This window comes from Trichosurus vulpecula, chromosome 8, assembly GCF_011100635.1.
Source record: "Trichosurus vulpecula isolate mTriVul1 chromosome 8, mTriVul1.pri, whole genome shotgun sequence".
NCBI lineage: Eukaryota > Metazoa > Chordata > Mammalia > Diprotodontia > Phalangeridae > Trichosurus > Trichosurus vulpecula.
In genome coordinates, this window is record NC_050580.1 from 77,163,806 (window position 1) to 77,428,229 (window position 264,424).

The 264,424-nt window shown below is 43.2% G+C and overlaps 1 protein-coding gene across 2 annotated transcripts; it reads left to right on the forward strand.

The window, feature by feature from the left end:
* Positions 1-60,249: 60,249 nt before the first annotated feature.
* On the forward strand, positions 60,250-241,937 carry CRTAC1 (cartilage acidic protein 1). 2 transcript variants are annotated; one of them, XM_036737084.1, is made up of 15 exons: positions 60,250-60,414; positions 94,533-94,744; positions 170,269-170,465; positions 190,335-190,471; positions 196,619-196,775; positions 209,081-209,215; positions 212,495-212,640; positions 218,916-219,052; positions 222,729-222,811; positions 226,857-226,957; positions 227,288-227,456; positions 238,227-238,372; positions 239,030-239,072; positions 240,473-240,616; positions 241,220-241,937. In XM_036737084.1, the coding sequence occupies exons 1-15, from the start codon at positions 60,391-60,393 to the stop codon at positions 241,336-241,338; spliced, it is 1,950 nt and encodes a 649-aa protein (XP_036592979.1). In that variant the 5' UTR covers positions 60,250-60,390; the 3' UTR covers positions 241,339-241,937. The 2 variants fall into 2 exon arrangements, with proteins under 2 accessions (XP_036592979.1, XP_036592980.1); XM_036737085.1 differs by having other exon boundaries at positions 241,669-241,937.
* The last annotated feature ends 22,487 nt before the right edge of the window (positions 241,938-264,424 follow it).

A 264,424-nucleotide genomic window follows, 5' to 3' on the forward strand; every position in this document is an offset into this window, starting at 1 on the left:
GTACTTAGCCCTGTGACCCACACATACATGGTACTTAGTGTTTATGGAATTAGAACAAATTAAATTATCTAATAAGGAAAAACTCCCTTTCTTCTGAGAGAAGAGAAGGAGGTTGCAGAAACTTCTTCATCCTAGGAAACAGAAACTGTCAGTCAAAAATAGACTGTACTAGAGACTGGAACACAACCTCCTGCCCCAGATGAAAGTGTACTTCCTTGATGAACTGGCTTTGGCAACGCTTGGTTACCTTGTCCTGCCAATAAAGTCACCAGGATTGAAAAATGGAAACAATTTCCTCACTCGCCCTTGTCCTCTCAGTTGGTCTATGTGTCTGGAATTTGTCCTTTCTGCTGCCAGATTTCTTTGTTTCTCTTACCCTAAAAAATCTACCAGTGGGTGGATTAATCCCCATCAAATACTCTGGGGAGCTAAGTTTGATATGTTAATGATTTGAGAAAGTACGGTGTCTGAAGGTGGCAAGAGAAACAGGCAAGGTCAGATCCAAGGGAAAAAGCCTAAAGAGAGGCATTAACCTAACGGTTCTCTTTGTTTAAAGGGCTGGAGGAAAAGGACAAAGAAGCCAACAGGACAGTCCAAAAGGAAGAAAGGAGTTTCCACTTGGAAAATTAGAAGGAGGATCATAGATTTAAAGTAGGAAGGGACTTTGGAGCTCGTGGAGTCCAACCATTTCATTTTTATAGATGAAGAAACTGAGGCCCAGTGAGGTTATGTGGCTGGTCAAGGTCACGTAGCTAAAAAAATGTCTAAGGCAATATCTGAACCTGAGTCTTCATAACTGAGTACACCACCCCATCCACCAAACTTTGCTCCCTCATCAGAGATTTAGAGCAGGATTAGGTGTCAGAGGCCATCTTGTCCAACCCCCTCATTATACAGGTGATGACGCTCAGGCCCAGGGAGAGGAAGTGATTTGCCCCATGTCACACAAATTGTAAGCAACAGAGGTCAGATTGGAACCCACATCCTCTGACTCGAGAGCCAGTTCCCTTTGCATTGTACCAAAAGGAGGGCTTAAAGTAGGCTTTGACCAAGAAAAGGAGGAAGGAGTATTTGAGTCCTTGTGACCTCTAGTCTGGACTACTTCAAGAGTTTCTAACTAATCTCCCAGTTTCCATCTCTCCCCAAGCCAATATATGTTACACTTCACTGCCAAAGTAATGTTTCTAAGGCACAGTTCGACTTCTGTCACCCCTCTCCCCATGCTCAAAAGCCTTCAATGGATCCTTCTTTCCTAGGAGGAACTGTGGACCAACGGAAAGAGTACTGACTGGAATGAGAAAACCTGCTTTTGAATCCTCACTCTATTACTTAATTAGACCTCAGGTAAGTCACTTGCCCTCATCTGCAAAGCAAAGTTTTGGTTCTTTCATTTTTTAGTTGTGTCCAACTCTTTGTGACCCCATTTGGGGTTTTCTTGGCAGCTCATTTTACAGATAAGGAAATTGAAGCAAACAGGGTTAAGTAACTTCCCCAGGGTCACAAAGCTATGAAATATCTGAGGTCAGATTTGAACTCAGGAAGATACTTCCTGACTCCAGGTTCTGAACTCTGTGCACTATGGTGCCACCCAGTGTCCTCTGGGGGTCCTTCAAGCTCAAAGTTTATGACCTGATACTTGGAATAAAGGAAATACATTCCTTCCACTGACACTCAAAGATCTGGCTCCAACCTACCTTTCCAGGAGTATCTCAATGAATGAATTTATTCAGATCAAGTGAGTAAACAGTAAGTAATCCATTTTTTTAAAATGGCTTCAGCCAGGTGTGGTGCATATGCCTACAGTCCCGGCTGCTGGGGAAGCTGAGACTGGAGGATCTTGCAGCAAGCTAAGCCAATCCGGTGTCTGCCCTACATTGGGCATTGGCATTCCTGTAGAATCAGAGAATATAAGGCGCCTTCCAGCCCAGGTCAAAACTCCTATGATGATCAGAGTGGGATTAGGAGTAGCTCCTGCATGTCCATCCTGGATAAAATAGGTTGACCAGGGAAGAGAAAGGAAGGAAGGAAGGGAGGGAGGAAGGAAGGAAAGAAGGGAGGGAGGAAGGAAGGAAGGAAGAGAAGAGAAGAAAGGAAGAAAAGGAAGGAAAGAAACAGGAATTTCTGTTCCCTGCACATGCCTTTTGTTTCTCTCTGCCAGGCTTCTCTTTACATTGTTCTTTCTGCCCTCCTCAACCCTTTCAACTTCTTGTCCAATTCCTGCCCAATCCAAATCAATCCAACAATCCCTTGACTAAGTGCTAATTATGTGCAAGAAACATCAGCAATCAGCATGGCATAGTGGATAGAAAAACAGCCAAGCCAAGACCTGGGTTCAATTCCCACCTCTGACACAATTTAGCTGTGTGATCCTAGGCAAGCCTAACCTCTCAATGCTCTAGGCAACTTTCTCAGACTATAAGTTTCAGAGAGGGTGCCAACCTACATTGGCAGGATGAGTGTCCTCTCCTAGGAGTTCCCAAAACTGAACGAAATCACCCATCAATCCTTACTCCAATCCTCTAGTGTAAGGCATGATGCTAGAGACTGGGGACATAAAGACAAAATAAAAAGAATTCAAAGTTCTGCTCAAATGCCACCTCCTCCATGATGCCTTCTTTAATTCCTAAACATGAAAGTGATTGCTCCCACAGATCTCAAGCTATACTACAAAGCTGTAATCATTAAAACATTTTGGTACTAGACAAGAAATAGAGTGATTGATCAATAGAACAGATTAGGTACACAATATGCAGAAGTAAGTGAGTACAGTAACCTAGCATTTGATAAAGCCAAAGATCCCATATATTGGGGCAAGAATTCACCATTTGACAAAAACTTCTGGGAAAACTGGAAAGCAGTCTGTATAATGCAACATATGTCAACATACCAACATCTCATGCCATATACCAAGATAAGCTCAAAATGGGTACATGATTTAGATATGAAGAGTGTTTTTCTGTCATAAGCAAATTAGTATAGTATGAAAGGTATCACTTGTCAGATCTATGGATGGACGAAAGAGTTAATGACTAAACAAGAGACAGAAAAGTTCATTGGAGTTAAAATGGGTACTTTTCATTACATAAAATTAAACAGGTTTTACACAAACAAAACCAATGCAGCTTAAATGAAAAGAAAAGCAGGAAAATGGGGAGAAAATCTTTGCAGCAAGTTTCTATAATGAAGGTCTTATTTATAAAATGTATAGGCAACTGAGCCAAATTTATAAGAATAAGTCGTTCTCCAATTGGTAAATGGTCACAAAATATGAATAGGCAATTTTCAGAGTATTCTTCCTCAAACTAATCAATAGCCATATGAAAAATGCTCTAAATCACTAATAATTAGAGGAATGAAAATTAAAACAGTTCTCATACCCATCAGATTGGCTGAGAGGACAAAAAAAGAAAATGACAAATACTGGAGGCGATGTGGGAAAACAAGTACACTGATGCACTGTTGGTGGAGCTGTGAACTAGTCTAGCCATTTCTGGAAAACAGTTTGGAACTATGACCAAAAACATTAGACTATGCATACCCTTTGATCTAGAAATATTGCTGCCAGGGCTGTACCTTAAGAAGATCAGAGAAAGAAAAAATATCTCATACGTACAAACACATTTATAACAGCTCTTTCTGTGGTGGCAAAGAATTGGAAACTGAGAGGATGCTCATCGACTGGGAAATCACTGAGCAAGTTATGGTGTATGAGTGATGGAACATATTGTGCCATAAGAAATGATGATGGGGAATACCTTGGAAGACTTATATGAACTGATGCAAAGTAAGTAGGACCAGGAGAACAATCTACACAATAACAGCAATAGCGTAAAGGTAGTAGACTGTGAAAGACTTACTAGATCAGCACAATAACCTACCACAGTTTCAAAGGACTCATGATGAAAAATATTAACCATTTCCAGGTAGAGTACTGATGGACTGAGAGTACATATTGAAGCACATTTTTTTCCTTCCTTCCTCCCTCCCTCCCTTCCTTCCCTCATTCTTTTTTTGGTGGAACATGACCAGTGCGGAAATTTGTTTTGTGTGACTTCATATTTTTAATAGGTTTTGTATTTCTTGCCTTCTCAATGGGTAGGGGAGGGAGAAAATTTGGAATTGAAAATAAAATAAAACTGAATTTTTAAAAAGTGATTTCTCCTTCCTTTAAACTTTTTGTTGCACTTCCATAGTCAAGAACACTTAGATTCCAATCCTGCTTCAGACTAGCCATGTGACAAACTCTTAGCAAGTGATTTGAATCTCTCTCTGCCTTAGCTTCCTGCTCCTCTGAGATGGGGACAATGATAGCACCCTCCTCCTAGAGCTATTGGGAAGATGAAATGAAATAACATATAAGAAGCACTTTGAAAACTTTAAGACTCAATATAAATGGTAGCAATGTCTCATCTCTCTCCTATGAGGCTGTAAGCTCCGTGAAGGCAGGGAGAATTCTGTCTTGTTCTCTGTATTTTCCCCTTGCACCCACACTATCTCATTGTGCCTTGTATATGGTAGGTGCTCAATACATGTGTATCAAACAAATGAATTGATGGATGAATGTATCCAGATGAAGAGAGGAAACTGATAAGAGTCATCTTCCAAGCTGGATTCAGTATATATTCTTGGTACCTGCTGGTCTTACTTGTAAGGAATCTGTACCAGTGTTATCTCACTGCCTGCAGAGAGCTAGCCAGCATATGGCTGGTGTGCTCACTCCTGAAGAGGAGGAGTGCAGGCATTTCGAGGGGAGTTACATTCACAAGGCCATAACTACAAGGGCGAGCTCTCCCTGCTAGCCTCCGGAGGTGGCAGCAGGGGCAAGAGCTAATAACCAGCCGGCTGCTTGCTGCCACACCTCCTCTTCTGACCCCACACATCTTTTCAGCTGACACCTTGGTTCTTTTCTCTGCTTCACTGCTCAAGCAACAGATCTGTGATCTGTCCTACTATCTCAGATTCTTTCTGTGTCCCAGCTTTTACTGCTTCACCTTTCTGAAAGAGCATTCTCTGAAATCTTCAATACCCTCCAAGATGGCTAATTCCCTTTTCCTTTTGCTTTCCTTTTCTGCTGCGTTCAGCACACCAGAACAGACTCTCTCTCTCTCTCTCTCTCTCTCTCTCTCGCTCTCTCTCTCTCTCTCTCTCTTTCTCTCTCTCTCTCTCTCTCTCTCCTCCTGGAGGATGAGCACTGTTCTAGGTCCCCTGGGATTTCTGATCAACTTCTGAGGGACTCCGGATGTCCTCATTACCCTAAGGGCAGCAGACAAGAAATAGCATGGCCCAGTAAAGATCCCTTGAAACAGCTCTGTTTTGGACTTAATGAGGTCATCTTGCTCTACTCTAGTACTGGGCTTAAGCTACCAGGGGCCCGAGCCTTCAAAGTCAGCCCCAGTATAAGCCTCAACATTTGTGGCTTCCAGTTAATCAACAGGAACCCAGGTCTTGGCATATGGCCAAATGGATTACTGAGAAGGATGCTGCTTCATGTAGGTGGCCACCATTGATATAAGCTCTTCTGTTAGAATATAAACACCTTGAAGGCAGAGACCATTTTTTTTTGCTTTATCTTTGTATCCCCAGGGCTTAGTATGAAGTAAGTGCTTAATACATGTTTGTTGAGGGATGTAAAAATGGGCTGGCAGTTTTAAAGTCTGTAGGTCACTTGTTATTGCAGGTGGCCTGTTGTCCATATAGTGACCTATTCCAACACACTCTAGTCTCAGTGATGTGTCCCTATGTTGCGCCTAGCCTTTTCATGGCAACGCTAGTTCCTGGATCAAAATTAGCTTTGATACTACTAGGATCTCTAGGCTTTTTTCAGCTCAACTCACTGATAGCCAGGCATCCCCCTTCTTTTTTTTTTAGCTCTTATTTATATAACTTATTTTTCTTCTTTGTGGTATTAAATTTACTTCTGTTACTTTCAGTTCACTTTTCTATATTACCAAAACCATTTTGAATTAATCTGGTCAGGGTCATTTTGTAAGGGGTTGGCTGGGTGGTACAGTGGATAGAGCTGTAAACTCTGAGTCCAGAAGACTTGCATTTGAATCTTGGACCCTGGGTAAATCGTTTAACCTCTGATAGCCTCAGTTTCCTTATCATAAAATGGGGATGATAATAGCACCTAACTCACAGGGTTGTTGTGAAGGTCAGGTGAGATAATATATGTAAGGCTGTTTCTTCCTCCTCCTCCTCCTCTTTCTCCTCCTCCTCCTTCTTCTTCTTCCTTTTTCTTCTTCCCCATGCCCTGGTGGGTAATTGACCCATAAAATTCAAAGTTCCTGGCCAATCAGAGACCAGCTCACCCCAGATTCAGATTTAACAACGTTTTTCCTTATTTCACGATATTCTATATCTAGCCCTTTCCATCCTCGCTCTCCCACCTCAACCAATGATAAGGCCTCTCTGGCATCTGGCCCTGGACTATTGGCTCCCTTCCACAATCACTCTATTTCTGTTGTGTCCAGTCTTCCAGGTTGGCATCGTCTTTGTCTCTTCTCTCTCATTATCCCCTATATCAAATCTGTGCTATCTATTCTTCCTTTTGAAGAAAAGTTCTTTGTCTTCTAACTTTCTAATGTACTTTTTCTTTTTGGAGAGAACTTTTATTTCATTAATATAGGGAATTTCCAGGTAAGAAAACTACCTCCATCAATGCAAACCATGGCTGCGGCTTAAAATCTTAGAGAGTCGCCTAATGCACTTATCATATAATATATTGTATGTTTTCACCCTTGTATCCCCAGGCAGTATCTAGCACAGTGCCTTACATGTAGTAAGGAACTTAATGATGGAATTTGAGAATTGGAAGGGATCTCAGTAGCCATTTAATCCAACCCATGTCAAAAAAGGAATCAGGAAGTACTGTGGATAGAGCACCAGGCCTTGAGTCAGGAAGATCTGAGTTAAAATTTGACCTTACTAGCTGTGTGACCCTGGGCAAGTCACAACCTCTGTTTACCTCAGTTTCATCAACTATAAAAGGCTACTAATAGCACCTACCTTACAGAATTGTTGTGAAAATCAAATAAAATATTTGTAAAAAAAAGTACCTAGCTCATAATAGGTATTATGAAAATGCTAATTCCCTTCCCTCCACCCCCTTTACTAGCACATACTTGACAAATGGTTATACAGTCTTGTAATCCACCACCCAGTCCGGGCAGCCCATTTTTCTTGTGCATGGCCCTCATTTTTAGGAAGTTTTTGCTGAAATCAAGTTTAAATTGGCTTCTTTGCAACATCTACCCCCCGCCCCCCGCCCTGGTCTTGACTTGGCTCTCTGGGTGTCGAACCCCTCCTTCACATGAGATCCCTTCAAATAGCAGAAGATAACTGTCATGTCCCCCTCCCCTTCCCAGACTTCTCTTAAAATAAATGGTCTAATAAATGTTGAAATTAACTGATAACTCACTACTGAGTCATCCTATCTATTTTTATCCGCCTATTTAAATTGTAAACTTCTTGAGGGAAGGGAGCATGTTTTTATCTAAATGTTGTATCTTCCCCAGTGCCTTGCTCATTGTACATGCTTAATAAATGTTTGTTTACATAGATGAAATCTCTTTTCATTTTACCTTCGTCCTCTTCATTCCTACAGCTACCACCATAGCCCAGGCCCTCATCCCCTCACTCCTGAATTACAATGGCCTCTGAGCCTATCTTCCTGCATCCAGCCTCTGCCTTATCCATCCATCCTGTATATCACTGCCAGATTAATATTCTTGAAACCCTATTTTCATCCCATCCTTTCTCTGCTTCAGAGCCTACAATGCTTTCTTATTGCCCAGTGATAAACTATCTCCCGTCTCAACAACATATACATGGATTGCCAGTTACTGTGGAAACCTTTTTCTTCTAATGTTCTTCACTAGGTTGAATGTAAAGGTGAGCTTTAAACATGGGAGGCCAGAGATCAAAGGCCAGGTGAGCAAACAAAAACAAGGGACCTATTAATGACAGATCATAGATTTAGAGCTGGAAGGAACCTTAGAGGCCATGCAGTCCACCTCCACACCCCCACACACCCGTATTTTACAGATGAGGAATCTGAGGCAAAGAGAGGCTAAGTGACTTTTTCAAGGTCACACAGCAATCAAGAGTCTGAGGCTGGATTTGAACTGAAGTCTTCCTGACTCCAAGCCCAGCACTCTCTGCATTCAATCAAAGGCAGATGTCAGGAATAGGATATTACAGGGTCTCTCTCCTAAAAGGTAGGGAAGGGCATGAGAATCCATAAAAACTGTTAGCAGCCAGGTGAGCTTCAGGGCCTGAATCATCAGATAAACTGGGAAGCCAGAACTATCAGACCTATAGGAACTGAGGGAGCCAGCCAGGCAGGTGGGAAAGTTCACAACAATATGGAAAGAACACAGACGTGAGGGTAGCTTATTAAGCTGACATTAGTAGCCTTTATTCTCCTCTCAGCCTGTTAAGAGCTAATCCCAAGTGAGTCTGGCTAGGAGGCCTACAGGTGAAGCTAAGCAAAAACAGCTGGCTGGTAAACAGTGTGGGGGCTGGAAGGAGACATGCATCTCTTGCATAGGAATTTCCCCAATAATGAGGTACAAATTACTTTCTGAAACAGACTGCCTTCTAGTTCCCAATCCAAGCTTATACCTCAGAAATTTTTTTAAAAGGGCCAGGATCTCTTTCATATTTAAACCAGAACTGTAACAAAGTCTTTAAGTAGGAGTTTGAAGTGGTTTCGTGACACCTCTTCTCCGTAGTGGGTCACCGATTCAATATTTCCTAAGTATTACTCTGTCCAAGGAGCTATGTTAGATCCTGGGGAATAGAAAAAATGAAAACCGACATGATTCTTGTCCTCAAGGTACTTACAATCTGCTAAGGAGGATCTGATCTAAACACAAATGATTATAATACAAGTGAGGGTGTGGTAGGAGCAAAGGAGAGATCCGAGCAAAACTCCCTAGGAAAATTTGAGGAGGAAGACAACATTACCCAGCAGAGGTAACCAGGAAAGGATACCTTAGGGAGATAGCACCTGAGCTGAACCTTGAAGAAAGAGAAAGATTTCAATAGACAGAGATAAAGAGGGAAATACATTCCAGGAGCAGTGTGAATATATCTAAGTGATGGAAGGTTGAAATTGGGGAATAACTAGCTGGTGGTTCAGTTTTGCTAGAGGGCAAAGCACATGAAGGGGGAGTACTATGAAATAAGACTAGAAAGACAGTTTGAAGCTAGACTATGAAGGGCCTTAAATGCCAGTTTGTATTTTATACTATAGACAATAAGGAGCTACCAAGGGGTTTTAATTAGGGGGGTGACATGGGAAGATTTGTGTATAAGAAGATTCTTTTGATCACTGTCAGCCTATTTGGGCTAAGAGATCACATGTGGAAAACTCTTTTGGTAGCTGTGTGAAAGCTGGATTGGTGAGGGGCAGGACTGGAGTCAGGGAGATCAGTTAAGATTCTATTACCATAGTCCTAGGAAGAAGACCTGAGGGTCTGATCTGTGAGTATGAATGGAGAGAAGGGGGCAGGGGTGATGGGTCTTGTGGAGTCAGGATCAATAAGATCTGGCAATTGATTGGATGTAAAGGGTGAGGTAGAGAGAAGAGAGAGAAGAGTTCAAATTGCTTTAAGGTGGTTGAACCTGAATAGCTGGAAAGATGGTGGTACCCTCCAAAGAAATAGGGCAGTTGGGAAGATGAACAGTTTAGGTTTGGATATGTTGCTTTTGAGATACTGGCTGGACATCTGGATCGAGGTGCATGCCAGGCAGTTGTAGATATAGAGCTAGTGCATACTGTGAACAGAGAAGAGTATATATACAGTATGAATTGAGTGAAGGGGAAAATTACAGCTCAAATGCACGACTGTTAAGCCAGTCATTGGTTATAATCATTCATATAAATATGTATATTTACATACATATATGTATATATGATTATAACTTATTACTAGCAGTACTCATTTGAGGTATAATTTGTTCCCCAAGGCATACACACAAACATATATGTTTAGATTTGAGATTTCATTAGGATAGGGTTCAGAGTAAGTCAAGTCCAAAGTGGCTGCTAAACCATAAAGTTCCCTGTGGCCTGCATATTGACTTAGGAAACCACATATTAACATTATCTGTGTTCCATTGTATTTTTATTTAGTTTGTTAAATATTTCCCAATTTCATTTTAGTCTAGTTCAGAAAGCCTATGGGCTACATTTTTGACATCTCTGATATAGGAAGCTCCCACTGACGAAACTCCCTCCATCACTGTAGATCAGCAACTATTCTGCAATTTACAATTTTTGAGAGTTGGTCTAGACATTGAGACGTTAAATGACTTGTTCTGGGACACACAGTGAGTATACATCAGAGATATTTACCCATTGATCCTGCATTCACAACTCCATTCACAATGCCATGCTGCCTGATCTCTATCTTTATATAGCCATGTGTCTCCACGATGTTGGGTGAACACTTTATGGCAGACTTATGGACATGTACAAGAGTTCTACAGGACAAGAGTAATATAGGCTTGAATGGTTTGTAATATGTATTTCTCGAGGGAATACCCATATCAGTAAGATTATGGATCACAGATCCATTTGAGTATTTGAACATAAAATAATATATTTTGTTTTGCTTGTCTATTGAATTCAAAAACTGTTAAGTCACCCCCTGCCTTTATGTTAGACGTCCCACTCCAAGGGGTTACATGAGTATAGATAAATGACTAGGTACAAAGCCATATAAGCAGATGGGGACTGATTATTGTCATATTATTGTCATATATATGTATGTGAAGTATATGATAAGCCTGCAAGGCTGGCCATGGGTCTCCCTCCCTCCTTAGCTTTCTCAGGTAATTGTAATCCCTTCTGAATTGCAAGACATAGACCTCAAAATGAGGTGAGCCTTCCAAAATCTTCATTAAAACAATGGGAAGCCTAAATCAGAGTTGCAGAAGTGAGGTTCACTTAGAGCACCCAGAAAGGAGCAAAAACTAACAGAAATGAACAATTGAACCAGCTCCTGTCATCCTATGAACACACAGACCTTAGAGCATATGTGGGCATGTCAGCAGCTGGCATGAGATACACTTTGGCCTGGGCAGAACATGTCCCTTACCTGGAATCACTTTAGAAGACCTTCAGCAGATACATTCCCTGAACTCTCCATTCACTTAAGATTAGGTCCACTATAGCATATCCTTCAGTAAATATAAGTTGTACATTGGGTTATACTTATACCTTAAGAGGAATGGAACCACAGAACGATCTCAATACTAGAGAACAGTCCTGAGAGACTGATTACTTCTCTGATGCTAGTTTTCTAGTGCCTAAACTACTCCACAATGTCTTAAAACAGAGTAGGTTTTTGATAAATGTCTGTTAAATTGAACTGAAACGTTGGGGCTGGCTATAGGGTTATGGTAGTTATCTGCATAGAGGTGATAATTCAGACCATAAGAACACAGCCACATTATTGTCCTCGACAAATATTTATTGACTATCTACTATGTGTACATCACTGTGCTGGGTTCTAATGTCACAGAGAAGTATAAGGGACAAAAAAAGACCCAGTGCCTATAGGGGCTAACTTTCAGAATGCTGGATAGGGACACTCAGAACTTATGAGTTGTGTCAGCACTCTTGGAAGGAACAGCACCAAGTCACTCACAGCCAAAGCTGCATTGCACCATCATTATAGGGATACGGGGGTGGCAAATTGTGGAGGATTCAAGTAGAAGAAAGAAAGGACCTCACTGCTGGTAGTTAGAGACCAGCCACAATTGTAGAAATTTGTAGGCAGTTTTAACTGCCTTTGGAAGAAAACTCAGAGTTAGATGAGCCTTTGTGGTTCAGGAAGGGTGAGGTTACAGTGTCAGGATCCCTAGGAGACTTCCCTGATTCAGGTTTATCTCTCCATCTCTAGGATATCAACCCCCGGGAAGGTGACCAGGAGAGTTGTGTGTGTGTGTGTGTGTGTGTGTGTGTGTGTGTGTTCATTTCCTCTCCCCCAGGGTGTATTGTGTTCCATGACTTTACTTGATATCTCCCTATAGAATATGGCTCTGGAAGGGTATACCTATCTAAAAGAAACTGGATAGGTAAAAGGAGTTGGTGGAGAAAACATGAAATAGCAATGTATGTTTCTTTGGTGAGGAAATTCAGGAATCAGAGTATAAAAGATGGAGAGCATTTGGGTACAAATCAACAGGGATAGAAACAGAAGTTATATTATCATTAGTGTATATTACAGACCCAGGGGAAGAGGGAATATGTGAGGGGTTTAGGAAACAGCATGAAAGAGTGATAGAATAGATATGGAAAACTTCAATTATCCAGGCATCTGCTGTAACTCCCTCTTTCTCTCTCTCTCTCTCTCTGCATAAAGCTAATAGTTTCTTGACTTGCCTAATGATAATTTCATTCTTCAAAGGCGGAGACACCGATGAGAGGACTTGCTATTCTGCATCAATAAGAAAGAATTGGTTGGAAATGATGGGAATCTTGGGGGGAAAGTGACCACCCAATCTTAGAATATGTGACTGATAAGGAAAGGAAAGTAGTCTGATGTGAACCCTAGATTTTAAAACAGGTTCTAAATGGTTCAGATAAAGCATAAGTGGGATATCTTGGACTAAAATTTTATAGAAGTCAGTCCAGGAGTGATGAGAAACTCTGAAGAATGAAATTTTTAAGACACAAAGAGAAACAATTCTGAACAGGAAGGAAAGAGAGAGTTGTCTAAGAAGATGAATGCAGCTCTGTAGGAAACTTGTTAGGAAACAAACACTGGGAAATCCAGGCTGGTCGATAATCCTCCAAGTAATTAATAAATTAATAAATCTGTGTTTCTAATAGACTTGCTTTCTAAAAATAATGCAGAATTCAGTAGCGGGGAAGCTGTGGCCTCGAGGTCACATGTGGCCCTCTAGACTCTCAAGTGTGGCTCTTTGAATCCTGATTTCTTGGGATTTTGTCAAAGAGCCACACTTGAGGACCTAGAGGGCCACATGTGGCCTCAAGGCTGCAGGTTCCCCATCCCTGGTTCAGTTTATTTGATTCAACGCTACATGTCCAAGACAAATTGTCTTCCTAACCATCTATGTTCCAGTCAAGATGTGAACTTGATGTAACAAGTGCAACGGGTGGCTCCTCATCCTGCTGATAGTTCCTTACCCCTCTCACATGGGCATGTGGACCTTGAATTGGGTCATTTGCTCCAATATGCTCTCACACTGGTACTTCTAGGTTCTTAGAGAAGGACCACTACAAACATGGCTATACTCAAATTCTCTAAGGGTCACAGGTGGCAGAGTACACAACTAGTAGGTGCTTTAGATAGAATGTTGGACCTAGAGTCAGGAAGACCTTGATTCAACTGTAGCCTCAGATACTTACTAGCTGAGTGACCCTGGACAAATCATTTCTCTCAGCCTCAGTTTCCCCAACTGTAAAATGGGGATCATTGTACCGCCTAGCTCCCATGGTTTATTGTGAGTATAAAATTAGATAATACTTGTAAAACACTTTGTAAACTTCAAAATGCCATATAAATGCCAGCTGTATAATCCTGTTGTGAGGGAATATATTCCCTCTATCCACCACTCTACTGCTAATACATTTCTATACACAAAACTATCTACTTACAGTGATCCTTTCAGTTCTTAAACGCAGTCATTTACTTAATAAACCAAAAGTAACATCACAGGTTGTCAGTCATGTATTAAAGCAAATGCATAAATCACAAATACAACACAATCTACACATGAACCTAGGCCACGCTCTCCTACCAAGGAGCCCAGTATCTAAGGAAAAGTGAACATACACTGGAACCTGCCAGGCAGGCCTATGAATGAGGAAAACATGTGCTCAGAGTAACTCAAAACCCTGGAACTATAAACCTCAATGTCTTCTCTCTGTCTCCGGAGCTATCAAAGTTCCTCGAAGAGCTGATCTTCTGTATCGATTTGCTGTATCCATAGCTAAGCCAGGCTGATATGCCTGTTCTTGGTAAACACATCAACTACTTGAAACCCTGAGTGACTTCTACAATTCTTTGCCTCTGATCTGTTCCTCAGCTCATCTAGACCTCCTTCTCAGAAGCAACTGTAGAATCTATTTCCATCTTTGAAGTTAGTGAAAACCATACTGAAATCTATCCCTTCACGTCTCTCTCTTTTTTCTAGTTCAGACTGTAATCAGGTAAATTATGTTTGTCCCATAGTCACACTGTCATTTTGTTGCCCAAATCTCCCTTGTTTATAATAGCACCCCATGTGTTTGCCTCAGAACTCTCAGGCACCCTGAACCCACAGCAACTGTCTTTCAGACTTGGAATTTCTCTTAGAATTTTGAGCAGAGACTTTCAGCAACAAACCTTAAAGAGACAGTAGATTACATTGACAGACTAGCTCCATGTTTTCTTGTAGGCGATTTCCCATGCTTGAAACACACTCTGCCACTTCCTCTCAGAATCCTTAATTTCCTTCAAGGATCAAATTAAGTGCTGCTTCTTATGAGAAGTCTTTCTCCAATCTCTCTCTCCTCAAATTGTCTCATATTAATTTATCAGTTTACATGTGTAACAGTGATGTGAATGGTGTGGTGCTATATGAGTGAACAGAATTCACTCTTACTAGATCCCCACTCTTATGTGGCTGGGCTACATCTCCTAGTCATTCCCTCAGCAACTCCCCTCAGGTGAGTAGTTGTTCTTTCAAACCAGGACGAGAGAAACAATGGGAAGGAAAGTGGTGAAGGGTCCATCTCTACTATCAACCCACCTAGTCTTAATGACAATCCTCCAGTCATTCATTCATTGTCTCTGTTCATATCCATTCACACTACCAGGTACAAACCCCAAGGATTTAATAAATCCATGGATGGCAGATTCATAATGGGTTATTTAAGGGATGTTGGGAATATCTGGGAGAGGGACACATATCTCTAGCTTTGGGAATGACAGGCCTTTTCCTCATTTATAAAATGAGGGGATTAGACTAGATCTGGGGCTCCTAACCTTTGTGCGTCATAGACCCCTTAGTCTGTTGAAGCCTATGGACTTCTCAGAAGGATATTTTTAAACATATAAAATAAAACACAGAGAATTATAAAAGAAGCTAATTATATTGTTATGGTTATATATAGTTATCAAAATATTTTTAAAAAATCAAATTCACAGATCCCAGATTAAGAACCCCTGGTCTAGAGAGAGTTCCTAACTTCTGTTTTCTTTCTCTCTTCTCTGTGATGTTGTAAAAAAAAAGAAAGAAAAGATCAATAACTTTCTTACAACTCCGAGCACCCAGCCAGGAAACCATTCTAGCAAAATACCACATTTGTGAATCTCTCTCTCTCTCTCTCTCTCTCCCTGTTGTCTTACATTCCCTCTTTGATGAATTTGAACAAGGATAAAAAATTATCAACAATTCAATGGTTAGCCATGTTTATAACATGAAAAATATAAATTAAACAGAAAGATAAATAAATTGTTTGGAGATAGAGATATGTTTTAGCAAAGAAGCACAAACACTTTTGGGAGAGAGAGAGGTAAAGGAAAAAAAACATTTGAAGAAATCACCTCTTGTGGGCTTGTGGGTCTATAGTCAGAGCAAAACAGAAATTGAGTTTTGGAAACATTTTATCCATTCCAATATACCTCAACTACAATTTGCACATACACAGCCCCAATCCTAGACGTCAGTGCTTTGCATTTTCAGCTGGCCTGCTTCCTTTTCTAGCTTCTATTCCCCCTTGTCTGCATTTCAGGGTAGCTCTTGACCCTGTCCTGCTTTCATGGTTGGAAGTCATATTCAGACCACAATCCTTTAGCTAGGTGGGCAGGTTTATCAGTTCTATCTTTCCCCTTTGTCCAAGAGTTAGAGCAAATTCCCTGGTATGAGGTAGGAAGATCAAGAAAGGGCAAAACTCTTAAAGACCTCTGCCTGAAAACCCATAGGCATTTTTCTGCACTGTCCTGATCTGATATCCTTAGCAATGGCAAGATAACATTACATATTACATTTCCCCCAATAAAATCCCACCACTCTTGAGGGAAGGGACTATTTACTTCTTTTGGTTTTGTATCCCTAGAATCTAGTATAGCGCCCAACACACAGTAGATACTTCAGTTCAGTTCAATATTTATTAAATGCCTACTCTATGTCAGACACTTTTCCAGGTGCTGGGGTACAAAGACAAAAATGAAGTTCTCTGCGTTCAAGAAGCTCACATTCTTAAGGTGAATTTTATTTAAGAAAGGTGTGGCTTAGAGGAAGATGATCTGTTATGTTATAGACAAGTATAGGCATAGAATGCAGTCTATTCAGTTTAGAAATGTTTTAGAGATTTTCTCAGCTCTGGCTCTCTCTTCCCAAGGTCTTCTGGCTAACTGAGATGTCCCTTTTATTTTGAGTTGTACCTTGTTTCTACTCAGTAAGTTTCACTGGTGCCTGAGGAAACAAAGTCCTTAATTTGATTCATCAGGCCCTTTCCTTGGGTTCAGACTGAACTGGACTCTAGGTAGCTCTCCACCATGTCCAATGTTATCTTTTCCCCTAGTATCTCTGCCAGAATTTCTCCCTTCACTTTCTACATCTCTTCGTTAACCTGACCCCTGTCTGACTGATCCTTCTTCTCTCTTGTTTGTTCTCTACTCTACTACTGCTTTGGTTCAATTTCATCTTTTAAAAATTGTACAAGTTCTTCCCAATGAGCCCCTTTGTCTTCAATCTTCCATAACAAATTCCACAACAAACATACCTTTATTTATATTGAATATTTAAAAGGTAACTCTTGGAAAGTACTATACACAAAAGGGGAAGACAATACATTCAGAACGAGGATGGAGTTGTCCTCTACACTCTGAGCAAAGTCTTCCCTCCTTCCCTCCTGTCCTTTATTCTTTCCTTCTCTTCCTTATCCACTTCCCACCTTCCTTCCCCTCTTTTTCATCCTTTCCATTTTCCTCCTTCCTTTTTTATCTCTCCCCTTTTCCTCCTTCCTTTCCCTTTTCCCCTTCTTCCTGTCTTCCTTCCATCTCTACCTTGCCTCTATCCTTCTCTCCTTTCCATTTGGTCTTCCTCTCTTGGGACAGCTGTGAGCTCCTTGAGAGTGGGTGCCATCTTTTACCTTTCTTTGAATTTCCATCACTTAGCACAAGTGCTTGGCACATAGTAGGCATTTGATAAATGTTTATTGACTGGCTGGCAGTGGATAGAATTCTGGACTTGGAATCTAGAATCTTCATATCTTGCCTCTGACAATTTTTAGCTGTGTGACCCTGGGCCAGTCACTTATGCTTTTTTTGTTCCCTTTGTAAACCTCGGTAGTAATAGCATCTACCCCACAGGATTGTTGTGAGCTTTAAAAAAGATCACATATGTAAAGTAACCTTGAAATGCTGTACAAATACAAAGTATCACTCTTCTCTCCTCTCCCTTCCTGTCTCCTGTCTTCTTTCCTCCTCCTCCTCCTTCTTCTTCCTTTCCTTTCTTTACTGAGTACCTGAAATGTATATGTAACACTGTACTGCACCACTAGGGAATACAAAGATGAATAAACTTGGAAGTTCCTCAAAGAAGAGACCACATCTAAATCTTTCGTATCTTCCAGGCCTGCCCCATACCAGGTAACAAATATGTGCTCTGGGGTGTTTTATTACAGTTTGGAAGAGGCTGGGGAAATTGTATTATCTATTTTTACAAAATGTTTCTTGTTCTGTCTCTCTACTGGGGGTGGGTAGGAGTGGTTATTTTTTTCAAGGAGGTAGAGATTAGTAAGAACCAAATTCCGAAAGATTTCTTCTTTCTGACCTGAATGGAACCCTAGGCACAAGAGTCAGGTGGCATGTCTGGGAATGCCCTTTGACCTCAGGTATCCAAGATGAAGTAGAGAATAGTCTGTTTAGCACTTTATTGATCTATTGTGCTTCTGAGTAACTGATAAAGGGGGCTGGACCTTTGCTTTCCTGGAAGGAGGGAGAGCCAGCCTACCTGGGAGGTTTGAAAAATAATGGGCCTTTCTCATTTTGGACCATTGTATAATAGTGGGGCAGGATCTAGGGTCTAGAGAATCTTGATGTACCAAGGACTGAGGCCTAAAGGGTAAAGGTTAGACACAATTATCTTAATCTATCCAATCCAGTTCCAGAAACATTTGTGAAGTTTCTACCACATGTGAGGCACTCTACTAGGTCCTAGGAGTACAAAGACGATGAAGAGTAATCTCTACCCTCAGGAAGGTTACACTCTACTGGAGGTAATCAGACATTTAAATAGATAAATATATATGTGATGATATGAGAAGAGGAAATGCTAAGAACTCTGTGGGCATTAGAAAATGCTCACCATAGGAGAGGGCACATGAGCTCAGAGCTGAAGGAAAATAGGGATTCTCAAAGGCTGCGATAATGAAGGATTACATTCTAAGCATGGGGGATAGTTGGTGCAAATAAATATGTGATCTTTATAGGTTAGGGTGCAGAGATTCTGCTATTGGCCTCTGTGCTCTTTATTCCCTCAAGACTGGCATCTATCTATCCTACTTATATAAACTATGGACCCCGGGTCCTTGCCACCCACCCTTCAGCCTTTCCAGCCTTTCCATCTACCCTGCAGCTGAATTTTCTTTTATGCATTAACTCCTCCAACGAGAGTGTAAGCTCCTTGAGAACAGAGATAGTCTGTTTGGCTTTTTTTCCTGTTTTTATATTCAAAACTTAGCATAGGGCTTGACCCACAATAAATACTTAATAAATGCTTTTTTAAAATCAATCACATATTCATTTCTGATTACCTTAACTCTACTAATTCTGAATTTATATACTCTTTCCCCTTGTAAATAGGGAAAGCCCCTGAGGTCTGTCAAATAGTAGAAAGAACTCTAGATTAGAAGTCAAAGGAATTGGGTTTGAATGTTGGTCCTGCCATATGCTATGTGAGCTTGGGTAGGTCACTTCCATCTCTGGGCCTCTGTAAAGTGTGGAGGTTGAACCAAGAGTTTTTTAAGATCCTTTCCAACTTTAATAAATAGATAAATTATTGAAAAATTTGAAAATTCTACAATTCTCCACTATTTGTAAGACACGTCTTTGGTTTTCAGCAGGTGCTTCCCTCCCAGTCTCCAGGCTGTGTTCCTTTCCTTCCATTCTGTGTGTAGCTACTTCTACTTTCCAGTGAATAAAACATTAAAAGCATCTGTGTTTCTGGTGTCCTCTTTTATCAGCTTTCCCTCATCATCTATTAGGAAGAAACATTTCCTCTTATCTTTTTCGTGTTCCTAGTGTATTTTAAAGAATGTTTTTCTATTTCCTTTTATGTGTTTTGCTGGTTGCATCTCATTTCTTTCTTTGATTTTTCTCTTCCTACTCCTATATACATTTTGGTTCTTCCTCTGTGGGTATTTTTTAATAGGAAATCCAGCCTAACTTCCCATCTCTGGCTTTCTGGTAGGTGGATCGGCTCCTTATGCAGTTCTGTGTTTAGCCAATGAGATTTCCTGGACACTTATTACCCTTCTTCATTTTACGGGCTTTTTTATGCTCTTAATAATGATGTTGATTCACTGGCCCTCTGGGATCAGGATATCTAAAACCAGGGCCAGTACTAGAATTTTGCTACCAGGTATAAAATGAATCATTACACAGCTTGTCTTCTTGCCTCCCAGTTGGTCACAGCTTCTCTGCTTTCTGGGCAGTGGGAAGAGCGGAGAGCTCTCTATCAGGATGGGGGATGCCTAGTGACATAGTAAAAAAAAAGCACTAGACTGTATCAAAAGACCTGAGTTCAAATCCTGCCTTTGTGACTTATTAATTATACAATATTGGGCAAGTCACTTTATCACCCCTGCACTCAATTTCTTTGTCTGTAAAATGAAAGAGATGGTTTCTAAATTTCCTTTTAGTTCTAAATCCCATGATTCCTCAGAGCTATATCTCCTATGTATAAATAAATGAAACACAGTGTCCAAAATGGTTGAATTCTAAGCTCAGAGACCATTTCCAGGTTTGGTCAGCAACAAGCATTTATTAAGCACTTACTATGTGCCAGACACTGCCATGTGCTGGGGATACAAAGATGTGTCGAGTTGCTCCAAAGGCAAAAGAAGGCAAAGAAAAGCAAAAAACCCAACCAAACAAACAAAACACAATTAATGTACCCAGACAGCTCACATTTTGATAGGGAAGACAACATGCAAACCATGCACATGGGGGAGGCAATCTCAGAGCAAAGGGATAAGCTGTGGAAGATCACATTCCAGCTGCCCGGCTTTTATGAGCCCAACGTCACATATGACATCGCAGCCACTTAAGGGAGTATCTTTTGCCCAGTGCTGCCTGTGCCTGGTCTTCTGTTTAAATCTTATTTCCACTCCCTGCAGAAAGCAATTGGAGGCCGTCCTCCGTGGACTAGCAGCTGGCATGTTAATATCATTAGTATCATGAGATCCAGGAACCTTAGAGATGATCTAGCTTGACTTTTTTTTAAACAAAGGAGGAAGCTGAGACCTAGAGAAGTGTGGTGACCTACCCAAGGTCATATAGGTAGTGAGTAGAAGAATCAGGATTTTATCTGATTCCAAATCCAGGCATAAGGCGGGAAACAGGAATTTCTCTCTCCAGATCCTACAGAATAGCTCTGGAGTATAAGGAGAGGATTACAGCCATTGCTTCCTAAAGTAATTTCTAATTCTACTAGATTCTTCTGTTATCTGAATATACTGCTTCCCCATCAGTTTTTTCCTATTAAATTGAATTGAACTGAACAAAATTCAACTCAGCACACATTTATCAAGCACAAACTATGCGTAAAACTCTTATGCTGGATGCTGACAATATAGCTAGCATTTATATAGCATTTTACAAATATTATTTCATTTAATTCTTACAATGACTCTGAGAGGTGGGTGCTGTTATTATCCCTATTCTACAGATAAGGAAACTGAGGCTGAGAGGATCACCGACTTGCCTGTTATCACACAGATAGGAAATGTTTGAGGCTGGATTTGAACTCAGGTCTTCTGGACTCTAGGCCTAGCACCTGCCTGTAGTAGTTCCTTTCTTCAATTCTTCAGTAGATCTACTATGAGTTGATCAAAGTGGATATTCTCTCCACTCATCACTCTGCAAGACGAAATCAATTCTGATCCTCTCACCTCCTCAGCTTGCCCTGCTCCTGCTCCTGGAGTCTTTCCCTTCTTCTGGTTGGAGGGAGAAAGAGAGAGAGAGAGAAAGAGAGAGAGAGAGAGAGAGAGAGAGAGAGAGAGAGAGAGAGAGAGAGAGAGGGAGAGAGAGAGATGGAGGGAGGGAGAGAGAGAGAGAGAGAGAGGAGTATGTGTGTGTGTGTTTGTGTGTGTGTGTGTGTGTGTGTGTGTGTGTGTGTGTATGCAGTGGACACTTGGAGCTCCTCCCTAATCCTGCAGCATTTAATGAGAGCACCCAGGGAATTCTCTGGATCGTTTCCTGAACCTCATCATCTCCAGAAACTGATCACTCTGCAAAATGAAATCAACTTTCAAACCCACATCTCCTCAGAGCATTTTCCATCATGCACCTTCCCTGGTAACTTCCATCAGCACCTCCCTCCTTTCAACATCTTCTTATATGTTGTCTCCCCCATTAGATTGTAAACTCCTTGAGGGCAGGGACTGTCTTATGCCTTTCTTTTAATCCCCAGCACTTAGCACAGTGCCTGGCACATAGTAGGTGCTTAATAAATGTTTATTGACTCTGACTCACAGCCCATCCAAACCTTCTCATCCTTTGATTCTTGTCTCTATCCTCCCATAAATCCTACAGGGTGTTCCTAAAGTCTGGACACATAGGCAAAAATGCATATTTTCAAGAAATGAAGTGAATGAAATTTTCAACAACATTTTATTTAATTGGAATATTAACAAATAACATCTTCAATATGATTTCCAACATTTGTGATGCAAAGGTTGATGCGCTTTGCAAGATTCACAAGAACTCGATGCTGTAACTCCCTGTTGCGGTCAGTTTTAGCACATTCACTCTTCATGCGTTCGATCAAGTGTGTTGCATCTGTGATTTTCATTGAGTACACCTTCTCCTTTAGCATACCCAAGAAAAAGAAGTCAAGGGGACTAAGGCCTGTTAATATTCCAAATATTTCAAAATATGCATTTTTTGCCTATGTGTCCAGACTTTAGGGACACCCTGTACATACAAGTAAGGGAATATAGACTGGCAGCTCAGTACCATGGACAGAGTCAGAGTCTGACTCTGGAGTCAGAGATCCTGATTTCAAATTCTACTCTGATATTTAACTGCCTATTTGAACTTGAGTGAATAACATAATCACCTTAGACGTTGGCTTTTTCATCTGTTAAGTGAGGGGGGACTAGATGGCCTCCCAGGTTCTTTCTGATCCTCTGAACCTGACATGCTGGGGGCCTTATTCTAGGTATTTTCAAAGCAAATAGTCTGTCTTATTAGCCTTCATTCTCACCCCATCTCCTTTATCCATGATACGTTATTAAGTGATTTTTTAAATACAACTCAATATAAGTCATTGTTGGTCATTTTTGAGAGACCTAAATCTGTGATCTCATTTATAGAGGAAACTACCTCTACCCACACAGGTCACCACTTCCATTGCAACTGAGAGGATAAGTGCCTCACCCACGGTCTTAACAACCAGTATGTGTCAGAAGTGGGACTTGAACTTCTTCCGGACTCTGAGGTCTGTTGAGATCCATGAGATCACACTTGCCTCTGTTGATAATATGCTGCTGCTTACTTGTAAGTCTCTCATATACTTATAAGCCTCTGGGGGGATCTGCAATTTTGATTCTTCAGAGATTCTGGCATTTTATAATTTGTAGGCACATGATATCATGGGAAGAATTTTTTTGGTGGGGAGCCTGAGTCTGTAACTTCGTGAATATGTTGATGATATGCAAACTCCTACTATGGATTCATGCAGGCAGCTCATCTCAAACTTGTAGTTGGAGAGAGTTGCCTGTGGGCACTCAGAGGTTATGACTAGCCTGTGGTCACTCAGCTAATTAGTATGTATCAGAGGCAGGGCTTATATACCCAAGTCTTCCTGACTCCAGGGCTAGCTGAGGCCCTCTATCCACTGCATCATTCTGTCTCTCCACAGGGGAAAAACACACCAAAAGCCTAATATTAAAAAGATGGGATCTAATGACGGTCCTGGAGAACAGATAATGAAATATCTCTCTTCTTATGGCAGAAAATTAGAGAGTTAGCAGAGCAGAATGTTGTATACATTTTCAGATATGAGCACTGCATCAAGCCCTTTTGCCTGTTTTTCTTTGTTACAAAGGAGTGTCCACTTGGGAACGGAGGGAGATGAAATGACTGTGATTTAATAACAAAATGCATTAATAACATTTTTTAAATGACAAAAAATGGGGTTTAGATTCAAGGAGCTTGGGGTTATTGAAAGCACTGCACAATTTTCTCAAAATGGAAATGAGCTTTCCAAGTAAACTGAAGTCAACATTCTAAAAATTAATTTTTCTTTTGTTTTTCTCTTCCTTCATTCTTCCTTCATCTCCAAAATATTAAGCCCACTTCACAAGGTCACAATTTCCAAGGTTGCCTTCTACCTCAAAAGCTGTAAGTAGCTTCTCCCTCTTAGATCTGTGACCATCACCTCAGAGCACACTCACTTGGTTGGTTGAACTTCTACCTTCTGAACCAAGAAATTGCCACTGATGTAGTCTGAGCTTGCTGAGTTGTATGTGACCATAGGCTTTGGCCCTTTAGCTTTATGTATGTATATCTTGTCTCTCCAGCTAGGCTGTGAACTTTTGTAGGCGAGAACCACCCGTACCTGAACCTGTACCAGGAACATTTGTACCTGATAGAGCCTTGAGCTGAGAACAAATAATGAATGCTGGCAAGTGCTCACAACTTAGGCTCCCAGAATATTAGAACACAAAGGACTTTGACAACGATGTAGTCCAATTTCTCGTATCTTATAGATGAGAAAGTGACAGCTTCTAGGGGTTAAATGACTGGACCAATGTCATAGAGCTAGTTATACAGCTAGTATTGCTTGATTGAGATTCCTTGCTTTGTTGGTTTTCCAAATGATTCTGTGATTCTATGTTCATATGTTATAAGCCCAGAGCTCAATGAAGATAACTGAGTCAAGCAGGAAGAGGCTCAGTAGACTCCACTAATGACCTTAACAGCACATCTGAACCAAGTGGCCATAGAGAATTCAAGCAGCCACAATAAAAAGATGAAAGCCTTGGGGAATTAGGTAGAGTCCAACATATGGTTGAATCCCTGTCACTCCCTTCATGTTGCTTTCTTAATCTAATGATGACCTCCTGGTCCTGAATCTCTGTTATAACAACTAGTCTTCCCACTCAAATTAGCTTTTTTTAAAAAAATATTTATTTATTTTTATTTTTCAACATTCACTTCCATAAGATTTTGAGTTTTGAATTTTGCCCCTACCCATGCCTCCCTCCTCCCCAAAATGATGTGCAATCTGATATAGGTTCTACTTATACATTCATATCAAGTATATTTTCACATTGGTCATGATGTAAAGAAGAATTAGAACTAATAGAAGGAACCACAAGAAAGAAGAAACAAAACAAAATAAAAAAAGAAAAGGAGAGCAAATAGCATGCTTCCATCTGCATTCTGACTCCCAAATTCTTTCTCTGGATGTGGATAGCATTTTCTATCGTGAGTGTTTTGGAGATGTCTTAGAGTTGAATCAGCTTCTTATTTGTTGATCCTCTGCCACAGTAAGTCTGGCACCAAGTGATCTGTCTTTTTGGTATATACTTGCTTTCCTCCCAACTGACCCTCCACCTCCCTAGGGCCCCATATAGGGATTACCTTCTCCCCCATCCAGTTTGTTTATCATTGGCATATGTTGCACCTGCCTTGCGTGGGACGTGGCAAAGCCCACCGTCACCTTTCAGTCCTGTGCCTTGGGAATTTTAGAGAGCTTCACTAAAAAGTCCATCCTGACCTCCTTCTCTTCTTAATGATCATGAAATTGGCTTCCCTCTTTTTCTGCCTTTCAACTTAACCCAATGACTTATTATATAGTACTCCCTTCTTCTTCGTGTTCAAGGCCAGGTCCCCTCCCTTGCCCATTCAGTTTCTCCTTCCCAAACAGAATTATTTCCTTCTGCTCCTATAGGCTAGCCTAGCTAGAGAGAGCTATTTCACTATGTCTCAGTTGTGCAAATCAAATCACACGCCCAGCCATAGTCTTCCAATGGAAAAAAATGCTTTGGCAGAATGCAGCAGGGAGACCAGGAACCTTGCTGTCAGCAGAAAGACACCCATCTCCTCCCTCCCTGATCCTTTGCCTTGAATAGAAGATACACATCCCCTTTCTGAGGTATTAAATCTTCTCCATACTCCTATTTATGGCCACTGCAGAATCAGTCCTGATTCTTCCCCATTTGTGCGTATGAGCTGCCCTGTCATTTTGACCCTGGAAAGGACATTTTGTTGGCCCAGGTGCAAGCCTGGGAGTCTTAAACCAATGGAAAGCCAAATAACTCTTACATTGTCTGACTCCCCTGCCATCTCCACTGTTCTTTACTTTCCAGTGTTACATGGGGATCTTCTAGTTGGGAACAAACATGTCCATATCCCTGTGAGAAGCAGAAGGCCCTCTTCCCCTGGGCCTGTTATCCATAGATGCACTGCCTGACCTGCCACTCCTTTGTGTCAGAGGCTATCTGTGAGTATTAGAGAGCCATATTGCAGAGGAGAAGAGAGGCATTTCCCTGCTCACATGTCTATGTCTTATAGTTAATGGGAGGGGATAGATGGGAGGGCAGTCTTTCCTCTGAGACCTGTTGGAGGGGGCCACGTGCTCTTTCCACTCACCCAAGGGCCAGTACTGCTTCACGTGACTTTTGATCCAGGGTTGACATTAGTCCTCAGGGGAAAACACAATGGGCGGCTGACTCTCTCGCCTTATCCTTGTCTGATCATCTGTAACTGCGCCAGATGGAGTGCAAGGGAGGGCTGTGTGTGAAAGGTGGCAGAGGGAATGAAAAGACAAGCTGAGAGAAAGGAGCTGTCTCAGGGCTTTGGGTACTGACTGCTTCTGAACTGTGAATAGGGGAGACAAGGTTTTCTTTGGTGTCTTTTACATTGCAGGCCTGGCTCTCTGTTCATTTCTTCGTGAAGGGCTCAAGGGACATGGGTTTTTTTGACCATCCTCTAACAGTTTCTGTGGAAAGCATTGGAGATTAGATTTTAAAAAGGAAGGGCCAGGATACTAAAAAGTTAACCCTGATTCTTAGGGACAGCTCCAAGAACTCTGTGTATGTGTGAGTTTGTGAGGGGTGTGTGTGTGGGGGGGGGGGTGACAAAGAGACAGAGAGATTAGAAATAGGGAAGAGAGACAGACAGACACAGAGACAGAGAGACAGAGACACAAAGATAGAGGCATAAAGACAGAAAGAGAGAGACAGAAAGAGACAGAGAGACAGAGACAGAGAAGAGCTCTGGGTCACCTCACCCTGGGCTGACAAGATAGGTTTAGTCTACCAGTGAAGGCTTAGGGTTTAGAGTGGACCCCAAAGATCCTGACTCAGGGCAGAGTGATCCATTAGTCACAAGAAAAGATTAAGTTTTCCCTAGAGTTAAAGGGGACCAGAACACTGCCTCCCGAGAACAGGCCATCTGTGAATAAATTTCTCCTTGGCTAAACATGGCCTCATCTGGATAAGGGGTGGGAAAACATCTATTTCATGCCCTTCCATTTTGAAGACAGAGACAAGAGTGATTCTTCTTTCTTTGGATAACTCTCCATATGGTGACTATCTGGGAGTTTCAGAGGGAAGAGATCATCCTCACCACCAGGCATTAGCCAAGGGAGGCAGAAGAGACCTTAGAACATATAACATTCATCTCCAAACAGCCTTGAGGTTTCCTAATAATCTGTGTTGTTGAAATCATCTATACCTGCAGTTTGTCCCCTAGCCCACTGGTCCATGGAGATAGCTTCCTGATAATCAGTCACTTCCCCCCCCCCATTTTGGTTTTAGAGAAGTGTTCCCTTCAGAAAAAGGTCCAAACCAAGGACACAGTGCAGTCTGACCACTCACTTAACACATAGCATATGCTGCCTGCCTTATATGATTATTTATCTTTATACATGTGCATTATTCCAGTGACATTACAGGGCTGTGAATCATGGAACACCGCAATCTCCAAAGAATTGAAGTTGAGGATCATTCAAAGGGCAAAGGAGAGGCACATGGCAGATATGAGCAACACATTACAAACCAGAAATATTGGAAGAGGGCAACTGGGACCTTGAGTTTGTGTCCTGTGCAGATCATTTGAAGGAAGTGGGCATACGTAGCCTGCAGAAGAAGGGATTCAAGGGGAATGTGAGAGCTGTATTCAAACATTTGAAGGATTATTATGTGGAAGAGGGATTGTACTTGTTTGGGTTGACTGGAGAGGGCAGAAGCAATTGGTGAAATTGTCAACAGGCAAATTTACATTTAATGTCAATAAAAATTCCGAATAGTTCTGCTGTTCAAAAATAGATTCCCCCTTCTTAGAGGCCTTCAGGATGACCACTGGTCAAGCATATTAGAGTAGAGAGTCCTTTCAGGTATGGGCTGGATTCCATGGCTACTAACATCACTCCCAAATTCTATAATTCTGTGACTCATGCAGGAGAAGTGGCATGAAAGATATCATCAGGGAATGTAGAACTGAGGAAAAGGAAAAGAAGAAGAGCTGTTCATGTAGCAAAAGGGAGGGATAGTCAAGGATGGTCCATATGCCCCTCAAGTAACTATGCAACGTCAAGAGAATATAAAGAAGGCTACTGACATGTTGGATGGACCTACTGTGGTGAATCTATGGGAGGTTATAGATAAGAGTCACATAATGTAGGCGGACATGAATGGGCTATGACCTTCATTGAGGGGGGTAATATCCACACTGATGACATCACACCAGAATATTGAAGTTTGCATAGATCCTGTCTCTCCAGTGAGCCTTTCAAGGACTGGGGCCTTACCTAATTCGTGTATCTTCAGTGCCTAGAATGGTGTCCCAAACACTATAAGAACTCAAGAATTGTTTGTTAAGGAGGAGGAGGAGGAATTTAGAGCAGAAAAGCAAGAGGCAGGGTGGTGTAATGGAAAGACCTGAACTTGGAATTGAGAGCCCTCATTTCAAATCCTAGACACCAATGGATACTAGTTATGTGAACCTTATTTTTGGTGGTTTGTTGCATATTCAGTTTCAATACTTTAATTTCCTTAAGGTGCTAAGTTCTACATTAACTCTCTGTCCATTCAACATTGACAGGTTTTTATTATATTTGAGATTACTTGAGAATGCCTTGTAGCAGAACAGATTTGAAAATGCCCATATGCTTGCATAAATTTTGCATAAAGCATGTATTTTAAATGGATCCTTAAGTGATTTAGTATCTTTGAGCCTCAGTTTCTTCATTTGTAAAACAGGCATAATACTTGTGCTACCTCCCACTCAAGGTTATGAGGTGAGCACTTTGTTGTCTTTAAAGCACTATCTAGACATAAATTAATGTCATTATTAAAAGTCAGTCACTCACAGTTATCCATAAGAATCACCATCACCTGGCTCCTTCAATGAACCTAGGAGTCTAGATTTTAAGGTGTGTCATTGACTAATAACTTCCCTGTGTGGACCCCTGTTCTCAGAACGATTGCTTGTTTCCAAAGGATTATAATGTAGATCACCAGCCACCTGTACTCAAAAGGCACATGTCATTGTTCACATCATAATTCTGTTTTCCCAACTCTGAAATTATGATTGACTTATACCAAATCAGGTATTTCAAAGTCTGCTTTAAGGTTTTGCTTATCTTTTCCTCAGGAAATCCAGAAACACATGACTAGCTAGTAGAAAATTTATTTTCAAAGACCCTTTCTTGGCCTCATGGTTTTGGCTGGGAATCCCAATGCTGCCTTTGTTTGAGCTAGAGATTTTGGAATTATATCTTCACCCTTCTTTGATTCTGTAATTGCTTACAGATGGGTAACTAAATGCCCATGATCCTTATGTGACATCAGGGCCTGGCAGTAAGCTGTTAAAGAAATGTTGGCTCTGCTCCCTCCTGCCCTCATAACTGGCATTGTAGAGAACAGAGAGGAACTCACTACCTGGAGCAGTTGCAGGTGAGTAGAGACCTATGGAAAGGTTAAAGGGTCACTCCTAATAGAGCATAAGGGATTTAGGATAGTGAAATGCACCATTAAGATTGATTTCCTCACAAAGTACCTTTTTCATAAGTGCTATCTTTGGGTGGTTAAGTGAATAATCTTTATTTTCAGGAACTTTTCTAAGAAGATTGGACTTTTACCATTAAATACTGCAGTTTCACTTATTGAAACTTGTGTTGGTCTCTGGTGGCCCAACATTTAGGTCTCCACCAAGATAATTGCCAACCTCAGGATAACCAGACCAAGGATTCAGGCAGCCACTCTAAGATATAGAGCAAGGGCTTCTCCCAAAGAAAGGACTGGAATCTCATAAGATTAAACCCACCCTATGAGAGTCAAATGCTGATGCTTTCTACCCCTAGCCATTCTTCCTTCTATTTGAATCCACTGATTCCTCATACCTCTAACTCCATGTTTCTTTGATGAGGAAGTGAGAAATGGCAGTTGTATTCTCTGGGATCTGACTAGCACCCATTTTGGTGAAGACTAGGTGACCAAAGAATGTGTATGTGTCTTAACCTGGATTAGAATAGCTTCTCTGCCCACTCTCTGCCATCATTCTCCTCATTATTCGAGTTAGGATTTATTAGAGCCAGTGGATCAAGAAAAGGCAGGAGCTGTCCTGGCCGATGAAGACTAGGTGACAAAGGAAAGAATGTACATCTTTACCTGGCTTAGAGAATCTTCTCTGCCTACCATCTGCAGTCTTCCTCCTTGTTACTAAAGTTAGGACTTGTTAGACCCATAGGATCAAGGAATGAGGACAGGCAATTAGGAAGTCTAAGCAGGGCAACTTTGATCATGTTGGTCCTGTGTTGTTTTTATCCCCAGAAGCACCTGAGGCTCAAGGAAATTTGGTTTCTCCATGTTTTTTAGTTCTTTACCTTCTTAAGCTAGGATATCTGTAATAATGTGACTCTCCCCACCCTTCTGAACAGGAATATGGGTTCTTGATAGAGAGATGTGAGGAGCAGATTTCACTCTGGTAAATAAAAGGGAAGTGACTCTAGTTCTTGGGGTGTCAGGTGTCACAAGACAGTTTGGAGAGTCACCGAATGTCTCCTGATTGGAAGATTTGAATGGATTAATCAGCTGGATTCACTCAGAGTTAATAAATCTTTAAACATGTTTGAAGGAAAAAACCCAGGCAGGGGCCGTATCCTGGGACCAGCCACAGCCAGCAAGAGAGGAGCCAGCCACAATTACCGAGTGGCCCAACTGAGATGCTGTTGAGCTATTGCCAGTGCTATACTCCTCCCTCTTCCCTCCTAACAACCCCCACTGTGTGACTCCATCATTGACAGAGAGTGGGCAGATGGACATAAGCAACTTTACTTGCTCCCAAATTTTAAAGTAGAAATATATTAAAGAAGACTCAGCCAGGTAGAATTGTAGAGTGAGCAAAGTTTGTCTGTAGCACTCTGTTTAACTCTCCTTATGGGCTCTCCCTTACATCTCAGGACCTCCAAGTCCTCTTCACCTTGTCACACAGGTCTCTCCAACAAAGCGCTCCTCCAGCCTTGTCCCATTAAACATCAGCTTCTATCTACGGATTTCCTCTTTATCTGCTCTTTTGAAATGTTATCTCCCTTGACTCAGGGTCATGGTTTTGTATGAGATGAGCCGGCTAATATTTATCAATAAATCTGGTAAAGGTGCTAATTGTTTGGGTTTTAACAGGGACCTCCAAGAGACACAATTGATGTTTTAGAAGAAAATAATGATAAGAATTGTATAGTAGGCCAGTGGTAGATTTTCAGAAAGGCAAGTTAATGGCATTTTAAAAATCCTAGCACATAAGTAATTACTGCTTTGTCTAGATATCAATGCAGCCCTGAAAATGATAACAATTGTCATTCTTATCTCATTCTTTTTATGGCTTCCAATGGAGTTCAGATAGAAACAGTCTAAGGACTGTCACTATCCTGCTATTATTCTTTTATACTTAATAATTTGTGGAATGTTGTACAGGTGAATAAAATGATTTTTTTAAAATAATGAAATAAAAACATTCACATCTTTTGGACAACTCCAGTTGGCAGGATGATGCTATAATTATCCTACTCCCATATGGTTTTGGTTTCTTCTGCAACAATGTTTTATAATACCTTAGTGCTTTATAATTTACAAAATGCTTCTACATCTCTCATTTGATTACAGCAGGTCCCATTTCATAGATGGAGAAACTGAATTCAGAGCGGTTATTGTCAAATTATTGTCTGATACAGTTAATAAGTATTGGACTTGAACTTGGATCTCTTGACTGTGCTTAAAACTTACTACTTTAACTAGGCATTTAAAATTGCAGTTGACTATTCAATGAAGATTAGCTCTTCCTCCATTATATGGGATATAGGATCATAGATTTAAAATGAAGGGAACTTAGAGGTGGTGCAGTTGATAGAGCTCCAGGCCTAAAGTCAGGAAGACCCAAGTTTAAATCCAACCTCAGACACTTACTAGCTGTGTGACCCTGGACAAGGCACTTGACCCTGTTTGCCTCAGTTCCTCCTCTATAAAATGGGATGGAGAAGGAAATGGCAAACCACTCCAGTGTCTCTGCCAAGAAACCCCCAAATGGGGCCATGAAAAGGCAGATATAGCTGAAATGACTCAACACCAACAAATGCAAGCTTTTCTCTTTCTAGGTAAGGAAATTTGGCCTAGAGACTTTGACTTGCCCAAGATCACAAAGGTAGCAGATGGTAAAGACAGAATTCAAATGCAGATCCTTTGATTTCAAATCCTTAATTTAATTGTAGTCTTCCCAGGAAGGGAAAGTTATAGGATCAACAGGAGCAGATTTAGGCTAATGGTTTCAAGCAAAGTCATTTCCTCGTCTGTAAAATAAGGATCTAGATTACATTTACAAGTTGATGAGCTCTGGGCATAATGTTTATTCAAACACAAAAAACCCTACCTTACCTCAAAAAATAAGTTCTTTTAAAATTTTAATGTAGTTCTTTGTGATTTAGAAACACAAACTCCCTCTTCTCTCCATTCACCCCCACTATCTCTTTAAGATATCAAAAACATTTCATAGTACATAAGGGATAATCACTACTTTTGAATATGGCCCCAAATGGTGTTAGACGCAGCACCGCACTTCAGCAAATTTCATAGGTTAACTGCTTCGACTGCTGCTTAGCCTATTATGTCCTTTGCCATAACTGCCACCCCTTTGGCAGGGTCCCACCAAGAAATGACTCAGTAATTTTAAGAATTCTGGAGCAGCTGACAAAGTTAAGGGATGTCTACCCATGAGCTAAAAATGGTTCCCTCAGCCTAGAAGATAATGAGAACACAATAGAACTCAATGACCTAGGTACACTACTGGAGAGGCAGTTTGGTATAGTGGATAGATAGCTTGCTGCATTTGGAATTAAGAAGACCTGGGTTCAAGTCCTTCCTCTGAAGCTAGCTGTGTGATCATGGGCATGCCCTGAGTTCCTTCATCTGTGCAATGGTGATGATAGTACCTGAAGTCCTTACTTCACAGGATTGTTTCTCAAAAGAGAAAATACATGCAGAACACTTTGTTAACTTGTGTACTCTATAAATGTCAGTTATTATTATCCTTCCTCCCTGCCTACCCCTTTCTCCTGGTGAATCCATTCCTTCCTCCCACAATTACAGCGCTGTCTTTAGATAATAACGAGCTTGAGTGCACCACAAGGTGACCATGAATGACATTTCTAATCCTGGACTCATCATTGTGAGTGACCCTCAGCAAAGTGGCGAGGGCTTCAGGGACTAATGTTGTGGGGGATGTTTGTCTGGGTGGTGGAGGGGAGGGCCATGATGTTAAAAATCAGCCACAGAGGTTACATAAGGTTCAACTTTGGCTCATTGATTTTGATTTTCTTACAGTTTTTGATGCCGAGTGAGTCATTTTAGGCTGTTCTGTCAGCATTGGCTCTAATCGATGGGATCAGGATCACTTTTCGGCCCATTTGTTTTCAATAGCCTGCTATTGGCGGCCCCCCACGTTGGCTTTCTCCAACAGCAGCTGGTTCCCCGGCACCCTGTGGGTCTATGGCGAAGAACACTAGCTAAGCCACTGTCACAACTTCAGTCTTTTAATCTCTCCTTCTAAAGGATAAGGTCCCAGGCTTTCCCTTCTGAGCAGATTACTGTCATTCTTGCGGAAGCCACAAACAGCTTTGCTTGTCACTTGAAGCTCTCCCCTTCCTCTCTGCATATTCCTTCATTGTGGAGAATAGGGTTTTGGGGTTGAAAATGACCTTCCCTCGATCTTGGGTCATTCTAAGGACTTGGGCAACTTTTGTAGCTGCAGAGGAAAGCAAACTCCATGGAGTCTTAGACAGAAGACAAACCAGAAAGGCCATAAATTGCCTGCTGCTGTTCCTGCCCCCTTGGGAGAAGTCTCAGTTTGAAGTCCATCCTGGGGTTAACGTTAGAATTAATGGTGATGGATCTTGGACCAAACCAGATCCCTGGAACATCTGGCCCTGATTGAATCCAGACTTGCTTCATAGAGCCTGACTGTGGACAGAATTTTTTTTTCAAGGATAGAAAAAGGCTCAGAAATGTTGGTATGTGTGTATGTGGGAAGTGATACCCTTTACACAGTCATTTGCTTCCTCTTTTTTTGGCGTTGATACACCCAAACCAGGGTGAAGCCTCCTTGCTCCTGCTTCTGCTCCATTCAGGCCTTTGCTTTGCCCAGATCCCCTCTCCCATCCCAAGACTGGCCTCAAATCACTTCTCTCCAGGAACTTAGTTCCTCAAAAGTCCCATCTCTGGTCCAGGAGCTGGTGAAATAACCCAAGGAACTTATCTCTGAGCCCTGCTTCCCTACTGGGCTTATCACCAAAGTGAAGTCTAGTATTTATTTCCACCCCACAGATAGCTAAAAACTCCCACCTACACAAGGAACAGGCTGAGGATTGTAAGCAATGTAGTATCTGGAAAGAACAGTGGGCCTGGAGTCAGCAGACTGCCATGGCTATTTACTTGAAGTATGACTACAAACAACTTGTCTGAACCTTGGCTTCTTCATCTTTTATGAAATCATCATCATCACCACCACCATCTTTGTACTATCTGCCTCACAGAGGAGTGTGAGGAAGTGTTTGAAACTATAAAGGGCTTTATAAACATGAGCTATAGTGGGGTGGTAGGAAAATTGCTAGGTTTGGATGGAGTCAGAGAACGTGAGTTCTAATCTTTGTTCTGTTCTTTTACTCTATGTGTGATTTTGTACAAGTTATCTGTCTTCTCTGGGCCCCAAGTTCCTCATCCATAAAAATGGAAAGGTTGGACTAGCTGGCTCCTAATGTTCCTTCCAGTTTTAAATCTAGGATTCTGTGACCTCACAATCCTAGCCCTTCCTCAGCTTCTCTGACCTTTGAGAGCCTAGGCCTCATAGCCACTGTCAGCATTTTCCCTTCCCCCAACTCTACCACTAAAACCTATTTCCACTAATCTGCCCAGTGCCTGCTTCTTCCTCTCTGAGAATGCTCGATCCCAGTGATTGCTATGGTAAAAACATCCCTTCAAAGGCCATTGATATCTCAGTTTTGACACTGGAGCTCAGTGTTAGATATGTACTTAATTCACAGGATTTTGAGCTAGAAGGGGGTTTAGTCCGAGTTCACCTTAATCCAACTTCTTCATTTTTACAGATGAGGAAATCGAGTCCCAAATAGTTGAAGTGACTTAAATAAGGTCAGACAAGTGATAAGTAGCGAAGGAGGAATTTGAACTCAGCTCCTCTAACTCCAAACTCAGGGTTTTTGCTTATTACAGTATCATAACTCAACCATAGCCCACACTACATTTGAATTTGCTTATTTGAATGGTAGTCCCAAGAGATTCTTTTAGAATAGACTCAAGACCATAGTTCCTGCCATAGACTCAAGACCTAGTTCCTGCTTCCACCAAGGATTCAAAGTAGACAAAAGCCCATTTGGGCTCAGACTTTCGATTCCACCATTCCATCTAGCACCGTTACATGGCTGCTCAGGATAGGGAACGAATGGCTGCAAGAGGATGTTAAAACCACAAGAGGCAGCTGAAGGAAGCACAAAATGATTGTCAGAACTGGTAGCAGGCCAGGACACCTGGGCTAACGCTTTGGCAAACTAGGTCCTCCTCTTGGCACATCTCACACTACTGGGTTTTGGGGTTATCTCCTGAGCTAGAGGACAGAATGCCTTCTCTGAACTTGTCACCTTGCAGGACAAAGCTTTAGAAGTCACTTGGGGGGCTCAGGTCCCCCTAGCAGCTCCCAGCTGCATTAGAATTCTCAGGCAATGCAGCATCCGATGCAGTATGGGAGCATCATTTAGTGGTGATAGGCAGCAGTCTGGGAATACTCTTCCCTATCCTATTGTTTTCTTAGGATTCCACAGCCTTTTTTTTTTTAACAAAAAGGAACCATAGATTAATCAATCAATATGCATTTATCAAGGATCTATGCTAGGTGTAGGTAAAGACTATCTAACCATGATGCAGTGGAAAGAATGTTGGATTTGGAGTCAGAGGACCTGTCACTAATGACCTGTGTGACCTTGGGCAAATCATTTCATCTCTCCTGGTCTCAGTTTCCTCATCTGTAAAATTGGACTAGATAGCTATCAAGATCCTTTCTGGCTTGAAATTAATGATCTTATGATTCTAATTTGATTCCTCTATTTTACAGAAGGAAATAATGAAACCTGGAGAGGAACCTAAAGATGACTTGCCAAAGGTTGGCAATGGAGTAGGAACTAAGACCCAGGTGTCCTGTGTCCCAACCCAGTGCTCTTTTAGGCATGTGCCTAATTCAGAGAATCACCGATAGCACTTGGCCAGATTCTGTTCCCAGTTTCTTTAAAGCTCCACTTCACCACTGAGAACATAGGGATAATCATTCTAATGTGCTCATTGTCCAGTAAGGAATGTCTCATGAAACAATGGGAATGGCCCATGCACATTTTCTGGGCTATTTATGCTTAATAAGTAGCTTGTCTTCCACCTCTGCATAGAGGTTCTCAGAAACAAGGAGGAGCCAGGAGCTGAATGCCTCAGATCACCAGGAGCCTTGATGAGAGCCAAGAGAAAATTAACCCTACATCTGGTACTGCTGCTGACATCCTGGGGTGGTGCTACTGCTGCTTCTCTCCAGCCTCACTTACTAAGCTGGCAAGATTCTCTGAGGAACTCAGCACACCTTATGCAATTCAAGCAGAGGAACACTTCCCCCTAAGCACATCACTGTAGATTTTCCAGCTCCCTTTGTACTTAGTATCTGCATCAAAAAGTGACTTTTTTCCCCCAAATCTCCTCAGTGGTCCATATATTTGGGTAGAGTCAGCCCAGGCTAAAGGGATGAAGATTTAGGAGACACAAAGCATTCAAGCCCATAAAGGATAAATCCCTTTGACTAGGATATCTAAATGCCCAAATGAATGTATCATCTTATTGGTGTGCGTGCCTTCTTCAGAAATGTAGGTCAGGACCCATCAATGACTCGCTCATCCTCTGGGCATATCCTGCCTTAACAGCCCTACAGAGGTTCCTCTTTTTCACCCACACATTGCTTTTACAGAATCTTTTACCCAAATTCTCTTTCATAATTTCTTATTTGAAACATACTGCAGTCTGCTCACACTGACCATGTGTCTCACCATTGACCTCAGGGTGACACTCATTTTTAATCTTCAGAGACTGTAGCATTCTATGACTTGTGGCCATATAACAATACTAACATAATACCAATATTAAAAAGACAGGCCTTCTTTTCTAGGAGAGTTTAGAGTCATTAAAAGAGCTTTGCAATTGCCCAGAGCTAATCTAGTTGGCTCTCCTCCTCCTGTTTCATTCTAGACCCAATTCTTTGTTCATTCATGTTATCTAGGCAGCTAGGCAGTTGTGGAGACTTGGTGCAGATTGTGATATAGATAGAACGGTGTGCCTGAAGGTAGGAAGATCTGAATTTAAATTCCGCCTCAACTACTTACTAGCTGGGAGACCCTGGCCAAGTCATTTGAAGAGAAAGGAAAGGGAACAAATGTTTGCATAGCACCTACTATGTACCACTGTGCTAAATGTTTTTAAACAAATATTATTTCACTTGACTCCTTAGCTTCATCATCTGTGAGATGGGGATAAAAATAACACCTACATCACAGGGTTGTTGTGAGGGCCAAATGAGATAATATGTGTAAAGCACTTTGCAAACCTTAAAACACTTTCTAAATGTGAGCTATTATTTTTAACTATCCAAGAGACATACAGAAATGGATAAGCTCTATAGGTTGTCCACTCAACTGCATGTCATAACCTGGTGCTTTCCTGCATGAATGGCCAGGACAAACTCTTTTGAGTGGTCATGGCTCTTTTCCAAAAGGTACTGCAATGCTCCAGGGATTGAAACACCCAGCATAATGTCATTCATAAACAGAATTATCTGGACGACCTCACCATGCATGGTGAATCTCTTTTCAACCTAGGTTCTGTCCTGGATGTCTTCCATGACAGTGGCAAACCATTTTGGCAAGCATACATTTCCCTCTTTTATGCCTTGCCTAATATTTATGATGAGAGGGTCACTGGACTAAGTTTTCATTGTCTATATATCTTTCAAGGAATCTTGAGGAATTTTTATATCTGGATGAGAGACACATTGTTGGAAGGGATCCTTAAAGGTGATATTTGATTATAATAACACCTGAGAATTCTCAACAAGTGGATAGGGTGGGTAATATATAGAAATAGGATAGATAGTATACAGAAACAACCTCACCAAACTCCTAACGATAATTGTCTTAGATGAGCCTTTGATGGAATGGACTCTTAAGAAGATATTTATTATGAACCCATGTTTCACTGATCCTAAGGCACAACGTCAAGATGGCTGGATAGCACAGTTATACACATTTTAAATGTCCTTATGGCCATTCTCAGGGTATATCCTCCTTATTGTTTTCCAGGAATTCAACACACCTGCCTGGCAGAGCATGTGGATGCCTACACAGAAGGAAAATACTCAAGGATCATAGAGCACTCTATGCAGCTATACCACCTCATTACAGCAATGACCCCCTCTCCCATCTCCTATCTGATTCCTCCCTCTCTTTCCTTTATCTGCAGACTTGATCTGTCTGCACCCACAGAATTATGAGGGCTTTCCTAAATAAATAACTGGCAATGCCTGCATCAGTTCTCTCTGCTTAAATACTCTGACTAGTCATAGCTCTAATACACAGGACAGAAACATTGGTGCACTCCTCTAGCACAATAGCTGCACCTGCTCCCTTCTTCCTCCCCCACTTCCAAGTGCCCCATTGCCTTTCTTGCTGTGCTAACAAACTCATATTAAAAGATGATTTGTAAACATGTTGCGAATGAGATTAAGTGGCTCTCAATCTCACCAGGGAGCCTCTAATCTTAAATGTAAACTAATGCAAAAGAAGCTATAATTTTAGAAACTGTAACATATTACAAGGTATGAATCAAGTGTTGCTGTAATGACAGGATGTTTTGATGGCCAGTAACCTTGGGCAAGACACTTAACCTCTTTGGGGCACAATTGTCTCATCTGGAAAATGAGGCAGTTTAGATGACCTCTAGGGTTCCCTATGGCTCTAAATCTATGAGCCTATGACACTAAGAACTTGACAATATTTTTCTAGGAAAAGGGTGCCCTGACTAGCCACCATGATTATTATAGTCCCCTATCTTAGTGTAAATTAATAAATTGGCATTCTGGTTTGCTGATCAGTCCCCACACCAGTCTATTTAGTGTGAATCAATCCCTCAGAGCCTGATTACCCCTGGGAGAACTGACCAAATCTGTTGACCTACAAAGCTTAGGACCACACTTTTTATAATGATTTTTCTACCAAGGAACAACCACACCTTGGAAAAACTGGCTGAAACAGCCAGCTAGCCTTACCTTTTTCCTTACAATAATCTGAATACCAAAACCCAAATCTAGCTTCTACAGCTATTCATTCAACAAAATAACATCTTCAACTTTTAAAATTTGCTTTTCAATTGAGATTTCTGAAAGTTCAAGTCACTCTACATTTATATTTTCTTCTTCATCCTTTGAAAGCATCCAAGGTGCTTTCCTGCTCTAAGATTTTACAATTCTGTGGTTGTTCTGAAATAAGTCAAAGAGAGACCCATTATTTTCAGAATAAGTAGTAGATAGCCATATTTTCTTCTCTGAGAAAAGGGCTAGTCTGAGTAAAGTTAGACAACATCTATTGAGCTATATACTCAGTACTGGGCACCATGAAGATTTTTTTAAAAGAATGAAAAAAGTTGGTTCCTATCCTCAAGGACCTTACAGTCTACTTGGGAACAGAGACACAAAGGACACAAATAAGTGTGATTCAATTCAACACAACAAACAATTATTAAGCACCTACTATGTACATGGCATTTTGCTAGCAGTAGAGAATGTAAAGACAATTCTCTGGAAAAAAGCCAAACACCTTACAATTCAATGAGGGGAATAATGTGCAAATGGGAGTGGTATGGGCTAAAAAAGGATAGGTACATTAGAGCCAAATTGTAGGGGGTCTTGAATTCTAGAGTTAAGAGTTTATGCTGCCCAGATATATATTGGCAACACTTTGAATAAGAACCTCCTTCATTCAGATCAGGAGAATGACATAAGTAGAAAGCATTTAAATTTCAAAAGACACTTGACAATGTCTTATGATGTCCCAGCAGTGGAGATAGAAAAATGATACTATGGTTTAGTGGCTCCAGGGCTGGATAAATAATTGGACCCAAAGTCTTGCTTAATGACCCCATGTCAGTCTGAAAGGGCATATCTGGTGGCTTGCCACAGAACTTTGTCCTTGGTCCTGCTCAACATTCAGAAAATTCAACAGCAATTTGTTAAGTAGCTTCTATATGCCACACATTGCTATAAGCACAGGGGATACAAAGACAGAAGCCAAATAGTCTCTATCTTCAAGGAGTTTACCTTTTACTGAGGGAAAACAACAAACATTTATGAATTTATTAGTATAGAGATGCCATCCACTAATGTAAATAGCAATCCCTAGATAGCTTGATAGATGAGATGCTATGATTGAAAAAAATTCATCACCCAATGGCTACCCTTTCAGTTATTATCAATAAATTGGATGAAGGCATAAGGTATATTTATCAAATTGGAAGGCACAAAGTTGGGAAGAATAGCTAATGTTATGAGACAGAATCAAGGTTCAAAAATATGTTGCCAGTTTGGAATACTGTGTTGAAATCAACAAGATCAAATTTGTGACAATAAATGTGAAGTCATGCATTGTGGTTCAAATAATCATTTGCACAAGAACCACATAAGGGGACCCTGGCTCCAAAGGAGTTCATGCGAAAAAGACCTGAGAATTCTTAAAAGAATATGCTCAGTATGTCAACAGTGTAATGTGACTGACAATAATGGTACTATAATCTTTGTCTGAATTAGTAGAATTGTAGTGTCCCAGCCTTGGAAGATAATAGTCTTATATACTCAACTGTATTTATTGTGTTTATTTCTGAGTGCCACATTGTAAGAGGCACATTGATTATTGGAACGTGTTCAGGAAATGGTGCCTAGGGCAGTAAGGAGTTTAGAAACTATATCTTATGAAAATTGGTTGAATGAACTGGTAATATTTAATCTGGAAAAGACTTAAAGAGAGATGTAATATTTGTCTTGAATTATTTGGAGAGCTGTCTTATGGAAGAGGAAATAGAATTACCCAAAGTTTTGCAAAGGGAGGCACTAGAATGAATAGACAGCAGTTAAAAGAGGCAGAGTTTTGTTTCAACACAAGAAATGACTTTCTAAACAATTAGAGCAGTCCATCCATGGAACAAGTTTCCTCATGAAAGTGAGTGACCCATTACTAGAAATTCTTAAATAGAGGCTAGATAACCACCTGTTAAAGATGCTGGGGAAGGGATTCCCACATTGGGTGAGAACTGGGAAAGTCTAACTTTGGGGATAATGGGGACCATCCTCCTCAGTGGGAATCACCTTCTTCCTTCCCCTGGCACCTTAGGGTCTTAAGCAACAGAGAGAGGGAGGAGCAGTTTCATCTTTTCCTTTGGCACAGGTTAGGGCTCTTCTATAAGCTAGCTATTCATGACGTGCCTTCCAAGGTGCTTTCTACCTCTAAGATATTACAACTCTATGGTTCTTCTGAAATAAGTCAAAGAGAGTTCTTTTCAGAATAAGTAGTAGATAACCATGTTTTCTTCTCTGAGAAAAATGTTAGCCTGAGTAAAGTTAGACAACATCTACTGAGCTATATATTCAGTACTGGGTACCATCAAGATTTTTTTTTAAAAGAATGAAAAAAGTTGGTTCCTGTCCTCAAGGACTTTACATTCTATTTGGGAACAGAGACACAAAAACAACCACTGAACTTGTTGACAGTGTAATTTATCAAAAAGAGTATTTTGATATAGGGCAGGTAAAATTTTACCATGAAGAAGACGACATTACAAAGTAGGGTTCTACATAATGAAGCTATTCTATCGACATATTCTGGAATATATGGATATATACATACTATCTATCCATATTTATAACTATATATGGATGTATAGATGTATAGATATATACGCACATATATGCACATGTATGTATGTGGGTATGTATATATATACACATCCACATATGCATACATACACACACACACATATATATATATATATTTATATTTATACACACACAATGAACAGAACCACTCCTAGGATGGGGTATGACAAATTAGGTAGTTCTTCTGGGCCCCGAGTTTTTCCTGGTTCACTCCTCCTTCTCGACTTCTCCACAATCTCTCCTACCCCAGCCCAGGAAATCTCTTCCTTGTTTTAAATGTGTTTTTAATGACCATTTCTAGATTCAGTCTATAATGCACATCAACAGGCCCTGCCAATCATTCATTCAACCAATCAGCATTTACGACTGTCTATTAGGTGCAAGGCTCTATGATCTATGAGAAATACAAAGATGAATGATTCATAATCCCTGCCCTTAAGGAGCTTACAATTTAGAAGTCCTAGGAAAAATAATAAAAGAGAAGTTTTTCTTTGGCATCTTCCCATTTCTATTTTCTTCTCTCCTGTTTATCCCACACGCCATTCCCAGGGCTAGTATCTCTGTTATATGATTAATTGATAACAGTTGAGAGATAAGGTTTATGAGGTCACTTTTCCCAGGGATATTTTAATTATTTTAGGAGACTCTTGGAAACTGGAAAGCCTTCACTATACAGAGAACTGAATCTCTAATAGAAAAGTCCAGGCATTGGGTCAGAATAGAGGAAATAGTTTTGCATGGGGAGAGGAATATGTCTTCTGGGTGCCCCTCAAACTTAATCTCAAAGACAGCTGCCTCACCTGCCTATTTATAAGGCTGACCATGATCACCAAAGGTAGAGATTCGAGACGAAATATACTAAGTTAAAGAGATGTTGCGGTGAAGTGAAGAAAAGGTCATTTAAGGCTCATCAAAAATACTGTGAATTGATAAAACCCAGCCACTGCCCTGCTTCTGTGCCCTTGAGTTCTCAAAGTTCAAAACTAGGATTTTACCTGAAAGAAAGAAGTGGTGGCTCAGCACAGGATGCTGCAGCCAAGAGAACTGGCCAGATGTTTCTCCCTCCCCCTGCCCCATCCACATACCTTTTACCCAGGGCACCTCCAACTCTCCTGGCAGCAGGTAGAGAGGTGAGCAGAGCAAAGGCAGGAGATTTGAGAGTGAGGATCCAGTTACAGAAGGAAAGGGGAAAAAAAGAGAGATAGTGAGAGAGATCAAGAACAGCAATGCAGCAAAAAGGGCTTTTAGTGATAATTAATAATTAACATTTCTAATGATGTCCCGGCGACAGGAAGAGGCCAGAATAGGGCTCTGGGGCATGACAAGGGGTGACAGCAACCTCCAGGAGGCCCAGACAGTCTTAGCCCTCATTAACCTTCACAAGACCACCCAAAGCAGTTCAGATGTTTGACTAGGTTAATAGTAGCCAGCAGGCCTGCTAGAAAGGTGATTAATTTCAGCAGATTTGGGAGGAGGGAAGAAAAGGCTCACCGTAAGGATGGTGGGATGTGCATGGGGGGCATGCAGAGAGTTACACTGTGGGTTTTGAGTAATTCTTTCTTAGATCTCCACAGGAGGCCTGAGGGCACAGCAGGAGCTGTATGTGAGGGGTGGGAAAACTTTCCCCTTTTCTGCCCCCATTCCCAGTTCCTACCAGATCTGACATGTCCATCCTTGTTCCCATGAGAAGTAATCTAGAGCCTTTACCCTTATGCACACTACTTCCTTTCCAGCACCTATAACCAAAGACATGGTCACTCACACCACTTGGATAAACCAACTACAATTCTTCTAGTAAAATGGTGGGCTGTTTTGTAGTTGATTGGTCACATCTGACTCTTTGTAACCTCATTTGGAGTTTTCTCAGTAAACATACTAGAGTGGTTTACCATTTCCTTTTCCAGCTCATTTTATAAATGAGGAAACCAAGGCAAATACGGTTAAGCAACTTGCCAAGGTCACATAGTGAAGAAGTGTCTGAGGCAAGGAAGATGAGTCTTCCTGACCCCAGGCCCAGTACTTTATTCACTAGGACACCTAGCTGCCCCAGAGGGTGGGCTACCAGGCTTTAATATCTGCCATTGCTCCTTAAGTGGATTTGGAACTCACCATCTTTCTTGCTATTATGCTTTCCAGACCCCCAGGCATATCCCCTCCAGCCTGCCACTGTACTCTAAGGACACCTGGCCCTTGCCATCTGCACTGTAGCAGCACCCATTTACATATGTTATAATTAGAAGGTGAACTCTTGGAGAGCAGGGAATGTCCCCTTTCTCTGTCTGTGTCTCCAGAACACAGAACAACAGTCAGTACATGGCACGTGCTTAATGAATGTTTTCTTATTCATTCCTTTGGGATCATAGAACCAGATCCTCTTAAACCCTCTTGCTTGGCTCTTCCCCATTTACGTCAGTGTACTGTGGAGCAGGAGCAATTAAAGGTATGGGAAATCCCAGTGGAATGGGCACCCCATAAGGAACAGAAGGAGTCTTTGAAAACAGTTGGAATAGAGAGAAGTTCATCTCTGAAGGTGGAAGGGAACTGTTTCGAGGAGGCAGATACAGCCACAGCTGAGGGAAGCTTGACTGAAGCCATGGAGGCAGGTATCCATGGAACCATACTGGCGATGTACATTTGCCTCCTCACTGGATCCAAAGCCCAGCTGTGTGGTCAGTCACTGCTAAGTTTATAGAGATAGCAAGAGCCTTTCCTCCTTTCCATTAAGTTCAGTTCAACAGTCCCTTTGCTGAATATCTACTACATATGAAACCCTGCTAGAAAAAGCAGTAGAGTCAAGTTATGTGATAGGGACCGGACGCTTTAATTTTCACATTCCTAGTATCATGAACTTGGCATAATAGAACGAACCCTGAATATGGAGTCAAGAAGCCTGAGTTCTTCTACTCCTGGTTCCAATGAGAATCATTAAAAGAAATAGCTGGGGCAACTAGGTGGTGCAGTAGATAGAGCACCAGCCCTGGAGTTAGGAGGACCTAAGTTCAAATCTAGTCTCAGACATTTGCTAGCTGTGTGACCCTAGGTAAGTCACTTAACCCCAATTGCTTCCAAAGAAAGAAAGAAAAATAGCTTACATTTACATACCACTCTGAGGTTTTACAAAGCACTTCACTTACATCATTTCATTTGACCCTCACAACAACCCTAGAAGCTGTTAGGTACATTTTACAGATGAAGAAATTAAAGTTCAGAGTATGCAAGTGAATTTCCTAAGGTCACATGAGCTGGGATTCAAACACAGGTCTCCTGATTCCCTGTGACCAGACCAAGTCATTTTCCCTTTTTGGGTCCCAGTTTCCACAACTGTAAAATCAGGGCATTAGATTAGATGTTAGCTAAGATTCTTTCTGGTTCTGGCATCCTATCCTGGTAGAGTTTTGCTTACCTTTGCTACTATACCCACTAAATAACTTTTGTCCAACAATGTTATAGGTTTGAGGTTCTCATCTCTGTGACCTTTAACCTAGAGTCATAGGACCACAGACTTTTTAGGGAGAATCCTTAAAGATGATCTAGTGCAACCCTTTCACTGTTTACTGAATGCCCAATTTTACGGTCCATCCATCTGTATCTTTCAGACAAATGCTGGAGACAGTCTGTTCTCCCAGCCATGTTGTCTGTCCCTGGAAGACTGGAAATTAATACCTATTTGTGATTTTGTATATCTCCTAAAAAGCAGCTCCAGGCTTACAATTTTCTCTGAAATGAACTTTTTGGGGGTCTGTTACTATAATTTCTTTGGTTTTGTTTCTTTGGTTTTGCTTCTCATCACTCAGAAGGGTTAGCTGATGGGGTGGCGTATATCCAGAAATAACTTAGGTAAAATAAATTCCTCTAAAGATTCCTCCAGTCCATCAGTGCCCAGATTTAGACCCTGGTTGGTTCCCTAGTTTATTTGCTACCCTAATTTATAGGTCAGGGTGACAGCTAGGTCCTGCAGCAAGCAAACATTTGTTAAGTGCCTACTAGATACAAGGCACTGGGGTGAGCTCTTGCTGTTTTCATGCTGACCTTTGTTTATTGGTTCTCCGAAGGCCAGGCCATTATCACAGTGGAGCATTTGGTGGCATTGCCCATTTGTGGTCACCAAGGTTTCGCCATTGATGAAATGGGGCATTGTTATGTGTTTCACAACTATTTCTGGTGCCTAACTACTACAAGATTCATGCATATGGCTCTACATGGAGGAGGGGCTCTTAGGGAGTGTAATTCAGGGAACAAGCTACAGATGTAAACTTGATGAAAGGAACACTTTCCTCACAATTAGGGGAGGTAGTGGGTTTCTCTTCATTGGAAGGTTTCAGGCTATATGAGGTATATTGTAAAAAGGATTCTCATTCAGCTGAGTTGGATTACATGGCTCTTGGTATACCTCCCAACCCTGTGATTCTGTGATATTATGACCACTTTTAGATATAGGAAAATGAGGAAGTATGGCATGTTAAGAAGGACACTGGATTTGGAGTCAGAGGACCTGTGTTTGAATCCCAACTCAGTAGCTTTGTTACCTTGAACAAATCATTTAACCTCTCTGGGCCTCAGTTTCTTCATCTGTAAAAAGGAGGGGATTGGACTAGTCTCTTCCCAGTCTAAATTTGTGTTTCTATGATACTGCCAAAACAAGCCCAGAAACTCAGGATTCTCTACTGAACCACACCCGGTCTGCTTTGGGCTCATGGACCAAAGAAAAACAGAATAGGTCAACTGAACCTTTTTACTCAGTCAGACAGATCATTAAAAGCAGCACAGCAAAATTGCAATTAACTAACACTAACCCTATCCATTAAACAGAATTTTTCTAGACTGAAGTGATGGGAAAACAACCTGAAATAAAACACTTGTTTTTTAAAGAAAAGAAAAGAAATTTCAAGGGCATGTACTGGGACCAGTAAACATGCAACCCAATCAATCGTTCTTACACAGCCTCTTATCTACTATACTCTATAGACCTATTGACAGCTCCAAGATTCTCCAAGATACTAGATCATAGAATTATAGAATTTCAAAGTTACAAAGGACCTCAAAAATCATTTAGTCCAACCCTGCCTAAGCAATAATCTCTTTTAAAACATCTAGACAAGTTATCTTCCAGTCTGTACCTGAATGCATACATGATTAAATGAGGTTCACTTTGCTATATTTACTAAGGCAGGAAATTATACTCAAGTATTTTAGGAACATTTTCAACAAGTTCAATATGACAGTATTTATGTTTAAACCACGGTCAACTATTATATTAAATTAACCAAAAAACTCTGCCCTCCTTTGATGATGACCTTTTCCCTATCATATCATACATAGCCCTTCTATAACATGGTTTTGTTTTTGTTTTTTTTTGGAGAGGGGAAGGCAAGGCAATCGGGGTTAAGTGACTTGCCCAAGGTCACACAGCTAGTAAGTGTCAAGTGTCTAAGGTCGGATTTGAACTCCAGATCCCCCTGAATCCAGGGCTAGTGCTTTACTCACTGTGCCATCTAGCTGCCCCCTTCTATAGCATTGTAATGCACATATCATGTTATTGTGCATTATAGTCATTTGAATATGTCTTATCTACTACACTGTAAGGTTCATAATGCCAGGTACATATCCTAAGTCTTTGTATCTTCCCCAGGGCTTAAAGTTTTTGTTGAATTGAATCGACTTGAAATGAGTCCCCTGCAAAGGCCAGTTTGAGATTTTATTTTAAATAGGAGTAGTAGCTGCCTTCTGCCAGCAGGGGGAGAGTGGTTGCTCTTTAAGTGACCCTGAGTCAGCTTTTCTCAAATGTGATGCCAGCTGATCAGAAAAGTTGAAAAGGACCTCAGACAACGTCTAATATAGTCTAAACCTAAAGAAGAATCCTCTTGAATTTAGCTTTGATCTTTTCTAGTTTAGTGCTATGGAAAGCAGGGTATATAGTGCATAGGGAGCTAGATGGAAGAATGACTGTAATTTGGATAAAAGAAGACATTTCTCTTTATTTTGCATTTTGTTGGATGGAACAGCAATAGTTACAAAGACTCATAGCAAAATTTCCCTTAAAGGGTGGCATAACTTTGAATCTAGAGTGATGGGGGAAAGACTCTTGAAAAACCTGAAACTTGAGATAATCTATGGAAAAAGGTGGTAGGGACGGGTAATCAAAATTTGAAAATCACAGGTAGATATATATATACACACACACACACATATATATCTACCTGTGATTTTATATATATATATATATATATATATATATATATATATATATATACGTGTATGTGTGTATATATACGTATATATATATATTATATATATATGCATGTGTGTGTGTGTGTGTGTGTGTGTGTATACACATATGTCTGTGGGTGAGTAATATGTTGTTGTTTAGTTGGTTAGTCATGTCCGACACTTAGTGACCCCATTTGGGGTTTTCTTGGCAAAGATACTGGATTGGTTTACCGTTTCCTTCTCCAGCTCATTTTCAGATGAGGAAACTGAGGCAAACCAGGTTAAGCCATTTGCCCAGGGTCACATAGCCAGTAAGTGTTTGAGGCAGAATTTTAACTCAAGTCCTCCTGACTCCAAGGTGGGTACTTTATCCACTGAACTACCTAGCTGCTCATGCATGTGTGTGTGTGTGCGTGAGTGTGTGTGTGTGTTTCTATTTGTGTTTATTTATATGTATATAGGAGAGAGAATAAGGGGTGGGGGGCAGCATAGCATTAATTTATCGACAGATTTTCAGTAAGACTTTGGTTCAGCTCCTGACTCTGACATACTGTCTGGCTGACTATGGACTAGTCACTTAAACTATCGGCGCCCCCAGGTGACTCTGTAAGACTGTAAGTTACAGATAGGTTGATGCTCTGATCCAGTGGAAGGAATTTCCAGAGATTTAGTCAACAAGAATTTCTTAAGAACCTAGTTAAGCTCCAGGCATACTGAAAAGCTAAAAGACAATTCTTGCTTTCAAGGAGCTCAGGATCCACAGGGGGAGCTATGCAAACAATGACAAATAAACTAGATAAATTAGAGATAATCAACAGAGGAAGGCACTAGCATTAAGAGGGATTGGGAAAGGCTTCTTGCAGCAGGTAGGACTTTAGTTGGCACCTAAAGGAGGCCAGGAGAGACAGGAGGCAGATGTGAGGAGGGAGGGCATTTCATGTGGGGGACAGAGGTGGCCAATGAAAGTGTGTGGAGTCTAGAGACGCGTTGTTGTTTGTCCTTCATTCTCAAAGAGGACCAATGATATCAGGAGGGTGATGTCTTGATTTGCAAGTGAATTAGATTTAAGTGAGGCAGAGCTGTGCAAAGTTGTTCTGAGTCCAGTGGCAGAGCAAAAGTCAAGATGACTTGCAATGACCCACGGGAGTCTAGAGATGGCATCTTGTGCAAGGAACAGCAAGGAAGACTGGATCCTAGAGTATGCAGTAGAGAGTAAGGTGTAAGAAGACCAGAAAGGTAGGAAGTGGCCATGTTTTAAAGGGCTTTGAATGGCAAACAAAATTTTATATTTGATCCTGGAGGTAATGAGGAGGAGGGATGGTCAGACCTATACCTTAGGAATATCAGTTTCCCCAAGTACAGTAGATGATAGGCCGGAGTGCGGAGAGATTCAAGTTGGAGAGACCAACTAGCAGACTATTGCAGCAGTTCAAGTGTGAGGTTTTGAGGGCCTGAACCAGGGTAACAGTGTCAGACGAGAGAAGGGACTGTACCCAGGAGATGCTACAAAGGTAAAATTTGACAGGACTTGGCAGTGTATTGGATATGGTGGGTGAGAGAGTGAGGAGTAGAGGATGAACTCTAGGTTGTGAGCCTGGGTGACCAAGAGGATCTACACAAATAAGGAAGTTCAGAAGAAAGGAGAGTTTTGAGGAGAGGGGGGAAGGTAATGAATTCAGTTTGGGCATATTAAATTTAATATGTCTATGGCATATCTAGTTTGAGATGTCCAATAGGCAGATAGAGATGGGAATCAGAAGATTAAGAGAGAGGTTAGGGCTGGATAAGTTGATTAGAGAATCATGAGCATAGAGATGATAATTGAATCCATGGAAGCATTGCCTGAACTGATGAAATCACAGGTCCAGAAATGTGGCTCCCCTTCCCCATGCCATGCCCACCATACGGTTTCCTGAGATAATGTATGTAAAGCCCTCTGTGCGCTTTAAATGGCTATATTAATACTATCTATTATTATTAGGTAGGGATTGATATTATCCCCATCACATGAATAAAACAGAACAATGGCGGATTAGTGACAGAGCTGAGACTAGAACCCAGATCTCCTGACTAATAGTCTAGTGCTTACATTTTCAACCAGGCCTCAGGGATAAAATAGAGGAAGTAGAGAAATTAAGAGAAGTTTTCACGGGAGGAGAGTGGTCTAACCTAAGATCTGGAGTCAGAATCCATGAAGGATTCGAGAACACATGCATCTAGAGGACTCCAACCAGATATGCTCGGCTCTAGGAGAGGGGCCATGTTGAGAAATAAGGAGAGATGCAGCTGAAACAGTATTCGGGGGCACTTGGTCATGTAAGTAAATAGCCTTGAAGAATAGACTGAGGAAAATGATTCGATGCTGTAGGCAATGGGGAACCATTTGGAGGCTCTTTGAGTATGGGAGAAAAGATGAAAATAACATTTGAGGAAGCTTCCTCTGCCAGCTTGATGTAGAATGGGTTGGAGGGAAGACAATCTGGAAAGAAGGAGGCCAGCTGTTGCGGTAGCTCACATATGAGGCATGTGCTGAGATTCCTGTTGGAGGAGGTCTTAGGACCTATCCACTTCTGTCTTCTGGTTTCCCAGTCCAATATGTCGGCGCCTGGGTCCATTTGCCAGCTGCCACCTCCAGAGAAGACCACCAGATGGAGCTCTTTCACACCTTTCTGGCATCACATGTCCTAGTAATGGTAGTTACCTATTGGTTGTTTGTTCCCCATGGGAAAAAACAGAATCCCTACCAGTACTAGAAATCTGTTATCAGGTAAGGGGTAGAGTTGCATGAAAAAAATTACACACACACACACGTATATGTGTGTATATAATATATACACAACACATATACATATATATATATACAATAAATGTATATTGTGTGTATCTATAATATATGATATATAAATTATATAATGTATATGCATACATATATATATATATACATACACAAATATACAATATACTGATGACTAGGAATATCCAGTCTAAGCAGTAGAAGCAGCACCATACTGAAAGTCAGGTTTGTCTGCTCATAATTGCTCTGCCATTTAATAATGACCTTGGATAAGTCACAGCCTTCATTCAGTTCCTCTCCTACAAAACAGGCATAATCATACCTGTTCTGTCTACTTTGCAGGATTGCTTGAGGTTTGGATGGGATAAAGTATATGAAAATGCTCTATAAACTGTAAAGCGCTCTACAGATAGAAGGGATTTGTATACTACTATTATTGAAAAGTCTCCATTTACACCTTGAGGCTCCATCTTAGCCCTGTAAGCTTTCCTCAGCTCTGCTCAATCCTTGGGGCTTCCTAAATAGCCTCTTTCCCCCCTGACTCTGACCCTCTGAAATCAGTACTCCCTCCCCTTGATCCTTCCAGCTCTATCCCTTTCACTGTGATGAGATAGACCCCTGGCCTGCACAGGCTGTGGAAAGTGCTATCCCCTTCCTAGATAACTGGACTGCAGGCAGGAAGCCCAGTCCTGGTGCCAGCTACACCCAGGCATGAAGCATACTGTTGCCTTCAGGCAGAACTGTGCCTAGATCAAACCTGATCAGCAAATATCTGTCCAGTTCTCCAAGCTCTCCAGGGAAATAGATTCCATAACCTCTGGTGTTAATTAGTTCTAGTCTTTCACAGTTCTTACAGAGAGAAAGTTGTGCCTTACATATATGTAACCTAAATTCCTTCCCTGTTGAAATAAGCCCACAGTCCCTTTTATTGTCTATTCAGCTGAGCTAAATTTGCAGAACCAAAATAATAGGGAAATTCTTCTTCCCACCCCATAGACTAAATACAAATGGTCGGTCAACATTTATCGATCACCCCTGCTGGCACGCAGAGCCCTGTGCTATGAGCTCAGCAAGAGAGATAAAAATACAAACTGACATTTACATAGCGCTTTAAGGTTTGCTAAATGTTTTATATACATTATCTCATTTGATTCTTACAGCACTCCTTGTGAGGTGGGAAGTGTAAGTATTATTACCCACATTTTCCAGATGAGGTAACAGGTTCAGAAGGTTGAAGCGATCTGCCCAGGAAGGGGTAAGACTTGATGCCAACCTTGAAGGATAGGTGGAATATGGAAGGAAGAATAGAAGGCATCCCAAGTGGGGGAGGGGAAGTAGTAGGTGGGAGGGAGAGGGCTGATATGAGCAAAAGCACTGAGCCTGGTGTGCTTAGGAACAGTGAGACTGGACTGGAGGGTGCATTTGGAGGAGTAGCAAGAAATAACTTTAGACAGGTGTTTGTGAGAATGTCCCAGGGGAAGGAAAGATGCAAGTTTGGAGTAGAGGCAATCCTTTAAAGAAAGGCCTTTAAAGCCAGACAGAGGAATTTGGAATTGATATACTAGGCAATGGGGAGCCAGTGTAGGACTCTTGAGCGGAGGAATAACAGGAGGGAAGCAGGGTTTAAGGAAGATCAATCTGGCAGTGGTGTGCAAGATGGATTGGAAGAACAGGCAGGCGAGGAGACAAGCTGGCTGGCTATTGCAGAAATTCAGGTGCGAGGGGATTAGAATCTGAAAATGACAACAGTTGGAACAGAGAGGAAGAAAGGCATCTGAGAGACCTCAGAGGAAGACCTAGCAAGACAGAGTGGATATGGAGAATTATGGAAAAGAAGGTGGAGATGCAAGGAATTCCCCGCGATCTGCATTTACATCTCTGCCATGGAATTAGAGATCCAGAGCCCCGAGTTCTCATCTGAGCAGCTCTAACTGGCTAGCTGTGTGATTCTGGGCAAGTCATCTCATCTCTCAGAGCCCCGTACCTAAACTGAGGGGATTGGACCAGAAGGCCCTCCCAGCTCGATAATTCTATGGATTTATGACCCGATTTTCCTTTCAATGTCTACCACTGGTCCAAGGACCCAGATTTCAGGCTTTCCCCTGAAGATGCAGTGTTTCACCTTCTGACTCACTGCATTGGGGGATCCCTCTGACGGAAGCTTGAATTCAGGATGATGTAGCCCTAATCCCTTTCGTTGTCCCTCTGCCTTTTGTCCAAGAAGAATGCAGGGGAGACAGAAACAGAAGAATGTGGAAGATTTCGAAACAGAGTTTCAGGAATATAGACTGAAGGGAAGCGAGAGAATAATGATGTGATACAGGGTTGGGTTCATAACATTGCAGTAGAAGGATGGACTTGGGATAAAATTATTAGATACAATCTGCTTTATGTTTTGAGGATTCCAAGGACTGATTTAATTACTGGGAGTCCAACAGTCTTTTCCTACTCAGTACCCCACCACCACCACCAGGGGATACACATTATACCTATCGTAGTTCCATCCAAATGGGTACTCAGCCCACCCTCTTTTTTCCCTATCCCTCCCTCCCTTCCACATGTACAATCTCTGACCCAATTCTGTATGTTCACCTTTTTGGACACTGCTTGGCCCTTTCTTGATGATGGGGTACTCTGAAATCTGTTCAGTATGGACAGGTGGATGGTATAATAGATATAAAGTCAGGAAGACATCTTTATGAGTTCGTATTTGGCCTCAGATACTTACTAGCTGGGCCTGGAATCAGGAAGACATTTTTCTAAGTTCAAATCTGGCCTCAGACACTTACTAGCTGTGTGATCCTGGTAATTCCCTTAACTCTGCTTGCCTCAGTTTCCTCATTTGTAAAATGAGCTGGAGAAGGAAATGACAAACCACTCCAGCATCTTTGCCAAGAAAACCCCGAATGGGGTCACGAAGCGTTGGGTGCTACTGAAACAACCGAACCACAAATGGACACTAGCAATAATATATCCATATTTTGAAGTCCCACTCTCTTTACTGATGGAGATAATGACCCATCCATGCCTACTCATCCTGTGAGATTCTTGGCCTGGCCTTTCCATAATTCCTTCATTAAGGATCTATTCAATACACTGGAGACAGTCTACACTAGATCATTAGATAGCTCATAGATATTTCTGTAGCTCCTGGAATATCCTCTTATCCTTCTCTTTGCCAACCTGAGCAGCTCAACTTATTTTTTTTTTGTCAAAAATGTCTTTGATATTGTATGTCCCTTTTTTTCATTCAAGTGATCATTGCTGATATGTTACAGCCTATTTACACTCCCCATGTATCTTTTCATTGCCCTTTGGCTCACAAAATAATAAGCTAAAGTAATGACACAATTGTTCCTCATTTGATCTCTCTGTTTCCATTTTCCTTCTTTTTAATAATAATGATGATGATCGCTAACATTTATATAGCACTTATTATGTGTCAGGCAGTATGATACATACTTTACAATAATTATCTCATTTGATCCTAACAAGAACTCTGGGAGGTAGCTGCTGTTACCATTTTATAGATGAGAAACTGAGGTGAAGTGCCTTGCCCAGCATCCTACAGTTAGTAAGTGTCTGAGGCTAGATTTGAATTCAGGTCTTCCTGACTCCGGGCCCAGACTCTATCCATATTCATTTTTTTTAACCTTGTCCCTTATCTCCACTACTTCTTCCTCTTTCATTTTTCCCTTCTTGTTGTCCCTTCTATCTCATTTTTCCCTTTCCTTTTTCTTTCTTCCCCAGTGAAGAAACTGGCCAGAGCATGCTCAAACGAAAACTCTTTGCTATTATTTACCACTGATGACTTTTAAATCACTGAACAATCCTGAAGTTTACAGGCTCTTTTTCCCTGGCCTATGAAATGGTGGCATTTCTTCCTTTTCTTCCTTCTAACATTGTCCCTCTCCATAATGTGTCTTAAGCACATCAGACACTCAGCCAGCCATTTTAGACTGCAAATCCACTTGACTACATACAGTTCTATGGAATTCAGGAGTACACCCTGTGCCCAGGGATGGAGTACAGGTACGTAGTCTAGTGTTTAAGTCAGTTTGACCCTGCCAAACACACAATGAATTGGGCTTTTAGGGTTGCCTCTTAGTTTTTCCTAGAAGGTATGACTAACTGGTCCTTGAGCTGTGTTGCCCTTTCTTGGTGGGCTGCAGGTGCGCCACTCTGCTGGTTCCCCTGGATTTCATTCATCCTCTATCAAATCCCTCTGCATCATCTCTTTCTGTCTAGGGAAGTTCCCTTCAGTATTTTCTTCCTGCTTTCAGGAATCTGCTCTGGACCGACCTCCTTCTGATGACTTAATGGACTCCTTTACTGCTATTCAGTACATCCTTGTATACTTGACCAAATCTTCAATTCATTGGGACAAACAGTTATTAAGCACGTACTATGCAAAGGGCACAGTGCTGTTTGCCTCAGTTTCCTCAACTATAAAATAAAGACACCTACCTCCCAGGGTAATTGTGAGGACCAAATGTGATAATATCTGCAAGGTGCTTGGCACATAGTAGGTACTATATAAATGCTAGCTATCGTAACTTAGATTCTCAGTGCCTCCAGGTAACTCTCTAAGGCTCTTATGTGCAGAATAGGTACCCATCTGCATGGGCAGAAGGACTTTCTTTAACATGAATTCTGAATGTCGGCAAAATCACAGACCTGGAACAAATACCTGCTTTGTCCCCTCAGACCCTAAGGTGTTCCCATCCGGCCTTTTCAACACTATAACATGAGAAGATATGGGGTCCAATGGTCAATATCTTAAATTTCAGGAGTGTGGCGAGAAAAAGTAAGGTAAATAGTGAGGATTGTGAGGATTTTATCATCCCGAGAACTTGACCAGCAACTATTAAAACTCCAGATTTGAGGAAATAGATTTCTCGTTCTTCAAAGCAGAAGTTTGTACAAAGGAGTCACTTTCTGTGCCTGTGTCTAAGTTGGAAGGGTTCTCATCTCTAACCTGCCACCAACCGTTGTTGAGTCATTCACTTGTGTCCTACTTTTTATGATTCCATGGACTGCCCTATTCATGGGGTTTTCTTGGCAAAGATACTGGAGTGGTTTGCCATTTCCTTCTCCAGTGGATTAAAGCAAACAGACATTAAATGACTCACCCAGGGTCACACAGCTAGTGAGCGTCTGAGGCCGGATTTGAACTCAGGTCTTCCTGACTCCAGGTCCAGCACCTTTTCCATTGAGCCATCTAGATGCCTGGTCATGGGCTTAGTCTAGTCCAACTTTTTCATTTTACAGATGATGGAACTGAGGCTCAGAGAGTTGAAGCGGCTTACCCATGGCCACACAGCTAGTAAGCATCAGTGGTAGGAAACGTTCTTTCTACTGTGTGTCATTGCTTCTGTTCTCCTTGCTTACTCGTTGTGAGTGTCACAAACCTTCTCTGAGGTGTTTCTGGACAGTAGCTGAAGTTGTCTGACTTAGTACCCTATGAGGGTAAATTTGCAACAATCAGAGCTATAAAGGACCTTTGAATTTTTAGAAGGTAGGGCACAATATAAACCAAAGTGTTCACTGTTATTAGAATTTAAGGCAACTATTTGCGACAAGAATGAGGGAATGGCTCTATCCATGTATTTTTGCACCTCTCTATGAGCTATGAGGGATAAGAGCAGTTGGGATTAAAAGAATGATGACCATGGATTGGGGCAGATAAGAGTCTGAATCCTGCTTCTGATGCTGACTAGCTGTGTGACCCTGGGCAAGTTACTTTACCTGTCCAGACTTTGTTTCCCTCATCTATATCTACCTCATATGAGATTGTTGTTGAGGTTTCTTGAAGTGAAATGATTTACTCCAAGTGCTTAGCAAATCTTAAAACAAGATATAAATGGCGGATATTGTAAAGCCAGTTCTTACGCTCAAGGAGTTCTTCATCTGGTTGGAAAAAGAAGATTACGAATGAGAGATAATTGGAGAAAGACAAGACAATACATGGAATCAAGTGCTAACCTGTACCAGTGATGGGAAAGATCAGAGAAAGGAGAGAGCCGGTTGGGTCTAGGGGAATCTGGAGAGGCTTCCCGGAGGAGGTGTAATCTAAATGACATCTTAAGCACTGGGTGGGATTTGAAATAGTGGAGAGAAGGGAGAAGGGCATTGCAGGTAGCACAAGTTAAGGCTCTAAGCTAGAAAGAGTAAAGTACCAATGGGAAACATTGTGGAGACTAATGGAAAGGACAATTCCTGTTAGGGAATAGAGGGTAATGAAATCAGATAAAACAGAATCATCAATTTGGGGGAGGGGCCTTAGAGACTGTCTAATACTCATTTGATAGATAAGAAACTGAGGCCCACACAGAAGTGACTTACTAAAGGTAATAACCCTAGTAGTGTCCTAGCCAGGGTTATTGGTACATATCTTTTGACTTCCAGCCCAGAGCTCTTTCCACTATACTCCATAAAAAAGGGAACTTGTGGGGCAGCTAGGTGGCACAGTGAGTAGAGCACCGGCCCTGGAGTCAGGAGGACCTGAGTTCAAATCCAGCCTCAGACACTTGACACGTGTACTAGCTGTGTGACCTTGGGCAAGTCACTTAACCCCAATTGCCCTTCCAACCTCCCCCCCCCCAAAAAAAGGGAACTTGTGATTACATAGATAGGTACCCGGCAAGCAGAGGTGATGAGACAGATCCTGGGTGCTGAAGGCTACTGGCAAGGTGTTTGCTAGAGGGCCAGGCAGGGTCTGGCACTGAGTGTCTAAAATGTGCTTTAGAAATGGTGTGTTCTCAGGTGGCTGGGGCCAGTTCTGTTTGGCTTCACTGTGTTCCCTGGAGAGCATGCTGGACTGAAGTTTTAGCCTGTTCCTCTATCTTCACTTCCACCTCTGACCCCTCCTCTTCCCCAGCACCCTAGGTTTGTTGTTTTTGTACCTGGCTGGTTACAGGAAGGTGCAATATCATTATGGAGTGTTTTGTGCAGAGACTGTAGTCACATCTGGATGGGTAATGCTGATAATTACTGAGCTGGTTACTAAATCAGACAAGCCAAGAAGAGGGGGAAGATCTGCTGCTGTGGTTGCTGCTCACAGCTTGGCACACCAGGAGGAGAAGTGAGAAGAAAACCAACAAAGGTGTGTGTGTGTGTGTGTGTGTGTGTGTGTGTGTGTGTGTGTGTCTGTGTGTGTATGCACTTAAGTGCTCCAGGACTGAATGAAATGAGCTAATTATCGGTTACTTTCAGGCTCTCTGAGTTGAGAATGCTGAGGCTGTTTCTGTCCAAAGAACTCTGCCCAAGATCAAACATCACAGGAAGTATGTAAGTAGCCACACAGAGATGGAGACAAGGACCAAGACGCATTTGAATTTGGCTATCAGAATGGAAGAGAGCCAGCACAAAATAATGGATAGAGGATTAACTTTGGATTAAAAAAAAAAAACATCAAGTCCCATCCCTATTGCATGCTAGCTGTATCTCCTTGGGCAAGTCACTTAACCTCAGGGCCCCAAGCAACCTAAGACTAGAAGCTGATGCAGATCTAAGGAGACAAGATATATTCAAGCTTAAAACTGCACTAAGACTTTGGAACACCCTATATGTAAAGCACTTTGTAAACCTTTTAGTAACCACATGTATGTTAGCTATCATTATCAATTGCCAATCTGCAATGGTGGAGGGAATTTTCAGACTGGAAGTTCCCTGAACCAATGAAATCACGGGTCTGGCCAAAGACACTATCCCCCAGTACAGGCCAGTACTATCCAGGCTTTTGTGTTCTCTCACTCATCTGCCTTCAGAACTGAAAAATGGGCTGATGGTCATGAAATGACAGTGGAACAGACTGACTCCTCAGGTTGTTTGGACTGGATCTTCTATTCCCTAAAGGGATTCATTCAACACACATTTACCACAACTAAAAGCACTGTGCAAGGTACACCATGCAAGACAAAACCAAAAGCTGTCCTTGTATTCAAAGAGCTCACGTCCCAGTGAGGAAGAGCGAATGGCCCCCAGGCTAGAAGTCCTATTACATCCCCTCCAGAGCAGTGAGAGCTCACAGTTTTGTTCCTTGCATGCTCCTAGGCACACGAGGGCTTGATCTACAGGTCTAGTCCCTCCCCATTAGCTGCACACCAGATTCTAGAATGAAACAACCCCCTCCTCAGCAAGCTGTAAGAGCTAAGTTTTAGGGTGACCAGGGAAATCTAAGCTAATGGAGGTATGAATATCAGCAGTGGGAAAAACAAAAGCTATTAGGTCTGCCCCGTGTTATCTCAGAGTGCATTTACTTCCTTGGTCTTCTCAGCGTCCAAATTCCCGGCCCTTATATGTCAGAAACCCTAGGCCTTGCCCAGTTTGGTTTGCTCATGTCAGAACCAGTGATTAGGCCCATTGGTTCTGGACATTTACCTGGGCCAGTTCCCAGCCCTGGGAATGGTGCTGCTTGGCAGGAATGCCCAAGAACGTCCTTCTCTGGTCATGCCTACCACGCGTCCCCCCATGCTTCAGAAATAAACGGGAATCCTCCCATGCCCTCTGCAGTAGATACTTTAGGGAAAGAACTCCCAGTACGCATCAGCACCAGGGGGCCTGGTGGGGTCTTGGTGCCCGGGACCAGAGCAGGGCCAGCCCAAGGCGAGGGTGCTGGGGTTCAGTGGCGCGCTCTTGGGACTGGCCGGGCTCTGTGCTCTTGTCGGAAGAGTCCAGCCGGCAGCAGCCGCCGCCGCCGCCGCCGCCTTCTTCACTCCTCCTCCCGCACTGCTCGCTCCCCGCCCCCCGGAGCCGTCGGTGGAGGCCTTCCCTCCATACTAAACAGTTCCCGGGAGGGACTCGGGCACGTCCCCCAGACCGGATAAAGATCTGACTCGGCTCTCGGGCTCCGCAGCGTCGTTCCAGCGCCCGCTCCAGACGGGCCCGGCCCCGGGGTCCTGCCGGAGGCGAGCGACTATCTTTACCGGAGGCGGGGAAACAAGGAAGGCAGGTAGGGGCGCTCCACTCGCCCCTACTGCCCCTCCGGGCGCAGTCCGCCGGAGGGACCCAGCCCCCGGAGTCCCCCTCCCCCGGCTTCCCGGCCGATTCCTCTCCCCGTGGACTCCAGCTCCCTGCTGGAGACAGCTTCAGGGACCACAGCCCCGGGAGGAGCCCTCTTCCCCCCTCCCCTCTTCTCGCCAGGCCCTGCTGCCTCCTGAAGGTTACGAGACGTGGCTGCGGGGAGCGCTCGCTGTACCGGGGAGGAGCGCTCGCTTGCCCCCCGCCCCCGAGGCCGCCGCTCCCGCTCCGGCTCCCGGGCCAGCCTGGCCGCCGACTGCCACCGCAATCCCGGCTACTAAATCAGCGCGGGGAGGCGGCCCCTTCGCCCCCCTCCCAAGTGTCCCCCCCCTCCCAATTCTCTTTCCTGCCATTGGCCGATCCCTCCCTCCCGCCCCCCGCTCCCCACCCCCCGGCTCTCCAGCCATTGGCTGCCTGTCTCCGCCAGCCTTTACATAAGCCTGGGCGCGCTCGAGTGGAGTTGTATAAAGCAGAGCGGCGTCGGGGCGAGAGGGTTGAGACGAGCCCAGGGCCGGGACAGGGAGCTGGAAGGAGGCGAGCGCCCGCCCTGTCTCCGCGACCCGTCGCCCCCAGACGGTGCGGGGGGCGGAGGGGGCAGTGAGGATGGCACCCGGAACGGATGGCCCTGTAAGTAGCCCTTTGTCCCTTGTACCTCTCTTCCCCCCACCCCCCGCACACCTTCAGATGGAGAAAGTTTCTCCCATCCCTCCACCTTTCCCGCCCCCCCCCCCCACCCAATTCCCCCAAGCTGGGCAGCAGGGATAGCAGCTGGAGTGAGCGAAGGGGGAAGAAGGAGGAGGAGGCAGCGGCTTCTCTTTCAACTTGAGAAGGGGCGCGGGGTTCTCGAACCCTTATCTCTTGGCTAGAGACAAGCCATGCAGGGGGGATGTGGGAGCGGAAACCATTGGAGAACGGGGGAGCTATGGAATGGGGGAGAGGAAAAAGAGAGGAGATGTGATGCGACTGGGAAGGATTAGGAGGGAAAGTGAGGGGGGATTGTTGGAGGTCAGATATTTGGGGAGGGGGTGCTGGCCCTGGGAGAGAGTGGAGGTGATGGGAGGGGAGCAGGTGAAGAGGACTGAGCTGGTGGAGTCGGGAAGTGACTGATTAGGGCGGTCTCAATCCCCCTGCTTTGGAAGCTCTTGTGCCTGACCAGGATGTCTGTGCCTCCAGTCATTGGCATACCCCGGAGGGGCTGGAGCTCTCCCTTGGGAAGAAAAGCTCCCTTAGGCATGGAGCTGTGTGATGTACAGCTGCTGAGCCCCAGCTCCACATAGTATTACTGCTTGAGCTCCCACAGCCAGCCTCTTCTGCTTGGACTGAGGTGTGGTCTAGCATTGAGCCTGCCTCTGACAAGCTAGATTGCTGGCTTACTAGAGGAAACTAAGTTGCCTTTCCTGGGGAGGGGAGGGGGTGGGGAACAAGGAAGCCTGGATTTTGGGGGCATGCCCAGCAATGCAGAGGACTCCCTGGGTTATGTATGAGTTGAAGAGTCCTGTAAGAGTCCTATTTCTGCAGAGCAGAACTCAGGAATCCTAAGTCATCTCCCCCTGGATGGGATCCTACCAGCACTGGTCAGGAGCTCCTGTCAGACTTTGCAGGGGGGTGTGGGGATGCAGAAGAGATTCAGGTATGGCAGGTGTAAACGGCCATGCAACTTGAACTAATAGAGGTCCTGATATTTTGGTGCCCCTGGTATCTGGCCCCCTGGGCGGCACTGCGAGGCAACCCAACTCTTAAGCAAGGAAGGAACTAGAAGCTTGAGGGTAGACATGGGGATAGGCGTGTTCTTGAGTCCTAACTGAGGTTTCTTTTGGGCCAAGCTGCAGGACTTCCAGAACTGGAGCCAGGCCCAAAGGAAAAAGGAAAGACAAGGGACTAGGAACTTGGCAGAACATTGTCTGGAAAAAAGAAGAGACATCATTGCGAGACCTGGTGCTGGATGCCATGATGGGTTGGGACCAGGGATGGTAAATCCTTAATTAAACCTGATATAAAGAACAACATTACCATATAAACCAATCTTTGGAGAAGATTGAGGGCTGGGACCATCCAGTCATTTCCAACATGGCTCTCCAGGGAGAGTTAATCTCTTTTCTTAGTAAAGGAAATCTTTTTTTTTAAACAACAGGTTCTAAAATGAGTTTACCAAGGCAGTAGAGAGGAAATAGGGACATCACCCCTAATATGTTCCCAATTTCATTACCACCAGTTGAAAAACAGGAACTTTGGGGGAAGGTTCACACTTGTATAGAAGAAGGGTTGCCTGTTCTGAAATTTTACCTGAAACTCAACCACAACCTGCTTTTGAATGTATCATGTTGTCTTTGCCCTTATCTGTGGACGTTGGTGGTTATCATCTGTTCCTAGTAAGGCTCTTTCAGTCTGGAGACTGAGTGAGTACGCCCTCTATACTCCCAGAAAACTAACTCCATCATCCTCATACCTGCAATTGACGCCTTCCTGGTCTGTTTCCCAGGACCATCACACACCTGGGAATTTGTGCAGCTAAATACCTGCTTGATTCAGCCTCTCTTAGTGTCTACATCTAGGTTGTACCTGATGTTTATTTTTTTTTTTGGTACTGTGATGTTCAGTTATGAAGTTCAGGGAGACTACTCCTGGGGAATACCTTTAAAGAGATAATGTGGTATAATAAAAAGAACAATGGACTTAGAGTCAGAAATCCTGGAAATAAATCCTGGCCATGTTCCTTCTACCCTATCTAAAGCTTATAAGCTGGTGACCTTGGGCAGATCCCTTGACCTCATTGACCCCATTAAGGAAATGATAAAATAGGGGAAACAGTATCTTTACTACCTTGTTCAAATGATATGCTATATGTTAAGTTCTTTGTAAAATAACAATATCTACAATTTATATAACCCTTTATTGTTATTAACTATACGGTCTGACTGCCTTTGTATTTTTGGGGTAAGAGTCCCAATATTATTTTTCTTTCCACTAACTTTTCAGGAGACAAGCCATCAAGTCTAAAAAAAATATACCTATGTTGAGGCAGCATGTCATAAAGGAGAGAGCCTTGGATCTAGAGTCCAATGGGATTTTGAATCCTGGCTTCAAAACTCACTAGTATCGTGGCCATGGCCAGCCTCTCTGGCATGTAGCAGGTGTTTAAATACTTTTTGATTGATTGAAGATCCATTTCCTTATCTGGAAAATGGGGGTGAGCCCATTTATACTACCTACCCTTAAAGAATTGTTGTGAGGAAAGTGCTTTGTAAATCATCTAAACATGAAATAAATGCAGGTTATTGTTGGTGATGGCAGAGCAGCTCGCCGAGATTCTGTGTGGGCCAGGCAACTTGAGGTAGCTCAGAGGCCTCAAGGACAACCGGCTTCTTGGATTTCTTTCCTTACCCAGCAAAGGTAAGGTTGACTTAGGATTTCTCCATTCTTCCTCTTATTCATTGTACTCACAAGGGGCCACATGTACCCTGAATCTTGCTAAATTATGCTCTAGTGTATGATTAGACCAATGTGGGGAGTGCCCCCCACAATGCTGCAAAAGATGCTGAGCTGTATTGACTCAGCTCTGCCCCCTTGCTGTGATCATTCCTTTGTGCTCAATGGGGCTCTAGCCTTTTTTTCCTTTTTTAACTAGTCAAGAGCAGGAGACACATCTTCCTACAGCATTCCAAACATAACCAGTACTCAGTAAAGATGAACAGACAAGAAGTTTGGTGATGTTTTTGTTTAGTTGCAGAAGGGAGCACTTCCCACCCACCCCACCCCACACACAATGCTTTGATTATGTAAATTGGATGAGGAGGAGGTACTATTCCCATAACTCATACAGAAAATCCTATTCGTGCCTGCTATATGTTTTTCATAGGGTCATAGATTTCAAACTGGAAGGGGCCATAGGGTTTTTCTAACTCAGTCCCCTCTTTTTAGAGATGGGGATACTGTGGCCCCAAAAGGGCAAGTGACTGGTCCAAGGTCATACAGGTAAGTAGTAAATGGCAGAACCAGTAGTCAGACTCATGTCTTCTGATCCCTGGTCTTGCACCTCTCTCATTGTATCTTTCCCCTCTGCTCCTGTTTTGTTTTCTTTTTTCCCCATCTCCCAAATTGTCTTAATCTATTTTCCAGAAAAGCCTTTGGTGGACAATGTGTCCTTTTCTCCCCCAAACTATATAGTACCTTACCCTTTCCTTAATATTGGTCTGTGTGAGATCAGTCTAAGAGGATTCTTCCTGACCCTTGACCAAAGAGGTCTGCTGGAATAGGAAGGAACTCACTGAGAGATGTCTTGTGGGTTCCACAGGACAATGTCAAAGGCAGAAGGCAGAATGTTAATGGGAGTCCCCTAGAGCTGTAATCCCTTTAAAGATGGGGGTAGGGCAATACACTGCTGGAAGCTTTACTGCTACCTTGTTAGTTTAACCCATTCCTTACCACTACTATGCTTAATGTTAGTGACCTAATGTTTCCTGTTTCCATTTTGCAACTTGGGCCATCCAATCTAAGCTGTGGTGAGCTAGGGGGAAAATTCTTTGTGGCATATGGAAGCTCCTGGGATCAGTGTGTATGACTGTGAACCATGCAACAGACTGTTGGTTCTTCTTTGTTTGGTCATTCAATAAATAAGGAAACATAGAATGGGAGATAATGTCTGTCCTCCAAGAGCTTATAGTCTTTTGGTGAAATAAGACAAGTTCTTAGAAGATTATAGTACAAGATGGAATAAGAAAGAGCAGTGAGATGACATTTTAGGGGAGGAAGAGATTCCTGACTGAGAGGGTCAGGGATGAGCTACCTAGCACAGATGCCCTTGAAGAATGGGTAAGAATGAAACAGACAGGACAATCCATGTAAAAGGGACAGTGTGAGCAAAGCTGAAGAATTAGGAAATCACAGAGCATGTTAGGGAAATATACATTTATAATCCAGTTTCAGTGAAAGGAAAGAGTAGAATTAGAGAATGTTAGCACTGGGTGGGTGGGGGGAAATTTAGAGGTCATTTATTCCAATCTCATTTTATGCATGGGGAAACTGAAAGATCATAGAGGTCAAGTGGCTAATCCAAGGTCACACAGCTAGAAAGGTTGACCATAGAGGGCTTTGAATGCCAGATGAAGGAATCTGAAGTGTATTCAGTAGGGAGACCCTAAAAATTTTGGAGCAGAGGGGAGATAGGGTCAGAGCTGTGCTTTGTGGATTGGAAGAAGAATAATTTTTCAGAACTTGAAGGATAATTACAATAGTCCTTTCAAGATATAACTAGAGCCTTGACTTAAAATGTGGCAGTAAGAATGGAAAGGAGGAGAAAGAGGCATGAGCCACTGCAGAGGCAATCTTACAAAATGCAGATTTTCTGTGGATTGCCCTAAGGTCCAATGCCAAGACTGAGGACAGTCTCCTTCCTTCTTACCTCTACTGGGAGGGGAACAGGGACTCTCTAATCTCAGAATTTGAAATGAGCAGCTCATGTTTTGCCTTTAAGTCCTCGATGTTATGAAGATGGGAGCTAGGGTTTCTTGGCATACCTGAAGGTTGCCAGTGCAGACTCTTAGCCTTCTTGGCAGACTCAGAGGTAAGAAAGAAGGGCCAGGGTTATCCTCTACTTTAATTCAAAGTGGGGCTTACGGAGCATGTAACTAGGGTTATTCCCAGGCGCTCTAACCATAATGACACTATAAAGAATCTGAGCTTGCATTCACAAAATCTTGACCCAAGAGATAAGTGATGACTTGAGGATGTATAGTCTCGGAGAATATAATTCTGGTACTGGGATTCTGAGGAAATTGTGGAGTGGACTGGTTATATGTTCACCAAACCTGATGTTTCGTGAGGGACCATTCCTTTTGCTTTCTCCTCAGATGGTGTTACCTCAAAGCAATGCCCACTCTTTGTTGACTCACTTGTGTTTTCCTCTTGGTGAGCCACTTAACCTCTTTGCCTCAGTTTCCTCAAATGTAAAGTGGAAGTAATACACACCAGGGTTGTTGTGAGGATCAAATGAGATAATATTTCTAAAGCTCTTAGTAGAGTGCCTGGCACATAGTAGGCACTTAATAAATGCTTCCTTCCTTCCTTCCTAACAGGTGAAGCCAGAAGTGTAAGAATGTGGGTAGTGCCCTCTACTTGCAGCTATACTTTAGAATTCATATGGAAACTGAGCTGTACCTAGGTTGAGCCAAATGGGGGTTTGCCCCAGGGTGCTGATTGTACTTGTGTTTCTTCTGAGCTAGAAACAACTGAGGTTAGCAAGGGTTAATAGTTAAAACTGGTAGCTATTAGATAGTGAGCTTCCTCCCTCACCCTCTGCAGTTATGCTCCAGATGATGTCCTTGCCTTCCCTATCCCTCCCCAAGGAAGCCTCCCTGGCAGGTTGGGATTTCAGGATTGCTGTACCCCTTCTTCAGCAGCTAGGTGGCGCACTTGATTGAGCATTGGGCTTGGAACTGGGAATACTGATCTTCGTGAGTTCAAATCTGGCCTCAGACACTTGCTGTGTGACGCTGGGCAAGTCACTTAACCCTGTTTGCCTCAGTTTCCTAACCTGTAAGATGAGCTGGAGAAGGAAATGGCAAACCACTCCAGTGGTTTGTCAAGAACACCCCAAATAGGGTCATGAAGAGTTGGACACAATTGAAAATGACTCAACCACATCCCTCTCTCCAACTGAATTTTGTCTTTTAAAAATAGATTTGATTAAGTGTTTTGTGCTGCGTGCTCTAAGCACAAAAACTAGAAGTTATGGCTTTATGTGAAAGGGGCATTCACCAGGACCTCTTAATCTCTTAGCCATGCTCACCCTTAGGATTTTCATTTCTGAGTATAGCCTTCCTTTGGAAGTTAAATTTTATAGATATAACTCAGGTTGTGATGGACGACACTGAACTACTGATTCTTAGGGAAGGATCTTTCTGTTGGAAAAAGCCTTCCTAAGGGCAGAATGATTTAGGAGTACTGACACCATCTGGGCATTGTATGTCTCCTGCATGCTGTAGATATGGGTTTACATGTCCAGCCCGTGGCCTTCTCATTACATGGAGAGCCTTATTGGTTGCCTCATAAGTTGTATAGGGGATATAAGCCCAGATACATTTTTCCTATGGAGATGGTATGATACTGATCATTTACTACTCTTGAGGTCATAAACACTGGTCCATACATAAAGTGAGAAGCCTATGTATAGATGGAGGCTGTATCAAGTATAACTTTTTTTTAAGTGGGAGGTGAAATAAATTGGAAATAGAAGAGTAAATCATGAAAAGATGTGGGCTAGAGTCATGATCTGTGGTCTAACTAAGATGGGGGTGGCGAGGGGAAAGATGGTATTGTGTGCCATTGGATCGTGTAAGACAGTTTCCCACCAAGCATTCTCTGGCTCTGGAGTAAATTTTCCCATCATGGTCTACAGAAGGACATCCAAATGGTTTCACTAATAGGAGTCTGGAGAATTCTATTCCTGTCTCTGCCACTGACTCATTGTATATAATCTTAGGCAAGTCATTTTCCCCCATCAGGCTCCTGTTTCTTTGTATAGTGTGTCTACTCTCTGCTTTGCTTGGGTGTGGGTGCCTACATGCTGATGGTCAAAGAATAAGTACAGTCGGTGTTTTTAATAAGAAAAGCCAAAAGATTTGTCCTTCAGAAACCCTAAGCAAACACCTTTTTTTTTAATGTAAGGGATTTTTCCTTGAAAGAAATCATGTTGACTTCATAAGAAGTAAAGCATTTCATTCTTGGAGATATTCCAGTTCCTTGGCCCTGCATGTTGGTTCCAACCCAGGAAATCTGATCAACATCCGGAGGAGAAAGTGATAGCTACACAGATGACAAATGACTGGATCTGTCCCCTCTGAGAAAAGGAGATGACAACTCCTCCTTCATCCTTTTCCTCCTCAGTCATCTCTATAAGAGAGACGGTCCTGCATGGAACTTCGATGAAGAATGGGGAAGGGTGTTATTAATTAGTAAAAACCTTGTTTACTGAACAGGCATATTCTTAAAGATCTCTTTCGAGGGACGTTTTGACATATTACTTTAATTAGCCACAGAATAATCCTAAGTGTAGAGAGTGTAAAATGACCCTTCCTGTTGTTTCCAGTTACTGTTATCTTTGTTTGCTCTCGACAAGCATAGTGACAAGGTCACAGGAATCTGTGAAAGAGCTCAGGCGGTGCAGCCCATCGGCGGTAGGTGGGACTGCAAGAGAATTATAATGGTGATTTACCATTACACGAATATACTCCATCTACCCCACTGGCTTTATCATAGTAAGTGTATGTTTTCAGCTTCATTCTTTCCTCTGAATCCCAGCTCTTTATTGCTGACAGTCTGGACCCATCCATTGGGATGTCCTGCCCATGCTTCAGACCCAACGTGTTCCCAAACTGACTTCTTGCCCTTCCCAACCTATCCCTTCTCCCAGCTTCCCTACTTATATTGATTCCACCACCATCATCCTCCCTATCACCAAAGTTCAGAACCTCAGGGTCATCTTTTTCTTCACTCTCCCATATATACAAACCCCAACATATATCATTTGCCAGCTCCAGTCAATTCTATCTCCACAATCCCTTGCATCTATCCCTTCCACTTTATATACCTGTAGACAAGAGGTTCTAGCTCCCTGTTTCCCATGTCTCCCAGTCTTCTCATAGCTGCCAAAATCTTCCTAATATAAAAATCTGAGCTACCTTGGCCCTTCCCTGATTTAAAAAAAAACCTTTAGTAGCTCCCCATATTCTACAGGATAAAATAAATTTCTCAGCCTGGCATTCAAGGTCTGTTGTGATCTGACTTCACACTACCTTCCTGGCCTGATTTTTACAGTATTCTTCATGTTTGGTATATTCTAGCCAAATGGAGCTACCAGCTATTCTTGGAGCTTGTCCTATCTTTGTCTCCCTATCTGCTATTACACAGGCCATTCCCCCTGATTAGAATACACTCCCCCCCCATTTCTTACTGATAAATTCCTTCTTTTTCTTTATAGTCTGACTTAGGTGTTATTTCCTTTATGAAACTTTCCCTGATTTCTACCAGTTCTCCCAGTCAAAAGTGGTCTTTCATTCCTCAAATTTTCTTAATAAAAATGTCTTTGTTTTGGACTGATCATTGACTGTTATTACATTCTAACTTAGATGTACCTAATTGTTTGCAAATTAGATATACCTTGGAGGCAACTGGGTTGCTTGGAGGATAAGAGTGTTGGACCTAGAGTCAAGAAGACCTGAGTTCAAACCTAGCCTACTAGCTGTGTGACCCTGGGCAAGTCACTTAAACTTGTTTGCCTGAGCTCCCTCATCTGTAAAATGAGCTGGAGAAGGAAATGGTGAACCACTCCAATATCTTTCCCAAGAAAAACCCAAATGGGGTCACAAAGAGTCAAACATGACTGAACAACAACATGATGAAAAATGCTATCCACCTCCAGAGAGAAAACTGAACTCTGAGTGCAGATTGAAGCATGCCTTTTTGCATCCCCAAAATAAACAAATAATTGAATAAGGCAGAGATAACAGTAAAGGAGGTACAAATTCTGCCTTTGATCAGTAGAGAAGAACTAGATGCTGCTGTCATATTTCCTCTCTCTCAGGCTGTTGATAGGGCTGTAGGGCAATAGCTCAACTGCTTCCAAATTCAATTCTCTTCCAATGAGTTTCTCAGAAGCTGTACCACCTATTGCTCCAGCCAATCATCAAAGCAAAGCCCGTCTTCCAATCAGTAGGCTCCCAGGCTAGCAGTCGAAGCCTCTCCTGTTGGTTTCTTTATACTCTTTTCTTTCACAGTTGGATTTTCCCCAGACTCTCAATGCCTGAAATCAGAACTTCCTGATGGCCAGTGAACTCACCTTTCCCTTATGATGTAAGAAATCTGCCTTTTTGTCATGTACAAACCCAACAATCCTGATTTAGTGTTCCCATAGACTCCAAACAATTCTTTGATTTGCCCTTTTTTCAGTTAACCTCTCAAACTCTAAAAACAGTCACATGCAAATGAGCCAAGGGACCATAATGCCCTGCAGCTTCAGTTATTTCAATAGATCCTCCCAGTACATTCATCTGAGTGTCAGTTTTCTTGCCAACCTTTCTTAACAGTCTGTGCCACTTCTTCACATTTTATTTGAGAAAATGTTTCTTTATACATGGATTTTATCAGTTTTTCATGCACAAAAGTTCTTTTTCTGCCCCTTTCAGCAACCAAACTGTTCACATATGAAAATATATAAATATCTTATACTTAACAACATGTGTGATTTTAGGCAAGTCACTTACACCTTCTGGGCCCTAGTTTCCCCATATAAATTTATCCTAGATTATATAAGTATTGGGATCAGAATTTGAACCCAGGTTTCTGGCTCTAAGTTCTTTCTACTCTATCACATAATCTACTCCTTCCTAAATAAGCCTATACCATGGAATCAGGGTGACAATAGTTAAATTTCTGTCTTTGTATCCACAGAATCACAGAATTTTCAAGCACGAAGAGACCTTAGTAAGCCAGCCAGTCCAACCTATCCATGGTTGGAATTATTATCATAACACACCTGTCAAATAGGCGTCTAACCTCTACCTAAAAACTCCCAAGGAAAGGGAACTCATCACCTCTGAGTCAGCCCATTCCACTCTTGGCCCCAATCGTTAGGAGGCTTTTCTTAACATCCATATTTGCCTCTTTGCAACTTCCACACATTGCTCCCAATTCTGTCTTGTAGGGCCAAATGAACAAGCATTAATCCCTCTTCCATATGGCAACCCTTTTAAAAACTTGAAGATAGTGCTCTTACCCTTCATGAGTTTTCTCCTGGTAAAACATCTCCACTTCCTCCAACCAATGCTTACATGATCTGGATAAAGGGCTTTCACCACCCTGGTCACCTTCTTCTGGGTGCTTTCTTGTTTTTAAATATCTTCCTTAAGCTGTGGTACACAGAACTCCAGACGGGATCTGACCGGGGCCAAGGACAAAGGGACTATTAACTCTTTGTTACTGGAAGCCAAGCCCCATGATACATTAGCCTTTTTGGCTCCTGTATAATACACTTGACTCATAATGAGTGTGCAGTCCAGCACTGAGCATAGCGGCTTGTGCATAGTAGACACTTAATGAAGTTTGTTTAATTGAATTTTAGATCAAGACCTTAAAGATCTAGGCCAAATTTTGTATGTGAAGAAACTGAAATTGACACTTGCCCAAGATTCCGTAGTAACTCAGCTTGGGTTAGAGCCCCATGCTTTTGACCTTGATCCCACTTCAGTGCTCTTTCAGGTATCCCACACAGACTTCAGGAAGTCATTTATTTGTTCACTAAATTTTATTAAACATCTATTGTATGCAAAGCACTAGATGACAGATCTGGTGTGTGATATGGTTACAAAGATGAATAAGATCTATCCCTTGCCCTCAGGGGGCTTAAAGTTTATCAGTGCATCCAGATTAGAATATAAGTGCATAAGAAAATTACAAATAACACATAATGAATCCAAATGAAGAGGTCTCTTCAGTCTGAGGCGATCAAGGAAAGCTTCATGTAGGACATAGCATTTGAGCACAGCTGGGGTTGGGTCGACTACTTCTACTTTTACCTTTCTCATTTGGCAAGCAGGTGAGCAACAAATATTTATTAAATGCTTATTATGTTCCAGACACTGTGCTAGGGATACAGATATAGGCAAAAAGAAATAGCATCCCTGCCCTCAAGGAGCTTATATTCTTATAGTGGATGGCGACATATAAAAGGGAGCTGAAAAGGAGGAAGGGAGTAGTGGCAAAATCCAATGTCAGAAGTAGAGACAGAGCTGGTAGGGAATGAAGGATGTTTGCTTGGGTCCCTCCCTAAAATGGAGGCCCTGAAAAAAACTCACCAATGGGAGAAGGGATATTCTCTCCCACCAATGAGAGAAGTCGAGGGATATTCCAGGATTAGAAGGCCTTAAGTGTGAAGGAAAGTTCTGTTATGAATAGGTGATTGAAACGTCTGTACTACACTCTTCATTTGGCATAAACCTGGTGGCAGGGGCAGGGACAATGAGAGATCAGTTCATTTTCTCTTGAATCCATGGTAGTTTCAGGGAAGTGGTGAGAGACTTGAGATTCACCTCTTTGATAAGTAAAAACAGTCTCTGAGCTCCCTTGACAGCTGTATTAAACCAAAGGGTTTCTAAGCCAAGATATAACTTAAATAACATCCCTAAACATCTTCCTGCTCAGGCTTTTGGTGGAAGTGGCTTCTGATGCCCTCTGGGAATGTGGTGGTGTGGTCTACTGTAAATGGACGGTATGGAGGCACAATTCACAAACCTTCGAAACTGCTCTCCCTAAAGTTATACACCATTTTGTTAATGATTGTCTCCAAAGGTCTTTACTCAGTCCTCATCCTTCTCGGTGTATCTGATGCGTTGGACTTTGGTAACCAACCTCTCTTGCTGGATGCTCTGTTCTCTTTGGGGTTTTGTGACATCATCCTCTCCTGGTTCTCATCCTACCTGTTTGGCTGCTCCTTCTCCATCTCTATCTCCTTTATTGGTACATCATCCACATCATTCCCCTTAACAGGAGGTATTCCCCACTGTTCTGTCTTAAACCTTCTTTCCTTACAGTCTCTTTTGGTTACCTCATCAGCTCCCATGAGTTTCATTATCACCTTTCCGGCTATAGATTCTGCTCCAGTCTCTCCCCTGAGCTTCAGTCCCACATCACCACTTGCCTATTGGATATTTCAAACTGGATGTTCTAGAAATCTCTCAAACTTACCACATCCAAAACTGAGATCATTCTCTTTAACCCCAAGCCCTCCCTTCTAAACTATCTTATTTCTTTTTGAGGGTACCACCATGCTACCAATCTCTCTGGTCTATAAACTTGGCATTTTCCTTGACTCTTCACTTTTCCTCACCCCACATATCCAATCCGCCATATTTTGTTTCTGTGCCTTGCATGTGACCCATTCTCTCTATTCACACAGCTACCACCTTCAGGCCTTTGTCTCCTCTTGCTTATATTCCTTGCTTAGATCCCCTTGCTTAGTCTCCTCATGGGTCTTCTTCCTTCCCCCTTCCAGTACATTCTCCACAATGTTATCGAAGTGATTTTTCTTAAACATAGATCTGACCATGTTACTCCCCTACTTAGAGAACTCCATTGGCTCCCAATTGTACCTAGAATCAAGTATAAACACCTCTGTTTAGTTTATAAAGCCCTTCACAAGCTGCCAGTGATCTATCTTTCCAGCCTCACTGGACGTTACTCTTGCTTCTTTACTCTGAAATCCAGTCAAACTGGCTTCATTGTTTCTCATACACGATACTCCATTTCCCATATACTTCCTCCTCCCCGTTGCCTTATAGACTCATTCTGGCTTTCAAGATGCTGTTTAAGCTTTTAAGATGCTTAAGCACCACCTTCTACATCTGTGGTGTCAAATAGAAACAGGGGCACTAAACAGGACCTAGGTAAGGATCTCTGCAGGCTGCATGTTGACTTAGAAAACCACATATTAACATTATCTGAGTTCTATTATGTTTTTATTTATTTTATTAAATATATACCAATTACGGGAAAAAAGACCCACATGTACAAAAATATTTATAGCAGTTCTATTAGTGGTGGCAAAGAATTGGAAATTGAGGGGATGCCCATCAACTGGGGAATGGCTGAACAAGTTGTGGTATATGAACGTAGTGGAATACTATTGTGCTATAAGAAACGATGAGCAGACAGACTTCAAAAAAACCTGGAAAAACTTACATGAACTGATGCTGAGTGGTGGGAGCAGAACCAGGAGAATGTTGTACATGGTTGCAGACATGTTGTGCGATGACTAACTTTGATAGACTTGGCTCTTCTCAGCAGTGCAAGGTTCTAAGACAACTCCAAAAGACTCATGATGGAAGAAGCTATCCACATCCAGAGAAAGAATTACGGAGGCTGAATGCAGATTGAAACAAACTATTTGCTCTCTCTCTCTTTTTTGTTTTGTTTCTTCTTTCTCATGGTTCATTCCATTGGTTATAATTCTTCTTTGCAACATGATTAATGTGAAAATATGTTTAATGTGAATGTATATGTAGAGCTTATATCAGATGGCATGCCGTCTTGGGGGTAAGAGGCAGAGAAAATTTGAAACTCAAAAGCTTGTGGAGCTGAATGTTGTAAACTAAAAATAAATAAATTAATTTAAAATAAAAAATAAATATACACCCATTACATTTTAATCTTGTTCTGGCCCACTGGGGAATGTTGTAGACAACCTTGTTGCCTGGGATGTGTGATACCTCTGTCCTACATGAATCATGTCCTGTTTTCCCTCCCACAAAATTGCTAGTACTCTTCTTACCAAACTACCTTGTATTTAAATTACCTTGTATTGAATACAAAGTACCGTATTTATTTATATATACTTATATTTACATAGTTTTTATAGACATGTGTGTGCTCACATACTTCTTGTCTCCCACTCTAGAATGTAACTTCCTTGCTAATGGGAATTGCTTCATTCTTTGTACTTGTATCCGCAGGGCCCAGCACACAGTGGCTGCTCAAAAATGCTTGTTGATTGCTTAATAATTTTCCCTCTTTCTTTCTCCTACCACCCCATTTTCTCAAACCCTTCCCCCCCAGTTTTCTAATATTTCTTTTCTCTGGCCTCTGGGGTTCCACCCTCCAAGAAATTGTACTGAACGTCTTTATATTAGATTTTTGTCATCTTAGTGCTATATACAAGGGAACTGAGGCCCAGAGAAAAGAAATGATTTATGCAGTTGGCATCTCACTGGGTTTCATCTTCTTTCTCCTACCATCCCTTTCCCATCTTAATTTTGATATCCATTTTCTTCTTATACTTTGCTAATTAGTGCTTCTTTGTACCTGTGATATCCCCATCAAATTCTTTGATGGTTGCATAATGTCATAGTTCCCTACGAAGGTATGATCCTACACCTCCAGACCTTGTCCTGTGTTGGTCCTGTCCAGGTCTCTCTATTCTTCCTATTCTATTCTAGTTGCAGTATCAAACACCTTCTTAGAGGTCTTCCAGTATCCAGTGGAGGTGGCTCGATTCTTTCCATAGTATATCAACTTGTTCTCTGTTGGGTAGCAATGATGAATCTTGAATATTAACAGTTAAGTTAATGCTTTTAGACAATTTAAAACCTTTGTAATTCATAGCATCTTCTTAGCATCCATGGGAACTCCATCAATAAATCCACAACTATTTGAGCATCTATTATCCATATAGCACCAGCCTTATGTATATCTCTATTCCCATGCCCTTAGCAGGAATTGGATCATAGATTTTGGAAGGGACCTCAGTCCAACCTCCTCATTTTTAGTGATGAGGCTCAGAGAAGGTATATGACCTGGCCAGGGCCACCAGGTAATAAGTAACAGAGCTGAGATTCAAACCCAGATCTTTTGCTTCCAAATTCAGTGTTCTTTTGGGTATAGAATTTTTTCCATCTTACCTTTATCCACTGCCTCTTGGCAGTTTCTCTATTCTGTCCTTCTGTTCTCACTACCCTCCTGGAAGGATAACTATGTGGGTGGACCTACCTTTCAGCAAGTAGGATATAATAACATTTTGGACTTGTACACAATCTCTATTTCAGAGTTTGGGCAACTGAGTTGTAAGAGACCAAGTTTCCCCCAGGGTGCGTGAAAAATCCGTAGTGGAAGCAAGCCAAACATCTGAAATGGGGAATAGAATAATACAGAGGCGCCATGTGCCAGATACGCTCCTAAAAAGTTTCTGTGAATCAAATTTTTATAAACTGGTCATTTAAAATGCACTAGGAGAATTTGCTAAAGGTATCTACTCATGAATCTTTTGGTAAAGTAATGAATCACCCTCTTGTTTATATTTTGTGTAAATCCAAGTCCATAAATATTTGTTGAATGTAGATTGTACGAAACAGTTGCATTGGGAGAACTCTTGGTAATAAGTACGCCTCCATCCATGTTGTTTTTTTCTTTTTTCCTGGGGCCCAATGAAAGCTCTCTGCCCTCTACAATTTATTTTCCCAGAAGTCATGTGGTCTATGATCTCTGCCCAAAAACGAACAAGATGATAACACTACTGGAATTACTGAACCACCTCCAAAAATTATTGGAAGACCTAGAAGCTTTAATTGGTTCCATGAAAATTCAGTTCAATTCAGCTGGGTTTTATTGAGTGCCTGTTATGTACAGGGCACTGTGCTAAATGGTAGAGATACAAAGAAGAGACCAAGTCAATCTCTGTCCTTGACGATTTTACATGACATTGGGCATAATGATGTAACACATAGCTCCAGAGGACAAATGTTAGGAACGGGCAACTGGTTGAAAACAGGAAAGGATTCCATTTAATATAAGAGCTAGAGCTGCAAAGAGAGGTCACCCAACCCAATTCTCTTGTTTTACAGATGAGGAAACCGAGACTCAGAGAGATGAAGGGACTTGTCTAATATCATGTAGATAGTAAGTAGCAGAACCAGGATTGAAACTCAGGTCCTCTGATTCCAAAGCCAGTGCTCTGCCCACCGATAATGTCCAAATTCTGTTATTGGTTGGGAGAGTGTTAGTTGAGTTGTGACTACAGAACAGAAAGTTGTAAGTCCAAAGGATATATCTAAGGACAAGTTCGCAGGCTTTAATGACTAACTGGATATAGGAGACAAGGGAGAATGAAGAATAAAAGATTTCAAAGTTTCAAGACTGAGTTATAGGGAAGATAGTGGTTTAGTTAGCAGAAGTGGGAAAGCTGGGGACTGGTTTGGGGGGGAAAAATGATTTCCCTTTAGACCAGCTATTCTCAAACTGTGGTCTGGGAACCTCTGGGAGTCTCTGAGAGTCTCAGAGGGTCTGCAAGGTCAAAACTTTTCATGATAATACTAAAACATTTATTTTCTAATATGGTAATATCAATGATATAATCCACAGAAACAAAGGCTCTTTGTAGGATCCTCAATAATTTTGAGAGTATAAAGGGGTCCTGAGACCAGAATGTTTGTGAACCGCTGCTTTAGACCATGTTGAATTGGAAGCGATGATAGGACACTGAGATAGAAATGTACAGCAGGTGATTAGAAATGCAGGTCTCGATGTCAGGAAAAAGGCAAAGGAATTTGAAATTTACTAAGGGCCAGTAGGGAGCTCTGGAATTTTGGAGCAGAGTGACAGGACTAGTTCTTCTGCATAAAAATATTATTTTGGAAGTGGCATCAATGATGGATTGGAGTCAAATTGGATGGAGATCTGTTGTTGAGTGCCCCAGGGATATGTTCTTAGTCTTGTGTAATTCACTGTTTTTATCAATGACTTGTAAAAAAGGCATGCTTGTCAAATTTCCAGCTGGACACTGTGCTGGGAGGGATAGTTACTATGTAGTATTACAATTAGGCTCCAAAGAGATCTCACCAGGCTAGATTGATGGGCCAAATCTAATAAAGTTAAATTTAATAGGGATAAATGTAAAACTTTGAACTTGCAAAGTTGATTTTTTTGAACCAAAGTACTGGAATGGGGAGAGAGGGAACTTGGCTATAAAACAGTTCATGTGATAAAGATCTAGGGATTTTAGTGGACCTAAAACTCAGTAAGAGTCACCAGTAAGAGATGATTAAAAAAAAAAGGCCCTAGGCTGCATTGAGAAGTATAGAGGTCAGGGACTATCTATTGCTTCTTTTTGTATCCCTTGTGCTTACTACAGTGCCTGGCACACAGTGGGTACTTAATAAATGCTTATTGACTGACTGATCAGACAAAGGAATATGATAATCCTACTGAATTTTACCTCAATCAGGCCACAGCTAGATTGTTTTATTCAGTGCTAGGTGCCATATCTTAGGAAGGACATTAATAAGCCAGTGAGAACCTAGAAGAGGGCAGCTAGCATGATGAAGGGGTTGGAGACCATGCTATATGAGGAGTGATTCAAAGTCTCTAAGGATCTTCAGGTGGGAGGAGAAAGGTAGAGGGAAAACAGGGTAAATATTTATAATTTTATTATAATTATAATAAGGACATCTTTAAATATTTGGAGGATCCTCACACGGAAGGGGGATTAAACTTGTCCTTGGCTCTAGAAAGCAGAACCAAGGCATCTAGGTGGCACAGTGTATAGAGCACCAGACTTGGAGTCAGGAAGATCTGAGTCTGTATCTGGCCTCAGGTACCTCCTTGCTGTGTGACACTAGACAAGTCACTTAACCTCTGTTTTCCTCCTCTGTAAAATGTGGATAATAACAGCACCCACCTCCCAGGGTCATTGTGAGGATCAAATGAGATGGTAATTGTAGAGTGCTTAGCCTGGAACATAGTAGGTGCTAGATAAATGTTAGCCATTGTTAGAACAAGGAGCAGCCATCGAAATAGCAGAGGTAGACTTGGTGTGAGGAAGAATTAAACCTGTGTAAAAGTAGAATGGAGAACTTTGGGAGGAAGTAGCTTGCGCTGTACTAACTGTCTTCAAGCAGTAGCTGTATTGGTTATGTATGTTGGCCATTATGTAGAAGTCATATATACATGTTGGCACATGTTGGACCAGATGGTCTTTGAGGACTATTCTAACTCTGAAATTTAGGGAGATCAGGAGATAGTAGAAGCTGGAAGAATTATTAGGAGACTAGAAACTCCTTGAAGGCAGGGGTGATTTTCATTTTTATCTTTATAGCTCCAGATCTAACGCAGTTCCTTACACATAGTTTGGTACTTAAATTGTTGTTGAATTAACTGAGGCTATTGTGGTTGTCTGCATAGATAAATGGATAGATGGATTGATTGATAGAGCATTTATTAAATGCTTCTTACCTACCAAGCACTGTGCTACATGCTAGGGATACAAATACAAGCTAGCAAGAGAATCCCTGCCCTCAAGAAGCTTATATTCCAATGGGTGAAGAGAAAATACAAAAGTGAGAAATTCAAGACAGTGGCATGGTTTTGGTGCTGGTGGCTGGGAAGTAAGGTGTAGGACTTCTTTCAGGCAAAGTAGAGCAAAAGCTTACCTGTCAGAGTCCAAGGTAGTTTTAGGGGCAGAGTCTAAGGTTTCAGTGGGGAGAAGATGAGGATGATGGCCAGAGTGGAGATGACAGGGTTTGGAACTGATAGTAATGAAAGCCTGTACTATAGCTGTAGTAGCAGGGATAGAGAGGAAGGGACAGATGGGAGAGCTATGTCAGTTAGGTTCAACAGGAGTTGGTAAACTGTTTGGATGTGAGAGGTAAAGGAGAAGGAAGTCACAGAAAATGGTAAGGTTGTGGGTAGGAACAGTGGTTGAAAGATGGTACCACGGACAGAAATAGTGAAGCCAGAAGAAGCAGGTTCAGGAGGAAAGATAATAACTTCAAACAGAAGAGGATGGTAAGCAGTATCAAAAATGACAGAGGTTAAGGAAAAATTAGGACTGAAAAAAGGCCTTTATATGTGACAATTAAGAGGTCACTGGTGACTCTCTTAGTCATATGGGGGCAGATGCCAGCATACAAGGAGATTAATAGGAGAGTGGGCAGTAGAAATAATTGATATATGAGAAAAAGAGAAGAGATTTATTCCATTTGGTCCTGGTTCTATCCTCTGGAGACAATAGGTTATTAGCAGTAGGTTTCACTTCAGTGTGAAAAAAGAGCTCTCTGTTAGAGCTATCCAAAAATGAAATGGACTGCCTTGTGACCTAGCGGCTTCTTGATCACTCAAAAGTGTTGACAAGGTGACTGTCTGCCTGGGATGATATTAAGAAGATTCCTCCATTGTGGGGGGGGGGAGGTTGGCCTAAATGACTCTAGGGTCCTGTCCAACTCTAAGATTATACAGTGTTTAGTGAAGGCAGTGGATATAACCAAATTCCTTGGTCTTGGAAAGAAAGGCAAGAAATGAGGCAGAAGATACATGGGTCTACAAAGCCACATTTCTCTTATTTTCACCAGTATAGGGGAAAGCCATGTTTACTTCGAGATGGAAGGAAAGGAGCAATTAGAAAAGGAGACAGTGAAGATCCCAAAGGAGGCAGAAGAGTCCAGTACACAAGTAGAAAGTAACCTCAGAGAAGAGTGGGGGCCCCTCTTCCTCTGAGAGAGGAGGAAAGGAAGAAAGGGAGGTAAGAAGGACAGAGGAAGAGTTTTAGTACAGCAAAATTTGTTGAAAAAACCTTATGCCTTCCTGGTTTTCTCACTTTTGATTGTCCTTTGTAGTTCTTTGAACTTGTCAGAATAAGGATGCAGAAGAAACTGAGGGCATTAATATTCTATATGTTGACTCTTCTCTTCTCTTCTCCCTGCTGTTCTGTCCAGCTTGGAGATTTTTGTTCATTTCGATGTACGTCCAGTGACTGCGCCTACTCTTCTGGTTCGTAGTGCTTGCGGTCTAGGATCCATGGCTTTCTTCTTCTGCTCTTCTTGCATGTGTCTAGTAAGTGTCTGTCTGAGCTCCTCTGCCCTTCAAAAGCAGCTTTAGAAATGGCTGGAGTGTTTCCCGGTTCTCCCTTTCACATGCAAGCAGGCACCAATGGTGCAGCATCATTGCCAGCTTTCAGTCATCCCCAAACAATTGTTGGTCTTAGAAATTGCCCTAAAAGGCTGACTCTTGATGGTGGCTTACTTTTTCCTATGGCAACTTCAGATGTACAAAGCACCCTCTACCACAACCCTATGAGGTAAGGAGTAGTGTTATTTGTATTTTACAGATGGGGAAACTGAGGCAAAGGAATGAAATGACTTGTTCAATGTTACTTGGCTGGTAAGTAACAGGGCCAGGGTGAACTTAGATTTCTTCCGATTCCAAGTCTAAGAAAATCTTTCTCTTTTTCTTTCTTCTCCTTCTCCTTCCTTTTCCTCTGCCTTCTCCTTTTGTTTCTTCCTTTTCCTTCTCCTTGTTGTCTCCCTCCTTCTTCCCATCTTCCTCCTCCTTTTTCTTCTTATAATTTCCTATTCATTTTCCTCCTCCTCTATCTCTTTCTCCTCCTCCTCCCACTTCTTCTCCTTCTCCTCTGTCTGTTTCTCCCCCTCCTTCTCCTATGACGACAATGACAACCACGACGACGATGACGACTACTACTACCGCTAATACTGTAATTTGTAATTACAGCTGGCATTTACACAATGCTTCAAGGTTTGCAAAGCACTAGGTATATGTTATATCATTTGCTCTTCATAACAACCCAGAGACATGGCTGCTATTATTATCTGCATTTTGCTGATGAAGATACAAGGGTTCAGAGATGTTGTGACTTTTCCGGGGTTACCCAGCTCCTCAGTGTCTGAAATGAGCATTCAGACCCAGGTCTTCCTGATTCTGAGCCTGCCTTTCTATCTTCACTCCATCAGTGTGCTTCTCAACCATCCATCCTAGCCTGAAAATCAAGAAGTCTGGGTCATTGGCTACAGGTTTTCCAGCCAGTTTATCAAAGTCATCGACCATAAATCTAGTCCAACCCACTCATTTTACAGACCAAAAAACTAAGACCAATGGAGGTAAAGTGACTTATCCCCTGGCCACATAGATAGTAAGTGGCAGAGTGAGTATTCAGATCCAGGTCCTTCAGGGTCCACACCCAACAGCCTTTCCACTGCCCTACACTGCCCTATCCCTGAGGCTGCAGTTCATTGAATTTGGATGCCAGTTGCCTACTGATGTCTAAAGATGCTGGTGGACTTAATGATTCACTATATAAGTACAAAGACTAAGTACCTAAGGTATTTTTAATAAATTAATAAATTTAATATTTTAACTTAAGTCAATTAATTAAAATTAATAATAAAATTAACAATTTAATAAATTAATTTGTCCTTCAAATTCTGTCAATGTGGGCACTTCTTTCATCACTGTAGGTTGCAAACCCTTCATGCTTCAGTGTATGGTCTTCATGAGTTTCTCTGGTTGAAAAATTCATACTAGTGGTTGCAAAACTTTTGATATGAGCTTTTCCAAAATTAGCTAGACAAACATACAGGATCATTGGCTAAGGCTTTCTAGCTTGGTAAGACCACATGAAGCTCATGCTCTGCTGGCATAGACTTCAAGAACCCCAACTTGCCTCCCTGACACAATGAGGCATTAGAGGGCACCACTTACTGCTACTTTTCTATATGCTTCAATATTCAAATAGGTTCATGATTTTATCAAGGTGGGTCTTTCCTCCAACGATGCAGATTATAGTCCATCCATCCCTGCCCATCCTGTGCAAATCTGTTCATATCATTCCATAATGTTATCATAGTGGTCTTACCTAACATAGTCAAGTAGGTTGAAACTTCCTCAATTTCCCTTGATATAATGGGGATACCACTGGAGTACACAGGTCATCCATCAGTTATTCCTTTATCTTGCCTCATGACCACCCCATCTTCTCTCACTCATCCCTTTCTGTGTTGACACCTTTGGCTATGGTTGCACTTCATAATTCCCTATTTGGTGTGTACCGCAGCCTGCTGTCAGCCACCATGTGCCTCTCCATTACCCTCTGGGTGATAATCATTTTCAATTTTTCAGAGACTGTAGCCTTCCATGACTCAGAGCCTTACAACAACACTGGCAGAATGTGGGTCTTACAAAGATGGGTCTTTGTTTCAGAGAGAATCTTTCTATATAACCCAACAAATTCAGCCATTTATTGTCACTTGGAATGGGCTTTCTGATGCCAGCCCAAAAAAACATGGTTTTGCTCTAAGGTTGATGTCATTGGAACCCCTCCTTCCTTCCCCAAAACTCCGTTATATTGTGCTGACTGAAAAATTCTTTACATAAAATCAACAAGGTTGGCCAGAAATTTCTGCCATAAAACCAATTTTTTTTTGTCTGAGGATCCATACACTTTGTCTGAAGAATTATATATCTAAGAGATCAGTCATTTTCAGCCAAGGGCCCACCAAGTCACAAATGACTATGGCTGATCTGTTTTATATTTTAGCAATGAAGTTACTGTTTTATTATTTCATATGTAATGTGTGCTGGGAATTAACCTCATAAATTTACTTTCTAAATAACCCTTATATGTTTTATATTCCCTCTCTTCATAAAACCAGCTGAATGTGTTACCAGTAATCCAGAACAGTAGCCATTCTTTGGAGGGAGGGTGAGACAGAGAAAATTATTTTCCTTTCCATTTTTCCTCCAATCTTCTTCCCAGCTCTCCACAGTCTACAAAGGCAAATGAAATTTTACTCCTCTGTTCCTAGTGTCTAGTTGGATTGAGGGTCAGCCCCAGGTGTTGTAGATTTGGCCCAAGACAGCCTTTTTTTTGGGGGGGGTGGTAAGGTTCATGTATAATTGGGTTTCCAGTCCTCAGCCCCACACAATCTAGTTTCTTCAGTCCTAAACTGACCATTTCAGGAGATGCTTTGGAACAGGTCCATAGTGGTATAGACATAAAGCTCTGGGAGTCAATTTGGAACTGCACTTACCCAGTGGAGTGAGAGGACACCTTTGTAGACCTTTTCCAAAGATTTATCACTAGAAAATGTACCTACAAACTGGCCACTTGTCCACCAATAATTAGGCATCAAATTATGATTTCATTGGCATAGGGAATTCCTTAGCAAGCAAACTTCCTCTGCCAGTGCGTGTTGGCACCTTCTCTGTGATTCGTGTTCTTGGAAATGGCTGAGAGGCACACAGAGGACTCAGTTCTCACCTAGAGAAGTTAAATGCCCTACCCAGAGTTATGAAACCCAGGTCTTCTAGGCTTCAAGGTCATTCTACACAGCAACTACTAACTAGTGTCGTGAGGGTGAAGTTCCTTTCCTGAAAGTTCTTACATTCTAAAGCAGGGGTCCTGAACCTTTTGGGGTCACGGACCCTTTTGGCAGCCTGGTAAAGCCAGTCTAGACCCCTTCTCAGAATAAAGTTTTTAAACACATAAAACAAAATAAGTATTAGAGTTACAAAGGAAGACAATTATGTTGAAATATAATTATTACAATACTTATTTAAAAAACAGCAACAACCAAGAACCCAGGTTAAGAAACCCAATAATAAAGAGACAAATTGTATGTAATAGAAGTATCTTATAAGATATAATTAAATAATTATTAATTAATTAATTAATTAATTAATTAAATTATTAATAAAATACAAACACAGTTTGTATGCATATGTATGTATATATACATATATATGTATATAATGTGTATGTGTGTGTGTGAGGCAGCAACGTGGTACAATAGAGAGGGTGCTAGACCTGGAGTCAAAAAGACTTGAGTTCAAATCTTGCCTCAAACACTTATGTGAGCCCCAGGCAAGTCACTTAACTCCTCTCTGCCACAGTTTTCTCATCTGTGATAGGGAAATGATAATAGCAACTTACCTCCCAGACTTGTGAGGATCAAAAGAGATAAATATGTAGAGCATTCTGCAAACCTCGAAGAGCTAGGCAACTGCTATTACTATGATAGTGATTATTTTCAAAGGATTACAATGTTGTATTCCATCCCATTCCAGTTTTTGCTCTGGTACCGTGATATCAATAGTGTCATTTCTTGTGGAAAGGGCCTGGCAGTTGACCACCATATGGATCACTCTTTGTGACTCTCTAGACACTCCCGCTAAAGGCCACTTCTCTCTCTCTCCTATGTGTTGCCTTCCTCTATTAGAATATAAGCTTCCCGAGGGCAGAGACTCTGACTTTTTGTATTTGTATCCTTGGTGATTAGCACAGTGCCTTGGATGTAAGTCCTTAATAACTGCTTTTTCATTCATTTATTCCTTCACCCAGTCCCCATTCCCTACTCTGATTGACAGTAGATCTAATAGGAAGAGTTTGACCACCTGGGCTTAGGTCAGAGCTTTTGTCCTAGATGTGTGATTTGGGGGAGCTCATGTAATTCCTGTGAGCCTTAGTTTCCTTATCTGAAAAATGGGGTTAACGATATTTGCACTACTTGCCTTTATAGGCCAGGTTGCTGTAAAGAAAAGTGCTTTGTAAACATTAAAATTCTATATAAATGTGAACCATTATTTTTGAACTTTGCAAATGTTAGAGTTCAAAGAAGTGCAAATATTCTGTACTGACAGGTTCTTCTGGGGGATGGGGTGGGAGGGAAAACCGTTTGTACAATATCCTGGAACTTTACCATGGGCAGATTCTGGGTTATACTACCTTATTGGCATTATGACATAAGCTCTCAGAATTGGGAGGGACTTCAGAGGGCATGTAGTCCAACCCAAACCTGAACAAGAATCCTCTCTAAAATGTATCCAACAAGTAGTCATCCAGCTTCTCTTTGAAGACCTCCAGCCCATGGTATATTTGTAAATGTTTTAACAATCAGCTTCCCACGGTGGAAGAAATGTACCTGTGATATCCTTTTAAGTTTAATCTGCTTAAACACACCGAAAAAGCTTAATCTTTTACATTTTCTCCATCACTTCCTAAGTCTAGGAATCAACAAAATAATAAATCAAACCTTGATTTGTGGCATCTGCTAATTTCCAGGGTATAAGGGCTCATGCTGAAAAACAATTAGCTAGGAAAGGTGATTAGAGCTGGCTCCGGCATACCCCTGCCTCCAGTGCAAAAAATCCATTTTGAAAGAGTTCAGTCTAAAGAAAGGGTTTGGTTTTACTTTGGTTTTCTTACCTGAGGCCTAAATTTGCCTCACAGCTTCTACCCATTGCTACTAGTTTAGCCTTCAGGGACCTAACAGAATAAATTTAATTATTCCTTTAAGTATTCAAATATTTTAAGATAGCCCATCACATCTTCCCTAAGTTTTCCCTTCTTCAGGCTACATATCTCTTGTTCCCTCAAGTGATGCCCGTAAGACAGGAACCCATTCGCCAGGCTCTTCATCCTGGTTGTCCCTAGTCTGGGTGCTTTTCAGTTTATCAGTGTCCTTCCTAGAATGTGGTTCTCAGAATTGGACGTAACATGCTCTAGATTGTAGTCTGATAAGGTCAGACTATGGCAAGCCTGTCACCCCCCTGATCCTGAGCACTGCCTCTTTGAATGCAGCCCAATAGTACATTTGGGGGAGGGGGGAAGGGCAGCCCTGTTGAACTATCCACTCAGAGTGAGCTTGTAATCCACTAAAATTCCCAGGACTTTTAGAAATTGTTGTCTAGTTATAGATCTCCAACCTTCAACTGATGAAGTTGATTTTTTGAACCCATGTGTAAAACTTTATATTTATTGATGATGGGAGAGGGTGAATAAATCAGCAAGGCCTCAGCCTCCTTTAACTATTAAGAAAACAGACACCAGGTCACTCCCTACATGGTCATTGGGACCCAGCTCATGACTATAACCTTGTTCCTTACTCCCCACCCCCAACCTCATCCTTAGAAAATACAGCCAGAATCTGGTATGGCTGCCATTCCAGGCAGGCCCCCCAGACCCTAGACTTCTCCCTACCAGGCTATAGAGCTACTTTTGCTTACTAGGAAGGGAATGACCATTTACTGTTGACTGGTTAGCAAATTTTTCCTTTCCTCTTCTTATAATCCCAGTGGTTCAGATTTGAAGGCTATCTCGGTAAATATTTCCTTCTCCTTCTACTTCTCTGTACCCATTCCTACCCACCTCAGCCCAACCTCTCATGAGATTTGTGTTTCTCTGTCTTCCCCTCCATTGTTCTCTCTGGGACTCTTGTTTTATTGTTAACAAATTGCCCTTCTTGGTAGACCTCTCCCTCTCTCACTCCTTTCACCTTCTTGTATTCATGGAAACCTGGCTCCATAGAAGATAGTACCCCTCTCAGGCTTCCTCTCTACCCCAATCCCTGCCCATGTGTTTGGGTCTCTTCAAATACCGAAGGTTCATAGGTTCTCAGTTTCCTCCCACGACCTGCCACATACAGGCCCAGTCATGTGCTCGATCTCATTGTCACTGATACAAACTCTATTGTGGCAATTCAGAATTCTGAAATGCTTCAGACTATAACTACCTGTCCTTGCACCTCACTTCTCCTAAGCCTACTCTCCTCTGAACCAACATCTTCAGTCATTCCTTGTACCCTGCTCTGGCCTCAATGACCTCCCTTAGAATTAACCGGTTAACATCACCCTATCTTTGAATTCCTGTTCCTTTGTCCTAGCATTGCTAATGTCTTTCCAAACTCCAGCCCTAGGTTATCTCCACCATGCACCTCCTCTGTTCCTGCTCCCCATTTGCTTACTCTGTTGGAGGAAGCCATTGTACGGTGCTGATTGGAGCCACTACTTACAACGACTTATGTTGCCTAATCTCAGCTGGGCCTTTATTGTAATGAGGCAATCTTTTTGTTGTTTGCATTCGGCTCTTGCTTTCCCTGAAGTGGCTATTGGAAATGTTCTCCCTCCTCAAGCCACCTACACTTTCTCCTTCCTTGCTCTTTCAGCAGAGGACCTCACCTAATGCTTTACTGAGAAAATAAGCATCATTCCTTGGAAGCTCCTTCTCCTACTCAGTTCTATACCTCAAATCCCTCTGGCAGCATCCACCTTTCTCCTCTACTTTGTTCCAGTCTTAGAGGAAAAGGTTGCCAAGGCTTCCCCACTACTTGTGCCATCGATCACATTCCCCTCCTGACTACTGCGATCATTCTCTCTGTCTGCTGGCATCTTCCCTAATGTCTCCAAACATGCTCAGATTTCCCTCATTCTTAAACCTTCTTCTAATCTTGCCATGCTCTCAGACAATCATCCTATATCTCTCCTCACTTTTGATACTAACCTCCAAGAAAAACCATTGATGATCATGACCTCGACTTTCTCACCTCTTACTTCTTTAACAATTGTGATATTGCTCCCCATCCATAAAATTCCATCAAAATTGCCCCCTCCAAGGTCCCACTTACTTTTAAAAATTTATTTGTGTGTATGTTATACGTTATAGCCCAGGGGTGGGGAACCTGCCGCCTCAAAGCCACATGCGTGTGGCCCTCTCGGTCCTCAAGTACAGCCTTTTGACTGAATCCAAATTTCATAGAACAAACCCCCTTAATAAAAGGATTTATTCTGAGACTATAATATAGCCTTTCTAGGAAAATAGAAGTTCCCTGAGGACAGGGAATGCTTCCTTTTTCTGTTTGTATCTCCAGTGACTTGCACGCAGTAGGCTCTTAATATATACTCATTGAATTAAGTACACTTTGTCTAACCTGTCAAGATCTTTGTGAGTCCTGACTCTGTCTTCCAGTATGTTGACTCTCCTTCCCAACACTGTATCATCTGCAAATTTGCTAAGCATATTCCCCATGACTTTACCTAAGTCAGTGGTCAAAATATTAAATAGCACAGGGTCAATGGACACAGATCCCTGGAGCACTCCACTGGAGACCTCTTTTCAAGATGGCACCAAGTCCAAACCAAAGCAATGAGCCAGCCATTCAACCAGTTCTGAATTAATTTAATTATGCTGTCATCTACTTCATGTCTCCAGTTTGTCCACAAGAATAGCAGGAGAGACTTTGTCAAATGCTTTGCTTGATCTAGTTAAACTGTATTTGTACCATTCCCCTCATCCATCAGGCTAGTGACCTCATTCCCCCAAAAAGGAGATGAAGTTAATCTAAAATGATTTGTTCTTGGTTATCTGGTACTTCTAAAAGCTGTAAAGTTCTATAAGTGTGAACCATTTTAAAAAGTTATTACTTAAGTAATTTAAGTGACTTAGTATGGTCTCATACCCTAATTCTTTTTTATGAGTGAACAGTATTATTCAAACCCTACTACTTGGTAGCTATGAATTAATGTAGACATCCACATGTACACAGTATGAGGACACAGGTGGATAGGTGGATTTCACCTTCCTTCACTGTATCCTTGGCAACGTCAGCACTAGGGAAAGAAGGATGACATTTATTAACAGTGTTTTCCCATCCTATCCTATGCTGGCCCTGAAGCACTCTGCCTTTTGCCTACTCTCCCGTTAGAGGGGAAGGAAAGAGTTTTTATACTTGTTCTTCTCCACTATCACCCTCCATTTCCCAACTGTTGAGATGTCTAGAGTCTGTCTCCACTTCATATGGCCAATGAGAGCTCCTCACTTCTGCAACCTCACACTCGGGGCCCTTTTCACACGCTAAGTCTCAGGATGAAGTGATCTGTATTAACTACAGCACCCTCCTCAATGAATAGGACCCGGGCCTCCCTATCCTTCCTTACCTTGCTCCTTATCAAGGACCCCACCCTCTCTTTAGGGGCAAATCTGGAAATACAGTAAATACCACTTTGTTTTGGCTTAAAGAAGTGGTTTCTGATGAAATTACAAGTAAAATGGTTGGTAAAGACAGTTCTTCTGTTTTCTTTCTTGCCTTTGTCACTTTGTTTTTCTCTTCTTCCCCCATTCCCTTGTTTATGTTCCACCTGACTCATTTGGCCAGAGTGCAAAGAATCCTGATAGTTAGGGAGTGCCCACTGCTGGGCACCCTTTCTAGGGAACGAGCATTAAGGAGCAAGCTCAGCTGGCACAATTCAGACAGGCAGCCCTCGGCTGGATCTGGAGCATAACTCTCATCATGGCTTACTTTCCCAATTCTGGCACACACCTTATAGAGACACAGGAGTAATGCAAGCAGGGGAGTGCTAAAACCGACTCGTACCAGCTCGTAAGAGCCAATTGTTAAATGTTCACCGTGATCATCTACACTTTGGAAATTGGCAAATGCTACAAATCAGGCCTTGATTTATTGTTTTGTTGATGGTTTAGACTTTAAAAAGTGTTGGAGAAAATGTTAGTAATCTTCATTATTGTGTAAATAAGCATTACATTAATAATCTTTATGATAACAAAGATTAAACTTAAAATTGTGTGCCATGTTTTTGGAGAGCTGATTATTAAACAAGGCATAGCCCATATTACTATGGACACTCATGATTTTTTGTACCGCAGTGATGATAAAGATGGGGAAAATCCCAAGGTCAAACACTGGGTGCCATAGTTGCCCCGCTGCTCCCAGCCTCAACTGATCCCCTTGCCTTCATACTCCCAACTCACCCTCTCTTGATTTTCTCATCTGTAAGATGGGGATAATATCTACAAGAACTCTCACCAAACACTCTTTTTTACCGCCGGGTTTAGGCTGCTGAGAGCCAAGAGACACTCTGTGTTTCTTTTCAAATAGCTGTCCTTCACATCCCGTATCCTGTAGACCTGTCGCTAGATATTACGCACAGCGTATGGTGCCACCATCACGGTCTTCCAGTTCTAGACCATGTAGCGCCCCATTTTCCCTACCTCACTGATATAGGAGTTTTCTTTCCCTCTCATCTCTCCTCCTGTGGAGCAGGGCCAATGCACAAAGAGAAAGAGAAAAGTGGCTATTCACAGCAAAATAGGGGACTGCTGAGAATGACTTGTTCTGATAATACATAATCCATTCCCTAACGGCTGATAATAATAGCTAGCGATTGTATAGTGCCTTCGGATTTACAAAGCACTTTACATATGTTATATCATTTGGTCCTTATGATAGTGTTCAATTAGGAGGCAACATCTTTGAGAGGTTGTGGCTGTTATCGTACCCCTATAAGAGATAAGGAAACTGAGGCCGAGGAGGGGTTATGTGACTTCCCCAAGGTCACACAGCTAGTATGTGTCTAAGGCAGAATTTGAACTCGGGTCTTCTTCACTCCCAAGTCTGGCATTCCATCTACTACGCTACCTAGCGAATTTGAACTCCTCAAGGATGGCAGACAATTGGTAGCCACTCCTATTCTAGGATACAATCAATGACTTCCTTGTGACCTTCGAGGAAATAGCTGGGTAACTGTTTAGACATCTTCAAGAAGCAAGTACAAATGCCAAGGGGCCAGAATGCCTCACTTGGAATCAGGGAGACTTGAGTTCAGATTTGACCTCAGAAGCCTGTACTAGTTTTAGAGTATAATCTTAATCCCTCTCTGCCTCAGTTGTACCATCTGTAAAATTAGGGTAACAATACCTCACAGGCTTGTTTTGAAGACTGAAGGAGGTAATACTTTTAAAAACACATCGAAGAGAAGAGCTTTTAAAAAAGTTGAGAACAGAGTCGGGGGGAGGAGGGGGGGAGGTTGGGTCTGAGTCTGAGAACGACAGGGGGCGAGGGGAGGCACTGTGTCTCTGGAGCAGAAACATAGCCTTTAAAAGTTAGATTTCATGGTAAGGATCCGTCAGGTCATTTTGTACTGCAGAGAAGGAAGGCCTTCGATTCCTCGTCTGTAAAACTGGGGAGGGAGTTTGGACCAGAAGACCACCGAGGTCCCTTCCAGCTCGCAACCAGGGATCCTATGACAATATAACTCTCTTAACAGCCGTATAAATTCATTTAACAAGTGGACAGACTCAAAGATACAATCTGTCACAAAATTAAAGCAACATCACAGAGTTCTAAAGTTCTTGAATAGGTTTATTTCTTATCCTTTTGTGGTGGATCATAAAAGGTACCGGATTTGGAATTATAAGGATCTGGGTTCAAATCCTGACTCTGGGTGACTTTGGACAATATTAGCATTCCCATTGGTCGATTTATATAGCACTTTAATGTTTGCAAGGCACTTTACATGCATTGTCTCATGTGAGCCTCACAACAACCCTGTGAGTTAGGCCCATTTCACAGACGAGGAAACTGAGTCTGAGAGAAGTCACGTGATGTTCCCATAATCATACAGATAACATGTGTCAGAGGATTCAAGCCCTGGTCTAACCGAATCCAAATACAATACTGTAGCAACAAGCACCCTGGCACACTCAGGATGGCCTGCTAGCCCAGGTTCTTTGATCTGCTTTTAAAGGAAAGCAACTTTAAAAGGGGTCAACAATCTTACTTTAATTACATTCACTAGTCCAGGGGAAAGGTCAGCATCCTGAATGTGGAGAAAATACAAGCAGAGAAATTAGCACAAAGATCAACGGACAGGGCTCCAGCTGTCTGAGTAATACAACCACCTACATACACCACTGGATTGGGGGAGCACAGATACATCTGGGCAGTGGGGGAGGTGGGGCTCTGAACAAATGGCTACTCGGAGTCCCATCCAGGGAATCAAAAGACCCTTCTCATAAGTGAACCCCCAAAGCAAAATACCAACCTCAGAATATACGTACACTTCTCAGAGCCAGAAGGCATCACAACCCTCGTGACTCAGTGCCTAACTAGTTTAGTGCCAACAGGTGTGAAAGCCTCCCTGCAAACAAGCTTCCCCATAAGCAAATCTCCCCCTAAGCAAGCTCCTCCTTAGGCAAGTTCCTCGCCCAATGGGCTCTATGTGACTCAACATGTATCACAGCTGTGACTGAAAACATGGGGTCACATAGGCCTATTAATGGACAGGGAAGACCTCCCTGTTCCATTAACATTACAAATACTAACTATTATTCCATGCTGGATTTAACCTCTCCGAAACTCAGTATCCTCATTTGTAAAAAGAGAAAGCTGAATTAGATGACCTGTAAGAGCTCTTTATCACCAACTCTATGATCCCCTACAGCAACAAAATAAAAGCTGTTATTCCCTATAGATTTCCTAGTGATTTGGGGAACATCCATTGCTTTCCCTTTGAAGATGAGATTAGAATCTTCTTCTCTAAGAGTCATCTTAGAAGCAATTTTCTGACCAGTAACTGAAGTTTGAAGGATTTACAGGTTTAAGGGACCTTAGAGGTCATCTGGCCTGACTTTGTTTCATAGGTGAGGAAACTGAGGCCCAAGGGGTAAAATCTACTTTTTCTTTTCCTCTTGGGAGATGTCTTATGATCACAGAATTTAGATCCAGGAAGAACCTGAGGGATGAATGTGACTATGAACAGGCCACTCAGCCTCTCACAGTTTTCTCATCTGTAAAATGGGGGTGATATCTGTTGTAATGTGAGGATCAAACGAAAGTGAATATAAAGTGCTTTACAAATGTTACAGTACTCTATTAATGTTAGCTATTATTATCTACTCCAACCCGCCTCAATTTATGGGTGGGGAACCTGGTCCTCCAAGAAGGTAAATGATGTTCATCCTGGGCCATTGCCCCTTGTCCTGATGTTTGTCCTGCCACTGGACTTAGATGACTCAGGAAGAGAGAGTGAGGCTGACGACTTCGTGCAGATCTGCCTCACTTAAACCCAATTTACGCCCAAGCCAAGACGTCACCCTGTGATGTCATTGGTCCTCTTCAAAAATGAAGTGGAAAGAAAGGCTCTGGAGTCAGAGGACCTGAATTCAAATTCCATCTCAGACACTTAGCTTCCTGTATGCCTTTAGGCGAGTTAGTAACCTCCCAGGGGTCTTTGAATCTTCAGCTCAAAAAAGGAGGAGGTTGTACTATGTGGCCTATTCTCCTTGTAAATCTGCAATCCCATGACTTGCCCATGGTCACATAGCTGGTAAGTGCCTGAGCCAGGATTCGGATCCTGTTCTCTTTACCCCAGTGAAGCAGCATAGTCCTCTGGCCCTTGTGAGATCCTAGTTGTTCATCGGGTTATTAAAGCCTCCTGCCTAGTTAGAGGCATGTGTGTGTCTGCTTCCCCACGTGAGGACCGTCTTCATTTGTATTCCCCTTCATTAAGACATCAGACTCACTCAGCCCCAGATCTTGCTGGCTGATTTCTCCCAAATGCTCTGACACGCCAGCAGGATTTGTTCCATCAAAAAGAGGTGAGGTGCCTTCTGGAAGCAAACAGCCACGACATCCTCTTCGGGGGATTTGGTCCGGGCAGCAGTTGTGGGATGGGTTCCAGCTGGGCCTTTAGTCCCCTCAGTGTGGTTTCTTGTGCCTACAAGAATAGCCAGGTTGATGCTATCTATAGGAACTTAAGTGTCTCCCTTGTTCTAGCATGGAGAGGGAGGGAGTTCCTACTTTGGCCCTCTGCATCTGTCTCTTGGGTGTGTGCCATCCCTTCCCATGGCCCCAGGCAGCTTGGCAACACTGTGAGTTATGTTAGAGATATAATAATGAATTATACAATGTATTATACATAATTAATTTATAATAAAACACGCATAAGATGGTTTAATTTCTCCAAGTGACTGATGCAGTGCCAGCTAGATTCTGCTGGAATGTCTGCCCTGGCTGCAATGACTTTGTTTCCTGGTCTTAAAGGCAGGGCCCTGGGCTGGGGGTGTAAGCTGGCTCAAAGAGGTATCAAATGGTAAATTCCTTCTTGGCTGCTTGTGGGAATGTTGTTGTTCAGTCTTTTTCTGGTCATGTCTGACTCTTTGCGACCCTATTTGGGGTTTCCTTGGCAAAGATATTGGAATGGTTTGCCATTTCCTTCTCCAGCTCATTTTATAGATGTGGAAACTGAGGCAAACAGGGTAAAGTGACTTTCCCAGGGTCACACAGCTAGTAAGTGTCTGAGTCCAGATTTGAACTCAGGAAGATGAGTCTTCCTGACTCCAGGCCCAGTACTCTGCTACCTAGCCCCTCATTGTTGGAACAAATACCATCTACGGAAGTCTCCTTCACTGCTGTTGACCCCTACTGACTTTGGCTGCCTTGACCTGAATCACTAGGATATTGAGACAGCATGACACTGTGGGAAGAGATCTGGATTTGGAGTTAGGGCACCTGGCTTTGAATTCATGCTCTGCTATTTACTACCTGTGTGACCCTGTGCAAGTCACTTAACCCTTTGGGCCTCAGTTTCCCCATCTGGAAAATGAAGGGTTTGGACTGGAGAGCCTCTGAGATCCTTTCCAGCTTCCACTTTCTGTCCTTGTGATCTTCTCTTTTCCTTTGTCTCCTTCCATTGCTTGGATTTGAATGTCTTGGTTGTTGATTAAGCTTCTTGTGTAGTGGCCAGATGTGTTTTATTCATATCCTATTTATACGGGAAAAACCCGTCTGGGCCCCGGCCCTTCCCAAGATCAATGGCCTCCCTTTGAAGCTTGTTGGCCTTGGTTTCAGATGCTGCTGAGGATGCCGTTGCTGCTGCTGCTGCTGCTGCCAGGGTGGTTCCTGCCTCCCAGTGAGGGGTCCCAGAGAGCCGAGCCCATGTTTACTGCAGTCACCAATTCTGTCCTACCGCCCGACTATGACAGCAACCCTACCCAGCTCAACTACGGTGTGGCCGTCACCGATGTAGACCACGATGGGGACTTTGAGATCGTGGTGGCAGGGTAGGTACCGTTTTCTTCTCGCCTCCTACCGAGAGTCCTCTATTTGCCTCTTGCAGGGATAACTCTGCAGAAATAGCCAATCCAGAGCAGAATTACCCCACTGAAAACTTTGGTGCCCTGGCTCAGGCAACCTCCTTCTCTTTCCACTCTGACTCCCTGGGTGTGTAGGCTGCTGGTATTTCCTTTTTGTCTGGGCAGCAGAGGTGACTTTAATCCTTCTTCATACTGGCTCCCCGGCCTCCTGGGGTTTCTGGAATTGTACTGGGCACAAGGAAGTTTGTCGTTGTTCTTCTTCAGTTGTTTCAATCATGTCCAATTTTTTGCGACCCCATTAGAATTTTCTTGGTGTTGCAAACTAAATTCCGAGAGACAGCGTCTGGACAAATTTATTAATTAGACTAGTCAATAATAAACAAATTAATGGTCAGTGGTTTCTCCCAGTAACCAAAGACCAAGAGGCAGGATCTTGGGTTGTCTTAAATGCCCACCTGTCTTCCTGACAGCACATTATTGGGCCTTCCCCTGACAAGAAAAAGGCAACCCTAATCGGCAGACACTTTATGAGGATGTGGGCTAAGAGTCTTCAGCCCCTCCTTATTTCTTCATCCTCAAGGGGAGGAGGTTAGCTGGGGAATGAGGCTTGGTCATGGATTTTAGCAGCCTCCAGAAGTCTGGGCAAGCAAAGCCTTTCTGGATTGGGATCTCTCTGGCTGTATTTCACCTTCATGAGCCAGGCTTCCCCAAACTCTGATGAAGGGACCAAGATCACAAGAAAGGCTCTTCTTGGTAGCAAGAACCAGCTCAGTTTAGCTTTTGTTTATGGGATAGACAGAGAGTCCCAGACCAGGTCCTGGGAGGGGCTGGTGAATGACCACATTTCTCTGTTTCTGGAAATGGTTTTCCTTTGTGAGCTAAAACTAAGTGGGGATTTTAAATAGAGAAGGGACTATTACAAATTAATATTAATAATCAAATGATATAGCATTAAAATTAATTTAACTTATTGGCAAAGATACTGGAGTGGTTCACCATTTCCTTCTCCAGATCATTTTACAAATGAGGAAACTGAGGCAAACAGGGTGAAGTGACTTGCCCAGGGTCACATAGCTAGAAAGTGTCTGAGGCCAGATTTGAACTCAGGAAGATGAGTCTTCCTGACTCGAGGCCCATCACCAAGAAAGATACCATTGTGTTTATTCTGGATGCGTGGGAAGGGTAAGTCATGTCTTCCTCTGCCCTTGCAGGTGCACATGTATGGATGTAGTCTTGAGCACATATGTTTTTACATATACATATATGTACAAACATACCTGTGTGGGGCCTTCTGCTTCTGCAGTAATGGTGGCAGAGTAGCAGAAAAGAGGTCAGAGGGCACTAACAATGCCAGTTTTGGAACTTGGGCCTTACTTCAAGTTGGTTGGACATAGATAAGAGCTGCACAGAATGGGAAGGCATTCTCAAGTTATCATTTGTATTTTTCTAAGGAGTATTCAAATAGGTGAGATCCAAGATCCAGAGGTTAGGGGAAGGGAGAGAGGGAGGGAAAGTGAGAGGAGGACAGAATAAGAAGGGGAAGAAGGGAGGGGGAAAAGGAGGAAGAGAAAGAATGCATGTACACACACACACACACACACACACACACACACACACACACACGAGAGAGAGAGAGAGAGAGAGAGAGAGAGAGAGAGAGGAGAGAGAGAGAGAGAGAGAGAGAGAGAGAGAGAGACAGGTGATACAGTGAATGGATTAGGAAGACCTGGGCTTAAGTCCTGTCTCCCTGGCACCCTAGCTGTGGACCCTGGGCAAGCTACTTAACCTTTCGGTACCCTCAGACAACTCTCTAAGGCGTGAAGTTGCAGAGAAGGGAAGAGGAAGGGAATAAGCATTTACTAAATGCCTACTATGTACTATGTGCTAAGGGAAGGGATAAGCATTTATTAAGTGCCTACTATGTGCTAAGGGAAGGGAATAAGCATTTTGCTAAGCACTTTGCAAATATTATCTCCTTTGATCCTCACAACAACCCTGGGAGGGAGGTGCTATGATTTCTCCCCATTTTAGAGTTAAGCAAACTGAGTTAAGAGATAAGGTGACTTTGCCTAGGATCATCTGGCCTCAGACACTTGCTAGCTGTATGACCCTGGACAAGTCACTTAACCTCCATTTGCCTTTGCACAGACTGTCCCTCAGATCCAGAAAGCATTCCTTTCTTACCTCCTGAGCTTCAGCTCAGGTGCTACCTTCTCCAGGAAGCCTTTCGTGATCCCCCTAGTCATTGACACTCCCTCTCTTCTCCAGCTAGCTTGGATCTATTTATCTGTTTTCATGTTGTATCTCCCAATAGCGCATTGGCTTCTCAATGACAGGGACTTTTTAATTGTCGATTTTTTTTTTACCCATGTGGCTCAGCAGCTCACACAGTGCCTTGCTCATAATAGTCATTTAATAAATGTTTATTGAATGGAATTGACTCCTGCAACAAAGGGTTTGAGCCACCAAAGTTGAGACAGAAGACCAAGGAAGAAAGTTTCTGAGTCAATGAACAAAGTGGAGTAATAGTTCCAGGGAGGAGAGCTGTGTTTTCAAGGCTGCTTCTATGGCTCTATCCCTTCTGGTCCTTAAATGGCTCAGGGCGGGGGGAAGGGGAGGAAGAGTGAGTGAATGACAGAAGGATAGCAATGAAAAAGACAGAAAGAAAGGAAAGAAAAGAAAAGAAAAAATTGTAATGCCTAGAAGAGAACAGAAAGAAGGAGAAAAAGAATCACAGATCAACAGGTCAGCTTTGAAAGTTACGTTGAGTGTACTATGTAGGCAACTAGGTGATGCAGGTGATGGAATGCTGAACTTGTAGTCAAGAAGACCTCAGTTCAAATCCTGCTTCAGATAATTACTAGCCATGTGGCTCTGAACAAGTCATGTAACCTCTCTCAGCCACAATTCCTCATCTGTAAAATGGAATAATACTAGCACCTGACTGGCGCTATCTTGTTGAGAAGATCGAATGATAATATATTATTATATTATAATATATAAGTAACATTATTATATTAATATATAACTATGATTATATGTTATATATTATATTATACAAACCTTAAAACTCTAAGTGCTAACTTACTATCTTAAAAGAAAAGCAAGCTGTACGTAATAGAGGCTTGCTCTTTTGTATATGATCTCCCTTTTTCCCCCTTCTCCCCTCTTCTCCTCTCTTCTCTTTCTCTCCTTTCTCCTCTCCTCTCCTCTCTTTTGTTCTCTTCTCTTCTCCCCTCTTCTCTTCTTCTCTTTTCTTCTCTTCTCTTCTCCCCTCTTCTCTTCTCTTCTCTTCTCTTCTCTTCTCTTCTCTTCTCTTCTCTTCTCTTCTCTTCTCTTCTCTCTCTCTCTCTCTCTCTCTCTCTCTCTCTCTCTCTCTCATCCACTATGTATATTGAAATGCTAGTTTTATTTGATGAGTGCTAAGCTCAGGAAAAAACATATTCTTAAAACAATCAATAAATAGTTCTGCCATGCTGTGCTCTTGGGACCCCCTCTACCCCAAAAGTTTCTCTAACAGCAGACTGTGGTTGTGCTCCTCTCCCAGCTGCATGGCCAGCTCTCATGCTGCATGGGGAATGCTCCTTAGACCTTCTGTCCTGACCACTCAGCTGATCTCAGTTTTTCCCTGTTCAATTTTCAGGGACCAGCAAGGTCCCTCTCCCAGCATTCCATAGAGAGAGCCCGGGGTTTGCACAGTTGAGTAGACTTTATCTAAGCTTCAAGGGAAGAAGCAAAGACAGCCTGGTGCTGCTCGCTTGCTTTTTTTCTCTTTTGATTTATAGCCCCTTGGCAGCTACCTCAAAGGCAAACTGAAATAGCAAAGTCACGGGCCATATTATACCTCTCACAACTCGTCTTTCAGGAGCAAAGAACAAGAATAAAAAAAATCCAACAACTGGGAGGTCCTCTTTCAAAGACCTTCTCCTGTCCTCCCTTTCTCTGGGAAGGGATTTTGCTGAGAGCTTTTTAGTCTTTTTGTCCCTCATGTTTCAAAGATGATCAGTTGACCACCGTAGCAAGGTACACAAGTTTACTGAGGTCAATACAGCCAGGACTGAGCATTTGTGGGCTTTCCATATCAAGTACCCATTCCTTCTCCCACATGCTACCCCCAGGTTCTTATTCATTGGATTTGAAGGCACTTCTTGTCATGTATCTAGAAACTGCCTCTTTTTCCTTACCAAATGCTAATGATTCTTTTTTGTCTTTTTCCCTTCTTATATTTCAATCACTCTATAATTTCATCAATGTAAAATACATCAAAGTGCTCCCACCAAAGGTACAACCCATCCATACCACCTTATCCCACCCAGTTCATGTCTGCAACCTCCTAAAAATCCTTCACAGAGGATCTGACCACTCTGCCAGAGGCCTTCCAGGTCTCTAACATTTTGAAGTCAGTTACCAATATAGTACCATCCAACTGAGATCCCTCACTTTGGCTACACGACCAGCTCACCTTCCTTGTTTGACCATTTCCTAGATGATTTTCCCTTATGTCAAGATGATATGTCTTTTTTCAATGGAGTTTTTCCTCCCCTGGGAGCTCAAGAAATAGTTTTTCTATGTCCTAAACAGTAGAGAAGTAGGTTGTCATGTGTTATCTATTTTGTGGGTTATCTACAACAAAGTTAGAAGTCCATTTTGCACGTTTATCACCTCTTCTCTGATTGCCATCTTGGGACTATTCTACATGAAACAGAATTTCACCTCTCCTGATCTTGGTTCAGTTCCTTGAAACACTCTTCCAACAAAAAATGCTTAACCCCCCATCCCACCTTTCTTCCCCAGAAAAGACCATACGAGCCATTCAGATCAATTTTAGAGGTGTTCACATTGACAGGCATCCATCTGAGAGGTGATGCTGTCTGTCCCCAGCAAGGAATAGGAAGCAGGGAAGAAATTAATCAGAGTTCAGGATGATCAAACTGGGCAGCTTTCTAGTTCCTGAGTCAGGCTTTCATTGTGGCTTCATTATCTGGCTTGAAGTGTGGTAAATTCCCAGAGCATTAGACACACTCATGCTCATTTAAGTACAAAAATGAACTCCAAAGGTAAAAATAACTTTTTATGTTATCAGAATGTTTTTCTGTTGAATCTTCTGTTAGAAATGATTTGCCATCGTTTCCCTTACTTTAGGCTGGATAACCAAGAGTCGGATACCTAGAAATGCTTAGAATATAAAGTTATGGAGTAGAGGACAGATGGGCACTTACCAAAGCTGTTGTAGAAGGAAATTCATCCATCAGATGAAGGTTAGACTGGATTATCTCTCAGGTCTCTTTCAACTTTAAGATCCACTGACCCTCATGAGATTATCTAGCCCACCCACTGCTTTGAAATAAAATCACATCTAAACTATCTCCCAGTCTTCAAGACTTAGAGGGAAAGATCTTAGAGTTCTTGTAATTCATTCCAAGGTTTAGTTGCCCTAGGGGTTGGGGGGAGATGGGGGAAACTAACCTAAGTCACTGACGTTGCATTCCCAGACTTTGCCACCATTTCTGCTGCCTCCTTCCCCTTCCATCCCTGCAGTGCCTTCTCTCATAGGTGAACTCCTCCCATGAACTCCATTTTGGGGAAGGCCAGGTACCTTCTTTCAGCTCCCTTTTATGTGTTGTATCCCCCCATTAGAATGTAAGCTCCTTGAGGGCAGGGACTGTCTTTGTTTTTACTTATATTTGTATCCCTAATTCTTAGCCCAGTGCCTGGAGTATTGTTGTCATTCGGTTGTTCAGTTATGTCCTACTCTTCATCACCATCCTGTTCATGGAGTTTTCTTGGCAAAGATTCTAGAGTGGTTTGCCATTTCCTCCTTTAGTGGATTAAGGTAAACAGGTTAAGTGACTAGCCCAGGGTCACACAGTATCTGAGGCTGGATTTGAATTCAGGTCTTCCTGACTCTAGGCCACTGAGCCATCTAGCTGCCTCTATAGGCACATAGTATGTGCCTAATAAATGCTCGTTGACTTATTGACTAATACAGGAAGACTGGAATTAAGGTACATTGACAGTGACTTTGTTCCTCATTCTGATTCTGGTCCACTGGTGATCGTTCCAAGTACAACCAGACCTTTATTTCATAGAATGAATAGTCTTAGAGGTGAAAGAGGCTTGATTCCATCCTCTGCCTTCAGGTAAATTAAAGGGATGGCTACCTCCACCTTTCATACAAGGCAACTGAGGCTCAGAAAACTGAAGTCCAAGGTCATACAACTGATTAACAGAAGAATTTAGACTAGAACCTAGCTCTCCTCCTGCCTAATTTAACCTGCTTTCCATTGCAGCCTCCTCTCCCTTCTCCTCCTCTCCCTCCCCCTCCCTTTCTTTTCCCCTCCCCTTCCCCTTCTTCCTCCTCCTCCTCTTCCTCTTCCTCCTCTTTCTTTTCCTTCTCCTCCTCCTCTTCTTCCTTCTTCTCATTATTGCCTTGTTTTTCAGGGGTCTGATGTCTATAGGCAACATGATAGTGTGGAAAAGCTTGGAGTCAAAGAATCTGAGTCTAGTCCCTGTTTGGGTTTTTACTGTAATATTGGACAAATCTTTTAACTTCTTTTGGCCTCAGTTTTCTTGTCCATAAAATGAGAGATTTGGACGAGGTCCATCTGTACGATCCCTTCCTTCTAGCTCTAAATCCTCCGCTCCTCAGTTTGATGGCTGAGCCTATATTTGATGAAGTGGAGGGTTTATACATAGAATGGAAGCAAGATAGTTGGCCTTTGGAAAGCACCTGCATTTCAGCTCATCTTGGGTCCATTGACCTTGTGGTGGATTTTGTTAGGAGGCTGTGTGATCTGTTCTCTGCAGCATGCAGAGGGCTGCTGCTCTGAGTGTTTGCTCTTCAAATAGGTTTTTTTGGTATCTCAGTTCTGGGTATCGATGCCATTGATTTTGAGCATGTTGCCGGTGAGTTTGTTGTGTTTCAGATTCTCCTGTTAATTGTGATGGAGGGAGTGCGAGTGTGTCTGATTCAGGGAGGAACAGAAACTGACCACTCTTTTTTTGTGCTGGGTTTTTTCCCCCTTTGGGTCTACATCACCATCAGCCGGGGGGATGGTCTGGGCTCAGCTTTCAGAGCCTCTGCTGGGAGAGTGCCTATGCACGCTGACTGCATATCTGTTCACCTGCAGGTGCAAAATTTCTCTTGGCATATTGTCTCTTCCATGTGTTCCATGGGGTAGCATGGGCTTATATTTTGGAGAGAGGCACACATGTCTCCTGGTCACTGGAGATTTTGCTCCCTGGCTCCCTATGTGTAAATTGGAAAGCCAGGTGCTTCCCTTTCTCCCATTAGGAAAAGTGACCACTCCAGGGGCTCATATCAGCAGACTAAAAAAATCTGGTTTTGCCATTCTCATCCTTTGTAGAAACTGCTACTTCCTTTTTATTCCCAAAGGTCTGAGGTGATCTTCTGCCAACCAACAGGAACATAGATCAAATTAACAATGTAACATAGAAGTTTCTTGAGGGCAAGACAATGACGATTGTCACTGTGTCCCTGTGCCTGGTTTAGTGCTTGGGCAGTTAATAAAGGCTTGAATTGAATTGAAACTAGCTATATGGTTAAATTGGTATTTACATCACTAGTTAGTTACCCCGCCCCCCAACTTTGTGCCCCTTCCCTCCCCAAAATGAACTAAGTTCATGCTTGTTAATAAAGTTTTAATACCTATTAGGCGAATCACTTTGATCTCTCTGTGCCTCAGTTTCCTTGTCTGTAAATTAAAAGATTGGGCTGGACAATCTTTAGGAGGGGCCTTCCAGCTCTGAAGTTTCATGCCATCCTCTTCACAGCTCAGGGAGTGGTTTCCTTTAAAGGGCAATGCTGTACTTTAAAACAATAGCTTCTTTTGATATGCTTCCTGTCTAATTTTACAGTCGCATTGGAAAATCGATCCTGGTTTTATATGTCAAATATGATTTGAAGCAGCCACTCAGTTTCTTGTGAGGTGAATCCTCTGCAATTCAACAGACTATTTATGAATATTTTGAGAATGCTTTTGGTCTGCTGCTCTGGAAGGACATCCCTCTCATCAGAAATAAAACATTTACATGAGATTCTCGTAACTTTAAGAGCAGGAAGGGAATATAGAAATACAAGGGGCATGCTGGTAAACACTTAACAACAGGCTCTCTGAAAGAAAAAAAAACATGCAATGGATACACTTGTAAGTTTAAACTTCATCGTTAACATTTCCTTCATCACTTTCTTAAGTCTAGACAATCAACAAAACAATAAATCAAGCTCTAATTTGTAGCTTGTAAGGTCTAAATGACCACACTGAAAATATAAAAGTCATTTGCTAGCTGTTTGGAGCCAGATCCCGCACACCCCACCTAGTTCAAGCCCCTTGTTTGCCAAATAAAGAAAGCATGACACAGAAGAGGCTTGCTTAGTGCCACACAGCTAGTAAATAGCAGTGCCAGGATACAATGCAAGGCCTCCAGCTCCAAAGCCAGGGCCCAACCCATTACACCCTAGCTCTGCCTCTTACTTAAGTAAGGCACCATTTATGTATGCTGGATGGTTTTCTCTCTCTACCACAGAGATATATAATCATTGAACAAAAGAAGGTGTAGTTTTTAACTTTGTCAGAAATGTGTGTTTTTAGAAGATGTTAATTTCATTCACATTGACATAAGAAATTTAAAATATTGGTTTGTGTAGCCAGCTCAATCTTTAACCTATTTTTTCTACTTATCCATGAACTAGAAAAGAAAGATGAGTTTTTTTTCTTTCTTTTTCAATGCCCAAACGATTCCTATTTAGAATAAATTAATCTAAAGGAAGAAAACATTATTTCTGCCTCTGCAGAAGAAGCTAATAATGTTAAAAGCTGGCTTATGACAATTAAACTGGCTTTGACTCTTTGCACTTCTTAACTTGGACCAGGATGACGTTCTTAAAAATCTCATCTGCAAAAATATATTTAGAAAAAATGATATATTATACAGTTTTGCAGCCAGCAGAGACTTGAGAGACCATCTAGTCCAAGGGGTTTATTCTTAATAATAATGTTATGGACCCCTTTCGTGGTCTGGTGAAACCTTTAGACTCCTTCTCAAGAATAACAGGATTATAAAGGAAACCAAAGGGTCATTAAAATAAAGATGTAGGTTTTTTTCCCATCCAAGTTCATGGATCCCCTGAAATCTATCTACGTACCTATTAGGGGGTCCATGGACCCCACGTTAAGCAGCCCTGATCTAATCAAAGCCCCTCATTTTGCAGCAGAAGGAATTGAGAACCAGAGATATCAGATGACTTGTTCAACATTGCACAGCTAGTATGTTGAAAGCCAAGATTTGAAGTTTGGTTTTCTTGTGCCTAAGGGAGAGTTCTTTCTCTTACATAATGCTGCCTGCATACTCTTCACCCTGAAATACAGTATCATTGGTGTTAGAAAGGCATCATTGCTACATGTCGGTGTTATAGCCCATTCTTGTTTTGGCTAACTATGGGACTGAATATTGAGGGCCGGAGCCAGAGCACAGCCCTGTTGGGACTATTTGTCAAACTTCTTTTAAAAGACTGGATCAGGGTCAACGATCTATGCCCTTCTTCTCCTTGCTTCCTGTCCCCCCTAAACATACACACACACACAGACACACACACCTGTCTTACATATGGTAGGAATGGAGCCAAGAGAAACTGTAGAGACTGTGAAATGGCCAGCCTAGGAGAAGATGGCATAATCACTCCATTTTGGGGAACAGGGGTGGAGACTTTGAATCTGGTAGCTTTGCAATAGGAAGAGGAGTAAAGTGATTGGGCCGGGTGGTGGATAGGCTGCGGTTGGAATCTCTAAAAGCCTGAGGTCATCAGAGGGTCATTTCCTGAATAAAATAAGCTTGGAAAACAAGAAAGTTTCTTTTCTCCTCTCTCAGGTCTCTTCTTACCTCCAGAGATGCTTTAGCTCTGGGGTGATACACTCTCCAACCTCATCATCCCTCTGAGGCAGAGGTTCTTAGGCTGGAGTCTATGAACTTGAAAAAAAATTGATAACTACATTTCAATTGGTTCCCTTTGTAATTCTATATATTTTAAAACATTTTAAAAAATTCTTCTGAGAAGGGGTCCGTAGGTCAAACTGCCAAAGAGGGTGATCCATGAGCCCAAATAAGGTTAAGAACCACTATTCTATGGGATAGTTTTCTTCTGACCTTATACCAGTTTCCTGGGTGCAGAAGGATTTAGTACTTACCAGCTTTATAATGGCAAATGTTGGATCAATTTCACCTTTCTGTCAGGGAGCTGGGGCTGAGCAAGTGCTGGGGGGGCGGGGAGGGATGATGGAAACAGAAATAAGAGTGGGAATATAGGAGTGACAAAAATAAACATCACTTGATTCAAGGGTTCTTAACCTTTATTGTGTTGTGGATCCCTTTGACATTCTGATAGGACCCCTTCTCAGAAGAATGTCTTTGAATTTGGGGGTTTTTTTAAATGCATAATTGAAAGAAATGCTAAATTTCAGTTAGAGGTTAGTGAAAATAAAGATGTAATATTTTTCCAATCCAAGTTCATGGACCTCCTTGAAATCTCTCTCCAGACCCCTGGTGAACAGTCCTGAGTTAAGATTTTGCCAGATCTAGCCCAGTTCACCTGCATCTGTTCTCAGCTAGGTAAAAGCTATGCACGAAGGTATCAGTGGCCATGCCAGATTTCAGAGAATGTCATGTGTAGGAAGCGTCTTCTGCCCGGCTGCTTTGTAATGGTGGAATGTTACCTTGCCAAAATGCCGCCATGTCACAGGCACGAAGAGCAGGGGTGGAGGCAGTGATGTGTAGATGAGAAAGAAGGGGAAAAGAGAAGTATGTGCATAAAGCTGCCTGCCTTGGAACAAATCCATTTGCTGCTGCCTCCTGGCAGAGGAGCATTGAAGATCTGAGACCCCAGCTTTGAACAATCCCATCTGAGGTTGTGGGTATTTGACAGTGTCTGATCAGGGAAGTATAGGCACAGGGCAGATCGAAAAACCTTCTGTCTCCCTTAGCCATCAACTCTGAATATCATTCATTCCCTAGACGTTTATTAAGCACCTACTATGTGCTGGGTACTATGTTATGGATACAAAGCCCAAACTGAAACAGACCCTACTCTCAAAGAGCTTATATTCAGTCAGGGAAACATGTCCAAATACAGATACATACAAAATGAATATAAGGTAATGACAAGTATAGAGAGAAAAGGAACTAGTAGATGGGGAGATCAAGAAAGAGCAGAGGCCGTAAGATGGGACAGTAGATAGAGCTCTGGGCCTAGAATCTTGAAAACCTGGATTTAAATTCGGCCTCAGACACTCACTGTGTGATCCTGGGCAAATCCCTTAACCTCTGTCTACCTCAGTTCCCTTATCTGTAAAATGGAGGTAATAAAGGTACCTATCTCCCAAGGTTGTTCCAAGTTAAAATGAGATGATTTTTGTAAAACATTTTGAAAGTTTTATATCAATATAAACTATATAAATGCTAGCAATTAGAAGGAAGTGCTCAAGCCTGAGTTTTGAAGGGAATTTGGGATCCTAAGAGGGAAAGATAAAGAGGATGAAATGATATTCCAGACAAAGGGGACAACCATTGCAAAGGAACAGAGACAGAACATTGGAGACTGCATATTAGGAAGAATAAGAAGGTCAGTTTAGCTGGACCATAGACTGCAGGAAGGGGAGCAATAGTTAATAAAGCTGGAAAGGTAGGTTAGGGCCAGGTTGTGGAGGGCTTTAAATGCCAGACAGGGAAGTTTATATTCAATCCTGGAGTTAATAGGGATCCACTGGAGTTTATTGACTAGGTTGGGCTAGGGAGATCAGTGTCATGGTCAGATGTGTGCTTTAGAAAAATCACCATGGCAGCCATGTGGAGGACAGATTGGATTGGGGTGGAACATGCTTTAGAAGCACTAACCTCATAAGATCATGATCAAAAGCAGAGAATTCCTCATCCTTTTGTGCTGATGTTTCCCTTGTTCCAGGTGTGAGCATGAGGTTGAGGCTTGGGTCCCTGAAAAGAAATTTGGGAGCTGAGGAGGCAATGGTATTCTATGATTCAGCATGGCCGTGCCTTTATTGGCACATGAGGCCAATCATAGGCTTGGCATCCTCAACCCCTGTGATAGGATCAGGAGGTGGTCTGAACTATTCTAGCCACAGAAGGTACCTATTGGGTTTACTTGTCACCAATTATGACCATCAAGCATTTAAAAAAAACCTCTTATCTATAGGGGGTGGTGAGTTTCAAATTATAGTCATTTATTGAGCCAAAACAAGGATCTCATCACAGAATTTGAGTTGGAAGAGACCTCAGAGACCAGTTAGTCTAACCCATTCCTAACCCTGAATCCCTCCTGCAACATGCATGACCAGTGGTCATTTAGCAAGCTTTGCTTGCTGACCTCTTGTGGGGGAGGGGGAGCCTATGACTGCCTGAGACCACCCTATGCCACTTTTGAAGTGTTTTGATTTGGGGGAAGCTTTCCCTTAGATCAAGTCCAAATCCCTTCCCTGGCAGCTTCTGCCCATTCCTACCCTGAAAGGTAATCATATTTTAACCAGAGTACTGGAGGCCAGACCACAATTCCTCTTCCCCACCCCCTGCTGAGGTGATCCTTTTCAGAGAGGAGACTTTGAAGGTTTGATAAAGGCTGTGAATAGTGTTTAACTTATTATTTTACTGACAGATTTATTCTACTGAGTGTGGAAAAACTATCTATTATCCCGACCAAGACCAAACTAGAACAAAACCTGGATCAGATTTGGAAAAATAAAAAGACCTCAAACAAAGAAATACAATAGCAACTCTACCAACAAAGAGCTCATGCTCCAACAAAACATTTTGTTGCTAGAATTACTGCCACCAAAGCAAGAAATAATACAGGAGGCATAGGGATGCACTCCAGGACATCAAAAGAGGAGGGGGTCAAGAACAAAAATATCGCCAAGTACTTACTAAAATAAGGATGTGACTTAGACAATGCCCTGAATGTCGAGGTCATCAATTAATCAAATATTTACTGAGTGTCTACTATGTGCAAGGCCTTCTGCTCACTCCCTTTTTGTATGTGACTTAAATAATCATTTGTTGACTGGCTAGCATTGCCAAGCTGATCCTTCTGGCTGCTCTGGACTCCTCCTGTCCCCCTGCACGATGCTTCAGATGCATGTGAAGAAAAGAGCTCTGACCTAGGAACCAGGAGACCTGGCTAACTAACCCTGTGACCTTGGGCAAATAATTTAACTTCCCTGAATCCCAGTTTCTTCATCTGTAAAATGAGAGAGTTGAACTAGGTAATCATTAGATCAATCATCAAGAGTTTATTAAGCACCTACTAGGTGCTAGGCACTAGTGATAAAAGGCCACAAAAAAAGTCAGTCCCTACTCTCAAGGAATTTACATCCTATTGGGGAAGATGACATAAACATATATTAAATATATAGAGAATAAATGTAGAATAGACACAAGGTAGTTTAGGATGGGGAGGGTACTTGCCATTGGAGGGATCAAGGAAGACTTTATGTAGAAGGTGGACCTTCAGCTAAAACTTGAAGAAGATAAGGGACTCCATGAGATGGAGATAGGAGGGAGAGTGTTCCAGGTACAAGAACAACTCAAAGGCACAGAGGTGGAAGATGGAATGTTTTGTGGGTAAGGAATGGGAAGCAACATATGATGAAACTAGGAAAGGTAGGCTAGGGCCAGGTTGTGAAGGACTTTGAAAAACAAATACAGGAGATTATATTGGATTCTAGAGGTAATAAGGACCACTGGATTTAGGATGGGGTAAAGAGTGATATGGTCAGAAACATGCTTAAGGGAAATCACTTTGCCAACTGTAAAGAGAGTGAATTGGAGTATAAAAAGACTTTTGGCAAGAGACCAATTACGAGGCCATTTTTAATAGTCCAAGTGAAAGGTGATGGGGGCCTGAACTAAGATGACAGATGTATAAGTAGTGAGAAGAGGATGAATGTGAGACAGTTTGTAGAGAAAGATTATATCTAAAGTCACAAAACTCTCACAGTCTATATTCTAAGAATCTAAGGTGAAATTCCCCAAAATGTTCCCCTACTGTTTTTATTTTTCTGATGAACATCTGACCATCAGCTTCCTGTGACACCCACCCCTCCACCAAAGGTCAGCAACATCTCTCCTTAGAAAATCAAGCTATGGGAGAAAAGAAGGAGAAGGGATGAAAAAGACCAGATACCCTCGCTTGATACTGTCTCTACTTTTAGTCTTGAGTCTCTCCAGCTAGTTATTCCTCCCTTCTCAAATCTCTCATGCTATTCTGTTTAAGCTTTCCCAATTTATTATTAACTATTGTCATCATCTCTCACATTTCTGTACTGCTCTGTAGTTAATAGAGTGCTTCCCTCACCACCCCATGAGGGAGGGACTGGCAAGTTGTAGTATTCCCATTTTAGAGATGAGGAAACTGAGGCTGAAATGAAATGATTTGTTCGAGATCAAAACATGGTAAGTGGTAGAACAAGGGCTCAAACACAGACTTTCTGATTTAGAGCCTAATGTTCTTTTCATTCCAATGTTTCTATGCATTTAATAATATTTTACCATTTTTAATATGCACACATGAACAACAATAATGCATTTACCACCACCACCCTTAGATTATATGATTTTATGGTCTTTGAGAGTAGGCCCTGTTCTCTTTTCATCTTTGCAACCATAGCACCCAGCATAGTGCCTTGAGTTTAGAAGGTGCTTAATAAACGTTTATTGAATTAAAACACGTTAAATTGTCTTAATAAATGTTTGAACTGAGTTGTATTTTTATCTCTTTTATCCAGGACAGTTAGAATTTAGCTCCCTAGTTCTCCAAGATTCTTGACTTGCCTACTTATCCCAAGGTTGCCCATAGCCTTTGAAGTACCTTCCTAGTGGGCCAGGCTATGTGATCCCAGAAGGCCCTCAGCCAGGCTTTTAAGGCCTGTCAGCACTTTACTAATGGACAGCACCATAGCCACTGACCCAGTGCTGACTAGAACGTCCTCTCTTCACGCCCAGGCAGCCCAGCTTCCACAAATTGTTTTGTTTGATTTCTGGTTTGTTTTTGACATGACTGTTTTATGATAAAGAAACTTCATTTCCATAGGATCTGATGATAATAAAGGTCTCAGTAAATGTTGGTTTCAAATGTAACCTTCAGCCTTGAGTAATGAGGTAGCCCAAAACATTCAAATAAAGGCGGGACAATCTATCTGGTATGGAGTCCAATGGACTTTCAGGCAACGCTAAGTCAGCCAGTCAATGAGTAGTTATTAAACACTGTGTGCCAGGCCCTGTGCTAAGCACTGGGGATGCAAAGGAAGCAAAAGACAGTCCCTGCCCTCAAATAAGTTATCAGACCTCAAAAACCTAAAGTCTATTTCTGTACATACCTTAAGAATTCTGTGGTACAAGAAACATTTATTTTAAGAGTAAACTTTTGAATTTAAAAATAAAAGCAGGCACATTGTTTCCTGGTGAACAAAAGGTCTGTTTCTCAATTGTGGGTAAGCAAAACACTTCAGAATAGAGGGATATTGACTGCTTTTCCAGATTTACTGTGTCTAGTGTTAACTTCAACTTTAGCTAACAACACAAGAGAATGCATAGTCTTCCTCTTTCCCTTCCATAATTGTCCATAATATGGAACCAAAGTACAATTTTAACTTGATTCAGAAAGCATTTATTGAGCAGCTACTACTATGTGCAAAGCACTGTGCTAGTTGGTTTTATTAGTTACATATTACTTAGGGCTTTTTTTTTTGCTTGATGTGCTATAAGGGGAACATTGGTATATGTTGTTATCTAAAAATTCAACAGAATTCATTTTTAATCTCTGCCCTTTTTTTGATGGATTGTTGACTCTCCTAGGGAAAAAAATGTTGTTGGCTTTCTTGGGTTTTTTTTCTTTTTTTACTCTTGCTAGTTACAGTAGACTCTTGATTATTCTGCTAATTGGATTTAGGGGAAGACTAGATAATTGAAATTCACAGTTTATTCAAGGAAATCTCATTCTTACCAATAGCTCCCACCTGCCCTTGCACCAAACCTTTTACCAAAGCTGCTGACCTAAAGCTATATTCACTACTTCTTCCTGCTGCTGCCCTTCCCTGGTGAAAGTGATAACAAGGAATTCAGAGATCGCAAATATGACAAGAAAAGAGAAGCAAAAGGTCTAGGTAATCCAGGAGCTAATTAGCACTTGAATAATTAGGATCTCGCTGTAAAAATAAAAAGGTATCATGGTTCATGTCACAAAGAAACGAACATGTACAAAGGCGGGGGAGGACAGGTAGAAATACAATTCTGAAAAAATCTTAGAAGCCATTTTGTCCCATATTTAACATAAGTTCCTTGAGGGGAGTGACTGTTTCATTTTTGTCTTTGTCTCCTCTGTGCCTTGTGCATTGTAAGCATTTAATAAAGGTTTGTTTGAATTATTTTTTGAAGGGAAGAAGTAAAAGGAAAGAACAGTAGGTCAGTGTCTCTTTTTTTAATCTTATAACAGTAAGGATTAAGTATACCAAATGCAGTATAATTATCTGGTACTCCCCAAAATTCCATGAGGGAGGTAGCTCAGGTAGGATCATCCCTGTTTTGCAGATGAGGAACCTGGTACTCAGAGAAGTTAATCTACTTGCCCAAGGGCACGCAGCCAGGTCTCCTGATACTTTGTGTATGCTATCTTATTTGATCTCAACAACCCTGTGAGATCCAAGGTTCTATTCTTATCCTTATTTTACAGAAACTGAACTGACAGAGATTAAAGAATTTACCCAGGATCACAGTTTGAATGCTGAGACAGGTTTTGGACTCATCTTCCTCATTTCAAGGCAGCACTATTACCCTTATGCCACCAATGTGCCATCAAACTGCACTGCTTTTCAGGCACAGGCACATATCAAATTCAACCACTAGGAATAGCCATGGGGGTGCCATATTATCTCTAGGTAGAGAAGCAAATAAAACTTCACCTATATTTTAAAGAAAATTTGCACGCTCGGATATGCACTAATGGCAGAAAGGTTTGAAAGATAATTTCAGAGGAAAGAAGAAAAAAGAGAAAAGATATCCCTAAAGGTCCAATCAAGGTATAGTCTTCCCCAAAACTATTGGGATAGTATTGATTTTAAGAGAAGAATATGTTTTCCATGTGTGAGATACTTCAAAAAGGATATCCTTTGCCAGACCATGTTCCAATTGGAGTTTGAAAAACATGGTGGTCATTTTCATATTCTGTTTGTCCTAGTTACCATTCATTCACAATCAGCTCCTGTCCCTCTTTGAGAAGAATGTGATAGAGTGAAAATAACACTGGACTTGGAGTCAGAAGACTTCAATTTGATCTTTACCTCCACCAGGTCCCAGCTGTGTGATCTTGGTAAATTGACCAACTTCTCTGAGTTTCATTTGCAAAATGACAATTTTTTAAAAAATGGTACTAAGTGGTACTGAAATGGTACTAAGAATCACACAGGACAAGGTGTGGATAGGGTCTGGGCTGCACAAGTGAAGGTAGTACCCATACTCATTATAATACCAATCTCAAAGGGTTGTTATAAGACTCAAATGAGAAGGTAAAGCATCTTGTAACCATAAAGCCCTCGATGAATGTAAATGTTATTCATTCCTACCCCCTGAAGGGTCATGCTTGGTATATAAGAACTCATTATTCCTAACTATGATTAGACCACCATTCCTGGGTGTTTCCAGGCTTTCTTTTACAGACTCCAACCCTGACTCCCATGCAGTGATGCAGTGGGAACATTCAGTGAGGGCATTAAAAAAATTTAATTGGCTGAGACAGACCTTTATAGCCCTCTTCTGGTGTACTGGCTCAGAAAGGTTGCCAGGAGAGGATAGAGGGGGAGGCAGTCAGCTGTGTTTTTAGCCCCACACATCTGCAGCCAGTATGGAGATGGAATGGGTACACTGGAGTTTCCTAGCGCAAGATGCTATCTGGATTCAGTGAGAACAGGATGATTAGGTTGGCTGCTGTATGAAGGGATGGAAGAATAAAAACCACATATCTTTACTGATTTCCGCATGTGAGTTGGAGGTTGTTTTTCTGAGGGATGGACATCCCTGTGAGTGCAGAATATTTTGCCAGACTGAGTCTATTCCTGTAGACCAGGAGCTGTTCTCATGCCTGTCTTCATTTAGTGACTAGAGCAAAGTGTGTGTTCCGTTTGGCTGCCAGATGTGGCATGTAGTAGATGTGAAAACACCTGTTATACTTGTTAAAAACTGCTGAAGAACTGAGCTCGCTTTTTGTAGGTTTCTATCTCATGTGTTTATATCACTAGCTGCCTGGTGAGATGGAAATGAAGGGTCGGCAAAGAGATGATTGGAGGTGCTTGAAAAAGGTGGAACGACTAATAGGCTGAACATCTTTGGTAATCTCTCACTAGATGAAGATGACATCTTTTGGGTGATTTCCTCCCCCCACCCCCCGCCATGTGGAACTAAATATGGCTAATATAAAGTCTCATTTTGCAAGTAAACCTATTTTTTAAAGCAAGCATATAAAACATTCTACATCAAAATGAGGGATCCATTTGGGAGACCATGCATTTATTCCAATAATGTTGCCATTGCCCAAAGTATTTTAGGAAAAATCTTTTGGAATTGCCTTCAAAGCCAGTTTAAAAGCCATACAAGAAATCGGTTCATTTACACATAGAAACACTTTATTTTTAACTGCAAACAATATTCCCTGTTTTGATAGCCTTTTCCACCTTTGACTCTGAATGACTTTGGGTTACTTCCAAAAATCAAATCCACCCTCAAAGGAACAAGGTTGGCTGCTACTGTGCTTACTTAAAAGAATGGCACTGGGCTACTCCCAGAGGGAAGTTCAAGAGATGATGGGTGTAAGAGCAGCATAGGCTCATAAATTTGGACTTGAAAGAGACCTCAGAGGCCATCTAGTCCCATCTCCTCATTTTACGAATGAGGAAACTGAGGCAAATAGAGGTTAAGTTACACCAATAGTAATGAGTCTTGGGACTTGAACTGATGTCCTCTGGCTCCCAAACTATTTTTCTCGCCATCATCCTACTTGAAAGAACCACACTCATTTGAATGTATAAGTTCTGGGGCCTTAAATCAGTTACATTACCTTATAGGCACCCCCTCACACTGTTTCCTCCATATCTGGGACAAGTTTCCCATTGGAGACAGTTGGTACTTGGTTGTTTATTGTTTTATCTCATTCCTTCTAGATTTAGTTTCCCACCCTTTGCTCTAGGAAATTGTGCTTGCAGGCATCCTCATAATATATTCCCCTCCAAATGAAATAATCTCTGGTGGTGGTCTTGCTCACACAGGTGACTGTTACCTCTGTACCTTTGGCTTTTAAAGTTCTTTCTCTGCCATTCTTTTGAAGTTCTCAAGCTGAGCAAGGTAAACTCATATCACATATCTAGCACAGGGAGTGCAAACAGCATGATGTCATGAGAAGAAATGGCACTAGTTGATCAAAATCATGACCCCGGCGTGCAGAAGGATGGTCACGCTTAAGTGAGTGGATGATGAGTGATTCTGAAGACTTTTTAAGCAGATAAGGTGGGCGGAACTTCTCTAGGACCCTCAGATCTTATGGCTGGGTCACAGAATAATTCAATATGCCAAGGGCATCTATAACCTTTCTGTAAATTGAACATTGTGATCTTTGAACATCTGTTTTCTCAGATAACCAATACCTAAATTTACACACTCATATTGCTTTCTTGGAATTCTCTTTTCTCATCTCTGCCTCCTGACTTCCTTGGCTTCCTTCAAGATCCAGCTAGTATCTCTCCTACAAGAAGCTTTTCCTCATCTCCCTTAATACTACTGACTTCTCTCTCTTGATGATCTCCAGTGTACTTTGTATATAACTTGTTTGTACGTGATCGTTTTCACGTTGTCTCCCCATTTGACTGCGAGCTCCTCGAGATCAGGGAATGTTTTTATTTTTATTTTTTTACTTTGTAACCTCAGCACTTAGCACAGTGCCTGGCACATAGTAGGCACTTAATAAATGCTTGTTAGCTGACTGGCTGACTGATGTGGATCTTTGTGAGGTTAGTTTCCATAGTATAGAAGCTTTCTGGATTTCCTAAAGTCTCACTCGGTCTGAATTGTCAAGTGCAGATAGGTTGAGTTTGATGGGGAGGCTCCTGATCTCCAAAGTGGATTCCTTTCCATTTTATTATATATCTTAGGAAAGATGGCAACATTACCTGGAAATCTGCTCCTGGATGTCGCAGCATCAGCAGTATTCTGGAGCTCAGGTACTTGATCAGGTGGCTATTCAATCCAGATCAGATTCAACTGAGATTTCTTATCCATTGAGAGGTTTGCCTTCACCTTTTTGTGGGTGAGCTAATGGACCATAACAGTAAGAACATTTAGGAAGAGTATTCGACCATGTCAGAAAAAGTCCTGAAGCAAAAACCCAAACTTGTTTTAATCTCATCTTAAGCTCAAGGGGTTGGAAATACATCCATTGTCTAGGTCTTCCTGTGCACCCACAGTCATGGAGGATGTCAATATCAGCATGCTTTTTGGAATCTGTACTAATGAAGAATGAATGAAAAAGCACTTACTATGTGCCAGGCATTGTGCTAAGCACTGGGGATGCAAATAAAAAAGTGAGGCATTCCCTGCCCTCAAGAAGCTTAGATTCTAATAAGGAGAACAACACATAGAGGGCAATGGATGGCAAGTTAAGGTTATTTTGGTCCGAGAAGTCGTGGGGGACAATGAGTAGAGCAATGAGGCAGTCATTTGACACCACCTTTTTTGAAGCAACAGAGTGGGATTGCTGATCCTCAATAGGATATACCAATGAAGTCAGTCAACAGTTTTTATTAAATTAAATAAAGCCACTCAAAATTAGTTTTTATTGTCTAGTTTTTCCTGCAACTAACAAGAAGTAAAGTCCTGCTTCAATGGCACACCTATGCTGAGAATCTGGAACAAGTGGACTCTGGGTGCTGGAGAGTCCCTATAGGATCATGGACTTAGAACTGGAAGGAACCCCAAAGGCCATTGAAACCAGTCTTCTCATTTTACAGATGAGATACATGAGGCAGAGCAATTTAATATTCTGATTGTTATCCCTAGAAGACTAAAAGATGACATCAAGTCAAATTCCAATCTAGTGACAGAATTTCTTTTAATTCCTTAGCTCCATCTGCCCTTCCTTTTTCTTATCTCTCACTGATTTCCTTTTTCTGCCCCAGAGGGAGAAGGTACATACTCTTAGTTGATGTTTCTGAATGTTCACACTAGGTCTTCTATCTCACATAGTTTCATCCCTCCCTCTGGAAGCTGTTTATTTTGTAGTTAAGACACTTACCTAGGGTCACACAATGGTTAAGTACCTGAGGTAGGATTTGAACTCAGGTCTGCCTGACTCCAAGCTCACTGCTCTACGTACTGTACCACCAAGCTGTCTCAAGGATACTTTTTAAATAAAGTCTTACCTCAAATTTCCATACAGAACTTATCTCTTTAAAAATGATTATCATCTAGGAGGGCACCAGAGTCCTCTAGCTCTCCAAGTCCTTGATGCTGAGAGGGTACAGAAAACTTATGCATTTCTCTTGCCTTGATTTAGAAATTCTCAGCAAAAATGTCAATGGTCCTAGATGTCTTGTTTTTAATCTGTTGGATGACTTTCCTTACCATGTCAAGAATCAATGGTATTCTAAGGATGCTTCTGCTTGGGTGCTCCAAGAAAGAAAGAGATGAAAACACTCACTTCCACAACTGAGTTTTAACTAGGGTCTTTGAAATGTATCGTTCAGTGACAGCTTTTTCCCTTAGCAATTCTCCATTACTACAGCTCAAGGACATCAGTCCTAAGGCTTAGACCACAGACAGTGTGGCACTTACATCTCCACCTGTCAAAGGTGTTGGTGGTATGTTATATCACCTGCATTTTGTCATCCTGTTCTTCATGCCATGAGTTTTTCATTGAGCCTCTACCTTGGTTAATAGAGGCTTCAATTTCTTTCACTTTGAGTTGATGTCAATTTGCCCGGTGCTAAAAGCCTTCTACTTGGGTTCAATCAATTCCGATATCTCCTCATTATTCTCATCAACCCAGTCATGGTATTTCTTGGTGGTGAATCTGAGAGCCTCTTCATTGGCATTAATGATGGTGGCAGCATCATTTATTGAGCAGTCGTGTGCAAAGTACTTGATAGAGGGATAATAGTAATGATGCCTTATGTCTGTTCGCTGGTTTACAGTTTACAAAGCATTTCTGACTACGTTATGTCATTGGAGTCAAAAGGAGTCAAAGAATGTGGTAGACAGGGTCCCTGTCTTCATGCTGTTCATGGTCTAATGAGGGGAGACAGCATGAACATGTAATGAAGAATATATGAAAGTACATGCAATAGAAACACCTATGAGGATGCCACTGGTAAAAGTCACAAGGTTTTATATATGCATGTGCTCTAAGATGGTTGCTGAGTGACCAGACCCAAGTGGTTTATCTAGGGCACTGCTTTGGTAGATTAAGAAAAAAAATCAAATTGATTAATTCTAATGAGACATTGATGAAAGAAGTCCCACTTGACACCAGCTGATACTTGTCCAACCTCAAGGCACTATGGGTACAAATCCCTGCGATGAGAGGGAGCCATGTGATGACTAAAGATCAACAGGTGAACTAGCAGCCAGGAGGGTGGTGATGGGCATTGTGTTTAAGATCAGAGCTTTGGGAATGCACTGGGCTGGGGAAGAAGGCAGTTCTTCTGCTCCTCAATTTGTACCATGTCTTGAGATTCACAACAGGTAGTCTGCTAGCAACAGCTACAGCAGTTGTCACTGGAGAAAGTCTCCAGATTTGTACTATCGGGTCTTTAGGGGATTTGCAATGGCGAGCAAGTCAATTGCCTTCTTCTTGCTGCTCTACCTGCCAAATGCTGATGACGATATTTGACATTTGCATAGAGTTTTAAGGCTTACATTGCATTTTGCACACACCATTTCATTTGATCCTCATGGCTGCCCTCTGTAGTAACATTACCCCATTTTATAGGTAGAAAATCAAGGCTTGGACTGTAATGTCACTTGCCCAGAGTCACACAACTGGTAAATGGCAAAGACCAATATTTAAACCAAGGTTTTCTGACTCCAAATTCAATGCTCTTTTCTCTGTACTACGTTGCTGCCACCAAGAATGGATCTTCCTTGAATTGGTGCATTGTGTTAAAATGGAAGTGCTGGATTTGGATTCAAATCCAGGTTTTGCCACTTAGTACCTATATAAGTCTGAGCATGACAATATTACTGGGCCTTAATATCCTCATCTGGGCTGGACAAAGATGGATTGTAAGTTATTTTCCAGTTCTGAAATCTATGATCAATTAATCAAGCATTTACTGAGTACCTACTATGTGCTAGGTGCTGGGGATACAAAACTAAAACAATCACTGCCTTCCAAAAGCTTGTATTCTAACAAGGTAGAATAGACAATATACACAAATCCTATGACATTGCCCCTAATCCTTTTTCCATAGCTGTTTCTTCTCCGGTTATTTGACTATGGCCTTGTTCATCTTGAAGTTCTGAACGCCGAGTTTGCTTGACTGAGCCTTGGATCAGGTACTAAGTCCTCTGACACTGCTTTTTAATCAACATAACTTTTGCCAGGGTCATTCATCCCATTTACTAAGGGCCGACTGTGAGCAGAACACTGTGCTAAGTACCGGGGGACATAGGCTATATTTAAGACACAGTCCCTACCCCCACTTACCATCCAGTAGGGGAGCTCAGACCTGTATACAAATGAGAATAAGAAAAGTACTTAAGATAAATATAAAGTGCTGTGAGGACAGATGAGGGGATAGATCACCTCTCGAGCAAGGAGCTGACTCTGCCATTTAGGATTTCGTTTAAGAGACATAACCAAGCAAATGAGTCATTAGTCAGTCTCATAGCTTATAATATATTATATACATATTGGTTCTTGGCATGGCTTGTGTAACAGATATATTTGTAACCCCAGGCATGGACATTAATATAATATTGTCTTCCATTCTTACGGCACTTTACAGTTTTCAAAGTCTGTTCACATCGATTATCATACTTCATCCTCATAATAAGTCTGAGTCAGGCAAGGCATATATTATTATCCCAATTTTGCACATGAGGAAACTGAGGCTGTCACTTGCTTCGGATCACATAGCCAATGAGCAGCAGAACTTAAACCAGAACCCAGATCTCTCACTCAGTTTTAATTATAGCGGCTGAATCTCATCCCTCCCATCTCTCCTGAGTGCCAGACAGCCTTCTTGTAACTGTTGCCCTTATCCCCAGTACATGGCATTCCAGCATGATGATTTTTCTGCTTGTGAAGATGACTTTTAGCAGAGGAAATATGGGGTGGGGTGGGGGGATGAGAGAGGGAAGAGATGAGGGGGGTGGTTGTGGAGAGATCAGTCTGCTCTGGGTGTAGTTATGTAAGCGTATGGGGTAGCCAGTACCCTTTGAGAGTCCCTGTGGCATAGCTGATGGTCCCCAACCCCCAGGAGGGAAGTAGACAGTTCTAACAGTAGGTCAAAGAGAGCTCCATCCCATGGGCCAGTGGAGAAACATGAGTTAAAGGGACAGCATACCCCATCCCAGATGCCCCATGGTAGTCATAGCTCTGACTTTGTCTCTTCACTTTTGGTCCAGTGTTTATACTGCTACAATATACCCCAAATGCCAGTGCTTAGCCCACAAACGACTTCATAATGTTTTACTTGGCAGAAGAGTAATAATAGCTGACATTTAGATAACACTTCGAAGTTTGCAAAGAAAGGCAGAGTGGCATCATGGATAGAGAAGCTGTCTTGAAGTCAGGAAGAGCTAGGTTCAAATTTGACCTCAGATCTATACTGGTTGGGTGACCACAGGCAAGTCATTTAACCACTTAGTGCCCCAAGAAAATCTCATAAGACTAAATTACAGACTAGTAGCCAATCTACATTGGTGGAGAGAGTTTCCACACTGGGAGTTCTCTACACTGATGATAAAAATAATAGCTAGCATTTTAAGATTTGCAAAGATTGCTGGATGCTATTATTATCCCCACTTTATAGATGAGGAAGCTGAGGCAAACAGAGATCGACTGACTTTATTAGGGTTGGCTAGTCAGTAAGCATTTATTAAGCACCTGCTATATGCCAAGCACTGGGGATACAATGAAAGGCAAAAGTTAACCTTGCCCTCATAGTGGGAGAGACAAAAGCAAACAAGTGCACGAAAAAGATAAATACAGGATAAATTGGAGATAGAGAGGGAGGGCACTAGCATTAAGGGGGCTCAGAAAAGCCTTCTCGAAGAAGGTGGGATTTTAGCTGGGACCTGAAGGAAGCCAGAGAGGCCGATGAGGAAGAGGAGTTTAGAGGCTTTAGAAATGCCAGTGAAGATGCCTGGGGTCTGGAGATGGATTGTTTTGTGCAAGGAACTAGTACAAAGAGGCCAGTGTCCCAGGATCACAGAGTACATGGAGGGAGGGGTGGAAGGAAGGTAAAGTATAAGAGATTGGAAAGATGGGAGTGTGTTGGGTTGCAAAGGACTTTGAATGCCAATCAGAGGATTAGCTATCTGATCCTAGAAGTGATAGGAAACTACAGGAGTTGATTGAACCAGTGTGAGGGAGGGGCTGACTTAGCTAGGTGTCTGAAGCAGGATTCACAGATCTGGATCTTACACAACCCCCCACAAAAAAATTTAATTTGATCTTCTCAACAACCCTGTGAAGTAAGTTGTTGTTCAGTCATTTCAGTTATTTCCAACTCTTCGTGACCCCATTTGAGGTTTTCTTGGCTAGGTACTGGAGTGGTTTGCCGTTTCCTTCTCCAGCTCATTTTACAGATGAGGAAACTGAGGCAAAACAGGGTTCAGTGACTCAACCAAGGTCACATAGCTAGTTAATGTGTGAGGCTAGATTTGACCTCTGGGCCTGGAACATGACTATGTGGTTCCCGTTGCTAACTAACTGCATGACCTTGAGAAAAACACAGCCTCGAGCAATTTACTCAGAGCTCTTGACTCCAGGTCTGGCACTCTATCCACTGCCACCTGGCTGCCCGAAGGAGCATTTTTATTCACATTTTAAAAATGAAGAAACCAAGTTTAAATGATTTGCACGTGGTCACAGAGTTAGTGTCAGAGATGAAACTCAAACCCAGACCATTTCTGGCTCTGAGAGAGTTGCTTTTCCCCCTATTCCTTAGAGATTAGTTCATGATGGTTCCATTTGTCAAGAAGAACATGTCATTGGAATTAACCTTTCCTCTCCTCCCTTACCGACGACCATGTTACAAAGGTTCAGATCCCTTCGTGCTCCAACATTAAATCATGCAGAAGCCCGGGTTTGCATCTCCACCTCTTCTCCTTCCTCAGCCCTGAATACCAGAAAGGAGGGAGTCGTCGGTCTGCTATAGCATTCCTCCTTTGTCTTGAAAGCAGTATCCAGAGTCAGGCCATACATACTGATGATTGTGGCATATTGGTTCCCTGCCAGTTTGATATAGAGTCATGAGGTACTCATCAATTCCAATAGAGAGCATGTTGAGTTAGTTTAGGCTTTCATTCTTGATAGCAAAACCAATTCTATGAAGCCAGTGTTTGTCTTGCCGGTTCCCTCCCCAGAAGGTGGGGCGGTGGCTTCCCTTTTCATCAAGCTGCCCTTCCCCTATTAACCTGAGCAAAGGTGAATCATTGGAGCTTACAATGGGGAATTTCACCTAGCCCAGCCAATTTGTGTGGGTATGACTTCTCCAACATACACTAGAATAAAAGCTCCTTGAGGGCAGGGCTTTTACCTTATCTTTGTCTCTTCTTTAAGCCTAAGTGAGCAGGAGAAGGAGGTGGCAGAGCACTCCAGTATCTTTGCCAAGAAAACCCCAAACTCACAGAGTCGGACATGACTGAAACAAGTGAACAAAAAAAAAAAACCCAAGCCTGAGTACAGAGTAGGTGTTCAATAAATGTTGGTTAAATTGAATTGACATGGACATTCAGAGTGACTTTGCCCAAGGCTTTGTCTTGTTCAAGGTCATGCAGCTAGTTAGCAATAAGAACAAACTAGTCATGTTCCAGTCAGTGTTCTCCAGTCTCAACGCCCCCAAAGTTTCCACCTTTCCTCATCAGTTCAGGAACTGACTCTTTACTGATTCCACAGGGTTTCCTCATTCCTACGTAAGGGAGGAAAGGAGTGGGGGTGGGGTGGGGGTTTATTAGTCAGTCAATAAGCATTTTATTAAATACCTACCAACTGCCTGGCACTGTGCTAAGCACTGGGGATACAAAAGCAGACAAAAAGATTCCTGCCCTCTAGGGGCTTATGTTCTAATGGGATTCAGGATGTAAATAACTAAGTTCATACAATACATAGATAGAAGGTAATCTCAGAAGGAAAGCACTAACAGCTGGGCATTGAGGAAACCAGGAAAGGACACCTACAAAAAACAGGATTTGAACTAAGATTTGAAGGAATTCTGGGAATCCAGTTGACAGAAGTCTCCCAGGCCCGGGAGAAGCCAGTGCAAAGGCATAAGGACAGGACAGGGAGCATCCCCACTGGACTGGGACCTTCAGAGGCAGTTCCAATGAGTGGGGATGGGTCTATGAGGGCCAGTCCAATAGATTGGGGGGTGGGGCTTACCTGCCTACCCCTATTACACCGTGTTTCCGTGGGTCAGGTGATGTGGAAAAGAGTGTAAGATTTAACTATGAAGTGTTGGACGGAGAAAGCCACCTCCTACAGGATGTAAACACATTCTCTACCTTCCTTTCCCGAAGTCAGTCACTCAAGAAGCACTTCTTGGAGCTCTAACCCTAACCCTCAGCAGGGTCCTCAACAGACTTGCCTTACAGCTTCTCCCTGTCATTCTATTACATGACCCAGGTTGCTGATACCCTTCCTCCTTTCTTCCCTCCATTCCTTCGGTAAATATGTGTTAAGTTCCACTATGTGTAAAATAATAACACCTCTGACAGCATCAATTTACACGGCATTTTATTAGACATATTCCTCAAAACAAGTCTGTGAGGTAAGTGGGTGTTACAGATATTGCTATCCCCACTTCACTGACACAGAAACCACAGAGCTTGAACCCAGGCCTTTTGGGCCTTGCATTTGCCAGAGCTGTATAGCCACCAATTAAACTTGTCACCTCAAATGCTTGTTTAGGAGGTTCTTGGAACGCTTTACAATATTTTTGAATAATGCTTGTGTTGAACTACAAAGGACAACAGCTTAAGAGACTGTTTCTTCGGGGCTGGACACTTAGTAGACCAAATTAGGGGGCTTTGTGTGATTCTCTGCCTTCTAAAGACTGAGCAGAGAGCAGGTCCCAGTAAGGACTGCCAGGCACTACTGAATCTTCCTCTCAAAGTGCCAGGCACCCTCCTTACAATCGTTGCCCTTATTCCACACATGACAATTTTGCTGCTGGTTAAAGCGATGTTGTGTCATTTCATGAAAGATCTCTATGTGCAGGGTCATTTTAATAACTGGCCAAAGCACTCTTGGGACCTTCCCCACTTTTAAGGGATCGCCTCTGAATGTGCTGATTCAGGAGAATCCATTTCTAATTTCGGTAAGAAGCCTCAGGTCAATACTCACAACACAGAAATATTTAGTGAATAGATCTGCCATTTGCTATGACATTCACCCCAAAGGTCAGAGAATAGTTTTTGTGGAAGTTACTAATAAGTACTTAGCACTTTATATAGTGATGATTCCTGGGCCCAAGATAACTGAAGTGAGTGAGCTCACAACAATGATATTAGAATAGATAATGAAGGTAATAATATGCAAATAAATACATAAGAACATTAGCTAGAATTTATATAGCAATTTAAATGTTTGCAAAGCAATCTATGTACGCTACATCATTTGATCCTCACAGTAACCCTGAGAAGTAGGTACTCATATTATCCCATTTCACAGATCAGGAAAGCAAGGCTGAATAAAATTAAATGACTTTATGTAGCAGCAATATAAGTGTCTGAGGCAGGATTCCAACTCAGATCTTTCCAGCTCCAAGTCCCTCCTTCTATCCACTATACCACCTAGGTACCTGCGCTATTTAGTTATATTTAAATTTACAATAACTTTTTAAAAAATGTTTCTTATTCTTTCAACCTAATACATCACACAACGCTTTCTTCAACGCTCAGTGAGTAGTCACAGAATTGCAGAGTTGAAAAGGATTTCAGTGTCCATCTAGACCAGGGGTAGGGAATCTATGGCCTCAAGGCCACATGTGGCTGTCTAGGTCCTCAAGTGCAGCCTTTGACCAAATCCAAACTTCACAGAATAAACCCCCTTAATAAAAGGATTTGTTCTGTAAAACTTGACTCAGTCAAAAGTCCACACCCAAGGACCTAGAAGGCCATGTGTGACCTTGAGGCCACAGATTCTCCACCCCTGATTTAGACCAACACATATCTGAATGGAACCCTTACTGGTGGATTATTTGCTCCTAGACTTCCAAAGAGGGAAGACCCGTCACCTATGGAGTCAGTCTAGGCCATACTTTGCCTCTGCAGCTGCCATCTTGGCCCCTCGGGACACCTCGAGTAGAAACAGAAGCAACATGGCGGACATTGCAAAGGAAAAACTTCTTGGCAAGAGCTACCCAAAAGTGGAATGGGTGGACTGTGGAAACGGTGACTTCTCTGTCACTGGAGGTCTTCAAGCCAAGGACTGGATGTCTGCTTGTTGGTTGTATCACAGAGGGAGGGGTTCTTATTCAGGTACGTGTGTACTGGAAGGATTGTGGATGGTGGTTAGACCTGGATTCCAATGTTGCCTTCAATACTCGCTGGCTAGATAACTTACCCAACATCATTGGGTCTCAGTTTTCTCATGTATAAAATGGGGGGGGGGGGGGTGGAGAGAGTAGGCTCATGATATCCAAGATCTCTTCTGGCTCAAATTTGATGATCCTGTGACCTTATGGGCATCTAGGTGGTGCAGCGGGTAAAGTGCCTGGCCTGGAGTCAGCAAGACTCATCTTCATGAGTTCAAATCCAGCCTCAGACCTTTCTTCACTGTGTGACTCTAGGCAAGCCACTTAACCCTGTTTGCCTCATGTATCAAATGAGCTGGAGATGGGAATGACAAACCGCTCCAGGATCTTTGCCAAGAAAACCCCAAATGGGGTCATGAAGAGTCAGACGTGACTGAAATGACTTAACAACAACGATGACCTCATGCCAAGGGTGAGGAACCTGTGGCCTTCTAGGTCCTTGGGTGTGGCCTTCTAGGTCCTTGGGTGTGGCCTTCTAGGCCCTTGGGTGTGGCCTTTTGACTGAGTCCAAGTTTTACAGAACAAATCCTTTCATTAAGGGGATTATTCATCATAGTTTATTATCCTTTTATTAAGGGGATTTGTTCTGTGAAGTTTGGATTCAGTCAAAGGACTGCGCCCAAGGACCTAGAAGGGCATATGTGGCCTTGAGGTCACAGGTTCCCCACCCCTGCCTTATGACCATATGGCCTTTGGGGTCCCTTGCTTCTCTGAGATTCTTTGTTTCCCTAGAGTTCCTTTATCTAGAGTAGGAAGAACATAGGACTAGGTAGGATTCAAAGATCTGGATTTGGTCTCAGCTCTGTGAATTATGTAACCTCTCAGCTTCCCCCTCTGTAAAATGGGATCTCACCAACAGGCCATAGGGTCACTTTAAGGTTCAGATGGGATCATCCATTATCATTGTCCACCGTTTGTTAACAAGCAGGGTGCCTAATCAGCTACCCAGAGAGAGAACTACAAATGAACAGGAGTTCTCAGTTGGCTGCTTTTCTGCTGCTGGGGAAGGAGGTTGGGATTAGATTTCTGACCTCACAGATCTAGAGCTGACAGGGACCTCAGAGGCTACTGAGTTGAACCACCCTCCCTATACTTTACAGATGAAGAAACTGAGACCCCAGAAGGGGAAGTAACTTGAAGCCCAGTGTCACATGGGAAGTAAGTGACAGAGGTGAGATTTGAACCCAGATCCTCTGACTCTAGAGCCTGGGGTCCTTCTATTTTTCTCAGTTGCCTCTGGTTCCAAGAGTACTTCCCTAAAAAGGAGTCTTCACTCACCTTCTAGTGCCAACTAGGCAGTGCTTGGCTGTGATGGTCCAGGTTCTTTCCTTGGTTTATTTGGGTAGCAGGACAAAGGAAACAAGCATTTATTAAGCGCCTACTGTGTGCCAGGTGCTGTGCTAAGCACTTTACAAATATCCCATTTGATCCAACAACCATGGGAGGTTGCTGCTAATATTATCTCTATTTTATATTTGGGGACACTGAGGCAGACAGAGGATTAAGTGACTTGCCCGCGGCCACACAACTCTTAAGTTTTGGAGGCTGTATTTGATCTCAAGTCCCCTTGACTCTAGGCCCAATGCTCTAACTGCTGCTCCATCTAGCTCCCTCTGGGATGGTGGCATCCTCTCTTGGGTTGTTGTTGATGGAAGGGAGGAGCATAGGTGGTAGACATGGGCATATATCTCTAACTCTTGGTGTTGCCATCGCTGGCTCTGTGGACACCTTCCCTGGCACAGGAAGGCAGGCCAGGAAGGGTCTGACCACTGAGATGGAAAGCTGCCAGAAGAGGCTGTGCATGAAATGGAGGCAGGGCACGGTCAGAAATAACAGAGTTAGAACATGAAGGCACCTTCAAGACCCCCTAGTCCAACTCCTTCCCAATTTTATAGATGGAAAAGCCTGAGGTTCACAAAGGTCCAATGATTTACCCAGGGTCGCACATGTAGTAAGCATCAGAAGTGGAGGATATAGCATTACCAATTAACCTTCCCTGGCTTAGTGACTACGATCTATTGAATGAATATAAGACTCTAGAGGAGTTAGATTTCAGAGGATCAATGAACTTGAGAAAAAAATTACATCTTTATTTCCGCATAACATGGTTTTCTTAATAATTCTACATGGCTTATTTTGTACATTTGAAAACATGACTCGGAGAAGGGGTCCATAGTTTTCACAGGTCTGCCAAGGGGTCCATAACACAAGAACAATTAAGAGTCCTGGGCTAGGGGCTTGGTTCCGTCTACTCTTGATGGGGAGATGTCTCCCTTGTGCTGGGTGCATCCTTTTGATTGAGGGTGGAGGATGGGGAGTGGTGGGAACTGGTGGATCTTTAACTCTTGGCATGTAGGAAACTTAGTTCTAGGCCTGAGTAATGTGGATGAAGCTACTTCATTCCAGATGTTCTACAGACAGGCTTCTAACCCGAGGCTCCTTCCAGCCCTTGGGTTTGACAACGCCAGAGCCCCTTCAAGGCAGCCTCCTGGGTCTTGGAGAAAGAAATCGCACAGTTCTTACTGTTCATCTAGTCCAGAGGAATGAAAGGGTTAACCCTCCCTTTTCTTTGAAGCTCATAAGGTTGGACCCTTTGCAGTAACTTCCTTTAGGAAGAAAAAGGAACATTTTTGGCACAGAGAAGGAAGGAAAAGAAGCCTGAAAATTCTCCTTCCTCAGCCCCCAGCTGTCCCCACCTTTAGGGAGGGAAGGGGAAGGGAGGGAACTGAGAGATTCTGAATTATAGTCTGTGAACTAAGGAACCTTATCATCCCTCTCCCCTCTCTGCTCCCCATTGGGGGATGGAGGGGAATGTGGAGGGAGGGGGACCAAGGGAGAAGAGAGGGAAGCAGTCAACCAGGGTCTAAGATTTCTTTCCTTTCTGGGATTGGTCCAGAAGCGTTTTGTGTTAAATGCCGACATATAAATTTGTAGACAATCTCCTTGGGAGCGAATTGGATTCCTTCATACGGCCCTTAAGCACTACCATTTAACCAGATTTCACAGGAGTGTCTCTCCACCCCCACCCCTTCCCCTTTTGCTGACCCTTCCACAGCCACCCAGGAATTGATCTCAGCCCAGCAAACTGCCGGGGTTTGCATGGGGCTCCTGGCTCCTATCAGAATGCCTTTCACAGCTCCCTGTCTCTTCTCACTCAGTCCTTCTTTCTTTTTAATTCTTTGCCTCCTCTCTGCCTGTCTCTTTTACTCTCATTTCCCTCCTTCTCTCCCTCTTTTCTCTCTCATTGCCTTCCCCTCCCTCCTTAATATCTCCCTGCCCCCTTCCTCTCTCTCCCTCCCCTCCATCCCTCCCTCCTCCTGTCTGAACAGTGGCAGCTGCTTCCCAATGCAGCGAAATGCACCAATTCATTCAGCCTCACAGACGCTTTAAGGTCGTTACTAAATATATCAAGCAGAAGAAAAGGGTCTTTTTTCCTATCTCTGAGTGTGGAGCATAAATTCCGGCCTTAGGATCCTACACTGTCCTCACTGATCCAGAATGGGGAGGAAATCCAAAACCCCGTCAGTTTCCCTTGAGCCCTCCCCCACAGCCAATGTGTCTATCTCTCTGCAGAGGCTGCTCTCTCTCTCTCTCTCTCTCTCTCTCTCTCTCTCTCTCTCTCTCTCTCTCTCTCTCTCTCTCTCTCTCTCTCTTTCCCCCTCCCTCTCTTTCTTTCCTCTTTCCCTCTCTCCTTCTCTCTGGCTCCCTAGGGAAGGTGAGTGATGCAGGAGAGGGCAGTGATGGAGGTGAAGTGGGTGAGGGGAGTGGATACTGAGAAGGCAAAATTATATATGAAATCAATTTCATATCTTCAAGGAACTCAATACCTTTAAAGGTATTCAAAAGGCAAAGAATGAGCCAGTCTCCTCTAAATTTCTATTTCTTCCCCTTTAAACTTTTTAAAAAGTAAATTAGGAAGTGTTGAAAAGGATTGATTTGACAGTCCCAGAGAAGGAATTCTATTCAAATACTCCAAGCCATACATATTCCCTCTAATTTTTGAAAATTGCTACGTGAGTAAAAAAAATACTGAAGGCTGAAACCTACATGAACCATTTTGCATTGTAATAAAATTAAACTTACATATTTCTTGACTTCTCAATGGGTAGGGGAGGGAGTGCAGGGTAGGAGTGAATTTGGAACTGAAAATAAAAATTGAAAATAAGAAATGTTTAAAAATAAATTTAAACTTACAGTAAAGTTAAGCTTTTGAAGCTTACTATCAATGTGACCTTGGGCAAGTAACTTGGTGTCTCCCAACCTCAGTTTCTTTATCTGTAAAATGAGAGTGGGGAACTATATGGCCCCTGAGGACTCTTCTTCTAAAGATTTAGTATCCTAAGATACATACAATACTCAGACCATGGTTTATGCCTGACAGAAAAATAGGGAGGCTGGACTGCCTAGGTAACCAAGAATTATGGATCTGGGATTTTAGAGGGAGCCTCAAAGCATCTTCTTCATCTTTCAGTTTCTCTTCCTTCTCCTCTAGCCAGGGGAACATGTTGGAGAGGACTAAACACTTCTTTTCCTACCCCTTTCCAGAGCCAGCCCTCTACATAGGCTGATACTTGACAGAAAGGACCTCCACCCCCCACACAGACACACGCTCCAATTTCCTTGATACTGCTTGAAATTCTACCAATTCCAGATTCATTCATTTGAATTAACAAGAAAGGTGGGAGAGTTATTCACAACTCAATGGGGATTAATTTAATCAGATTGCTTTCCTGGTCTAGATGCACTAAGGAAATGGGACTTCTGATGGTGGAAGAAGGGAAGGTGAGAGGCAATTTGGAGGCATAGGATATTTCTAAGGAGGGTAGGCCTTGTGGGAGCATCAAAGATGAAGGGCCTTGAACAGGTGGAAAGCACTGGACTCCCAAGGCAAATGTGGCTTTGTTTCAAAATTTGCCAGTGTCTGACATACCTCTATCTCAGCATCTTCTCCTCCTCCTAAAGGCTATGCTGGGAGGCTTGGGAGGCTTTCTAGCCCTGGTGAGCTCTCTATCTTTCTTATCTTGGCTTACCTTACGTGAAAGGGGAGGGAAGGGCCAACAGGCCAGCTTCAGGGAGCTATCTTGACAGTAGCATGAACAGAGAAGTCTGAGTAGTTATTACAGAGAGAAGCCATGGTGTAGAAAAACAGTGTTGGTGGAGATCTTTTGTGGCATGCGTGGTCATGCAAACAGTTTAACAGGAATTATGGCTCTGAGGGAGCCCAATTTACTCTACCTAATAATAACAACATTTGACATTTATAGAGGGCTTTAAAGTTTCCAGAGCACTTTACATATGCTATCTTGTCTGGATTCTCCTAGCAATTCTGCGAGGTGGGGAGCGCGTGTATTTTATTCCCATCTTATGTGATTTTCAGCAGCTGCCACAGTAGCGGCAAGGGCAATACCTTCCTTCCTACCTTTCTCTCTCTGATGTGTGCCACAGCCTCATGCAAGACCCATCTGTCCTCAAACTTTTGGAATGCCTAGCCCAAGTGAGATGAGCCCAAATTAGATGGTAGGGACAAGGTAAGGAAGGAGCTTTAGCTTGAAAGCACAAATAAGTGACTTTTCCCAAGGTCACAAAGACAGCCAGGGGTGGGTCCAGAAATTCAACCCCAGAATCCAGATCCTTAGTCTAGCCTTTACCGGATTTGAAAATCATATCTATTCCAGAAGGCCTTTCCCAGATGCCCTCACTGCTAGTGCCTTACTCTCAGAGCCCCTTCCATCTGCTTTGTACAGATCTTATGTATACCTAATTATTTCTCAATTTTCTTTCCCAGTAGAATGTAAGCTTCTTGAAAGCAAAGACTGTCTTTTTGCCTTTCTTTGTATCCCCGTTTCTTAGCGCAGTGCCTGGCCCTCGGCAAATGCTGAATAAATGCCTTTTGACTTGACTTGAAAATATTCACCTGTAGGCCCAGAGCACCCAGGTTCTTGTGTCAGTTGAGTAGATTTTCTCCAGAATGGTCTATGAAGTCTTCTGTTGGTGGCTGTTCATCTGGCCACATCTCCTGGGTTTGCCAAAGGTCTCAGTATTCTTTGGCAAAGCAATTTATTTTCTCCTCCTAGGGAACATAGTTGGGTAGGTAGTGCTAGGTCACAGAGAAAAGAAACTGAAAAAATGGCTCAGTTCACCCTACCCTATAACACTACAGACAGATACACACACATATGTATATGTATGTGTGCGTGTGTGTGTATATATGTATGCGTGTATTTTCCACCTGAAGTCTTCTGAGATTGCAGCAAGCCTAGTGGCTAGGGGCTATGATTATAGCCTCCCTTAAGAGATAGATATATACCTCATTGCCTCTCTCCCTAGAACCAGAGAAGGTCCCCATCCACTAAATGACTTAATTCTGAGGTAAAGTGAGCAGAGACGTGCTAATGTCTGCTATTTCCATGAGTGTCTTCAGTCCATGGAAAATAAGATAAACCAATACCCACGAATGCTATTATCAGCTCTCTAGATGTAGGCAAGAAGCAAAAAGGTGAAAGGAAGAAAGGAAAGAAAGGAGAAAAGGATAGAAGAGGATAAGAAGAGTAATCTTTGCTTCCCTGTTTCAGGCCTCAGAGATCTGTTTCAACTCTTCATCAACCAAACTTTTAGCCACACTCAGAAGCCCTACACTTATAGTAGGTGAGCTACTTCACTGAGAAGACTGAGGCCTTCTGATGATGGGCCTTGTCTTTTCTCCATCACTCCTCAAGACTTTTTCTCTCCTCTCCTATCTCAGAAGGGTAATCACAATTCTCTCTTAAGTTAATCTCTCTATCTGTGCTGGTGACTCCATCTCCTTGGGCTGCCTTTTCCAGGACACTGTTTTAGCTTCTTTTTCATCTTTCTTAATCATCTTCTGTCGATCCTATTCCAGTACTCCCTTACCATCTGCCTAAAGAAGTACTTAAATTTCCATAATTCTAAAAGAGCTTTTACCTCATTCAGTTACTTTTGTCTCATTCAGCTACCATCCCATCTCTTCTCTCTTTCATAAAAAAATAGTCCAGTACCCAATGGCTCCATTTTTTTTAACCACCTCCCCTCCCTTCAGCTTCTTGCAGGCTGGCCTCCATACCCACCACTTTTCGGCTCAAAGATCACTACTGGCCTCCTAATCACCAAATTAATTGCCTTGTTGGTCTGTTCTCATCCTTCTTTGATTCTGTTGAGTACCCCACTTCTTGTGACTTCTAGGCTCCACACTTTGCTGGTTCCCTTTCCTGTCAAAGCTCATTCTGGCTCTTTCTATGACCTCCTCATTCATTTCCTGACCCCCTAAGATGGGCATTGCCCCAGGTTCTGTTCGGCCTTATCTCCTCTCTTTATATTATATCCTATATCACTCCTTTGGCTTCAACGATTCAATTTAGCAAACATTTATGTAGCATTCCCTCTGTGCATTCTTCTATAATCTAGGGGCTGGGAATTCAAAGATGAAAAATGACACAATGGCTTCCCTTTAAGCGCTAACTCTTTCTAATGTGGAAGAAGATGTCTACACGAATATGTGTGACACAAAGGTAAAATGGAAGGAGGGCAAAAGAGAGAGCCAGCCTAAGTGTTCTTGGATAATATAAGGAGGAAGAGAATACTCTTCGTTGGCTGTGGGAGTGGGACAGGGGAGGGGAATCAGGGCAGACTTTTTAGAGGAGGCAGCACCTGGACTGAGCTTGAATGGGAAAGAAGGAGGCCAACAAACAAGGTCACCCAGATGACCTTGGGCAAATCTTTTCACTTCCCTGGGCCTCAGTTTCCTCATCTGTAAAAAGAAGGATTTGGAGTAGATGGCCTCATAGTTCTCCAGTTCTACATATATGATCCTATAGTAACATATAGAGGAAATGTGTTCCAAGCATGAAAGTTGTCCTACATGAATACTTGTATGTGATAGAGGGCAGAATGAGATTTAAGGAACAAATAACCTAGTTCATCTGTAATGTAAGGTATTTGGAAGAAAGTAGTGTAAAATAAAGCTAGAAGGTTAGGTTAGAACTATATTGCAGCTAAGGCATTGATAATTTATCCTATGGGTAATAGAAAGCCACTAGACTCTAGTGACTAGACATTTTATAACAGGAGAATGATACATGCCTGTGCATTAGGAAGATTTATTCAGTAGTTATATGAAGGATGGGTTGGAGGGCAGAACATTGAGAAATCAGATACAGAGATATCAGTGGCTACTATGTACAGGTACACAATATATTTGTACATATGGACATATATATAGAATGCACATGTATACAAGTGAGAGGTGGTAAACATCTAACCTAGGACAGTGACAATGTGGATGGAAAGCAGGTAATGGAGAGAAGAAATGTTTCAGAGAAGATTCAGTGGGAGTTAACTGATTGGATGTAGGAGTATAAAGGAGAAGGGAATACAAATTTAGATAGTGTGCCTACTATGTGCAGGCACTGTGCTAAGTGCTTTTTACAAATGTTATCTCATTTGAACCTCACAACAACCCTGAGAGCTAGGTACTATTACTATCCTCACTTTACAATTGAGGAAACTGAGGCAAACAGAGGTTAAGTGACTTGTGCAGGGTCACACAGTTAGTGTCCAAGGTCAAACTCGAATTCAGGCCTTCCTGATTCTAGACCCAACCCTCTATCCACTTCGGTACCAGCTGCCTCAAGTAGGCAAGAGGCAAAGAGGAGTCCAAGATTTTGAGCCTGGGTGACCAGGGATAGTAGTGCAATGAACACAAATAAAGAAGCCTGAGAGAGGGGCAGTTTTGAGAGAGAAGATGATGAGCTCAGTTTGGGGCATGTGGAGTCACAGATATCATGGTACATTCAGGTGGAAGTGTCCAGCAGGTAGTTGGAAATGTAGGCTGGAGTCTCATCACAGAAATCAGGATTGAATATGTAGATTTGGGTATCATCTACAAGAGAGAGAAGTGTCTAGGAAGTCAAGGGAAAGATAAGCGCAAAAAAAAATGGTGGTCAATGCTATCAAATGCTATCTAAAGGTCCAGGAGGTTGGGGATTGCAGAAAAGTCCCTGAATTTGGTAATTAAGAAAATACTGATGATCTTGGCATTTTAGTGGAGCAGTGGGCAATAGAAGATATATTATGGGGATTTGAAAGGTAAGTGATTGGTGAGTCAGTAAGTATAAACTAATTTTTAAAGAAACTTGGCATTGAAAGCGAAGAGAGATTTAGGATGATAACTTAAAGAGGCAACAGGATCGAGGGAAAGTTTTGGTTTTTTTTTATTAGATGGGCAAACCTGAACATGTTTATATACAGAAGGAAAATAGCATGGGGGGAGAGAAAATAAGGGAGGGAAGAGGGAGGAATCAGAAAATAGAAACAATGCAAAGAAAGAGGGAAAGGACCTGCATGTATAAAAATGTGTACTACAGCTCTTTTGTGGTAGCTAAGAATTGTAAACTAAGGGAGTGCCCATCAGTTGGGGAATAGCTGAACAAGCAACGGTATATGAATGTAACAGAATACTCTTGTGCCATAAGAAATGACAAAGGGCATGGTTTCAGAGAAACCTGGGAAGACTTTATGAACTGATGTAGGATAAAGGGAGTAGAGCAATTTATACTCTTGCAATATTATGAAAATGAACAACTTATTGATTGATTGAACTTGAAAGACTTGAGAATTTTGACCAGCCATTATTCCAGAGGACCATTGATGAAGAATGTTACCCACCTCCTGATAGAGTGATGGACTAAATATGAAGGATGTGACACACGTTTTTGGAGATGGCCAATGTGGGACACTGTTTTCCTTGTTCACACATGTATGTTACAGTGGCTTTGTTTTTATTTTTTAGTGGGGATGGAAGAGAAGGAGAGAAAAGATATGCTTGTCAACAGAAAATAATGTTTACTTTATAAAGAAAATAGATCCAATGAAGCAAGGTCCTAGAGGAGACAGAAAGGGTTAGAAAGTGATGAGATCAGAGGGTTAGCTTCAGCACAGGGAGGACCAGCACATCCTCTGAGATGTGACTTTTTCCAGCAGTGCTGAACAGTTTAAGAATAGGAACAGAGAAGGTGGGAGTGGCCTAGAATTCAGGATTAGCAGGACAGGATCAGGAAGAAGAGGTCAAGGAATTCAAGTATGAAGCAGAAGGACATTGCTGAAGTAGCTGATCATAGGGTCAAGACGCTGTAATCTTGGAAGACAACGGAGCAGAGTAAAGCTAGGGCAGGAGTGAAGGCTTAAAGGCCATGATGAGGGCAAAGAGCAGGAATGAGAGAGTAGAAGAGGGGGGAATTATGAGTTCAAGATCTTGAAGGAAGGTACTAATAACTGATATTTACATTTATGTATTATATATACATATATACATATTTATATAGCCCTCAAAAGTTTACAAAGTGCTGTGCATACATTATCCCATTGGATCCTCATAATCCTGGGAGGTAGAAACTACAAGTATGATGGTCCCCATTTTACAGATAATGACACTGAGACTCAGCAATGTCAGGTGACTTATCTATGGACACACAGCTGAAATAAACATCAGAGGTGAGATTTGAATTTAGTTCTTCCTGACTCCACCTCCACCACTCTATCAACAACCCTATGCTGTCTCTAAAGTAATAAGGTGTAAGACAGGTCCTAGTCATAATGAACCTGGAGCCTGTAAACTTAGGTTTGGGGTTGTTTTTTTTTTAATTTGATAACTGTTTTCAACATAACAAGTTTCCTTTATAAAGCCGTGGTTTCTATTTTATGCATTTCAAAGCCTCATTCTGAGAAGAGGTCCACAGGTTTTACTACATGATCAAAAGGGCTCCATGATACCAAAAAAAAGTTAAAACCCTCCTGATCTAAGGTGCAGTCTCCTCTGTGGGTGGCTGAGGTGTAAAAATGTAGAGGTCATGGAAGTTACAGAGGTTGAACCGAGAGACCAGTGATACAAGGGTTATCAGCACGAACTTTGAAGTGACTGAGGATGGATGAAGAAGGAGACCATGGCCCAGGCACAGTTTACCCGAGGAAGGTGGAAGAATGATCTGAAAGTCTTGTAGATGAAGTGACAAGGGTCGGATCAGGATGATATAATTGGCTGGGGTGAGCTTCAGAGGGGGGAAAGGTTGTTAATAATAGCAGCAGGTCAATCAATCGATTAGACAATCGATAAACAAGCATTTGTTATTAGTAAGTGCTTCCTATGGGCCAGGCAGCGAGCTAAGTGCTAAAGATACAATGACAGAAATGAAATTGTCCCTGCCTAAGGGTCTGGATGTGGTGATGGAGAACAAAGGAACAAAGAGATTCCAACTTCTTCTTCCTCCTGTGACCTGAGTGAGGCCAGCCAGCACTGGAGAAGGTAGTAAGGGATCTTCAGAAAAAAAGGTTTCATTTAGTGCCAGAAGGTGGAAGGATTGCAAGAAGAAGAGATCAAAGATTAAGGAGAGTAAATTAATTTTATTAGTAGGAGGCAGGCTAGGAGTGGGGTTCGGGAGGGGAAATGGTGAGAAGGGAAATTCTGGAAGACACAGCTAGGGAAGGGGGAGGAGGGCAGGGGCTTATGGGAATGGCGAGGAGGAGGATTGGGACCTGAGCTGCATAGGGATAAGAGTACAGAAAAAATAAGAATTCAGGAAGAGGAAGTAAGGAAAAGGGATTTTCATCTAAGCAGATGGTGGTAGTGCCAAAGGATGGAGATTTGAAATCTGCTAGCCATGGGGCAGGAGAAGGACCAAGGAGGCAGAAGCTTACGTGAATGACAACCCCAAAAATAACAACAGCAAGAGCTAGCTAGCATTTGTATGCAGTAAAGTTTACCCAGCTCTTCTCACCCATTATCTCATTTGATTCTCACAATAATACTTATTATTCCATTATGATCCTCCCCTTTAGAGTTGGGGAAGCTGGGGTGATTTGCCCAGAATGAGGCCTGATTGGAACTTAGATATTCCTGACTCCAAGTCTAGCGCTCAATCCGTGTCTTAATCAGCACCAAGGTCCTAGTCAGAATGTTGGCAAAATGAAGCTTTCACCGGTGCTCTATGGAAGAAGGGTCAAAGAGGGCTGAGAACACAAAAGGGCTGTCTCAGATACCGTCTCTCAGGTTGCTCCTGCTGGGAAGGATTTCAACTGTGATCTCAATTCAAATCAGCTGTCAATCTAAATTTATTGCCCTGACCTCTCTTCTCAAGTCCCAGGTCTACCTCTCCAACTATAGCTACTGTAGATGCCTCCAGGATATCTCCCTCTGACATTCTAACTCCACTTGTCAATAAGTGAGTTTATTTGTCTATCGCCACCCCCCCCCACTTTTGTTGTTGATGAGTGGTTTTCAGTCATGTCTGACTCTTTGTGACCCCCATTTGAGGTTTTCTTGGCAGAGGCACTGGAGTGGTTTGCCATTTCCTTCTCCAGCTCATTTGACAGATGAGGAAGCGGAGGCAAACAGGGTTAAGTGACTTGCCCAGGTTTACACAGCTAGTGAGTATCTGAGGCCAGATTTGAACTCAGGAAGATGAGTCTTTCTGGTTCCGAGCCCAATGCTCTGTCAACTGCACCATCTAGCTGCCCATCTATCCCCCCCACCCCATTCCAGGATCAAATATCAAATCCTATATGTTTGACTTTTAAAAGTCTTTCATGACCTGGTCCCCTCCACCCTTTCCAATCTTCTTACACCTTACCCTCCTCCATGGCCACCCAGCTGCCCCTTGCACATGACTCTTCATTTCCCCTTCTCAGGCATTTTCACTGGCTGTCCTCCATGCCTAGATTTCTCTCTCTCCTCATGTCCACTTCTTGACTTCCCTGGCCTTCTTTCAAGTTTCAGATAAAATCTCACCTTCTACAAGAAGCCTTCTCAATCTCCCTTAATGCTAATGCCTTCCCTCTAAGATGACCTTCCATTTATCTGGACTATATCTCGTTTCTACATCCATTGTTCTCTGCATGCTGTCTCCCCCATTGTGAGCTTCTTCAGAGCCAGAACTGTCTTTTGCCTTTCTGTATATGCCTAGGGCTTATCACAGTGCCTGGCACATAATGCCTGTTGCCCTGGTTTCCTCTTTTGGGTTTCAAAGTAGGAGCATCATTTCTTCCTACTTGGACTTCTCCTGGGCTCTTGAAAGTTGGAAGGAGACAAATCCTTTCAGAAAGGTCCAAATTTACCTCCAACATGGCAACCTGGATTGGGTGAAGGAGCCAGGTCCATATCAGTAATGAGGGCCTTAAGCCAAGCAGAGTTAAAGTACCCTCTCTTTCCACACTAGTGTGAACAACCTTAAGAGATGGTAACAGATCATAACAAGCATCTTACAAAGGCTAATAGCCAATTTCCTTTGGTTTTAAAGACAAGCTCGTCATTTCAGGGACATCGGTATAAATCACTGGCCTGGGCCCCATCTAAAGAGGAGGTGGAGGTGTTTTCCATGAGAACTCACAATTCAATTAGACCTGTGTGTTCTTTAAAAGGACAATTAAGGTCAGGGAAATACATTCCATGTTAATAACTTCATTGGCACTACAAGGTAGGCAAGTCTTGCCAGAGTCAATAAATACATCAAGTCTAGGAGCATGTGTCTGCGCTTCCCACTCGTGCCTGTATATTTGGCAGCAGCTGATGGTAAAACCAGAAAGGTTGTTTCTGCTCTGAGGTTGGGTTTTTTTTTCCTTTTAGGGGTTCTTCCCCCATCCCTACTCCCATCTCCCTCTTCAGTGAGAAGCCTTAGAGCCATCAATAGAGCTGAAGTAAAAATTTTCCTGCTTCTTCGTTCTTGGCCCACTCCTGGTGACTGCCTGTGCTAATGGAGGGCTCAGTCCCTAGGCTAGATGTCCAGGAATTAAAAGGCCATATGCGAGATCCTGTCATCTTCTATCCCATTTAAGGAGTAGTGTGGAGGAGGCCTAGACTGGGGACCAAGGGTAGCTAGGTGGTGCAGCAGGTAGAGCGCCAGGCCTGGAGTCAGAAAAACCTGAGTTCAAATTTGACCTCAGACACTTACTAGCTTTGTGACCCTGGGAAAGTCATTTAACACTGTTTGCCTCAGTTTCCTCATCTGTAAAATGGAATGACAAATCATTCCAATATGTCTACCAACAAAACTCCAAATGAGGTCACAAAGAGTCAGACATGACTGAACCACAGCATCTTCCACGCCATTTAAGGGGTAATGTGGAGGAGGCAGAAAGGGTCCTAGGCTTGAGTTTAAATTCTGCCTCTGATGCCTACTTCTAGCACTTAGCACAGTGTCCAGCACATTGACTGACTATCTGGGTGATCTTGGGGCAGTTAATTAACTTCAGTTTCCTTATCTGGGTAACAGGGGTTATATAACGGTGGCCCGCCTACACCATCTCCCAGGGATGCTGTGAGGAGAAAACTTTGTGGAAGTTAGAGTACCATAGGAATGTAAACAGCTGAGGGGCTGATCCCTACTAACTTGTCTCTTCTTCCTCTGACCGCCACTGGGTCTCCCCTAACAGCCCATGTTATTTGGGAGGACGGACACCTCCTACTCAGAATGTCACTGACATGGTCACAAGGGCATTCAAATTGGGGTCCGAGGATCTGGGTTCAAATCCTCACTCTGACAAGTCATTGGACATCCCGGGGCCTCGGTTTTGTCATGAGTGGGTTGGACCAGATGACCTCTAAGTTTGGCTTCCAACTCTGATTCTGTGGACCCTGTGAAAGCTGGCTCCATCTAGCCTTCATTACGGATCCGACTCTCCTTAGAATCTCTAAGCCCCTTCCTCTTTTAAATGTAGTCTCCTTGTAGCATCCTAGAATGTTAGAGCTGGAAGGGGCCCAAGGGCCACTTATTCTACATTACTTACTTACAAGTGAAATGGCTAAAGTAACGCAGCTGGTAAATACTAGAGCTGAGATCAGAAACTGGGTCTTGGGACTCCTAGGTCAATGCTCTGGCAGCCAGGTTGGAAGTCTGTTTCACCTCCCTTCCTCTTGTCACTGCATCCCTTCGAGGAACCAAATGTTACCTTGGCATACTTGCCGAGGGTTGTGGGAGCTATGTTCGGGGTCCTATGGGGGCCCAGGGGCCTGGCTGGAGTATTTGGTTACTTTTGCCACGTGCCCATATCTGAGGGGTTTTTTTAAGGTGTGGCCTGTTTTCTTTATCACTGTTTGTTCATTGGGAGAGGGCCGTTCGTCTCTCTGCCTTACATCCCTGCCTTGGATGCTAATGTTGTGGAGATGTGAGTGTGTCGAGTTCTGCTTGAGTGCCAGAGGTGTGTATTGAATTTCTGTTTCGGATCATTTAGTAAGTTGTGACAAAGGGAGCGGATGTTGTTTCGATTCATGTGGAACCAAAACGGAATATTCCCTTTCTGTTCTCTGTGCTGTGACACGGCGGAGCTTCCTTGTGGCTGGCGCCTTGCTGAACAGGGGGGCGCTGGTCCCATTTTGTAGTCAAACCTCCTTGTGAAACCCAGTGGAAAATTGGAAATATGGTGGCAGGTCTTCAGTAACATTAATTTCATTTAAAACCTTCACAAACCCAGGTTGTTATTGAATTAAACATTGAAACAAATAACAATCAATAATATAATAATATAATGTGCTTAATTGTATCACATTTAATAACGATTGTGTGTCCCTTTGAGGATGTGATGAGCAAACACACTCACTAAGCAGTATTCTGGTTTAATTTTTTAATTCCAAGAGGTGGTTCTGAGCATTTCATACTGAAATGAAGTGTCCGGCTTTATGTAGGCTAGAAGTAAAGGGCCCATCCTTCCAGGAGGCCAGTCGTGATTAGGCCTAGTGTAGCCTTGTCCAGGGGAGGCATCATTACTGATCAACCTCCTTTGGTGACTGAAATGAATTATATTCACTGGTGGATGGATATGGAATAGGAAGAAAGACTTTCTCCTTGTCACTATCCTCCCTTTATTTCTGGGCAGATTTTGGGCACACAAGAACAGCTACGTGGTGCAGTGGGTAGAGCACCAGCCCTGGAGTCAGGAGGACCTGAGTTCAAATGTGACCTCAGACACTCACTAGCTAAGTGACCCTAGGCAAGTCACTTAACCATGTTTGCCTCAGTTTCCTCATCTGTCAAATGAGCTAGAGAAGGAAATGGCAGTGACTTTGCCGAGAAATCCCCAGATGGGGTCACAAAGAGTCAGACACGACTGAAACAGCTCAGCAATGATAATTTGGCACATAGTAAGCCCTTAATAAATGGTATTTTTTTTCATTCATCTATGATAGAGAATAGAGGGCCAGTGAGCATTTAGAGTTAAGAAAACCTGAATTCAAGACCAGCTTCTGGCACTTGCTAGCTATGGGACTGTGGCAAATCTCTCAATGCCTCAGGCAACTCCCTAAGAATATAAGTTATACATGAGTTGCTAATCTTCATTGGCAAAGGAAATTTCCACACTTGGAGTTCCTTATCCCAATGAAATCACAATTCTAGATTCATTATGTGATGACAATTTCCATTTATATGATGCTTTAAGGACTGCAAAGTGTTTTACATACATTATCTCAATTCTTCCAACCCTTCTGTAAGGGAAGTGACAGCTATTATTATCCCATTTCATAAATACCAATTAGGTGGCACAATGGATAGAGTATCAGGCCTGGAAGTCAGGAAGACCCATCTTCCTGAGTTCAAATCTGTCTCAGACACTTACAAGCTATGTGACCCTGGGCAAGTCACTTGACTCTATGTGCCTCAGTTTCCTCATCTGTCAAATGAGCTGGAGAAGGAAATGAAAAACCACTCCACTCTCTCTGCCGGAAAACCCCAAATAGGGTCATGAGGAGTCAGACTGAAATGACTGAACAACAATTTTAGGTAGCTTCCGAGTTCAGCACTTCATCTATGTTTTTTAAACTATATCATCTGAAGCCTGTGAGCATTTAAGATTGAGATTAAATTTAGAGCTGGAAGGGACCTTTAAGGTCAGTCAATGGGCATTTATTAAACACTTAATATATGCCACGGACTGTGCTAAGCACTAGAGATACAAAGCAAAAACAAGATATTATCCCTGCTCTCAAGAAGCTTACGTTTTACCGGAGGAGACATTAGAAATCAGAACCGAAGATAAATACAGAGTAGTTGGAAGCAGACAGGAGGGATGGCGGCATCAGCAGCGGGTGGGGAACAGAAGAGGCTTCCTGAAGGAGATGGCCCTTGAGAGGAGCTTCGGTGGAAGTGAAAGTTTCTAAGAGTTGGAGAATGGGAGAGAGAACATGGCGGTCATGGGGAGTAGTCAGTGCAAAGATGCAGAGACTGGACATAAGAGTATTGTATCTGAGGAACTGCAAGTACCCTGACCTCCTCTCCCCACGTTGATATGAATGGAGAGACAAGACAACTGAGACCCAAAGATTTGATATAACAAGGTCACGAAGGCAGTCAGTTATCAGAGCTGGGACTTGAACCCGAGTCTTGCCATTCCAAATCCATCATGCATTCCATGGCATCACTTAGCTTAGCACCACTTGTAACAAGGGACTGTTCAAGGAGAAATAACAAGTCCTGACTTTAGGGATTTATTTTGTAGTAGTTTAGTCCTTTCAATCAGGTCCAACTCTTCCTGAGCCCGTTTGGGGTTTTCTTGGCGAAGATAGTGCAATGCTTTGTTATTTCCTTCTCCATCTCATTTTATGGATGAGGCAGCTGAGGCAAACAGGGTGAAGTGACTTGCCCAGGGTCACTCAGCTAGTGTCTGAGTCTGGATTTGAACTTGAGAAGATGAGTCTTCCTGGCTCTAGGCTTAGCTCTCTATCTACTATGCCCCCTAACTGTCCTTAGGGATTTATAGCCTAAAAAAGATATGTGAAATGGAAAGAATACTGGCATTGGAGTCAGAAAAGCAGGATTCCAATCCTGACTCTGACCACCTCTAGTTATGTGACCCAGGACAATTTGACTCATCATCTTCAAAAGGGGGGTCCTGTGGTTCGTTCTACCTCTATTCTGTGCATCTATTATCCTGTGTAGACAAATGTAGGATAAAAACAAATGTGCAAATGTCCAGAAGGCATTTCTGATGTGTGTGTGTGTATGTGTGTGTCTGTGTGCGTGCGCATGCACACACACACACACATGCACGCTCGAGCACTCGCACATGCAAGTCATTTTACAAATCAAGTTAATTGGCATGGTAACTGCCCATTGGGAGCCTCTGATCAAAATAAGACAACAATAAAGTGGGCGGTACCACCAACAACTGAATGAGCATAGAACAAAAATATGCGTTAAGTGAATACGTGACATTAAAATTAAAGGTGGGCACCAGCGTGGCAATGAGGGCATGTTGGAAAGTGAGCAGGAGAGGAAACCATGGGAGTTACATGGCAGCGATGTTTAAGGGACACAGGAACCCTGCAGTTGGCCACCTCCACTCCCCTTGGAGGAGAAAAGGAAGGGAGACAGCATTTCATACCCTACGTGACATTTCCTGACACTCTTGGGTTTGTGAGGCCAGCCCCATAGAGACTGATTATTTCCTCCCTGGAACTATGCCTACTTCCTCCCCTCCCTTGCTGTGAAGCACATGTGCCCCATCCCCCATTCTAGGCAATTTAGCCTCCACTTCCTTTGTCTCTAGATCCCAAATGCATATTTCACATTTCCTAGCCTATTTGATATTTTCTTAGTATTTAATGATATTTTCTTACCATAACTCCTCTTTGCTGATGCCCTAAAATCTATCCCTCTACCTCCTAGCTATGATGCAAGAAGAGATAGTCCAGCACTTGGCGAAGATGAGGTAATGTTGATAGCTGACAGAGAAAAAGAAGGCAAAACTAATGATTCATCTCCCGTTTTGCTCCCATCTTTCCCAGCAAGGACTATTATGCTCAAACTAGAAATAGTTGGCAGGCAATGTAATGAGGGTGTATCAGCCCAAGGTAGGTGAGGGCACTTACACTTTGAGGATGGTAAAGTGTTTTATATGTACCATCTCATTTGATCCCCACCATGACTGTAGGAGACAAGCTGCTTGGGTATAATTAACTCCCTTTTACAGATAAGGGAACTAAATCTCAGAGAAGTTAAGTGACTTGCCCAGGGTCACACAACCAGTACGCCACAATGTCACCTCTCTCCTGACTATAGGTTTCCATTACAACATGCTGTCCTGCCTCCCACCCTGGGAAATAGGACAACTAGCCTCCTTAAATGGCTTTTTCTCCAGCCCCAGAGACCATGTCTAATTACTCCCTGAATTTCAATGTGAGGAAACTGAGGACCAGGGTGAAGTTATTTGCCCAAAGTGATGCAGATATAAGTAGCAGAACTGGCATTCAGACCCCAATCTTTCGACTCAGAATCTAGCCTTCTTAATCACCACCCCTTGCTGCTCAGATGGAGAGAATCAGGGCTTGGGAAGTGGAATGGGATAGAGGGTCTGTGCATAGGGTCCATAACACATTCCTCCATTTCTAGAGCAAGGACAGTAGGCTTGTTTTGCATAAATAGGGAAGAGTAGATACCTATCAAGAAAGACTGTGTCTGTGACCAGGAACACTGTTCCCACAGGACCAGCAGGCAAGGTTAGTCCTTGGGCATGGCATAACCCGGACAGAAATAGTTAGGCACAGCCCTTGGTTAGGTGGCACCACCATTGGCCCAGTCTCCCAGTTTTGCAATCTTAGTGTTATCTTTGACCCTTCTCCTTCCCTTCCCTCCCATATCCAATCAGTTACCAAGTCCCCAGAGTTTCATCTCTGCAATCTCTCTCCTCTCTATTCTTACTGTCAATATCCTGGCTCAGGCTCTCATTACTACCTGTCTGGGTTACTGCAACAGCCTCGTAGAGGTCTCCCTAAATCTATTCTCTTCTTGCTCAAAACTGCCCTGTATATGGGTGCCAGAATAATCTCTTGTGCATAGATTTGGCCACATCACTCCTTTGCTTCTCTAGCGAGGATCAAATTGCCTTGTTTGTCGGTGGGTCAACAAATATTTATTAAGCGCCTGCTGTGTGCCAGGCTCTGCGCCAAGTGCTAGGGGTACAAAGAAAAACAGAAAACAGTCTCTGCTTTCAAGGAGCTCACAGTCTAATGGGGGAAATGTCATACAAACAACTATGTACAGGCAAGCTATATACAGAAGAAACTGGACACAATCTACCAATTATCTGACGTTCCAAACCCTGTACGACTTAGTGCTCCCCATATATCCAACCTTTTCTCTCATGTGTCTCCCCCTCACCACTCTGTACTCCACCCAAATAGGTCTAGTACCTATTGCCTAGATGTTCTAGATACCCTACCACTGCCATGCTGTTCTCTTCACCTAGGATATTGTCACACACCTCCATGAAACCTTTCCTGATGCTTCAAGTTGTTAGTACCCTCTTCCTTCTCAAACTACCTTGTGTTATATTTATCTGTGCAAATGTCATATTTACTAACTCTAACCCTCCCCCTGTCTCAGTAGAATGCAAACTCCTCGAGGACAGGAGCTATTTTTTTTCTAACACAATGCCTTTAATAAAGTCTGGGTCTAACAAGTGATTATGGAATTTAATTGATTCTCTGTTCATTCTTTAAATGCTAAAGCCACTCCTCCATAAGGCTTCCCTGATCCATCTGGTTAATAATAATGCATCCCATATATATATATATATATATATATATATATATATATATATATATATATATATATATATATATATATATATATATATATGTATATATATATAATATAACGTTGTATATGTGACCTGTTTTTTTGGATGGTTATTTGGGTTTGTTATCTCTTACCAGATTCTTATCTAAACTTCGTATGTCCCTCAATGGATAGCAGAGGGCTTGGCATAAAATTGGTGCTTATTATTTATTGAATGAATTGTTGGATGAAAGAACTGATCCTTTTCTAAAATAACCTGTGGGATCCTGATCACCAAGAAACATGTGGTTTTTTTCTAGACTAGGAAATACCCACTCCTTCAATCGTGGTGCTGATCCCATTGGTGGTCCCCTCTGATATCTCAGCATCCACCTACCCCATGCACTGAATTTTTTAATTTTCTTTTACAGACTGCCTTCTTTTATAATTAAATCTATTTTTAAAATTATCAAGCATTTTTATCTTCTCCCTCCAACTCCCAACCCCTGGGGGAAAAACGTATGTCTCATTCTGCATATTTAGTCCTTCATCTCTCTGTGAGGAGGTTTATTTGTTTATCATCCGTCCTCTGAAATCATGGTTGATGCACTGATCAGAGTTGTTTTTCAAAACTTTTAGTTTTTACAAAGCAATTGCAATAGTATAAGTTGTTCTCGGTTTTTCTTACTTCACTCTGCACCAGGTCTTACAAGTCTTCCCAGGTTTCTCTGAAAACATCTCATCAGTTCTTACAACCCAATAGTATGTTCCATTATATTCACATACCATAACTTGTTCAGCCATTCCTCAATCTCCCCTCTAATTTCCAGTTCTTTGCCAATTTAAAAAAGCCAATATATATGCACCTAATATATATGTATATGTATAAACATATATGTATATATACACCTACATGTGTGCATGTGCATGCGTGTGTGTGTGTGTGTGTGTGTTTTCCTCTTTCTTTGATCTCTTTGTGATATAGGTCTGGTAGCAGTTGTCATTGGGTCAAAGAGCATGTACAATTTAGTAACTGTTGGGACATAGTTCCAAATCACTTTCCAGATTGGTTGGACGAGTTCACATGCTCCACCACAATGCCTCAGTGTTCCTGTTTTCTCACAGACCCTCCAACATTTGTCATTTTCCTTTTTTGTTAACTTTTGCCTATCTGATGCATCCCATTCACTCTAAAACATTAAAGTAAGCCCTGAGGTCTGAGAGTCTTTAAATGACACCTACGATGCTTTCATCTCCACTTACCCTAGAATATGGTGATAAAAAGGGCAGATTTGATCCTCAGACTCAATGGTGTGAAGCACTCCTTTTTATTAATGGATCCCTCTATTCATTAACTCAGACACACACACACACAACCGAGTGAGCAAAGGGCAAAAGGCTGTGAGCATCCTATGTACCTTTTTAAAACACTGCAACATATGTAGACATAACCTTGCAAACGAGTGCACCTGCTCGCCTAGGCCAGGGATGTATTAAGTTTTCTAATTTTGTTCTCTTTCTTTGCTCTTACTGATCCACTTGGTCTTGCAAACATCCCCTTATCTCTGCCAATTACAAAGCCCTTTTATTCGTGCTCCTTTTGATTATTAATTCATTTGGCTACATGGTGTATTTTAGGTTCTCATGCTCTCTTTTCTATGTAAGCAGGTTATCTGGGTGCAGAAAAGATCATTGCAGAGCAGTCATGTCTCTATTCGAGGAAGAAAGTTTAAAGTGGAAGGGAGAGAGGGACACCCTGTGGATTGCCTCCTGACAGATCTTGGCCTGGAAAGCACAGACTAACCTTACTGAATGTTACTGGACCTACCTTCTCTTAATCCTTCTTCAGCTCTGGGTAAAAATGTTCCCAATGTTGCTGACTTGTACAGGGGTCACCTGAATGTCCATACAAGGGCTCTGCTCATCCAAGGTTGGTGAAAGAATTTAAAGATGTGATCTCAAAACAATCACCAGTAATTTTTTTTAAAAAAATTATAGAACAAAGAAGCCTGGAGCCAAGCACATATTACCTTGATTTTCAAAAAGGGCATGCCCTATATCATAAAGACTAGTAAACTTATGATGATCTCTGGAAATTATTAAGAAAGGATCCTCCAACAGAAAAGAATATGGTGATTACTATAGATGCCACAGTATAGCAGGAAGAGAGCCAACTTGAAATCAGGAAGATCTGGTTCATCTCACCCCTGAAATATACTGCCTGTGAGATCTGAGCAAGTCTTATAATCCCTCTGTGTTTTAAGAAACTCTCTAAGACCGTAAGTTGCAGAACAGGTACCTTCCTTCACTAGAAGAAGGAATTTTCTCATGAGGTGTTCCCTACATGAATGAAATCAAAGGTCTGGATGTGTAAAAACAATAATGATGACAACAAAAATGGTAACTGCTGGAAGCCAACATGGTTTAACGAAGAATAGGTCATGCCAAACTAACCCAATTTTATTTTCTTAGAGGGTTATTGGGTTTGTACCTAAGGGGAATGCAGGTGCTAGTAAGGGCTTTGATGTACAACAACAAAAATAGTAACTAATGGAAGCCGACATGGGTTAACTAAGAATAGGTCATGCCAAAATAACCCAATTTTATTTTCTTAGAGGGTTATTGGGTTTGTACCTAAGGGGAATGCAGGTGCTAGTAAGGGCTTTGATGTACAACAACAAAAATAGTAACTAATGGAAGCCAACATGGGTTAACTAAGAATAGGTCATGCCAAACTAACCCAATTTTATTTTCTGAGAGGGTTATTGGGTTTGTGCCTAAGGGGAATGCAGGTACTAGTAAGGGCTTTGACATTCTGACCCTTGCCCTTTCCCATGCAACATTTTTATCAAGGATTCAGACAAAGTCATTGAAGATATGTTTACCAATTTTGCAAAAATTATGGAGCAAGGAAGGAGAGTCAATATGACAGAATATAGAGAGGTAGAATTCTCACTCCTGCCTCAAATGTTCTGGGGCACTTTGTCTGAATCCTTTCTTTGCCTGGATTCCATTCTACTTTGTACTATGCTAATTTGTATATAGGTGTTCCCGCATGAGATTGTAGGCTCCTTGAGGGAGCTGAACTGGGTAGTTTTGTACCTTTGTATTCCCTACCACTTGGCACAAGGCTATGCAAACAGGAATCATTTAATAAATGTTGAACTGGATTGAGTCACAATGTGCTGAGATACTGAACTGAACCAACAAGATGAAATTTGACAGGGACAGATGTAGAGCCCTACAGCTTGCAGGTTCAGAAATCAATTATACAAATACAAGATGGAGGACTGACTTGATAGCATTGAGAAAGACCTGGGGGGTTTAGTTGATCACAAGTTCAATATGAGCCAACATTGTAAAGAAGCTACTAAAAAAAAACTCAGGCACTAAAGGAAGACTGAGTCAAGATGCCAGGAAGTGTAATGGTCTGACTGTACTCCACTTTGGTCAGAATACGGAGTGTTGTTCTCAGTTACGAGCACATCATTTAAAAGAGGAATATGAATGAACCAGAGGCAGCCTGGCCCAGGGGATAGAATTCTGGGTCATCCCTGCTGGTGCCCTCCCCATCAAGGTTACCTTGTATGTACTTTGTGTATACCTAACCACCTGCCTGTTTTCCCCCCATTAGAATAGAAGTCCCTCGAAGACAGAGATCATCACTTTTGTCTTTATATCCACAGGACCTAGCATCATGCCTGGCATACAGTAGATATTTAATACATTCATTGATTGATTCTCACCTCTGATGTTTCCTAGCTGTGTGATCTTGGGGCAAGTACCCCAACTTATATGTACCTCAAACAATTCTCTAGGATTTGTCTACTAAGTTATACACGGATTGTGATTTCTGTTAATGGAGGGAGTTTCTATTGTGGTAGTTCCCCATGATGACACAATTGCTGACGAATTAAGTATTCACTTTGACAAACTAGAGAATAGATAGTAAAGGAATATCGGTTGATAAAGTGTCTGAAAGCCATCTCACATGAAGAGTAATTAGTGAATGAGAGATTAGGTTGACAGGATCAGATCACGGGGATCAATCATAGATCCAAAGTTGGAAGGAATTTCAGAAGCAAACAATCCAGCCTCTGCCTGCTAATGACAAGAAATCTGAGGCCCAGCAGGGCTGGTGGAGTGATTGCCAAGGTCACACAAGGTTGGGGTTTTTTTTGTCCTTTATGCTCAAAAATGACCAAAATGACATCACGACATCAGGGTCAATGTACAGTATGTCCAACCGTGGCTGATCAGACCAATACAATAGTTCATACTGTCCGTATGAACAGTTTAGATGGAGATGTCCCTAGATTGCTCTTCTCACATTTCTTTTTGAGCTACTCCAATTCTGCTTTGATCATAGCACCTTCTTTGATGCTGGCATACCATGCTGGAAGCCTGTGCCAGTGTCTCCCATATCTCACGATCAATACCAAAGTTCTTCAGAGAGACCTTCAAAGTGTCCTTGTATCGCTTCTTCTGATCGCCATGGGAGAGCCTGCCTTCCATGAGTCTTCCTCATAGGCAAATGTATGTTTGCTGTTCCAACAATGTGGCCAGCCCGTCAGAGTTGTGCTCCCTGCTGGACGCTTGGCAGTTCAGCTCAAGAAAGGACCTCAGGGTCTGGTACCTTATCCTGCCAGGTAATCTTCAGAAATCTTCCTAAGACAATTCAAATGGAAGCGATTCAGTTTCCTGGCATGGCACTGGTATGTTGTCCAGGTTTCACAGGCATACAACAATGAGGTTGGCACAATGGCTCTAGACCTTCAGTTTGAAAAACAATCTAATACCTCTTCTCTCCCACACTTTCTTTTGGAGTCTCTCAAATGCTGAGCTAGTGTTGGCAGTGTATTTTATTATCTATATGCACATCCCTGGAAAGGATGCTGCCAATGTAAGTGAACTTATCCAGAGAATTCATAATTTCTCCATTTGCTATAACCAATGGTTCCACATATGGATGGTGTGGAGCTGACTGGTGGAGAACCTCAGTGTTCTTGGTGTTAATTGTTAGGCCAAAATTAACACAGGTGGCAGAGAATTGATCCATACTTTGTTGCATCTAAGTCTCAGAGGCTGCACTGAGTGCACAATCATCTGTAAGAAATAGTCACGCACCAACTCTCCTTCCACTTTAGACAAATAATTTATCTTCAGTCAGGTAATTGACCCTGATGTCATTTTTATCCTTATTGAAGGCATCTGACATTGCTGAAAACATTATACTAAAAAGCATGAGAGCAAGTGCACAATCCTGCCTCACTCCATTGGTGATTGGGAAAGCTTGAGAGCATCATCCATTGTCCAGAACCCATGCAAGCATGCCATCATGAAACAGACATACAATGATGAACTTTTCTGGGCAACCAAATTTTGTTATGATCTTCCACGTGCCCTCATGACTGACAGTATCAAAGGCCTTGGTATACAGACCTCTGTTCTGCTTCTGGCATTTTTCTTGAAGTTTGGGGCAGCAAACACCATATTGACTGTGGCCCTTTCTGAATTCACACTGGCTCTCAGGTAGATGACCATCTTCTAGCTGAGTACAGAGGACTCTGGCAATGAATCTTACTGGCAATGACTAAAAGAGATACCCACCTGTGGTATCATTACAGGACCACCTATTTCCTTGTCCTTTATAGAGATGGACAATGGAGATATCTCTATTTTCTTGGAAGATAACCTTCTCTTGTCATATAACCTGGAAGATTGCCATCAGCTATTGTATGAGCAGTGAAGCCCATCTCTTGTAGATCTCTGCTGGAATAGAATCAGCACCTTTGCCACTTTGCCACATGAGGAGAGCCTAATAGTATTCAAAATCTCTTCATTTGGAAGTTTGGCTAGAGAGGGATTGACTTCAACCTGAGGTAAACGGCCAATGGCTTCAATATTGATTGATGATAGTCTGTTGAAAACACTATGGACGTTTTCAGCCCATCACTCTAGGATCATGTCCTTATTACTGATCAGTGTGGCTCCATCAGCACTGAGTAGTTGAGATACACCATATGTCTTTGGCCCATAACTAGCCTTCAGAGCATCATAAAAAAATGCTTTGGATTGTTACTATCAGCATAAGACTAAATTTCATCTGCTTTCTTACTGAGCCAAGAATTCTGCATCTCTCTAAGCCTCATTTGCGCCTTAGTTTTGATGGAGTTAAACATTGCCTTTTTAGAGACAAATGAACTATCCTGATGGAGTCCTCGTCTTTTGCTCAGCAGCTTCTGAATTTCCCCATCATTTTCATCAAACTAATCCTGATGTTTGTGAGTGTTATGGCCCAGATGAGTAAATGTGGTACTGCACAGCAAATATTTGAAAGCTGCCCACTCTTTTTCTGCTCCACTGTTACCAACTCTGTGTTGGCTCAGCTTTCCCTCCAGAGCAGCAACAAACTGTTCCCTCAAGGAGAAGCACTCTAATCTGTTGACATTTAGTCTTCTGATAATAGGCATGCCTTGGAGCCTCTGCTTTTGTTGAATGTGAATGTTTAGCTTGGAGAGGATAAGCCTATGATCAGTCCAGCACTCTGTGCCAATCATGTCACTCTCACATCCTTTCTGTCTCTTCTCCTTACAATAACATACTCTACTAAATGCCAATGTTTGCTGTGACATCCATGAAGTTTTGTTGCATTTAGGTAAATGGAAGACAGTGTTGGTGATGAGGTCATGAGACGCACGAGTCTTCAATTTTAAGTGAGTGTTGCTGTTTCTGACTCCATTTCTCCCAAGGACTCCCTGCCGCATCTAATAGTCTGTGCCTATTCTGGCATTAAAATTACCCAGAGTTACACGCTTGTCTTCTTTTTGCACATTGATGATGTTGATCTCTGGGCCTTCATAAAATTTTTCTTTGACCTCATCAGGGTTTGTCATGGTGGGAGCATATGCACTAATGATGGTGGCATGGCATTTTCCTGCAAGTGGCAATCACATTGTCATGAGTCTGTCATTCATTCCTTTGGGAGGCATTACTTACCAACTTAACTACTGACATGGCTTACTGACTAGATTAGATTTGATTGTGAAACCTACACCAAATTCATGGTGCTCCTCATCATGGCAGCCACTCCAGAAAAATGTGTATCCAGCTCTGACTTTGGTAAGCTGGTCTTCATTTACCAGCCTTGTTTCACTCAGGGCTGCTATTTGGATGTGATACTTGCTGAGTTTTCTCACAAGAGCTATTTGTCTTTCAGGTCTGCTGGATTTCTTGTTGTTCATAAACGTGCACATATTCCATGTACCAATTGTGAGAGGAATCATCTTTGCAGAAGTTTTTGTACATTTTTTTTGCATGTTTTGAGTGCAGGGTAGGATCTTTGCCTGCCATGGTAAGCAGGCCAGGGTTAGTTTAGGTGAAGCAGACAATTTTTAGGGCAGCTTTTCTAGCTCCTTCTTCACATCAGGAGATGAGCAATGCAATCCTTAAAAAGGGCTCCTCAGATACCCAGGGAGCTGCTGAATCCTGCTGCTGCTTCACTCCAATGAGAAGACAACCTTATGGTCCTCCTAAAACACCTTATCCAACTGTCACACAAGTCATATCAGGTCCTTTGACTCTATAGCCAGTATGTGTTCTACTACACTGCCTTATTGCCCCATTCCTGATAAACTGTCCCCTAACCTTAACCTGAGGAGGGGCAGAAACCAGAGAAGAGATGCTAGGAGGGTATTCCTATGTCCTTGGGAATAAAGGTTGCCCAAGAGAGTCCTAGAACCATCAGGTTCACATAGAATTGGCCATCTGATGTGTTGATCACAATAGACACAGTGTATTGGGCTCAGGTGCCTGGGTACCAGAGCATCAAGGACCTACCTGTATGACCTTGGACAAGTCACTAAGATTCTCTAGTCCTCAGTTTCTTTATCTGTAAAATTAGAGGGTTGGAATCAATGGTCTCTGGTGTCTCTTCTGTATCTAACTCTGTCATCCTATGAGCCTATAATAATACCTGACATTTATATAGCTACTTATCCTATTCATCCTCCCAATGACCCTGGGGCTAGAGGAAACAAGCATTTACTAAATGCCCACTATGTGCCAGACACAGTGCTGAAGACTTTACAGGTGTTATCTTATTCCATCTTCTTGGTGACTCTATGAGGTAGATGCTTTTATTTCCATTATACAAATGAGAAAACTGAGGTTCAGAAAGGGTTAAATGACTTACCCAGTGTCACGAAGATAAGTATCTTACCCAGTGTCATGAAGATAAGTATCTAACCCAGGTCTTCTGGACTCCAGGTCCATCACTCTATGTACCATGGTATCTGTGTCATTGACTCACATGAAAGTGCCAGTTGGCAAATTCTGCTTTGGCCTGCACTTAACTGCTTAGCCCATGGAAATATTAATACAGAAAATTTATAGTGCCATATGTTTTCTCTCCACTTTCACTACATAGTATTTGAAGCCTCCAGTCCTAAGATGCCAGATTGCTTCTAGACTTCAAGAAAAGGCTTTAGGTAAAAATAGATACCTTCTCCTGCTAGGTTTAATTTTTTTTCTCTTTTCTTACACATTTGACAATAGGGCTCAGTAGCAGGGATGTGGGTTCCACTTCATTTTCTAGGAAGATATCTAATTTGGCTTGGCTCATGGGGATTTTTTGGTGCTTAACTATTTCAACAACAAACATTTACCCAGTGCCTGTGTTAGTAACCTTTGGGGTGGTGGAAATTAACAAAAGGAGACCTCTGCCCTCGAGGAATTTATGGTCTTGGTAGGTGAATCCAATATATGGATGCATTTATGCAAATTAACTGTAAAACAAGGTCTAGCGGGCTAAATGTGCTAGAGAGTTCCTTTTCTCTTTTTTCAGTGTCCACTAGAGAAAAGTTGTTGATGGTAATGTGAGGACAGAGATCACTGCCATTCTTGTACCTCAAGGAATTGAGCACCTCAAGGTGTCATTAGTGAGATTAAACTGTTGAAGAGGTCTCCCTAAAGTGAAGAGCCCTGAAGTGGTGGGAGATAGAACAACTTTTCTCCTATACCCAGCCCTTAATAAAAGCTTGTTGGCTGACTGATTGATTGAGTCTCAGGGTCATGGTGCTTCCTCCAAATGGTTTTGGTCCCCATGGGTTTTCTCTGCTTCCCGTTCTCATCGTCTGCCATCTGTAAGGTCAGCTAGCTGTATTTTCTGGAAGCAGAAATGTGGAAGTGAGAGCTAAATGGAAGGCCAGGGTTAATCTTGGTTGTGGCCCTGACCTATGGTGTGCCCGTTACCAAGTCATTTTTCTTTTCTACAAATGAAGAAGACCCAGTTCATCAATCCGAGGTGACTTAGGGTAATGCTCTGGAGGGTAACGTTACCCTCCTTTCTGAAGGAAGTGTTCATTTTTAAACCTTTTGTTCCAATGTCCTAAGAAGTCTTTTGGGCAGATCAAATTGTCTCCTCAAAGTATAGGAGGAAGAATAAAAGATTATTCGACCATGTCCCTTTGGAGTTATCTTAATGACCCTGGGGGTATGCAAAGTGGCTCCAACGTACTGTTTCAGGGCTACAGTGACCAGTCTCACATCTGTGGGATTATTCTTTTTTTTTTCCAAAGTACTCTGAGTGGGGCAACATCCTTTAGATGGCATCCAGAATAATAACATGTGGTGTTAATAAGGAAAACAAGTTTAACTCTGAAGAATGTAATAGGAACTACCCAACTATCCCAAGCTGGCATGCCTCCTCCCCTCACCCCATCACCCCCGACAATCCGACTGAAGATTACTGTGTCTGTAGCACCCCAAGGTCAACCAGGAGAGTCAACAGTTACCACCTCAGAGATGTAGCATAGTACATCTCAGAAAGTCCTTACCCACAAATTTGACAACAGACTCCCAGCCGCCAGAAAGGTACCAGGAAAAACCAAATCACACAGGCGCAGAGGCAAAAGAAAACATGCACATAACATGTAGCTGATTGGGCCCACTACAAATTTATGTTATCTAATCTCAGCTCAGCCCTCATTACAGCCAGGCAATTTTTCTACTCCTCCCTAATCAATTCTCTATCCCACTCTCTAGTAGCAACTGTTTCAAACCTCTCCCCCCACCACCCTCTCAGCTGAGAGCCTTGTCTCATTCTTCATTAAAAAAAAATGGAAGACTGTGAGCTCCCCCTCTCCCTTCCTCTTCATTTTGAATCGTTCAGATATCTTCCCCCAGTATCTCCTCTATTGATGCTCCATCAGATGAAGAGACTGCCCTTCTCCTTGCCAAGGCCAACCCCTCTACATCTACCCACTTGCCTTCTCCAGCCCATTGAGCCCATGATTATCCCCACTCTCTAGTCTTCGATCTCTCCTACTTACTGACTTCTCTGCTACCTACAAAAACACCCATGGATCCCTCATCCTTGAAAACAAACAAACAAAAACGTTCCCTAGATCCTACCATCCTTCCTCTGTTCTCGGCTAAACTCCTTAAGGAAATTATCTGCACTAGATTTCTCTGCTTTCTCTCCTCTTGCCCTCTTCTCAAGTGGCTAGGTAGTGCAGAAGTTAGAGCACCAAGTTTAAAATCAGGAAGACCCAAGTTCAAATCCAGCCCAAGACAGTTACTACTTGTATAACTCTGGGCAAATCTCTTAACCTCAGTTCGCTTCAATTTCTTCATCTATAAAACAGGGATAAATAACTGCACTTCTCTCCCAGGGTTGCTGTGAAGATCAGATAAGACAACAATCATAAAGCACTATGTACGGTGCCCGGCACATCATTGTTGTTCAGTTGTTTCAGTTGTGTCTGATTCCTTGTGACCCCATTTGGGCTTTTCTTGGCAGAGATATTGGAGTGGTTTGCCATTTCCTTCTCCAGCTCATTTTACAGTTGAGGAAACTGAGGCAAACAGGGTTACAGTACTTTGCCCAGGGTCACACAGCCAGGAAGTGTCTGATTCCAGATTTGAACTCAGGTCTTCCTGACTCCAGGCCTGGCACTCCATCCACTGCACCTCCTAGCTGCCCATATAGATGTTAGCTGTGATGATGATTACGATGATGATGATGATGCTGCCTCTGTATTCTGGCTTCTGACTTTATCACTTAACTAAAGCTGCTCTCTCTATAGTTACTGATGATCTATTAATTGCAAATCCAATGGCCTTTTCTCAGTTATGAACCTCTTTGACTTCTTGGGAGCATTTGACAGAGTCAATCACCATTTCCTCCTGGATACTCTTTCCTCTCTAGGTTTTCATGACATTGCTCTCCCCTGGTTCTGCTCCGGTAGGAGCAGACCACTGACAGTCCTCAATCTCTTCTGTAGGATCTTCATCCAGATCATACCCATGAAACATGGGTGCCCCCCAAGGCTCTGTCCTGTATCCCCTCATCTTCCCTATATGCTATCTCACTGGGAAAACTGATCAGCTCCCGGGAGTTCAATTATTATCTCTATGTAGATAATCCCCAGACTTATTTATCTAGCCCTAGTTCCTCTCCTGAGCTCCACTCTCCTATCACCAACTGCCTTTTGGCCATTTCGAACTGAATGCCCCATAGGCATCTCAACTTCAATATGTCTAAAATGGAACTCATTATCTTTTCCCCCAATCCTTCCCATCTTTCAAATTTTCCTATCACCATCAAGGGCATCTCCATCCTCCAATCCACCGAGGCTTGAAACCTTGGCTTTATCCTTACATCTTTCCCCTCACTCAATATATCAAATCCTTTGCCAAATCTTGCTAACTTTACAGCATCTCTTGTATATGTCCCCTTCTCATCATTCACACAGTTCCCACTCTAGTTCAGGCCCTCCTTCTCACCTCTCTCCAGGACAACTGAAATCGCCTTCTAATTGGTCTTCTCGCCTCAGGTCTCTGCTCATTCCAATCCTTCATCCATCTACTCAGCAGCCAAAGTGATCTTCCTAAAGCATACATCTGCCCATGTTGCCCCCCTGCACAACAAACATCCTGCTATGATCAGATATAAACTCCTCAGCTTGGCCTCTTCCCAACCTCTGGCTCCTTCCTACATTTCCAAGCTTCTGATGCTCCATCCTCTCCATATGCTTGATGGCCCAGCCCACTTTATGGACAACCTGCAATTCCTCCCAGCTGGAATGTTCACCCTTCTCTCCTCTGCTTCTTTGTTTCTCTGGCTTCCTTCAAGATACTGGTCAAATTCCGCCTTCTGCAGGAGACTTTCCAAGCTTCTGGTGTCTTCTCCTTTGAAATTGCCTTCCATCTGCTCTGTATGTATCTTGTATGTACTGTTTGCATGTTTTCTTCCCTACGCCCCATTAGAGTGTGAGTTCTTTGAAGGCAGGGACTTTTTTGCCTTTCTTTGTCTCTTCTGCAGCACGATACCTGGCAGGAATTAAGTACTTAATAAATGCCAACTGACTGACAGCTGCCTGGACCAGCATCTCATGGGTCATCATGCCGGAAGGGAGAGAGACAGAGAATCACACTCACATCAGGGAAGTCTCCAGAGTATCCCAAATAATGGTGCAAGAATAGCCACATGGATAGAGTGCAGAGCGTAGAGTCAGTAAGTGGTTGTTGTTGAGTCATTTTCCAGTCCTGTCTCACTCTTTGTGACCCCATTTGGAGTCTTCTTGGCAAAGATACTGGAGTGGTTTGCCATTTCCTTCTCCAGTGAGTCAGTACGACATAGGTTCAAATCTCACCTCTGACATGTCCTAGCTGTGTGTCCCTGGACAAGTCAGGTAGCTTTTCTGAGCCACATTGCAAAATGGTGAAAATAATACCTCTAGTTGCTACCTTACAGGTTGTTCTTAGACACAAATGAGATCATATATAGAAAGTGCTTGGCAAAGTTTAAACTGCAAATTAAATATCAATTATTCTTATCATACCTGCATTCCAAGGCCCTTGAAGTCAGAATCCTTCTGCAGACAAACCGATCTATGCAAAGTCTCCACAAAACCAGCCAATCTTTTTCTAGGTTCTTTTTTTAAAAAGATTTTATTGATATTTTTTATTTTTTTACATCACCTACATTTCCTCCTTTATCCTTCCCTTACTCCCTCCCAGAAAGCCTCTCCTTATAACAAAGAATATTTTAAAGGAGGAAGAGAAAAAAATCAGCAAAACCAAACAATACATCAAAAAAGCATGATGCTATATTCAAAATTCCACATCAGTGGACTCCTACCTCTGCAAAGGATAAGGAGGAGGTATTTTCTCTCATCTCTTCTTAGAGGCCAAGATTGGCCTTTACAATTTCAAAACCTTCAGCCTTGATTGCTTTATAGTGGTTGCACTATTCATTTATAGCGGTTATATGTTGTTTTCCTGGCTTCGCTTGCTTCACTTTACATCAGTTCACATAAATCTTTCTTGCTTCTCTATATCCATCATGTTTGTCATTTCTTTTTTGTTTGTTTTTTGGAAGGGAGAAGATAAGGCAATTGGGGTTAATCGACTTGCCCAAGGTCACACAGCTAGTACATGTGTCAAGTGTCTGAGGCCAGATTTGAACTCAGGTCCTCCTGACTCCAGGGCCGGTGCTCTACTCACTGCACCACCTAGCTGCCCCATGTTTGTCATTTCTTATAGCACAATAATATTCCTTTTCATTCACAAGGCACAGTTTGTTTAGCCATTCCCTAATTGAGGGGCATCTACTTTGCTTTCAGTTCTTTCCCATCACAAAAAGCACTGCTATAAATATTTTGGTGTAAATGGAGCCTTTCTTTTTGTCAATGACCTCCTTAGGGCACATGCCTAGCAGTGGAATCTCTGGGTCAAAGGGTATGGACATTTTATTTTTATAATTCTAAATTGCCTTCCAGCCTAATAACTACCAGCAGCAGTTATCCCTCCTTAGATGTATCTACAACACACTACCCCTATCCAAAAGACATCCTCATGCTGACCAACTGAAGCGGTCTGACAGAGCCAGGGCCACTCAGTTTTTACTCCCATCCTTGGTTCTGATAGTGATATTAACCCATACCTGGATATCATGACATCTGTGTTTATCACCAACATTACCATTTCTTGCTTCCCAGTCCTCAGGGAAAGTAGGTTTCACTTGATGCTTAGAGATCTTCCTAGTACATCTCTTGACCACACTGCTTAATAAACCTAAACACCTAGTAATAAACATTCTATTTATTTCACATTCTAAAATTTTGAATGTATACAAAGGAAGAAAAAAGTCCACGATGCATTTTTAAAGATTGTGTGCTGTCCCATAAGATTCCTTTTTTTCTCACCTAGAACAAACACTCTGTGACTTAGTATATCTCTTCCCCAGAAGCTCCGTACTCTTTCAGGGTTCCTCCCTGCCATCCCTATCTTAGAGCACCAACCCTCTCCACACAGGGATAGCACCTGCTGGACTCCCATCATACATTTCCCCTGTTTTCTCATGTCATACATTGAATTTCAAAAGCCTGCTGCTAGTCTTTTCTTATCTGTCTTGTAAAAGAGAGTGTTATGGTTCATGGCCCTTCCTTTCTGAGAAAAACCAAGCACTTGTATCAAAAGAAAAAGAAAGCTCGCACAATCCCAAAGGAGTAAGCATATGCAAACACTAAGGATTCATCTGCTCAGCTTTCTGACCTGCAGGTTGGAAATGAGGTTCATTTAGACCTCTGTAGGGAAGGTTCTGCAGAGGAAAAGCAAAATCTCTTTGCACAGAAGTGGACAGCACCCAGAGACACCCTCACACTGCTTGGTCCCATAGCTTACAGGGAAAGGAGTATACAGGGTGTCCCTAAAGTCTGGACGCATAGGAAAATTGACGGCACTGTGGAGTTAGTGCATCGAGTTCACGTGAATCTTGCAAAGCGCATCAACCTTTGCATCACAAATGATGGAAATCATATTGAAGATGTTATTTGTTAATATTCCAATTAAATAAAATGTGGTTGAAAATTTCATTCATTTCATTTCTTGACAATATTCATTTCCAGACTTTAGTTAGTTAGCATACCATCGTTTAAGGATACTGTCTTGTGCAGGGAAGTCTATTATTAATTATTACTATTGTCTTGTGCAGGGCAGCTAGATGACACAGTGGATGGGGTACTGTGACTGGAGTCAGGAAGACTCATCTTCCTGAGTTCAAATCCAGCCTCAGACACTTACTAGCTGTGTGACTCTGGGCAAGTCACTTAAACTTGTTTGCCTCAGTTTCCTCAACTGTAAAATGAGGGGAGAAGGAAATGGCAAAGCACCGCAGCATCTTTGCCAAGAAAACCCCAAATGGAGTCACTAAGAGTTGGACATGACTGAAATGACTGAACAACAGCACATTGATTATATTACACTTCCAAGTCGGCTCCCTGGATTGGTAGCCACTTGCTGCAAACTGTGCCCCTGCCTCCTGTCTTGCTTTTTAGATTTTGTATTCAAACGAGCATTGGCTTGATCCAACAATGATCTCAGGATCACAACTGGAACCTAGCCCTCTTTGCTCTTCCTGACGTTCTTCCCTTGGGCCTTGTGGATTACCCTTAATCACCAGAAGGAATCTGCCTCATTTTTGACCTCCATTCCTGCTCTGGAGGCCAGGAATTTGGCATCCACTCCAAAATTCTGTGGGTTTCATTCGTATATCCTGGAAGAACAGTGATTGATCCTGAGTTGCTGCTCTAACACATTGCTGGGAGAATAACACAAAAAAGAGTCAGGCCCCACGGCCGTACACACTTAAAAGATTCATTGGGTGGGATTTTCTTTTCTTGAGATAAGAATAAGCTTGTTTCCAGGAGATAATGGAAAAATGTGAGGGAGGGGGGAAGGAAACACCTCTCCACCTAATAGAACACAGTGCTGAAGGGTGAATCAAATACATTATCAACTAAGCATACTATAAAAATACTCAGCCCCACCACGTGTCTGCCAATTGTTTTTTTCGTAAATTCTCTTTATGTTTCCTTCCTCTGTGTTCAATCACTAAGGTGTTGTCAGATTTAAATTGTAAGCCCCTGGAGGGCAGGGACTGAGTTTGTGTAAATCACTCTACTGTGGCTGGAAGAGCACTATGTACCAACGGATACTGAATTGGTTTTTTATAATAGAAAATGGTTCTTGTGGAGGCCAGGGAAAGAAAAAGAAAAAAAAAAAGAGGAGAAAAGAACATCCTGAATCTCTCCTACATCAGCGCGGACATTTGATCGCCATTCGGGAGAGTATTTTCTTTTCTTCCAAAGAGTTCCTTCGCTAATTGCAGCTCACTAGGACTAGTAGCACTAGTAATTGTACCTGAATAATAATACTTAACAAGTCTCTGGATTTACACTTTTCCTCTAGGTGAGGAATATAACATTTGCCTTTATAACTTTAAGCTCACAATTGCAGCACCAGAAGCTCTAGGGGTTTTTTCCCCCTTCAATTCTCTTGCTACAATTAGGATATACTGTTACCAGTAGGTGTTACATTTCACATTGTCCCAACTACAAGATGCATGCTTTTTTTCACACTCAAATGACAACTCTAAACTTTACCGGGAGATCGTTTGGTCCAGAGGACAAAAGCTGGACTTGAAATCAGGAAGACCCAAGTTCAAATCTCACTGTCAACCTTTATTAGCTTTATGACCATAGGCAAGTCACAATTTCATGGAGCTTCTGTCTCCTTATCTATAAAATGGAAACTGCAGTACCTCCCCCACCTGGTTGTTGCGAAGTTCAAACAAGTTTACAGCTGAACATAAACAGAAAACTAGATTTTTAAGTGAAGAACACTGACTGAGAGGCTCCTTTTTAACTTAACATAAACTTACTTTGTAGTCAAACTGGGCTGGTGCAGAATCTCTGTGTCAGTGTCTCCGTGTGTATCTTTCTCTGCATCTCTCTTCCCATGTGTGTGGTCTTTTTCTGAGTTTGTAGGTTTCGTTGTTTCTTTCTCCATATAACTCTGTTATTCTCTTCCTAAGTCTGTACCTTACATTCTTTTGTCTATGTCATAAGATCATGTAATTAGAATTAGAAAGGAGAGATCATCAAATCCCCCAATTCAGGGATACTTCATCTCCTTGTGCCAAGGACCCCTTTCTTATTCCTTGTCTAATCCTTTGGCAGTCAGTCTAGTGAAATCTATGGGCCCTTTCTCAGAAATGTTTTTGAATGCATCAAATAAAATACAAAGGATTACAAAGGAAACCAATTATATTGAAATTGTAAGGGAAACTAATTACAAAGAAAACCAATTCCATTGAAATACCATCTCCAAATTATTTCTAAAAACAAGTTCATAGACCTCAGATTAAGAGCCCTGATAGTTCAGCTTCCTCTTCATACAGATGAGGAAACTGAGGCCCAAAAAGATTAAGTTCCTTGCCCACGGTGACACAGCTAAGCAGTATCAAAGCCAAGATTTGAACCCAGACCCTCTGACTCCAGACCCAGTGCCCTTTCTACTATACCAGATTGCCTTTCTATGTCCTTTTTTATGTTTTTCTCTTTTTTCTTCCCTCTTCTATTTTCTCTTCTCTCTCTCCTCCCCCCCTTAACTAGCAATAAATAGAACTGAAGTACATTATTTACTTGTATTTGTCAAATCGTTTTGAATTCTCTCTTCTTAATTGAAAAAGCAAATGAGTGAAGCATTTTATTTTTTCACTAATTTTTCAAATTTGCTTTTTACTAAATTGATTTTTTTTCTCTGTGTAGGTGGCCTTTGATGGGAAAAAATGGTCTCCCATGGCATAAGTTAATGCTTGGGCCCTTTCTTTCATCCACCACCAGTATACCATCTACCCGAATGCCCCCCTTAGCTCAGTTCCTGTTCACCTTTATGTTCCTCTGTTGAATTTCAAAAGAGGGAATAAATAAAAATGGAGGAACCAGCAGGCTGAACGAACAATCGATTGATGGTTCAGGCTAGTCCTGGCTCTGCCACCCTGTGACTTATCTTGTGACCTTCAATAAGTCCCTTTCCCCTGTGCCTTGGTTTGTTCATCTGTGAAACAGGGAGAATGATGTTGAGCAATGCTATTGTAAACAATGGTGAGAGTGACTATAAACATTTGGCAAGTAGAAGGTGCTATGACAAACATTAGAGAATGATCACAAGGATTCAAGCTGGCAACAAATACCTTCAAAGAATGCTGAGTTCTCTTTGGTCTATGAGGGTGCCCTTAGTGCTCTAATAAACACATTTGGCTCCTCTAAATATCTAATTCAATCCAATAGGCATTTATTAAGTGCTTACATTTTTTTTAGCCCGTAGTTTATTTTTTTCTGTTGGATCCCGCTGATTGGCCAAAATCAATGAGCATTTTGTGCTAAGCTCAAACAAACACAGAGAATGAAATAAGCCTTACTTTAAAGTAGCTTACATTCTAATGGGAGAGACGACCACATATATAAGTACATACAGATTAAAGACCAAAACAATAGTGAATTCAGATACACCCAAGTTATTATGGAGGGGGTAGGGGTAGGTTTGGAGTTAGGAGAGACTTGGTTTTGAATCTATCCTTGGTACTCTATGACCAAAGGCACCTCATTTAGACTCCCTGAGCCTCAGTTTTCCCACCTGTAAAATGCAAATAATAATGTAAAGTGAAATAATGCAGTAGAGGAAAAGATACCTATTATTTTAAGGCATTATGCCAATTGCTGAGGATGCAAAGATGAAAAGAAAAAAGAGTCTTCTTGAGTATTTCAGCGAAAGAGCCAGGATTTGAACCTAAGTCTTCTGAATCTAAAGCAACCATGCTGCCTCCCATGTAAACAGGTAAATATTTATATAATCTTTTGAGCAAGAGATCATTTGAGCTATTGGAATTCTACTAACCAAGAAAAAGCTTCTCCTAGGAGATGACACATGAACTTGAGTCTGGAAGTGAGCTAAGAATTCTAAAGGCAGCTAGGTGGTACAGTGGATAGAGCACCAGGCCTGGAGTCAAGAAGACTCATGTATGTTCCTGAGTTCAAATCTGGCCTCAGAAACTTAGTAGCTGTGTGACCCTGGACAAGTTGCTTAGCCCTATTTGCCTCAGTTCCTCATCTATAAAATGAGCTGGAGAAGGAGAATGGCAAACTACTTCTGTATCTTTGCCAAGAAAACCCCAAATGGGGTCACGAAGACTTGGATCCAAATGAAAAATGACTCAACAATAACAACAGGAATTCTAAGAATCGAAATAAAGAGGGAGTACATTCCAGGCATGGTGGGAACGACCTGTACCAAAGCTCAGAGGCAGAAGATGGACTGAGTTCTGGGAACAGAGGCTGGCTTGTTTGTACTATAAGTACATGGAAGGGCATGATGGGAGATTAACCTGGAATGCTAGGTTGGAGCCAGACTGAGAAAGGATCTTAGTTGCCTAGCTGAAGAGTTTGTATTTTCTCCTGGAGGTTTTAAAGATGGTTGAGGCTAAGAAAATGATGAGTGTACAGGATCGTCTGAGGCTGATTCTGATCCTTGCACACCACGTCTACCCAGGCTCACATAGGGGCAGTGTCTGTTGGTGCATTCCTCCCCAGTCCACAGAACCACAGATGATTAGGGCTGGTCAGAGAAGGGCTTCCCATCCGTCATCTAATCCAACGCCCTTATTTCAAAAGCAAGGAAACGGAAGCCCAGAGAGCTCCACTTCTTAAGTAAGACAGCCAGGGTCACCCTTGGGTGAATTGATTCCAAATCCAGTGGTCTTTCCACTAACTATACTATGCTCATTGAATTAAATCTCAGTACATGCCAGGTGGAGTTCTTGCCATATTCAGTGTATTGAACAATTGATGTTGCCCACCCTTTGAGATCTCCTATGTGGAAGGCCCTGGGCTTGGTGTGGAAGACACAAAGACAAACATAGGAAGACAAACATATGACATAGTCCGCTGCCACCAAGGAGGTTATATGCTGGTGAGTGGGGAATCCTACCTATACATAGGTAAATAAATACAAAGTAATACAAGGTCATTTCAAGAGGAAGCAAGTACTAAAGAAGAAAGGGGAGAAGGGTAGAGGATCGGGAAAAGCCTTATAGAGGGCATAGTACCTGAGCTTTGCTTTGAAGGAAGGCAGGGATTCTATGGGGCAGAAATGAGGGATGGGTGCTTTCTGGATGTTGGGGTCGCTTGTGCAAAGGCTGGAGATTTAAGCCTGAGCTAGAGGAAAAGCTAGCAGGCCAGTTGGACTGAAACAGAACATATGTAAAGGGCAGTAATGTGAAATAAGCCTGAAAAGGTAGGTGGCAGCCAGATTATAAGGGGCTTTAAAAAGCTGGGCTGAGGATTGTGTATTTTATCCTAGAAACAATAGGGCACCAGTGAGGATTTTTGAGCGGGGAAGGGAGAGGATAACATTGTCAGATTTGTATTTTGAGAATTATCATTTTGGTAGAAATATTAATTTGACAGTTATGTCAGCTTGGAGAGGCAAGATCCTGGGCACAAGAAGAGCCTTTGTGACGGTCTGGAATGTTGAAAGCAGTGGAAAGTTGCCCATCATTTACTTGAGGCAGCATTCTGTGCTATTCTTTTAAGTGCAGGAGGGAACAGGAATATGGTGAAAGAAGAAATGGGCCACTAAGTTGTTGATGGGAAGAATATTAGCCACCAGTGAAATCTAGAGGTGTCCTACTGACTTGTTGAGAGTGTGGTTTTATTTTTTCATCATCAATCAGAAACCAAGAGCTAAGGCTGGTGGGAAACATTCTAGAGGAATACAAGGAAGATAGGTAACCTGGGTCCTGGTTAAGAAAGCATCAGGGGCTGCTAGGTAACGCAGGGGATAGAGCAGCAGCCCTGGAGTCCAGAGGACCTGAGTTCAAATCCAGCCTCAGATACTTACTAGCTGTGTGACCCTGGGCAAGTCACTTAACCCTGATTGCCTCTTAAAAAAAACTCAACAGCATAGCATCAATGTGTTGTGGAAAGAGCAAGGGATTTGGAGTCATGTGACCTGGGTTCAAATCCTACCTCTGATACTTACTACCTACATGACCTTGAGCAAGTCACAAAAGTCTGGACCATGGTTACCTCATTTATAAAAATGAAGGGGTTTGCTTAGTTCTTCTCTATGGTCCTATCCAGCTCTAAATCATAACTGGAGTGCATGAAATTGTATATCTATATATCTAAACATATAGACACATGCATAGATAGATATATATGCATCTGTACATGTATACTTCCATGTACATATGATCCTGTAATGGGAACAAAGGGAATAATGTGGTTCACATGTGTGACCTTGGATAAGTTACTTAATTTCTCCAGGCCTCAGTTTCCCCACCTGCCAAAATGGGATGATTGGCTTAGAGGACTTCTAAATCCTATTATCCTGTGGCTGGCACCTTAAGTCACAGATATATTCACTTCTCATAGGAAATTATAAATCTCCTAACATCTCTGGGCTTCAGTTTCTTTGTCTTCAAAAAGGAAAAAAGTAAGACTAGAAGATCACTAAGGTTCATTCTAGTCTCCAATCCTCCAATCCTATGGTTGACACTGGAAAATACAGGAGTATGAGTCTGGGGAAAGATCTCGAGCAAACTAACATAAGTTGAGATCTCTGGGTTTTGAGGCACATTTGGTTTTGCCCTAGGCCAGGGTTCTTAGCTTCTTCGGGGGTCATGGACCCCTTTGGCAGTCTTATGAAGTCTATCAACCCTTTCTCGGAATAATGTTTTTAATTGCATAAAAAAATACACAGGAAGTCAATTCTATTGAAATAATTATCTTTCTACCCATATATCTATCTTTGTATATCTATATGTACATAGATACATACATGTACATACGCATATGTATCTAGCTATATATATATATATATGTGTGTCTATATGTTAAGATATATAGATATATTATACAAGTTCATGCATTCCAGTTAAGAACCTCAGCCCTAAACAGATGAAATTGTTACCAACCCCATACAAATGGTGAACTTATTCCTCTTGTAAATCAATGCCTCCGAGACTCAATATGCTTTAGCCACAAGAAGGAGAGAGGGTGCTGGGGAAAAGGAGTGGATGCTAGAATCATAAGCATCTTCATGGTGGGGGATGGGCAGCTAGAGACAAGGGCTGGAAATATAGATCTGTGAGTCATCTGCATAGAGATGATGATTCAAGCCATGGGAGCTGATAAGGGTCCCCAAGTGACAGAACAGAGAGAGAATAGAGAAACAAGCCCAAGACAGAAACATTGGGGTACACTCATAGTTAGAGAGCAGAATATGGATCATGAGCCAACAAAAGAGACCGAGAAAAAGCAGGCAGGTAGGAGGAGACAGCATCTAGGAGGAGAGGATGGTCAATGGTGTCGAGTGCTGCATAAAGGGCAACGAAGGATGAGGTCTGAGAAAATCATTCTATTTGGAAACTAAGAGATCATTGGTAACTACTAGAGAGAGAGTAGTTTTAATTGAGTGATGAGGTCAGAAGCCAGGTTGCAGAGGTTTTAAAAGAGAGTAAGAGGCGATTAAGTGGAGGTTTTTTCAAGGAGTTTGGCTGAGAAAGGTTAGGCATTTTATAAATGTTTGTTATTATTGTTATAATAATTATCGTCATCATCATCATTATAAGATAATGGCTTTTGGAGGCAAGACATAGTGTTCGGATGGAGAAGGCTGGGTATCATGTACCCTGGGTTCTTTTACTAGTAAGATTAAGGAAATCATATTTCACTCAGATTAAGCATTTCTTCCTACCTGAGGCTGGCCAGCCAAGTGCTGACCGAGCTAGCACTGGGACCTCAGTGTTCTGTCTCTCTGTCTTAGGCACCTCTCATAGGTCATGTAGCCTCCCCTGACACACAGAATTCAGACACTCTTTGTTAAGGTGTCTAACAAGCTCCCTTCCATCACCCATGCTGCTGACTCAGCAGATAATAAGTTTCCTTTCCCCCCTTTCATGCACAGTGGGTGCCAGGAGGCACCTGGCCAGTTTTCTAAAAATCCTCCAACTTCACTGGCTCCAAATCCTGGGTAACTGTGAAGAGGGTTAAATTGGCTTCATTTTAGGAAAACAAGAAAGTGACTTCTTTCAGAGACCTTGGAGACTTCAGCCTGCTGGCCCTGAGCTCTCTAAGAAGGGGACTAATCAGAAACAGGCAGTTGAATTTCCCTTAAGATATACTAGCAGGTTAAAAACAAAGGAGAGGGAGTGTAAGGAATTAAACATACCTGGGGTTTGGCTTGATTCCTCTGGAAAGCTCAGAAGAGGCTGGTGCTGTGCAGAGAGCTCTATTTGGAAGGTGGGATGCTAGAATTCTCTCCTTTACGTTATTCCCTTCCTCTTTGGGTGACCTTCAGCAAATTATTTTCTCTTTTGGCACCTCAGATTTTCCAGGTGAGATATAAAATGAGGCATCTTAATAATTGGGGGACCCGAACCTACTTGACTCAGAGAACTCCAAGGATTAATGAAATGTGAATCAAGTGGAGAGGAGCAGAGTAAGGTTAATTAAGTGAGCATCTCCTCCCATTGGTGAATGCCTCCTGGAAATTCCGTATTGAGAAAGTGCCAAGGCCAGGCATGCTCACTCCTTTCCTCCATCACAGACTCTTTGAACTTTGGGTACCTTCTTACACACACACACACACACACACACACACACACGCACACTCCTGCTTCTCAGCTCCTTTGGTTGAGTTGTCTTACCCCATCAGACTATAGGCCCCTTGAGGGCAGGGACTTTCTTTTGCATGTATTTATATATTCCCAACACTTAGCACAGTGTCTAGAGCATAGTAAGTACTCAATAAATACTTGTTGTTGTCTATTAAATACCTACTATGTGCCAGGCAGTGTTACTGATGGAAAGGGGACTGAACTGGGAATGGAAAAATTTGTTGCTCCTACCGTACCTATTGTGTGGCTCTTTACCTATCTTATAGAGGTGGCTAAATGGCAAAACAGACAGAGCGCTGAGCCTGGGGTCAGGAAGACCTGAGTACAAATTCAGCCTCAGACACTTATTGGCTGAGTGACTTTGGGCAAGTCACTTTACTCCCTGTTTGCTTCAGTTTTCCTTGTAAAGTGGGACTAATAACGGCATTTATTGCCCAAGGTTATTCTCACAGTGCCTGGCAGATAGCAGACACTTAGTAAATGCTTCTTTTCTTCCTTTCTTCCTATAAAGTAAGAACACCATCATTGCTAACCACTAAGCTATGATTTCAGCTAAGATGGGGAGGCCAAAACCGTGCTTGGGTATCCTTAAACAAAAGAAATAGGTCAAAGAAATCCAGTGGATTGACCTAATCTAGCTATATTTATTCACACTCTCTAGCCTGAGATGCTAATGTCAAATGTGTGATTTAAATGTGGGAAGTGTCTTGTCAGGTTCTAAGTATCTAACCCCCACTCAAAATGGCTTCTATTCCCCTGGTACTTCTTCATCCTGGAAGGCCCAAGGCCAAAGTGGGGCCTTCTGTCCTGCTCTTTACCTTGGACGCCATGTGGACAGCTGACCTCAAATGGGAGAGTAAAAGCCAGACTCTCTTTTCCTTGCCCTATTCATTAGTGGCCAGACTTTCGGGTCCAGTCATGGGATGCTCAGCAGGCTCCCATGAGACACCAACCTGGTAGGGTGGGCCTACCTGGGCAACTCTTATTCTGATAAATATTTTTTTCTTTTAAATAATATCTTGTATTTTCCTCAGTCACATGTCAAAACAGTTTTTAAAAGGAATTTTGAGTTCCAAATCCTATCCCTTCCTCCCCCACCACTCCAACAATAAACAATCCGATATAGGTTATACGTGTGCAATTATGTAAAACGTATTTGTATTAGCCATTTTGTACAAGAAGACTTGAACAGGAGGGAAGAAATAAAAAAGGAGAAGAAGGGGGAAGGTAGGAAAGATGGAGGGAGGAAGAAAGGAAGGAATAGCGTGCTTCAGTCTGTATTCATATAATATCAGCTCTTTCCCTGGAAATGGATAGCATGCTTCATCCTGAGTCCTTTGGGATTGTCTTGGATCTCTGAATTGCTGAGAATGGCTAAGTCATTCACAGTTATTCAATGTACAATGTTGCTGTTACTGTACACAATGTTCTCCTGGTTCTGCTCACTTCACTTTGTATCAGTTCATGTAAGTCTTTTTGGATAAATATTTTTGCAAGTTGTTCAGAGAAGGGTTGAAGTTCATTTGAGAATGTGTGGAGAGAGATGTTGCTTCCCATTTCCATTTTCTTTGTTATTCTCTTCTCCCTCAGGTATAATGGCCCCAATCTGGTCTTGAAGTATGACCGAGCTCAGCAGCGCCTGGTGAACATTGCAGTGGATGAAAGAAGCTCCCCCTACTATGCGCTCCGGGACCGGCAGGGGAACGCCATTGGGGTCACTGCCTGTGACATTGATGGGGATGGCCAGGAGGAAATCTACTTCCTTAACACCAACAATGCCTTCTCAGGTAGGGAGTCTGGCAAGTTCCCTTCTTTCCTCTTCTACCTCCAATACTTGCTTTTAACTCTCCTATAGATGTCTTCTCACAGAGGGCTTCCTGGCATCTCCCCAGAGAGCCCCTAGATTTCTCCATTAAGGAACTCGTGGGGGTGAGGAAGGCCTATAGAGACCTTACTTCTTAGAGCAAGGTCTAGACGTAGTCTCCTAATGCTTATTACTGACAGCAAGGTGTTACCTGGACCCAGTATAGGAGAGGCAGAGGAGAAGGTGAAAGCTATCTCTAGCCCAAAGATCGCCAAGTCAGATCAGGGTCCCCAGAGTATCTCATAAAGAAACCTATTTTACAAGGTACTATGATTCAGAGGGGCAGATATAGGTCTTCTCCTCAAGGCTTCTTCAGAGACTCTTAACTGCCAACCCTGCCCATGCCGAAATGAGGACAGCACATTCTGAGTACATGCTATAGAATCCACTGGTTACGTGTGTTGATCTGAACCAGGGTAGAAACTTGCCAAAGGCCCTCCTGAGCACAGCCAGCCAAAAGAGGATTGGACTTTCTAGTATGCCTCTTTAGACTCTTTCAGGATCTGTGGGGACCTGATTGAGACCTCTAACCTGTCCAGATAGAAGGCTAGCCTTGGGGCCAAGATGACCTGGGTTCAAGTCCTTCTGATGCATACCGGCTGTCTGACCCTGGCCAAGTCACTTCCTCTCAATGCCCAGGGCAACTCTTTAAAATTATAATTTTCTAAGAAGTTGTCAAGCCACATGGTTGGAAGGAATTTTCCACACACAGAAAAAATAACAGGTCTAGAGCAAAAACAGAAAAACCCACAAAATCTATCTTAGACCTACCTCAGTCTCCATGGTGGAGGTTTAGCAGGAGAAAAGAAGAGCAGTGGTAGTAATACATTAATGAGGCAATAATGTGTTGTGCCCAACCCTGCTTTGTTGTTATGATTCATTTATTTTAGTTGTATCCAACTGTTCGTGACTCCATTTGGGGTTTTCTTGGCAAAGATACTGGAGGGGTTTGCCATTTCCTTCTCTAGCTCATTTTACAGATGAGGAAACTGAGGCAAATAGTGTCAAGTGATTTGCCCAGGGTCACACAGCTAGTAAGTATCTGGGGCTGGATTTGAACTTAGGTCTTCCTGACTCCAGGACTGGCACTCTATCCACTGCACCACCTAGCTGCCCCACCAAAAGCTAATACAATTCAATAAATATTTTGCTCTTTGGAATCAAAAGACCTCAGTTCCTAGAATCATAGCTTTAGATCCAAAAGGGAATTTAGAAGTCATCTAATTGAAAGGTGTCAAACTCACGGCTGCACGCACCTCCCAACACTCTGGAGTACACGATTGAAATGGAATCAGAAATGACTTCATGTGGATAATTGATATCCTATTGCTTGTCTTCTCAATGAAGGGGGGAGAGGGAGAATTGTGAACTCTAAATGTAAAAAAGAAGAAGAATATTCTAAATAAATAAAGGTCTAAAATGTGATTGGGAAATGTTAACAAAATAAACATGCAATAAAACATAGATAATGTTAACTTGTGGTTTTCTAAGGCAATATGCAGCTTGCAGGGATCTGTTTCATTTCAGTTTGATACTCCTGATCTAATCCACTTTCCCCTTATTTTAAAGATGAAGAAATAGGCAGAGGTTGAAGGACTAGCCCAAGGTCACATAGGTGGTAAATGCCTTAATATATTAATTATAATAGCAGATTTTAGGGCAGCTAGGTGACACAGTGGATAGAGTGCCAAGCCTAGAGTCAGGGAATACTCCTCTTCCTGGCCTCAGATGCTTAGTAGCTGTGTGATCCTGGGCAAGTCACTTCACCCTGTTTGCCTCAGTTTCCTCATCTGTAAAATGAGCTGGAGAAGGAAATGACAAACTACTCCAGTGTCTCTGCCAAGAAAACCCCAAATGGGGTCACAAAGAGTTGAACACAGCTGAAAAATGACTCAATAACTAAAGTAGGTTTTAATATATTAATATAAGTTTATTAATAATATATGCAGATGAGGACATTGAGATTGAGAAGGCAGGATTTCAGCCCAGATCTCCTGAGTCTAAATCCTTAGCACCGTGCTGACGCCTCTCTGACATACACAAACCGTGGGCTGTTTGGGGAGTCCCTCACCATCCCCAGCCCCCCCCCCCCCACTTCTTCATTTGTAAAAATGAGGACAATACCTGCCCCTGCTTACTTCCCAGGGCTGTTGTAGGTCAAGTTGCCTTGAGAACTGTGAGGTTTCTATGCAAATGTGAAATTTCAAGGTGTGGGGCTTTACAGTTTCCAAAGCTGTTTTTCACATCTGAGCTTATTTGTTCCTTGCCATAACTCTCTGAGCTGAATCTAGGATTCTGAAGCCTCAGTGAAATAATTGATTGAATGAGTGAGAGGAAAATGGGGTTGGGGAAGAGGAGAAAAAGGCAGGGAGGGGCATCAGCGCCTAGGAAATAGACAAACAGAGCGATGTGGCTTGTGCCTCCTTCAGCCCCAAGCAGCCATCTACTACTCACCAACAGGACCTCTTTTAGTAAGAAAGGCAGGCCTGGGGCCTCCTTTATTGCTAAGGGAACATGCCACCTGAGCTTTGGGAAGCTGGAAAAAGTAGGCCTTTGATGGTCCCAGGCTCACTGAGACCTAGAGATCCAGCCTCAGGTGGCTCCCTGCTCCCTGTGAATAGGACCTGGGGAGGCTAGGATGTGAGATGGGGCTCAAGGCCAGGGCCAGGGCTAGGAGGAGGCAAGAGGAAGGTGCTGTTGCCTGGCCAACCGCCAGCCTCGAGAAGCCAGGAAACAATGAGCCCCAGCACCCGAGTGGTATTTTATGGGTTTTCATCTCATCTTGCCACCAACTCAGGCCTGTGTGACTGTAATTATCCCTACACAAATATCAGGGCATGATTATCCAGCTGGATTTACTGCTCTCAGTAGAAGGGAAGATTGGATTGGGACAAAGTTAATTGATGAGCTGATCAACTCTTTAATTGGAGGCAAGGTCAGGGGGAGAGACCAAGATCCATCTAAAGTCCAGCTGCAGACTGGAGCTACAGGGCAGGTGTGACTGAAAAGGGCAGGAAGGGGGACAGGGGATGGAAAAGGGGAATGAAGGAGAGTCAGAATAGAAGCAAGAAGATTCTAGAAGGAGAAATATTCATAAGGTCCTAGATGTAAAGGGCTATAGAGACCATCAAGTCCAACTGCCCTGATTTTACAATTGAGGAAACTGAGGCTAAAAGTTTAAATGTCTTGTCCAAGGTTATACAGCTAGTAACTGTCTGAGACAGAATTCAAACTCAGATCTTCTTGACTTCAAGTCCAGTGATCTATCTACCATGCCACCTAGCAACCCAAAGGGAAGATCATAATGGCTCACAGCTCTATAAGGCTTTAATATGTTAATATAAACATATTAATAATATATACAGATGAGGACACTGAGATTGAGAGGTTAAGTGATTTGCCCAAGGTCACAAAGTGTCAGAATCGGACCTTGAACTCAGGTCTTCATACACCGAGAACAGTATTCCTTCTACAACAACAGGCTCCCCCTTATGTCAGAATGGTAGCCTACATCTGGGGAAGACAGGAACACCTCAGATATAAGCAGACAAAATGGATTTGTTGAGAAGAAATCATGGTCATCGTGGAGATGAGTGCCCTAACATTTGCCTGCTCTGGGGCTGAGGACCTGGCTTGGGGTGACCATCCTGGAGACGGAAGTTCTTCCCTGCCCTCCCCCCTCCCCAATGCCCAGCAGCCTCAGCTCTGGCTCCACACTTCTCGGTGACCTTCTGTGGGTTTGAGGGATGTCTGTGGTTTTGAGTTAATTTTTCAGTTGAGTGATTCAATTGATTCATTGACAGTAGGCGGAGATGGGGAGCAGAGACACTTGTGCTGTGTCAGCAATTCCCCTCTGTCCAGCTGGCTCTGTGCTTAGCTGTTCCATCCCTTGGCCACCATGGGGAGCCCAAGATGTCTCTGGGAGCTCCACCCCAGGACCAACACCGCTAGGACCATTTGTCTTTGAAGATCCTTTTGCTTATGTGGAAGATGTTCTGATGGGATACAATAGGGACCTGGAAAGGTCATCTTGGTTGCTTTCAGGATGTTATTGATGCCAATGGGTATGGGTTTGACTGGTTGATTCAGAAGACTGAGAGTGACCAATAACCACATAGTGGAGACAGTGCAGGACCTGGACTCAGAAAGATCTGCATTCTCATCCCTCTGATTATAGGACAATCTTAACCTCTTCGGGTCTTTGGATTAAGAAAAGCCAAAGAAAGAGTGAAGATGCTATATTACCAGGTTGCATGGAAGCAGAGTGGTATCAGGAAGCATTCTAATCCAGATACCACTTAATCCAAAGAATTACCTCCAGGACTGGGGATTCCAGGTGCCATGGCAGGTCACAGCTCTGGAGTCAGAAGGGGCTTTAGAGATTATTTCATTGATCAAGCTAACCTCATTTTACAGACCACAAAACAAGTCCAGAAAAAGGTTGAAAGATTTACCAAAAATCACACAGAGATAGTAATAGGGTTGAAATTTGAACTCAGGTCTTGAATGAATCCAAATTGAGCACTTTTCCCACTCTGTAGGGGTTGGATAGATTTTAGGACACAAGTAACGATTTGGCTTATGCCAAGGACCTTAACCTCTCAAGTAGTCCAAACCGATGAGCAGTCCTGTGTGAAGTGATAAAGGGAATCCCTCCATTCCCATGCCTACTCAATCCTCACACCTAATTCACCGCCATCCTGACCCCTAAGTATGCTAATTCCTAAGCTCCCACTCCTAAAATATATTTATTTTGTGACCTTCAAACCATATTTTTTGTGGACCTTCCCCCTCAAAAACATGTTCTTTTGCCTCTTGACCAAGACCCCAGATCTTCTGCTATCCCAGGTCCCAACCACATTTAGCAATTTCATATTCATAGGCAAGTCTTATTCGCTTGCCCTACCCCCACCCCGGCTAACAGACTTCAATTGCAAATGATCAGATGAGTAGCAAGTGGTGAGGAGGGGGATGGGCAGGACAGCACCAAGAGCAAGACAGTATGGAGACTCAGAGAGTTGGCTCACGGATGTGCCCTCATCATGAAACCAGATTTCTTAACAAGCCATGATTGTTGTCCAATCCCAAACCACCAAACTGTGTCTAATGTAGGATCTTTAAGGTATATTGAAGACCAGGCAACAGGAAGTCTATTTTGAAGGTTGAAGAAGGATAGAGAGAAATTTTATTAAAACATTAAAACATCCCTTCACCTGGACTGATTTGCACCATTTGATTTCCTTTTCCCTGTGACTTGTGACTAATTCTGCAGATTTTCATCAGCCAAGTCACCCAGAGCATTTCTGATTGAATGTCCCAATCACCTCCTAGGGCACGGACATTGTTTTTGCCTGGTGCCATATCATTGACTCTCCTCCTTAGCAATATATAGCTGACTCTGTCTACCTGCCAGCCTATCCCTCTCCATTCAGTAGTGCTAAATAAAGTATGGATTGGACCATATCCTGGGTTGGATCAGCCCCTGGGGGAAAGATAATTAAACTCAGTATAGTTAAACAAATATTTATGGGCACTTGCGAACAGGGCACGGTGGGAGGCAACATTCTGTAGTGGCTAGTACCAAACTTGGAGTCATGAAAGCCTGGGTTCAAATCCCATCTTGGACACTGAGGCAACTAATTTACTCTATGTCAGTCTCAGTTTCCTCCTCTGTAGAGTGGGAATGAAAATATTCTTAGTACCTAACTCACAGGATTACTGTATGTTTCAAATGAGCTAGTATATAGGAAGTGCTCTGCAGACCTTAAAACACTATATAAATGTCAGTTTAGTGGTAATAGTAACTGTGGGGAATACAAAGATGAATGAGGTGCTGTCTCAGCCCTAAATGGGCTAGCTGCTCCACTGAAAAGGCCCTTTAATGCCATATCTTTCCCAACCCCCACATTCACACCCTTTGAACTGCCCCCAGAGAGCTCCTACAGCTCCCCTTTGGAAGATGGGGACTAGGCAGAGAGAGGGCTGGAGTGAAGAAGCTCCTCCTACTCCTTAGGGGATAAGGTTTAAAAAGCCCAGCACCTGATGGTTCAATATATGCGTATTGATTGGCTAATGGCCACCCTCCTCCTTAGAACTCTCTCCTCCCTTGGGTTAGAGAATATCTTGGTTCTCCTCTCTGTCTCTGTCTCTTTCTCTCTCTCCTTCATCCCTCTCTCTCCCCCTTCCCCCTCTCTGTCTCTCTCCTTCATCTCTCTCTCTCTCCCCTTTCCTCCTTCCCCCCTCTCTGTCTTTCTATCTCTCTTCTCTTTCCCTCTGTCTCTGTCTCTGACTCTCTCATTGCTGCTTCTCTATCTACTATACGTGCCTCTCTTCTTCCCACCCCCCCCAAACACAAATACTCCCTATTCTTCAATCCTTTGCTCTCTGCTTGTATCTGTATGTCCTTTCTCTTGGAAATCTCATTAGCTCTCATAGCTTTAATTATCACCTTTATGCAAATATCTTCCAAATCTATATATCCTTCTCGGATTTTTCTCTTGAGCTCCAGAATTGTAGGCCTCCCAGATTTTTCTATTGGGTAGTCTTGCCATTATTTCACATCTCACAGGTCTAAAACAGAACTTAACATCTGGGAGGTGGTATGGTTCAGTATCTCTGAAATCAAAAGACCTGAGTTCAAATCCTGCTTCTGATACTCTCCAAGTGATATCAAGGCACTTGGGCTCCAGTTTCCTCGTCTATAAAATGAAAAGGCTATATGGCCTCCAGAGTCCCTCCTGGCTATAAATCTGTGATCTCCTATCCTGTATGTCTCCCCAAATGGGTTCACCCTCCTGATGCCCCTATTTCACACACCATTCTCCTAGTCATCCAAGCTGGGAAACACGGAGGCTTCCTTACTTTTTGCTTCTCCTGTGCTCTCCACATGTAGTCATCCCCAAGTCCTGTAGATTCTTCCTTAGATGTGTTTCTTGCATCTAACCCTTCCTCTCTATTCCTACTATGACCACCCTGATTCAAGCCCTTCTCACCTTCTCACTGGACTGGTCTCCAAGCCTCCCTTTTCTCCCAACTCCAGACCATTCTGCACATTATTGCCAAATCAACCTTCCTAAAACTCTGCTCTGAAATCACAGATTGATACAGCTAGCAGAGATGCCTCCTCTTGTTCTTACTGTTCAGTAATTTCAGTCATGTCTGACTCTCTGTGACCCCCAAGACAAGTTTTCTTGGCAAAGATGCTAGAGTAGTTTGCCATTTCCTGCTCCAGCTCATTTGACAGATAAGGAAACTGAAGCAAACAGGTTAAGTGACTTTACCAGGGTCATACAGCTACTAAGTGTCTGAGGTCAAATTTGAACTCAGGTCTCAAGCCCAACTCCTATCCACCGTGCCACCTCGATGCCCCAGAAGAGATCCTAAGGGGAGTGTATTCATAGGATCATAAATTTCGAGCTGGAAAAGGACTTTAGGAGCCATCTTTTCCAACCTCTTAATTTCAAAGATGGGGAAACTGAGACTCGGTAGTAAAATGACTTGCCCAGGGTAACACTACTAAGCAAGTGACTGAGGAAGGATCCAAACTTATGTCTCCCTGACTCCAGGTCAAGCACTGCATCTCCCATCCCCCGCTGTTTTTTCCAGTGCCTTCATTTACAGACATTCAAATGCCAAGTCCCGTGCTCTTAATGCTATATTTTACCATCAGATTAGTTGAGTGTCTTCCTTAAAAATCTTTAGTGACTTCCCATCACCTGTAGTCCAGACTTATTGACCTGGCATTCAAGGCCTTCCACAGTCTGACAGCAACTCCCTTCTCCAGGTTTCTTTCCCTCTGCTTCACAGTATGACTTCCCTTCCTTCTCCTCCCTCCCAACCAAATTTTGACTATTCACCATCCCCTAATTTTGCCTCAATACTCCTTCTCTTTATCCTGGAATTCCAAAAGACCTGGGTTCAAATTTGGCCTCAGACTCTTAACATTTGTTTGCCTCAGTCCCCTTAACAGAGTTGTTTGGAGGCAAGTCCTCAAAGTGCTATGTAAAAACAAGTTTTTGCTATCACCACTCATTTTTTATTAATCTCCCAGTTCTTCATAATGTATCATGACTTCCTGCTTTGTATTGCTTAGCTTTGCCTTTTTATCAGTCCGCCAACCAACAAACCTTTATTAAGCACCTACTATGTGCTAAGCATTGTAGTAGATGCTGGGTATATAAACACAAAGGTGAAAACAATCCCAGCCCTCCAATAGCTTAGTCTAGCCTGTGTAGACATCCATACATGTTCATAAATGCATTAGTACATACGTACATGCACGTAGATGTATAAGTACATATATGTATGTATGTATATATGTGTGTACACACACACACATATATGTATATAAAATGGATAGAAGATGATTTAGAGGGTAAGACACACTGGAGACATCAGGAAGGGTTTCCCAGCTAAACTGTAAACTTCCTGGGAATGGATAGCATGTCTCCAACTTCTTTGTATCTCCCATGGTGCCTAGCCCAGTGCCTGGAACACACTAGATGTTTGGGGATAACAACAACCACCACAATACAGTAACAATAATGCACTTAGGTAGTGTTTTAGAGTCCACAATGTCCTTTCTTCATAACTGCCCTGTGAGGGGGATGGTGTAAATATCACCCTTCTTGTACAGGTTAGAAAGCACAGTGGCTCCCTTGCCCATAGTCCACAGCTAGTAAGTATTAGAAAGAGGATTTAGCGTGTGTCTGATAGAAAGAACAATGGATTTGGAATCAGAGAACCTGGGTTCAGATGCTGCCCATGTGACTGAGAGCACCAAGAAGAATAGCTAACATTTGTACGAACTTTAAGGTTTTAGTTTCACACAGTTGTGAGCGAGTACAAGTCACAGGACTTCCCTGAGCCTCAGTTTCCACATCTGTAAAATAAGGGCCTTGTGTTAGTTGACCTCTAAGGCCACTTCCAGCTCTAAATCCTCTGCTCCTGTGATGCCAGGTCCAGCACTTACCTCTAAATCAAGCTGTCTCAGCAATAAATATTTGTTGATTGATCGCACGCCAAGGCTTCAGCTTGCATGAGGACTCATACCCAAAAAGGACTTCCCTTAACTGCCCTATTACCAGCAGTGGCCTGGGATCCTCTAGGGCTGGGTAGTCCGGGGCTGGGGGTCCGAGTCCCCCTCCCACCCCTCCGAGCTCTCCTCACTCACCTGTCCTCTCCCAGGCTCCTCCAGGAGAGTTGGGAAGGTCCTTGGGCTCCCAGCAGCCTTCCCTTTCCCTCAGCAGCCTGTCGTCTGGCCCCTAGCGAGGCACCCCAGGCCGTCTGCAGCAACAAGGAGCTGGCAGGAGGGATGACGTGCTGACACGGACCCGGGGCAAGCGCCCGGGTGTTTATTACCTGTACCATCGACCCACACGGCTCACTGTTTATCTGTCTTCCTGACACACCTAATTACCCAGGTTGCAGCTGCCAGAGCATTTGCTCTTCCTAAATCATGGAGTCCCATTACTCCTGTCGCCCAGGCCCCTCTGCTGCCGCCTGCGGAAGGGCTGCCATTGATTTTGCCGTTCCCATTTATGATCTACAAGGCTCTGCACCATTCTTGCACATTTTACCTTAATTAGTTTATTCTTCTGAGTGTCCCTGGTCAGCTCTTAAGCCAAAGAGGCTGAAGAGGGAGGAAGAGGCCATAGAAAAACAATGCCAACCACTCTTCCCTTTGGCCCCAGGGCCTGCCTGGACATTAGTACTGAAGGATGAAGGGCTTCAAGGGAAGCCAGTGGAGCCCTGGGGCAGCATCGTTCTTAGGGTGAGGAAAATCCAGGGCCCCTTCTTCTCTTTAGGCCCTAAGGTTCAGGCAGAGGCATAGCCAGTCATAGTACCACAAATTGCACCCAGGAAACGTGAGAGGAAATATGCGTTCAGTTGGGATTGAGGATGTGGAGCATGGTGGAGAAGTGATAGTTTACTGCAGCCAGCCATCTGTAGCTTTCTATTTTAACTAATTATTCTTGCTAACTAGATGCTAAATTCTATTGTTTCTATGCTCTTGGAAGAACTCTAAGTGCAGTCAGTGCCCTCTAAATTTGGTGCCCTGAGGAAAAGCTCTAGTCACTCTGCCCTAGTTATAGCTCTAGTATCCAGAATGTCCTTAAATGCTCTGCACAGACCAGAACCATTTAGCTTGGTCAATGAGTGCTACAACCTTTTCTCTTCTTCGATTCTAATTTCCATGGAGGATTGAGACTCCCTAGGGAAATTACTTTGGGGGCCTTTCTTGGCCTAAGGATCCTCTGATTTGAGAGCCAAGTACAGGGGACTATTGTGTCTGAAGGAAGGAGATATAAAAAGCATAAAAGGGTCAGCGTTGCAGGGGTGGGCAATGCCTCCTCAGAAAGTACCCTTCCAGGCTATGATAGTAATAATAGAGAGTGTCCCAAAAGTTTTAGTGCAGTTTCAAGCTCTCATGGTTCCAAAACTGCACTCGGACTTTTGAGACGCCCTGTATAGACACATGTAGCTTTTGAAGCTATAATATTTCACATGTTATTTCATTTGAACCTAGAAGCAACTCTATGAAATAGGTACTTTGTTGAGTTATTTTTCAGTCACGTCAGACTCTCCATGACTCCATTTTGGGGTTTTCTTGGTAAAGATACTGAAGGGGTTTGCCATTTCCTTTTTCAGCTCATTTTACAGATGAGGAAACTGAGGCAAATAGGATTAAATGAATTGCCCAAGGTAACACAGTTATTGTCAGAAGCCAGATTTGAACTCAGGAAGAAGAGTTTTCCTAACTCCAGACCCAGAGCTCTATCCACTGTGCCACTTAGCTGATCTAGGTTGATATTAGTTGATATAGCTGATATTAGTTGATATAGATATTGTCTCCATTTTACAGATGAGGAAATTGAGGCACAGAGAGTTTAAAGGTCACATAGCTAGTAAGTATCACAGTTGGGATTAAAACCCAAATCTAAGGGTCTGGGTCACGTGTCCAACAAGATTGAAAGAATTTTTCCAATCCTTGCTAACTCAAAAAAAAAAAATTGCCAAGGAGGAATTTTGCACCAAAGGGAGAGCACTTCCAACTGTATCCACAGGACAAGAAAGAAAGGAGTCCAGCAAAGTAATAGCTTTGTGAATTAACCGTGGCAAATGATAAACCTTAAAGAGCTCACTCAATACTCCTCTACCACCAGTCTCTACCCAGGAATTACAAACTGACCCATGAGTTTCTGCTTTGAAACTCATTCAGGGATTTCCCTGCTGCTTCAGAGACTTCAGAGGCAGTGCACCCAATATTTGTCCCCCATCAGTCTGTTGCAATAAGCAGTGGATATTGACTCTGCCCAGCCATTTTGAAGGTAGGAAGGAATAGGAGGGGAGGACCATGCTTCCCTGGGCAGCTAGTTGGCAAAATGGATAGAGCGCAGGGCCTGGAGTCAAGAAGACTCATCTTTCCTGAATTCAAATCCGGCCTCAGATGCTTACTAGCTGTGTGACCCTGGGTAAGTCACTTCACCCTGTTTGCCTTGTTTCCTCATCTGTAAAGTGAGCTGGAGAAGGAAATGGCAAACCACTCTAGAATCTTTGGCAAGAAAACCCCAAATGGGGTCATGAAGAGTCAGACATGACCAAAACAATTGAATAACAACCGTACTTCCACTTCTGCCTCATTGGCTTAGGGATTCTCTAACACCAAAGCAGTAGAGGCTGTCCCCCAAACCCTAACCTACCCCTCTCCCCCAATCTTTCAAAAAGATGCTGATTCAGCTCAGAGAACTAAAGAATAAAGGCAACAGAAGCACATATGAAGCTGTATTGGGCCTGAAGGACAAAGGATAGGAAACAAAGTTGAAGCCAGTTCTGTCTCCCCAGAAATTACTCAGGGCAGGGAATATGGCTGATGGCAAGTAAATTTCCCATCATGGGAAGAGGCTGAGACAGCACTGGGGTCCAGCCACAAGGATAAATCCATCATCAAAAGAGGAGAAGTCATATAGTGAGAGACAGGTGAATAAAAAGAGAAAGTAATAAAATCACCAAAGATTTCAAGAAGAAATTTTAATTTAAAACCTACAAGAGCATACGTTGATAAATCAATGAAAAAGAGAAAAAAATTATAAGAGAATATGAGTAACAAAACATCCAAGTAATTAACCCAGTCTATCTAACTTGAAGTCCAGCACTGAATATTATACCATCCTTGCTTTAGGGGTTCTCCAGGGTTTAGCCAAGGGCTCCCTTCAATGACAGCTTCAGCCCCAGATAACAATTACATCTTCTGAGGCAAATTCCAAAGACAAGCATCAAGAAGTCCCTACCCAGCCGTGAATTAGCTCAACTATTCTGGAAAGCAATTTGAAATTATACTCAAAAGGTGTTCTAAATGTCCATACCCTTTGATCCAAAGATCTCGCTTCAATACATACATCCCAAGGAGGTCAAAGAAATAAAGATACCACGTACACTAGATTATTCGTAGCATCACTTTTTGTGTTAGCAAAGAACTGGACACAAAGTAAATGCCTATCAATTGGAGAATGGCTAAACATTGTGGTATGTGAATATAAGCTTAGTGGTATAAAATTTTGAAGCCAATCTCCGACACTTACCAGCTGTGTGAACCTGTGCTAGTCACTTAACCTCTCTGTACCTCGGTTTCTTCATCTGCAAAGTGAGGGGAGTGGAGTAGGCAACCTCTGAGGTCCCTTCCAGTTCCATATTGCTCATCCTATCATCTATGATCCTATACTAGGATATTGCTGCACCATAAGAAACACTTAATATAAAAAATTTGGAGAATTATAGGAAGACAAATGAGCTACAGATCCAGGAAAAGAATATATATAGTGACTACAACCATGGAAACATAAATATAAATGAAAACAAAACAAAACTGAACTGAACTGAATGCTATGTAATACAATGATTAAGTTTGGTCCTGGAAAACAGTTGAGAAAATGCACCTTCCTCCCTTCTTTGCAGAGGTAGGTGTGGAATATTGGATATTCAATCAGACACAGTTGATGTATTGGCCAGTTTTGTTCAACAGATTTTTTTCCTTTTAAAATATTTCTTATATCTTGCTGGATAGGGGAAGGGATGGTGATATATTTGATAATAAAGATTATGTAAAAATAAATTATTTCAATAAAAAGAAAAAAAACAAAGAAAAATAGAAGTCCCCAGCAAAGTCTCCTTCTCTGTTCTCTCCAGCGAGGGCAAGGTAGGAAAGCAATATGGGTCCCTGATTCTCTTGAGATCTCTTCTCTCTTGGAATGTCTTCCCTGAGGTAGGTAACATTCTCCAGGAATAATTTAGACAGCAGGATTAGATTGAACCAAGAATGTCTCCATGGAGGAGTAAAGGGGAAGAGAGCACTAGGGTAGGAGTCAGAAAACAAACAAACCGCAGACAAATTTGGTTCAGATCTGGGTTCTGCCACTTATTATCAATGTGATCTTGGCAAATTTAAGCCTCAGTTTCTTCATCTACAATAGTGATGACTTATCTGAGTGTTAGCTATTCTTTGGGGAAAGGCAGACTTCATTTTTGTCTTTGTAATCCCGATGCCTGGTACACAGTAAGCACATAATAAATATTTATTAAATCGATATGGTGGTTGTGAGAAAAGTTCTTGATAAGCATGAGTAATCATTATTTCCAATTTTGAAGGACTGCCTTACCCAGATCCTTGCTGTGGTTTGCTAAGTATTACTGTCGCCAGTGTCAGGCCCTGAAGGTAATCTATGAAGCCAGTATATCCTAGGGTGTTAGAGCAAAAACCTGATCCTCACAATTTAAGTGACCCTGGAGGCCTAAAGATTAAACTAGGGATTAGGATCATAGAATCTCCCAGCAGAAAGAAATCTCAGAAGCCAACTAATCCAAACTATACCTGAAAGAGATTTCTTGTGACCACATCCATAATAATTGGTCATCTCAAAGGTTGTCTAAAGTCCTTCAGTCATGTAGGAGCGCCCACTACCTCCTGAGACCATCCATTTCATTTTTAGACTTCTCTAATTGTTTGGACATACTCTTTGCACCTTATTCTTCATATGCTCTTTGCAATTTCTACTCATTACTCCTATAGTAGTTCTGTCTTCTGAGGCCAAACACAGCAAGTCTACTAATCCCTCTTCCACAGATAGCCTTCCAAGTACTTAGAGACAGCTATCATGTCTCCCCCAAGTCTTCTCTTCTCCAGGTTAAATGTCACTAATTCCTTTCATCACTCTTTATCTGACATGATCTTCAGAACCTTCACCATTCTGATTGACCTCTTTTGGATACCCTCCATCTTATCAATGTCCTTTCTAAAATGAGTTGCCTAGAGTAGATCATAATACTCCAAGTAGTGATAGCTAATCCTCCCTATTTGGGGTCAGTTTCAGGTTTGATAAGTAATCCCTTTACCCAAGTCATTGATAAAAATGTTAAAACATGACCAGGCCAATCAGAGATCTCTGAGGCACTCCACTGGATCCCTCTTTTTAAGTCAACATTGAACTATTAATGGCTACTCGTTGGGTCTGGCCATCCAACCAGGTTTAAATCTACTGGAGGACACTAGCATGCAACATAGCTTGTTCCCAAAAATATCTGGAGATACTCTGTCAAAGTTTGTGCTAAAATATAGATAAATTCTAGATATAGCATTCCCCGATCTACCAGCCTAGTAACCCTTTCAAAAAAACTAAAAAGAGGTTAGTCTAGCATACTTTGTTCTTGATGAAGCCATGCTGGCTTGGGCAGATGCTTCCTTTTCAAGACCACTGATACAGTCTAGAATTTGTCAGGAATCCCTAGACGAGCTCACTGGCTTATAACTTACACACTTTATTCTCTTCCCCCTCTTGAAAATCAGGACATTTGCTCTTCTCCAGCCCTGCAATACCTTCCCATTCTTCATGATCTTTCAAAGGTCACTGACACTGGTTCAATAATCACATTAGCCAGTTCTTACAGGATTGGAGGTTGTAGTTCATCTGGCCCTGGTGATATGAACTCATTAAGGCAGCTAGTGTTCCCTTGCTATGTCTCTACTTATTCAGAATATTAACTTCCTAGGGTCCACTTTGTTCTATCATTTCCAATCCAAACATCACTCACCTTGGCAGAGAAATCAGAAACAAGCTAAAGGTTTTGAGTTCCACCTTCTGTCCATCATCAGTTGTCATCCCCGCCCCCTTGCTGGGCAGTGTTCCTCCTCTCCTTTTTGGTCCTTAGCATGACTTATCAGTCTCAGTTTGTTCTGAGCTTGAAGTACTCCTTACACTGATGCTTTTGTCCTTATCCTCTGTTACCTGATGTTGCATCCATGCTCTGTATACATCTTTTTCAAATTAAGCTGGTGCATGAGTTCCCTATTTATCCATATTGATCTCATGAAATGGGTCCTCTTTTCTTCCTCATCAGGATTGTTTCTCTTTGTGTCTTTTTTTAAAACAGGTCTCCCTTTCTCCCTCACTAGACTGTGAAATCCCTGAGAGCAAGAACTGTTTGTTTGTTTGTTTGTTTGTTTGTTTTTGCCTTTCTTTGTATCCCTAGAACTTAGTGAGAGGCTCTGGCTCTAGTAGGTATTTAATAAATACTAATTGACTCAGTGACTCCCTCTCTCGCCCAAGTTGGAAACAAGATTGAGACTGGGCCCACTCAAGGGTCTGATCTCCATACTTACTGGTATGGAAGCTTTAACCTATTCTGTTTTTCTAAAATGGACCAGTTTGCCCTTCCTTAGGCAGCCTGATGGGTAGTTAGGTGGTGAAGTGGGTAGAGTACCATACCTGAAGTCAGGAAGACTTATCTACCTGAGTTCAAATCCAGCCTCAGACACTAGCTGTGTGACCCTGGGAAAGTCACTTAACCTTATTTGCCTCAATTTCCTTATCTGTAAAATGAGCTGGAGAAGGAAATGGCCAACCACTCCAGTATCTTTGCCAAGAAAAACCCAAATGACATTACAAAAATTCAAAAATGACTGAAACAACAAAATAACAAAGGCAACTTGATGGCCTTTTGCTCCCAGAGGCTTACCACATTGCCACAGGACTTAGTGTAGACATCTGATCAGTTTTGGCCATACTGTAGTTCAGAACTCCCAAACTCAAGAGATCTGCTATCTTCAGCCTTCCCAAGTAACAAGGATTACAGGCATGCATCACCACACCTGCAATTTTACAGGCATGCATCACCACACCTGGAATTTCTCTGTGTCTTCAGAATTTCATCCTTCCTTCCCTCCTGGACTTTCGCTTTGGAATTTGAAGACAGGAAATCCTAGCTGTCCTTTCTCCAAAGCATTCAAAATCAGGGAGATATTTGTCAGACTGTGCCTAGCTTTCTAAGGAGAAGAAAGTCATTTCCCAAATTCCCAATGTTTTCCACCAAGTAACCTTGTTGGGGAGCATTCAATGCAGAATACCAATTCCCTTTATTTCCTCCACCTTTTGAAGGATGAAACTATCAAGGCAAATCAGGAAACCATCACCTTCTTTGCTTTGGACAGAGAGAAGCCTCCATCAGATGTCAAGATAATCAGAGACTTCCATCATTACTCTATCATGCTTCAGTATTAGGCAAACCCCTCGTCTATTCCCTGTTTTTGTCTAGGTGGTCTGTAGTCTATTCCAGTGACAATATCACTGCTTTCTGTTTCTGCCCTTACTGATCTCCATCAAAATGTCCTTCACCATTATCCTCTCTGCTTCCTGGATTTCCTCACATGAGTTTAAGTATTTTTTTTAATACACAATAGTACTTTGCACCACCATACCCTCCCCCCCCCCATCCCTCTTACTTACCTGTTGATTTTGTTTACAATGTACCCTTCCAGAGGCATATTCTCCTCATTGGTCTCATCCCATTAAGTGATAGATAGATAGAAGGATGGATGGATGGATGTTCAAATTTGCCTCCTTGTGTTATAATCTCCAATTCATTTTGTTACATTCTGTGTATTCACCTTCATGGATAATTGTAGACAGTTTCCACTATCTCCTTCCCCTTCCTCTTCACTCTATAGCCCTTTTTAATAGATGAGCAAAGCTCCTGTCAAATAAGTGATTACCAAAGCTTGTTAGGTGGATTCCATCCCTGACCAGGAACTTTTCATTCCTCTATTTTAAGTTGTAGTCCAAAAATTCAAAACAGAAACCATCTTTTCTTTTTTGGAAGGGGGAAGGCAGGGCAATTGGGGTTAGGTGACTTGGCCAAGGTCACACAGCTAGTAAGTGTGTCAAGTGTCTGAGGTCAGATTTGAATTCAGGTCCTCCTGACTCCAGGGCCAGTGCTCTACTCACTGCGCCACCTAGCTGTCCCCAGAAACCTTCCTCTTAAACGAGCTATTCACATCCCAAATCTTCCTTTCTCTTTTTAAACCTTTTCCTTCGAATTGTTAACAATCATGAGAACACAATCCATACACCTAAGACCTTCAATTTCTTGTCAAAAATTTTACAACCTTTATCAGTGCTTTCATTTCCTTTGGCAGTTCCATGTATGCCCATTGTGAATCACCACGTATGGGTAGTAGTCATCCAAGCTGACAAGTCTTGGGAGGTTTTCTGTCACATCCTGAGTACAGGCTCCAAGAAGACAGCAGACCTCTCTGTTGTTATCATCTTGATGAATATTGGCCTTGGTACCCCTCAGCAACCATGACTACTCTTATTTTAGTCTTGTATTGGTCCATATTAGTATATTTAGTCTATTTGTCTTATTTTTCCCTGACCCTTAATGGATAATCTCTCACCTGACAGCATCTCTAGGGTCTGTCTCATCATTGTATCTTGGAGAGCAAGGACTTACTTCTTCCTCGAAGACTCCAGCTCCTTCCTCATTGGGAAGAGTCTCCCATCGGGTATGTTTCAGGGCTGAACTTCCTGAGCGCTAGGCTGAAGCCACTCCACTATTGACTCTTGCCAAATCATTACAAACTTTAGTAGGAGGTGTCACAAGGTCAGCCACCTTAAAAACAGAGTCAGAGAAAGTTAGGACTAGAGTGACTATTAGTGTTCATTTATTCGTTTTAGGAAATGAGTAATTAGGAAACTATGGCCCAGGGAGAAGGCAATGACTTTCCCAGAATCATAGAGCCAAGAGTAAAACCCAGTTCTTTTGAGTCCCTGACTGCTGTACATTTTGCTCTACCTTGTAACCTAAGGATCCCTTGGCCTTGCCATCAGACCCACCACTGCACCCTGAAGAAATCTGGGCCTCTCCTTCTGCCCCAGAGCTAAACTTTCTTTTTTGTTATCTCTCTCAACTAGAGTGTAAGCCCTCTGAGAGCAGGGGCTATCTGGCTTTTTCTATTTCTATCCTCAGTGCTTAGTACAAAATAAGGACTTAAGAAATGATTTTTTTATTCATCCATTCCCTTCATTGGCTTCTCTTCCCAGGGTTTCCCATGCCAGTCCAAAACTGGAAATATCAGTTGTTTTTATTTCAATATTTTAATAAAAGAAGAAGAGTGAGACAGAAGGGTAAAGGGGAAGAATTGAGCTGGGACAAGTCAATCGGTACTTCTCAGGTTGCTGAACCATTCATGTCTTTGTAGCCCTAGCTCTGTTTCTCACAAATACTAAGTGCTTAATAAATGCTATAAATTGAACTGAATTCTTCCCGCTTTCCATTAAGAGATTTCCAGTTCTAAGAGAAAGAGGCCATGAGGTTGTCCTTAGGGAAATCTTCACCCTAGATTATAGGACTTGGGGAATTATAATAGACAATAAAGGTCATTTGGTTCAACTCCACTTTATAGATGTGGATATTGAGATCCAGGGTGGTTATATGATTTGCCTGAACTCTTACAGACATTAAAAAGCAGAGCTGAACCTTGAAAATTGGCCTTCTTATTTTAAATTGTTTTTTCCAAGACATCGTGCTTCCTGTCTCCTTCCTGCCAGGACCCTTCCCAAACTTATTTTTTTATTATTCAAAGAGATTGTGCCACTGAAAGGAATCCTCAGCCTTCTTGTTCTCTAGGTGATAGAGGTGATCAATCTCTGCTCTACGTTGGAGCGCCTCCTGTTCTGGATTCATCGACTATCCTTTCTTCTCCTGATTCTGTTGTAAATCCCTGGTTTGAGTCATTATCATAGAATAGCCAAGCAGAATCACTTTTTTTTTACTTAATTGTTTTTCAATTTTAAAAAATCTATTTTTTCTCCCTTCCACCTCCTCCATTCAGAAAAAGAAAAACAAAACCCTTGTCAAAATATTCAAGTCAAGCAAAACCAGTTCCCACATTGTCCATTTCCAAAAAATATATGTGTCCTTCTGCATCCTGTGTCTATCCCCTCTCTGTCAGGAGGTAGGTAGCATGCATCCTCATCAGTTCTGGAGAAACATGGCTGGTCAGTGCATGGATCTGACTTCTCAAGTCCCTCCAAGTTGTTTGTTTTACAATGCTGTTATTACATAAATTGTTGTCCTGGTTCTGTTCACTTCACTCTGCATGAGTTCATACAAATCTGCCCATGGTTCTCTGAAACTATGCCCTATATCATTTCTTACGGCACAATAGTATTCCATTAGATTCATGTACTGTAATTTGTTAAACCATTCTCCAATTGTTAGGCATCCTGTTAGTTTTCAGCTCTGGCAGAATTACTTCTGACAGATATGGGTCTGGACTGTTCTCTAGTATCTTCATGGTGACAGATTCTATACACCCATATCCCAAATGCCATCTTATATTAGGGGAGGGGGGAAGGGAGATTCCCCGTGGATGTCATATGGGCAAGCGCTGGCCAGGGTGCTAGGCAGTGCCTCCTGATTTGCCATCAGCTTTGCATCTCCTTTCCCCTCCTCTTTCCAGGGGTTGCCACTTACACGGACAAGCTGTTCAAGTTCCGGAACGGCCGCTGGGAGGACATCCTGAGTGACGAGGTCAACGTCCGCCGTGGGGTGGCCAGCCGTTTTGCCGGCCGCTCGGTGGCCTGTGTGGACAGGACGGTGAGTTGGAGAAACACTGACTTACACAGTGTGAAAGCTTAAGGGAATAAGATGTGAAGATTAGATTGAGGAGAAGCTGAGATGAAAATGGACCCCCCCCCCCCAGGCAAGCATCCCTGGAGATTTTCTTCTTTCCTTCCTATTCTATGTGCCTTCAGATGAGTCCAGTGAATGCTGGATGTGGACTAGAAAGGACTGGCAGTAGAGATCCCAGAACCCAGACCCCCTGGGAGTAACAGACAATAGCGAAGGTCCCCTCTCTGAGGTTTCTGCAGTCACCATGCTGGAGCCCCTCTCTAAGCTGCTGCTGCTGCTGGTAGATTCTTAGCCTGGAAGTGATTTATGCCTCCTGTCACCCACTCCTTTGCCTCCCCCTCCTCTACTTTATAAACAGTTATCACTAAATCAAGGGCCCAGCTGCTGCCTGGTCAGCTCACACATTCAAGGGGACCTATCCCTAGGGACCCCACACTCTAGGGGAAAGGTTGTTGGGTGGGAGGGGGCAGCTTACTTCACCATCAAAACTACACACAAAGGGGATTGGAGATTCAGCGTGAAACTTCACAGTAGGGGCCTCCAGGCCCTAGGAAGAGGCAGGTGCCAGGTATAAATATTTATTTCTTAACAAGCTGGTGCTGGGAAGAGGAGCCAAGCTGGGCTGTGAAGCCACATTTAGACCTGACCTGAATCCTTGCCACCTGGACTCCTGCCTGGCACAAGGTGATGGGAGAGGGGGGAGTCATCCCTGGAGCACAGCTCCAAGTCGTGAGGAGAATTGTAGGGAGCTGGGAGAGAGGAGGAAGGGAGAATGTGGAGAGAGCCAAGGATGCAGCTCTGATTCCTGCTTTGGGCTTTGCCTCTCTCTCTTCCTCCTTCAGGTTTTTTCAGCTGGGCTAGGATGGTGAACTTTAGGGAGAGCTTTCTGGTGGTATGTAAAGGTTAATCAAGAAAAAAAGACACGTTTTCTGGCCTAACAAGGTTATCTGCACACAAATGAATTTAAGCACAAGACAAAGACACAGTCAGAATGCTAAAAAAAATTCACCAAGAGTACATTAACATTAGCATAGCAGTCCTTGGTCAAAGTGTTCACTGTCTCTCTTCCCTCCAAATCACAGATCACAGCCCCCCCCCCCCCCCCACTACACACACACTTTAAGGTTGTCAAATTTGCAGGATAAAAAAAGCTCCCTCCTTCCCTCTCCCCCAGCCCATCCTCCTGCCTCATTTCTACCCTTAAGAGAGTAGTTGCTTTCTCTGTCCAGCAAAGAATCCTCCCAAACCTGAGGAGTGAAGAAGAAAGGAGGGTAAAATATTTGGGTATGAATGGAGAAGGGAGAAATGGAAGCCCAATATACACAAAACCTTCAGTAATGAGAGCCTGGTCCACAGGCTTTTTCTGGTTAGCTGTGGTAGTAAGACATTTATAGGATGCTTTAAGGTTCTCGAAGTGATTTATACACATTATCTCATTTGAGCTCCATAATAGCCCTGTAAATTATTGCTGTAGGTGTCATTATCCCCATTTTGTAGATAGGAAAACAATCACAGAAAGGGTTAAGTGACTTATCCATGGTCGCAGAAACAGTAAATATCGAAGGCTGGATGGGAAACCTGATCTTCCCGGTACTGCACCCAGCCCTCTGTGCCTGTACCACGGGCCCTCTCACATAGGCATAACTGAACAGTCCATTAGATTCAGACGTTCCTCACATCTGAATGCTTATCATCTTCCTTCCCTGCTGTCTTCCCCACCACTGTTGTCACTTCTTAGTAGGAATGCTATTTGGTGCCTCCTTATCCTCGTCCCCTGTCCCTGTGGGTCACACAGGTAATAAGCAGCAGAGCCAGAAATTGAGTCATGGTCCTTTGATACACCATACTGCCTCTTGACAAATCTTCACAAAGTTAATCCTCACTTTGTTTATTCGAATCTTTTGTTTTGTCCTATCACTTTCAGAATCAAATATAAAATTCTCTCTTTTGTATTAAAAATTCTTCCTAACCTGGTCACCCCCTACCTTTCCAGTCTTTCTACCCCTTACCCTTCACACACACTCACACTTGGTGATCTAGTAACACTGGCCTCATTGCGATTCCTCATACAAGACACTCCAAATATTTTCATTAGCTGCCCTCCATAAGTGAAATGCTCTCCCTCCTCATCTCCATCTCCTGGCTTCCCTGGCCTCCTTCAAGTCCCTGCTAAAATCCCACCTTCTATAACAAGTTTGGGGGGCAGCTAGGTGGCACCATGGATAGACTGGCAGGCCTGGAGTCAGGAAAACCTGAGTTCAAATCCAGCCTTAGACATCTACTAGCTGTGTGACCCTGGGCAAGTCACTTCACCTTGTTTGCCTCAGTTTCCTCATTTGTACAGCAAACTGGAGAAGGAAATGGCAAGCCATTCCACTGTCTTTGCCAAGAAAACCCCAAATGGGGTCAGTAAGAGTCAGACATGACTGAAAGGACAGAAAACAAAAAACAAGAAGCTTATCCCGATCCCTTTAATGTTAGTGCCTTTCCTCTGTTGATTATCTCCCATTTGTCCTGTCTATCTCTTGTTTGCACATGGTTGTTTGCCTGTTGTCTCCCATATTAGATTATGGGTCCCTTGAGAGTAGGGACTGTCTTTTGCCTTCTGTGTATCTCCAGCCCTTTGGTGCATGGCACATAATAGACCCTTAATTAATTTTTTCATTGACTTGCCAAGTCCTGTACCTCTTCGAAACCTTATGCCATCCATCCTCTCATTTTCATCCGAATCAGATCATAGGATTAAGAGCTCAAAGGGACCACAGCAATCATGTGATCCAATTCCTTCCTCATTTTATAAGTGAAAAAATGAGTGCATTGGGAAGAGTTCTGGATTTGAAGTCCAAGGAACTAGATACACATGCCAGCTCTGCCACTTACTACCCCACCCCCATGACCCTGGACATGTTACTTAAACTCTCTTGAGTTCAGTTTATTATCTGTAAAATGAACGGATTGGACTAGACAGACTTTGAGGTCCTTTCATACTCTAAGCCTATGATCCTATGAGTCTCAGAGAAGTTAAATGATTTGCCCAAACAAAACACAGCTAATCAATGACGGAGTTCAACTTTTAACCCTTGCAATTCCAAATCCATCATACATTCTCTTGATCACAGACAGGCTTTACCACCTGGCTCTCTCCTCCCTTAACCAGTCAGTCCCCTGCTTGTGCCCATTGTATAGCCAAAGACTCATCTTTTCCAACCCATTCTTGAGCTCTGACATCTCATTCCTCATATCTGGAACAATCTTATCCCTCACTCTGCCACATCGTATTTCATCTACCTTTCATCATCTGCCAAAAGCCATCCTTGATCGTTAATGCTAATAGTGCCTTATGCTTGTATGGCGTTTTCCCCTTTTCAAAGTCCCACATTCACTGTCCCATTTTATCTTCACAATGACCCTATGAGGTATGGAGGGGTTAATAGCATCCCTTTTAAGACTGCAGGGTGCAGTGGATAGAGTATTGGTCTTGAAGTGGTAAATATCTGGTCAAAGGGGGACCCAACACCAGTTTGTTAAGAAATAAATATTCTGCCTCTGATAGCTATTAACTGTGTGACCCCAGACAAGTCATTTAACCCCTCTGGGCCTCAGTTTCCTCCTCACTAAAATGGCAATAATAAATATGGTTCCACCTTCATAATATTGAGATGAAGTTCAAATGAGATTTTACATACATATACATACATCCACACATACACATATGTATGTATACATATATGATAGGAATTTTTCAAACTTTAAAGTACTGTATGTGTCAGTTACTATTAGTAGTTCTAGTACCATTAGCAGAATATTTGTAATAGTACTAGTATTCATGATAGTAATTTTGGAAAATTATTTGGAAAATGGTTCTTAATTGAGAGGTTAATTGATATATCAAAGGTCACAGTGCTGGTTTGTGTCAGAGATAGAATTAGTTCAGTTCAACAAGTATTTTTAATAAGATTTTTCTAATTATATGTAAAGATAACTGTAAACATTCATTTTTACAAAAATTTAAGTTCCAAATTTTTCTCCTTCCCTCCCCTCCCCTTTTCCTAAGCAAATTTATATAGGTTATATATGTGCAATCATGTAAAACATATTTCTATATTAGTCATGTTGTGAAAGAAGAAACAGACCAAAAGGAAAAAAACCACAAGGAAAATAAAGAAAGGGAAAGCAGCATGCTTCAATGTGCATTTAAACTCCATGGTTCTTTCTCTGGATGTGGATAGCATTTTCCATCATGAGTCCTTGGTAATTATCTCGGATCATTGTATTGTTGAAAAGAGCTAAGTCATTCATAGTTAATCATCACACAATGTTACTGTTCCTGTGTACAATTCAACAAGTATTTTTAAGCACCTATTCTGTGCCAGACACTGTGCCGGCCCTTGAAGATACAAAAACAAAATGAAATAGACCCTGTTCTCAAGGAGATTATATTCTAATGGAGTCTGGGGATGGGGAAACATATACACAGATGAATACATACAAAAGAGATACCAAGTAATTTGGGGAGAACACTCACAGCTAGGGTGTCAGGAAAGGCCTCACATAGGAGACTTCCTTCAACTAAGTCTCAAAAAAGACCAGGGAATCCAAGGTCATAATAGAATAAGAAGTTTGAGTCCCTTGCTCCTCCAGGTCATGAGGTTAGTCCTGTGCTGCACCCGCAAATGCGTGGGCAAACATCTTCTTTTGAAAAGAATGAGACCACTCAGGATTTTCTCTCAACAAAGGGCTGGATTTTGTACTTGGAATTACTTTACAGCCTCTGATGCAGCAACCCCAAGTTCTGGATTTTCATTGACCAGGTCCAACCATGGGATGCCCCCAAATGATGTCACTCTTTTTGGCCCAATTGACCCCTATCTAGAACTTTCTCTGGGAAATCTCAGACTATAGTTCATCTTCATTTCCACCCATGTTGATAAAAGGACCCCAGCCCAGCTCCTGTATGAGCACAAGTCCCATGCAAGGATTACTGATCTTTCTCTAGATGCTGCTTCATTTCCATAGACCCCTTCTTGTACCCTTATATTGATATGCACTAATTAACTTTATATCTATATTTGTCTTTGTTATTCCTCACTTCTATTGGATTACAAATTCCCTTAGGAAATGAGCCAGGGATAAATAATAATCCAATATTGTACATCACCAAGAGCTGTTTCAAAAAGGGGCAGATTGTTCTGGGCATGAGGAACTCAATACAATTCATTCTTCAGGGACTTAATTAAGCATTTCTTATGAGATTGATGCCCACAGAAAGGTGAGGGAAGTCCTCAACAACAATACTTTATCTCCTTTGACCCAATTCATTCAGTTGTTCATTGTCAAATATTCATTGAGCACTTGCCTACCTGAAAGGAGGACTACTCCCATCAAAATTCTCCCCAAATGAAGACATTAGATCCACGTGCAGGGATCAGGAGTAGCAGCAGTGGTCATTGGCATGAGAGTATGAAAGAGCAGAAATCTTCAGTAAATCCAGTACGCAGGGATGGCACTGAACATGACACATTAAAGACACCATCTCTGCTTTCCCAGAGCTTATATATGGGTTGCTGGGAGAAGAAAATGGGCCCTTTCGCTCCTCCCCTGCTTCATCCATTAGTCACCTTAAAGTGGCTCATGATCAGCTTCCCAGGAGAAACTGGTCTAAAAGATTAGGGTGTAAAAGATGTAGCTGGTTGGTTGTGGAGGGCTTGGTGGGTGTATATATACCTCATACACCCACACAGTCCTATAAGGCCATAATAAAAAAGGTAGAAGAGATATAGAGGTATATAAAGCACATTAGTTGTCCTGAATTATTATTTTCCTTTTGATAGATCAGCCAACCCACAAATTTTTCCTGAGCATCTCCTGTGGCTCTGCTAGGTGCTAGGCGGATGGAGTGAGCTTAGCAGTAGAAGTAGTTTTGAGAGAGAGAAGTTAAAGATGGAAAGTGGATATGATCTCCCAGGGGAGCCTGGGAGAAAAAGGGCAGAGCATAGTAAAAGGTCCATAGTCAATGACGGAATAAGGGAGAGCTGATTCTTAAGAAAAAGACACGAATAGATTGAGGAAGGAAACTGTAAGCCCCGCTCATTCCCTTCTCTTTCCTTGCAGGGCTCTGGTCGCTACTCCATTTACATAGCCAATTACGCCAATGGCAATGTGGGCCCAGACGCCCTCATTGAAATGGATCCAGAGGCCAGCGATCTCTCCAGGGGCATTCTGGCTCTCAGTGATGTGGCTGCTGAAGCCGGGGTCAGCAAATACACAGGTAGGGGCACTGAGGGGGGCAAAGAGGGAAGGAATGGAGTTGGGGGAGAGAGGATATTGTAGGTAAGAGTGTTGTACTTGGAATCAGGAAGACCAGAGTCAAAATCACTTTTCTGAAATGACAATATGAATGATGATAATAACTGATTAGGGTGATATTATCCATGGAACTGGGCTCCTACAAAGTCTGGACTGTGGCTTGAGGAGGATGAAGAAGAGTATGGATTTGGATCTCCCATCCCATGTAAATGAGAAGGTGAAGGATGAGGGTCATAAATGATAGGCATAGATGAGGGTCATAGGTGAACATCTTAGCTTAACCCTTTTCTCACCATAAGAGGATATTTCCTACCTATTTCTCACAAAGATCAGGGGATTCCTAGCAGGCCCTGGGGAACCCCAAGCCACTATTGGCTGTAAAGTCAACTTGTCCACAGTGACCATTGTGGGAAGATGAGGTGCTGCTCTTCCTAGGTTCCTTTCTCTTGGGGCCCCAGATGAATCTCAAATGATGGGTGAATAGGTTCTGTAGGAGAAAACTAAAACATCCAAAAGCTATAATTTAAAACATCTGCTATGGCCAAACGGCAGATGAAGTTATTTATTTACACATAAGAGGCCAGGAATTGAGTGCTAAATCCCTGAGCTTCAGCTGAGCCTTGTCTTGGATAACTAGATTCGAAGAATTGTGTTTTCATTTCAAATCTCTACTTTCCCCCCTAAGGTAAACACCCCAACATTTGGGTAGATAGTGGACCTACTAGGCATAGTCGCTGACAAGTGAGTTTTGTTTTGTTTTGTTTTGGTAAGTAGGGAAGCCTTTTTCTTACTCAACATGGTTGCTAACTAAACCCCTGCTACTTGCCACTGGGTAACTGATGACAGGTCTCTGCCTGAGTTATAATCAGGTAGTTAGTCATCAACCACTTATTAATGGCTCACTATGTGCCAGTTGCAGTGCTAAGTGCTAGGAATACAAATAAAAGCAAAAAAGAAGATGATGACTGCCTCCAAGCACCTTACATTCTAATGAACACACAAAAGGAAACTGAAGTGGGGGAGTGGGTCACTGGTCAGGGAAGGGGTATGTTACAGTCCAGAGTCTAGCCTGGAGAGGGATGAGATATGGATGGTCTAGGTGCCCTCCTTAAATGGAGGTTCTGGGAAGAGCCACCCAGTCAGAGGGCAAGGCTGCAGGGATAGATGGCACTTCCAAGCTGGCCGGGATTGGATGGTACTTCCAATATGTGAATGAGTTTCAAGGATAAAGAGGTGTCTGGGGCATGGTAGAAAAAGTCTGGAATGTAGCCCAAATAGGAATGGGTACCCAAACCTAATAGGCCAAAATTCCAAACAACTTATTACACTAACTTCAGCCAAACTAGGATCACTCTAGACTTCGAAGACAGAATTCTTATTAGAAACACTCCCAGCGACACATTTCAGGATGTTGTGAGGGATAGAGCCTGGGACCTGGGTTCTGGAAGCTGGGTTTGGATCCTGCCTCTGACACTCCCTAGATAATGTGACCATGGGCAAGTGATTTCATTCGTCTGAGATGCAGGCAGCTGGCTGAGACTATTAGGCTATAGATAGTTTGCAAGCTGGCTTCCTAGTAGGTCTCCCTACTTGATTCCTTTCTTCTTTAATGCATTCTCCACTCAACTGCCAAAGTGACTTTCCTAAAGCACAAGTTGACTATGTCACTCTTCTACTCAGTAAACTCCAGTGGCTCCCTATTAGCTCTAGGATTAAATGTAAATTCCTCTGTTTAGCAATGAAAGCCTGCAACAATTGGACCCCAACCTACTTTTTTAGACAGTCTTATTTTACTTTCCTCCCCTTCATTTACCCCAGCAAAAATGACCTTCTTATTGTTCTTCATAAGTGATCCCTGGGAAGTAGCTATTGGTGTCAAACTGAAATAGAAATGTATCCCTGCAGGCTGCACATTGACTTAGAAAAGCACAAATTAGCATTATCTATATTGTATTGTATTTTTGTCTACTTTGTTAAATATGTCCCATTACATTTAATCTGGTCTCAATGGATATATCACTGGACTTGGAGTCAGAAAAGTTTGGGTTCAAGCCTATATATATATAGGACAAACCCCCTTGGGTAGGCTTGAACTGACTGGGCTGGTATTGATTTTAAAAGGCTTGGAAGATCAAGAATCAGGAGAACCAACAAGTTCCATGAGGGCTGAAATAACCTTATACTTTAGCTGTGAGTCTGGCCAAGTCACTCAATTTCTTTCAGCCTCAGTTTCCTCATCTATAAAATAAAGATGATATTTGTACATATCTCACAGGGTTGTTATGAGGAAAAGTCCTACATATGATAATGATGATGGTGGTGGTGGTGGTGGTGGTGGTGGTGGTGGTGGTGGTGGTGGTGATGGTGGTGGAGGTGGTGGTGGTGGAGGTGGTGGTGGTGGTGCTAACACACTCCATATCCTGTCTCTGTGGAGATTTAGCACTGGCTGTCCCCTATACCTGGAATGAAATCCCTCCTTACTTCCATCTTTTAGATTCCCTAGCGTCCTTCAGGACTCAACCCAAGTACCACCCTCTCTCCATGAAGTCCTCCCTGATGCTCCCATCTGCTAAAGCCTCCCCCACAAAAATTACTTTGTATATATTCATATATGTCCATGTTGTCTCCCCCATCAGAAGATAAGCTTTTTGAGGGGAAGCCCTGTTTCCCCTTTGTCCTCATATCCCCAGTCCTCAGCAGGGCACACAACAGTTGCTTAATAAATGCTTATCTATTGAGTGGCTGTAAGTGGAGGGACTTCAAGCAATGACAAAATTACTGGCCTTTTACAAACATGGAAAATTACAAACTTACTAAATCAAACTCCCCAGAGCCTAGAACTCTGAGATATCATCTCGAGTCTATTCCCCTGCCTCCAGGCATCTGGGTGTCTGTCATGTTTCTAAAGCTTTCCAAAGGAAAGAGATATTACTGCTTCCCAAGGTGGTGGTTATGTCTTCATTATCCATGTTTCTACCTCAGTAAAAGGGGGAAGATTAATTCCAACTGAGCTGACAAAGTTTTCGAGGACAAACTTGCTAACAAATGACTAGCGGATAAAGGACTTTGCAAATCTAAAGCACCGTGAGCATGCCCAAATATCCACGTGGGGATGCTCTGCAGGAAGGCTGTGTCAGTAATAAACCATATTTTCCAGAGAAGGAAAAAAAAAAGCAACCCTCCACAAACATGCAGAAGCACCAGCCGAACAAACACTGAGCAGTCAATTTTTCTGAATAGCTCCCAGTTCTGGGCACAGGCCTAGCTCGGCCATTTAAGTGACTTGATCTGCAAGGATGGCATGAGAACCTGGAAAATGATGAGATTGCCAGGGTGTGGGTAGATTGTAAGAAGGGCTCTGTTAAAAAGAATAACAGGAGGAACCCTGGAGATCATCCAGTCCAATATTCTGATATTGGAAAGGAGGGAACTGAGGCCCAGAGAGTTAAAATTATGTACTGGGGGGGTAGAAAGTGGGGGGGGGGGTGTGGATCCCAGGTAGTTATCAGCAGAGCTGGAACTTAAAACCAGGTTTCCCAGATTAGAAACCTTCCAGTGATGCCACAGTTCCCTTTTAATTAAGAAGATCGGGGTACTTAAGCAAGAACAGGAGTTTTTAAAAAGCAAATATATTTATATAGGACAAGCCCCCTTGGATAGGCTTGAACGGACTGGGCTGGTATTGATTTTAAAAGGCTTGGAAGATCAAGAAGCAGGAGAACCAACAAGTTCCAGGAGGGCTGAAATAGATCTGTGAGAGAGCCTAGAGTTGGATTCAGGGCTACAGAGGGTCTTTACAAAGAAGGCTGCACTGGCATGGATGCCCCAGGTGTTAGGGGAGTGCCTATCCAGCTTCAGAAAGGCTCAGAAAGAAGAGAGGGCATCTGGGGGCGCCCACAGTACATGTTAACAGCTGCCTCATAATTCCTCAAAATCATCTGGCTGTAAAGAACTTATATGGTCTGGAGAATATTCCCTCTCCCTGTCCATATTCCCCAAAGTCATCTATGCCCCCTTCAACAGCTCTCGCCTATGACCCTTCCCAACTATCTCTAGGCCATTGAGAAGGGGAGATGGGTGAGGGCTACATCCCATCTCCTTTTCTATTGGAAGATGGCACCTATCTCCCTTAAAGGGCAGAGATTTTTGGCAGGCAGTGGGTTGCCACAGGTGTGGATTTTAAGGGTACCTTGGCCGTTGGGATGTGAGTAAAGTCTATATGGAATACTTTAAAACATCTGGTTACAGCAAATAGCTTCCCCTACAAACCCCAAGAATGGAAAATGGAGGTAGAAAATGTTCCATGAGGATTGTGTTTTTTCCTTAGGACTGTGCTGCAGGCCCTGAGGAGTTAAAGATGGTGTCATTCACGCTTTGATAATACCCCTGAGCAGGATGACTTGGAAAGAAGCAGGCCATGAGTTCCTATGTGGGTAGAGAGATCCAGTGTCCCCAGAGCATGCATGAAATATGCCCAGTCCTGCACAGGAGGGACCTGAAAGGGTCTATGAAGAAGATGTGGCCAGTTACCTTCCCTGCCTCCCACATCTGGAAATGAAACATCTCCCAGACCCCCAGGTGATGGAGAGGTAGATGGAGGACATTGTGGAGCCTCTGAGGAGCCTGTCAGGGTCTTGTTTGACTTAAACAATCTGATTGAGGGCATCCAGTCCTTTGGGGATCACTGATCACCCCTCTGTCAAAGCACAACTGGGGTGGGGGTGGGGCAGAAGCCTCTCCAGACACAGTCAGTGCTGTCTATGACCACACTGTTGGCACACAGTGCCATCTAGTGGCCATCTAGCCAATTCTCGAGGGAGTTGCATGCCCTAGGGAGAGCATTTGTCCCATAGCTGAGAGAGCCCAGGGGCAATTTGCTAGGAAGGATATTAGGGACGCTTTGCCCCTTGCCCATCTGGAAGGCCAGGAGATAGCTCTCAGATACGGATGAGAAATGGAAGCCCTAGAACTCCCCAGCCACAGAAGAGCCCCTTGAGACCCCGCTCACAGCCACTGCTTACTCCCGGAGCCAATAGCTTCCTCTCTCCTCCTCCAACCAGACTCAGCCTTTCTCATTTTGGTCCTCCTTGACCAAACTTCTCCCTCTACCCACCCTCAGATCCTCCTTCAACTCGGCTCAGACCATTTAGGGAGCATCTGCCCTGGATGGAAGGTGGTGATTAAAGGAACCTTAAAAGAAATTTAGAAAGAAAATGAAAGTGGATTTATGATGTTGGGTGGGGAGTTTCGCCGCTGGCTGGGAGCAGGGCTGAACAAAGGAGAGGGCAGATCTGATTTATAGGAAGTCATTATTGGAAGAGACGGAGATGCACAGAGCCCAGCTGAGGCCTCCCTGCTGCTGTTGTCCGCCTCACTCCAGAGGGGTGACCAAGGACAGCGGCACCAGGACGAGGAGTTGGGAACATCCTTGGTACAGGGGTGGGTCTCATTTCCTTTAGTACGTGGGCAGGCAGATCTGTCATAAGGGGTCGTTTTCCCAAATTCCCCTTAACCCCTCCTTCCCTCCTCTTCCCCTACCCACCACAGGCAGCTGCATAATTATAGTCCCATCAGCCTCAGAGCTGGAAAGGGACCTTAGGGGTCGTCTTCTGTCTTCTGGTCTATCTTCTTCATTTTACAGATGAGAAAATTGAGACCCAGAGAGGTTATGCCATTTACCTAGGGTTGCTCAGGTAATGAATCACAAGGCCCTTCGAGGTCATCTGTCTTCTTGCACGCAGGTTTAGGAATCACCCCCTCTCCTGTTGCATTGACTAAGGAAAAGTGATAAATATGTAACGCTCCCCTCCCTTTTCCCTCACTGTCATGCTGCAGAGAGAGAATGGATAGGAGTGATAGGTAACATTTATTCTCCTAGGCAGTTGTTTTACCTCCCAGGGCTATAATCAAAGGGAATATCCTTGCCGTATAGACATCTCCACCCTCTACACAGCCTCTAGGATAGGGACAGAAGGGGACACAGATAATGTAGCTCCAGCCCGCCATTTTCCTGCCATGGCAAAGCCAAGATGCAGCTGAGAGACTGATGGTTACTCCCTCTGCTATCTTCTTAGTATTTCTACTATCCCTTCCCCAGTTTTTCCCAGCACCATGAACTTCTCCTTTCATGGTCTCTTATAGGCTCTTCTAAGTCTCTAGTCTTTTGAAGTCATTTTTTCTCTAGGGACCCTGCTTGTTAATCCCAGAAGACCAAATTTCCTAGGTAGCAGGCTTCTCCTAACAGTTCCAGGGTTCTTGAGTGGGGTCAAGGTCTGGATACTCCCAGATCAGTGCTTCCAAATACTCTTATCCTACTAAATTCCTTTTCAAGGTTCCTATAGTTCCTGCTCTTTATCGTAAGTCAACAAGCATTTACTAAGTGCTCACTACGTGGGAATACAAATACAAGCAAAAAGAAAGTCCCTGCAGCGCTTACATTTGAATGGGGAAAGAAAACCCATAAAAGGAAGCTGAAAAGAGGGAAGGGAGTATGGGAGTATCTTTGAGAAGTCGAGAATGCCACATGGTGAGAAATGAAGACAAGGCTGACCTGGGCACCCTATCTAAATGGAGCTTCTGGTAGAAGTCACCTAATAAGAGGAGGGATCAGAGGGGCTGAAGGTACTTCCAAGGTGGGAATTCCAGGGTTGCAGTGATCTTCCTGGATGAAGAGGTTTCTGGGGCATGGTATCTGGAGAGCAGCCTGAAATGAGAGAAAAATGAAGCCCAATGTTTGCTGCAATTTCCATCACGACCTTGGCATTCCTCTGTAGTCCTCCTTCCTTTCCAACTCCACTTAGGTTCCCAGAGTTGTCCCAGACACCCACCCTCCTTTCCCCCTCAGTTCTTTATGTTAAGAACTGAACTACCTACTTGTATATTGGGTTACATCTGTCTTACCAGAATGTAAGTATATTAGATGCTGTATGTTATCTGGGAATCATTGACTCATAACATTGGAAAGGACCTTAGAGGTTACCTTCTCTACTCCTTAAATAGCCAGGGCATGAATTCCTCCCACAACATCCTTGAAAAACTTCCAGTGACAGTAAGCTCACTATCTTACCAGATATTTCCTTCCTTGGTTGGATGGCCTAATGGTCAACAACTTTTTCCTAATATTGAGCCAAACTCTTGTCTTCCTGTAATTTCCACCCAGTCTGCCCTAGTTTTGCAGACTAGAACAGAAAACGTTAGAGACAGAAGGAGCCCTTGACATCATCTTGTCCACAGAGTAGACAGAGGGCTGGATGTAGAGTCAGGAAGGCCTGACTTTGAATTCTATACCCCACTCAGGGCAAGTCACTTAACACCTCTGTGCCTCAGTTTCCTCATATGTAAAATGATAGGTATGGACTCGTTAGCTTCAGAGGCCCCTTGTAGCTCTAAATCTATGTTCCTGCAATCCCTTCATTTTACAAAGGAGTCGAAGGCCCACAGGGTTCTGAAGTGATCTGCTCACAGTGACACAGCTGACAGTGGACCCAAGCCTTTATGTATTCCAAGTTCAGAGCTCATTCCATAACACCTCACTGCCTTTCCTTTTAGACTCACACAAATAAGCCTAATCCTTCTTGTGTCATTTGGAATAAGCCCTTCAGATATTCCACAAGATCATACATTTAGAGTTGGAAGGGACCTTAGACATCATCTAATCTAATTCCCTCATTTTCCAGGTAGGGAAATGGAAGACAGATATCATTTCCCCTTCCTCCTCCACCACCAGATCTCTCCTCTTCTCAGCTAAATGTCCCCTGTTCCCTTATTCAGTCCTCATATGGCACATCTTCAAGAGCTCACCCCAACCTGCAAAATCCATTGTGTTGACATCCCTCTTGCAAAGGATCCCACAGAACTGGGCAAAGTGTTCCTGATGGGGAATGAGCCCTTCCTCCCATGTGGTGTGAGGTTGAATGAGCAGCAAAACCTCAAATTCCTGGGAAGATCACAGTGCTGTTTAGTCTTTGGGCTGATGGCGCTGGAAATACAGCAGAAGGGTGGGCAAGGCAAGGGCATTGGCAATTACCTGTGCTACTGCCCCAATATTTCTACAACCACAGTAGCCCCGATGCCAAGTCCCGCCCCAGCAGACATGGACCAGGCAGGGGAGCTTCAGAGCTCATCCCAGCATAGGCTCCTCTTGAAGCTTGAAGGAGGCAGTTTTAGGATGAATACAAAAAGCGTTACTTTACACAACAGGCCATGTTGTTGTTTGCTTTTGTTGTTGTTATTCAGTCATTTTCAGTCCTGTCCAACATTTTGTGACCCCATTTGAGGTTTTCTTGGCAGAGATACCAGAGTGATTTGCCATCTCCTCCTCCAGCTAATTTTACAGATGAGGAAACTGAGGCAAACAGGCCATAGACATGTAGAGCTCATTTGTCCAAGAGGACTGATGAAAACAATAATGGTATCTTTTATGGGAGATCATGACAGTTGTCTGATGACTCCTAGAAAACAAGGATGTTTTCTAACAAGAAGCTCTAACAAGAGCTGAGAGGAGCCTTAGAACATAGAACATTAAAACTAAAAGGAGTCTTTGAGATCATCTCCAGCAGTTTTTGTCCTGGAGTCAGTGAACTTCAAAAAATTTTATAACTATATTTCAATATAATTGGTTTCCTTTATAATCCTATGTATTTTATTTTATGCATATAAAAAGATAACTCTGAGGAGAGGACTAGAAGCTTCCCCAGACTGCCAGAAGGATCCATGACACCAAAAAAGTTAAGAACCCCTATTCTAGTTCCATCTTTTCATTTTATAAATGAGAAAGCCAGTCATTCTCAACAGTTAGAGATCTACACTCTTCCCCCTCCAATAGACCAATGTTCCTTTACTAACTTGCTATGGGGCTGCCATCCATGGACTTATTAAACCCCAGAGACCTGTGGCTGTTGGTGGGGAGAGATGTAGATAGAGAGGAAAGAAGGAAGATGAAGAAAAGTTCCAGTTAAAGATTTTGGCTGAATAAGGGCTCCTTGCCAATGACTAGGCAGGAAGTAAAAGTTTAAGGATGTGCCTCAGACTGGTAGATACTAGCTTGAAGCGAACTCAAATATTAATACCGGCAAACGTGGAAATTCATGCTGAGATGACAGAAAAGGGGCCACAGAGACCCAATTGCTCACTGTGCAGTCTCTACTGCAGCCCAGGCTAATGCGGATGCCTGAGAGGGCAGCACCATAGATATGGCGCTCACCTGCTCCCGGTTGGAGTTGTGAACTTGCCAAGGAGGCAGTGTGGGTAACATCTCTGTTATGGTCCTGTTGCCATGGCAATAAATTGTCACTAATTAGTAGTGTGGTTACCATGGCAATTTCTAGTAATTACAGGTTACAAATGGTGCAAGGCTTCAACCCAACCCAATTAGTTAATTAGAAAGATTTAGAAATTTGTCCAAAAGGGAAATAGCCTGCTTCGCAGAAAATGAAGAGAATGTGTCACAGCTTGGGGCCAGAGGCAGAGGGGAAATTGGAAGATGCCAACACCAGGGGAAAAAATGGATTTTCTCGGCAGTTAGTCCCTGGGCAGTACCAGCATTTCAGAGGGGCATCGCCTCTAGACTAAGTTTTCACCACTGATGTCCAGGCATTGCAATGGTCTGAGCTGAGTGCCGTCTCCTCTCGGCCTGGCCAAGGAAGAAGGCCCTTCAGCATCTATCATGTCTGGAGGAGGAGGCTGAGCCCCGGCACCAGCACCAGCACCAGCACCAGCACCAGCACCAGCACCAGCATCCTTTGCTGTTGGTCTAGAAAAGTAAAGCCTAGAACCTTTGTGTTTGCCATACTCTACGCTGTAGTCTCTGTGATTAGGAAATTGGTGCTAACCTGTTAAAGGCACCCCATGAGAGCGGCATGAATCTGTGTTGCTTCGTCCATCCTTAAAGGTTTAATTAGATTATCGGTGAGAAATCAAAAGGCACAGAGCCTAGAATGTTAATGAAGAGCCTGTTATGAGAGCATTACGCCCTGCAGTCCCCGGTGGCCCTGACACCCTCATCCACCTGGGCAGCCCATGTAAGTGCTATTTTCAAACATGGAGTATGTGACTGTTTTTCCTCCAGGGATGTCTTCCCAGACATCTGGAACTGGGAGTGTCTCCATCTCAAATTAGCAAAGTGACCTCAGGCACGTTGTCTCCCCATCTGGAGGGGGTGAGTTGTGATCTGTCACTCCACGTCAGCAGGTGCCCTGAGCTCTGGTTTATAATGCATTCAGACCCTTGAAAGGGGAATCCAAGACAAAGCATCCCAGGTCTGTTCTGGATTGGACTACCCACCTTCTCTTCCCATCTCCCAATCATGCCTGGGGTGCTCCCCTGAATTGGTGGAGAGAGGATTGGGGGAGTGCTCCTGGCTTGTGTCCATTTGAACAGTTTGCCAAGTCATTTTTCTATTTCCATATTACATCATGTTTTCACATCTGGGATGGTTTAAATTCAACCCTGTGTGGAGAAATACATGGATTAAATCAGAGATTCTTAACCTTTTGGGGGTCTTAGATTCCTATGGCAGTCTGGTGAAGCCTATGGACCTCTTCTCAGAAGAATGTTTTTAAATGCACAAAATAAAATAAATAGGATTACAAAGAAACCCAATTATATTGAATATAGTTATCAAATTTTTTTTAAAGAATTCGTGAGTCCTAAGTTTAACACTCTTGGATTAAATTATTTTCCATGTCTTCGTGATTCTATGCCCTGCCCAAATGCACCCAACTCTATAGGGGCAGAGCAGGACTTAAGACCCACAGTAATTCCCCCAAGGGACATGGGTTTTCTTCTTCCTTGGAATGAAGGCATGGAATCATGGAATGTTAGGGCAGGAAGATGCCTTTGAGACCCCGTAGTCTTCTTTTTACAGGCGAGAAGACAGTCCCAGAGAGGAGAGATTACATGATCTTGTTCTCATTCTCCAGCTCCTTAGGTTTAGGTATCCCCTGCACAGCACTGATTTAGAAGCGTTGTGGTGATCAGGGAGAGAAAACATTCACGCATGCATTAATTTCTCCTAATGTCCCTTCTTGGGCTTTTTCCACAGAGACTTGGGGAAAATAACCAGTTAGAGAAAATCTCTTAGCTGGGTCTTTTAAATTCATAGACCTATAGGAGACCTCAAAGACCATCTCATCCAGTCCCCTCATTTTAAAAGTGAGGAAACTGAGGCCCACGGAGATTCCAAGGTCACACAAGTATTAAAGGTGAGAGGTAGGATTTGAACCCAGGACCTCTGACTCCAGAGATAGAGTTATTTCCTATGAACCATGCTGCCTCTCCACCGGAGCTGTCAAGAGTCTAGAATCTTCCTTCCATCTCCCTGACTCCATGATGTGGGTGGGTTTCCTAATGGAACGTTAGTATACCTTAATCCCCTTGAGTCAACGGGAGCTTATAAGCATTTACCAATTACTGATTAAACAAAAGCATTTATGTGTTATGTGCCAAGCACTGTGCTAAGCCCTTCTGGACACACGAAGTGAGCCAGGCTGCTGTGCTAGGCACAGGAGAAAAATACAAAAGAGAAACTGTTCTTGCCCTTCGGTTCTTCTGTATGGACATATAGAAATACATAATTATATATACACATACATATGTACACACATGTTACATATTTTATATATATGTATGTGAGTATGTATATATATATACACACACACACACATACACACACAAAGTGACTAGGAGGAACGGGTTATGGGTGGCAACAGCACTCTTGTGCTGGGGGAGCAGAGGTGGAAACAGAAGATGCCTGTACAGACAAGGTGTGGCACTCCATCTTAGCTTTTTGGAAATAGAGGAATTCCAAGAGACAGAGTATGGAAAGAGCCTTCCCAAGAGGAGAGATCTCATCTGCAAAGTGAAGGGGAGGGTACATGGAAAGCATCAGGCAGTCCTTTTTATGGTAGGAATATGGACTGCATGAGAGGGACTGATGTGAAATCAGCATGGAAAGACAGGTTGGGGCCAGGCTGTGAAAGGCTTTCAATAGCCAATAGTGGAGTTCTGTATTCTTTCCTAGAGATAGCAGAGAGACTCTGAAGCTTCTTGAGGAGGGAAGAGGCACAGTCAGAGCTGTTGCTATTTATTTGACCACAATGTGGAAGATGGATTGGACAGAGTCAGAGGGCCTAGACCAGAGTCAGGGAGAGCAGTTTCTAGACCATTGCAATGATGACACAGGTTTGAGCTAGGGTGGTGGAAGTTTCCCCAATACCATAGCCCCTCCCCTCTGTTTCACCAGAGTTTGAACACTCTGCTCTCTCTTAGGGGGCCGAGGAGTCAGTGTGGGGCCCATCCTCAGCAGCAGTGCCTCTGACATCTTCTGTGATAACGAGAATGGACCCAACTTCCTCTTCCACAACCAGGGGGATGGCACCTTCATCGACGTGGCAGCCAGCACCGGTGAGTGAGTGCGATGTATTCAGCTTCATATGGTCAGGCCATGGGGCCCCAGCCCGTGTTCACCAGTGTCCCCCAGGGCTCAGCTCTTTCTTGGAAACTTCTCAGATTCCCCAGGCAGTTTTCAGTGATTCAGTTCAATTCACTGAGCATTTATTTTATACCTACTGTGTGCACCCCACAGTAAAGACACTGAACTTTAGATGAGACAAAGTCTCTGCGCTCCTAAAGCTCCTCGTATGTGGGCATGCCCCCTCACCCCAATGCCTTCTTGGAGTTCTATAGGTTCTTCTGGGTACTGGTCATCACCTCCCTAGTCACTTCTCCCTCAGCTCCTCCAACATGCCTTTCAAACCAACCTTTTCATCTAATCCAGCCCCCCATTCCTCTCCCACCCTCTCTCTGCTTTGCTCCATGAAGCCTTTCCTGATTCTGTCCAACTTCAAGGGCCCTCCTCCTCCAAACCACCTTGTATTTAACCAGTTTACATTTATTTGTATTTATTTTCTATATTTAGTCTTATATGCTTTAGTCCTTATGCACTTACGTTTTTACTTCTCTTCCCCAGTATACTCCTCCTAAGCAGGGACTCAGTCATTCTTGTTACTTGGATCCCTAGGATTCCTGGGACATGGAAGGCACATAAAAAATACTTATTGGCTGATGGATCGCCCTTTCCCCTGCTCCTCCTAAACCTGGTTCATTCAAATTATGCCCCTTCCTATAGAGTTCCTATGAAGCAAAGTCTAGCAGCCTGATGTACAGGTTCACCTCTTTCTCGGAGACAGGTCATCTGAGAAGGCCTCTGACCTTAGATAACGAAATTAGAGCAAGCAGCCCGAGTCAACACCCTAAAGACAGGAAAATCTCTCGCAGAGCTACTGACTTCAGTACTCACTGTCTGCTTGAATCTCCTTGGCAGAGGTCCAACCTGGTTAGGACCCAACCGATACCCTGACCTTTACCCTCACCCTCACCCTCCTTTATTGGTGGGTCTTAAACAACCCTAAGATCAAAGGCAAACTCTCTGACTCCCACCAGAAGCTTACTTTTCTCCATTTTTGACTCTTCTCTGGCAGCTAATTTTTCTCATCACTGAGAAATCATAAAACTTTAAAAAAACAAAAAAAAATAAACACTTGAAAACTTGAGGATCTGATAAGGTGCTAAAGAGATGGAAGCAGAGGTGAGTGAAGAAGTTGAAACAGGGAGTGGGTATCAGGCAGGGAGGAGAGAGCAGAGGTGTTAGTCCCATAATTGAAAGTCGGAATGATTGTAGGGGTTTAACAAGACACGTCAAGAGGGCATTCATCACCCAAACAGATGCTGCAGTGAAATGCGGCACTGGCACCTATTATTTCTGTGCAAAGGAACCGTCTCCTTGTCAAGGTGCCTCGTAGATAGGAGAGAAATGGGCCAACACAGAAGGCCACGAACATTTGGGGCTGGGAAGTTTCAGTGGAAAATTAATGGCGTATTAATCCTGGAAGCTGTTGAATTCGACCCCCATTACCTTCCAAATCAACAGCTCCCGGGTCTGGCTCTGCTTCCCTGTCTCCCCCAAACCCTGCTCCTTCCCTTCCTGTGAAAGGTATTAGCTGTAGCTTTTCCAGTTGTTTGACTGCTCAGACCTTGTTGTGGTCCGCTTCCACATGGTTGGGGTCTATTTCAGTTTTAAGTAGGGTTTCATGGAAGAATCAGTTGAGTCCAATCAATACTGAAAGTAATAATCCATTTTATTTGGCGCATATATGGAGGGAAGGCCTTGTTACTTAACTGGAGACACCCAGGGAGCGCATAGGAGAAAAAATGGCAAGAACGCAAGTGTGCTAAGACTGCCTGCCCCTCCTGGGCGTGGGCTGACCCTTCCAGGCTAGGGCAGCTCCACCAGAGCAGAGCTCCACCCTATGCAGAGGCTAGACCGACCCCTCCAAAGTGGGCCTGCTAAAGCCAGGGAAGGGATATAGGCAGGGATGTTGTCTGGTAGCCTTGGGCATGATGGTCTACTTAGAACAGAAGGAGGGAGGGAGTCCACAATGACCTGGACAGAGTACTTGGTACACGACTACATCAAATCCTTGTGGAGATTCCAGAATCCATCCTCGCTCCATTTGTCAGGACAGCTTCCTGATCGGGATAATGCTTTATAGAGAGGCACAGGGGACCTACTCCGGAAAGCCTGATTGCCTTCTCACTTTTGATGTCACCAATCAAGTTTCTAGAATGGAAACTGAAATGGGAAATCCTAATATGGGGAGTTTCAGAAAAGGGCAGGGCTGGAGGAAAGGGGGTACACCCAGGGCATAGATTGTTGGACAGAGCACAGTGATTTTTTTTAGACTACAACAGAACCCACTCATGCTACAGATGGTCCGGGCGGAACGCTGATTTCCTGACCTTTCGTGTAAAGGACTAGTGGGCGATCCTAGTGTGGAGTGGTCAACCCCAGCCTAGGTGAAGGCAATCTTAGCACCCTTCCCTAGTTGGCCTTACCTGTCCTATGTGCTTCCTTACATATCTCCAGTTACCAAGCCGCCCCTTGAATGGGACAAAGAAAATGGCCTGTTGCTTTCAGGATTCACCAGACTCATTTAATTTCTGCCCTAGGGCCCTTTAGCTATGACTTCCAGACACCCCGTTATCCTTTTCCTATCCCACCTACCTTTGATTGTCCCCAAACACCTTAAATCCCAAGGGGTGGGATAGCAACCACTCCAATCTCAGAAAAGTCTGGAAGGTGTCGTTTTTAGAGGCTGGCAGCCCTGGTCTCCTCAGCTCTACCAAAGCCTTTAAGAAATATGTGCTTATAATGGGCTTGCTAAGAGGTCTGGCCCTTCCTGTTAGGCAAGTTCCACCTCAGTCAGCCAGGACAAGCTGGCCTTTGGCCTAATCGTGTGAATTCTTATACATCAGAAGATGTGGGTTCAAATTCAGTCTGGGCTGCTTCTAAGCATATGACATTAGTCAATCAGTCAACTAACATTTATTAAGCACGTACTCTGTGTCAAGGGCTATGCTAAGCGCCAGAGATAAAAAGACCTAACTTGTCTCTCCACCTTAGTTCTCTTACCTGTGAAATAATGAGGTTGGCATAGATAATCAGTAAGAGCCGTTCTAATCCAAAAAGAAATATTGGTCTGATAATCTATACTATAAAACAAAGTAAATAAAATGAATAAAGTAATATGAAAAACAAAATCTTATGCCTGAGCCTCTGAGCAACAAGGAATCCTGGGTGCTGCCCAGTAGGAATCTCTGCTCACCTTCTCCCCAACATTCCAGGTGTGGATGACCCACAGCAACATGGGCGTGGCATAGCCCTAGCAGACTTCAACAGAGATGGCAAGGTGGATATTGTTTATGGCAATTGGAACGGCCCCCACCGCCTGTATCTGCAGATGAGCACTCATGGGAAGGTCCGCTTCCGGGTAAGCAGGTCAGGGTCCCTCTCCCTCTCCCTCCTTCCCTTCCTTTGGAACATAGTGGTAGGGCCCTGGGTTAGCATCATGGTATGATGGGCAGCTAGGTGGCACAGTGGACAGAGTGCCAGGCCTGGAGTCAGGAAGACTCATCTTAAGTTCAAATCTAGCCTTAGACATTTATTAGTTGTGTGACCCTGGGCAAGTCACTTAAACCCTGTTTGCCTCCTTTTCCTCATCTGTCAAATGAACTGGAGAAGGAAATGGAAAACTGCTCCAGTATCCCTGCCAAGAAAACCCCAAATCAAATGGGGTCACAAAGAACCAGGCATGACTGGAAAATGACTGAACAACAACAGCAGTGACGAAATGGCTTTGGGACGAGACCCAGGTTGGAATCTCCACTCTGCTACTTCCTTCCTACCCGTGTAATCTTGGGCAGTCATTTGCCCATCGGTTTCCTCATCTTTAAAATGAAGGGAGGGAGGGTTGAAGCTTGGACCCAGAGTTAAGAAAATGCACTTCCTTTCACTGCAGAAGCAAGAAACAACAGAATACGGAATCTACCATCAGTTGTCATCCGTGTGTCAGTCGCTTAGCCGAACTGCCTTTTTCTTCTCTATTCATCTTTGTTACAAGGGAACAAAATAACATATGTAAGGCCCTTTGCAAACCATAAAGTGCTATATAAATTTTAGTTACTATTATCATTACTGGGACTAATAATAAGGAAAGACTGGCTGGGTACAGGAGGAAGGGAGGGTTATATTTTTGGAAATGAATCTAATTCACATGATATAAAAACAGAAGGCGTCATTAAAAATTTTTAAATAAAATTAAAATATATCAGGGAATTTCCCTACATCTATAAAAAACAAGGAATTTGGATGAGACAATGTTTAAGGCCCCCTCTAGATCCTGATTCTTCTCTATTAGAAGATGCCGACAATCCCTTCCACACTTGCTCCTATCACACAGAGGATAAGGCCTGGCTGCTCTCCCAAGCCCATTGACAGCTTCAGTTTAGATAATGATCAGAGGCAAACAACCAGGCCTCAGGCCCTCTCTGAGGCTCCATCGCAGGGCCACAGAGAAGGAACAAATGTTTAAGTCAGCCCGGGGAAAGGAATTTCTAAACGTAGGGGCAAGGATGAGCAGGCATCATGACAAACACTGCCCTTAGCTTTCTATGCAAGGGACTCCTTTCTAGGGATCTGCTGGGAAATGGGATAAACAGGGCCCTTCCAGTTTTAAATCCCAGGAAATTCAGAATCATGAAGGGAAGCACATGATTTTGAAAGCACTTTCTCCCTCCCAGTCTGAAAATTTTGCTGTGATGAAAACAGTACGGTTCCAAACGATCGTGTGGCCGCAGTGCCTGTGAACTTTGTACTTTTTTTTTTTTTGGTAAAGGGATTAATAAGGGCAAACGAGTCTGTTCCTTGACTAGAGGATTCTAGAAAAAGCCCTGCCCCCATTCTCTCTTTCCCTCCCTTTCCTTCTCTCTCTCTCTCTCTCTCTCTCTCTCTCTCTCTCTCTCTCTCTCTCTCTCTCTCTCTCTCTCTGTGTGTCTCTGCCTCTCCCTCCCTCCCTCCCTCTCTCTTTCCTTCTCTGTCTCTCCCTATCTTTCCTTCTCTCTCTCTCCCCCCTCTCTCCCTTTCTCTTTCTCTGTCTCTGTCTCTCTCTCTCTGTCTCTCCCTCTCTCTTTCCTTCTCTCTCTCTCTCTCTCTCTCTCTCTCTCTCTCTCTCTCTCTCTCTCTCTCTCTGTTTCTGTCTGTCTCTCTCTCTGTCTGTCTCTCTCTCTCTCCCTCTCCCTCTACCTCCTCCCTTCCTTCCATCCTCACTTCTCCCTCTTCATCTTTCTTTCTCTCCTTTTCCTTGTCTCTGTCCCTCCCTTCCCTTTTCTTCATCTCCTCCTACTTCTTCTTGCTCCCCCTCCCTTTCACTTTCCTCCCTCCCTCTCTCTCCTCTCCTAGTGGTGGAGCCTAGAATCTAATAGTATCACCTCTTGGGTCCAAATTTTTCTGTACCAGTAAAGGGCAGCAGTTAAACTCTGGGTACCAACTCCACCAACTCTACTGCCATGGTCAGGTTGGCTCCTTTTCTAAGTTTCACACCACCCTTTGCTGGCCCTGAAATCACCCTGCTTCACTCTCCCCTAAAAGGTCTCCATAGCCCTAGACCATGGAAGTGTTACCATGTCTTCATTTTTTGTTCAAAGTAGCCATGGTCTATATATAATCTCTAATATCCCTTCTGTGAGCTCGATGGCAGACACCATCATTTTGGGGTCTGCCTCCCTCGTGTTAGCTCCCTCTCCCCATCAGAAATAGACCATTTTCTTTATAGATCAAAGCCCATGCTCCTGCTGGACCTTCTCTATCATTCTTGACCCCTAGTTCTCAGCCCATTAGCAGGGCAGAGATGACCGACCTGTCCTGAACCCAATGACAGATTGAACCTTTCTCAGCTCAAGTTACCATCTTTCCCTCCCACATCTCTATATTCTCTTTGACAACTCATCCCTCAGGTACCCTCTCAAGGAGGCATAGCAAGAGGCTGTCCTATGGAAGAGGGGATGAGGATGCTACATGGAAGGAGGAGCCGGCTCTGCTTCATCCCTGGGGGGCAGAACTAAGAGCTAAGAGCAGTGAGGCTGATTTAGGCTTGACAGAAGAAAACCTTTCATAACACATAGAATGATCCCCAAGTCAAAGCATTAGCTTCCTCGTCATTGGATGTCTTCAAAGGGAGGCTAGGTCAGCTCTTCTCATTGATGGTCTACAGGTGATCCCTCTTCAGGCACAGGTTAAACTTCATGGTGTCTGGTCCCTGGTCTCAGCTCTAAGATTCTGTGATTTTCTAATTCTATGATTTTCCGTCATCCTATTACTATAGTTCCCCAGCATCAAAAATGCTTTAAATATAGGGGTACAATGACAGATGCTTCCCACCAACAGTAAGAGAAGGATTGTTTCTTTCACACAGGTAACTCAGGGTGCTTTGGACCCTTCCAGGTTCCCCAAACCTGGGGCCCAAAGCATTTATCCTGAAGCCTGGTCATCTGCCTTTGCCTCTGATTCCTTGCCAGGACATGGTGGATTCAGGGTGGAACTCAGCAAAGTTCCTAGAATTCATTGGAGAAGACCCTGGGTGGTTAAAAGCCTCTTCATTTGCCTTCCCTGGACCATACCTGTAGTCTGACAGTGCAGGATACTGGCCCCTTCTGGATTCACAGCTAAACAGAAAGCCAACACTCTCTGGGAGCTCTAAGAACAGCTGGAGTTCTTAAATTCGTTTCTTTTATTTATCCAATGAGCATTTATTCAGTGCCTACTATGAATGAGTGGGAAAGCATTTATTTATCAATTACTATGTACAAAGAGCTGTACTAAGTGCTGGATACAGAAAGAAAAGCAAGATGGCCTCAGCTCTCAAGAGGCTCATATTCTAATGAGAGGAGACAGCACATAGTGGAGGGTTCAGCTGCACGCAAGGCAGACAATGAAGAAGCAACGGGTCTCGTTGTAAAACCTGGGGTTTGGGAGGGCACAGCAGCAGGGCAGATGCCAACACCCAGTGTCCTAGACCCTGGGGATTCAAAGGCAAAAATGAAAGTCCCAGCCTTCATGAATTTATGTTCTATTGGGGGAAACATGCACACGTATGAATAAATACAAAGTAAAAACAAATTTATTTCGGGGGTACCAGGAGGCGGTCTCTGAACATAGCTAGGAATTTTAAGAGGTGGAAGTGTCTTCCAGGCATGGGGGCAGCCCAGACAAAGGTGTGGAGGTGGGAGATTGGCTGGATTGTAGAGTGCATGAGGAGTAATATGTAAGGGTTAAGAGATTGAACTTCCAAGTTCTAGGAATGAGGCACCAATGCAGCCCATGGGCAGCCAAAGGGAGAATAGAAAGCAGCAATGAGGAGACAGGAGAAAGAAGCTTGGGGCAGTTAGCTGCCTCCTGTGCATCCAGGTCCCCAGGCTCCCATGGATCCTCATAGCCTACTCCTGGCTGGAAGGAGCAAACCTTTAAATCAGCCTTGTTACCAGGCTGATGAGGAGTGACCTCTTTCCCTGGCCTCCCGTAACAGGGGGCTGGCCTCTCCGCAGTGGGCGGCTTGCCAGCCACACCATCCACTGGCTCATTACAACAGTCATCAGGGAGACCAGCGGAGCACGAGCCTGGGGAATGACAAGAGGGACATCATATGACTCCCAGAGGGCACAAAAGGAGTGTTCAGAGCTCGGCTCCAATGAGCCTGTTGTGAGGCTGGGAGTCCTCCAAGGCAACAGGCCAAAGGGTCCTCACTCCCAAACTAAAGGTCATGGAACCCAAACTTTCCTCCTATCCTCAAAGGAAAAGCTCCTCTCTAGAGTCAAATATCCCTTTCTCCAATGGTATACGAAGGTTCAGCCAGCTTGGAGGGGTCCCAGCCCAGTTATCCTGGGTCTGTGTCTATCCCTGACTGGACATGGGCCGGCATTCTTTCATCTCTCTGTCCACCCAAAAAGACCCTTCTAGCACAGCTGAGTGAATCTCAGGGAATAACACAGCAGGGGTAGAACAAGAAAACACTGAACCTGGAGTCCTAGGGACCTAGGTTTGAATCTCAGCTCACTTATTCCCTGCATGACCTTGAGCAGCTAAATTAATGTCTTTGAGCCTCCGATTTCTTATCTGTAAAATGGGCAGCTGGGTGTCAAAGTGGATAGAGTACTAGGCCTGTTCTCAGGAAGGCCTGAGGTCAAATGTAACCCCAGTCATGTACTAGCTGTGTGACCCTGGGCAAGTCACTAAACCTCTCCTGTGAAGTAAGGGTAACTACAGTGCCTGCCTTCCGGGGTCATCGTAAGGATCCAATGAGGTAACACTGTAAAGTGTTCGGTGCAGCATGTAGTATGTGCTATATAAATTAGTGTCATTCGTTATATTTTTAAAAGCTGTTATTATTAAAATGGAACTAGTAATGCCGGGCCCCACCATTTCACCAGGTTATCGTGAAGGAGGCACTTTGCAAACTTTGGCTCATTATATAAATGTTGGTCATATTATCAATAACAATAATAATGCTTCATTTTGTTATTAATAATAAGTTAGCCATGTGCATTGCTAATTATTCAGAATAATTAATGATTATCTGATTAAGGCAGCAAGGAAAACAGCTCAAGTCAGCAGGTCCCACATATACTCGTAAAAGCTTAAAACCCCCAGCTTGAGGGGAGAAGCTCAACCCTGGTGATGCAGGGGAAGGGAGAAAATGAAGGCAGATCCCTTTTAAAACTGTGAGTGGGGGAGAATCCCTCATCTGGCAGTGCTGGATACAGAGCTGGAAGAGGCAGGGACCTTGCTAGCCAGAAAGAGCCGGGCATCCCTGCCCCACCTCCATCATCCAAAACACAGGTTTGTCAACATCTTCAGTCCTGAGCGCCACCAGTGGAGTTAAGTGATCCTTGCCTCCAAGGGCTACTAAGAGCCCCCAGACGTGGGCAAGGGGGAAAGAAAATGGGGGCAGGAGAAAAGAGAAAGGATTGTGTAAATAAATTTAATGTAGGACCTATACAGCATTATATGTCATATTGGGGGGAAGGGGGAGGAGAAGGAGGGAGGCGGGGAAAATTTGGAACTAAAAAACTTGTGGAACTGAGTGTCGTAAACTAAAAAGGAAAAATAAATTAAAAAATAAAGACATAAAGAAAAGAGGGAGGGAGAGAGAAGAGCAAGAGAGACACGAGCTGCACACAGGGAGGGGAGAAGCAGAATGCTTTGTTCTGTCGATGAGGCAGCGGTGAGAGGTGTCATGGCGTGGTGGAGAGAGCCCTGGATTTATAATAAGACCACCTGTCACTTACTGTCTACATGACCGTAGACAAGTGCCTTCATCTCTCTGGCTTCTGCGTGCTCATCTGTAAAATGGAGAGAGTCAGACTAAATCATTTCTAAGGTCCTTTTCATGGGTCATCCCCATGATCTACAATGTCCTAAGGGCAAGTCTGAGCCTCTCCCAGGTCCACCACACGGTGGCCGTGCACAGTATTCTGGGTCAGGACTACCTCACTTCCTTCAATTCAGCCAATATGCATCAAGTGCCTACTGTTTGGAGTACATACCCTGGTCTCCTTGCCCAATGCCCCCCACAAAGTGGGCAGCTAATAAATGTTTGTTTGTTGACTGATTGCCCTGGGTGGGGAGAAGGGAAATTGAAGGGTCCTCCCTAGCAGGAGCAGGCCCCTCACGGATCTCATGCTTCTCCTGACCTCTCTCTGTCTCGCTGTCCAGGACATTGCCACTCCCAAGTTCTCCATGCCATCCCCGGTCCGCACGGTCATCGCTGCTGACTTTGATAACGACCAAGAGCTGGAGGTTTTCTTCAACAACATTGCCTATCGAGGCTCGTCTGCCAACCGTCTCTTCAGGTAGGCCCTTCTGCTGGGCATCCAGCCTTTCACCCCAGACACCAGCGGGGGTGTCGGGGAACAGAGGGCTATCCCCTTCTTTTGAGGGCAAAGGACCAATCAGTGAGCTGGATGCCAGGTTAGGAAGAAGAGATAGATAGAACTCAGAAGAGATGGAAGTGTTTAAAGGAATTGATGGGAGACAGAGAGTCTCATAATGGAGAAACAGCATAGCAGAAAGAACACTGGATTTGGAAGCTGAGGACCTGAGTTTGAATTCTCCTTCTATTACTTGGACAAATTATTTAACCATCATGGATCTTCGTTTTCTCATCTGTAAAATAAGGGGGTTGTGGGGCAGCAAGGTGGCACAATAGATAGAGCACCAACCCTGGAATCAGGAAGACCCGAGTTCAAATCTGACCTTAGACTCTTACTAGCTGTGTGACCCTGGGCAAGTCACTTAACCCGGATAGCCTCCAAAAACAAAACAAACCCAATAATAATAATAATGATAATAAGGGGGTTGTACTAGATGACCCTTAAGGTCCCTTTCAGCTATAGATCTATGACCCTGTGATGAGATTTTATAACCTTCTGGCTCTAAATCCTTGATCCTAAAAAAGAGCAACAGATGATCAAGAACCAATCAAGACAGGAACCTTAGGTATGAAGCTGCAGCTTCTGCTAAAGCGGTGCTGGGTGGCGTATGGGATAGATTTGACTTGAAATCCTGCCTCAGACACTTACAACCTCTGTGACTCTTGGGAAAGTTATCTAAGTTCTGTCAGTCTCAGTTTTCCCATCTCTAAAATGGGGGTGATAATGGCAGCGACCTCTGAGGGTTGTTGCGAGGCTATAACTAGATAACTCAGCAAACGCTGAAGCGTCACATAAAGGCCAAGCAGGCTGAGTGAGAGCAGAACACTGGCATCCACATGATGGAGGCAGGAAGGACTTTAACGGTTTAGAGGATTTAACTATTGAGAAAGAAAATGGACCTCTATGGATGCTGGCGGGGAAGATGTAAGCAATTCAGTAGCACAGTGAGAGAGGAGAGTGTTTTCGATGGGAAGAACAGAAACTGAGATGTGTTTCTACAGTCCTAAGAATCGGTCCTGTTGCCCCTGGGTGCCAAGTAGCCCAACCTACCTACTGCTTTGTAGGCCAGTGGGGCTTGAGATTGCCCTGAGCCCTGCCCAGACAAGCTCATGGGGCTCGCTGGGCTAAGGAAAAGGGAAAAGACCAAGAATGGAGAGGCCAGGGTCTGTAGGTTCTGGAAATTTCCCGGATCCCTGACTCTGCTCCTCTGAACCCCCAACTCCCTAGCCCAGGAGCATGGCCAACTACTATTAATAAAAGGCGAGAGCTATGACTAAGCGTGTTTTAAAATATAATTATTAACAAAGCATCAATCCTGACTGGATGTAATCACCCCCTGAAGGCACCAGATTTACTAATTAGGTGCCTTGCAAAAAGCTTATTCACGACTTCCAGATTAATTGCAGAAGATCAATTGCTCGTTAACAGAGACGTGCTTTTCTTCTCTGGCTAATAAAGTGTCACTTGCCAGGGGCCCCTGAGCAGAGAGCTAGATCTCATTTGTCTCTCTCTGGCCCCAGAACTCAAGTATTCTTATGATCCTTCTCCCTCACAGACTGCCCTCCCCCACCCAGCAGCAAGCCCCAGTCCCAATCAAATGCCCAGCTACCCCTTCCTCAGCCCTAGGGAAGGTTGAGGGGCATCAGGCTGGCTCAGGGGCTGGCAGGGAACAGGTTAAGCACATGGCTGCCCACGTGGGTGAGTGTTTACTGCAGTCCTGGAGGCATTGCCCCTAGCTGTGGCCCAGGAGCCAGTTGCCTGGTAAGCGGCTGTGCCCACGGTCCCTGTGACAGATGGTTGGGTCCTGAGCACACAGTGGTGAGTATGAGAGGGTCTAACAGCTGGGGCCACTACACAGCTGGCTGCCTGTGGCAGTTTTAACCCCTTCCAGCAACCACACTGCTTGGTCTTCTCACCTGCCCCTTTCATTGGACAGAACCCTCTTCCTCATCCACCAAGGCACTGGTACACTCTCCTTGGTCCTCCAGACCCTGGATGCTCCAGGCCACCCTGGGGGTCCTCCTAGCTGCATATTTGAAGAGTATTTTTGAGGGCTCTTAGCTTCATAATAATAGTGTAAGAGAAGAACTGAAGTATATTCAGCACACGGGTGATCCGTAAAGGAATTAGGTATGTTAAAGATTCTAGCATTGTGTGTAAAGCCAGTCCGGATATGTTCCCAGCAAGCAAACACATACACGGATATTGTACCAAAATGCTTTCTCAAATTGCCTGCACAGCTCTCATATGTGCAGACCCAACATGGACCCTTGGCCAAATATACATCACATGAATAGAGACAAAGACACATTCCCTCAATCACAGATATACATATTCCAACAGAAAACTCAAAAGCTCCAGGGACCCAGCCAGGGCTAGTACCCTTCCTCTCTAATCTTCGTTAAAAATGCTAATGGCACCAAATGAATCCAGGAAGCCTTTTTTTGGCCCCCTCCGGGGGCTCTCAGTTACTTTCTGGATCAAATTCAGCCTCCTCCTCCAAATGTGACCTGTGGGCAGGTTTCTGGTGGCCCATCCACTGGCTTTCTGTCCTCCCCCATATTTGCTGTCCACATCGGGTGCCAAGAATCTGCGTCAGTAATAATAGAGAGGGAAAAACTAAGAGAAAGAGAAGGAGAAAGAAAAATTGCATGGACAGCTGTCACAGCTAGGCCCCCTAAATACAGTAAGGGAATGGGAGGGGGACCCCTGTGTAAAGACTATAGGGTTGGTTGCTTTCTATTTGTGTGGCTTCATTATGAATGTGCCAGGTAGTCAGACCAATGACATTAAGGAAATCACTTCTGTCCTCCATCCTCTGTAAAAGGAAGGGAAGAATCTCCTACAAACACTCAGGTCACTTAAGGACACCTCTCCTCCTCAGTCTTCACTGTCAATCAGCTGTCTTTCCCCAGGCAGTCTACGAACCATCCATTATAAAAGGGGAAAGCAACATGTGAAGAAATAAATGAAATCTCATAACAAGGGAGGACCAAGCAAAGCCACAGTGTGGGGCAAGCCAAGCTGAGGTGTGCTGTGTGGGCATTCCAGGCAGTGCCAAGGACACCGTGGTTCTCAGTAAATATTCAACATTAATACCTACTGTTCACAGGGTATGAGGATGGATGTTTGTGCTCTGGTCCTGACAGTTCCTGGGAGAAGCTAATGCATGGCTCTGCCCCAAATTCACTGTGGGACCCTGGGCAGGTCATTTTCCTCTCTGGGAGTCAGTTTGTTCATATGTAAAATGAGGAAGGGCTGCTAGATGCTACCTGAGGTCCCTTCCAGGCCTCTGTGATTACTACCTTTCCTGATGAAAAGTTAGGAGCGAGGGGAGCAGCTGGTTTCATGAACAGAATGGAAATGATGACCCCTCCAGTTCTACTTTTTTTTGGGTCATGGCCCCTTTTAACAATCTAAGGAAGCCTAGGATAATGTTTATAATGCATAAAAAATGCATAAGATTACAAAGGAAAGAAACCAAAAGTCATTGAAAGTAAGGATGCCATCTTCTTTCCTGTCTGCCTGCAGACCACAGGTTAAGAGCCCCTGCTCCAGAGGCTAGTTCTTGATGCTGCTTTGTCTTTCCGCACAGGGTCATCCGCAGGGAGCATGCTGACCCCCTCATCGAAGAGCTCAATCCTGGAGATGCCCTGGAGCCTGAGGGTCGGGGCACAGGTAAGAAAGTAGCTGGGCATTGCCTGGCCCCAGGTCTTCTAGCTCACCCTTGTCCACATCTCACAAGGAAGGTGGATGGTAAAGGGCGGCTCAAAGGTATTGACCTCCTGTGTGACTTCCCCACCCCCTCCCCCTTTGCCCGCCTAGCCGGGATCACAAGGAGAAAGGACGGAGGGGCTGGGTAGAGGGGGGATGGTGGTGCTGCTTCGGCGGCTATGGTACAGAAAGACGGAAGAAGGGATTACCCATTCCTAGGATTCCAGGGCAGGAGGTGGGAGGTAGTGGGATGGAGGCTTCTGTACTGAGGTTCACTGGCAGCGTTCTGCTCTGTGGAAGATGGGAAAAACAAAATGGTGGAGAGACTCTGGGCCCACTTCTGTTCCTTATATGGGAGGTTCTGCAAGTTCTACATCCTTCTATACCTGGGCAATGGTAGAGTAGGGAGACCACTGGATCTGGAGTCAGGAGAGTCCTAGGCTCAAATTCCACCTTTGATCCTCACTTAGCCATGTGACCCTGGACAATCCCTTCATTTCCCTGACCCTCAGTTTCCTCATCTACAGAACCAGAATAATGGTAAAACCTACCTGAAAGGCTTGTCGTGAGGACAAAATAATACACTACCTGTAAAGTGCTTTGCCAACCTTAAATAACCGTGTAAATGCCATCTCTTATCAGCTGTTATTACTAGGGCTGAACAAGGAGCAAAACAAGCCAGACCAGGGAGGACTGGAGCTCTAGAAACTAGACGGAGAATTCAAACATGGTGAGACAAGACTATAGGATCATAGATTTAGAGATGAAAGGGAAATTCAAGGCCGTCTAGTATGAGCACATTCCTTTACAGTCGACGATGAGACTGAGGCCTAAAGCAATGGCGTGACCTGTCCAAAGTCACGTAGGTGGTAAGTGGGATATGAGGCCAGTTTTTCTGACTCCATATTTCACTGCCCGATGAAATAGCCCCCGATGCTGGGAGGGATGAGCTAGGGGGCTGGAAGGTGCCCAGAACACTAGCAGCCTTTCCCTCATCTACCCTCAGGCTAATCGGTGCCATGAAAGTCATCCTGGTTCCGGGCCAGGTGGATCTCGCCTCCAGCAGGCTCCCGGGCAGATCCAGGTGGGCTTAAGCTCCTGGCTGTAGGAGGGATTTTGAGCTTCCAGGCAGCACCATAGCCATGCGCCCCTTGCCCCCATCAGCGTGATGAGCAGCAGCTGCTAATGGAGGTGGTGGGTGGGCAGGGCCTTACTTGGTTTTTTGTTTGTTTGCTTGATTTTTAGTTTTAGAAATAAATTTATTAGGTCATTTGGTAGAGAAGAGCAAGCCAGAAAGAAGGTGTGACTCCCTCCCCTCCAGGCTCTAGAAAATTATATAGATTTATATTGATATTATAAATATATTCTCTTATATATTATATTATAAATACAAATAGATTATATTTACCTTAGATTATGTAGGCTTTAGACAAGGCTGCCTGCATATGAACCAGTACACAGTTAAGTAATTTTGCCTAGAGAGTAACTCTACCTTAGTTCTTGACATTAGGCTTTTGCCATGTCTGTTGTGACCCAGCCCCATCCCTTGTCCCTCCCAGGGTCTGGGGCCCTTTCAGTGTGGGGCGGTGGAATGTAGAGTCAGAAAAACTGGGTTCAAATCCCAGCTCGGCCACTTACCTCCTGTGTGACTTTGGGTGGGTATTTCATAATACCATAAGGGCAGAGGCCAATCAGTCAGTCAAGGAACATTTATTGAACATCTACTGAGCACCAGCTAAGAGCTAAGCACTGGAGATACAAAGAAAAGCAAAAATAGCTCCTGCCCTCCAGGAATCTATAATCTAATGAAGGATACAACACACAAAAACTCTTTATAAACTAGATAAATGTACTATAACTTGGAGGTTGTCTGAAAGAGAAGTCACTAGCATTAAGGAGGAATGGGAAAGGTCTCCTGCAGAAGGTGGGCTTTGAGCTGTGAGTTGAAACAAGGAGTCAGAAATGAGGGTACACAGCAACCCAGGAATGAGCGACAGTCAGGACAAATGCATGGAGCATCATGTGTAGTAAAGAGCATATAGGCCAAGTATAGCTGGATCTCAGGGCAGCAAGGTGGTGTGGGGGATTCAGCGCTGTGTCTGGAATCCCAAAGACTCATCTTCATGAGTTCAGATCTGGCCTCAGACACTTACTAGCTGCGTGACCCTGGGCAAGTCATTTAACTTTGCTTGTCTCAGTTTCCTCCTGTGTAAAATGAGCTGGAGAAGGAAAAGACAAACCATTCTAGTATCTTTGCCAAGAAAACCCCAAATGGCTGTGTGACTCTGGGCAAGTCACTTAACCCTGTTTGTCTCAGTTTCCTCATCTTTAAAATGAGCTGGAGAAGGAAATGGAAAACCAGTATCCTTGCCAAGAAAAGCCCAAATGGAGTCACAGAGAGAAGGACATGACTGCCCAACATAGCTGGATCATAAGAGTTCATGGAGGGAAAGTAAAGTGTAAGAAGACTGGGAAAGTGGTCAGGGGCCAGGTTGTAAAGTACTTTTAAATGCCAAGGAGAGGATTTATGCATATTGTATTCTGGAGGTAATAGGGAGCCATTGGAGGTTATTAAGTAGGAGAGAGGGTGCCATAGATAGGAAAATAACTTTGGCAGCTAAGCAGCTTGTCAATACACAGAACCTAGAAATCAATCAATGGATGAAAGAGACTCAAAGTTTGGACCAACAAAGGGTCATTTTATAGGTCAGCAATATCAGTACCCTTTAGCAAACATTTATTATGCACCTACAGCATGCAAGGCACTCTGTAGGAGTACAAAGCTGCTCTCAAGAAGCTTATGATAAAAGAAAAGAAAGATACAAGGAACCATATTACAAGAGAAAGTGTTAAATATAAAAGGATTTCCAGGCAAAGTCTATAAAGTGTTTAAGGAGATAGACCTCACTTTCACCAGAAGAACTGGGGAGTGGGTTTCAGGGAAGGCTACAGGGAAGAAGTGAGCACCTGAGCTGAGCCTTGAAATAAAGAGAGGACTTTGACAGGTGCACCCTGGGTGTAAAGGAGGCATAAGTATTTGGAGGGCAGAAATGGGGGCAGGCCAAAAAGCTTGGTTTGGCTGAACCATTTGTGCGGAAAGGCTGGAGATGTAGGTTGAAGCCAGATTATATGGGGCACTGAATGTTGGGATCAAGAACTGATATTTAATTCAGTAGGCAATGGGAAGCCATTGAGGATTTTCAAATAAATGGGGAGGGGATCAGGGAAGTTCATTAGAAAGATTATCTTGATTGTGGGGAAAATAAATTAGAGAGAAAAGAATCTAGAAGCAAGAAAACCAGTTGAGTCACAACTCAACAACAGAAAGATATACAAGAGAAGGTCAAAGGGTTGGGGTTACTGAAATTGACAGCCTTTGGTGACTTGTGAACCACGGATAAATCTCTGTCTCATATGACTATTGATGACTCTAGCAATCTCTTACTAGAGAGTTTTATTATTATTATTGTTAGGGTTCTGTTGACTTCTCCCATCCATTCTGCCAGCGTGGTCCACAGACAGCCCCCCTTCTATGCCCACAGGTCAATAGATGCAGTGAGGGTTTGGTAGATTTCACATCCAACAGATCCCCACTCCAAAGCCAGGACCAAGTAGGAAGAATCAAGTACAAGATGAGAGCAGGGCCAACAACAAAGCTGGCTTGATACGGAGGCCTGAGCAGTATCTTCATGGGGTTCTTACATCCCACTGGCCTACAGGATCAGCTTGGTCCCAGGATCTGGGGCAGAGTTAATTCCGAATGAAGATTGGGGTTAAGTAGCCACATCAGGAAGGATACTAGGGCAAGAAGTGAGCCAATCATTTCAAAGGCACTCTTAATCCCCAAAAGGATCACCAGTCAGAACTCACCTAAGCTACTTATCTGGTGCCACTTTTTTGCCCAACCCTTTATACACAATCTTTAGGGTTAGTTGGGTTTTCAGGTTCAACCTTTCTGTGCTCTAGCCTCCCAAGCCTAGAACAAGGAGTTAAGTCTGCTTTGTTACAGGGGGTGTGGTGACAGACTTTGATGGAGATGGAATGCTGGATTTGATCTTGTCTCATGGAGAGTCCATGGCACAGCCTCTGTCCGTGTTCCGGGGGAACCAGGTAAGTAAGTGACTCCAGATGAAATCTCATGGGACCCAGGGGTGAGTGTGGGAGAAAGAGTTAATGATGCACTCTGGACCCCCTTAAGGGATCCTATGATCCTATGATCCTAAGACTTTACTCTTCTCTATTTCTCTAGATCATTCCTTTGTTCCATTTTCCTTTTGCCCATTCCTTCTTTCCCTGGTTTTACTCCTCCTTCTCTTTTTTCCTTACGTCTCTCTTGGGTCTCCATACCAGGGCCCCTGTGGCTGTCTGCACACTTCTTTTGCTGCTACTCTTACTCCTCAGAGGATAACCAGGCTTTCTTCTCTCTACCTCCACCCCCAGGGATCCAAAAACAACTGGCTTCGTGTGGTGCCCCGGACCCGGTTCGGAGCCTTTGCCAGGGGCGCCAAGGTGGTGCTTTACACCAAGAAGAGTGGGGCTCACCTGAGGATCATTGATGGCGGCTCGGGCTACCTGTGTGAGATGGAACCTGTGGCACACTTCGGCTTGGGTGAGTCCAAACCAATCTTGCATAACACTGAGTGAGATCTGGGTTACAGCCTGGAGAGTAAACAGGGCTGAAAGTAGGAGAACTTTCCTGATGAGGAGGACACTTGATGTACTAACCTGAGAGTCATGAGAAGCAGGGTGGTAGAGCACAAAGTACATTAGGGGGACTTGGGTTCCAAACCTGGGTCTGTGCTACACTTGCCAGCTCTATGACCATTGGCAAGTCATTTAACCTCTATGATCTCTGTTAGAAGGAACCTCAAAGGCATCTATACCTGATGATCTCTACAATGTCAGTTAAAAAGCATTTATTAAGCACTTACTGTGAATACTGACCAGATCTGTAACTAAGACAAGGCAGTGGAGTCTTTGCCCCAAGGCATTGAATTCAGAAGGTCCTGACAGCACTTACAATGCATCCCAAGTACAGAAACAATAGAAACACAAAAGTGTAGAAACCATGCTCATGGCATCTAGTTAGCAAGAATAATTAGTTAAAGGAGGAGCTCCCAGATGGTGCTGTTTAGATCTCCACCCCTAGCACTGCAACGCTCCCACTGGTCTATCTCCCCACCACACCCCTCGCTCCCCACTGAAGATGCATTTCATACAGTAGTTTCTAGTAGCTGTACAGGCTTTGTAGTGGTTGGCCCAAGTAGTTAGATTCCTCTTCATCCAACTTCAATTCCAAAACCACTGGTGAGAGAGAACCTACTGCCTCTTAAGTCGGCTTGTCCCACTTCTAGAAGGCTCGGAGTCGTAAAATATGTCTTTACATCCACCCGAAATCTGCCTCTCCGAAACTTGGTTTCTCAAGCTGTAAAATGGGGAGGATAACCACAGTCCTCCTTGCCTGCCAAGGTTGTTGTAACCCCTAAAGCAGCTATATATAAATGTGAGCTCTTCCTGCTGCTTAGGCATGCCAGCTAGATTTTCTACAGATGTTCCTTCTGTCATCACTCAGAGATCTCTTGGCTCTGCTCTACCCTCACCAGACCTGTCTTACTATCAATTTTCACATTCCCTTGCTGACTAGGGTCTGCCATGTGGATCAGGAAGATGTGGGGGGAGGCCACATCAGTGGCTAGTTGACCCACCTAAGCCAGCCACAATCCATACTGAAGATCACAGATCTAAAGCCAGAAGGGACCACAAAGACCATACAGTCCAACCTCCTCTTCTTACATATAGGGAAACTGAGGCCCAGAGAGGATGAATGACTTGCTCAAAGTCACACAGGTGACACACATCAGAGGCAAAATTTGAACCCAAGATTCCTGACTCCAATTGGTTCTTGCTTTATGTGACTGTTTAAAAAAGGCCCTCGGCACCCCTCCTACCTGCCTCCGCAGTCTCTGAAGAGAAGATTGAAAAAGAGTGTGATGCAATGGAAAGAATGCTAAAGTTAGAGTCAAAAGATCTGGGTTCAAGTCCTGGCTTAGCCCCTTGCTTGCTGTGTGTCCTAGGGCAAGTCATGTAACTTCTGAGCCCCAATTTCTTCATCTGTAAAATGGAGCTTATATTAGAGTGACTCCCTCATGAAGTTGTTCAAAGGGTCAAAAGTGATCATGAGCATAAAGTGTTTTGTAGATACAGTATAGCATGTACAGGAGTGTCATATAAGCTATTATTATTATCAACCAATCATCAAGTATTAATAAAATAATGCCAACATTGTCAACAATCAGTTATTATCAACTGCCAACCATTCATCCACTGTGTTCTTCCCTAAACAACGGTGGTAGTTTGGTGCAAAAGAGAATCCGAAGGGACCCTTCCCCTCAATGGTACAGCCCCCTAGTTCTGTGAGCTCAGCCAGTCAGGCATTTATTAAGCTCTTATTATATACCAGGCATTTTTCTAAGCCCTGGGGATACAAAGAAGGACAAAAAACATGGTACTTACTCGTTCAAGGAGTTCTTCTCTTTAAATGGGAGGGATAATATGTAAATAAGTAGGCCTGTTTAAGATATCAGGAGGAGACAGAAGGTAGTATGGGAGGGTAAGGCACTGGCTGATGGTCAACGGGAGAACCAGGAAAGGCCTTCACAGAAGATCTGAGGCTTGAGGGGGCAGAGCATTCCAGGCATGGGGCACAGCCCACAGAAATGTGCCAAGGAACAGCGAGAAGGCCCTTGTACCTGGATCGTAGAGTAAACAGAAGACTATAAAGCCTAAGGAGGCAGGAAAGGAGACAGCTTGGGAAGACCCGAGCAGAGGATGCTCAAAGAGAAGCCCAAAGAGACACGGCCAGGCCTTTTATTCTTGAGAGGAATTACCTTGGAAGGTGAGGGTGGATTGAAGTGGGGAGAGACTTGAGGCAAAGATAACAATTCAAGAGATGCAAAGAAGACTCAAAAGATGCGTTCCTGGCCCAGGAACTGATGCTTCCTCCCCACACCCACACTGCCCCCTCCTCACCTTCCTCCTTTCTCCCCCCACCACCCTGAGGCCAAGCACATTCCTTAGACTCAGAAAAATCAGGTCCCATCTCAATGAACTAGGCCAAATAGCTGCTCTGAGGCTGGGTTCGTTTTTTTAAGGAATGGGGACCCTCCAGGTCAGCTCTAGGCCTGGCAGCCGTGATGCCCCCTGAGCCGACTCGGCAGACAGCAGTCCCCACAAGCACAGACTGGTGGAAGGTGTCCTTCCCAGCGTCTGTGAGGCCCATCATAAATCCCCAGAGCGCTCCCTTCACAGACCTGGGAGGGAGCACGGGCTTCCTGATTGATGGAGACATAGAGTCGCTCTCATAGGACAGAAGGGGAGCATCGAAGGCAGAGAAGCAGATGAGGAAAGGAGAGAAAAGGGAAGGAAGCCTAGAAGAAAGAGGAGAGAGAACAGAAGAGAGGTAGGAGGAAAAATAAAAGGTAGAAAAATGGCAGGAAGTCACCGTGCCAGGATCTATAGGCCTGTGTCCCACAAAGAGAATTTGGAGTTCAAAATGACCAGATGCTGATGTGGAAAGTGAGGATGTGGCTTAGGGCCAGAAGAAAGGGTCAGGAGGGAAAACAGGAAGGAAGGAAAGGCAGTTTGCCGAAGGGGTAAAAGCAGGAGACAAAGAGAACATTTATTAAGCACTTACTGTATGCAAGCACTGAGAATACAAAACCACCCCTACCCTCAAGGATTCTAATGGGGGAAGAGTATATAAAAGGGATCTGAAAAGCTGGGGGTGGGGAAGGTCCCCAGATAGTCAGGAGGGGGAGCTAAGTCAGAAGTGAGAAGAGCAAGTTCTGGACAGGAATTCACTAATTGAATAAAGGGGCTTCAGGGGCAGCTGGGGCAGAGCCTGTTCAGAAGATTTCAGATACTAATTACATACCAATATCACCAAGATGTGGTGGGGGGTTATGTTTCCCATCCCTGCCCACCTCCCACTACCAGCTACCCAACAGGCCCACCCCTTCACCTGACCCTCAGGGTCCCATGGCTGCCATATTCCTCTCCTGGTACCTACCAGTGGGAGCAGGATGAGATTTGCACCCTTCCTCTTCCTCTTCTTCCCCACACCCATCCCCACCAGCCACTTGGCCTACAGTCCCAAGTCAGGTGACAGGCCCAGATATTGGTATAGGATCATCAGTGGAGTTCAGTGGTCAAAGAGCCTGGTCCTGCCAACAGCTGCCATCCCCCATAGTGAATTCAGTCTTAGCCCTCCCCACATCCACTTCTGCCCTCCCTTTTGACTGCATCCTTTGAGGACCTTCCCTTTTTATCATTGGAAACAGAGTGGATTTAGTGAAACACAGCAGAAATGTAGACTTAGAGTCAGAACCTGAGTTTGGATCCCTGGCTCTGCCACCACCCATGGGACCATTGGACTTAATTCTCCAAGCCTCAGTTTCATCATCTGTAAAGTCGTTGGGCTGGATAACTTCCAAGGTCCCCTCCATCTCTCAATCTAGGATCTTCAATCTCTTCCTCCCAAATCTGACACCTTCGAGAACTTCCTGAAGCCTGTCTCCTGAAAACATCTCATCTCTGGGCACCCCCTTCACACCAGCTGTTCCTTCTCTCACACCCCCTGGCACACAGGGTCAGGAGAAGAAGCTGATATAATCCTTGCCCCGCCCCCATGCCACTTTCAGACTCTCCCTCGGCCACTATCACTCAACAACTGCCTCTCCTTTAAAGGTCATTCTATCCTATCCAGAGCCTCCACATGATGTGTACATCTAAAGGACCCCCAGGTCACTCGTACTCCCCAGTAAACTCCACGCCTTACACACCACCTTATTTCACCCTCAAATTCCTGTCTCCTTTGAATGCCCTCATCTCACTTCCTCAGCTTCCTCAATTCCTATGACCCCTGTCTCCAGTCTTCCTCAGTCAAATACAAGTGCTATAGAGGTCTGCTTTACCCCTCTCAACCATCTCTCTCTCTCTCTCTCTCTCTCTCTCTCTCTCTCTCTCTCTCTCTCTCTGTCACACACACACACACACACACACACACACACACACACACACACACACACACACTGGCTCAACTGAATTTTCCCCTAGTGCCCCGGACCCAGCCAAGGCAAAAATGGGGGAACCCAGGCCTGGCAGTACACAGAATTGTGATTTCCAGACATTTGTTCAGTACAGGAATGATTGAATGGCAACGATGAGGAGGAGGGAGGAAGGAAAAGACTACAATTTATAGAGAAAATTTGGAATCTCTAAAAGTGGAAATGGAAATGGTTGTCCGGGCCCTCCCTAGGCAGCTTCAGGGAACCCCCCTCCAGCCATCCAACTGTTAGACTGAGTCTGATGTTTGAAATCTTGATTGATTGGTACCCTTTCCTCTCCTGCTCTTCCCATCCATCAGAAATTATTTCAAAACCTGTTATCTCTTTGAAGCACAATGGGTGTGTGAGAAACGTGGTTTTGGGGATCACTGGACTTCCTAGGCAGGGCCAAAATCCTGAAGAAGAACCCTGTGATAATCCCTAGGGAAGGCTGTACAGACCACAGGACTCCCAGAGGAAGACCAAGTGGTAGCCATCCCTTAAATCTGTGGGGATCACAGGGCCTCCTAGGGGTCAGACCCTAAGGAAGACCCAAGTGATGGCCCCTTAGGATGGCAGTAAGATCACAAGGCTCCCGAGACAGGGCCGGAAGTCCCATGTGATGTCCCCTTAAGAAGGCCGTGCAGACCACAGGGTTCCCCAAGGAAATCCAGAGTGGTAGCCCTCTTAACACTGCAGTGGGGATCACAGGACACCCCAAGACAAGATCCAGGAGTAAGCCTGGCGAGCTTCCGCTGCCTGTTGCTTCCCTTCACTTGACCTTAGGAAAATCCATGTGATTTGCCCATTCACACCCAAAGAATTCAGGACCAGAGTGGGCAGAGGAAGGCATTTTATTACGCTCCCCGGGAGAGCGGGTGTAGTGCTCGCGGGAACACTCACACTGATACAGCTGCAGGAGCAGGGGTAACCATTCCCTCCACTCCTGCTAGAGTCATGGTTAGTTTACAGTCTTTGTTTTTTTACATAGTTTTCCTAGGTTATACAGTTTATATAAATAGGGTAATAAGGATACAGAAGCAAAAGTGAAGTTAATTAGATTTTCCTTGTCTTAGTTTAGGATTAAACTATATTCTTTTACTTCCCCTACTTTCCCTCTTTAACATATGCAAATGATGCAAATCAGTAGGCCTGGATTCTTGACCAAGACCAGACCCTAGATAAGCTTGAACAGGTTCAAGTGGGTTTGGCCTCTCTAATTCCCCAGACTGCCTTCTCAAAAAGTATGCTCATACTTTTTATGAGCCTCTGACCTCTCACCTGACCGACCTTGAGGCCTGGTCTCTGCTAAAGCTGGGATGGGGGAGGGCAGGGAAGCACACCTTTAGTTCTGTGGAAACAAAACTCCTCCTCCCATTTCTTACAGGTGTGTAAAAGAAAATGTATGCAACTCTATTGAGTAGTTGTGTTTTGTGCATGTGTTCACATGTGCATTGCACTATGTATGTTATTTTCATATATGTTTTTGTGTGTATGTTATAAATGTGCACAGGTTGTATGGCGAGCATGCTGGGTGTGTTTGTGTATTCTGTGTACGTAAACATGAGTCGAATGCACATTGTGTGGAGGTATTATGCTGTCCCTGTATGTGTATTTTGCATACATATCTGTATGTTTCTATATCGATCATCTCTGTGGCCCTTCAGTGACTTGAATCCTGTCACAGCTATCTCTGTGTGCTGCAGCTCATCTAAGAATTCCCCTCATGGGGCTCCCATCTTTGAGGACTCTAAGCCACATTATGTCCACGGTTCCTCATCTTTGTGTACAGCTTTGTTGATTTAGTGAGTTTTTTTGTTCTCCAAAAGTCCCCCGGACTCCTTTCTGCCTTTCCTCTCTGGACTGTAATCCATCCTTCATTTTGAAGGCATCTAGTCCTTTAGGGAACCCCAGCTGGCTTCTCCAGGACTAAATCTAACTGTATGTGATACTCAGGCCCTCCAATACTTAGGGCTCGGGGAGGGGGGTCATGCAAGCACCCCTTTTGGGAGGAGGATTCTGAAGGACAATAACCTCGCTCTGACAAGTCTGTCCATCTCCTTTTGCTTCTGTACATCACTATCCCGTCCAGTCTTTCTGGGACTTTTGCCTGCTTTAAACTCTAGATTTGGGATTTATTTCTCCCGTGTGTTCATTCTCAATATTCAGCCTGTTTGATCTCATTGGTTTTTCACCTCTGCCCTCATTTCTAGCCATGTCAGAATGCTCCTGGGGTCAGTGCCAATCACAGATCTATTAGCTTTCTGCTTACAGCCTGTGAAGAATTCTCATTCTCTCTCCCTCCCTCTCCCTCTCTCTCTCTCTCTCCCTCCCTCTCTCTCTCTCTCTCTTTCTCTCTCTCTCTCTCTCACACACACACACACACACACACACACACACACACACACACACACACACAATGGAGAAGACTGCATATTTTACATTCTGTATGGTTGTTTCAGCTCCTAAGCTTCGGTTGCTGACTATTCCTCGCTGTGTGGAGGCGGGTTGCTGTTTGTTACCCAACACATAAAATAAAATAAACGCAAATCATTTCCCTGCCCCCACCAATCCATAAGAAAGCCTTCCCTGCCCTAGAGATGTCAACACAGAAGGCCCCTTTTGTCCAGGCTTTCAGCTCTTTTTTTTTTTTTTTGCAAGTAAGACAGGGTTAGTATCTAAGCTTCAGCTCTTGAGGAAAGAAAATTCAATGGACCACCCTTCCCCCTGTAAAAATGACTTTATTAAAGTGCAAAAATATTCCACCAACTATATTCCCACCATCTGCTTTGTTTCTAATTCTTCTGAAAAGAGCAATCCTGTTTGTCTCGATTGCCTTTGTCCTTTGTAACTGCCTCAGACTGCTTGGGGCTGCTCCTGATCTCCCCTGTCCTCTCTGCTTAATATCAAGGTGAGCGGTCTTCACTTGCAGCCAGCATCAGGAGAGGCTCGCCCTAGGCTGTACTGAGGACTGTACTCAGGGGAATCTGGGTGGCAGAGCCTCCATCTTAGTCCCCCCTGGGGACCCTTCCTTACTCTAGTGGCAGCTCTGACACGGCCTCGTCCAATCCTAGGATCACAGGGATTTAGCGCTATGGGCTATCTAGTCCAATCCCATCATTCCCCAACCTCAGAAAAATTATTTGGGGTTTATTTTATTTGTATCTTGTAGCTACTTATCTATATACATGTATAGAATGGAAGCTTCTCGAGAGCAGGGACTCCCACTTTTGTGTATGCCCAGCGCCCAGCACAGAACCTGACACATATCAAGTGCTTAATAAACATTCCTTGAATTGAATATGGAGGAGGAAACCCAGGCCCACAGAGGCAAAGGGACTGTATGGCCTCAGGTCACCTGGCAGGAAGGAGCTGAGCCTGGATGGGAGCCCAGGTGGCACCCCTCCCCCAATTCAGTCATCTCCAGGGACTTCCTACTTAACTCCAGGATCAAATAGAAAATGCTATTGTTCCATTTTTTAAACCCTTCAGAACAAGGTCCCTTCTGACAGTTCCTGTCTTTTTCCATTTTACTCCCTCCTCCTCCTTTATATAGTCCATGATCCAGTGACCCCAGCCTCCATCTCCTGACCCCATGAATTTGCACAGCCTGTCTCCCATTTATGGAACAATCTCCCTCCTCACCTTCATCTCCTGGCTTCCTCCAAGATTCAGCTCAAATGGCTGCTGCTGCTGATGATCTTTTTTCACCTTTGGCCCCTAGTGCCTAATATTCTTTCTATTATATAACACTGCCCCTTTGGGTCTGTCAGAACCAATAGCCCTGGAGAAGGTCATAGACCACAGCCACTGCTGCCCCACCCAATGCTCCAGTAATGACTTTGTCCCTGCTATAATTCACATCCTGGTACCCCAGACTCCAGCCATGCTGACTGACTCCTATCATAACTTTGCAGCCTAGGAAACAAGGCAGAACTTGTAACCTGGCAGCAGGCCAGGGGAGATAGGAAGAAACAGACTCCTTCCTGCCCATTCTGAGATCCTGCAAGTGCTCTCAACCCAGGCCCTGGTACTTAATAAATGCTTGCTGATTGTTTGACTGATCTCCATTTGACAGATGAGAAAACTGAGTCATTAAGTGACTTGCCCATGGTCACCCAACTAGTAAGTACCTGAGCAGAACCCCCTGGCCTCTCCTGAATGTAATTCTCTCCGACTTTCAAGTCCAGAGTTTCTTCCACCAGATCTTGTCTAAGTTCACACAGCCAGTGTGTGTCCCAGCCAAGATTCAGATATCTCCTGACTCAAAGCCCAACTCTCTTCCTGACTCTGGATGTCACTTCTCGGATAACAAAGGTTTCTCCTCCAGTTGCAGTGGAAAGGTGCTGAATCTGAATGTGAGATGCCAGAGCAGATAACCCTCGGAAGATTACTGAGTTCACGATACAACATGGGCAATACGATATTGTCTTTCAAACTGTCCTTTCGAAGGGCTCCCTGGCTGATCTTGTGGTGTCTTTGACTTCTTCACTAACACAGATGCTGATGTAGAAGGGAATAGTTGCCTATGCAGCATCATTTGGGTTCTCTGAGCAAGGGACAAAATATCTCAGTCTTCTGTTACGAAGGGAAAAAACCCAAGAGACAGAGTTTCTGGGTAATTAATGATCAATTTATTAATTTAGCCTAGCTAATAATCAATAAATCGATGGTCAGTGGTTTCTCTCAGCAACCAAAGACCCCACCCCTGCCATGGAGACACTGAATGGCTTAAATAACCTTATGAGAGAGAATGCCCCTGACACGTAAAAATCAACCAACTGGTATGACATTGAATGAGGAGGTGGGCTAGACATCTTCAGCTCCTCCTGCTGAGAACCTGGCTTGATCATGTGCCTCAGCTGCCTCCAGCAATCTGGACAGGGGAATTCATCTCCATTCAGACCACCCTGGTTGGTTTTCTCCTTCATGAGCTGGGTCACCCTAAACTTTAATGGAGGGGTACATAGACAGGGGCTCATTTTCTCCAGGTTAAGAACTGGATTCTGTTTACACTTTAAACAGAAGCAAGGTTTCCTAGTTGGGTGGGGTCCAGCCCAAAATGGAAGAGCATGTTCCCTGTGGGTTAGGGTTCATCTCCATCAGCCATGTCCTTCAGAGGCTGACCTTCCATAAGAGCTAGGCCTCAATGAAGAAGCAGAAGAGAAAAAGTTTGCATCTTAGTGTAATAATTGGTTATTAATATAATAGAAAGATAATTTCTCTCACTTATTAGGGGACCAGCTGGCCTAGAAGTCACTACATAGCCATGGCATATGTCCCACTCAATTCATGTTGACTGTGGAGTGTCCCCAGCCTTCATCCCTTAGCCCGGGCTCCCAAGGTTCACGAGGCTGTCCTAAGAGGGTTATAACCCTATCCTTCCAGCCCCATGGATTCTTTTTTATCAAGGATGGTCCTGTCCCTGAGTGCAAGGGTGGGCTTTAAATCCAAGAGATTTGAATCTACAGACACACCAGGTAATATGAGACTCAAAAAAGATGTAAAGTTCTGCGGATGAAGTGAATGAAGTTCAGGATTTAGGGTCAGGAAGACCTGAGTCTGAATTACCTCAAGGAAATTACTAGCTGTGTCTCTCTCAAGCTATTTTCTCATCTGTGAAATGGGTGTAATAATACTACCTAACTCACAGGGTTGTTGTGAGGATCGAATGAGAAGATGACCTATGTAAAGTGCTTTGCAAACCTTAAAGGTTATGTAAATGCTAGCTATTATAATTAATTTTCCCTTCATGATTTGGCAATTACAATCTGACTGGGGATCCTTAATGATAATAATGACTCCCATTTCTCTAGCACTTTGGGTGCTCAGATGCTTTCCTTATAAAACCTCAGTGAGGTAAGCAGTACACGTATTATTATATCCATTTTATGGATGAAAAAAGTGAGACTTTGAGAGGCCCAGGGTTCATATGGCTAGAAAGTAGTTAAGCTGGATTTGAACCCAGGTCTTCTGCCTTCGAGTCCAGGATTTTCTTCAGGATGTCATGCTAAATGGACTTATTATGCCTGCCCCAAACATTGCATGTTTTTTTGTCCAGGGGTGGGAACCTGCAGCCTTGAGGTCATAGGGAGCCTTCTAGATCCTTACGTGATTAATTTATCCTTTTGTGTTCTTCAAGAAAAAAATAAGCTCTGGTTGCTATTACTTTAGGATCTTCTCCAAAACAATTGTCTAGTGGAACAATCTGGGGCAGGATATGAATCTTACACTTCTTCTCTCCTCTGCTATGTCTGTCCTCTCTCACGCCACAGGACAGGACGAGGCCAGCAGCGTGGAGGTGACGTGGCCAGATGGTAGGGTTGTGAGCCGAGGGGTAGCTAGCAACGAGACTAACTCTGTGCTGGAGATCCCCTATCCCCAAGAAGAAGATGGGCCGCTCAAATCAGCAACACTAGAGGTGGGCAGAGGGTCTAGGCCCCACTATGATCTCACCTTCTCTAGAGGAAGGCACTACTCACAACCCCATAGAAGGGAATCCAGAGAGGGTGGGCCAATTAATGGGCCCATAGCTAAGGTAGATTCTCAGTTCTTGTATCCAAGCCATCTCATCCCTTGAATGAGACCTCTTGTGACCTTCAGAACTGAGACGAAACCTCTTAGCAAAATGTAGGGCTCCTGGCAGCTCCTCCCTTGCCTATGAGAGCAGCAGCTCTGACCCTCTTGGCCTCTAAGCTGCAGCTGTGAAGTGATAGCCTTGGCTATCCCTCCTTTAATTCTTCCCAGCACCACTGGCTGGGGAAGGTGGCCAAAGGAGGAAGAGGAAGGCCTAAAAGTTGGGTTTCCTAATTCTGGCTCATAGATTCCACTGTGGAGAAGGGAAAAGAGCAGGAGCTTGAGGTATCAACAGTTGGACTCTTGAATCTCCTTTGGTCTAAGTACAAGGGAGCAAAAGACCTGGGAAGGAGGGAAGAGGCTGCCTTCAGGCACTGGACCTGAGCTCAGCTTCTGCTTGATCTGGGGTCTGGATGGCAGCTGCTTTGGTGCTGTGACCAGAGAGGGCCTGGGACAGGGACATCGAGGCTCACTGATGTCTCCACTTCCTCCCACCATGCAGTGCGGCCAAGGATTCTCCCAGCAAGACAATGGACGGTGCATGGGTGAGTTGCCAACAGGGCCCATGGGTCAGAGGATTGGGGGAAGGGAGTAACCATGGAGCTTTTGGGGAAATAAAACATAAGGCCTCATCCAGAAGTTCAAGATATTTGTGAAGGGGTGGGAAGGACCTTGAGGAGGGAATGTGGTGTTAGACGAAAGGAGAAATGCCATGATAGAAAGAACGAATTGATATCCTAACTGGAGCACATCTTGACATTCAGTTTCCTGCCAAGCAAATGTTTATTAAGTATCTACTGCGGGGATACAAAAATGGATGTGAAACAGACCTTTTTCTCAATATGTTTACAATTTAATGGTGGGGGGTAGAGGACGGCACATACATTTTAAATAACTATGTTACAAGGGAGATTCATTAGCTGCGTGACCCTAGGCAAGTCACTTAACTCTGTTTGCCTCAGTTTCCTTATCTGTAAAATGAGCTGGAGAAGAAAATGGCAAACTACTCCAGTATCTTTGCCAAGAAAAGTCCAATAGGGTCATCAAGAGTCAGGCACGACTGAACAACAAAAGTCAAATGTAAAGGAGGAATTTAGACAAAGCGCTTTGAAAAACTTTCAGGAACAGGGAGGAGAGATTATTACAGAAAGGCTACGTAAAGAGGAATTAGCAAGGGCGTACGGATATCATAGTCTGGTCCAATAGTTTGGTAGAGTCTGGTGTTGCCACCATGCACTAGGAAATGATTGGCCTTAGGCCAGCTGGTTGTAAGGATTCTCCTAGACTTAGGGCTGGAAGGAACCTTAGAGATCCTCGAGTCTAGCTCCCTCGATTTATAACTAAAGGAAGTGAGTCCCAGAAAGGCCAAAGGTCACACCAGTAGTAGGTGTCAGAGCTGCCATCTGACACCAGGTCTTCTGCCTCTAACCGGGAGCAGACTGACTGTGGTGAGCAGAATTCAGTGCATATAATTCAGTAAGCATTTAAGCATTTGTCATGGCAGGCATTGTTCTAGGAGCTAGGAGTCTGGGCTAGGCATTATAAGGGAGTGTTGGCCACATGCCCAATGGGACACCTTGCAAGGTAGCCCACAGGGCAGTTGGGTGATGGGTTGGGTAGTCAAGACCACTCTGAGATGGGATTACAATATGGGGCGGTGGACAGGCCATGGTTGTAGTTGCTGGCTGGGGGACAGTTGTAAAAATGAAGAAGGTAACAGTGACATTCAGACTCTTAGTGGTTGCCAAGGTCTCACAATGGAAACTTGGCAGCTTGGGATGCCTTGTAGAGTTCTTCCCATGCAGTCAACACTCCATAATTGTTTTTCCATTAGGATGATTGGCAGGGAGAAAGTGCCCAGCCTGGGAAGAATTTTTATTCACCGGCTCCTTCAGCCAGCATACATCTGGACTGCTGAGCGACTGGTTCTTCTCTTACTTTTCAGACACTGATGAGTGTATCCAGTTCCCATTTGTGTGTCCCCGAGACAAGCCAGTCTGCGTCAACACCTACGGAAGCTACCGATGTCGGACGAACAAAAGGTGCAGCCGGGGCTATGAGCCCAATGAGGATGGCACAGCTTGTGTGGGTGAGTGGAAGACATTAAGAGTCCCAAATGTAGCCCAAGAACAAGGGGAGAGTGGGACAGGCAAAAGAAAGTCATCCTGATTCCCTTAGGTGTGGGGATACCATAGGGATCCCCCATATCCAGGATGCTCTAGCTCAGCTTTCCTATTAGTTTAGAAAGATAAATTGAGGGTTTCCTAGATAATACTCCCATGAAAAGTAGTGAGGTATCCATCTCCTGGAGAAATCATTGCCTCCCTGCCCTGGGGTGAGAAGCCACACACACACACACACACACACACACACACACACACGCACACACACACGCACACACACGCATGCACACACTTTTTGTTTTCATGGGGGACCCCGGTCCATAAGCTATGCATTGGGCCAGTCTTGTAACTGAAGAGTTACAATTCTCTTGCAGTCGTATCTTCCTCAGACTAATGCTCCTGTCATTAAGTCAGTGATCCTCTTCCTACTGGGAAAATAAATTACTTCTTGTTAACTTGTGTCTGAATTGGCCTTTCTCTTCTTCCTCCCCTCCTCCTCTCCCATCTCTCCCTTTATCTATCTCTCGTTTTTGTTTTGTTTTTTCCCTCCTCTCCCACTCCCTCTGCAGCTCAAGTGGCCTTTCTAGGTGGATACCCTTCGGCCGCCATCACAATCTCTGAGTCTCCCTCTCAGGCCTCCTTTCTTTTTCTAGGCCTTGGACTTTGCCTACAGTTATATGCACTTTAATTCCCGTCAATAAAGAAAGACTAACAACCTTTGTGGAACTGAATCTCTCTCCCTCTGCCTGTTTCTCTCTCCACCCCCGTAGATTCTGCAGTGTTCCCTCAGAGTCATTGAATGGACAGCAGAGTAGCCATCTTTGAAAAGGGAAAGGGAAGTTACTGATATTTTTGTAAACAGAGTTGTTTGTGAATCCTTTCTTTGCATGTTTTCTGAGAAAACAGAAAGGGAAATTTCTCCCTCCCTCCCTTCCAAAACAGCCACGACAGTCCTAGTTCATCTGTATCAGTCTGTGTTGTAACCTTTCTCTTGTTTATTATTTTGCCCTTAGCAAAGATGGCTCCCAGGTGGTTGCTTGCTTCATTATAATGTATCATGTGCCTGCTGGTTTGGCCTGTGCTGTTTCTTCTTTGCCCACCCTGACTCCCTGGAATGGAGAACACCTTCTTGAGGGGATGGTGCTGGTGGAGGTGGTGATAGTGGCAATGAGAGTGGGGGGAGGGGGGGATAGGGTTTCTTGATGAAAATGTTAAAATTTTAATCTGCTAAGTCTTCCAGCCCCTCCCTCAGAGAACTTATGCCAATAAACTGTATGCTGGATATTAGCGCTGAGCTGGTGGAATTCCTCTGGGGCAATAGATGATGCTTGAAATACTGTTGCACATTTTGTGTTTACACCACACTTTGCACCCAAAATTCCATCCTCTGAATCATCACAGAATGCCTTCTTCTCCATAATACTTTACAGTGAAGCCAAAAAGAGTAGAGAAAATGTCATACCCAGGTCAGATGGTGGTGCTAAGAACGAATGACACACAAGTGGCATACCTGCCATGTGGGTCATCCACCAGCCTTGGGTTCTAGACCTGACTTAGCCTTGGGTTCTAGACCTGGCTTAGCCTTGGGTTCTAGACCTGGCTCAGCCCCAACTTATTGAGACAATATGGGAAGTCTCGCCTCCCTTCTCTGGGCCCCAGTTTCCCTCCCTGTGAAATGGTAGGTTGTACTAGGTATTCCTCAAAGTCCCTTCAAACTCTAATAGTCCATAATTTTTTGACCAAGTAGGCATGCCAACAAATTTCCAGGTGCCAGCCAGGCCCCACTGAGCACAGCAAAAACAATACAACATGGCTATGGACTAGCATGTGCTCCTTCTGGGAGGCTGGAGTTCAGTCCAAGGAAAGGGGTTATGGAACGAGGAGACAGTGCTTGTAATACAATTCAACATTTCCCTGATGTCACAGTCCGCTTTGAGATTGAAGGACAAATAACAACAAACAACTACTACCACAAAGTACCTACTATGAGCAAGGAATTAGTCTGGGCAGTGAGTTGATCGGGCTTTTCCTCCGAGGAGGTGAGTTAGTAGGAATACAACTCTGGCAACCCTAGTTTTTAGAAAAAGCCTCACTGCAGATGTTTCTACTCAACATTTGGGGATGCTCAGGACCAGCCTGCCTTCTGGGGCTGGACCTAACACATAGAATACTTTAATAATAAGTCTTGATAGTGAGAATTGCCATTACTTCGCATTAAATTGCAGATATCTTCTGGGAGGAAAAAGGAGGGGGAGAATACAGTGCCCCAAGATATAATAAAATCACACTTAGAAATGCAGTAAACCTTTTAAAATCACCTATTTAAAGGAGAGCTGCAATTTTCTGATATTATAATAATGATACTCAAGATAAATAATAAAATGTGAATCCTTAATAGGTACAGCTATTTTTATATTTGTAACACTTGTTTGAATTATAAGTCTAAAGCAAAAAATAAAAAATAAAAACAAAAACCACAGCTTAACTGAACAGCTATAAAATGGGCTTCAGAAAAGCTTTCATTAAGATACTTCTGCCTAGACATGGGTGTTGGGGAAGGGAACTTAGACCTTCTCTTCCAAAATCTCTCATTTCACATATGAGGAAACTGAGGCCCAAAAATGACTTTCTCAAGGTCACACACCTGGAAGAACCAAGATGAAAACCCGTGTCTTCTGCCTCCCAAGCCAATGCATGAGATGCAGCCCCCCCTTGATACTGGCCTACATCTCTTTGGGAACCTATTCCCTCCTTAGGAAGGAGTGGGTTAATTGGAGGGGAGGGGTCTAGGAAACATACAAATTCAACAATTCAAACAATTCAAAATGTGGCCGTGCCCAGAGATTCAAGATCATGTTAGCTAGAGCCCACACAACACTAAATTACAATGCCATCTGACGTTTCTTGGATACTGGCTTTGACGACAAAGCCCCAAAGTAAATGGGCAGTTCATTTGTCGAAACCCACTGACTGCCAAGAGGACCAGAAATGTCAGTAAAGGAAGTCTCCAGGCAATCTAAGTAGTCACATTAGGTTTCTGATTCAGATAAGGAATGGATGTAACAGCAAATGTCTGAATGTCAAGTTGGTTTTTTTTTTATAATGAGGTCTTCCTGTATCCATTTGTGGGTGGAGCCAGCTGACATCCGTAGAATTATTCCTGGCCCCACTACAGTCCACAAGTAGAAGCAGATGTGCGGTGCCAGTGGCCTGAGATCACACTGCCTTTCCTCAGACTGGGTGGTTTGACAGGATCAAATGTATGAGGTTGGCCAGTGACTGCCCCTCTGAGTCAGAGGAAGGAGTGAGGGTTAGACATTCTTGTTGTTACTATTGAAAGGACATGTTTAGCACCTGTCAGCAGGGATTGGGGATAGTCAGGTGGGGTGTGAGAAAACTGAATTCTGCTTCTTCAAAAATGTTCAACATGCCTCCTCCCCTTGGATGTTTACCTTCTAAGCTCAACGACCTGGGCAGAAACAGATGAGCAGAAAGCTAGACAAATACTGAACCCCAGCAATAAATATATAAATCATCCCGTGCAAGTTTTGTGTTTATAGTTGCTGAGGAAAACTGGAATTTCCCATTCTAGGGGGCCTCCCTCCCTGGCAGAGTTTGATTGTGCTTAATTTCTGCCGAATTCTGGATGAGGGGGAATAGAGGGCTCCTACCCTTCAACCTTCTGCCCCTACTGCACCAGCAGCCCCGCTCTGGGAAGGTGCCACCCTCCTGGGGCCAGGAGCTACGCTGAGCTTCATTCAGCCTGCCAGGGCCCCCTTCAAGGTCTAACACATCACACAGACCCAAACGGCTAGTCTGATGCAGCCAAGCAGAAAATCCAGTTCTCTGCTCCAAACAGGGGCTTTGTTCATCTTTCCAGAACTGTGCTGAAGCAGGAGACAGAACATTTAATCTTCTCAGGAAACAAACTAAGTCTTTCCAAGCAGATTCCACACTCACACAAGCCCGAGCCCAAAGCAGATACTTGGCTGGGATGACAAGCAGAATCCCACCCTCCCTAGGGTCACCTTCTATCTCTTAGTACCATGGTGCGGACTCAAGCCCCAGCCTGGTCCTATCAGGAGGATGTAGCGGTGTCTCCTTGGTAACTAGCTCATCCTGCAAATAGTCAGAGAAAGGGAGGGAAGGTGGGAGGGAGAGAGCAAACGGGGGTCAGTGAACTCCGCAGATAATCCAAAACTTCACTTCAATCTTCTTCCATGAAACCTTTATAAGGTGACCAAGTTGTTCCAACTCCTTGCCCTCTGGAGGAAGTGTTGTCAAGCTGTGAATTGGTCTAAAGGTCAACAAAAGAAGAGTGGACTCATTGCAACAAATGCATCTTATAGGATTATAGAATCTTAGAGGGCAACTAGTTCAACACCTACCTAACTGAATATTAGGAGGATCCCAAGAGTTAGCCAGCCCTTATTTATTCAGTTATATCTGACCCCATTTTGGGTTTTCTTGGCAGGTTCACTGGAATGGTTTACCATTTCCTTCTCCAGCTCATTTTACAGATGAGGAAACTGAGGCAAACAGGGTTATGTGACTTGCTCAGAGTTACACAGCTAGTAAATGTCTGAGGCCACATTTGAACTCAGGCCTTCCTGACTCCAGGCCCAATTCTCTATCCACTGAGCCATCTAGCTGCCTATTTTGTTGAACAGGCCCTAGAAAGAAGATTTGAACTCATCTCCCCTGGTTTACAAGACCCATGCTCTAACGTCTGGCTTTGAAGTCAGGCTAGTGCTAAACTCTTTTTGAGATACAAAGATAGATTAGGCATGGTCTCTGCTCTCAAGGAACTTAAAATTTAATTCAGCCTTTGACTCATTGAGTAGGGAAGTAATTGTAGGGGTAGCAGATAGAGAAATGGCCCTAGAGTGAGAGATGTGGGCTTATGTCATCCCTCTAGCCCATCCTGGCCATGAGACTTGACCCGAGCACATCCCTCTAGTGCTCCAGGTAATTCCAAGACTTTTCAGTTTTAAAAAAGGTGCTGACCCGCTTTGGAAGAGGGAGTTTGCTTATCCAAGAATTGCTTTCCTATCAATATAATCACAAGTCCATTCCTTATCCCTATCCCCACCTGACTTGAGTGTTAGGAGAATCTAGAGGGAGGGAAGAGGAGAATGAGACAATTGTTCAGATAAACACAGTACAAATTAGGACACAATCCATGCACCAGACAAGGCTGCGGTGCAATGAAACTGTCAGGAATCAGGGGAGGGAGCATTTGAGCTAGGCCTCAAAGAGTTCATATTATCCCAATAGACCAGGGAGCCAGGGAACCAGAATCTTGCTCAGCAGTCCCTTAGCTATACCTGCCATCGAGAGGAGAATAGACTTACCCAACAGACTCACATCCTCAGACCAGAAATGTCCAGGGGACTCCCTACTTTTACCACATGTTTCTGTGGTAGGAATAGCAAGGTTCTTAGTTCTGATTCTCCCCAGACACAGGGCAAGGTGAGCAGTAAACTCAGTCCTTTCTTCTTCCACCCAACTCTTGTCCTCCACCAACTAATGGAACGGACAGCCTGTGATACAGATTTAGCATCTTCTTTGTTCTGATTCCTGAGGCACTTGGTGATGGACTTAACATCCCATCCCTAAGCCTGGCTGACTTGTCACTTGGTGCACCATCCCTGGGGGATGAGGTGAGCTGGCAATGCATAGATTAGTTCTCAGATTCTCCAGAAATGCCATTTCCAGAAAGAATCTTCATTAAGTAATGAGGAGGAGGGCCGGAAGGCAACGTCTGATAGAATGAAGCTCTCAAAGGGGCAGGCATCTGCTCGAGCAGCTGGGCTGGGCTGAGCTGGGCTAGAGACCCAGTCTTCTAATCATGGTAATGACAAGGAATTGAACCCTGTTAGCTCTCCAGCAATCTCAAAGCATTTCAGAAACAATTTCATCCGTTCTTGCAATAGCAGTTGCCCACTTTACAGATGGAGAAAGGGAGGTGGATTCATTCATTCCTTTTTAAGAGTTTGCTGTGTGCCAGGCACTGTTCTAGGCTTTGGGAATACAATAACAGAAGAATGAAATCATCCCTGCCCTCAAGAAACTTACGTTATGGGGAAGATGGGGAAGTGGAGAAAAACATGAATACGGATGAGTAAATATGAACTAGACACAAAATAAATATAAGTGGATTTCCAGGGGAGGGGAAGAAGGGCAAAAATGTACTACAAAAAGAAGAATATGGGTTAGGGCTTCAGAGCAGTGTTTTGAAAAATGGAAGAAAGCATTTACTGCAGCAAATGCTATGCCCAGGTGGGAGGGAGCTACTGTAGGAACCCTGGTTCTGCTGCCTGAGAATCTGGGCTAGAAAATGTTTTCCAGCAACCACCTGCTCTTTCCAGACCTATCCCAGAACCAGGGCTGCTCCCTACCCCAGGCTGAGACTCCTGAGCTGAATCTCTCCACTTACCTCACTGCTCTCCCTAGTGGATAGCCCCAGAGGTGATATAAATGAGACGGTCCTCTTCAGTAAGAGATTTAACTACAACATTGCTAAGTAACGGCTCTTCCTTCCTCCGCCCTGGCAGAACTGGGTTTCCTCTGGCTTAAATGAAGAAAACCTATATATCCAGAGCAAATGGGACCAGAAGCAAGGGGGACCCTTAGAAACTGTCCCTTCCATTCCCAAGGTGCAAAAAGTATGGCTTATTTCATAAAATATGCCTTCTTCCCAATAGCTCAGAACACTATCCATCCGCTGAGAATTGCAATCCCTATCTGTATCTATCCATTTGCCTGCCTCTCTGTGAGACTAATTGCATCCATCTCTCTAGCCATCTAGACATCTATCTCTTGCCTCTGCCTCCCTACATCCATCAGTCATTTCACAGCAACCAGCTTTCCCTGCATCTCTCCATCCATTCACCTGTCCCTATGAATGACGGGTGCCTTTCTATGGCATTTTTCCCTCTAGTTTATCAGGTATAGGCCACTCAGTCAAAGGTTGGAGGGTCACAGGATGTAGTGCTAGAAAGGACCTATACTCAGGGCAGCAGGACCCTTTCCCTGAGCTGTACAATTCTGATTCTCCTCTTCTCATAGAAGATGATCACTGGAGAGGCTTGCATATCCCCTGACATCTTTCTCTATCAGTGGATAGAGCTCTGGACCTGGAATCAGGAAGACCTGAGTTCAAACATGACCCTAGACCCTTACTAGCTTGTGACAAGTCATTTAAGCAAGTCATTTAACTTCTGTCTGCCTTAGTTTTCCCATCTATAGTATAGAGATAATAATAGCCCCTGACTCCCAAGGTGGTTGTGAGGATAGAGTGAGATGATGTGTGTAAAGTGCTTTGCAAACCTTAAAGTGACATTGAAATGCTGCCATTGTTGTTAGGCTGAGGGTTCTAAACATTTTTTGTGTTTTTGCTGCTCTATGCCTATGACAATCTGGGGAAGTCTACAGACCCCTTCTCAGAATAATGCTTTTAAACTAATAAAATGAATGACAGGATTACAAAGAAAGCCAATTACATGGAAATACAGTTATCAAAATATTTTTAAACAAAATATGGGCCACACCCACCTCCCCCCATTTACCAGGCTCCTTATTTCTTCCTCACAACCCATGGAAATTTTTTCTTCAAACAATCAACAATGAACCAGCAAGTATTTATTAGGCCCCTACTGTGTGCTAAGCATTATGTTAGGTACTAGGGAAACAAATACAAAGAATAAAAGGATTCCTACTTACAAGGAGTTTACATTATGATGGAGGAAGTGACAAGTACAAATAAAAATATATTCAACATAATTATAAAGTTAATAAATACCTATGTAAAAAGTAGCTAAATAGAAGGTATTATGGGAGGGAGGGCCCTAGCAGTTAAAGGGACCAAGAGAGGTTTAATGCAGAATGTGATGTCTGAGCTACATTTTAAAGGAAGAAAAGGAATCTAGGAATTGGATATAAATAGGGAGTGTACTCCAGGCATAGATGGCCAGTACAAAGTGTAGGAAAAAGAGGTGGAGTGCCATGAGGGAGAGAGACAGAGACAGAGAGACAGTGTAGCTGGATCAAAGAGGGGGAAGGGGTAAATTTCCAATAATTTTCCCTTTCTCTTTCCCTTCCATTTTCCTTCCCTTCCCCCACAATGTGTAGGATGGACTGGGGCAGTGACAGACCTCAGTGAGGAAGACTAATTTGGAAGCTGTTGCAATAATCTAGGCAAGAGGCTATGGGGGCCTGAACCAAGGTAATAACTGTATAAACAGAGAGAAACCTACTATGCATCAGGCACTATGCTAGGAACTGAGTCTAAAAGTACCCAAGAGCAATGATGCCTCCGTGAAATGATCTTACATTCTAGTTAAGAACTTCATACCCTACATCCTTGTCTTTTTTTCTTTTCACTCCTTGGGATCACAGATTTAGAGCTAGAAGGGATGAGGCAATCCAGTCCAATCTGTCACAGTTGATGAAACTAAGAGCAAAGAGGCTACATAACCTGCCCAAAGTCTTTTGGGAGCAGAGCCAGAATTTAAACCCAGGGCCTCCATCTCCAAAGGCCGTGCTCTCACCATCACACGTTAGCTGTCTCCAAGTCTCCTCCTCCCCTCCCCAAAGGATGCTTTTGGGGACCATGGGGAGTGCCGCTGACAGGGGCTCAATTGGATTGGGACGGATGCTTGTGGCCAGCCTCTCCTGGGTGGCCAGAGTGAAGAAGAAGATGAGGGCTGGGAGAAGATTCTCGTGGTCCCATTCATTTGAAGCTGTTGCCCATGGCAGAAGAGGGATAGGGTTTGCTGCTCCAGCTTTCCAGTGGCTGGGCTTAGTCACTCGATGCCTCTGCTTTGCTTTCCCTGACTACTCTCTAGGCAGCATGCTGAGCTAGGGTGTTAGGTACTTTAGAGGGCTGCTCATGGGTCTCTTCTCTCCAGTCTGGTCTCCCACCCTACCCTTCCCTCAGTCCCCTTCATATGTCCCTCAGCTCTGCTCTCAGATGGTGCTTAGTAGCCGATGGCTTCTCCATCCCACGAATCAATAGCATCTATTACTCTAGAATAAGTAACGACGTCGGGCACCTGAAAGGATAATCTATCTGTGTGTCTGTACAGTATCTGCCCATGTGCTTCTCTCTGGCTCTGCCTGGGAGCCAATCCAGGCAGAGCTAGATTTTTTCTGTCTGGCTCCATGAGCACAGCAGAGCCTCCCCAAAGCTGTCTTTGAATCTCTGCTATGGGACCCAAATGAGTGCCTTCACACACTTCCATAAATAAACCCCCTTTGATGGGGTCTGAGATAGATCTGCCTTGTCCTGAATGCCCCTCCAGCAAATATTGTTAGGGTGAAAACAACACTTTGAATCATAGTAGAATGGAATGAGCCCTGTCTCTGCAACAGAGAAGGTGAATTCAGACTCTACCTCTGACAATGGCTACTTATGCGACCTTAGGCAAATCACTTAGCTTAACCAGACTGCCGAAGGGGTCCATGTTACAAAAAGGTTAAGGACCCCCTGCTCCAGAATCAGCTCAAGTATCACCACCTTCTACATTATGCCTTTCTTCCCCCCCCTCTCCGCAACTAATGCTTTCCCCCTCAAAAAATTACCATTAATTTGTTATTTTTTAACTTTAACTTATTACATATTACATTAGTCCATATTATGTATAATTTCTATTTATGTAAGCACATGTTGCCTCCCCCAAGAGGATGTGAAGTTCTGTAGGGCAGGAATTATTTCAATTTTGTATTTTTTATCTTGAGCACTTAGCATGGTGCCTGACACATAGTAGGTACTTAGTAATTGCTTGGTAACTGTTAACTGATCACTATAGAGGCATCGTGTTATAGCAAATTAGGTGATGGTCTTGGACTGGGGAAGACCTGGGTTCCAATTCTATCTCTGACACTAACTGTGTGACCCTGGGCAGGTTGCTTAACCTCTTTGTGCCTTGGGAAGTTCCCTGGAATTGATCTCCTAAGTCACAGATGAGTTGTGATCTGCTTTGGTGAAAGGATTCCCCACACTGATGAAATGATAGATTCTTTACTTATTCACATATTTTCATCACTACTATATTCAAAACTGAAGGTATTTCATAGAGACTCATTCTAGCAGAGTGAATGTCCAAGCTCAGCACCTCATCATTACCAGGCTCTGTTCTGTCTTTAGCCTCAGTACTGGTCATTTCCCCCATTCTTTGACCCCGCTCGCCTCCTTCTTACAAGGAAGGATTTTTTTGTAAAGGAAATATAGTTAGGTAGTGATAGTGATGCAAAAAAAAAGAAGAAAAGAAAGAAAAATATGTCAGTGAAAAAATGTAAAGTGTTTACAAAAAGAGAGAAGTATCTGGTTAAATTCAATATGCACTTTAAAATGACATCATAGAAATTCACAATTTTATATTCAATCCTCTTTTTCTGTATTTCCTTGCGTATTAAAATATTCATGTCTATTGATGTTTAAGTTCATAATAAAAATAAACATTTTAATCCTACTCACCTCCTTCACTCAACGTGCTCACCTCCATTCCTTTCTGAGTCACTCAAGCCCAACATCACAGCTGTCATGACTGCTCTAGACTCTATCCCTGACCTAGACCAGGATCAGTTATGTGAGTGCTTCCTTCCTTGGCTGTTGCCTTTTCTATGATGATCCCCAAGCCTGGATCCATCCCACTGTCTACTTCTCTCCACTCCTGTTCCTGGACCGCAAAGCTCCTCTGGAAAAAGAGCATGCTGTTGTGAACAAACCTGGCCCGTGACAAATTGATGCTGTCCAACTTCAATCTGGCCCTTGCTATTGCCTGGCAATCATATTATTTATCTCTCATTGACTCCCTCAAACACTACCCACAGCTGCTATTCCAGACCTTCTCTGCTCTCATTAAACCTCAGTTCCTCCTCCCTCCCTCTCTTCATTCTCAGTAGATACTCCAGAGAGACTCATCTCCTCTCCTCTTTGTCTCACTATTTTCCTGTCTCCATATCCCTTCTCTCATTCTTTTCTTCAATCCCAAAGGAAGATGCCTTGCTCAAACTATGCATTGAGGTCTCATCCCATCCAAACTTCCAGTGGACTTTGCTTACCCTCCACCATCTTCTCCATTTCCAGGACCAATTAAATAAAGATTAGTAAATACCTTCTCCCTAGCATGGACTGACTCTCTGCCTCAGCCAATCCAGTCTCATAGGATGTAGAGCCATACCACACTTCAGAGATCTCCTAGTCTAACCCTCTTATTTTGCAAACAAAGAAAGTGCAGCTCAGAGAGAGAGGTAATTACAAACCTAAGCCCCTTTCATTCCAAAGCTGGTGGTCTTTTCATTACACCACACCACCTCTCTTTATTGTCCCCTCAACACCATGATCATTCACACCTTTGTCCCTTTGTTGAGGACGTTTTGCCTGCTCAAGCCTCTCTCCACCAGTCCAAAGCCTCTATTTATCCTTCAAGATCCAGCTCAGTTCCTACCTATACCCTCTATGAAAACCTTCCTTGGCAGCTTCAAGCAATGTCATTTTCTCCCATTTTGTCTTTATAGCTAATCAAATTCAATTCAACAGATACTTATTAAGCATCTATTGTGTGCAGAGGAACTGAGGGATATACAGAGGTTAGATGAGGTATTGTCCCTACTCTCGTGGGGCTTACAGTCTAATTGAAAAGTACAGTACATACATAGACAACTTTAATACAAAATGACACCTGAGAAGTGTACTAGACTTTTCTGAGGTCAAGGTTGGGAGGGAGGAATTACCAATGGGGTAATTGTTCTTTGCTATCTGTTCCATACATCCAACACTAAATTGTATTCAATTTACCATTTTACTGTATATGTTCCTATATTTTCTCTAGTTATCCTCCATACCTTCAGATGCCTCATCATGGGATGGAAGTAACCCTAAGTCTTCCAGGGGTATGCCAAAAGAGCTCAAACTCTGGCAGACTCTTTCAAGCTGGAAAAGCTTTGAATATGGCCCCAGGAGCAGACTGCCTGCTGTTCCAGGACCGGTCTAGTTAAGTACAGATAGAGATTCATCACCAGAAAGTTGGCCACTAGGCAATCCATAAAGCATACAAAATGGCCCTCTGCTCTGTGTAGTCCCTTCCCATGGCTGTTCTGATGATGTCATAGGAAAGGGAGCAGAAGGTGCCTTAAAGGTTGGGTTGTGATCTGCAAAAGCAGATAGAGTGCCCATATCCATGAGTTTATGAACCCATCAAAGTATCAAAGATCTCTAAGTATATCATGTCATTATCATCATCCACAATGAACATTTATTGAGTACTGCTTTGGGTTGCCACATGGCATATTGTCCGATAGCACATTTACCAGATTTATCTGCATTCAAATGGCAAGTGGTAAGAAGGAAGGAGCAGCTGCAAGTCCTAGGAACCATCAGACTTGGGTGATGACCTTCTTTTGTTCAGATACTTTCCTTGGCCCCATGCCTGCCCTGGGAGTTCACCAGTCCTATGTCTCACATGGAAGATCAACTATCAGCAAGTATAGGCCTTTGCTTTGGAGTCACCTACCCGGTCAAAATGGCTTCTTCCTTTAGTACTTTGGAGTAAATAACCACTAAGGTCATAGACAGTCAGAGAAAGAACCTAGGATTCCTATTGGCTGGCCGCATTATAAAACATTTGCCATCATTGATCATTCTAGACTAAGCAGCCATAATGCAATACATTTGGCAGTTACAGATCATTTAAAAATGAACAGAGCTGTGTGATCCACAAGATGGATGGGTAGGCCACCCTGCCAGTCCTAGCACAAGTACTGATGATTTGCAAGATACTAAGAAATCAAAGATGTGGTCCTTGCTTGAAAAAAAGCCTATAATCTAGTTAGGGGGACAGGATATATCCATCAAAAAAGTTTATGTAAGGTAATGTGTTAGATACCAAATGAATGATACAGACAAGTTCATAGGAAGGAGACATCATGGTGGACTAGATAGTAGGAGAAGAAGATCCCAAAAGAGATAGCACTGATCTTTTAAATATGGGTAGGATTTATGTAACTTGTGGCCCAAAATATTTAAGTTTACACAGACTATATTCAATCTCTCTTCAGCTCAAGCCTCAACATGGAATTCCCCCAGGGACATCAGAATTTGGCCCATGTCTAGGTCTCCTTAACAACATGAAAAGAGCCCTCAACTCCCATGCAATCAAATCACTCAGGCTAACAAAACATTGAACATAAGGCATATTTTACTTAACCCAACAAAAACCACAAAGGATTCCTACTAAACCCACAGAGATTTTAGACAACTCTTCTTTTCTCTCTGGTTAGGCTCACCTTGGGGCCCTAAAAAGACATACCACTATTCTTGAGTTGAGCCTCTCCCCACCCCAATTCCCAACTAGGGAAAGCTTACTCAAAGCGAAGAGAAAGTTGGTTCTGTGATGGCACCTCAGAAAGAGCCTGAGGCTAACTAGCTGTTTCCCTCTGATCATTATCTAAACTGAAACTGTCAGTGGGCTTGGGAGAGAAGACAGTCCTATTCTCAGTCTGGTGGGAGTGGGTGTGGAAGGGACTGTCAGTGTCTTCCAAACAGAGAAGCTTCTAGAATTAAGAAGGAACCTTAAACATCATCTATTACAAATCCCTCTTTTTTTAATAGCTCTAGGGAAATTCCTTGATATATTTTAATTTTGTTTAAAAAATTTTAATGATGCCTTCTATTTTACTAGCCCATGAATTACATAGATTTATTTATTTTGCTAAACATTTCCCAATTACATTTGAATCTCTTGTGGACTGCATTGGGGAGTGTTGCCACAAATTTACCACCTCTGCTCTAGGCAACTCTCTAAGATTATAAATTGTAGAGACAGTATGGACCTGCGTTGGTACAGGGATTTTGTTCCCCTAACAGTTTGCTCTATGACTAAAATAACAAATATAGTCCCTAATAAAGTCTAAGATTTTTCCATGCCTTTGTTGTCTTCCTTTCCTTAAGTTTGGCTTATGAATCAGTCCCTCAGTGTCCTCACAACTGGGCTTCCTCCTCCAATGCATCTCGGTGTGGAGGTGACCTGAGATTCCTGCAGGCTATGCCGAAGGAACAACAGTTCTGACCCATTTTCTTCCCTTGGAAAGGCATCAGTTATGGCCCCGGCAACAGACTGAATGTGTTTTCTAAGGACCAGCCTAGCCAAGTACAAAGAAGCTGCTCTGCAGGAACATGGCCATTTAGCCAGTGGTCCTTGACCATGGCAGCCCATGAAACAAAGAAAATGTAAAATGGCCCTCTGTCCTGTCCTTCTGCTTCCACAGTGCTAGTGGCCGAGTGGAGAGGAGCAGAGAAGGCACTAAGGATCACCCAGTTTTACACTGTCTAGAAATTTTAACTTAGCTGTTGATACTCTGGGTGTAAGATCATTGTCAAGTGTAACGAGTGGATGTGCTACTGGAGGGACTAAATATATATTGAACTTAACATTCTTCATTTAAATGAAACCAAAAGAAAAAAGGAAGTCACAGCAAGAAGGGAGGGAGGGAGGAAAGAAGGAAGGAAGGAAAGAAGGAGGGAGGGAGGGAAGGAAGAAAGGAGGGAGTGAGGGAAGGAAGGAGGAAGGAGGAAGAAAAAGTACTTATTATGCTCTTACTATATGCAAAGCCCTGTACTAAGCACTGGAGATACAAACAGAAAAGCAGAGATAGTCCTTGTTCTCCAGGGAAGACAATAAATATGGAAGGTTTCTGCTGAAAGTCACATGGAAAGATTTCATGGTCTTTAGGGTGAAGTGGCAATGCAGATATGAATGCTTCTTCTTTGAAGTCATTTCCACAGATAAAGTGATATCAATTTCTGATGTTGGCTGATTTGACAGTGCCAAGGATTTTGGTAGCAAGAAATTTATTTTCTGAGTTTTCTGGTGCTAAGCCAGATCTGCCAAGCCACATCTCCACAGAAGCTGCTTCCCCAGATGATGGCTGTTGGGGTTGAGCTGGAAGCATTGCTATTCCCAAGGCTCTTGGGTTCGGTCCTAGGCTTTCTCTTCCAGGGTCTTTAAGGGGTCATGGTCAAGGTGACGGTGATAGTTTAGCATGACCAGCACATGCCACCTTCTGTCCCTCCCTCAGGATGTCCTGCTGTTTCAGCTAGGCTGGCTTGCCTGCCCCATAGCTGGTGGTTGGTTATCATTTGGTTGGGATGGCTGGTCCCTTCTCCAAAGGGGTTGCTCCCCCAGATGATAGTTGTAGGCACTGGACTAGAATCAGGACTAATGGTCTAGATAGCACCACTCTCAAAGCCCTTGAGTATAGTCACTCACAGATTCTCCTTGGAGAGGTAAATGAAGGAGTGACAGTGTTGGTTTTATGGTGGACTCAAAGACAGGAAGACACATCATTTCATGGGACATTTGATCATTTCATATGCAATACTCATGGTAAATATCAACAAAAAGACTACCATAAAAATAATCAAAACTGTTGCAGAGAATTGAGAGGCAGAGAAGTTCTATGAAGAACAGCAAACAGTCAATGTGTTGTTGAATTTGAATGCAATTACATTGAATCAAACAGAAACAAGGAAGTTGGGAGGAGAGCTGGTGTTGTTCATCCTTGTTCTCAAAGAGGACCAATGGTATCAGAAGGGTGATGTCTTGACTTGCAAGCAACTTGGATTTAAGTGAGGCAGAGCTGTGCAAAATCATCAGCCTTACCCTCTTCTCCAGAGTCATTGGAGTCCAGTGGCAAGACAGAGGTCAAGACAATTGGCCCCCAATGCAGTGGAAGACCATGGCCTTTTTAAGCTGTCTTTCCCAGGTTTCAGTCTGTCTGAGGCAAAGCCCATTCAGTAATTAAAGGCTAGGTAAGAATTGAGGCAAAAGATGGCTTGGTTTGCTTTTACAGAAGAATCAATCTGGGAAGGGAAGACCCTCAAGAGTTTTGGGCCAGAACAGAAACAATTATTATTTATACTCACTCTGAGCCATCAAAACCCAAATAATGAGCAAGTGAAGCTTGGGCTAGGACCTATTACTCACCAATCGGTGAAAGCCAGAATAATTTAGTTTTAAAGGCATAGTCCAGTAGCTCCATTTGAATCACAATGGGCTTTATCAAAGCCTTTTTTCAAAACTATATTTCAAGAAATTGTAAATGAAAAACTACATGAGACAAAAGAGTTAATTGTACCAGTTTTTTTTTGAAAAAAAAACCCGCCAATGATAAAATAAATAAATGGGGAGGGGGGAATCTAGCTCCCAAACCCCAAAATACCTTGTGAAGTATAAGCAATCAAAATTTATATTCGTTTGGACAGAACACCCACATGTAAGGGTATGACTCCCCATGTGGACAGAGGAAGAGGAAGCGGAGGGGGAGGGGAAGGAAGGGAGGAGAGATAGATTTCTAGGAGCAAATGATGAGTTCAATTTTAGACACATTGAGTTTGTGATACCAGCAGGACATACAGGAAATGTCCATCAGGCATTAAATATTAAAGAAGTGGAGCTCAAGGCAGATATCAGGGCTAGGTGCATAAATTTGGGCTGGTCTCTGCATAGATGTGATTGCTGATGCCATGGGAATGGAGGAGAACATCAAGGAAAAATGGAAAGCAAGAAAAGAGAGTTGAGAATACTGAAAAGATAACATGCATGCACACACACACACACACACGCACACACACCAAGAGTTGGTAGAACAAAGATGTAGAAGGAAAGGGGTCAGGAAGCAGTAAGACAAATAGGAGATTCAAGAGAAAACAGTATCTCTGAATTAAAGAAAGGAGATAGTTTCCCAAAGGAAGGACTGGCTGTTAAACCAACATTTCTTGAGTAACTGCCACATGTAAGTTAATTGAATTGAATTCAACATATGTTTATTAAATGCCCACTATGCGCGTGTAGCAGAATGATAAAGGATTTGGAAGCAGCTATAGATGATTCACCTGGACAAGGGAAGACAAGGCAGACATGCTAGCTCTGGGCTTGTTGAAGGGCTATCTATCTTCTGGGAGGAGCAGATAGCCAGCATGGTATCAGAGAGCCAATGCAGGACCAAAGAGTGCAAGTCACAGAGAGGCAGATTTCAACAGTTAAGGAAGAATTTTGACAATAAAACTAAAATGACAATGACTAACAGACAGAGAACTAAGAACCATTCACAATTTGAGTGCACCGCCTTATGAGTCAATGAGTTTCTGCTCAGAAACTGGGAGTGGCCAAAGGGGCTGGATAACCATCTATGGGAGATTAGAGAGGAGATTTCAACTTTAGGCAGATTCTTCCAGTCTAAGATTCTCTGCTGTCTTGGCCACTTCCTGTTCCTAAGGGATAAAGATTAGTTGGGGCTAAAAGGAAAAAGTCACCCACTAATCAGTATAGACACTGCATACATAGAAGTTATGCACCCTAAGACTGGGGTTCATAACCTTTATTGAGTCATGGATCCTTTTGGCAGACTAGTAAAGTCTATGGACTCTTTCTCAAAATAAATCTTTTAAAATTCATGAAAGAAAATACATCAGATTACAAAGGAAACCAATTATATTGAAATACAATTATCAAAATATTTTAAATCAAGTTCATGAACCCCAGATTAAGAATGCCTGCTCTAAGAGGCATCTAGTTTAACCTTCTTATTTTACAAATGAAGATACTGAGGGCCAGAGAGGTTAAATGATGTTCCCAATGTCACACAGCTTGTAAGTGGCAGAAATGAATAGGTCCTCTTACTCCAAATCTTGGATGCTCTAGTGGGAATCAGGGTACCCCAAGCTCTGGGCAACTTGCCTGCTCTCTCACTCTCTCCCTCTCTCTCTCTCTCTCTCTCTCTCTCTCTCTCTCTCTATATATATATATATATATATATATACACACACACACACACACATATATATGTATATATGTGTATATATACATATATATGCATACATAGATATAGATATTTTATATAGATAGATATATAGATATAGATATACATACACATATTTTCCTACCCCCCTGGAGTGATGGGTAACATAGCAGCTACATACTTTTTAAACTTAAGGGCACATCTCTAGCTGCAATGCCTTATTTCACCACTCAGTGGCACCTCACACTCTGGAAATCCCCTGGCTTGCATTCTCCCTCTGGACCAGACACACAAGCTGGGATTTTGGAACTCCAAGGAGCTGAATCCCAGGAGTCCCACAGATGCTTAGATTGTTCTACCTGGAAGATGCATGTGCATGGCGGACCCTTTCCTGATGGCCAAAGTGAAGAGCCTTAGGAGATACTGTCTTAGAGAAGCAGGTCCCTTCTCTCCACAGCCTGGGACTGCCTTGTGGATCATCCCAGGCAGTGCCCTATAATGGAAAGAGACTTAGATTTGGCTCCTGCCTCTAACACATCCTAGCTTTGTGACCATGGGCGAAGTATTTATCCTGTCTGGGCCTCAGTTTCTTCTACTGTAAAATGAGGGGATTGGATTTAATGATCCCTTCCACCTCCAGAGCTCTGACCCTATGACATAATAACACCTGTCGTGCTTACTTCCTAGGGTAGTTGTCAGAATAAAATAGATAATGTATATAAAACACCTTGTAAACCTTAAAGCAATTATCACTACCTCCCAGCTGATGATGGAAAAGGCAAATGGCAGGAGACCCCAGCCCAGATACATGCTCTTATCTATGTCTCTATGTCAGGTATGATAGGTGGATTGTCCTGTACCAATGGGATGGGCACAGAAGCCCCATTCATTCATTCAACCAAAACAATGTATAAGGATCATAGATTTGGAGCCATAAAGGACCTTATACATCATCATGTCCAACTGCCTTATTTTAACAGATGAAGAAACTGAGGCCCAGAAAGGATCATAGAGAATCATAAATTTAGAGTTGGGAGAGACCTTAGAGGCCATTTAGTCCAACTTCTTCATTTTACAAATAGAGAAACTGAGGCCCAAACAGGTTCAGTAACTTGCTCAAGATGGCATAGGTAGTGAGTGGTACAGCCAGCATTCAAACCTCTACCTTCTGATTTTCTCAACACTATACTACCTCTCTTACCACCTACTATGTGCAAGGCACTACAATTGGGGCAGGTAATACAAAAACAATGCAACAGATTCATACATTTAACAATTCAATTATTCATCTCAACTCAACAAGTATTTTTAAAAACCTGCTATGTACAATTCCCTATTGTAGTGTGGGAAGACCCTGGTTTCTTCATGGAGTGAGCAAACATGTGGCTCTATATCTTTTCTGTGGACCCTAAGCATAAATATTCATCTGCCCACCTCAGGTCCTAGTCTTTCTCTTTTGTGCAACAGGCTCCTCTTAGTACCCAAACAAAGCATGGACACGCCCATGCTTATCGTTTCCCCTCCTATAGAAGAAAGAGCCCTGGAGACGATGGTATGGGCTAGCCAGGCAAAAGGACATTGGTGTTGTCCAAAGTTTTTTCTTCTTAATTTGACTGGCTTGTAGAACAAGACTACCAGAACCTAGTTTTCTGCCTGACCCAATAGTGGAGCTATGGGGTTGGGCGTAATTGCTATCCCTTTCCCCTCTCCAACGTGCAATGCCTCATGGTCTAAAGGCTGCTAGGCACCATATGGGGCTGTGAGGGGATCTGTTGTGGTCTAAAGGCTCTTGGTCTAAAAGGCTGCTAGGCACCATATGGGACTGTGAGGGGATCTGTTGTGGCTGGAAGATGCCAGAAGCTTTGTCTGTCACTTTCCCCTAGAGTCTTTCCCTGACGTAAACAATTGTATAGCTGTCTATGAATGTTGACAGTCAAAGAAAAACATGAATAACTAATCTGAAGAAAGGATGAGAGACAGGACGTAACAAGAATGAATCGTCCTCTGACCCAGGAGGTCTTCATGTGGAAACTGGATGACCACCTGTTAAGGATATTCAATTAATCAACAAATACTTGTTAATTTATTACTTACTATGTTCCAGGCAGTGAGGATACAAGCACAAGAGTGAAACAATCTCTGCTCACAATATGGAGGAGACAAGCACAAATAAAAATACATATAACATAAATATAAAATGAATGCATAGCATGTATATAAAGAGGGTAAAATGCAATGTAGTTTGGGAAGAAGAAAACTAATAGCGGGAGGAGGATGAAGAGTTTCATCCAGAAGATAAGAGCTTAGCTTCATTTTAAAGGAAGAGAGGGACTCTGTGGGGTGGAGTTAAGAAGGGAATTCATTCCAGGCCTGGGGAACAATCAGTACAGAGGCATGGGGGTGGGAAATGAAGTCCAGTATGTAAGATACAGTGAGAAGTCCAGTATATAAGATACAGTGAGAAGTCCAGTTTGGCCAGAGGAGAGAATACAATGTCCAACAAGACTGGAAAGATAGGTTGGGGACATATTGTGTAGGGCTTTACATTTTTTTATTCTAGAAGTAATAGGAAATAATTGGAGTTAGTTAAGTAGGAGAGTCACATGGTCATATTTGTTCTTTGACATGAGTGTGTAGGATGGACTGAAGTGGTGAGAGATTTGAGGTAGGAAGACTGATTAAAAGACTATTACAATTATCTAGACCAGAAGCAAAGAGGTCCTGAACTAAGGTAGTATCTGTGGCAATGGAAAGAAGAGATCAGATGTGAGAGATGTAGTGAAGACAGAAACAGCAAGATTTGGCAACTGACTGGGCGTGTGGGGTGAGAAGCAGGGAAGGATAATGCTAAGATCAAAAGCCTAAGACACCAGGAAAACGATGATGCCTTGGACAGAAATATGGGAGTTTGGAAGAAGGGAGGTTTGGGGGAAAGATACAAGTTTTGAATATTCTGAGTTTAAGATATCCAGTATGAAATGCCCAATGAGCGATTGATTGGCCATCTAGGGCTGAAGATCTAGGGAGAGGTAACAGTTGAAGGATCAGGATCAGGAAAGGCTTCTTCCAGATGATATCAAAGGTTCATTTTAAGGGAAGAGAGGGACTCTCTCTCTCTCTCTCTCTCTCTCTCTCTATATATATATATATAGATATAGATATAGATATATAGATATATATACATATATATACACACACATATATGTGTATGTGTATATGTATGTGAGTGTGTATGTATATGTATGAATACATATATGTATATATGTATGTTTATTATGTGTCTATGTGTAAATGTATATAGGCTTGTGTATACATATGTGTATATATGCCTATACATACATTATTTATGTGTGTATACATGTATGTATATAGATATGCATTGAGATCATTGTTAAACCCATGGGTACTGATAAAATTACCAAGAAAGAGTATAGAAGGAGAAGAGAAAAGGGTCCTGGGCAGAAACCTGGAAAGTACTCACAGTTAGGGAGCACAATGCATATGATAAGCCCAAAGAAACTGAGAATGAACGGTCAAACAATCAGGAGAATCAGAAGAAAGTAGTCACAAAAATCCAGAGAGAAAAGAGGATCTAGGAGGAAAGAGTGATCACCAGTGGCAAATGCAGCCTGTATATCAAGAAGGATTAGAATTGAGAAAGGACCATCAGATTTTGCAATGAGATCACTGCTAACTTTGAAGAGAGCAGTTTCAGTTGAGTAAAAAACCAGACTGCAAAAGGTTGAGGAACGAGCGAGAGGAAAGAAAGTGGAGGCAGAGCATGTAGACTACTTTTTCAAGGAGTTCAGCTGAGAAATGGAGGAGAGGTATAGAATAATGACTTGAGAGGATGGTAAGGTCTAGTAAAAACTTTTTAAAGATGGAGAAGTTGTGGCGCGTTTGAAGGCAGTAAGGAAGGAACTATTAGATATGGAGAGGTTGGAGATTTAAGAAAGAGAGGGTATAATTGAGGACGCAATCTTCTGGAAAAGACAGGAGGGCACAGGATAAAGTGTACATGTAGAGGGGCTGATCTTGCCAAGAAGAAGGGCCACCTCTGTGCTAAAGACTGGAGGAAAGTCAAGGAGAATGGGAAATGATGTCAAATGGTTTTGAAAAGACAATGGAAGAAGAGGAGCCCATGTTGAATGGCCTCAGTTTTTCAGAGGCAAGAGTCCCCAGATGAGAAAGAGGGCAGAGGGGAAGTGTTGTGATCTTGGAGAAAGAAGAGCTTCTGTGGGGAGGGAGATGGGCAATGAATTAGTGGAGAGTAAAAGGGCTACTTTGCTGCAGTGAAGGCCCAGTTGAGGTCGCATAACAAATAGGCAATGCACCCAGGCAGCACAATTGGGAGACTTCCTCCAGCTTCAATCAAGAGCTCACGAGTAGGACTAGAAATAGTGGATGGTGAGAGTAATCCAGGGCTGAGGTTTGGCAAGAGAAGAGTGGCAATATGACAAGGGGGGAAGGATTTAATAGCCAAAGATAGTGCAGAGGTGAAATAGCTATTAGGTTGAGGTTGGAAAGGGAAGAAGATGAAGCCAATATAAGGGTGAGGACCTGAAAAATTACTGCGGGGTGGGGAGGGAATGGGGTCTTGATCGGGGCAAAAGAACAAGTATACAATAATATTTGTGAAGATAATATAATTATATTAATTATATATAATTATATTAATAACATAATATTTGTGAAGATAATGTTTGTGAATTTGTGCAACAGGGAAAAGCGGAACAGAGAAAGGAGATTAAGTTCAGATAGGACAAATGTCAAAATTTCCAGTAAAGGAAGTAGAATGCTTGTGGATAATGGCAAGATTTAGTGTGGGACCATGTCTATGTATGACTGAGGTGGGGTGAAGGACTAGGTCTTGGAACTTAAGGAGGTTGAAGAATATGAAGGTTAGGAAGTTTAAGGGAACATCTCCATCATGGGTTCTTAACCTCAGGTATGTGAACTTGTTTATTTTTTTAAAAATATTTTGATAACTATCTTGGCATATTTGAAATATGTATTTTATTTTATGCATTTAAAAAGTTTTGTGAGAAAGAGTCCATAGATTTCACCAGACTGCCAAAGGGGCCCATGACACAAAAATGGCTAAGAACCCCTGATCTTCGTGGATATTAAGGTTCTCCGGTATAAGAGAGGATCTATAGGATCATAGCTCTACAAGTCATCTTATCAACACCCACGCATTCTCTTTTCTTTTGTTGCTACGTTATTAGTCCAAGTTCTCATCACCTAATATCAGAATCACTGCCTTACTCTCCTAACTGGTCTTTCTCTTTTTAAAAAGTTTTTGATTTATGGGATAAAACAATAATTTCCATAACAGTCTAATAAAAAAGTGATTGCACATGAAACTGAAAATCTATTATGTTACAACTTGCTATTCCTTTTAAACACATAATAAAGTTATCATGTAAATTTCTTTTTTTCTTTGCTTCCCCAACCCCTGCCCTAGAGATGGCTGTCATTAGATATGTGTATTTGTGGAAATGGCCTTGAGCTGAGCCATCCACACTCCCTTTCCAGCTCCCCATGTGACCAATTGCGTACATCTGTAACAGACCTAGGCTGGGGGAGGCAGGGTGTTTACCCAATTCTGGTGCTATTTCTACTACACCAAATTGCTTGGCCTATGGGTGTAATGTAATGTCCTAGGGCTCATCTGCTCCCTGGACAGAACCTCTCAACAGATATCTCTATACTATGAGACTTCCCATCTAGGTGTAATCACCAAACCCTAGATTTTGTCTCTGTTTCATCTTTTTACCCTACTACTTTCTTGCTATGATTTGTGGCCCTAGAACAGAAAAACCCTAATATAACAGGCCTAACCTGGGGACAGGACATAGGTACACAGCCTTATTGGCACTGGGACCTAGCCCATGGTTTCTGCTTCCTTCTGCACATCTTGCCTGCCCTAGTCCACAAAACAGGTTTGCACCAAATTAAGAACAAACTTG

Excerpts from the sequence above, each read along its gene's own strand:
- CRTAC1 (XM_036737085.1), top strand. The coding sequence starts at position 60,391 with ATGGCACCCGGAACGGATGGCCCT. Across the intron at positions 212,641-218,915 it reads ATGGGAAGGTCCGCTTCCGG|GACATTGCCACTCCCAAGTT; the intron begins GTAAGCAGGTCA and ends CTCGCTGTCCAG. Across the intron at positions 238,373-239,029 it reads TCAAATCAGCAACACTAGAG|TGCGGCCAAGGATTCTCCCA; the intron begins GTGGGCAGAGGG and ends CCCACCATGCAG.